The sequence below is a fragment of the Carcharhinus amblyrhynchos genome, chromosome 6 (assembly GCF_965287045.1).
Source record: "Carcharhinus amblyrhynchos chromosome 6, sCarAmb.v2.hapA, whole genome shotgun sequence".
Taxonomy (NCBI): Eukaryota; Metazoa; Chordata; class Chondrichthyes; order Carcharhiniformes; family Carcharhinidae; genus Carcharhinus; species Carcharhinus amblyrhynchos.
The window spans coordinates 73,984,217-74,272,574 of record NC_137329.1 but is presented as its reverse complement, the minus strand read 5'-3'; the positions used below and the strand labels follow the sequence as shown (position 1 = coordinate 74,272,574).

Here is a 288,358-nt window from a genome sequence, read left to right as displayed (position 1 = left end):
ATCCCCCTAACCTACACATTTTTGGACACCAAGGGACAATTTAGCATGGCTGTCATTCCCAACTATCTGATCAGCCCCCTGTGCGTAGATGAACCCACACAGTTAAATGGATCTATGCCTGATGGCAAAGCATGAAACTAAATCCAGATCCTTTTCTTGACAGTGGGTTTATTCACAGAACGCAGCATCACATAGCTTTGCCTCCTAATTATCAATACTTCAGATTCCCAGCAGACTGTTTTATGCTCTTTTAATATATGGCAAAGAGCAATAAATTAAATTCATGAGGGGGTGACAGCCAATTGTGGGGCACTGTATCAATAAAATCAAAATTTCAAAATGAAACTTACAAAATGAAACTAAAATAAACTGAGGAGATGATGCATCCAGGCAGTGCAATGCCCGCAAGTTGTGGAAGGCCTCAGGAATAGTGGTGGTCACAAGACTGCAAGATATTACCAAAGGTCGTGAATGAAGCCCAATCCACCACACAAACCAGCCTCCCATCCATTGACTCTGTCTACACTTCCCACTGCCTCGGCAAAGCAGCCAGCATAATTAAGGACCCCATGCACGCCGGACATTCTCTCTGCCCCCACCCCACACACTAATACTGCAGCTGCCCCCACCCCTCACTGACACTCCAGCTGCCCCCACCCCTCACTGACACTCCAGCTGCCCCCACCCCTCACTGACACTCCAGCTGCCCCCACCCCTCACTGACACTCCAGCTGCCCCCACCCCTCACTGACACTCCAGCTGCCCCCACCCCTCACTGACACTCCAGCTGCCCCCACCCCTCACTGACACTCCAGCTGCCCCCACCCCACACTGACACTCCAGCTGCCCCCACCCCTCACTGACACTCCAGCTGCCCCCACCCCACACTGACACTCCAGCTGCCCCTACCCCACACTGACACTCCAGCTGCCCCTACTCCACACTGACACTCCAGCTGCCCCTACTCCACACTGACACTCCAGCTGCCCCCACCCCACACTGACACTCCAGCTGCCCCCACCCCTCACTGACACTCCAGCTGCCCCCACCCCACACTGACACTCCAGCTGCCCCTACTCCACACTGACACTCCAGCTGCCCCCACCCCACACTGACACTCCAGCTGCCCCCACCCCTCACTGACACTCCAGCTGCCCCTACCCCACACTGACACTCCAGCTGCCCCCACCCCTCACTGACACTCCAGCTGCCCCCACCCCACACTGACACTCCAGCTGCCCCCACCCCTCACTGACACTCCAGCTGCCCCCACCCCTCACTGACACTTGTCGTGGTTCCCCAGGACGACAAACGACTTTAGCCAATCGGAACAGAGAGTCTGAGTCTTGATCTTCCAAGTAGTAGACTTTATTCTCTAGTACGAGACAACAAAGCCGGGATGTCCGGAACACTCCGACGAACCATTCGCTTACAGTCTTTTTATGCTCACTGCAGCTCCATACCCCAAGATCCCTTATCTCATCCTCAAGGTTGACCTTCTTTAACCACTATTGTTGCTGAGCCTGCTGTTTATCTACCTTGTTTGAGATTGGTCACTAATTGATGCATCATTTACTTCATGAAACCATTGTAGTTACATTCTTTGTTCTTGCCCAAATAGTTCTGCTTATACAACAATCGTGGCTTAGCTGGCTTAAGCCGAATAATAAAGAAAACATATTTACTTCATTCTTTCCTTTTAGTCATAATCACATTGAGTTGAGTAACTGGACAATAACCATTGTTCCTCAAGGCTGTTACTGCTTACATTCATTGATTATAAGTGATTACCATACTGATTCCATCATATTGGTTAACATACATTGATTACATTGGCTATACTTGATTAACATACTGATCTCATCACATTTCAACATACAAGTTTTAATTGCAAGTTTCAACCGATCTTTTGATGAGAGTAAATTCTCTCACACACTCCAGCTGCCCCCACCCCACACTGACACACCAGCTACCCCCACCCCACACTGACACTCCAGCTACCCCCACCCCACACTGATACTCCAGCTGCCCCTACCCCTCACTGACACTCCAGCTGCCCTCATCCCTCACTGACACTCCAGCTGCCCCCACCCCTCACTGACACTCCAGCTGCCCCCACCCCACACTGACACTCCAGCTGCCCCCACCCCACACTGACACTCCAGCTGCCCCTACCCCACACTGACACTCCAGCTGCCCCCACCCCACACTGACACTCCAGCTGCCCCTACCCCACACTGACACTCCAGCTGCCCCTACCCCACACTGACACTCCAGCTGCCCCCACCCCTCACTGACACTCCAGCTGCCCCCACCCCTCACTGACACTCCAGCTGCCCTCATCCCTCACTGACACTCCAGCTGCCCCCACCCCACACTGACACTCCAGCTGCCCCTACCCCACACTGACACTCCAGCTGCCCCCACCCCACACTGACACTCCAGCTGCCCCTACCTCACACTGACACTCCAGCTGCCCCTACCCCACACTGACACTCCAGCTGCCCCCACCCCACACTGACACTCCAGCTGCCCCTACTCCACACTGACACTCCAGCTGCCCCCACCCCACACTGACACTCCAGTTGCCTCACCTGGACCCCGCACTGACACTGATTTTTGAACATACCTTTTGAACCCTCCATTAAGCAGCTTCCCTGGAACAGCAAACAATCCCATAACTAGCTGAGCGTTTACAGCCATTCATCTTTCCTTTTCCAATTGCCTCTCAGCTCAGTTGTCCTGCCTTACACTGAGAAGTTTCAAAAAGGGCTGAGCTAGTTGAATAACAAAAGCGGACACTAAAAAAGGTCACATTCCTCCCTGGGGCCCCATAGCTTATCAGAAAATCTTAACTGGTGTGATAAGCAAGTGGACAGTGGACATGGAAAGGGTTGGAAGAGATTTATTCACTTTTTAAAACTCTTTTTTGTGGAATTCCTTAATGATTGAAGAGGGAAAAAAAAAGACTAAGAGTTGATTAGATGGTTTCTAATTATTTTCAAAGTTGAAATAGGGTGTTGGAATTAACAAAAATATGTTATTGCTGCCATAGTAAAATATAGAACATAACAATAAAAGGGGTTTCATTGGAAAAGTTATTTGTCTCTTATTAGACAGCTAAACTGGCTACACTAGCTCTTATCTCAAGATGTAGGCTTACCTTACACTTACATAGACCATTGTGTGCATCTGTTGTTGAAACTGGGTGCTGTACTTGTGTGGAACATGCAAAATAAGATGCAGTGGCAAGAAAAATAACATTTGAAATAACTGCACAATGTGCAGAGTGCTTTGACTGGTGTGCTGATTATGCATGTGGTAATATTTGATTTGATGTATTATTGTCACATGTATAGTGAAAAGTATTGTTTCTTGTGCGCTATTGTAAAAGAATTTATAGTTAGAGCATATATTAGAATGTTTCTCCTGAAATAGATTTAGGATGGGTGATAGGATGGGACTAGTAGGTTACTTCACATAATCAAGTATAGCTGATGAAATCAGTGCATGCGACCTGATGAAGTAGTATAGTAGTTATCCATTAATGAAAGTAAACAGCAGTCACTTGGGAAGACAATGGGTACTATACAGCTGTCCAGCTTAATATATGATCGTAACAAGCAGGAAAGAATAAAGTGAGCATGTTTTTCTTCACATTCGGCCCAAGTCAGCTAAACCACTATTGTTGTACAAGCAGAGTCGTAAAGATAAGGGCAAAGGATGTAACTACCATGGTTTCGAGAGGAAAAGAGACGTAACAATGGGTGACCAATCTCAAGCAAGGTAAATAAGGGGTCAGTACAGAAACAATGGTGGCTAAACGAGGTCGCATTGTAAAGACAAGATAAGAATCTTGAGATATGGAGCTGAAATGTACTTAAAAGACTGTAAGCCGATGGTCCAGTGGAATGCTCCGGACATCCCGGCTTTATTCTCTTGTACTGGAAAATAAAGTCGACTGCTTGGAAGATTACAACTCAGACTCTCTGTTTCAATCGGGCTACATAAGTTGTCGTCCTGGGGAACCACGACACTATGCAGACAAAGCATGCCATTAATAGAGTACATAGGGGGAGAAGGAAAGTTGAGAGTGCAGAATGTAGTATTATAGTCCTAGCTAGGGTATAAGATGTATATGGTAGATCCATTCAAAAGTACCTTAATCTTAATGAAAAAAGACACTATTAACAGAGTAAGAAACAGAATCTGTGGGGAGTACTTCCTGGGATTTGATTTGATTTATTATTGTCCCATGTATTAACATACAGTGAAAAGTTTGTTTCTTGCGCGCAATACAAACAGAGCATACCGTTCATAGAGAAGGGAACGAGAGAGTGCATCATGTACTGTTACAATCATAGCTAGGGTGTAGATAAAGATCAACTTAATACAAGTCCATCCAAGGGAAGAAGTTGCTCTTGAGTCATTTGCAATGACACAGACAGGCTATATCAAACCACAGAGATGATAGGTAAAAGCAAATTACCACAGATACTGGAATTTGAAACAAAAACAGAAAATGCTGCAAAATCTCAGCAGGTCTGACAGCATCTGTGGAGCGAAAATAGAGTCAACATTTCAACTTTGGATGACTCCCTGTCAGAGCTGATAGAGTGTTCTGAAAAAGATTCATAGAAACGTTAGGCCCGATTCTTCCATTGCGACCCGTAACTTTCTTGGCGGGTCAGGCCAGGAGATGCATGTGTTGGCCATTTTGCGGGTTCCCCACGAGTTTTTACAACCTGTGCACATCTCCCACCCTGAGAAAAATGGCGTCGCCAGGAATCCGCAGAAAATTGACGCACCGCTGATTTGCATGACTTGGTCCCTTAGAGAATGAGAAGGGGGACTTAGTGGTAGGGGATGGGGATATGGCGGAGGTCTTGAATAACTTTTTTGTTTCGGTCTTCACGGAGGAGGACGTGAATAATTTGCCGGATGTTAGAGATGGAAAGGTGGTAGGACTGGAGGGTCTCGATGACATTACTGTTACTAGAGAGGTGGTGCTCGACAGACTGGAGGGGCTGATTGTGGACAAGTCCCCAGGACCGGATGGAATGCATCCGAGGGTCCTGAAAGAAATGGCGGAGGTGATAGTGGATGCCTTGGTGGTTATTTTCCAGACGTCGCTGGATTCCGGGGAAGTGCCGGAAGATTGGAAAACGGCTAACGTTATGCCGTTGTTTAAGAAGGGTGCCAGGCAAAAAGCGGGGAATTATAGGCCTGTTAGTTTAATGTCTGTTGTAGGTAAAATGTTAGAATCCGTCATCAAGGAGGAAATAGCGAGGCATCTTGAGAGGAATTGCTTGATAGAGCAGACGCAGCACGGTTTCCTTAAAGGGAAGTCGTGTCTGACAAATTTACTTGAGTTCTATGAGGATGTGTCTAGGGCGGTGGATAGAGGAGAGCTGGTGGATGTGGTCTTTCTGGATTTTCAGAAGGCGTTTGACAAGGTACCTCACAAGAGGTTATTCCAGAAGGTCAGGGGGCATGGAGTTGGGCGTAGGGTGTTAGCGTGGATAGAGGACTGGTTGTCAAATAGGAGGCAGAGAGTAGGGGTCAATGGGTGCTATTCGGATTGGCGGATAGTGACAAGTGGAGTGCCCCAGGGGTCGGTGCTGGGGCCTCAGCTATTTACCATTTATATAGATGATCTGGAGGAGGGAACCGAGTGTAGGGTGTCGAAATTTGCTGATGACACCAAATTGGTGGAAAGGCAAATTGTGCGGAGGGTGGGGAGAGTCTACAGAAGGATCTAGATAGGCTGGGCAAATGGGCCAGGAAATGGCAAATGGAATTTAATGTTGGCAAGTGCGAGGTGGTCCACTTTGGTAGGAATAATGGTAGGAAGGATTATTACTTACGTGGAGAAAAACTGCAGCAGGCGACGGTGCAGAGGGACCTCAGGGTCCTTGTGCATGAGTCGCAAAAACCCAGCTTACAGGTGCAGCAGGTGGTCAGGAAGGCGAATGGGATGCTGGCCTTCATAGCGAGGGGGATTGAATATAAAAGTAGGGAGGTCTTGCTGCGGCTGTATAGGGCATTGGTGAGGCCGCAGCTGGAGTACTGTGTGCAGTTTTGGGCGCCGTACTTACGCAAGGATATTTTGGCCTTGGAGGGAGTGCAGAGGAGGTTTACTAGGCTGATGCCGGAGTTGAGGGGGTTGAGCTATGAGGAGAGGCTGAATAGATTAGGCTTGTACTCGTTAGAGTTTAGAAGAATGAGGGGAGATCTCATTGAGACGTATAAGATGATGAATGGGATGGATAGGATAGAGGTGGAGAGACTCTTCCCGCTCAGAAAGGATAGTAGGACTAGGGGGCATAGCCTCAAGATAAAGGGGGTGCGGTTTAGAACAGAGTTGAGGAGGAACTTCTTCACTCAAAGGGTGGTGAATCTCTGGAATTCTCTGCCCGTTGAAGTGGTGGAGGCTGCCTCGCTAAATATTTTTAAGACGCGGGTTGATGGGTTTTTGATAAGCGAGGGGATTAAGGGTTATGGGGAGAGGGCGGGAATGTGGAACTGAGCCACGACAGATCAGCCATGATCTTATTGAATGGCGGGGCAGGCTCGAAGGGCTAGTTGGCCTACTCCTGCTCCTATTTCTTATGTTCTTATGTTCTTATTATGCTATTATCGGGATCCACACAGCAATCTCCACCCATGTTTGTGACTCCCATCTCTTTGGTGTGATGTCACTTTTACACCTGAGTAGGTAGATAAAAGTCTCAAACTTGAACTGGCGTGAGGAGGTAAGTGCTACTAGCAGAGCACAGGGTATGTTGCAGGCAGGCCCTGGAGAGCCTAGTGGCCTTCCTTCTGCTGCCTTCAGGTGACTACCTGTAAAGACTCGCATTCCAACCATTATTTTGTAAATTGAGTTTGTGTCTTTATCCGCCCTGTTTGTGAACAGAACTCCCACTCACCTGATGAAGGGGCAGAGCTCCAAAAGCGAGTGACTTGTGCTACCAAATAAACCTGTTGGACTTTAACCTGGTGTTGTAAGACTTCTTACTGTGTTCAGGTGTTGGCCCACGAACCAGTGATATCTGGGGTGGGTTTATTTGGTAGCACAAGCCACTCGCTTTTGGAGGTCTGCACCTTCATCAGGTGAGTGGGATTTCAGTTCACAAACAGGGCGGATAAAGGCACAAACTCAATTTACAAAATAATGGTTGGAATGCGAGTCTTTACAGGTAGTCACCTGAAGGCAGCAGGAGGAAGGCCACTAGGCTCTCCAGGGCCTGCCTGCAACATAGCCTGTGCTCTGCTAGCAGCACTTACCTCCTCACGCCAGTTCAAGTTTGAGACTTTTATGTATCTACCCAGATTCATGTAAAAGTGACATCACACCAAAGAGATGGGAGTCGCAAACATGGGTGGATCCCGATAATAGCATGTTGAGGTACGTGAAGTCATGCAAATCAGCGGCGCATCAGTTTTCTGCGGATTCCTGGCGACGCCATTTTTCTCCGGTTGGGAGACCTGCACAGGTTGTAAAAACTACTTTCTCACAGCTCTCTGGGTAAGGCCCCATCAAGGAGTCCCGCTCACCCTTCCCCAGGTTTTCTGATGCATCTCCACCAGCCCTGGGAGAAACAAACCCAGAAGCCCAGCAGCTGAACCCTGGCTTCCGCAGACCCCCATGTGCCTGAGTCCTCGGGTGTGCCGTCCTCCACCCGATGTGCATCAGTGTCTGTGATGTGCCCACCAGTTCGTGACCCAGAAGCCGCAACACTAAAGGTATCCACTGTGATGATAGCTGCTGCGTGGGTAGGTTGTGTGGTACATGATGGTGCTGCTTTAGTGGTGCTGCTCTCAGAGGATTCTTCAATACCCCCCTCTGAGGAGTCATCCAGAGGGTTGTGGGCAGATTGTTTCAAAGCAACGAGAGCAGCAGCAACACTCGAAGGGCTTGGGTTCCTCGTCTCCAGAGCTGCAATAAAGAACACACATGAAGGAAAGGGAGGCAAAGCATTCTAAGCAGCATCACACTTACTTCGAGGAGGACTTAGGTTGAGGGTGCGCATCTGCTCGCTTACATGCTGGATGCCGACCTGTCAGTGACCATTCAGGATGGCCTATCACGCCCTGCCAGCTCCATGGCACGCTCCCCTATGCTACTCAGCTGCCACAGGTCAGGCACACCACCGCCAGTCTGTGTCACCTCACGTATATTGTGAATGTTCTTTTCCTGTGGGAAAATAAAGTGGATAGCAAGCAATATCATATTGCAGTGCATGGTGCACAATGCAGGTGACAGGCCTGTGTCTCGGGCGTTGTGCTGGCAGTTTCGGGGAAAGCAGTCACCACTGAAGGGTAATTGTTGAGAGGTGAGGGGAAGGGGTTAGATTCTGCTTGTGTTGCATTCCCTTCAGGTGTCTAACCAGGGTCTGAGATCCGTGCCAAACATGTACAGGTTTCCAAGAGGGACGCTCACTCACCTTTGCTGCTCAAAGAGGGTCGTACATTTTGTCCGACACTGCCCGCCAGAGCGCGGTGTCAGGCTCCTGGCATTCACCACTTCTGCCACCTCTTCCCACAGTGCCATGGCAGATGCACCCCTTGGGTTAGGGCCCAGGCCAGGGAAGACGCAGTCATGCCTCTCCTCCGCGGCATCTAGCAGGTGCTCCTGGTCAGCCTCAGTGAATCTGGGTGCTACTTTCTGTGCAGCCATCTTTGTGGTGTGGCTGGCTGTGTGTCCATTCCTGCAGCTTATATACAGCTCTGGCTTATTAGGGGAGTGCGGGTGCAGTGAGTGTGGCCAGTCAAGGGCCCGTTGGCAACAATTCCTTGTGAGAAATTTTAGAGGGCTGCATTCGGTTGAGTGTCATTCATTCATCCCTGGGGGTGCTGATTGGCTGCCATTCAATGGGCTGCTGCGTCCAAAGGGGGTGCTACACTCAGGGCACCCATTCAAGAGAGGGAATGATCACAAGCTGGGGTTGTGCATGTCAGCACAACTTAGTTGTCTGCAGGACAGCAGTGAGGACTGTATATTCAAGGGATGGAGGGATTGGGTAGCCACATTACCCGGATCCATGGGGGCATGAGGTGAGCAGGCAGCCATGTGTGTGTGTAGGGGAGACGGCGGTGTGGGGGGTGTAGCAGCAATGTCTGTATGGGGGAGGAGGGGGGGCCAGGGCTGTCTGTATGGGGGAGGGGGGCCAGCAATGTCTGTGTGGGGGGGTTGCGGGGGGTCAGTGACAAGGCCAGCGATGTCTGTGGGGGGCAGCGATGAGGCCAGTGATGTCTGTGGGGGGATTGTGGGGGTCAGTGATGTCTGTGGGGGGGTTGGGGGGGGGTCAGTGACAAGGCCAGCGATGTCTGTGGGGGGTTTGTGGGGGCCAGTGATGTCTGTGGGGGGGTTGTGGGGGCCAGTGATGTCTGTGGGGGGGTTGTGGGGGGGCAGTGATGAGGCCAGTGATGTCTGTGGGGGGGTTGTGGGGGGGCAGTGATGAGGCCAGTGATGTCTGTGGGGGGGTTGTGGGGGGTTGTGGGGGCCAGTGATGTCTGTGGGGGGGTTGTGGGGGGTTGTGGGGGCCAGCGATGTCTGTGGGGGGATTGTGGGGGCCAGTGATGTCTGTGGGGGGGTTGTGGGGGGGCAGCGATGAGGCCAGTGATGTCTGTGGGGGGGTTGTGGGGGGGCAGCGATGAGGCCAGTGATGTCTGTGGGGGGGTTGTGGGGGGTTTGTGGGGGCCAGCGATGTCTGTGGGGGGATTGTGGGGGCCAGTGATGTCTGTGGGGGGGTTGTGGGGGGGCAGCGATGAGGCCAGTGATGTCTGTGGGGGGATTGTGGGGGCCAGTGATGAGGCCAGCGATGTCTGTGGGGGGGTTGTGGGGGCCAGTGATGTCTGTGGGGGGGTTGTGGGGGCCAGCGATGAGGCCAGTGATGTCTGTGGGGGGGTTGTGGGGGGGCAGCGATGAGGCCAGTGATGTCTGTGGGGGGGTTGTGGGGGGGCAGCGATGAGGCCAGTGATGTCTGTGGGGGGGTTGTGGGGGGTTTGTGGGGGCCAGTGATGTCTGTGGGGGGGTTGTGGGGGCCAGCGATGTCTGTGGGGGGGTTGTGGGGGCCAGTGATGTCTGTGGGGGGATTGTGGGGGCCAGTGATGTCTGTGGGGGGGTTGTGGGGGGGCAGCGATGAGGCCAGTGATGTCTGTGGGGGGGTTGTGGGGGGTTTGTGGGGGCCAGTGATGTCTGTGGGGGGGTTGTGGGGGCCAGTGATGAGGCCAGTGATGTCTGTGGGGATTGAGGGCAGTGATTGGATGCAGGGAGATCTTTTCCGTGATCTCCCAGTGACGTGCACATGCGCGAGTTCCCACTCATCCCACCGATTGCAGGCTCTTTGGTGCAAATAGGCCCTGTCCCCTGAGCTTTTAATGACATTAACAATTGGGAGCTCTGCATTGCACAGAGTGTGGGGATGCAGGTCTGAAGTTGCACTGAAAAGCAGTCGGGATCTGGAACCGTTTTCCCATCAATTCAGCACTTTTGGGAGACTCGCCCCCGTTGTTTGTTTCTCTCGCCACAGGTGCTGCCAGACTTGCTGACTTTTTCCAGCACTTTCCGCTTTCATCACAGAGACGATACATTTCCAGCAAAGTCCTTTGCTCAAACGTTGTTTGGTGCTGGACTATCCCCAGCTAGGTGGGGGCAGCGCAGTCACAGAGAATGGAACTGAGATGGCGGGGGAGGGGGGAAGAATTTTCCAGGCAAGTTTCAAGCTCCTAAATATTGTTGAGTGCAAGCATGTGGGTGGACATTAATGATAATGTAACCAGGTTTGGCTGGAATGCCTTCAAAGTTGAATAGCCTCAACAGTGAATGTCGCAATTCATCCATGAAGAGCCTTCAGCCAGGGGAAATGGTTTGGTTTTCCTTTGATATTCATAGAATAGAATCCCTACAGTGCAGAAGGAGGCCATTCGACCCACCAAGCCTGCACCAAATACAAACCCACCCAGGCCCTATTCCCATAACCTCAACATTTACCCCACTAATCCCCCGACACTAGGACCAATTTAGCATGGCCAGTTCACCTAACCCATACATCTTTGGACTGCGGGAGGAAACCAGAGCACTTGGAGGAAACCCTATGCAGACATGGGGAGAATGTGCAAACTCCACGCAGACCTGAAGCCGGAATTGAACCCAGTTCCCTGGCGCTGTGAGGCAGCAGTGCTAATCAGTGTGCCACTATCTTGTTGCTTAGATTCTTGACTTACCCGGGCCTCTGTCAACTGTCACTGCTCACTTTCAGTTAGACAGCAATTCTGTTGACATTGGAAATCCAGGCAGCTGTATACTTCCAGCTGATCTATTTTATCCAATCCTTCCTAATGTTCCCCTTTCTCGTCCTTAAGGCATTGCTCCCCTGAGACTATGGTGTTGAACAGCCTCCAGCATCTGACCTAATGTCAATTCTAGACTGAAGCTCTCACCACCTTCCCCTCACTCCCACATCCAAGGAATAACCAGCACAGCTTCTTAAATACTACTGAAGGCCAATGAAAGGGGATGGATTGGGAATTTGCAATCACCCTCCAGGTCCCCAAGGGGGTAGGGGGTCAGCTTCGGTGGCTGGAGGTAGCTTCCCAGTGACAGACTGGGAGGCCAATGTTCTGAGGCCAGGCCTAGAAATCCTCTCTGCCTGCTTGGGTGCTGCAGGAACCACTGGCTACTTTGTATAATGGCATTCCCCCCATCCCCCCACTACCCTGATGGCCTGACTGCAAATACCAATTCTAAATTTCGGTTTCAAACCTTTGGCGATGAGGCAACTCCATTTTTGAAGTGTCCTCTCCCTGAACTGTGTCAGCAAGTGGGAACAGGTGGTGGATACCTGTGTGATCCACAGCAACTGCATACACGGTGAACATCTACCTCTGGAGCTGCTTCCGTTCCGGGGGTTGGAGTCCAATGCATATTGTGATGCATTAAAGAGGGGGGAAGTTAGCTGGACACTTTGGCCGAATTTTACTGCCCTGCTTGACATGGGAATTGGAGCAGGCAAGGGGCAGACAATGGGAAGATCTGTTGACCTTGCTCAGGACTTTAGGTTTTGAGACGAGCGAGGTTATAAAATTCCATCCTTTGTTCCAGGAGGCTGTCACACCCCTTACGTTAGTTAGATCTAATCTGTGTCAAAGACCGGGTAGTGTGACTATCAGAGAGGCAAGTAAAAGGATCCTGAATGGAGAGAGCCCTTGCAATTGTCCAACAGGTTTGAGGTTCTTGCAGTTTGTTTCGACAGAGCAGGGACAGCAGGGAGGATGAGGAAGCTGTATCACTGTATTGTGGTGTAGGAAGCCATTCAAGTGGTGGGAACAAAGAGAAATTAAATTGTAGTAGAGAACAGTATAATTAGGGCAATAGATCAGTTCTCTGCAGCCAAGAGTGTGAGTCCTAAAGGCTGACGAAGGAGCAGCATTCCGAAAGCTAGTGGCGTTTGCTACCAAATAAACCTGTTGGACTTTAACCTGGTGTTGTGAGACTTCTTACTATGTTTACCCCAGTCCAACACCGGCATCTCCACATCTTGCCTATGCAGCATCAGGGTTTGATATTTCTCTTCAGGGCTGGAGAGGAAGTTGGTGCAGGAAGGGAAGGATCCACATGGGGACCAAGGCTAAGGACTAAGGGCTAAGAAAGAGGTACTGCTCTGTGAGTCTGAGCAAGAGGGACTAAACTAAAAATCATAATCACAAAGGGACTAATTTTTGGATTATCACCTGAGCTACTTGGCATAGGGTAAAAAAGATTAGAGGGTTGAATAGTGGCCCCAGTACTGAGGAAAGACGGAGGCATTCACCTGAATGGCCTTAGGACCAGTGTAGTGGTGAATCATATAACCATTACTGTAGAATCATGACTCCCGCACTCTTTATATAGTACCATGGGAACCTTGGGGCTTTTCACAGTGAAGTGGGGAAAGGGTTAATGGATTTTGTACCTAGAATATGTCACACCATAACTCTTCATCATGACTGATCTTCTCAAGCTTATACTGCTCCTGGCAGTAATGTAAGTTATTTGTTCATGTCTTACATGTTTTAACTCTCATTTTTATAAAAGACAGATAGTTTAATGTGGCTGTTATTTTGTAGACTTTGTAAATCTTACCTATTTGTGTTAGTTGGCCATCGTTACACAGATGGTAGTTTACAATACCGGCTCTTGACAGCTGCTGATGGCAGATCGCGATATCGGCTTCGAACAGGAAGAGTCCTGCTGGGATGGCCACGATCGCACAAGTAACTTCAAAGACAGGGATGTTGGTACTCCTGCAGAAGGGATTTGAATTGTGACCGGATTGAAGACTGTGTCATGACTGCAGGACTGTGATTCCTGATTAAATCTGAGGCTGAATCACGACCAAGGAAGGAATCTTTCTATATATCCATTTCCTAGGAATGTTATTCACCCACGTATCACCCTAGCAAGAGATTCCTGGCACTTTACTAAGCAGGAAATAAATGTAAATCATTTGTCATTTTCTGTGCATGATTTTCTTCCCTCATTTATATAATGTCTGAGTTATATCAACCTTGCCTAGTGCCAGATTTGCTAAAATGACCTTGGGGTGTTGGTAACTTCAGGGATGAGATGCTTAGTGCTCTGGATCTCAGATAACCCAACTCATAGCAACACACTGGGTGGAATTCTCTCCATTAATCCTAAATGTCCAATTTACGTGAAAACTGGAGTAAATCACGCTGGTTTTTTACAGCTGGAGTTTCAAAATGAATCTCCTACACTCTGTGCATTGCAGAGTGCACTGGCATGATTCACTCCATAATTCAGCAGGCAGAGCCTATTCCTGGTCAGCATAGCGCTGAGCAGGCCATTAGCATTCGCCGATCCGTCACTGTTGAGATCAGCCTGGGGCAGAGGCTGGCACTGCCAAGTTGCCAATGCAGTGAGAAGTCTCACAACACCAGGTTAAAGTCCAACCAATGTATTTGATAGTAATCCCACAAGCTTTTAGAAACGCTGTTCCTTCATCAGGTGTGTGGAAGGTTCTGATCAGAGAAGGGCAAATAAAGTCACACACCATTTACGGAATACTGATTAGAATGCAAGTCTTTACAGCTAACCTGCTATTCAAGTCTTAAAGATGCAGGCAATGTGAGTGGAGGTAGCATTATCATAGGTTAAAGAGATGTGTATTGTCCTCAGACAGGACAGTAAGTGAGATTTTACAAGCTCGACAATCACCAGGCAAGACTGTTTCCTTCCTGTTGGCGAACACTTCAGAGGTCACGGGCATTCGGCCTCTGATCTTTGGGTAAGCGTTCTCCAAGGCGGCCTTCACGACACACGACAGCACAGAGTCGCTGAGCAGAGACTGAAAGCCAAGTTCCACACACGTGAGGATGGCCTCAACTGGGATCTTGGGTTCATGTTGCACTAGCTGTAACCCCCGTGACTTGCCCGGGCTTGTAAAAGCTCATTTATTGTCCTGTCTGGAGACAATATACATCTCTTTAACCTATGCTAATGCTATTTCCATTAACATTGTCTACATCTTTAAGACTGAAATGGAGCGAATGATCTGTTCTCTCCTTCCAGTCTCCAAGCAGTTGATTAGACTATTTCATTCTGAGCTCGCTAACTATTATCCTGGAGCATAATTTCTTATATCCCATTGTGTACATGTTGCCTGTGTTATTGGCTCTGGATAGACTGAACCTGCCTTCTTGAGGCTTAGTGATTGGCCAGTTGTCTCTTGACAGACGCTGTGGCAACGCATCATCAGTCACAGTCAGTTGACCCTTCGCCAGTTTTATCATCCATTTGGTTATTCATCACATTTTGACCAGCTGGCATAGCTAGTTCCTCCTTCTTCAGCCCTTATGTTATAACAAGACACAAACTAATCTCTACCAACTTTGCAGTCTCCAAGCATATTGGCGTCCCAGTTACAAGTTCAATCGTAAATTTAACAACATTTTGACCACCATATAACTTGCATACATTCCCTTCCCTTTTGTGATAACATAATTATACCACATTCCAGACTTGGTGTATCCCCTTCTTCCTACTTCCAGATACTTGCTCACCACACTCAATTATGTATGTTCGCCATTTCTCTTCACCAGGTTACATATTGTTCACAAGTTGGGTGGGGGGGTCACTAATAGTGGTCTGCTATGAAGTCTCCTTCAGTTTTTCTTGGAGCTCCATACCAACCCTACCCACTAAACCTGCGTTGGGTTATTTTAATTGGAGCCAATTAAAACCTGTAGCACAATTTTCAGAGTTGCCCAGGCTGCAAATTAAAACCTGTCAGTTTGTTAGGGCATTTAGTAAACCATTTAGTCTATAAAGACCAGTTTATCGCACAGGATTTGTTTGGGTTACTCAGGAACAGAAGGAGACAGGGGAAAGAATTAATCTTGTTTCTATGTTCACGCTGAATCGTTTGAATAAATTTGACACAAGGTTATATGTGACATTCCAATCACTAGCCTGTGGGAGAGACTGCGCCTTGCTGTAGAAGTGCCTGTTGTCCCTCTTCGTCCTGTCTGGGTATTACAGAAGTGACCACCTAACCCCTGTTGATAACCTCCCCCCCAACCCCCCTGCCGTCTCCTCTCCCAACACCTGGCCCAATGATACCAATGTTTCCCAGCTCATTATAACCCCGCTTGTGCTCTGCCTGCTCTCTTCCTTATCTCATCTTGAAATATGTGCAAATACTTTCTTCTCTTGTTTCTCACCATCCTCAAGGTCTCTTTGCTTATTATTTTTCACTAGTTCATTATTATTTTTTATCTCATTGGAGCCACTGTAACTGAAATGTTCCTTTCTCTGCAGCCACATAGATTCTGACTGGCACAGGAATCTGAGCTTTCCCCAGATATTTTCCTTTTAATCAAGGAAATTTAACTCTTTACCTGCAGTTTAATTTTGCAACAATCAAATTTTGGTTAATGTAGCGCATTGATTCATTAGGTGGAATTTTGTAGATTGGGGCTTGTTAACTGCTGCACATTACCCATCCTCAGCCAGTCTCCCATTTTACACAGGGGTTTGGGGTTTCACTGCCCGTTTTCATAGAATCCCTACACTGAAGAAGGAGGCCGTTTGGCCCATCGAGTCTCCACCGACCACAATCCCACCCAGGCCCTATTCCCGTAACCCCACATATTTGTCCTGTTATTCTCCTGACACTAGGATCAACTTAGCATGGCCAGTCAGCCTAACCTGCACATCTCTGGAGTCTGGAGCGAAGCTGAGAGTTTTCTCTCTCTCTATGGCTCTCTGGTTTTGGATGATTGCCTTCTGCAGGGTCACAAAAAGGGGAAAATATAAACTGGACGCCTGATGTGTCAGAGGACGATGATAACTGGCATGTGTGGGCACTGCGCCTAAGCAAGAAGAGGTTCTGATGAGCAGTGCCTGGGGGGTGTTTGAGGGTGATGCTGGGAGGTTGGGTGCTGGGGGCCTGCAAGTTGGGGACACATGGGCTCAAGGTGACAGTGTGGTGGTGATAGAAGAGTGGAGTGACAAGAAGAGACAGGGAGTACACCCCATTTCCATTTATTTTATTTCATTTCATCTTGTTCTCTATTTTATCGCTTTCCTTCTTTCCCCCCTTCCTGCCCCCACTCCCCTCCTTCTTCAGGCCAACTGCCACATTCCTCAGGCAGTCCTCTACCAAGCTGTGAATGTGGAGATGCCGGGGTAGACACAGTAAGAAGTCTTACAGGTTAAAGTCCAACAGGTTTCTTTGGTAGATGAGCTTTTGGAGTGTTGCTCCTTCATCAGGCTAGTGGGAGTTGGGGTTCACAAACAGGGTGTATATAGACACAAACTCAATTACAAGGTAAAGGTTGGAATGTGAGTCTTAACAGGTAATCACGTCTTTACAGATGCAGACAATGCGAGTGGAGAGAGGTTAAGTACAGGTTAAAGAGGTGTGAATTGTCTCAAGCCAGGACAATTAGTGATGTTTTGCAAGCCCAGGCAGGTTGTGGGGGTTACAGATAACGTGGCATGAACCCAAGATCCTGGTTGAGGCTTCCTCTTTAACCTGTACTTAATCCTCTCTCCATTAAGAAAGCTTATACTACCAAATAAACCTATTGGACTTTAGCCTTTTGTTGTGAGACTTCCTACTGTGTCTACCGGGCTGTACTTTTGTTTTGCCATTAACACATTCTGATCACTTAATGGACACTGTTAGCATCTTCTCAGATTTTGTCGTGGTTCCCCAAGACGACAACTTATTTAACCCGATTGAAACAGAGAGTCTGAGTTGTAATCCTCCAAGCAGTAGACTTTATTTTCCAGCACAAGAGAATAAAGCCGGGATGTCCGGAACACTCCAACGAGCCATCGGCTTACAGTCTTTTTAAGCACATTTCAGCTCCATACCTCAAGATCCTTATTTCGCTTTTACGACCCAACCTTGCTTGGCCACCATTGTTTCTATACTGACCCTTTATCTGTTTTGCTTGAGATTGATCACTCCCTGTTTCCTCTTTTCTTCTTGAAACCATGGTGGTTACATCCCTTGCTTTTATCTTTACGACTCTGCTTGTACAACAATAGTGGTTTAGCTGACTTAGGCCGAATGTGAAGAAAAACATGCTGTTATTTCCTTTTTATTACGGTCAATCTCAAGCACCATGCTTACTTTATTATTTCCTTTTTATTACGGTCAATCTCAAGCTGGACAGCTGGGTTGTGTCCATTGTCCCCCCAAGTGACTATTGTTTGCATTTGCTAATAAGTAACTGCTATACTACTTCTCTGGGTCTCCTGCTTTGATCACATTTGCTACACTTGATTATATTAGGTTACAAATCAGCTATACTTGATTACCCATCCTAATTCTACTTCAAGGAAGACATTCTAATACTATCCGTGATTCCGTATTTCATATCCAGTTTAGGTACAATTATTCAGTACAAATTCTCTAAGTACTAACATGCTTACATATTGAGTACAAATTTCCTTACACCTTCTGCATGCTCATTTACATTCTCTTTGTCCAATTCCACCGCTCCTCACTACATTCATTGTTTAAATCTCTGCTGACTCTCAGCGCTGACACGATACATTGGGTCTACTCGCTCTTGGACTTTTGGCTAAGATCAAATGTCCTGAAAAGTCAATGAGGTTACACTTCATTTGAAGCATTTAGGCCTTTTGGCTAAGATGCAAATGAAATCGAGCACTGGGGCGGGTGCAATGCCTGCTCCTATCAGCTTGGATCATGTAAATCAAGCCTAAGATAGGAAGAGGCTAGCCTGTCTGATCAGCTTAGATCTACAATGTATCACTGGTTGAGATTTTGAATTGGACTTCGATTGGATATAACTAAAAAAAGGTTCTATCTTCTCTCCACAGATGCTGTCAGACCTACTGAAATTTTCCAGCATTTTCTGTCTTTCTTTCAGATACAGTAAAAAGTCTGACAACACCAGGTCTAAGTCCAACCGATTTATTTGATAGTAAACTCACAAGCTTTCGAGGTTCTCCTCTTCGTCGGGTGAATGGAGAGGTCTGGCCTCAGACAGCACATATAACAGCACAGTTTACAGATTACTGATTAGAATGCAAGCCTTTACACCGAACCTGCTATTCAAGTCTTAAAGTGGCCTAACAAGAGGAGAACCTCGAAAGCTTGTGAGTTTACTATCAATTGAATCGGTTGGACTTAAACCTGGTGTTGTCAGACTTCTTACTGTGTTTACCCCAGTCCAACGCCGGCATCTCCACATCATGACTTTCTTTCAGATTCCAGTATCCGCTGTATTTTATGTTTAGTTTACTATAACAGGGACTATTTAGCCTGGCTGATCTTAGCATATCATTCATCTTCTTCCAATACTGCAGTCCCGTCCTCTTGTCAGGCTGCTGGCACCAAGCAGTGCTGCCACCGTCTCCCTGTCAGGACTCGTCATAACATTCCCCTGCCAGCCTGCCTGTCTTTCCTCCATGACATCCAGCATTCTTGTGAGGGCCCCCTCAGTAAATTGTGGAGCAGGCTTCTTGGCTTTTGATTTGTCTGTGAGCAACCGCTGTGGAGCTGTTTAAATGCAGTTTCCTCCTTACTTGAGGTACTCGGATCACCCCTGGGGCAGGGGAATAGATGCTTTGCGCCTCAGTCGTGACATTTTTTAGTGGGGAAACGAAAGTTCAAAATGCCGAAAGGTTACAATCAAAATCTTGCCACCAGGGTCAATGGGAATCACACTGATTTTCTCACTGAAAATGACACTTTGCCATTTTTTGTGACAATTTCACCCATACAGTGCCTCCTAGAAGTTCATACAAAAAACATCCATAAACACTTTCCTGTCTACTATTGTGTTGCTTCTTCACAAAGATTCAATTAGATTTGTTAGACATGACCTAAGCTTTATAAATCCCTGTTGGTTTTCGTTAATCAGCTCTAGTTCTTTTCAGATTGCTTAGTCACCCTGCCTTTAATTATAGATTCTAATTCTCCTTCCCAGGCACTCCCTCAGGATCAAGGCTGACTTGCTTCCACTCTGTTTTGATGGGTGTTCGGAGATAGCTGATAAGTCCATCTGCAGCCACTGCAACACACGGGGGAGGTGGTGCTCAAAGAGTTGAGGGATGAGTTGTTTGGGGATTTGTGCGTTCACTCCAATGTCTCTGCCTGTTCCCAACAAGGGCTCCCTATGTGTTGGACACCTTCCCAAATGAACCTTCTCCATTCTGGTCAGTCACAAGGCAGGATCAATGGGGATGTTTGACCTCTTCGGGGATGTTTCCCTGAAATACTTCCATTGTCCCTCTGGAGTCTTTTGCTGCTACTGAGTTCCAAGTAACAAATTATTTTTGGAGCCTGGTATCTGACATATGGGGAACATGTTCTATCCAGGGGACCTGGTTTTAAATGATTAGTGCCTCAGTGCTGAGCAAGTTGGCTAGGGAGAGGATGCTGCTGTCGGACCATCTATCTGACCACTGGACTTGGAAAGCACCATTGGTAGTACTTCTGCAGTGCTCTGACGTGTCTGCTGTGAGTACTCCAGGTCTCTGAAGTATATGAGAATGTGGGGATCATTACTACCTGGTAAACTGTGACATGAGCCTCGGGTTTGGCATCCCTGGGTCAGCCAAAAGCTGAGCTGGCATATTGGAGGCAATGATGAATTTCATCATCTATGTCTGCCTTCATTGAGAGGAGGTCACCAAGATATAGTCATTTCGTCCAGATTTTCCAGGGTCTCCATTGATCTTAATTGATGGGGGCGGTGGTGGTGGTGTGCTGTGGGAGCAGATAAGAGAAGTTAAGCATATAGATATAGCATGCAGTTAGGAAGGCATGTGATATGTTGCCCTTTATTGCAAGAGGACTTGCATACAGGAGCAAGGATGTCTTACTGTAGATGTGCAGGGCCTTGGTGAGGCCACACTTGCTTGGGCGAGACTGTAAATTCCTGCCCAAGACCAGAGGAGATTCCTGTCGTCAGACCTTCCCCAGTGCCGATTCTGTGGCGGGTAAGGTGGTAGAGTTCTGACCCTATTGTGTGCAGTTTTGGTCTCCTTATCTAAGAAAGGATATACTTGCCGTGCAGGGAGTGCAGTGAAGGTTCATCAAACTGACTCCTGAGATGGCAGATTTGTTGTATGAGAAGAGATTGGGTCGACTGGGCCTGTACTCACTGGAATTTAGAAGAATGAAAGGGGATCTCATTAAAATATACAAGTCAGAATTCTACCGCCCCACCTACCACAGAATTGGAGTAGGCGAGTTGTGGATAATGGAAATGTCTGTCGACCTCAGACAGTAATTTCCGTCTTGCTTGAGTGAGGCTATAAAATCCTGCCCACAAAATTTTGATGGGCTGGACAGATGTTGGGATGTTGTTTCTCTGACTGGGGGTTCTGGAACAAGGGGTCACAGGACATGGGCTAGCCCATTTAGGACTGAGGTGAGGAGAAACTTCTTCACTCAGGGGGTAGCGAACCTGTGGAATTCTCTATCACAGAAGGCTGTGGCGGCCAAGTCATTGAATATAATTAAGAGGGAAACAATTAGATTTCTGAACTCTAAAGGCGTCACAAAGTGTGGGCAGAACACTGGAATATGGTGTGGAGATAGAGGATCAATCATGATCATATTGGATGGTGGAGCAGGGTCAAAGGGCCGAATGGCCTACTTCTCCTATTTTCCAAGTTAAGAGGTCCTCAGTTTTCTGGGTATTTAGCGAAGGACATATTTGTTCAAACACTTCAGGACAGGATATTTCATGATGACATGAAGGCCGTGATCCTTACCAACAAATTCATTGCACTACCCAATCTCAGTGAAAACAGAGGTCAAACGGGGCCGTGTCATCTCACCAGCTCTCTTCCCCATTTTGCTTACTACAATATAGAATCATAGAATCCCACAGTGCAGAAGGAGGCCATTTGGCCCATCAAGCCTGCACCAACAATAATCCCAACCAGGTCTCATTGTGGAGGAAAAAAACTAATTTTGCTGTCATATCCTAAGGGTTAAGCGTTGAGGGTTAAGGATGTGCTGAAACGTGCAGAAAAAACCATGAGACTAGCAAACACCCAAGGTCCCCAGCCCAGATAACGGTGAAGCAAGCCATCTGGCCTTAAGAGCGATATGAAGCCTGACATACAATTCTATCAAGTGTAACCATAGTCAATCAGTAGAAGTAGAGATAACAAGATGTCGGTAGACCAAGGACACATAAAATACATCTTTAACTGATTTATTGGACAATGATTAAAGAGTTAGCTGCAATTATGGGAGTAAGGGAATGTATTGTAGTAAATTACGAAAACTTGTTTGTTTCACTGTATAAAAATAGCACGGGTTTGCTCGAAAAGTCAGAGTTCAGTCTCGGTGTAGACTGAGGTGGACTCTCCGTGATATCACGCAAAATAAACTCTCCCGAAGCTTGACTCTGAACGTCTCTGCCTGAGTTATTCTGAGCTAGCGATTTTTCCTCGACATTATGTTATGTTATCTGTAACCCCCATGACTTATCTGGGCTTGCAACATCTCACTTATTGTCCTGTCTGGAGACAATACACATCCCTTTAACCTATGCTTAATGCTATCTCCACTCACACTGTCTGCACCTTTAAGACTTTATTAGCTGTAAAGACTCGCATTCTAATCAGTATTCTGTAAACTGTATGTGTCTTATATGCTCTGTTTGTGATTAGAACGCCCACTCATCTGACGAAGGGGCAAACTCCGAAAGCTAGAAGTGTTTACTACCAAATAAACCTGTTGGACTTTCACCTGGTGTTGTGAGACTTCTTACTGTGTTCCCTGAGCAGACAGTCAAAATCATTTGGCAGAATGCCTCATCACCAGAATTTTCAAACAAGCATTAAGATATAGTTTGGCTGGTAGTCAGATCCTTCCTGCACGTCCAGTCTCATCCCATCCACACGTTGCTCTCGAGGTGACTGTGGTGGGGGAGAGACTGTTGTCCACCTCCTTGTGGAACGTGTCTTTGCAAAGAAGGTCTGGAGAGAGATGATGTGGTATTTGTTGAGGTTCATCCCAAGCAGCTCTGTGACGCAGGACTCTGTGCTCTATGGGCTGTCCCCAGGGACACACACAGACAAACACCAACGGCTGCTGGAGGGTCATCAACTCAGTGAAAAATGCTCTTTGGTCTGCCCAAAACATGTTGGTTTTCCAGCACAAAGTGTGGTCTCTAATCAAGTGTTGCAGACTGGCACATTCAATGGTCCAGGTGTACGTGCTAAGGGACACATTCAAGCTCAGGGCAACCGCTGCAGAGGTGTAATGGGAGAAGATTGCTGTCTAAGACTTTTCAGCCGTAGTGAACTGAAGGGCGGGGAATTGTATCCTTGGGCTACTGAATGTACACTGTGAATATTACACATATCACAATTATATTGAAGGACCTAAGAGTGCAATTTGATGCCATAAAAATGCAACTGGGCCAGGTTGGGTGGCTCGTTGTCTTAGACAGTGCAGACACAATGGGCAGAGTGGCCTTCTGTGTTGTAAATTTCATAAATATCTGCAAAGGAGGAATGTGAGGGAGGGAGTTGGGTGACAGAGCAGGGAAGTGGCAGTATGTGAGTTGTTCCAGCCAGACACAAACCTCCTAGATGGGGAACGGATGGGTAATCAGGTTGAAAATGAGGCAGGAAGTGGATTGTTAAGATGGAGATTCCTTTACTTGTGAGAGGGAAAAGCAGCCCCTAAGAATGCAGAAATCTGATTAAGATACAGACGAGGAAGGCATGAGCATTATAGCTTGACATCTGTGCTCGGACAGATCCTACTGTAGGTATTGAGACAATGGGGTAAATTTTCCAGTTCTGCTGACCCTGTGGGAATCGTCGCAGGCAAAATGGAAAATTTCATGAACCGTTGAAAGGTCCGTTGACCTCGGGTGAGGTAGGCACGACCAGAAAATCCTGTGTGAAAGATATGTCCAGGAGCCTGTGTCACTAACCCCAGTGAACTTTCCAAGGGTGGCTGGGCTGGGAGGGGTTCTGCTATTGTTAACCACCCCCCCCTGGCCCCCTAGTTGTGGGTCCCACACGGTGAGAGATGCATCTAATGATCCTGCCCATTAAAAAGGAATGCCCAGTTTGGTTTCCTAACCACCCAGCCCGGGAAATAAAGAATCTACATTCATATAAGCTGCTTACAGATTCAGGACTTCCCGCGTGCTATGGCAAATGTTGTTTTAAAACTTGGGCTTGTTCCTTGGTGTGGGCTAAGGATTTCTCCAAGCGAACTGATATAAATGTGCTAACACTATTCCCGGGACTGTGACTTCCACCCTAACTCACCAACACCTTCTCAAGGATCATAGGGATGGATAATAAATACTGACCTTGTCAGCGACATTTACATCCGGTGAATGCATAAGTTCTTAAATGAAGTGCTACAGCCGCTCCTGCCGTACTCCTACTGCCTGTACTCTGCTTCATTGCTGGATCTGGGATGTGATGGCAAGGGAAGCGTTCTCAATGGTATCCTCATCAGCCAGCGGCCATCCTGAACTTCTCAATGCTGCACTGATGGGCTGATGAACCATCAGATTGTCAGGACACGTGCTTCATAGGCGTTTCCCCCAATTATCTGCATTGACAGTAAGGAAAGATGTACTGGCGTTGGAGGCAGTTCAGAAAAGGTTCATGAGGTTGATCCCAGGTATGGAGGAATTTCCTTAAGAGGAGAGGGTGAGTGGGTTGAGCCTGTACTCACTGGAGTTTAGAAGAATGAGAGGTGAGTTCATTGAGACATTTCAGATTCCCAGGGGGCTTGGCAGGGTAGATGTTGAGAGATTGTCTCCCCCTTGTGGGAGAATCTCAGACCAGAGGGCATAATCTCAGAGTAAAGGGGGCCCATTTAAAACAGATGAGGATGAATTTCTTCTCTCAGAGGGTAATGAGTCTATGGAATTCTTCGCCACAGAGAGCTGTCAAGGCTGGGTCATTAAGCATGTTCAAGGCTGAGATAGACAGATTTTTATTGAGTAAGGTAATCAAGGGTTATGGAGATAAAGCGGGAAAGTGGAGTTGAGGACCAGTCATGATCTCATTGAATGATGGAGCAGACCCAATGGGCTGAATAGTCCATGAGCTGCTACGTCTTATGGTCTTAGTGTTAAAGGGTAGACCATCAAAAATGCTGGTGTCCTTGGTTTTGCCCAGGCATGTGCCCTTGTTCAGCAGATTAATTTTGTCTTTGTGTTCCAATCCCCACTACTTAGGATTGCTCTTTTTAATCATATAACTCCTGATCATAGACAATTCCCTATAGGATGGAATAAATCCGGAGTCTTTGAGTCCATGCCAGGCTTCAGTAAAACTGTTTTATTTCCACGTGCATGAGGGAGAATCAGCCTGGACCCAGTGAAGTCCAGTCTGTATCTCGGCTGATTCTGAAGATACAAAGGCTGTACACATTACTTAGTGTTCTCAGGGATCCAGAGTATTGTAATACAGAATATCATTGATACCTATTGCTTGAATTGATTATAGTTGATCACATTAGGCAGGTCTATTGTCCTGGGTAGTTCACGTTAATCGGTTGCGTATGCTATCCTTGTCTATCTGTTTTGTGATACAAAAGCGATGTGTGTGATAAGTAGGTTTCATCCCATCTCCCCAGTTTCCAGGAACAATGGCTTTTGTAGACTCAGTGGAGTCCTGCTAATCAGTATCGACCCTACATTGTTCACCAAGGCCTTGAAATGATCTCACCTGTAAAGTAATTGTGTTGGCAGTCTGAGCTGTTAATTCACTCTGTCTGCCGGCAGTTAAGGTGGACCCTGTGTTTTAACCCTTTCTTAGGCATTCCCTTTCCTGCTGTTCCATGCAGACACTGGATTTGCCCCAGTACTGGATTCTGCCCTATTACAGTTACATTCCTTCAGGTGGCGCAGTGGTTAGCAATGCTGCCTCACAACTCCAGGGACCTGGGTTCAATTCCAGTTCGGGTCACTGTCTGTGTGGAGCTTGCACATGCATGAGTTTCCTCCAAGTGCTCCAATTTCCTCCCACAGTCCAAAGATGTGTAGGTTAGGTTGATTGGCCAAACTAAATTGCCCCTTAATGTCCTGGAAAGGTTAATGGGATTAGCAGGGTAAATACATGGGATTATTGTTGGTGCAGATTCGAATGGGCTTCTTCTGCGCTGTAGGGATTCTATGTAACCAGCAACATTTTTGATAGTCACTGACCTTGCCTTCATCTTCAGAGGGAATGTGTGAAAAGTAAGACATATGTCACCTCAATAAGCTGGTGAGTGCAGGCCCTCAAAGCACTCTGAGAGATGTTGTACATGTGTGTGATCTCATGACCTCAGTCTGCACGTGATGTTCAGTAAGGCTGTAAGAATGGGGAAGAGATGCAAAATCAAGCTCGCGCCCAATTTCTCGCCTCCCCTAATCTAACTGGCCTGGATTTGGGTGGGGGCAGGGTGCGAGGCTGATTTAAGTATTTATGGCATGCTCATTAGTGAGTCCTGGATGCTGTTGCTGGGCTGTGTATGTGTGTGCGTGTGTGTGTGTGTGTGTGTGTGGGGCGGGGAGGGGGGTGTCAATGTCTGTGGGGCGGGTGGGGGAGATCTGTTCAGGGACAGATCAGCAAAGGGGGGAAGAGTGGGGAGGAAGGTGGACACCAGCACAGGGAGTGATTGACGTGGGTGGGGGTGGGAGTGGGTGTAGACCAGCACAGGCAGTAATGGGGGGGTGGGATTTCCCGATGTTCGGGAGGCTGGTGGGGTGTTGGCAAGCTATCTCTTAGTGCACTGGGAGCTCGGGGCACCTGCACAATGGTGACCCAAGTGCTCTACAGGTGGCTTCATTGGCAAGCATTGGCTCTGCCACTCCCCCACCCCCTCCCAGCAAACCTTCCCCCCCCCCCAAAACTGGCAAGAATCACATCCAGGCTCTTGTTTTTTACTAACTGCTATTGGATTGCACCTCACAGCTTACCAAAAAAAAACCAGCGCCATTCTGTCCCGTTTTCTCACTCATTTGGCACTCAGAATTTCTTTCCTAAGATCGCGCCCAGTATCAGCACCAATTAAGCCAAATGGATAAAGATTGAGTGCTGTGGTGACTTCCATTGGCATTACTAAGGCAGTATGTCATTTTGGGCTTGCCTTCAGGTCAAGCTCCAGCATTTCACAGAGGCAGCTGACTCCCATACTGTTAAAGAGTATCCTGACACCCAACTCCTCTGACATCTTTCATTGGAGACCCACTGCCTGCACACCAGCGTAGGCAACCAAGCCTACACTGCTCCTTCAGCTCTGTGGGCATGAGACTGAAAGAGGACATGAGGAAGGAGCTTCACAGCTATTCAACCACAGTGTACCTCACTCCTCGTAACTGACCAGACGACACTCGGAGCTCATGTTTAAGTTCTTTATTCGAGCAATGGCAAGGGAGCCAGTTCTCTGAACAAAGAATTACATTGGCAATTATAGCTATCATCAACGACAAGCAACTAACATATACCAATCAAAATTTTATATTTGTTCAGAAATAATTTGCATCAATTCACAGCTCATAAATAGAATTACTTAATGCATAATACACAAGAGTAGTTATCCAATTACAATTTTTGCTTGTCTACTTAATTATAATGCACATAATTTTCCCCACTTATCTAGCTTCCAGATCTAGGTATGATCGGAATATGTCTGACCGGTGGTGTATCAATTCCCTTGCCCATTATCCCTTGTTTTGATGGCTGGCAGTGAGCTGCAGCTGCACTGTGTGGAATTGAATCCTTGTGGACAAATTGTGTAAATCCTTGACTGTTATCTGGGCTAAGGCAATCAGTGACTCTGTCTTTGACAATTTAGCAGTTAGCAACTCATGTGAATTTTAAACTTGTATGATTTGGTAAGCCTTTCAGAGCATCTTAACTAACCTTGACCCCATGAATAAGACTAAATACATTTTGCTAAATATTTCCTGACAACTTATAGAAAATGCTTAGTCATTCATTTATAAATACACCTATCACTGACTTCAGAAGATAAAAAGAAAATATATATTTACACTCTGATTGGATGCATGTCTCTCACAGTCAATAGTGTGTGCAATCAGTATGCTCCTCACTTCATGTGCCTTTGCTGTGCATGTGTATCACTTTAGTCATACTGATAGGGAAACAAAACTATGCAGATGGAAACTACAGGAATCTGGCAACACTGAGTGTGGGCAATGGTCAACGAAACATCTCTGTTTTCAATGTCCTGATGGGACGCAGGTTGCCCACCACTGGAGTGCCGCTGCAAGATGGGCGGTTGATCTTCTTGGTCAGTAAGCAGACTCATGGTCGCTGTGCCTGTTTCATACTTTCTCTATAAGTAGCATAGTTACATTGCAGAAAGCAAGATTCGGGTGAATCTAGTGAACTGGTGCAGCAACAATAATCTCTCCTTTAATTTCAACAAAACGGAAGAGATACTCATCAAGTTCTGGAAGTTGATAGCACACAAGAAACAATACTTTTCACTGTATATTAACACATGTGACAATAATAAATCAAATCCAAGATTTCTCAAGTGCCAAGAGGTGAGGCTGTCCCCAGCTCAATGTTTGATCCTGCTATTGATTTTGGAATATCTGTCAAAGTGAAAGCTGATGTTACCTTACAGAAGACTTGCATTTGTCATTTGTAGCACACTGCACTTTTACACAACACTCTAAAAATTCAAATTATATAAGTAGACTAGTAACAGTGAATTCTAACACTCTGAATCTCTCCTATATCACATATATCGGCACGGTGGCGGCACTGCTGCCTCATAGCGCCAGGGAGCTGGGTTCAATTCCCGGCTTGGGTCACTGTCTGTGCGGAGTTTGCACATTCTTCTCGTGTCTGCGTGGGTTTCATCCGGGTGCTCCGGTTTCCTCCACAATCTGAAAGACGTGCTGGTTAGGTGCATTGCCTCGAGCAGGTGCAGGACTGTGGTGACCAGGGGAATTTCACAGTAACTTCATTGCAGTGTTAATGTAAGCCTTACTTGTGACTAATAAATAAAAACTCTATCACATTTACTTTGGAAAAAGCTGTTTAAGATTAACATTGCACCAAAACATAAGTACGCCTCACTGCATTAATAAAGCTCTTCTTAAAAGTATTCTAACCAACCGAATTGCATGAAAAAGCTGTCAAATGATTCACATATGTATATAGCTTCTTTAAATATCCTCTTCATTACAGATCACTGGAACATCGACGAAGCATCGAAAGTTAGTTTTCACCCACCTTCACAAGCATGTAGCTGCTGCCTCTCCTCATCATTATTTGGCCATCAGTCAAAAAAATGTCTAAGGAAATGCCTCTAATAATTTTCATAGGATCTGGGCACCTAGCCTAAGTCACTGTTATTATTGCCTTTTGAGTGACAGCCGTCATTGTAAAGATAGGAAGAATCTGCCTGTTTAAATGGTCTGATTGGGAGTTCTGAGCATTGGGACTTCTGTGTTTTGGGACTTCTTACCCTTGGCCACCTAGAAAATTCCTGGCCAGTTCAGAAATGATGACAATGAGATGCTCAGCAGTGGAGCACAAGCACCCTCCTGTGGTTGCAATGAGGTGTAGCAAACATGACTTTCAGTTCAAATCGATTTCTCCACTGTCTTCTCTCCATGATTTTATTTGGGAACTGGTTGGAGGTGAAAGATGCAAATTGATGAGTTTATAAAGAACTTATGAAGTAAACGCTCTGGGTTTTATCTTCATTACAGTCTCATTGTGATTTAATGTTGGTTCATAATTTGTCTTTTAACATAACATAACATAAGAAATAGGAGCAGGAGTAGGCCATCTAGCCCTTCAAGCCTGCCCCGCCATTCAATAAGATTTCCTCAGCCTTCTTTTCCTGAATCGGGTTTCCAATTCTCCAGGATCGGCCTGGATCTCTCAGGAATGGATCTCCAAGAGACTTCTGTGAATAATGAGGATTAGGGATAGGAGTGCATTTTTTTCATTTCTTTTCAATACTTTTCTTTATGAGTTGTGAAGGTTTTGAAGTCAAGGAGAAAAGCTGTTTGACCCACAATGATGAATCAACTGATCAGATTGCACTGAGTTTAATTGCTTTCCAATTGGCTGGGAAGGGAGTGTTATGAATGCAAAGATAATGGGCCTGATTCTACCATTAAGTTGTACCGTTTTTGGGTGTGGAAACTTGGTAAAGTCGGGCAAGAGGCGAGTTATGATCCGTAAAAGCCTCCATGCCTGTTTCCGTTTACCAAGAGCCTAAACTGGCCACAGTTGGGACTGCACCTGAAACAGGCGCGACGGCAATTTAAATTCATTTGAATGCATTTAAATTGAATTAATCGGCACAATTGAATTAAATGGAATTAATCGGAATCGGCACAAATCAAATATGCTCAGTAAAAGTCTGATTTGGGTGCTCCACCAGTGAGGGTTAGTGAGGAATTAAGTGCCGAGCGTCCGACGGCTCTCTGCTGCGCACGGGTATCCTGTTGTTGTGGCCATTTTCTGTCTCGGGTCTGTGGCGGCTCTGCGAGGATGTGGGGTTAAGAACATAAGAACATAAGAAATAGGAGCAGGAGTAGGCCATCTAGCCCTTCGAGCCTGCCCCGCCATTCAATAAGATCATGGCTGATCTGTTGTGGCTCAGTTCCACTTTCCCGCCCTCTCCCCATAACCCTTAATCCCCTCTCTTATCAAGAACCCATCAACCCGCTTCTTGAAAATATTTAGTGAGGTAGCCTCCACCACTTCAACGGGCAGAGAATTCCAGAGATTCACCACCCTTTGAGTGAAGAAGTTCCTCCTCAACTCCGTTCTAAACCGCCTCCCCTTTATCTTGAGGCTGTGCCCCCTAGTCCTACTGTCTTTTTTGAGCGGGAAGAGTCTCTCCACCTCTATCCTATCCATCCCATTCATCATCTTATATGTCTCAATGAGATCTCCCCTCATTCTTCTAAACTCTAACGAGTACAAGCCCAGTTTATTCAGCCTCTCCTCATAGCTCAACCCCCTCAACTCCGGTATCAGCCTAGTAAACCTCCTCTGCACTCCCTCCAAGGCCAAAATATCCTTGCGTAAGTGCGGCGCCCAAAACTGCACACAGTACTCCAGCTGCGGCCTCACCAATGCCCTGTACAGCTGCAGCAAGACCTCCCTACTTTTATATTCAATCCCCCTCGCGATGAAGGCCAGCATCCCATTCGCCTTCCTGACCACCTGCTGCACCTGCAAGCTGGGTTTTTGCGACTCATGCACAAGGACCCCGAGGTCCCTCTGCACCGTTGGGTTGGGGGGCTGTTGCTCAGCAGGGTCTTCGGTGTCCAATTCACAGCTCGGACCTAGGTCTCAGCACTGACCTTGGGTCTTGCGGTGCTGCTGGGTCCCAGCTGAAGGATGTGCACACGGCTCTTGCAAATTGCACTGCTGCAGCCTCTCAACTTTGCAAAGAGCTGTGATTGTGGGGAGCATGTGGCTGGGGGAATTGGGGGGCTGTGATTGTGGGGAGTTTGTGGCTGGGGGAATTGGGGGGGGCTGTGATTGTGGGGAACATGTGGCTGGGGGAATTGGGGGAGCTGTGATTGTGGGGAGCATGTGGCTGGGGGAATTGGGGGGGCTGTGATTGTGGGGAGTTTGTGGCTGGGGGAATTGGGGGGGCTGTGATTGTGGGGAGAATGTGGCTGGGGGAATTGGGGGAGCTGTGATTGTGGGGAGTTTGTGGCTGGGGGAATTGGGGGGGGCTGTGATTGTGGGGAGTTTGTGGCTGGGGGAATTGGGGGGGCTGTGATTGTGGGGAGTTTGTGGCTGGGGGAATTGGGGGGGCTGTGATTGTGGGGAGTTTGTGGCTGGGGGAATTGGGGGGGCTGTGATTGTGGGGAGTTTGTGGCTGGGGGAATTGGGGGGGCTGTGATTGTGGGGAGTTTGTGGCTGGGGGAATTGGGGGGGCTGTGATTGTGGGGAGTGTGTGGCTGGGGGAATTGGGGGGCTGTGATTGAGGGGAGCATGTGGCTGGGGGAATTGGGGGGGCTGTGATAGTGGGGAGTTTGTGGCTGGGGGAATTGGGGGGGCTGTGATTGTGGGGAGTTTGTGGCTGGGGGAATTGGGGGGACTGTGATTGTGGGGAGTGTGTGGCTGGGGGAATTGGGGGGGCTGTGATTGTGGGGAGTGTGTGGCTGGGGGAATTGGGGGGCTGTGATTGAGGGGAGCATGTGGCTGGGGGAATTGGGGGGGCTGTGATAGTGGGGAGTTTGTGGCTGGGGGAATTGGGGGGGCTGTGATTGTGGGGAGTTTGTGGCTGGGGGAATTGGGGGGACTGTGATTGTGGGGAGTGTGTGGCTGGGGGAATTGGGGGGGCTGTGATTGTGGGGAGTGTGTGGCTGGGGGAATTGGGGGGGCTGTGATTGTGGGGAGCGTGTGGCTGGGGGAATTGGGGGGGGCTGTGATTGTGGGGAGTTTGTGGCTGGGGGAATTGGGGGGGCTGTGATTGTGGGGAGTTTGTGGCTGGGGGAATTGGGGGGGCTGTGATTGTGGGGAGTTTGTGACTGGGGGAATTGGGGGGGGCTGTGATTGTGGGGAGCATGTGGCTGGGGGAATTGGGGGGGCTGTGATTGTGGGGAGTTTGTGGCTGGGGGAATTGGGGGGGGCTGTGATTGTGGGGAGTTTGTGGCTGGGGGAATTGGGGGGGCTGTGATTGTGGGGAGTGTGTGGCTGGGGGAATTGGGGGGGCTGTGATTGTGGGGAGTGTGTGGCTGGGGGAATTGGGGGGGCTGTGATTGTGGGGAGAGTGTGGCTGGGGGAATTGGGGGGGCTGTGATTGTGGGGAGTGTGTGGCTGGGGGAATTGGGGGGGCTGTGATTGTGGGGAGAGTGTGGCTGGGGGAATTGGGGGGCTGTGATTGTGGGGAGTTTGTGGCTGGGGGAATTGGGGGGGCTGTGATTGTGGGGAGTATGTGGCTGGGGGAATTGGGGGGGCTGTGATTGTGGGGAGTGTGTGGCTGGGGGAATTGGGGGGGCTGTGATTGTGGGGAGAGTGTGGCTGGGGGAATTGGGGGGGGCTGTGATTGTGGGGAGTTTGTGGCTGGGGGAATTGGGGGGGCTGTGATTGTGGGGAGTTTGTGGCTGGGGGAATTGGGGGGGCTGTGATTGTGGGGAGTTTGTGGCTGGGGGAATTGGGGGGGCTGTGATTGTGGGGAGAGTGTGGCTGGGGGAATTGGGGGGGGCTGTGATTGTGGGGAGTTTGTGGCTGGGGGAATTGGGGGGGCTGTGATTGTGGGGAGTTTGTGGCTGGGGGAATTGGGGGGCTGTGATTGTGGGGAGTGTGTGGCTGGGGGAATTGGGGGGGCTGTGATTGTGGGGAGTTTGTGGCTGGGGGAATTGGGGGGGCTGTGATTGTGGGGAGTATGTGGCTGGGGGAATTGGGGGGGCTGTGATTGTGGGGAGTTTGTGGCTGGGGGAATTGGGGGGGCTGTGATTGTGGGGAGCATGTGGCTGGGGGAATTGGGGGGGGCGCTGTGATTGTGGGGAGTTTGTGGCTGGGGGAATTGGGGGGGCTGTGATTGTGGGGAGTTTGTGGCTGGGGGAATTGGGGGGGGGCTGTGATTGTGGGGAGCATGTGGCTGGGGGAATTGGGGGGGGGCTGTGATTGTGGGGAGCATGTGGCTGGGGGAATTGGGGGGGCTGTGATTGTGGGGAGTTTGTGGCTGGGGGAATTGGGGGGGCTGTGATTGTGGGGAGCATGTGACTGGGGGAATTGGGGGGCTGTGATTGTGGGGAGCATGTGACTGGGGGAATTGGGGGGCTGTGATTGTGGGGAGTGTGTGGCTGGGGGAATTGGGGGGCTGTGATTGTGGGGAGCATGTGACTGGGGGAATTGGGGGGCTGTGATTGTGGGGAGTGTGTGGCTGGGGGAATTGGGGGGCTGTGATTGTGGGGAGTATGTGGCTGGGGGAATTGGGGGGCTGTGATTGTGGGGAGTTTGTGGCTGGGGGAATTGGGGGGCTGTGATTGTGGGGAGTTTGTGGCTGGGGGAATTGGGGGGCTGTGATTGTGGGGAGTTTGTGGCTGGGGGAATTGGGGGGCTGTGATTGTGGGGAGTTTGTGGCTGGGGGAATTGGGGGGGCTGTGATTGTGGGGAGCATGTGGCTGGGGGAATTGGGGGGGCTGTGATTGTGGGGAGTATGTGGCTGGGGGAATTGGGGGGGCTGTGATTGTGGGGAGTATGTGGCTGGGGGAATTGGGGGGGGGCTGTGATTGTGGGGAGTTTGTGGCTGGGGGAATTGGGGGGGCTGTGATTGTGGGGAGTTTGTGGCTGGGGGAATTGGGGGGGCTGTGATTGTGGGGAGTTTGTGGCTGGGGGAATTGGGGGGGGGCTGTGATTGTGGGGAGTATGTGGCTGGGGGAATTGGGGGGGCTGTGATTGTGGGGAGTTTGTGGCTGGGGGAATTGGGGGGGTGTGATTGTGGGGAGTTTGTGGCTGGGGGAATTGGGGGGGCTGTGATTGTGGGGAGTTTGTGGCTGGGGGAATTGGGGGGGCTGTGATTGTGGGGAGAGTGTGGCTGGGGGAATTGGGGGGGCTGTGATTGTGGGGAGTTTGTGGCTGGGGGAATTGGGGGGGCTGTGATTGTGGGGAGTTTGTGGCTGGGGGAATTGGGGAGGCTGTGATTGTGGGGAGTGTGTGGCTGGGGGAATTGGGGGGGCTGTGATTGTGGGGAGTGTGTGGCTGGGGGAATTGGGGGGGCTGTGATTGTGGGGAGCATGTGACTGGGGGAATTGGGGGGGCTGTGATTGTGGGGAGTGTGTGGCTGGGGGAATTGGGGGGGCTGTGATTGTGGGGAGCATGTGGCTGGGGGAATTGGGGGGGCTGTGATTGTGGGGAGTTTGTGGCTGGGGGAATTGGGGGGGCTGTGATTGTGGGGAGTTTGTGGCTGGGGGAATTGGGGGGGCTGTGATTGTGGGGAGTTTGTGGCTGGGGGAATTGGGGGGGCTGTGATTGTGGGGAGCATGTGGCTGGGGGAATTGGGGGGGCTGTGATTGTGGGGAGTTTGTGGCTGGGGGAATTGGGGGGCTGTGATTGTGGGGAGTTTGTGGCTGGGGGAATTGGGGGGGCTGTGATTGTGGGGAGTTTGTGGCTGGGGGAATTGGGGGGGCTGTGATTGTGGGGAGTTTGTGGCTGGGGGAATTGGGGGGCTGTGATTGTGGGGAGTTTGTGGCTGGGGGAATTGGGGGGGGCTGTGATTGTGGGGAGTTTGTGGCTGGGGGAATTGGGGGGGCTGTGATTGTGGGGAGCATGTGGCTGGGGGAATTGGGGATATGGACTATGGCTGTTGCTGTGCTAGAGGCAAGCACCGTTCCATAAAACTACAGGTGTTTCTCTCCATCTCCCTCCAACCCTTCAGAGTGACAACATGGCTTTTTCTTTGCAACCAGTCGAGATAGCTTTTCTTATGGTTGCTGCTGGAGCCAAGGGGTGGAGGTGGAGGAAGAATTGCTGGCACAGGAGGCCCAGGCCTTACCACTTCCAGAACCAGAGGGAGACAAACACCAGAGGCAGGAGTTGTCACCATTCATCCAGGGGGTTGGGGGGTGCAGGAGAAGGAAGGAGCAGTGATCCCGGCAGTTCCATGCATGAGTATCCTTTGAGCAGATGTCAGACGTCGTGTGCTACTGATGTCTCCGACTCTGAAAGGAAACTGTATAACACCTGTGCAACCTGTTGCAAGACATGGCACCTAGAGCCGGAGGCGGCGATGGGGGCGTGTGTGGAATGGAGGAGGGCATCCACACTTGGTGGCTGTCAAGTTGACGGACGCTCTAAACGTCTGCATGACTGGCTTTTACCAGAGCCTGAGCAGAGATGTCTATGGCATCTCCCAATCTGCCATGCACACCTATGTGAGGCAGGTCACTGAAGCCCTGTGTGCGAACGCAGGCCAGTTCATCAACTTCAACCTGGACCGGGTACAGCAGGGAGCCTGGCTTGCAGGGTTCGCAGCCATTGTGGGGATGCCTAACGTGTAGGGAGCGGTTGACTGCACACATTTCACCCTCAAGGTCCCCTATAGAATCCACAAAGATTTATAAACAGGAAGGGGTTCCACTCTAAAGAACGAAGAAAGAACAAAAAAAGTTACAGCACCGAAACAGGCCCTTCAGCCCTTCAAGCCGACCATGCTGCCCAACCGAACTAAAACCCCCTACCCTTCTGGGAACCATATCTCTCTATTTCCATCTACTCATATATTTGTCCAGATGCCCCTTAATACTCACTATCGTATCTACTTCCACTACCTCCCCGGCAGCAAGTTCCAGGCACCCACCCCCTGTATAAAAAACTTGCTTGGTCCATATCCTTTAAATCTTGCCCCTTGCACCTTAAACCTCTGCCCCCAAGTAATTGTCTGCTCCATCCTGGGAAAAAGTTTTTGACTATCCACTCTGTTCATGCCCCTCATAATCTTGTAGACTTCTATCAGGTAACCCCTCAACTTCTGTTGTTCTACTGAGAACAAAAGTGGTAGGAAAGTTGTTGGAATGTGGTAGGAAAGTTGTTGGAAAAAATTCTTAGGGATAGGATGTATACGCATTTGGAGCATTGCGATCTGATTAGGGATACGCAGCATGGCTTTGTAAAGGGGAAGTCTTGCCTTACGAATCTGGTAGAATGTCTTGAGGAGGTGACAAAAACGGTCAACGAAGGACAAGCCGTTGATGTCGTCTATATGGATTTCAGTAAGGCATTTGACAAAGTCCCTCATGGTAGGTTGGTTGAAAAGGTTAAAGCTCATGGGATACAGGGACAGGTATCTAGATGGATTGAAAACTGGCTAGGTAACAGGAGACAGAGAGTAGTAGTGGAAGGGTCCTTTTCTAGCTGGAGGTCTGTCACCAGTGGTGTGCCGCAGGGCTCAGTACTGGGACCTCTTCTGTTCGTAATAAGAACATAAGAAATAGGAGCAGGAGTAGGCCAACTAGCCCTTCGAGCCTGCCCCGCCATTCAAAAAGATCATGGCTGATCTGTTGTGGCTCAGTTCCACATTCCTGCCCTCTTCCCATAACCCTTAATCCCCTCTCTCATCAAAAACCCATCAACCCGCGTCTTAAAAATATTTAGTGAGGCAGCCTCCACCACTTCAACGGGCAGAGAATTCCAGAGATTCACCACCCTTTGAGTGAAGAAGTTCCTCCTCAACTCCGTTCTAAACCGCTCCCCCTTTATCTTGAGGCTATGCCCCCTAGTCCTACTATCCTTTCTGAGCGGGAAGAGTCTCTCCACCTCTATCCTATCCATCCCATTCATCATCTTATACGTCTCAATGAGATCTCCCCTCATTCTTCTAAACTCTAACGAGGACAAGCCTAATCTATTCAGTCTCTCCTCATAGCTCAATCCCCTCAACTCCGGAATCAGCCTAGTAAACCTCCTCTGCACTCCCTCCAAGGCTAAAACATCCTTGCACAAGTACGGCGCCCAAAACTGCACACAGTACTATATATATAATATATAAATGACTTGGAAGAGGGCATACGTGGTGTGATCAGCAAGTTTGCAGATGACACAAAGATGGCAGGATTGGCGGACAGTGAGGAGGAGCGTCAGGCAACACAGCAGGATATAGATAGGCTGGTATATTGGGCAGATAAATGACAGATGGAATTTAATCCTGATAAATGCAAGGTGATGCATTTTGGAAGGAATAATGTAGAGGGGAGTTACATGATAAAGGGTAGACCTATTAAGAGTATAGAAATGCAGAAGGACCTGGGAGTGCAAGTGCACAAGTCTTTGAAGGTGGTAACACAGGTGGAGAAGGTTGCAAAAAAAGCTTATGGTATGCTAGCCTTTATAGGAAGGGGTATAGAGTACAAGAGCTGGCGTCTAGTGCTGCAGTTGTACAGAACGTTGGTTAGACTGCATTTGGAGTACTGTGTCCAGTTCTGGTCACCTTACTACCGGAAGGACATGGAGACTCTGGAGAGAGTGCAGAGGAGGTTTACCAGGATGCTGTCTGGTATGGAAGGATTGGGTTATGAGGATAGATTGGGTAAATTGGGGCTGTTTTCCTTAGAAAGACGGAGATTGAGGGGGGCTCTAATAGAGGTGTACAAGATTATGAAGGGTATACATAAACAGTGGCAGGCTTTTTCCTAGATTAGAGACAAATATCACGAGGGGCCATGGGCTTAAGGTGAGGGGGGCGAGGTATAATTTGGATGCTAGAGGGAGGTTTTTCACACAGAGGGTTGTGGGGGTATGGAATGCACTGCCAAGTAAGGTGGTGGAGGCAGGCACGCTGGACTTGTTTAAGGTTTACGTAGATAGACACATGAGCGAAATAGGAATGGAGGGTTATAGGAGACTGTTTTAAATAAGGATCAGTGCCTCGGGACGTTCCTGGAAATCAGCTGTTACATGTGTTGATGTTTTTCTCTTTTACTCCGCAGGTGTGTCGGTCCACCTTGTTGTCAAACGAGGGGCATACACACGGTGGGTCGTGCGTGGGCTGCTCTTGGATGTTTCGAGAGTAGCCTAGTACTTCGCGTCGTTTGTGTACGCTTAAAACTGGACCAGCAGATGGGCACCACAACAGCTCAGTGACAATCACTGCTAGCTGTGCAGATACATGGATGTGGGCCAGTGTCTGTGGGAGTTTGTGCATTCTCCCTGTAGTTGCGTGGGTTTCCTCCGGGTGCTCCGGTTTCCTCCCACACCCCAAAGATGTGCTCTTAGGCTGATTGGTGCAACAAATTGTCCCTAAATTATTCTCCCCTTAATCTGGTTTCCAACGTGGGTGCCATAAGCATAGACATGGGTCAAGGGTGGAGGAGGAAAAACACATTGTTAAAATGGCGGCGCGGGCTCGTTGGGCCGAAGGGCCTGTTTCCTGTGCTGTGTCGTTCTTTGTTCTTTGTTCTTTTGTAAAACAAGTTCTCCAACTTCTCGTAGCTAATAACCTCCATGCCAGTCAACATCCTGGTAAATCTTTTCTGTACCCTCTCCAAAGCCTCCATATCCTTCTGGTAGTGTGGCAACCAGAATTGAACATTATATTCCAATTGCAGCCTAACTGAGGTTCTATAAAGCTGCAACATGACTGGCCAACTTTTAAAGTCACTGCCCCGGCCAATGAACATGCCGTATGCCTTCTTGACTACCTTGTCCACCTGTGTTGCCACTCTCGGTGACTTGTGTACCTGTATACTCAGATCCCTCTTCCTATCAATACTCATAAGGTTCTGTCATTTTCTGTATATTTTCTACCTTTATTAGATCTTCCAAAATGCATTACTTTGCATTTGTCTGGATTAAGCTCCATCTGCCATCTCTCTGCCCAAGTCTCCAACCAATTTGTATCCTCTGATGGTCCTCATTGCTATCCGCAAATCCACCAACCTTTGTGTCATCCACAAACTTACTAATCAAACATTTTTTTCCAAATCATTTATACATATTATGAACAGCAAAAGTCCCAGCACTGATCCCTGAGGACCATCACTTGTCACAGCCCTCCATTCAGAAACACACTCTTTCACTGCTACCCTCTGTCTCTATGACTGAGCTAGTTCTGTATTCACCTTGCCAGCTCCCCTTTGAGCGCATGCGACTTCACCTTCTGCACCAGTCTGCCATGAGGGACCTTGGTCAAAGGCCTTACTGAAGTCCATGTAGACAACATCCACTGCCCTACCTTCATCAGTCATCTTTAGCACTTACTCGAAAACCTCAATCAAATTAGTGAGACATGGCTTCCCTTTCACAAAACCATGTTGCCTCTCAACAATACGTCCACTTATTTCCAAGTGGAGGTAAATCCTGTCTCGAAGAATCCTCTCCAATAATTTTCCTACCATTGCCATAAGGCTCACCGGCCTATAATTACCTGGACTATTCTTGCTACCCTTCTTAAACAAAGGAACGACATTGGCTACTCTCCAATCCTCTGGGACACCTCCTGCAGCCACTGAGTATACAAAGATTTCTCTCAAGGCCCCAGCAATTTTCTTCCTTGCCTCTCTCAGTATTGTGGAGTACATCCCATCAGGCCCTGCGGCCTTGTCTACCTTACTATTTCTCAAGAACTCCAATACCTCCTCCTTTTTGATCTCACCATGACCCAAACTACCTACACAGCCTTGCCCAGACTCACCATCCATCAAGTCCTTCTCTTTGGTGAATACCTACGCAAAGTACTCATTTAATACCTCGTCCATTTCCTCTGGTTCCATGCATAGATTCCCTCCCCTGTCTTGAGTGGGCCAACCCTCTCCCTGACTACATCCTTCCTATTCATGGCCTCTGCCCATGTTGCCTCGCTGTATGAAGCCTCCAAGGTGTCCTCCCACAGTACAGCTGTGATATTCTCCTTAACCAGTAGTGCAACTCCTGCATTCTGTTTACATCCCCCTCTATCCCACTTGAAACATCTGCATCCTGAAATGCTAAGCTGCCAATCCTGTCCTTTCCTTAACCAAGTCTCTGTAATAGCAACAACATCATAGTTCCAAGTACTAATCCAAGCTTTAAGTTCATCTGCCTTACCTGCTACACTTCTCGCACTGAAACAAAAGCACTTCAGTCCACCAGACCCTCTCTGATTAGCAACTACACTCTGCCTATTCTTTCTCTGAGTCTTACTAGGCCTACTCTCTGGTTTCCCCTTCAGTTAATTCACCTTTGCTTTGGTTCCCACCCTCCTGCCAAACTAGTTTAAATCCTTCCGTGTGACACTAGCAAACCTCACGGCCAGAATATTTATGTCTTTCTAGTTTAGATGCAACCTATCCTTCTTATACAGGTCCCACCTGCACCTGCACCTGAAGAGACCCCAATGATCCAGAGCTCTGAAAGCCTCTCTCCTACACCAGCTGTTTAGCCATGTGTTGAGCTGTACTGTCTTCCTGTTTCTAGCCTCACTGGCACATGGCACAGAGGGTAATCCTGAGGTTACAACCGGAGAGGTCCTGCTTTTTAACTTTCTACCTAACTTCCTAAACTGCTGAATATCTCCCTGAATATTCAGCTAGTGTGTGATCATAATATGACCATCATGCATGTCTGTGCCTGGCATCCGGGCAGCTTCATTGTCAGGAGCTCAGACATCCCATTCAAGGAGGAGCCCAGGCTGCGAAGTTGGCTCCTGGGTGAAATGGGTTACTCGCTTTGGACATAGCTGATGAGGCCTGTGCAGAGTTCCGTGCCTGAGGCACAGACCCGCTATAATGAGGCCCATGTAGCCACCCATGCGATAGTGGAGAGGTGCATTGGGGCTCCTCAAGATGCGATTCCAATGTCTGGACTGATCTGGTAAGGCCCTCCAATACAGCCCAGTAATCTGTTCCCGCATAGTGGTCACGTGCTGTGCCTTGCAATCTGGCTCTACAGAGGGATGACCTTTTGGAGGAGGAGGAAGAGGAGGAGGAGGAGCAGGAGGATGAGGAGGTTGACCAGCCAGGTGCCACTAGGGACGATGACCAGCAGGAGGAGGAGGAAAGGGAAGAGGAGGAGGAAGAGGGAGAGCATGCCGAGGAACATCAACCAGGTGCTGGTGGGCTGGCAGCTCAAACGAGGCATGAAAGGGCAGCAAGGGAGGTCCTGATCACCAGGCGGTTCACTCGCTAGGGGTTTGTATCTGTGGATTCCATTCTCTCCCCTACCAAAATTCCTTCTATATCCTGCACATTGTCACACTAGAGTGATGGGCCTGGGGACTCTGTGTTAGCGAGTTTTTTGGCAGGAGGGTGGTGACAACTCGCTAAGCATCATTATGACAGTGCCCTGGTGCAAACTAGTTTGACTCCTACCTGAGCTCCATGTGCACGCTGGCACCTGGGCCCACATCTGTGTGGTGGGTTAGGGATCTGAAACCCCCATAAAGGGCCCTGGGGCGGGTGGGATGAGGAACAGGAGGGAATCGCTCGTGGGGCCTGGGAAACCAATGACTTCCTTTTCTCAGTGACACAACATGGAGGGACCTCTCCAACTGGCATCAACACAGAGCATCCTTCTGGCCATCATCAATGGAAGAGGATTCCTAATTGAGACAAATTAGTCACAGGTGGACGGTGAAAAAACGTACATTTACAATAAAGATGTTTAAATAAGACATTCTAACATAAAAACTTGTGGACAAAAAACATTAGGGTGCTTAAATATCTTTCTAACTAGTGCAGCCCTTCACCCGTGCCATCTCAGTGCCACTACAACGTGGCCTACACTAACACTTAGTGACACCCCAGAATGTACATCGGAGGTGGAGGGGGCCAGCTGCTTACCATGCCCCGTGGCCTATGATGCATATGGCTGGCATCCTCTGGAGGCTCCGGACCTTGAGGGCCCTGGTCTACTTCCAGGTGTCTAGGATGTTTCATGACATCCTCTTCATCTCACTGCCCCTGAGATGCCCCAGTGCCAGGAAGGGGGAGTCAGAAGGTGTAGCCACAGGCACAGTCTCCTAGCTGGATGGCCCTACATGGTCTTGAATCCTTCCTCCTCCCCTGGGGTTCCTGTGGGCCCCTGGGTCACTCCATGGGACGGCGGTGCTTCTGCAATGAGCGCCAGAAGCTCTGGCATCCCCTGGCACTGCCAGTCCTGGAGGACCGCCTGCGTCCTACCCATGGTGGTCGAACCCTCTGCGATGGCCACTTAAGTCAGGGGCCATCTTTTAATGACTGCAATAAGTGCCCTCTTGGACTGAGCCAAGCTCTGCAACCCCTCAGCCATGACCCTCTGAGGCTGGGCCACATTCTCAATGGCTGCTGCCATTGCCCGGTGCGTCTCAGCGCTATCCCGCTGGGTCTCCTGCAAGCTCTCAAGCCTCTGAGCCATGGGTCGCAGAATCTTGAGAAGCCTCTTCATTCCCTCAGCTGTTGTCCGCTGTGGCTCGGCTGTGGCATTCTGGGACTCTGCTGTGGCCCACTATGACTCGGCCATCGCTTGGAGCCTGCTACTCATGGTGAGGATCCTCTGCTCCAGGCTTTCCACTGCAGACGCCACCCTTGCAATGTTGGCCTGGGAATCATGCAAGACAGGCTGGTCTGCCCAAAAGCTTTGGGAATCTTCCCAATAGCCTCGCAGTTTGTCCAATATGGCCGTTAGCTCCTCCTGCATTCCCTGGCTCTGTTGCTGCATCTCCAGCAGCTGAGGGAGGAGTGATCTCAGAGGCCCAGCATGCAGCCTAGGGCCAGCTGTGTCCTCGCCTCCGGCTGGCCCCTGCATGCCAGAGGCCTTGGACATTCCCTCCTCCACCTGATGTACATTATCAGATGTGCTGTGCTCACCAGAGAGTGACCCAGAAGCCTCAACACTAACTACACCCATGATGTGTCAGAATCTGGGGTGGTGAGTTATGAGGTGGCAGCTGACACCAAAACGGTGCCACCCTCAGAGGTCCTTTCACCCATATCCTCCAAGGATTTGTCTGAGCTGTCTGGACTAGGAGGGGTGGGAGCTGTAGCCGGGGCCTGTACTCCAGAAGGCCCTGGGGCTTTCCGGCCTGTCCCTGCAACACAAGGCACAAGATTAAATGCAAGGGAGGGAGTGGGATCTGGGATGCCAAACACGTGATTCACAGAACAAAGCGCCAAGAAAATTACGTCACAGGAACAGGCCCTTCGGCCCTCCAATCCTGTAGGAACCAGGCTGCCCATCTGATTTGTCATCCCTGACCCTCCCGAAGACCATATGCCTCTATTCCCATCCCATTCACATAGCTGTAGAGATGCCCCTTAAAGGTCACTATCTTATTTGCATCCACAACCTCCTCTGCCAGCAAGTTCCAGGAACCCACTATCCTTTCGGTACAAATAAACAGCCTCGTACATCTCCTTTAATCCTTGCCCCTCACACTCGAAACTCGTGCCCCCGAGAAGTTGCCTCAAAGTGATTGAAGGAATGACAGGTGTCCATGTCTTGACGGCAGCCCAACCATACCGTCGCTGACAACCCACATCTCCCCTTCTCTGGAGAACTCCAGTGCCTGCTTCTCAAAGGGGGATGAGGACACAGATGTCTGGCTCGCCCACCCCCTGTCTTCGCCCTCTCACGGGTATCGTGCTCGGTCTTCTCCTGTGGAGACAGAAGGAGCAATGAAATAAATGGTGGCGTGACTCCTGCAGAGTATCAGGTTAGAGGACAAGCACAGTGGGGCTCTTGGGGGGGATAGGAAGGAGCTGCTTGGGGGTCAGGAGCTGGAAACATGCAGGGCGCTGGGGATGGGAGGATCTGGGGGAGATGTGGGGGAAGGTACAAGATGGGGTTCAGCACTCATTCTTGCTCATGGATGAGGTCATTGACATTTTTCCAGCACTGTTTCCTGGTTTGGGGGAACCAGTGTCTGGCACTGACTGGGGTGGCGACTTCCTCCCAGGTCACAATTCCATCAGCCCCCTGGGTCTGCGTCCTGGGACGGGGAAGAGGGTGTCCCACCTTGCTTCTGCTGCATCCAGCAGCCCTCCCCAGGTTGCCTTCAGGGAAATGGAGAGGGCTGGTGGCTGGTCGTGTGCACATTTTGTGTAGGAATGCCTGCCTTCCTCTCCATTCTTCAGTTTTTAATGGATCTGCTCCTAACTTTAGGGCAGAACAGCTGCAGGCAGTTTGGCACAGCTTTCCAGCACGTTCCATGAAGTTTGCTTGTTAGCATCGACGGGAAGGCAAGTGAGCACTTGTCCACTGCCACTCTGCCTGAGATGAGTGAGGGGGAAAGGGGGGGGGCGGGGTCTGCTGCCACTTTGCCTGAGATGGGTGAAGGGGAAGGGGGGAGGGTCTACAGCCACTCTGCATGTGATGCGTGAGGGGGAAGGCGGGGGGGGGGTCTGCTGCCATTCTACGTGTGACAAGTGAGGGGGAAGGGGGTCCACTGCCACTCTGCCTGAGGTGAGTGACAGGGGGGTTCATTGCCACTCTGCCTGAGATCAATGGGTGGAAGGGGCCACGATCTGTCTGGGTGGTGGATGAAGGGATAAGGGGGTCAGTAATGTTGGGGGGGGGGTGGGGTAATGTCTGTGGGTGCCAGGTGGAGGCATTATCCCGGACGGGCATGATGGTGGGGGAGCAGCATTCTATCATTTGTTTTTGTGCATGTGCATTTGGAGGTGCCGATGGAAGCTGTAGGGTTTTGGGCACATTATGTCCCACCCGCAGCCTTGTGCAGTGCGATTCAGAATTGCTGATGCTTTTTCAGGCAGAGCGCGTACGGGAGTGCCAGAGAACTGGTCTAAAAGTCGGATCTGAAACACTCCCAGATTCAAGTCCGCCCAGCACTTAGCATCAAAATAGTAAAATTGGGCCCTATGTTTTGAACCATCTCTTTCATTGAAGTTAAAGTGAAGTAATGAAGAAAGTTTTGTGATCTGTTCTGAATTCTGCCCAGCAAAGTTGGGTTGGCTATCATACGATTTTAAGAAATAGGAACTGGAGTAGGCCATTCAGCCCTTTGAACCTGCTTCACCATTCAATGAAATTACAGCTAATCTAACACTCACTAAGTCCACTTTCCTACCTTATCTCCATAACCCTTAAATCCCTGACTGATTAAAAACCTATCGATCTCAGCCACGAAAATCTTCAAGGACTCAACTTCCACAGCTTCCTGGGGTAAACAATTCCAAGATTCACCACTGTTTGAAAGAAGAAATTCTTCCTAAAATCCACCTTAAATGAGAACCCTCTTATTCTGCGGATATGCCCTCTGGTCCTACATCCTCCCAACTTTAACCTGTCTAACCCCCAAAACTCCATTCAGTATTCATACAGCATAAACATCATCCTACTGTCTGTGTCTTCAGCTCTGACAAAGACTCATCCAGACTCGAAATGTTGGTTCTATTCTCTCTCCACAGACCTGCTGAGATTTTCCAGCATTTTCTGTTTTGTTTCAGATTCCAACATCTACAGTAATTTGCTGTTATCCCTAAGAGTCTTCAATCATATCCAGGGGGGCCCAAATTAAAGTTTCCTTAAGAGCAAGGTGCAAAATACTCACACTTGAAACTAAGGCAAGTGCAGCTGGCACAGACTGTAGGCAGACTTTTGACTCTGAGATTTTAGACAGAAAGAGACAGTGGGAGAGAGGTGTCACAGAGGCACAAAGAGCTGCAGCTACTGTGGTCAGTGGAGAGAGCGGCCTTTCTGTGAACCAGTGGACAGAATGCAGGAGGAAATAATGAGTTGTACTGCTGATATTTGGTTCAGGACTACTCTGAAAACTGGCAGAAGCGCCTCTTTAGTTGAGTTTAGTTTATTGATTATTGTCACAAGTAAGCATACGTTAACACTGAAATGAAGTTACTGTGAAAATCCCCTAGTTGTCACACTCCGGCACCTGTTCAGGTACACTGAGGGAGAACTTAGCATATCAATGCACCTAAGCAACTTTTGGACTGTGAAAGGAAACCAGAGCCCTGGAAGAAACCCATTCAGATACAGGGAGAGCAAGTAGACTTCACATAAACAGTGACCCAAGCTGAGAATTGGACCCGGGTTCTTGGTACTATAAAGCAGCAGTACTAATCAATGTGCCACCGTGCCACCACTCAATCACATCACAATAACATCACTCAATGTTACGACTCAATGAAATGGGGAGCAGTGAACCTGTCAGACACTAGAAGTGATGTTTCCTGTAAAAACTGCAACTCTGTGGAGAGCAGGCAGTGAAGTATAACTGTGGCATGGGTTTTTTGATTGTGATAAAAGTTAAAGGCAGGAACATCTTATAGGTGGTATAGAGAATTAGTTGCCTACTAAGGAGTATTTAGTCAGCATTGCTTTCAGTTTGTTTGTTACAGTAAATTTCTAAAACTTGAAATCTTGTCATGTGATCCTCTGAGTTCTTCATTTGGAATCCAAATCCCTTGTTTAAAGTTTTTGGTCTTTATGGAGATTGTAAAAACAACAAAGATGGATGTATGAGTGACAAATAGTGCCGGACGGGTAGTTGGAGACAGGAGGTCGCATGATTAAACCTCCAGGAATTCATTCAACTAGAACTGGCAACCCAACTGGCTCCTCAAACAACTCTGATGTGGATTCATGAGATGTTAGGGCAAGGAAGAGGAGTTAACAGAAGCTGATGCAACTACTGTTGCAAAGTTGAGTTTGTGATCCCTTTCAAAGCTGTTTTTGTGCTCGGTGTTTGGAAGTTTAAAATGCAGGTATACACAGGGCACACAGACTGCAACATTTGTAGCAAAGACCATGCATCAGGGTTGCCTTGGTAACAAGCTTTGCAAGCCTTTGAATTTTGAATTCAGCCTATCAGTTTAAAGAAGGCACTCAGCTAACAGGAACCTGTCAAATTTGAATTTGTTGTTGTTGACAACATCAGACCAATCCTGTTGTAGGAAAATTGATAGATCATCACAGCTATAAAGAGGAGACCAACTACCTGCCTGCAGTTAGTTCAGCTGAAGGGCTGCCACCTCTCAAAGCCTAGAGAGGGAAGAGCAGCTCTCTGCCAACTTCAAACATCTCTCAAGAGAACTCACCATCCATCTAACAAAGGGTATCAAATCAGAAAGAACATAGACACAGCGGAATCAGCAGAAGAACTCCAAAAATTTTCCAAAACCACAAAACCTAGTACTTATTTTGAGAGTGACTGAATTCTCTAATTATATGTTCTTTGTTACTCAACAGGTATTGTATTTATTTGAGCAGCTTTCCATTCGAATCTTACCTTTGTTGGTATGTTACTTGTTTAGTTAAAGTTCCCTGCTAGTTAAATAAATAAATTGTTAGACTTCATGTGAAATGAGTGTGAACTTAACTGCTACTTAACGTCTAAATGAGAAGTTCATACCTTCCCAAACACTTTTAACAGATTACAAAGTGAGTTATTCTTTTTGGGGGATTTGGCGTGGCTTCTTAAGAAGGGATCAACCTTTAAAACAGCTTTTAAAGGGATCTCTCCGTTGAAACACTACTAAATGTAGGTTCTTTATCAAATGAGTCTTTGAGGGCAATTTTGACTTTTGTGCAATATTTAAAATTGATGCATTGATTTGAATGGAAATCAATATTGAGTGAGAAGTAAAATGGATTGATGTTGTGCCTGTGTGGGTTTCCTCCGGGCACTCCGGTCTCCTCCCACAGTCCAAAGATGTGCGGGTTAGGTTGATTGGCCATGCTAAGAAATTGCCCCTTAGGGTTCAGGGATGCATAGGTTAGAGGGATTGGTGGGTATAATATGTAGGGATATGGGGGTAGGGCCTGGGTGGGATTGTGTTCGGTGCAGACTCGATGGGCTGAAGGGCCTTTTTCTACACTGTAGGGTTCTATGATTCTATGATTGGTTGTCCCCTATCTTACTGTTATGTATTAATCAAACTTTCAGACACAGATATTAGAGATGAGAATGAAGCATTTCTTACAGCTCTCCAGGTAGCTATTGACTGATAAATTGTTAGTTTGATACATAGTGCAGCAGTGAGCGATGTGGCATTCTGGACCCTCATGTATACATGTGCCATACATATGCCTAACTATTGTTCCACACCCTTTTCGAATAATATAACAGAACATCTCAATTTCTTTTTAAGGACAAAGTTTCTACATTTCAATATAACAGTTTGAACCAAAAACTATTTTATCTTGTTTTGAAATTTAGAAAGATTAACAACTGAATTTTATAATCAAACTTAGCTTGTTTTCTTTTCTCTCTGCTTTGGTATCAAGCTTCAGCTTTAGATTAAGGTAAGATACTGCAGATGCTAGATTCGGAAACAAAACAGAAAATGCTGGAAAATCTCAGCAGATCTGACAGCATCTTTGGAGAGAGAATAGAGTCAACGTTTCGAGTCTGGATGACCCTTCGATGACACTAGTCCACACGTCACTTTTGCAGCTGGTTTATCATCCCAGATCCTTGTGTATTCCTGAGAGGCGAAACCCACAAAATAGATTTGGAGCATAACTTATAGCAAAGCACTGGAGGAGAGTGGGTGTCAAGAAGGGCTGGCTAGAAGGCTCATTTCCATTCTTGGGAGCATCAAGCCCAACTGTCTCATTCTTCTGCCTCTCAGCCCACACTCATCACCTTCTCACCCACACCCATTCCTATCCCAATGCCCCTTCATAATCCCCTTGCCACTTCCATTCCCCTTCATACCTCCTGCATTCCCTCCCTGCCCTCATATATCATCCATAACCATAGAGAGTCAGTGCATACTCAATGGGCTGAATGACCTTGTTCTGCGCTGTAGGAATGGTATAGTTCTATGGATTCCATGGTCAGGGAGCAGGACAGGTTGCAAGTTAGAGGGTCAGGGAGAGGAAGGTTCTACAGCAGGTTAGTCAGTGGGATGTGTGACGAGCAGAAGGTCCAAGAAACAGGGCTGGCAGTGGGCAAGAGGACTGTAAGTAGAAAATTAGCTTATTGCTTTTGTATTTTAAAATTTATTTTGTAATTTTTTTTTGTTTTACAAATATAGGAATATGTGAAATATTTCAATTTCCAGGACATGTTTTAGTGGTTTCTTTCTGATAAGGATGGTCTTTTGGAGACTAATTACTGATTTTTCTTTGGTTTTAATGAGAAAATGTGATTCACTTAACATTGCTTCACTTAAAATCACGATTTTCAGGAAAGCAGGATTAGCAGGGTAAATATGCTAGGTTACAGGAATAGAGCATGGGTGGGGTTATAGTTGGTGCAGACTCAATGGACCAATGGCCTCCTTCTGCATTGCAGGGATTCTAAAAACAAAAGTGAGCACTTACTGTAGCACTTTTTCCTGTGGGAGAAGTACCCTAATACATCTTGCAATTGGACAAACTGGTGAATGTAATGGTCAGTGTAGGATTTGGAAAATCTTACTTTTAAGTTTGGAGACTTATTCTGAATTAGGGCTAATGAGGTACAATCAGATCAGATTCAATTTGTTTCCATTGAACATGGAAGCATTGGTAGTAAATAACAACTTGTGGAAAAGCTGCACTTATCATCTGCCAGCACAGTAGCACAGTGGTTAGCACTGGTGCTGCACAATGCTAGGGACCCAGGTTTGATTCTAGCCTCGGGTCACTGTCTGTGTAGAGTTTGCACATTCTCCCTGCGTCCGTGTGTGTTTCCTCCGGGTACTCCGGTTCCCTCCCACGGTCCTAAGGTGTGCAGGTTAGGTGGATTGACCATGGTAAATTCCTCTTAGTGTCCTAAGATGTGGTGATTAGGGGAATTAGTGAGGTAAATGCATGGGGTTGTGAGGATAGGGCGAGGGGTGGGCCTGGGTAAGATGTGCTGTTGGAGCAGAGTCAATGGGCTGAATGGCCTCCTTCCACACCATAAACTGCAAAGAAACTACAAGGTAGACAAGTCTGAGGACACATACCAACCAACTCAAGAACAGCTTCTTACCTGCTGCCATCAGACCTTTAAAAGGACCTACCTCGCACTAAGTTGATCTTTTTCTACACCCTAGCTATGACTGTAATGCTACATTCTGCACTCTCTCGTTTTCTTGTCCATGAATAGTATGTTTTGTTTGTGTAGCGTGCAAGAAACAATACTTTTCACTGTATATACCAATAATGTGACAATAATAAATCAAATCAAATCAGATCAAATCAAATGTAAGGATTCTATGAATATCCCAGATTTCTGAGTTATTTCATTGGCCAGTCAGTCCGTGTTATCCCATCTTTCCATATCTTTGAATAATTGACAAAATTGTTCCTACTCAACTGCACTAGCAGCACATTCTCTTATTCAACTGATATTTGAGATCAATATATATTAAATAAGGTTTGTAAGGTCAGTCAAAAAGTTGTTTTCACGAGTTTGATAGTACTTGTAAAGTTAAAATCAATCATGACTATGTTTACAGAAGATTTTTGTTAGCTTGGGTAGTGTGACCCATATCAGGGTTGAATTGAGTTCCATCTTCTGTTTGTCTTTATCTCAGTAGTCTCACACATTCAGGGTTACTCATCAATTCAGTTGCAACATTCCCACCGACGTGATACAACAATGGTTGGTATGGTGATGCCATCACATTGAAATCAATAGGAAAGCTGGTATCTTAAGACTGCAAATATCACATGACAATGACTAGCAATCCCATTCATTTGAAACAAACAAAATGCAGCCCATTCATTCATCAAACTTGAAACAAAAAGCCTGAACCATATGGGAAGGTGGTGGTGTAGTGCTATTGTCACTGGGCAGACGGAGCAGAGTTGGTGACACAGTCAGCACGGAGTTGCCCATCGGTTCTGGGCCAATGAGGTCTCATGGAGCCAAGTGAAACATGGGCAACAAAACTTCCTGCTGATTACTGTGTACCCTCCCTTCTCAGCTGATGAATCAGCATACCTCCATGTTGAACACCATTTGGAGGAAGCATTGAGAGCGGCAAGGGCACAGAATGTATTCTAGATTGGGGGCTTCAATATCCATCCCCAAGAGTTGCTTGGTAGCACCACCACAGACTGAGCTGATAGAGTCTCTTCTAGATTGGAACTGTGATAGCTGGGGAGGGAACCAACAAGAGGGTAAAACATACTTGCCCTCATCCTCCCTAACCTGCCTGTCACAGCTGCATTTGTCCATGTAGGAGTAACGGTAGGAGTAACTTCTGCACAATACTTCTTGAGACAAAGTCCCATTTCCACATTGATGATACCCTCCATTGTGTCCACTACTAACTGGGTTAGATTTTGGACAGATCTACCAACTCAAGACTGGGCATCCAATGAGGTGCTGTGGGCCATCAGCAGCAGCAGAATTGTGCTCAACCACAATCTGTAACCTCATGGGCTGGCATATCCTCCACTCTACCATTAGATCAACTCTGGTTCAATGAATTGTGGAGGAGGGCATGCCAGGAGCACTCACAACATTGAGGTGTCAACCTGGTGAAGCTACTTGCATGCTTAACAGCATAAGTAGCAAGTAATAGAGCTAAGTGATCCCACAACTAATGGATCAGATCTAAGCTCTGCAGTCTTGCCACATGTTGCTGTAAATATTGGTGGACAATTAAGCAACTCCACAAATATCCCCATTCTCAACGATGGAGGAGCCTAGCACCTCAGTGCAAAAGATAAACGCAGATACTGGAATCCAAAACAAAAACAGAAAAACGCTGGAAAATCTGAGCATGTCCGACAGCATCTGTGGTGAGAGAATAGAGCCAATGTTTCAAGTCTAGGTGACCCTTCATCAGAACTTCTGTCTGACCAGCTTTGATGAAGGGTCATCTAGATTCAAAACATTGGCGCTTCTCCCTTTCCAAAGATGCTGTCAGTCCTGCTGAGATTTTCCAGCATTTTTCTGCTTAGTGCATAAGATAAGGCTGAAGCATTTACAGCAATTTTCATGCGGCACTTGCTTTGCAATAAGCATTTTAAACTGTGAAGAGGACAACGTAGCACCTCAAAAGGACATTGACAAATATGCAGATGCGTGGCAGAGCAAGTTCAATGCAGAGATGTGTGAGGCAATGCATTTTTGTAGTAAGAACATAGAAAGGCAATACAAAATAAGGGGTAAAATTCTTAAAGGGGTGCGAGAGCAGAGGGACTTGGGTATATATGTACATAGACCATTAAAGCTGGCAGGAAAGATAGAGAGAGCAGTAAATAAAGCACATAATATTCTGCAAACAAGACACAGATTAGAAGTGATTTGAAAAAAAAGCAAATGTGATGTGAGAGAAAGCTTCTTCGCATGGAATGGTTCAGGTCTGGAATTCTCTGCCAGGTGTTATGGAGGATGCAGGTTCAAATGAAGCATTCAAGAGCGCATTAGAAACAATGTGCAGGAGTATGGGAAAAGGGAATGACATTAAGCCATGATGCTCATTTGGAGAGCAGACACGATGGGCCAAATGGTCTCCTTCTACATGTAGTCCAACAACCTGCTCACTGATGCTCAGAGGCCACTCAGCTCCTGACCTCATTACAGCCTTGGTACAAATATAGATCTGGACTCCAGAGGTAAGGTGAGATGACATCAAGACTGCATTTGACTGAGTGTGACATCAATGAGCCCTAGCAAAACTGGAGTCAATGGGAATCAGGGGAAAAGCCCTCTACTGATTGGACTCATACGTAGCACTAAGGTAGATGGTGGTGGTGATTGGACGTCAGTCATCCCAGCTCCAGGACATCCCTGCAGGAGTTCCTCAGAGGCCCAACCATCTTTCGTTACTTCATCAGTGGCTTTCTTTCTGACAAATGGTCAGTAGTGGGAACTATTACAGGTTTTCACAAAAACCCATCTGGTTCACTAATCTGCCACTCTTACCTGCCTGGTCTTCAGACCCACATTATTGGGTTTGCCTCTTACATAAGAACATAAGAACTAGGAGCAGGAGTAGGCCATTCAGCCCCTTGAGCCTACTCCACCATTCAATACAATCATGGCTGATCTCATCTTGGCCTTGTCTCCACCTTCCTGCTGAAACACCAGGGCAGTCACGCCAGTTAGTGACCTTTCCCAGTGCTCAGAATTGGGAGTGACTATCTTAAAAATGTTAAAAGATCTGGTGGCACCTTCACACTGAGGAGCGCACGGGACAACTGCTCTTACTGCCCGGAGAGGCAATACATTCAGCTGCTAACACACCAGCGAGTTCACAAGTGATTCTAGTGGTTAGATTCTGCTGATCATATCCTGGACTGATCCATGTTCATTCTGACAGTTTTTGATTTGATTTGATTGTTCTCCATAACCCTTCATCCCACTATTGAATGAAAATCAATCTGCCTCCTCCTTAGATTTGTTCAGTGTTCTGGGATCCACTGCACTCTGGGGTAGAGAATTCCACAGATTACAGCCCTTTAAGCGAAGTAACTCCTCTTCCTTTCTGTTTTAAATCTGACATCCCTTAGCCAAAAATTGTGGCCTTTGTTGTCCTTCGTTGGTCACAGGTATAGTAGTCATGATGTGGGTATGCCGGCGTTGGACTGGCGTAAACACAGTAAAAAGTCTGGTGTTGTCAGACTTTTCACAGGTATAGTGCCAGAGGATTGGAGGATAGCGAATGTTGTCCCATTGTTTAAGAAGGGGAACAGAGACTTCCCCGGGAATTATAGACCGGTGAGTCTTACTTCTGTTGTGGGTAAAGTTTTAGAAAAAATTATTAGGGATAGGATTTATAGTTATTTAGAGAGTAATGTATTGATTGGAGATATTCAGCACGGTTTTGTGGAGGGTAGGTCGTGCCTTACTAACCTTATTGAGTTTTTTGAGAAAGTGACCAAAGAGGTGGATGGGGGTAAGGCAGTTGACGTGGTGTATATGGATTTTAGTAAGGCGTTTGATAAGGTTCACCATGGAAGGCTTCTGCAGAAATTGCAGATGTATGGGATTGGGGGTGATTTAGTTAATTGGATCAGGAATTGGCTAGCAGATAGGAGACAGAGGGTGGTGGTTGATGGAAAGTATTCGTCATGGAGTTCGGTCACAAGTGGTGTGCCTCAGGGATCTGTTTTGGGGCCACTGCTGTTTGTAATTTTTATAAATGATCTGGATGAGGGTATAGTTGGGTGGATCAGTAAATTTGCTGATGACACCAAAGTCGGAGGAGTGGTAGATAGTGAAGAGGGGTGTCATAGTTTACAGAGAGACTTGGACAAGTTGCAGAGCTGGGCCGAGAGGTGGCAGATGGAGTTTAATGCGGAAAAGTGTGAGGTAATTCACTTTGGTAGGAACAACAGATGTGTAGAGTATAGGGCTAACGGTAGGACTCTGAATAGTGTTGATGAACAGAGGGATCTTGGTGTATGTGTACATAGATCCCTGAAAGTTGGGAATCAAGTAGATAAGGTAGTTAGGAAGGCATACGGTGTCTTGGCGTTTATTGGTAGGGGGATTGAATTTAGGAGCCGCAACGTCATGTTGCAACTGTACAAAACTCTGGTGCATCCGCACTTGGAGTATCGTGTGCAGTTCTGGTCCCCACATTATAGGAAGGATGTGGAGGCAATGGAGAGGGTGCAGACGAGGTTTACCAGGATGTTGCCTGGTATGGAGGGAAGGTCCTATGAGGAGAGACTGAGGGATTTGGGGTTGTTTTCGTTAGAAAGAAGGCGGCTAAGAGGGGACCTTATTGAAACATATAAGATGATTAGAGGTTTAGATAGGGTGGACAGTGATAGCCTTTTTCCTCGGATGGAGAAAGCTAGCACGAGGGGGCATAGCTTTAAATTAAGGGGTGGTAGATATAGGACGGATGTCAGAGGTAGGTTCTTTACCCAGAGGGTGGTGAGGGATTGGAATGCCCTGCCTGCTGCAGTTGTAGATGCGCCTAGTTTGGGGGCGTTTAAGAGATCCATGGATAGGCTTATGGATGGAAAGGGATTAGTTTAGGTTAGAGGGTCATTGCTTTTTTAATTGGTCGGCGCAACATTGTGGGCCGAAGGGCCTGTTCTGCGCTGTAATGTTCTATGTTCTATGTTCAGAAGATGTGCAGATAATCACGTTGAAATCATGGCTTTGATGGAAACACGATTGTGAGATTGTGGCACCTTTCCTCGCCTCCTCCCCCCAAACCTCAGTGGTGGGGGTGTAGCTAAATCACCTATAAATCACACCTTAGACTGTTTCCCAACTCTGCTCCTTTGAGCATCTCTCCCTTTTCCACACCTCACATTTCTCTTTAGAAGTCTCTACGCCCATGCAGTTACAACGCCAAGTTTCTCTCTGAGCTTTCTCCTCTGATTTCCTCCTGCCTTCACATTCAATTATACTCATCCTTGGTGAACTCAATGTCCTCAGTCCTCTTGCTTTCTTTCCTCTAAGATTACTGCTCTCCTTTTATCCTTAAATCTCTTTATATAAACATTCCTACCCGTATTCCCATCGGCCTTTGACTTTCCTGCCAGTCTTCCTCTCTGACTATCCCCCATGCCCTTCTTGACCTCTCAGTGATCTCTGACACCGTTGACCTTACAATGCTCCTTCCGATGCCTCTCTTCTCTGGCTCACTCAGTCTAGTTGCACGGTTTACATATTCAATGATATCTCAAGCATCACCAGTAATTATTTCTCTTCACACCCACAGATAGTTACCTATGGATGTTCCCTCAAAAAATCCATCCTGAGGCCTGTCCTATTTCTCACCCATGTATTACCCCCTGTGACAATATCTGAGAAATACAAATTATAGCTTAACTGGCCTCGCTTTGAGACCTTCCACTTTCAAAATCACTAATATTGCTTCTTTCTGACTGCAATTAGTCCCTGTTCTCAAACCCAGGCTTTGACTGGGCGCCTTGGTCTCAAAGTCCCGACCCCTGCGGTTTCCTGCTACTAATGCTGAGTAACAGTTATATAGTCTAAGGATATGGGGTAAACCTTTTAGGACTGAGATGAGAAATTTCTTCACTCAGAGAGTTGTAAGCCTATGGAATTCTTTACCACAGAAAGCAGTTGAGGTCAAAACTTTATATGTTTTAAAGGAGGAGTTAGATATAGCACTGGGGGTGAAGGGGAACAAATGATATTGGCGGGGATGCGGATGCGAGATCAGGCAATTGAGTTGAATGATCAGCTATGGTAGAGCAGGCTTGAAGGGCCAAATGGCCTCCTCTTGCTCTTATTTTTGATATTTCAATGCACATCAGATTCTACCTAGAACCACCCCTGCTTAACCTATTTAATCAGAAACTGGAAATCAATAGAAAACATTTAAGCAGACTTCTGTTGCATGATGCAGAACTAAGCTTCGAATTTCATCAGAGATTTTTGCAGACTGGAGAGTGTAGATAATTGGAGAGCAAATATTTGAGGCTCCTTTCTAATTAAGTGGTCTGTGTTTGGGTTAGGATGGTAATTTGACCCAATAAAATGTCTCAATCAAAAGCAGCAAACCATCCCCATTGATTCCATGTGGGATTTCCTTTCACCACAATGGTCATCCTTTGTTCTGTTTCTGAGTGAGAATTTGAGCTCGGTGCCAATTACTGCTGCACTGTGAGTAGATTCTGTGCTACAAGCTGGGTTGGGAATGCGCAAAATGGCTGCTGGGGCCCCTTTCAACTGTCAGAGAGAGAATTGTCACCGTGGACTGGGTTCTGACCTCAAGGTCACAGAGGTGAAAGGCCATGCAACAACCATTTCCTTGCGCAGCACCCGAGGTTATTTAACCCTCATTGTCACCAATGACCATATTTTAAACTGCCGACACGACATACTCATCCTGTGAGCCTGTGGAAAATGCAGCAAAATGCTGCATCATGTAGATATCAGCAAAATCTGCAGCTGCATCCATGTGCAGACTAGCAAAACATTCTGGGGGAAAACACAAATCTTTGCAACTCATATGATGGACACAATGCCATTTATTTTCTTGTCAACCTGTCTGTTATTTAATTGCTTGCTGCCAGTTCTTGCTCTGTGACTAGCTCCCCATGTCTTTTTAACCTCTTGGTGATCTTTGATACAGTTGACCCCATTCTCCTCCAATGCCTGTCCTGAATTAGCCATCTCAGTTTGATTGCACTCCTAACTATTCAATGATATCCTGAGTATCTCCAGTGAGGATGCCTCTTCCTACCCACACACTATCACTTCAGGAGCTTCTCAAGGATCTATCCTTGGCCTCTTGCTATTTCTCATTTCCATGCTGTTCCCCCATCTCCTATGTCATTTAAACACACCCAGATTTTGTGGTAGTGTGGCTACCAGCAGTCATTATTAAATTGGACACAAACTTCTATGGTGGAATTTTCCTGTCCCGGCTGCCACGGGAATCATAGTAGGCGCCGGGGCGGGGGGAGGGGGGGGAGGGGGGTGCAGACCATGCAAAGGTCCGTTGATCTTGGGTGGGATTTTCTGTTCTTGGGGTGAGTGCTGATGGTAAAATCCTGCCCCTAGTGTCTGCACATGCATATGTCAAACATGGAAATACAGAAGTTGCTGCCCTATTTTCCTGGCTCCACCACAACTCTGGAACCTTGTCAATAGATGTAGCATTAAAATACATGAAAAGCAGAAAGTTCTGGTTACTCAGTTGTTACCCACTGAACGTACCAGTAAAGTGCATTCAGGAGTAAGTGAATTTAATAACATGATAAATCGGAATTATTCCAAATCAACCTCTCTGGCCCGAAAATTATACTTTTACTAGTATGCAGTCTCATTTCTTTAGAATTCAATTACTGTTGAAGATTTTTAAAAAAATTGGAATTAGGTTTTTTAAAATATATTTTTATTGCATATTTTTCCCATTTTTACAAACAATAAAACAAACCCTCAAGGATTGGTACAATGCAGCGTAATCATTTTTCCATATATACATACAGAAAGAGATAAGAGAACGCCAACACAGGTATAGAGTCTGACAGTGCAGAAAAGGCCCTTCAGCCCATTGACAATAACTACCATTAAAAGCACGCTGTTCCCATTTTCCTGCACTTGTCTCATACCCTTGAATGTTATGATATTTCATGTGCTCGTTCAAGTATTTTTTAAAGGTTCCCAGACAGTGATTTCCAGATTTCCGACACCCTCTGAGTGAAAATGTTTTTTCTTAAATTCCTTTTGAATCTCCTGCCCCTCACTTAAGACTATGCCCCCTTGCAATTGACCCTTCAGTCAGTCCTAGTGCCATATAACCTGCTCCCTACTCACCCTGTCCATACCCCTCATAATCTTATACATCACAATCATGTCCCCCCTCAGCCTTCTCTACTTTAAGGAAAACAACCCAAGCCTATCTGGTCTTCCCTTATAGCTCAAATGCTCCATCCCAGGCAACATCCAGGTGAACTTCCTTTGTACCCCCTCTAATGCTATTACATCCTCCCTATAGTGAGGTGACCAGAATTGCACACAGTAATCCAGCTGTGGCCTAACCAACACTTTATACAACTCCAACATAACATTCTTGCTCTTATGTTCTATACCACTACTGATGAAAGCAAGTGTCCCATTTGCCTTCATCTATCCTATTCACATGCTCTGCCTTCAGGGTCTGTGAATAATTACCCGAAGATCACTCTGTTCCTCTGAGTACCCAGTAACTTGCCATTTACAAAATATTCCCACATCTTATTTTTTCTTCCAAAGTGCGTCATCTCACGCTTATCAGGGTTAAATCCCATCTGCCACTGCTCTGCCTATCCGGCCAACCTATCTATATCTTCCTGTAACCTACAACCATCTTCTTCACCATTAACCATCCTCACAAGCCTGGTGTTGTCTGCAAACTTGCTTAACATTTCCCCCACATTTTCATCCATATGGTTTGGATTATTTATTATTCATTACAAACCACATCTCCAAAGATACAAACAATGAAAGGATGTTTCAGAGATTGGGGGAAAACAGGCTAACAAGATTAGATCATGAGTACATGGCATAATGGTGCATGCCCTCATTTTTAGGATACTGGAGACGGAGCCACATAATTTACTTTCCAGAGTTTTCAAAGTAGCTCCTGCCATTGTGTATTCAGCCAAGGAGAATACAGGATACTGACACAGGTATAGAAAAAGCTGATCAGCCAAAGATTCTCGCACCATGCTTGGGTGCACACAAAACCATCTTCCCCCATCTCCAGCTATATCAGGACTGCCATTGATAAAAAACAGGGTACGTGCTCTATCTGCATCTTTACAGGAGTCCGTCAGATTCTTTGACCCCAAAATCACAAAAGTACAGGAACAAACTATGTGACACCAATAATTCTAACACAAGTGAGGACTTGTTGAGTCATATCGCAACCTCCACGCCAAACCACCCACCCACCTTCCCGCAGTGTTGCTACTCATATTAGCTATGGCAAGAATAAAGCATACCATATATTATATGTCACCATTATAAATTCAAACGATTATAAGAAGAATCATTATAAATCCAAGAATATAAGAAGAAAAAGAAACTGATAAATATCACACAGTCCTAGTGCCATTTAACCTACTCAGCAAGTTCCTCAACTCTCTCTCGATCTCCTTAAGGGCATGAAACCACTACGTTTCAGTTCTGACACAGGAACAGAAGCAGTGCAGGTACAAAAACAGAAACTGCTGGAAAATCTCAGCAGATTTGACAGTATTTGTGGAGAGAGAATAGAGCCAACGATTTGCGTCTGGATGACCCTTCATCAGAGCTGAAGCTCTGCAGGTTATTCTCCTGCGCAGTGCAGTGCAGGTGGATCTCCTGTGCCACCTTGCACCCCTGGCATAATAAGGAAATAGTAGGTTCAAAATTGTGGATTAAGAATGGAGCCTTTAAAGGAAGACATTGAGGGATGCATTCCATTATAAACAAATGGACTTCTTTGGTTTTTAAATGGTAACAGGTGAAATTTAACTCAGTGTTTATGTGCTAAATCACCCCCATCAACATGATAAATAACAGCACAAAATCAAAAAAGAAATGTAATGACAGACCATGACTCCAAATTATTGCCATGCAAGGAGTTTAGAGAGACCAAAGACTAAGTAGGCTTCTCAAACAGCCTTAAGAATTGGTCAGATGTCATCCTTCAGGTAGTAGGATAAAGCAGGATAAACTGCATTCATAGCTTTCAGACACTTTCCAGCTTCATTGAAACCTCCGTGATCAAAGCTATGAACTCCTGGCTGGGGGTCAGGCCTTGGAAACAGAACATGATGTGCCCCTCAAGGAACACATCCTTAGGACACACGAGAAGGGTTGAGGGGCCGTGGCTGTCTTACTGATCCAATTTATTGGATCACGACTGAGGACAAAGGTTGGAAACAAAAACTGCTTGGTGCAGTTCGACTTATTTTCCAGCTGGGTGAAAGCTTTTCCTTGTAGATCAGCCACTGCCTTAGTGACCATGAAGTCACTGAAAAGGCAAGTGTTCTCCCACTCGGGATTTCCCCACGCAGTGGAGTCCATCCAGGGGAGTCATTTCAGGGTCATGAAGGATACCTCAAACTTTTGGGAATACATGGAAGTTGGCAAGTGTCTCAGAAATGCCAGTCTTCAGGGGCTGGGGAGCACATGAACCGTATCTTAAAGGAAAGCTTGAGGAAAGAGATAGGATCATTCCCTCAGTGGTGGGTCAAAGTCCTTCTGCTGATCCTAATGGGAGTTCAAACCGGTCCTTCTAAAAGTACAGGATACTCCTCGCATGAGCTCATCACAGGGAGAGTAATGAGAACTCCCACACACATGCTGGCTCCAGGTCTATTAGAGCTACAGGTGAGGGAGAGCTACCCGGGATCATTTTGTGCAGAATCTATATGAGACACTTGGAGCATTCACTGGCAAACTACCAGCAACCTGGGGCAGCAGCACTGCCAGAGCCCTTTGCTGCTTGAATGGCAGCGTTGCTTAGAATGGAAGGTGGGAAACACGGTGATGGTGTGGGATTGTGCCTGTGTCGGGGCATTCGAACCACTGTACAAGGGGCTGTGCGGCATCATTGACAAGGAGAGCCCGATGATCTTTGCAGCGAAGCTTCCCAGGAGAACAAAATGGTTTCACATCAACCAGTGTTCCGGTGAAAGGGAAGAGAAAGAACAAAAGGAGCCTGGGCCCAGTCATGAGTCTGATGGGTATGAGCCTGTTGCCATTCAACTGGGACAGTGGGGAGGACCCAGCATCCGGGGCACTGAGGAAGAGCAACAGGACCTCCAAGGCCAAGAGTGCCTTGGTCGCCTCCCTGTGAGCTTGCACTGAATGAGAAAAGGCTCTGACTAGACAACATGGAGCCCCTGGATGCCTTGAATAGAGTTGGTAAATACTTCTCTATATTTTGTACATAATCTGATGACTGTGTGAAGGATCAAACTTCTCACAGAGGATTATGCGTTCTGTCTGTTTTATTTTGAGGCAGATGTATTAGAAGAATGAAGGATGGAGATCTTGCTAAGGGCCGTACAGACCGGCAGGTGAGAAGGGAACACACAGAAGCATCCATTGTGTATGAGTGCACTGGAGGACCTGGACTATCTATCACTCAAGACAGAGGACCTATTTCTTCCAGGGGAGGTGGCCACAGTGGATAGGGTCAAATTTGAGTCGATACATTCACACTGTAGCTATACCTCTGGCAAGGCTTCTGTGCGGTGTAGAAAAATAAAGGTTACTGCCATGAGTGTTACGGTGTGACTGAAGAGGGAAAGGGTCTATCTTAAATGTGAGGGGAACTTTTCCCTCAGACGCTGGAGTTGGTTGAGTAAGTTAGACCCAGGAAAAGGGAATCAGACGATGGATTTGGAACGACTAGGGAGACGACATATCCTGAACAATCAGAAGGTAGAAAGAGGGTGTAAAGGTGTTTTGGTGAAAGGAGGAATAGGACATTTACATGTGTGTCTGTGGAGAGGGAGGTGGTCATTGAAAGTCTTCCATAGAGGAATGCCAATTGTATTCAGCCAGCAGTGGTAGGACTCAGAGAGCAGGGCTGGGCTGGGACAGGAATCTGCTGTCTTGTGTAACCCTGACACCTCCCAACACAGTAAATGTCACCCAGGAAAGGAAGCCTCTGCCCACAAACCCACTGCTAAGGGGAACAGAAATTGGTTACTCACACTGGGCCCAGAGGATGGCTAGGTTTTAGTCTCCACCAGAAAGGTACTCTACCACGAGATACACCATCAGCTAGCTTCAGTTGATTTAAACCTGGCTCATGTGTAGCTACCAAGATGTCTGGCTGAAACTGTATAATTGTATAAAACCCTTTTCTGGGAAATGTATCATCAATTTTATGAGTCCAGTTACAGGGATATGTGGTCAATTGTATTGTATGCCCAGGGCTAGGGGCATACAATACATGGCTGTACATGGTTACTGTGGCCAAGTGGCCAATGGCCTAAGGAAATAGGCCAAACATAAAATTGAATACTTTAAATTAATCCACAGCTAAACAGCTTCTGCAAGCAAGGCTTGATGGGATGCAGGAAACGCTACCACAGTCAAAAGCCAACAGTGACCAGCCGGACCTATCTTGCATATTGAACAGAGGTGCTGGACCTTAACAATACAAGAGTCATTATGACCCAAATCCCATCAAGTACTCAGCCAGAAGAATAGAAAAATTCATAGGGCGGGATTTAACAACCTTGCTTGTCCTGAAACTGTAAAATCCTGCCCGAGGTCAACGGACCTTCCCATGGTCTGGCTTTTGCCTGCTGCTCTGGTCCCGTGGCGGGCGAGGCAGGAAAATTCCAGCCATTATACTTAACTTTCAGCCAGACTTCCTGAGATTAACTACATCTTGAAAGGGGATATTTGCACCCAGGATAACTAGGATGACTTGGCCTCACCTGTTTGGGTGTTGTGACCTGGCCCTGCAACCTCATTGGCTGAAAGCCAGACAACTTTCTAGAAGGGCTCAGAGAGGAGGATAAAAATGGACATCTGGAGAAGATGATGCCCAGTGAACACCTGGCTGGTCTGCTGAGGCCCATGATGATGTGTGAGGTCCACCAAGTAAACCCTGAGTTCATCCATTGACATGTGCTCAATGAATTGAATCCAACAGCCTGGTCAGGTTCAGCAGAGTGGGTGGTATATGTGCTTTTCAGGTAGAGAGACTAGTTTGTGGATAAGTTAACATAATTTGTGATGTAAGAGTTGCTTCTTTAACTTGCAAGTGTTTTATTAAAACCAAATTTTAACCATAGTCCTTTGTTGGTCTCATAAAGTAAGAGTCAGTTAGCTTAATTGGTTGGACATCTGGTTTGTGATGCCACGCCAGCAACATGGGTTCGATTCCTGTAGTGGCTGAGATTGTTCATGAAAGCCTTACCTTCTCAACCCCACCCCTCACCTGAGGTGTGGTGATCGGCAGGTTAAGTCACCACCAGTCAATGCTCAATGAGAAGAGCAACCCCTCTATGGTCGTCTGGGACAATGGTGATGATAAATCAAGAGCACCTAGGTAAACACATTCTTGAGTAATAAACTGGTTAAAGTGTCTACAGAATATTGCACAGGCAACAGTCCAAATAGGGATTGTTAAACAATGCTGTGACTGCATTCAGCACAGGAATATTGGCTATCAACATTAAATTGCAGAGATCAGCTGTGAAAGGTCCTGGGGGAGGGAAATGTGGCAAAGACTAGGAGAGTTACATGAAAATCTGGCTATGATTATTTAAAGGTGCAGCTAGAGTCTCATGCACAGTCTCAGTGGCTCTGATGAAGAGTCATCCACAATTAAAATGTTTGCTCTATTATCCCTCCACAGATGCTGTCAAACCTGCTGAGATTTTTCCAGCATTTTCTGACTTTGTTTCAGATTCCAGCATCTGCAGTATTTTGCTTTGGTTTATTATTGTCACATGTATTAACATACTGTGAAAAGTATGTTCTTGTGTGCTATACAAGGAAAAGCTTCCACCCAGTTGGAAAGAAGGAAACAAGAGAGTGCAGAATGTAGTATTATAGTCAGAGCCAGGGTGTAGAGAAAGATCAACTTAGTGCAAGGTAGGTCCATTCAAAAGTCTGACAGCAGCAGGGAAGAAGCTGTTCTTGAGTCGGTTGGTACATGACCTCAGATTTTAGTATCTTTGCCCAATGGAAGAAGGTGGAAGAGAGAATGTCCAGAGTGTGTGGGGTCTTTAATTATGCTGGCTGCTTTGGTGAGGCAGCAGGAAGTGTAGACAGAGCCAACAGATGGGAGACTGGTTTGCGTGATAGGTTGGGCTAAAGTCATGACCTTTTACCTAAGTTAACGGTATAACTGGGGCAGCTCGGAGGAGGAGGTCAAAACATGGGCTTGAACGAAAAGAAGGAACACGAGGTATATAACTTGACAAGGTTGGTATATCAGAGGTCTCTCTCTCTCTCCTACAATCAGGACCAAAGGAAGTCACATAGTCTATGGCCCTGAGGACTTTGACCTGACAGGTCATGTCAGGTGAATGTTTCATCTGTAGCCTGTGGAATACTCAGTCTAATGCCATGTGGAGAGTCATCTTGCATCTCCCCAACAAACATTAGGTAATTTTGGGGTTTAATGATCGTGAGTAAGAAAACCCAGAGAGGCTTAGTTCAGTGAAGTCCAAGGGGAAGTAATTGTTTTGTTATTAGCCACATAAGAATGGTTAGCATTGGTTGTGCCATATTTAGATTTACTGTACCTAATTAACATACCCTTATTATTCAAAACTTGAAACTTATGTCAGTTGCAATATTCAGAAATGGTTCACAAATGAAAGCCCAGGCCTTCGACTGTAAATGTGTGAATTTGGTCGGGACCAGTAAGGCTGAACAGCCCACACACGATTGGAAACACCCTAAAATCTGAGGTTTATCGTCCATAATCATCATATTGGCAGTCACCTTCCACAATGCCTTTGAAGTTCTGGCGTTGAGACTCACTGACCAAATCATTGTCTTGAGGGGTCGGCTCCACCCTTGCTGCCCCCCGATTGCTGCTTTCCATCAAGGATTTTCATGACTTTACTGAGCATTTTGTCCCAAAACTTAACCAGAAAACTTCCAGGGATATAGTATGTTGTTTTCACTCCAGGATTAGGTACTTACGGGCTGTGTGCATCTGGATAAATGAAAGGATTTAAAGATGAGAGCTCATGGAAATGCAGCTGATCTGGTGCTCACATTATATGACTCCCTCATCAGGATACATTTTTAAAAATCCTTTGTCTCAGTTATCTCTCTCTCAATCTTTCTTTCCTAATTTACCTTGTTTTCTGCAGCTAATTTTATATTAAGTGTTACTTTGAATGAAATAGCTGAATGTAGACCTTCTGGTTTAAAGTCTGCATTTCTCAGTGAGGATTCTACAACCCAAGTGGTTGACAAGACATGTTCATTTTTGCTCTGCTTGCACAACTTCCAGATTTCATACAGAAGGGGCCATGTTAAAAAGAGATCTCAATATATTGTAAAGTTACTGTTTGAAAAACCCCGACAAGTCTGTGCATGGCTGTCGATGGGGTGAATGGTAAACACCATTCCTCACAGCTCACTAAAAATCCAGGCCAATGTCAGTTTCCAAATGTACTGTTACAATCGCTGTAAAGACCAACAAACAGCACAATGGTTAGCATCGCTGCCTCACAGCGCCAGGGACCTGGGTTCGATTCCTGGCTTGACTCTCTGCCTGTGTGGAGCTTGCACATTCTACCTGTGTCTGTGTGGATTTCCTCTGGGTGCTCTGGTTTCCTCCCATAGTCCAAAGATGTGTGGGTTAGGTGGATTGACCATGCTGAATTACTCCTTAGTGTCAAGGGGACTAGCTAGGATAAACTCCTGGGATTATGGAGATAGGGCCTGGCTGGGATAGTGGTCAATAGAACATAAGAACATAAGAAATAGGAGCAGGAGTAGGCCATCTAGCCCTTCGAGCCTGCCCCGCCATTCAATAAGATCATGGCTGATCTGTCGTGGCTCAGTTCCACTTTCCCGTCCTCTCCCCATAACCCTTAATCCCCTCTCTTATCAAAAACCCATCAACCCGCGTCTTAAAAATATTTAGCGAGGCAGCCTCCACCACTTCAACGGGCAGAGAATTCCAGAGATTCACCACCCTTTGAGTGAAGAAGTTCCTCCTCAACTCCGTTCTAAGCCGCCCCCCCCCTTTATCCGGAGGCTGTGCCCCCTAGTCCTACTGTCCTTTCTGAGAGGGAAGAGTCTCTCCACCTCTATCCTATCCATCCCATTCATCATCTTATACGTCTCAATGAGATCTCCTCTCATTCTTCTAAACTCTAACGAGTACAAGACTAGTTTATTCAGCCTCTCCTCATAGCTCAACCCCCTCAACTCCAGTATCAGCCTAGTAAACCTCCTCTGCACTCCCTCCAAGGCCAAAATATCCTTGCGTAAGTGCGGCGACCAAAACTGCACACAGTACGCCAGCTGCGGCCTCACCAATGCCCTATACAGCTGCAACAAGAGCTCCCTACTTTTATATTCAATCCTCCTCGCTATGAAGGCCAGCATCCCATTCGCCTTCCTGACCACCTGCTGCACCTGCAGGCTGGGTTTTTGCGACTCATGCACAAGGACCCCGAGGTCCCTCTGCACCGTCGCCTGCTGCAGTTTTTCGCCACGTAAGTAATAGTCCTTCCTACCATTATTCCTACCAAAGTGGGCCACCTCGCACTTGCCAACATTAAATTCCATTTGCCAGTTCCTGGCCCATTTGCCCAGCCTATCTAGATCCTTCTGCAGACTCTCCACACCCTCTGCGCAATTTGCCGTTCCACCAATCTTGGTGTCATCAGCAAATTTTGACATCATACACTTGGTCCCCTCCTCCAGATCATCTATATAAATGGTAAATAGCTGAGGCCCCAGCACCGACCCCTGGGGCACTCCACTAGTCACCAACCGCCAATCCGAATAGCACCCATTAACCCCCACTCTCTGCCTCCTATTTAACAACCAATCCTCCATCCACGCTAACACCCTACCCCCAACTCCATGCCCCCTTACCTTCTGCAGTAACCTCTTGTGGGGTACCTTGTCAAACGCCTTCTGAAAATCAAGAAAGACCACATCCTCCGGCTCTCCTCTATCCACCGCCCTAGACACATCCTCATAGAACTCAAGTAAATTTGTCAGACACGACTTCCCCTTAACGAAACCGTGCTGCGTCTGCTCTATCAAGCAATTCCCCTCAAGATGCCTCGCTATTTCCTCCTTGATGACGGTTTCTAGCATTTTACCTACAACAGACGTTAAACTAACCGGCCTATAATTCCCTGCCTTTTGCCTGCCACCCTTCTTAAACAACGGCGTAACATTTGCCGTTTTCCAATCTTCCTGCACTTCCCCAGAATCCAGCGACGTTTGGAAAATAACCACCAAGGCATCCACTATCACCTCCGCCATTTCTTTCAGAACCCTTGGATGCATTCCATCCGGTCCTGGGGACTTGTCCACAATCAGTCCCTCCAGTCTGTCGAGCACCGCCTCTCTAGTAACAATAATGTCATTGAGACCCTCCAGTCCTACCACCTTTCCATCGCTAACACCCGGCAAATTATTCACGTCCTCCTCCGTGAAGACCGAAACAAAAAAGTTATTCAAGACCTCAGCCATTTTCCCATCCCCTACCACTAAGTCCCCCCTCTCATCCTCTAAGGGTCCAACGTTCACCCTAGCCAGCCTCTTCCTTTTTATATATTTATAAAAACTCTTGCTATCCTTTTTTGTATTAAGCGCTAGCCCAGCTTCATAGTTTTTCATACAGAATTGATGGAACAAATAGCCTCCTCCTGTACTGTAGGGATTCTATAGAACCAAATTTGCTGAATGACCCCAATGAAAAAAACAAATAGACAAGATTTCACTTTTATGATTTTTACTTTAACAATAAAACCAAATAAAAAAAGCATAAATTAACCATAGTTTAACAGGCAAAATACAGACTATACATACATCACAAATTATACATTAACCAACAGATACAGCAAAGATTGGTCTCACAGATTATCAGGCAGCACACTCAGCATATATGGCACCACATTACGCACAAAGTCCTCCAAAACCAGGATAGCTGCAGCCAACAGAACATTCAACCAGTTATCTGTTTAGACAGCAGCTCGCATATGCCTGCCCCTGGTCCCACAAACCACAGACTCAATTACAATATGCTAAAAACATCTAGTACGCCCTCACCATTGCTCCTCTCAATCCTGTCACTGTGTTGTCAGTCTGCTCGTCTGATTCCAGTGTTGGATGAGAATTAGTCATCTCCAGTTAAACTTCAGGAAGACTGAAGCAGTTCTCTTTGGATCCCATTACAAATTGATTTCATCCCTTGCTTTGGCCACCGTCTCAGTTTGAAGCAACCCTTTTGTAGTCTTGACATTCTATCTGATCTGGCCACTGACATTCTGACCTCCCCTCAAAACACTATATTGCAAAGAACACATACATCAACCTCCATAACTTCAGGCTGCTGAACCTTTCAGTCTTTGAACCTTCCAGACTCAACTGTTCTATTGCTCCCCAGTATGCCACCCTCCACCCTCTATGATTCCTAGCTCATTCAAAATTCTTGTCAACTTTTGCCTGCCTTTATCGCCCTTGTTCTCACTGACTTTTGATGCCACTGGAATCTTGTTTCCATTACTAAACATCTCATTTTGCTTTCATGGCCTTGCCCAACCACTATCTTGGCGATGTCATTCTGGGAACTCTGTGTTCCACTGTCGCTACTCTCTTGTGCATCCTTCACTCCCTTTGTCCCTTACTTGGTGGATGTGTCTTCAGCTGCCTAGGTCCTAAGGTCTGGAATTTTCTCCCTAAACTTTTTATGTTCTCAGCCCCCTTTGTAATACTCTCCTTAAAACTTACCCCTTTGAACAAGCTCTGAGTCACCTTGGGACATTTTGCTACGTTGACGTGCAAGGTGTTCCGACTCATCTCCCTCCCTTCCACCCTGAAGATGCTGACTCAGGCCGGACCACAGTTCAGCCCCTTATTGTTTACTGAGTGTCTTGACCACATGTTTTTCTTTCCATATGAGTCCAGAGACTGATAACCACCAGATTACCACTTTCCGATGATGCACTGAGTGGCCTTGGCTGGAGTATTGTATTCACTGCTACGAAAACCACTTTAATATTAGAGATGTCAAACTCTGGGGGAGGGGGTGGGTGATGAGGGGTGGCACATTGTAGATTCACCAGAATGATAATTGAGAGGCAGGGAAAGCTGGGTTTACTTCCAGAGCAGCAGAGATTATGGGGAGATTTAATAGAGACATTTAAAATTATGAGGGGTTTAGACAAAGAAACTAAGGAAAATCAGTTTCCACTGGTGGGAACAGAAATAGTAATAATTGGAAATAAAGTCAGCATGGAGTGGGGATCTTTCACCCGGTGAGTTGTTAGCATCTGGAATGCACAGCCCAAACAGGTGATGGAAGCAGATTCAAAAGCCACTGTCTAAAGGAATTTGGATATATACTGAATTGGGTTGCCAACTGTAATTAAATGTATTCCTGGAAGTTCCATCACATGGCTTGACCTCCTCCCCTATAGGCTGCAGCCATTAATTGACCAATATTGTGACATACTGCCTTCCTGCACCAACTGCAAAACAAAAAGACTCATGATCCAAGTGGGTGGTGTTTGACTCTCAGCCAAACAAAACCCTTTCCTCCACACTTCCAATTTTTAAAAATAGCTGCTCAGGAGAAATTAAGTAAAAGAAAATAAAACTAATGTCTTCATGAATTTTGTTCAGGGTCGCACACAGCACTGTTCTGGAGATTGGCCTTCGATTCTTGGAGTCCAAACCTGGAGGGTTAGCAGGCCGAACTTGAAAAATCAGTATTTGCAAAGTTGTGGGGTAAGAGTTGGAACTAATTGTATCTATGGCATGGTTGGAAGAGTCAGCAAGCAGGATGGGTCAATCGACCCCAATAGCCTTCCCCCAGCTCCCAGGTCCATTTTCCTGCAGGGAGGCACTGGCCAGTATTAGTGAGTGGGGAAACTCTGACCCATTCTCACCCATGGCCACAGGGATTAATAGCAGCCATCCCGGCAGCTCTGTCTCGAGAGCAGCTCAAACCTGAAAATACACACTAGGTCTTTTTTTCAGGGACCTGAATTGACAGACACATGAATCTAAAATAGTTGAAGGAAGAATTTAAAAAGAGGGAAGGGGTTGGTTCGCCTGTTGACTGAAGTCATTAATATTAATATGGGTGACGTGCTGTGATGAATATGGATTTGCCGCTTCTCACTGGCGTCCTGTGCCCGGGAGATGGAGCATTTCCTGCATTTGATCGCAGTCTGAATCAGAACGCCCTCAATCCCAGACTCACTGAGCGTTTACCAATGCAACAACTTGGCCACATCGATGGATAAATAGATAGATAGATAGAGGATAACTAGAGGGAGAGAGAGAGAAAAAAAATCACAACCTGACCCTACCACAGCGACAAGGCGGATGGGAATTACAGGAAGGATTACAGTCTGAAACTGCACTCTGGAAATGGCAGAGAGTCCACAGGATCCCGGGCTCAACATAGGAAACGAAGCGGAGAGTAGGGAGCAGGGGGAGAAGGCGGAGGGAGCCCAGCTCAACCTGCTGGAGACGTGTGCGGTCTGCAAGCTGAATTTCCAGAGCCGAGATCCCAAGCTGCTGCCATGTCTCCACTCCTTCTGCAAGAAGTGCCTGCCCGAACCTCTCCGGCACTTGGTGCTGCCGGGTTCAGCCACCGCGGGCAGTCTGCTAGATTCCTCCTCTCTCCAACACCAGCAGAGTGAGTGTATTACTGGGGGCTGGGTGGGGGCAGCGAACATTGTATCGCACCCTTGTTACACACTGCGTAACGTATTGGGTTCTCCAGCTTCCCTCCAACAGCCAGACCCCAAAGGCTGACACTGGGCCTAGTGTCCAACCCTTTGTCAGACTTGGCGTCCCTCCAAAACACCCAAGGGTTTGGAATTATCCACGTATATACATTTGTATTAACCATGTGTTCTGTTGCAGCGAATATCCACTGCATAATTGCATCTATACTCTTGTAGTTGATATCCCAGAGAAGCCGTGTTTAATTGGTGAAAGGAGATTTCTTATTGGGCACTGAGGAAGGAACATTTATCATCTGACATTTTGTAACCCACTCTCCTGTCGCCTAGTTTTTCATCCGTTTATACGGGTTCAAATCGCTGCTTTGTCAACGGCAAATGTTTTTTGATTGTACATGTTGGTTGTATATTTTAGTAGTCATGTCCCACTTAAAGTAAGGAACGTGGCACTTATGTGATTTTGCAAAAGAGGCTTCGGGCGGTTTCTATCTTGTACTGAGTGAGAGTTGAGTCGGTCATCGTATTTTAATATTTGTCCTTTGACGAGTCAGTTTAGTGTTTACAAAGGCTCTCATTCTCTTCCTCTCTCTCCCTTTTGAATGTTGTTTGCTCCGACTGGAGTGACCCATTTCATTCCTTCTCTCCTTCATACCAGGACAGGATTTCAGTTTTAAGTTATCCCATGAGCGAAAGCAGCTGAAATCTTTTAACAAAAGATCTCTTTTTCGTTGGCATCTCGATCAAGAAGACGACAAATGCATTCCGGCTATCAGATAACAAAGAGTCTCTTTGTGGGACTGACCATCTCTCTCCCAGGTGAAGTCGGGGAAGGTCTGAACAGTGTTCCTCTCTCTTCAATTCTCTTAAATTTTGACATTTAAAAGTCTCGCATAGACAGAAAATAACTTTTCAGCTAGGCTAACGTTTTCAAATCTGTGCCAAGGATATAATTCAGCTCAGAAGCTGAAGCCCATTCGTGTTGTGCAGTTATGTCACGTTAACCTCAGTGCAGTAACACAAATCATTCGGTGAAGTGGCACAAGCCACATCTCTAATCAAGTATATAAACAACTGGAATTAAAACACCCACATCAATTTAGACAAAAAAGCATTTTCAAAAGTTGTACACGTGATTCCTCTATTTAAAACGAAATTCCGTTTAGAAATAAAATGAAATTGTCTAGTCATATTGGGAATGTTCTGTTTTCCTCACTATTTCCCGGGGTTTTTTGTAAGGCAATGAAACGGACGTTGAAATTGCAAGTGTGGTGTCAAACAGAATGTGAAATGCACTTGAAACTGACGAGCCGGTGCATTGCCACTCGGGCCAAGGCTGATCAGTTGCTGATCAGTTGTTGCAAAGTAGTGTTTTGGTATCCAGCTAATGTTGCTGTTAAAGTTTAATGGCCCCTGGGGGAGGAGGGCTACATAGTGACAGTGCTTTTTGCCACATTGTAGCGGTGCTTTGCCACATTGTGACAGCGCTTTTTGCTACATTGTATCCGTGCTGCTGCTGTCGCCGCTTGTTGCTTAGCCACAATGTAACAAGCAGTGAGGAATGTACCGCTTCAGCTCCACTCGCAGGGGTGTGCAGCACCTCCCCTCATGCAGCTGCTCCTCTTTTTAAATTCCCTCCCATTGGAAACGATTGCAGGGCCCAGCTGACCACCAGGTTACAAGCAGCCTTCTAGGATGAGTTTCCTTCTGAGCCTCTTCCCACCCACCTACTTCTGTCTCTGCTCACGTTCACCCGCCCCCCTCTTGGAAAGTTGTGAGTGGTAGATGCTGGTGAGTCACTCCCAGGCGGTTGGAACCGGTCAGGGGCAGCTGGAACCAGCCAGAACCAGATTGAAGTGGTTGTTGGCAACTCAATGGGAATTAATTGTCCTGAAGCAGTCATGGCCAAAGAGCTGAATTGTTAAATTAAAGCCCCTTCTCCCCAGGAGGACATCTTTGTAGCCCATATGTTGCTTTAATAAGATAAATTAAATCTAAAACACATGTTTCCAAGGAGCTATTTCCACCTAAAATCACTACTGACTGGATGGTGGGGGTCTCTATTGATGGGCTCCACACCATATAGAGAGACCAATGTAGAGAAACTGTATCTTTGCAGGTTTCAATAATATTTAGCAACCCCATTTTGTTCTGGAGGCTCTTCTAGCTCCATTTAAGCTGTCTTGTTAATGTGCCATTTGTGGGGTTATATGTAAAAGCAAATAGTATTGGCTTCTTGACTATTTTCCGGCAAAGAAATCTTAATAGAAAAACAAAATATTACAGAGCTGGGAAAGTTATTAGAGGCAGGTGGAGCATGGAGGGCAGGATAAGATTAGCCATGACTTTATTGAATGGTGAAGCAGGCTCAAGGGGCTGAATGGCCTCTGCCTCTTAATCCATGAGTTTGTAAATCTGCAACGTAAATGGAAAATGCTGAGAATACTCATCAGACCATCTGTGAAGAGAAAAACAGGAGTCAAAGCATGGGCAGCATGGTGGTACAGTGGTTAGCACTGCTGCCTCACAGTACCAAGGACCTGATTCTTGGTCTGGGTCACTGTCTGTATGGAGTTTGCACATTCTCTCCTTGTCTGCGTGGGTTTCCTCTAGATGCTCTGGTTTCCTTCCACAGATGTGGAGATGCCAGCGTTGGACCGGGGCAAACACAGTAAGAAGTCTGACAGCACCAGGTTTAAGTCCAACCAATTTATTTGATATTTCAAATTTATTTGACTATGTTGTTGTCAGACTTCTTACTGTGTTCCTTCCACAGTTCAAAGATGTGCGGGTTGGGTTGATTGGCCATGCTAAATTGACCCTAGTGTCTTGGGGATTAGCAGGGTAAACGTATGGGGTTATGGGAATAGGTGGGATTGTTGTCAGTGCAGGCTTGATGGGCCAAATGGTCTCCTTCTGTACTGTAGGGATTCTATGATTCTAAGTCTCAGGTCGGTGATCTTCCACCAGAAGTGGGAAACATTAGAAATAAGCACAAGGGCAGGGAAGGTCTGTAATAGGATGGAAGACATGAGAACTTAAATGTCAAAAGGTGGAAGGAGATGTGACAGGACAAGAAAATGAAAAATACATGGGTCTAAAACAATGATGGGCAACCTAGGATAGTGAGTGAGCTACATAAGTGGCCCTCCATCTCAGTGGGCCATAAGATTGAAATCAAGTTTGTTTACTAATCATTATACTATAAGCTTCATGTGGGGAAGATGTTTCCATTAGTATTTGGATTCGAGGGCACAGCCTCAGAATAAAGGGGTGACCCTTTAGACCTGAGATGAGGAAGAATTTCTTCAGAGGGTGGTGAATCTGTGGAATTCATTGCCACAGAGCTGTGGAAGCAAGGTCATTAAGTATATATAGATAGGTTTCTCAACCTTTGATTCTTGATTGATAAGAAGATCAATCAGACATGATTGAATGGCAGAGCAGACTCAATGGGCTGAATGTCCCAATTCAGCTCTTATGGTCTTATAACTGAATGAATAAGATTTAATAATGCCTGGTAGCACAGTGGTTAGCATGCTGCCTCACAGCACCAGAGATCTGGGTTCAATTCTGGCCTTGGGTGACTGTGTGAAATTTGCACAGTTTCCCCGTGTCTGCATGGGTTTCCTGCGGATACTCCAGTTTACTCCCACACTCGAAAGATGTGCAGGTTAGGTGGATTAACCATGGTAAATGTTTGGTTATGGGGATAGGGTGGACAGGAAGGCCTGGGTGGGATGCTCTTTCAGTGAGTTGGTGCAGACTTGATGGGTCAAATGGCCTCTTTCTGCACTGTTGGGATTCTATGGTAATATGCACTTAATGTCAGAATGAGTCATATAATCATTTATATATTAATAAAACTGTCATCAACTTCAAATGGTAAAAACAAAATAAATATTTATACGTAAGGAGTGCACAATGCTCTCAGTCAATGTTGTGGGCAATCAGCATGCACCTCATTTCTAATTTACCCTCGTTTTACTTCAGCCATGCTAGTAAGAAAAAATATACAGATGGAAATGACTGTAATGTGGCAGCTCTGCGCATGGGCAGTGGTGAACAAAATATCACGTGGGTTGCATGCACCCCCCCCAGGCTGCAGGTTGCCCACCACTGGTACAGAATGAGTGAGGGGTAAATGGGAATCACAGTATCATTGCTGTCGGCTGCTGTCTGAAAATTGGGAGCAGAGGTTACCTGAAATTGTTGAACCTTTTGAGTCTGGAAAGCTATACAGTGTTGAATTGAAAGATGAGTTGTTTCTCTGCTTCATTGGAACAGGAGTTTACGGTCAGGGTTCAAGTGGGGCAGAGAATGCTGTATTCATTTTTGTACAAAATATCAGTTGTACTGTGTGTGAGGACAGAATGGGAGGGTAGCTGTCTGAAAGCTTACCCTGAAGTCTGGACCATTCTGTCTGAAATTCCATGAGTTGGGGCCAGTCTGCTGTGATTGGACAAATGGTTGTTTGTAAAAAAAAAGGATGTAAATTGACTGGAGGTGAGATTAAGCTGGTAAATTTACACGTTATCAGACAAGTAGCAGACTTGTATGTGTGAGTAATGTATATTTTAATATAGTGTCGATTATGTTGCTTATCCCCATCTCCAGTGGCAGAGGGAGATGTATTGACTGAGCCACAGGCAACGTGTAAACTTGTAACCTTTCTTGGGCAAACTCTTGAATGGCATTGTTCCACATTTATCCTATCCATTTCTAGCATTGGAAAAGCTCTGTTGCCGAAACAGGTTAAAACGAGATACTTTTACTTGCTGATGAACTATTTGCAATATAAAGAAATGGAATGAAATATGACATAAAAATATTGGAAATCTGAAATGGAATTCGAGAACATTCTTGTAAAAAGTCATTTGTTAAACATGGGTTCGATTCCCACAGCAGGTCGAGATCAGGTTACAGTGGTGGTTGAGCGTCCTTTGCTGGCCTAACCCTAGCAGATAGGTTTGTTTATTCTGCAAACTGGAAGATCGCTCCTTCAGTATCTACATCTAGGTCATTAATGAAGATATAATAATGATTAAATCGCCAAGTACTGAAGCCTGCAAGTAACCAGTGTCTCAATCCATTGATAACTACTTTCTGACTGGGCATTCAGCCAGTTTCTATTCCACCACAGCAGCTCACCACTAATTCCACAAATATTCTCTCATAAGGAAGCTTCTTGCATGGAATAACTTTACAAAGGTTTCCTGAAGTCCAGGTAAACCTCCTATGGTCTTTAATTTTCCATCTATGAGTTCTTATGTTCCACAAGAAGTCATGATTTTAATTCCAATTAAAGTAAGTTGCCGCCATTGATCTTTACAAATTTGTTTACCCCGTGGTAAAGTGCTTGTGCACATGATCATCCACCACAGCCCCAAATCTTTGCCCATCTGCACTATAAACATCAAAAGTTTACACCTAAGCATATACTGGTCTGAAATAAAGAGAAGCTGGCATTTGGAAGAAAAGAAGAAGGTTTCCAAGGTGTGTTTTTCTCTAGAAAGTGTACATGTGCCATTTCTCTAACAGCATCAGGTATGCTGTGGTTTGCAGGAAACGGTAACTCCTGAGCTGTATTTTGCAGTGTGTGTACAGGCGGCATCAAGAACATGTCAGAGCCAAGCAGAAATGTACCAAATAAGGGACGATGCTTGTACAAAGTGTCACAATCTTAGACTGAAAAATGGTGCAGGAGGTCCCATATTGGCCAAGGAAAACTCTTATCATTGAATCCACAGTCAAGTACGTTAGGCAGTCTGAGGGGGAAAAAAATAAGGGGGCCAATGTTTTTGTTTGTGGTAGTTCTATCAATGAGGTTAATTCCTATAAATAGGAGAGTTCAATGCTGAGAAGAAATTGAGAAGATTACTCTGTGCAATAGAGCACGAGGATCAAAGGAGGACCCCAGTGAATGTCTAATCACTTCAAAAATTAAAGTTTGTTTATTAGTCACAAGTAAGGCTTACATTAACACTACAATGAAGTTACTCTGAAATTCCCCTAGTTGCCATAGTCCAGTGTCTGTTTGGGTCAATGCACCTAATCAGCACATCTTTCAGGATGTGGGAGGAAATGGGAGCACCTGGAGGAAATGCACGCAGACATGGGAAGAACGTGCAAACTCCACACACACAACGACCCAAGTCAGGAATCGAACCTGGGTGCTGTGAAGCACCAGTGCTAACTGCTGTGCCACTGTGTTGCCCCCAACTGTACACTAAAAGTAAAAAGAGCAGTGTTGGTGTCAGTGATGATTAATGGTACAGAAGGTGCCTCGTCTTTGCCTTCTAAAGAATTCTCCGCCAGTACAGGATGTCTTGATTGTTTTAAAAAGCCTGTTGGGCTACATTATGTGAAGATAGTGGTGGTGGGGGAGAGGCTGTTTCAGATGACCATACAGCTGCAGGAGATCCCAAGGTGCTGCAGGAACACACTGAGGGCTGAGGTTACTAGGTGGAACAAGAACTTCAACACAATGCAAACTAATCTGTTCTATGAGGAAAGGTCAAGTAGAACCTATATATCAAAAGAAGGAAGGACTACTCCTGATTTTAAAGTAGCAAAGGACAGACTGACACTTCTAATTTATGGCTAGTGTTTAATGCCTGGGTTTCAGAGGAATATTTGAAGGCTGGCTTGAGAATTGCTTTCTTCTGAAGGTCAGGACTTATCAGAGGGAAAGGGAACTGTCTTTCAAAGTCCCACTAATCCTCTAATGAACCTAGGCACCTGCGCTCTCTCCCACAGAGCCACCCATATGTTGACATTTTGTTTTTAACCTCCCCACTCCCCCATATCACTTCATTTATCCAGTGAGCAGAGCAGGAGGGTCATTACCTCACTCACAGGTTACTACACCTGGTGAAGTTTCAATCACATTCTTCACCTTCGGGAAGCAGAGCCTTCAACCACAGTCCGTGACTGCTTGGCATACTCAGCAGACCACATAATTAAAGACTCATGAGATGAAGTCAGAACTTCAACCATAAATGATTGCTGGAAAAATGTTTCACCCAAGGCTGTGAATGATTCCACAAGATTCCTCAATGTCAGTGCTGAAGTGGCCAAGATTGTTGACTTGGTAAAACAAGTTAGAGGAGAATAATTTGAAGATCTGGCCACAGATGAAATGGAGGAGTCAATCTCATCAAGAGGAATTCTCATTAATTGAACTGATGCAATTAAATGAAAGTGAGCGTGGGCAGGAAGAAGAGCCTAAGGTGATGGTCATAAGATCAGCTGAAGATTTGAAAAGACAGGTGACAGACCATGTAGAGTGATTGGCACTGCTATTGCTCCTTACTGAGAATTTTACAAAAATTGAAAAGCAGAAAGTGATGCAGTCAAGCATACCATCCTTTTCATCCACATTAGCATCTACATCAGCTATTTCATCCATTCCCTCTACCACACAAAGTACTGTAATTTGTATTGTAGAACGACAACTTTACTGTATACTCAAACATAGTTTTTATTTCCTGAGTGACAAATTTTACACATTTTGTTGCATTGTCAAACTATTTCTGCAGTGAAATTGCCTTGAATTTACTCAAACATTATTTAAAAATGTCAAATTTGGGGGTTGATTGATACTTATCTAATTCACTCCAATTATAAAGTATACTCACTGTTTGTGATTTTGTCCTTTCTGAGAATCGGTGAGGGAATATAACTACTGCAAATGGCAAGAGTTTACTGGTTCTAGTTCTGAACTTTTTTTTGTACTTCTAACATTGGCACAGGAACAATTGGAAGGTTCTAGCATCTATTTTGAGTTTTTGCTCCACATAATCCTGCACCAGACTATTTGCTGTGGTTATAGTTGTTGTGCATTGGCTACCTGATCTATCTCCCGCTAAGCTGCAGCAGGCTTGTTTCAGAGTTGGAGGGCTGTGCTTGCAAAACCAAATTTGAAACATAACATTTTGCTTGACGTACTAGTGCAGTAGTGAAGGAGAGTTGCACTGTCACACGTGCCTTTTGGATGAGATGTTAAACAGAGATACCACTTGCCGTGTTTGATGTCTGTTAAAGATCCTGTTTTAGCCAGGAAGTGGTTAGAATGTGGAAATTTGCTATCACAGGGAGCCGTTGAGGTGAAAAGCACATAAGGGAAAGCTGGATAATTCTGTGAGAGAGGAAGGACGGGAACATATTAAGGGATTGTTACAACTGAACTTAAGTTAGACAGCAACAATTTCTCCTTTCACCATCCTTTGTATAACCAGTGATATTTTTGACAACCCTCAGGTTTGGGTGTGGTCCAATTATCTAGTAATCCCACAGCAAATTTAAAATAGGATGAACTCAGTGGGTTAGTTTATTTGTTCACACTCAAAACATGGGAGGGGTGTCACAAGGTTGCCTCCATTGCATTCATATAGTAGAAGAGGGATAAAGAAAATAACACTGTGCAGAGACCACAGAGGTAAGAAATATTGTTTCACTTGCCAGAATTAAAATCCAGTCAGGTGTTGACTGGTTGAAAACTGATGCTGGATAATTCACTTCTCCAGTGGTGTTGATTTTTCACGATGTGATAGGCACACAGATGGTTCAGTCTTTTATGTAATGGTGCAGGCTTTTCAGTATAAACAGTGTTAATTTGACCAGGTATCCAACCTGTGCCAGAGCTCCTTGTCTGTGGTACTGCTATTTAGATGGTAAAATAGCAGAATGACTTTGCAATTCCACAAAGTAATATTACTGGTTCCACCAGCAAGAGGTTCATGTCACGTGACTCCCACCACACTACCCTGGCTTTGATAAGGAGTGTGTATTCCTTGTCTGGGTCCTGAGATTATTGAATGTTTCAATCATTAAGAATTGAAAGGAAGGTTGTGGGGTCTTTTGTCTTGGGAGGCAACTAGACTCCGGTTGGCTAGCCTGAGTTATCAAATGCAGATGGCCTTTGTATAGTTGTCTCAGAATTTGGCTTGTGCAGCCCATGGGGTGGGGGTGGTGGTGGGGGGGGCCTTGTGTCTAGTCAGGGATCAAGTTTCTCCAATACTGCTGTGTGGGTCCTTTTTTTGCTCAGGATCACAGACAGACACCTGTGAGCATATCTCTATGTTTTTATACATGAGGCTGTAGTCCCCTCACAGATGAAAGGAGGTTCATGTTAATGTTTAATGTTCAACATAAATGACGTGTTCCTCTGCTGTTAATTTGTTCTTCTTTCAAAGAAGAGTAGACGATTTTTCCAAATGTCCTGGCCAATATTTATCCCTCGACTGATGTTTGAAGCCAATCATCTGGTCATTATCTCCTTACTGTTTGTGGGACCTTGCTGTGCAAAACTGGGCTCCCACATTTCCTACATCACAGCAATGATTGCAGTTCAAGTACTTCATTGGATATCGAATACTTTAGGAAGTCCTGAGCTCATGTAACTTGTATAAATTTAAGCCTTTCTAAAATAAACATATGGACTAAATCAATCAAAGTGGCATCACAGTGTCAAACCCATATGCACCCCTCAACTGCACACTCTCCTGTCACCTCCATATGTGTGTACCTTATCACTTGGCAAAGGGCATTAATGGAGACGGGCCTGTGCACAGTTATAACTGTGCAGCCAATTTAAGAGAAGAAATCTGAAGAGGAGAGTGTGGTGATTCAATTAGCTTGCTCTCATGAGACCCAGCCTACAAGGTAACTGTGGCTATAAACAGCATCCATTGGAGATGAGATGGTCATTAGACAGATTCATTAATAAATGCAGCAATTTATGGAAAAGAGCAGCTTCAAACAGTTCAGAGTACTGTGTGCAGTTTTGGGCGCCGCACCTGCGCAAGGATATTTTGGCCCTGGAGGGAGTGCAGAGGAGGTTTACTAGGCTGATACCGGAGTTGAGGGGATTGAGCTATGAGGAGAGGCTGAATAAACTAGGCTTGTACTCGTTAGAGTTTAGAAGAATGAGGGGAGATCTCATTGAGACGTATAAGATGATGAATGGGATGGATAGGATAGAGGTGGAGAGACTCTTCCCGCTCAAAAAAGACAGTAGGACTAGGGGGCACAGCCTCAAGATAAAGGGGAGGCGGTTTAGAACGGAGTTGAGGAGGAACTTCTTCACTCAAAGGGTGGTGAATCTCTGGAATTCTCTGCCCGTTGAAGTGGTGGAGGCTGCCTCGCTAAATATTTTTAAGAAGCAGGTTGATGGGTTCTTGATAAGAGAGGGGATTAAGGGTTATGGGGAGAGGGCGGGAAAGTGGAACTGAGCCACAACAGATCAGCCATGATCTTATTGAATGGCGGGGCAGGCTCGAAGGGCTAGATGGCCTACTCCTGCTCCTATTTCTTATGTTCTTATGTTCTTATGAATGGCAGAAGAATGGAGAGGCACTGTTCTCACGGCAATAGCTGCCTTTCTCATTGTATACCGTTGTGGTCTGTGGAATCAGTTATGAGCTGGGATGCTTTGCCTGAAAGAGGGTGGAAGCAGATTCAATAGTAACCGTCAAAAGCGAATTGGAGAGATATTGGAGAAAACATTTCTAAAACTGTAGGGAAGCAATGGGATGGAGGGGGAATAATTGTTTAGCCCTTTTGGAACGTTTGTGCAGGCCTGAGTTTAACATTCTCCTCCTGTAGGATTGTATGAAAGGATATCAGGGGTTAAAATCAGACTGAGTTATGTTCAGCACTCTTTCTTTGCCATATGATTCCGCCTTGTGACATCGTAGCTTGTCAGGAGTCAAGAAACTGTAGTCATGTGAAGGCTACCTACTGTGTGAAAGGGGTTTGTTACATGTGTGAGTCCGGTATTGAATATGTGAAAGGAGATGGCCAGTCTCTCTCTTAATAGGAATAAAGAAAATCCAACAAAACGTAAGGGAGATAGTTGGTGCCTGATGTTCACCATGGTGTTGATGTAACATGTTGCTTCCATGGAACCACAGTGGAGTTACAGCACTGAAGGAGGTCATTTGGCCCATCTTGTCTGTGCCAGCTTGAGGATACTCAGGTGCCCCTTCTAATCCCTGCACCTGGTTTATTGCCCTGTAGCTTAAAGCATTTAAGGTGCAGATCCAGGTAGCTTTTAAAAGAACTTATAGTCTCCGCTTCCATCACCAATTTGGGCAGCAAGTTCCAGACACCCACCACTTGCTATGTAAAAAAAATCCTTGTGTCCCCTCTACACCTTCTGTCACTTATCTTGAATCTATGTCCCCTGGTTCTAGAATTCTCGATGTGGAGATGCTGGTGTTGGACTGGGGTAAACACAATAAGAAGTCTCACAACACCAGGTTAGAGTCCAACCAGTAAGATTATCATCAAATAAACTGGTTGGACTCTAACTTGGTGTTGTGAGACTTCTTGCTCTAGAATTCTCAGCCAACGGAAACAAATTTACCCTCCATTTTGTACATGTTAATCAAGTTGCCCCTCAGCCATTGTTGTTCCAAGGAAAATAACTCCAATGTATCTAATCTCTCTTCATAGCTACACTTTTCTAGCCTTGTGGCAACATTCTTATAAACATCTTCTGTCTTCTCTTCAGAGCAACTACATCCTTCTTGTAGTATGGTGATCAGAGCTTCATACCAGCATCACCAGTATCTTATACAATTTCAACATTGGCAGAGGTATAGAATATAAAAGAATACAATGAAGGCAAGTATTCACTATGTCTTCCTAACAACCTTGTTTACTTGAACTGCTGCCTTTAGGGACCTGTGTACTTGTATACCAAGATCTCTCTTTTCATCTACCCCTCTTAGTATATTTCCATTTATTGTGTATTCCGTTTAACTGATCTCACTTCTCTATCCATCTGCCACTTTACTGCCCATGCCACCAACTCACTAATATTGTTTGAGATTATAGCTATCCTGTACACTATCCATTACTCGGTCAATCTTTGTGTCATCTGAATATTTCCCAATTGTGCCCTTAACATTTGTGTCCACATAGTTAATATACAACACAAACAGAAGGGTCCCAGTGTTAAGCCCTTACTTGAAAGAACTTTCCATTCCCAAGGCCATCCAGCGACTATTATCTTTATCCAACTTGCCTCATTACCCTGTATCCCATGGGGCTTTTTAGACCAATCTGTCATGTGGGAGCTTGTCAAACACCTTGTTGAAATTCATGTACACAACATCCACCGCACTACCCTCATCGACCCTTCTTGTCACTTCCTCAAAGAATTTAGTCAAATTAGTGAGGCAAGAACTTCCTTTAATAAATTCATGCTGACTATTACTGACTAGTCTCTGAATTTGTACATAACAGTTAATCCCATCTCTCAGGATTGAATTACTAATTTGCCCACCACTGATGGAAGACTATTCCATCCAATTTGCTCCTACATGTTTACCTGTCACCTTCATGCTCACCAATCTATACTGGCTCCCAGTCAAGCAACATCTTGAATATAAAGATTTTAGCTGGAATTTTACCACCCTGCCCACCTTGGGAAGGTCCGTTGACCTTGGGCGGGATTTTACAGTCTCTGGACGTAACTCCTTTTCAGGCATCTGTGCTTCTGTTTCTGACCTTGTGTAGGGCCGATATGAATCACTCCATCATTGGCAGCTGTGCCTGGAATTGTCTGGGCCCCAGGCTCTGGAAGTCCTTCCTTAAACATCTCTTCTCTTAAGTTATTTGTTAAATCTACATCTTTGACTGCACATTCGATAATCTCCTTGTGTGTGTTCTCCTTGTTTGAGAAAGCTCTCATGAACTGCGTTGGGGTGGCTCACTATTTTAAAGGAGATACATAAAGACAACTTGTATTAAATCTTTCACAAATAACAATACTGGGCTGCTCAGTCAGCAAGACTGTGTCTGTTCCTTGATTCAAGGATAATGTTTACTCAGGGTTGTGCGTTTTTGCCATGGGTCTTCGTGTGACCAACCAGGCTAATTTATGATCCACAGATCTTTGGGTGCACTGGGGCAGCGCATCCCACAAGGTAGTGGGATCCAGCGTGTAAGCTTGCTTCCTTTTACTTTCCATCTCTGCCTTATCATTAAGGTACTTGGAGGTGATGCAGCTTGATGGCAAGTTGTTGCCATTTTGAATAATTGTTAACAAGCCAGTCATTAATGCCAGTGCTGCTGTGCTGGAACAAGAGCATTTTCTTTGTCCTCCCTGGAACCCTGGCCTTTTGAGAAAATAAGACCTGATGAGGGATATGTCTTTTGGCCATCTGGACAATGCCTAGTCCATCAAAGTTTATTTTGCAGGAGACTTGCCTTAAAACTTGTGGAGTTGGTTTCAAGGTGGACAATTGCATTTGTCCAATTTTCCTGTTGAATCTGGAGGATACAGCAGAGGTTTTGTTGATTAAATTTCTCTAGTGCTCTAATGTGCAGCCAACATACAGTCCAGGTCTCTCTGCAACAAGGAAGTGTGTTCTCTGCATGATCACACTAGCCCATGGCTCTCACTTGAAACAGATTACGCTGGTTTCCTGCTCCAGATCCCAATGAATGAGCGATATCATGGCTTCTATAGCAAAAAAAAGCAGCGTTAAACTGATAATTAAACAAGTATTTATTATTCCAAAAACAGTAGATCAGAGTTCAACTGCACAAAAAGTGGCCCTTTGGCCCATCATGTCTGGATGCTGGCCATAAAGCACCTATCTCTTATCCCATTTTTTAGTACTTGGTCCCTGTCTTTACACACTGTGGCATTTCCAGTGATCATCTAAATGATTCTTACATACTGAATGGCCTTCTATCTGGTCTAGCTTCCAAATCATTCCAAACTCTGGGGTTAAGAATGCTAGCTGTAGGCATCCTACGTAAACATATGGGATATCTACATTACATCAGCTGGTGGGCATCAGCCTAATTCACTAACTTTCCTTCATTTGGATGTCTTTGGCAATGCCGTTCATACAGATCTTAAAATATCACGCGCACGTTGTAAGAGATGCTCTTCTGAGTTCATATTATTGTAACATTGCAGAAGTAGATTCATTGTGCATTTAACCTGAGCCAGAAATGCTTGATAGTAGAATCTATTGATTGGGTCCCATGGAGAAATGGAGGAAACCGTATTGATTAATTCAAAAGCAAACAGATTCCTTCCAGAAAATAATGTTAGGGTGACTGTAAATTAGTAATCTGAGATGATGTGGTAAAATAACATGCTTGAGAGGAACAGATGACTTTGGATCTATGGTTCCCAAAGGTTTCCGCCATCTGGGTTTTCCTCACATCTTTTATCAGGGTCTGTAATAGACTAATTGACATAGAGAGATCACTATGATTAGCCAACAATCCATTATCATTACATCGTCTAACTGGCAGAACGTAAACTAAATTGGCATTTTTTTTTTGCTGCCCATCAATTCCTATGTTCAACTATTACTGAGTGTCTGGTTAGCAAGTATTCCATTCCCCAGCACTTTGTTGCTTATACATGCATATCTCTCTGCTGTGACTATGATTGCACATAGGGTACTTGGAGAGGGAGCAGAAGGTGTCTGTCAGTATGCTTGAGGCTTTCTATGAGGCCACAGGGGCTGGAGTATGTCAACAAACCCAGGAATATTATTTTAATTGGTAAGTTTTCCATTAAAGATTTGTCCCATTGATACAGCGCACTTTGTGGGGCTGCAGTTTATTAGTTAGTTTGTTAATTAGCTAATTTATAAAATCGGTTTATTCATGTGGATGCACATATGAGCTAGAAGCCATGATATTTCATTCATTGGGATCTGGAGTAGCAAGATCTGGATTCAAATCCCGCCAGGGCAGTGGTTGAAACTGAATTTATTAAAATATGAAATTAAAAGTCATTGTTGTAAAAGCCCATCTGGTTCACTAATGTCTTTAGGAAAGGAAATCTGCCATCCTTACCTGGTCTGGCCTACATGTGACTCTGGACAATGTGGTTGACACCCAAATAACATCTGAAATGGAGGGCAGTTAGGGATGGACAATAAATGCTGGCTAGCCAGCGATGCTCACATCCTGTAAATGAACAAAAAACAACACACAGACTCGCACACTTCTTCTGTCTAACATAAAAGAAAGGAAAAATCTGAACAGCTATAGCTCCCTTTATATTGCTGAAATGTTACGGTGAAGTACTTTAGATCTCTTGGTAACTGGATAGTCACAGCAGCACTCCAATAGCAGTGATGTTCCACAAACAACAGTGGGATGGGCAATCAGTCCATCTAACTATTTTAAGGTATTTGTGGGAGGAATGTTAGCAGTTACTTGGAGAGGTTAGACAGAAATTTATCAGCCTCTGGTTGGTGGAAGGGAAGGTGGGGATGCGGCCAGCAAAGTAATGAGGAGCCAAGTTGGGATTGTCCTGCTGCCAGAGTTGTTTCCCAGTGTTGAGTGCGAGGTGGATTAGTGCTCGCTCTGTGAAGGCCAGCAACTGACTTGTATGCTTAAAAGCCCTATAAAAATCATTTCGCATCTCTGCCAACATTTGGCTGAAGGGGCTATGGGGAGGTCTGTCACAAGGACGAATGGGCTGGTTAACTGATGGTTAGAGCAGGGAGGCAAGTCAGAAGATCAAACCCCCAGGAATACATTTAATCACTGTTGGCACTCCTATTCCTGAATACCTACCTCTCCCGGAGGCCCTGCTTAGGCTTCAGAGACACTGACCCTCTGATTTAGGCCTGTGCCCAGCAGCCGGGGGTAAAGTGGCCAGCCCTTGTGCTGGCACAATTCTTTTTTGTTCTGTTTGTGGGGTCCCAACACCCAGTGTTAAAATTTTGAGCCCTTTGTTCACAGTCTTAATTCACTTGATATTGTTTGATTTGTCCATTTGATGCCACACTTCTTTCATTGCTCATTGTTGGTCTTGGAATAACTTATTTTGAAACTGAGTTATGGCTCAATCGGTCAGATCCTTGCCTCTGAGTCAGTGAGATCCGAGTTTGAGCCCCAGTCCAGGACTTTAGTGCAAAGGTCAAGGTTGGATGTCCCACATTGTATTGAGGGAGTGCTGCACTGTTGGAAATGCTGTCTTTTGATGAGATGCAAAGTCAGCCCCAATATAACAGATCTCATGAAGAACAGGGGAGTTCTCTTTGTTACCCTGGCCCACATCTACCCCTCGTCACAAAAACAGAGTATCTGGTCATTATTGCATTGCTGTTTGTGGGATCTTACTGTGTGAAAATTGGCTGCCACATTTTCCTCATTACAACAGTACCAAAAGTGCTACATTAGTTGTAAAATGCTTTGATACATCTGATGGTCATGACAGGCGCTACTTAAGTGCAGATCTTTTCTTTTAGTAGAATATCCTCAATATATTCCCTTTAGTTTTCTTGATGCAATCAGTCTCCCTCTCTCCCTATTGAGTTGATTCTCTTTAAACTCCCCCTTCCTGGGTTTGCTGGTGTGTCATAGTATTGGTTTAACCCAGTTCTTGTCGAGTTTAATTATGTTGTGGTACCTGTCATTTGGAATTATTCCTAGTGTGCTATTACTAAATTAGAAGATCACGATGCAAAAAGCTACTGCTTCTAACAGACTGGATTATAAAGCAATCATGCATGTTACATACTTGCTCAGATTTGCTGCCACCTGGCATTCTCAACCTTTCTCAACTGAGTTGAGGTTGCCAGTAGCATATGGCGTGTAACTTCCCTCTGCAGTGTCATCTGCTTTGTTTAGTTTAGCCCTGTTGTTCTCGTTGTCACACTATATACTTGCAGCCAAACAGGCTTGTTCAAGAGCTTATCCTGTGCGGATGGGCCAACTTTCTTTGGCCTCATCACGAACCTAACTCATTCTTTTATCATGGGGAGGCATCCCGCTGAAAGGTTAGAACCAGGTTATGTAAGGATGTTGAGTTTCTAACCAGCCGCTTCCATTGATTTCCCTGACGCTGAAGTTGGAATTCCTAGTCTATGTGTTTCTATTCCCCCTTGACATCTTCCTTGTGTTTCCATTGACTAAAGAAAATTGTGAATCAAACTGGTACAAAGAATGAAAGTGGAATTACTAAGAGCACCTCAGTAAGGAAGGCTCTTTGAATTGTGTACACAGTGCTATAATCTCACAAAGTTCAGGAGCATGTTCTGTTATTAAAAAGGAATAAGATCAAAATTGCTAAAGTCACTCTGGCCTGGAGCATTTTTTTTCTAAACCCTCTCCCTTGCCACATTGCTTCCTAACTTCAGGAGTGCCCCAAATTCAGTTCCAGTGTTTTGATAGGGTAGGCATGGATGTTTGCACTTGTGGAGAAGTCCACATTTCAGACTATAAATACAAGATAGTCAAGCTAAGGAGAGAAATTCAGAAACTACTTTTCTACCCACAGAAGAGTTGGAATGTGGAACTTGTTACTACAAAGCGTAGTTGAAACAAAGAATATTGTACTTTTTAAAGGAAGTTTGATAAGTACATGAGAGAAGGATGTGCTGATCAGATTAGTTGAGTGAAATTGGGAGGATTGAAGGCTGGCATAGATGGGTTGGTTTGAGTGCTTGCTTCTGCCATATCTCTGGTTGTCCTCTGTCCTCTGCTCTCTTGCTCAGATGCTCTCATTCTTCACCCCCCTTGCTCTCTTGCTATTATTCTCCTCCCAAACCCTCAGTGGATTTTACTCTGTTACGGATACTAAATAATCATTAGTTGCTTAGATTCCTTTGAAGTTGGTGAGCTCAGTAAAGATGATAACAATACCAGGAGATGGGTGTGATCCATGTCTCTATATAACCTACTGTTATCAGCTTTTTAAATGGCGGACAAACCACACACATCAGAATGGAATATATTTCAATGAAACATTTATCTTTTTCAGAGGGTACAATATAAATTAGAACTGAGAGCCATAGCGACTGTCTTACCTGAAGCCGTGAAGTTAAATCCTTTCGGCAAACCCAGTCATGCAATGACTGTTGTACTTGATGTAATGACTGTACGTTCCAAAACAGTCAGAAAGATGTACTTTTGTTCTTACCTATGTGTACAACGCTGAATGCTGCTGTCACACAAGGCCAGGAACCCGGGTTCAATTCTGGCCTCGGGTCATTGTGCAAACTCTACACAGACATTCTCCTCATGTTTGTGTGGTTTTCCTCAGGGTGCACAAAGATGTGCAGGTTGGGTTGATTGGCTATTCTAAATTGAACCTAGTGGAGGGGATTAGTAGGGTAAATATGTGGGATTATGGGAATAGGGCCCGAGTGGTATTGGGGTCGATGCAGACTCGAAAGGTCAAATGGCCTCGTTTTGCACTGTAGGGATTCTATGAATAGACCTTGATGTATCTTCTTGCTGATTTCTCACTGCTGTCAGTGGCGAGCTGAGCACTTTTCCCATGTCTCCTCGGGAGACCAAACGCAGACTGGGTGATCGCTTTGTACAAGATCTTCACTCGGTCCACAAGCAAGATTCCGACCTTCCTGTTGCTCGGTGTTTCAATTTGTCATCCTGCTCTCATGCTCATGTTGTTTATGATCTATATAGATGATTAGGGGTTGGGGACCAAGTGTAGTGTGTCAAAATTCATAGATGACATTAAGATGAGTGGAAGAGCAAAGTGTGCAGAAGATGCTGAAAGCCTACAAAGGGATATAGATAGTCTAAGTGAGTGGGTGAGGATCTGGCAGATGGAGTACAATGTTGGTAAAAGTGAAGTCATCCATTTTGATAAAGAATAACAGCAAAATGGACTATTTAGAAGGTAAAAAATTGTAGCATGCTGCTGTGCAGAGGGACCTGGGTGTCCTTGTGCAGGAATCACAAGGAGTTGGTTTGCAGGTGTAGCAGGTGATTAAGAAGGAAAATGGAATTTTGTCCTTCATTGCTAGAGGGATGGAGTTTAAAAACAGTGAGATAATGTTGCAGCTGTATAAGGTGCTGGTGAGGCCACACCTGGAGTACTGTGTACAGTTTTGGTCTCCTTACTTGTGAAAGGATATACTGGCACTGGAGGGGGTGCAGAGGAGATTCACTAGGTTGATTCTTGAGTTGAGAGAGTTGGCTGATGAGGAGAGACTGAGTAGACTGGGGCTATACTCATTGGAATTCAGAAGAATGAGAGGAGATCTTATAGAAACATAAGATTATGAAGGGAATAGATAAGATAGAAGCAGGGAAGTTGTTTCCACTGGCATGTGAAACTAGAACTAGGGGCATAGCCTCAAAATAAGGGGAAGCAGATTTAGGACTGAGTTGAGGAAGAACTTCTTCACACAGAGTTGTAAATCTGTGAAATTCCCAGCCCAGTGAAGCAGTTGAGACTACGTCATTGAATATTTTTAAGACAAGAATAGATAAATAGAGTTTTGAACAGTAAAAGAATTAAGGGTTATGGTGAACAGGTGGGTAAATGAAGCTGAGTCCACGAAAAGCCCTGATTTTATTGAATGGTGGAGCAGGCTCGAGGGGCCAGATGGCCCACTCCTGCTCCTAGTTCTTTTGTTCTTGTTTCAGTCGTTTCTCTGCGGCCATGTTCCTGTGAAGTCCAATGCAAAGTGGAAGAACAACACCTCACCTTCCAATTAGGCACTTTACCACCTCCTGGACTCAGCATTTGAGTTCAACAACAAACCATGAACTCTGTCCGCTGTTTTGGTCCCCTTATTCCAAGTGCCAGTCTATGTTTTGTTCTCCTGTTTTATTCTGCCATCGACACCCACTTTGAACCAATTTTTTTTTATTTACTGTCACTCTCTTTGCTATTTGTTTAATGATATCTTTGGTATTTAATACCACACCCCTCCCCATCACCAAACCTATCCCCCCCACCCTTCAATTTTGTTCCACCTCACTTTTCTCGGCTTCTTTATTTCTCTCAGTTTTGCGTTTGATTGGACTTCTGTTGTTTCTCTTTCTACAAATGCTGCCAGACTTCCTGTTTTTAGTCAGAAGCTTTTCCATGGGTGGAAGTGTCAATTACAAGGGGGCACAGGTTCAAGGTGAGAGGGGGAGAGTTTGAGAGGTGTGTGAGGAAGTTTTTCAGTCAGAGAGTGGTGGGTGCCTGGAATATGCAGCCAGGTTGTGGTGGAAGCAGGCACATCAGCAACATTTAAGAGGCATCTGGATGGGTACATGAATAGGGAGGGAATAAAGATATACAGACCGAGACAGGACAGAACAGTTTTTTTTATAGAAACCCTACAATGCAAAAGGTGGTCATTTGGGCCATTAAGTCTGCATGGACAACAATCTCACCTAGGCCCTATCCCTATAACCCCACATATTTACCCCTCTAACCTACCATCCTGAGACACTAAGGGGCAATTTAGCATAGCCAATGCACCTAACCTGCGCATATTTGGACTGAGAGGGGAAACCAGAGCACCCTATGGAAACCCACACAGACACGGGGAGAATGTGCAAACTCCACAGCAACAGTGACCCAAGCCAGGAATCAAACCCTGGTCCCTGGAGCCATTTTTTTGATTAGTTAGGGCATCATGATTGGTATGGGCTTGGAGGGCTGAATGGCTTGGTCTTGCGCTGAGCTGATTTTTGTTCTATTACACATAATGTTGGGTTAATTTCTGCTTATTCCAATTATTGCTTAAATGCTTCTATAATGACTGGCCAATCCTCATTGACTGTAGATATATATTTAGAGATGAATTGCAATATGTCAGGGGATGAAACCTAACCTTTGTTTTAAATGTTCAAAAGCAGGTGTTGAAAATCTGAAACAAAAACAAATGCTGGAAATATCCAACTGGTCTGGCGGCATCTGTGGATAGAGAAACAGAGTTAATACATCCAGTTGATGACCTTTCATTAACTCTGAGAAAGGTTAGAGGTGTTACAGGTTTGGAGCAAATTGGAGGGTTGGGGGAGGGGAAGAAGAATGGAAGAATTGAGGGCAGGACACAATGGTTTCATGGTGAAAAGTCAGTGGGTCAAGTCAAAAAAACAAATCCTGTATCTAGAGGAGGTGTCAATGGTAGCGTAGCAGCCATCTGATCATAGTAAAGTTAAAGTTTATTGATCACAAGTAAGGATTACATTAACACTGCAATGAAGTTAAAAATTTCCCTAGTCTAATAGGATTAAATAAATGAAAAATAAAAATAAATGCAGGCTGAGTTTATAATCTAAAATTGTTGAGCTCTGATATTGAGTTCTGAAGACTGCAAAGTGCCCAGTCGACAGTGGAGACACTGTTCCTCTTTGTTTCAAATTCTTCCATTCAAACTGCCTTGTAATTTTGTTTACATACACAACTCCATTTGCTGTGTCATTTACTTGCGTAACTTAATTACCTGATGATTTAATTTTGTCTTGGCACCGAAGTGGCTGACTTTATCAATAGACTGTATCATTAACATCATGCCACAACCCACCTCTAACATTGCAAACAGATGCAGCTGTTTGAAATAGATTCATAGAATTTTACAATGGCTGAAAATTCAAAATGGCTTCCCCCAGCAAATTGCAACAAATCCCAGAGATGCTGGAAATCTGAAATAAAGGCAGACAAATGGTGATAAGTCAGGCAATATCTACAGAGGGAGGAATACTAGTTAACATTTCGGGTCAGTGTCCTGGAAGATATTCCAAGATTAAACTGTCACTAAGCAAATGCAGAGGCAGGAGAAGGGTAGGGATGGTGGGAATAGGAAGATAACAAGATTGAGAGATGTGTAATGCATGGGTCAGTCTTTAAAGTTATTTTGTTTGAGCCTGAAACTTATTCAGCCACTGCACCGTTTTCCACAACTGCACGTGACTGAAGTCACCTTGGCTGTACATTGAAGTACTGCATGCTCTCTCCACTTAGTCCACGTTAACTTGGGACAAGAGTGTGGAGATATTTTAAGAATTTCTTCCTTCAGCAGCCACTTACTACTCTTAATTAAAGATGACTTTAAAGAAAAGGTGATGAGATTTAAAAGAAAAAGTTAAGTCCAGACAACAGAGAAAAGTGCACGTGTTATATAGATCACATGACCACCATCGGGAATGAAATTAAGCAACAAACTCCTTGACCTATGATCTTTACAACACAGATGGAAGGCCGTTGGGTCCAGTATCTTGTACTAGCTCAATACTACAGCACTTTAGAACTAATCCCAGTGATCTGCAACCTGAGCCTCATCAGATTAGGGCAATGGCTGTTCCACTAAATATTCACACTCTGAAGGTGGGGCAGGTTTGGCACTTTAATAGCCTCTTGGGGCTGGGATTTTGACCATCCCTGTAGGTAGTTTGTGTCAGGATTGGTGGGAGGTGCGGGTGGAAAGAATAGACGGAGAATTGGGAGAGGGGTGGTGTGCTCGGATGTGGGATGTAGTCAAGCCTGCTGACCCTGGCAGCAGAGCATGGACAGCCATGGAGCATGGGTGAGTGCTGAGGCTGGCTGCATAGCAGGCCCGCTGTAATTCTCTGGGACTTTATCTATATATCTAAAGATGTGTGGGATATGTATGTCCTCTAACCCTCCCCAATGTCTTTTGCTACAGCCAAAATGGGGTTGGTTTGAACTCACCACCAAGTTCAACTGGCCTAACTGAGTTTGGATTCACTTGAGTGTGTGAATCATTCCCCTCCCCCAGCATTAGTTTATCTGTCAGCCTTGTGAAAAAAAAACCACAGGATGTGGTGACTGAATATCAGGTTTTGTTGAGCTGTAATGGTAAACTCCTGTTCATCAGGGACATGGGATCAGATTACACTCCGTCAATATCTAAAACAGGCCTGACATTGGTCACATCTTTCCTCAACTGTCACACTCAACAGAAACATCTGCACACATGCCTCACTTGCTACTTTTTAAAGTATTGGTTATTCTCACGTGAAAAACCTAAACCGATGGTTAGAAATGACGTTGGCTAGAATGAATACGAAAATGAGGAAGAACTTTGAAGCAATGAGTGGTCAGGATCTCGAATGCACTGCATGAGAGTGTGGTGGAAATTGGATTTCAAAATGGAATTGGATGAACTGCTGTAGAGAAAAGTTGCAGTGCTACAGGGGAAAGCGAGATTCTTGCAACGAGCATGGACACAATAACTGGAATTTTACTGCTCGCCCAGCAGAAATCAGAGCGGGTCGGGGTGGACAATGGGGAGGTCCATTGACCTTGGTGGATTTTACAGTTTTGGGACGAGCGAGGCTGTAAAATCCTGTCCATGATTTTTGTTAATGTATGTTTGGCATATCTTCCTTAACCACTTATTTTATGCCTCTATTAATAAAAGCCAAGGAATCCCACATGTTTTTTAACAACCTTCTCAAGTTGATTGATCTTGGTTGATTTATGTACGTAAACCAGGTTCCTCTCGCTCTCCCCCTCCCCCATTCTCCATTCTCTTCAAGGATGTATGGGTTAGATGGATTGTAAGAAGTCTCACAACAGGTTAAAGTCCAATGGGTTTATTTGGTAGTAAACACCACTAGCTTTCAGGGTTTGCCCCTTCGTCAGGTGAGTGAGAGTTCTGATCACAAACAAAGCATATAAAGGCACACACACAGTTTACAGAATACTGATTAGAATGTGAGTCTTTACAGCTAATCAAGTCTTAAAAGGTGCAGACAATGTGAGTGGAGATAGCATTAAGCATAGGTTAAAGTGATGTGTATTGTCTCCAGACAGGACAGTAAGTGACTTGTTGTAAGCCCAGGCAAGTCATAGGGATTACAGATAGTGTGACATGAACCCAAGATCCCGGTTGAGGCCGTCCTCATGTGTGCAGAACTTAGCTATCAGTTTCTGTTCAGCGACTCTGCTCTGTTGTATGTTGACCATACTAAATTGTCCCTTAGTATCAGGGGGACTAGCTAGGGTGGATGCATGGGATTGTGGGATGGGGCCTGGATGGGGTTGTAGTCAGTGCAGAGTTGGTGGGCCAAATAAGAACATAAGAAATAGGAGCAGGAGTAGGCCATCTAGCCCTTCGAGCCTGCCCTGCCATTCAATAAGATCATGGCTGATCTGAAGTGTCTCAGTTCCACTTTCCCGCTTTCTCCCCATAACCCTTAATCCCCTTGCCTACCAAAAACCTATCTACCCGCGTCTTAAATATGTTTAGCGAGGAAGCCTCAACCACTTCAACGGGCAGAGAATTCTGGAGATTCACCACCCTTTGAGTGAAGAAGTTCCTCCTCAACTCCGTTCTAAACTGCTCCCCCCCCCCCCCCCCCCCCCCCCCATCTTGAGGCTGTGCCCTCCCGTCCTGCTGTCCTTTGAGCGGGAAGAACCTCTCCACCTCTACCCTATCCATCCCTTTCATTGTCTTATATGTCTCAATAAGATCCCCCCTCATCCTTCTAAATTCTAACAAGTACAAGCCCAGTCTATTCAGCCTCTCTTCATAGCTCAACCCTCACAACTCCGGTATCAGCCTAGTGAACCTCCTCTGCACTCCCTCCAATGCCAAAATATCCTTGCGCAAGTACGACGACCAAAACTGCACACAGTACTCCAGCTGCGGCCTCACCACTGCCCCGTACAGTTGCAGCAAGACCTCCCTACTTTTATATTCAGTCCCCCTCTCTATGAAGGCCAGCATCCCATTCGCCTTCCTGACCACCTGCTGCACCTGTAGGCTGGGTTTTTGTGACTCATGCACAAGGACCCCCAGGTCCCTCTGCACCGTAGCATGCTGCAGCTTTTCGCCCTGTAAGTAGTAGTCCTTCCTACTATTATTCCTACCAAAGTGGATAACCTCACACTTGCCAACAAATGGCCTCCTTTTGCACAGTAGGATTCTGTGAGATGACACAGTTTAGTTTATACTGCCTTTTTACCTTTCTCCTCCCAAAATGCTCTCCAGATCTGCTTTGGTATATGGGGAAACTGCAAGCATTTTAACTATTAGCATTGGAACTATTTGGCAGCAAAACAGCACGCTGGCATCCAGAGTTAACCATGTCCCTAATGTTGCTCCTTCTGAAAATATGTTGCTTCATTTTCTGCCATCCAACCATGATTGGTTGCTCTGAGTAGGAGACATTCTATATAGCCTCTTTTATTCATACCGCCGCCTCCGCCACCACCACTAATTTTCTCTTTGGTCATGGGTATTAACACCTTGTGAAAGATTAATTACTTGTGGTGCCTCGCCTGAAAAGCTTTGAAGCATGACCAAGATCAGATCTATTTGTTTAGTCACACCTGTGTGTTTGCCCAACAGAGCTAAATAGATCTGTTCACATACCTAAACTGGAGTCATTAACTTGCCTCCACTCTAATCCACAGCCTTTGGGGCTGAAAACTGAGGTATACAATTATTCATTAAAGTCTCTGTCCCTGTTTTGTTTCACTTTTACTTGTTGGTTTGTTTAATTTCCCTCATTTCCATTCTTTGCTGTGGAATGACAGCTATTTGTGATCCTGCAGGCAGGTTTTGTTAGTGCTGTTGAGAGGCGTTTAAACCAATTTGGCGAGGGAGGGACACACAGACTGAACAGAATAGGGACACAGCATAATATGGTAAAACAATCAAGTCAGAGGGAATATTAAGTTTCAAGGGAGTAAGGCAAGGCTGGATGGCCTCTAATGCTAGGAGTATGACAGGTAAAACATGAGTTAAGGGTGAGGATTGACATGGGGAATTGTGATAAATTAGCCATCACAGAGACATGGTTGAGAGGCAGGATTAGCAGCTCAGTATTCCGGGATATAGAATTTTCAGGCAAGACAGGAGGGGGTAAAAGAGAAGGAGGCATTGCATTATTAGTTAAGAAGTCAGTTACTGCAGCAAGGAGAAATGATTCCTTGGAAGGGGCATCAGATGAAACTTTTTGGGTAGAGCTTAGGAAAACAAAGGGGCAGCCATATCACTAGATGTATATTGTAGACCACCAGATAGTCAGTAGGAAGTTGAGGGGCAAATATGTGCGCAATTCACAAAGATGTGTAAAAACAATAACAATAGGATAGTTATATTAGGTGATTTTAACTTTTCCAACATTAATTGGGATAGATAATATTTAGAGCGTGGATGGAATGGATTTTTTGAAATATGTACAGGAGAACGTTTTGGGTAAATATGTAGAAAGCCCAACAGTATGGGCTATATCTGGGGAACGAAGCCAGACAAGTTGTTGAGATGTTGGTGGGGGCATTTTAATGATAGGATGACAACATGGTACAATTTGAGCTTGTTATGGACAAAGAAATAGACAGTTGCAAAAAAAAAATTTGACTTGGCACAAAACGGGTTCTAATAAAATAAGGCAGGATGGGAACAACTACTTGTAGGGAAATCTGGAGAAGAGCAGTGTGTACATGGGGCAGGGGCATTCATGAAGGAAATTGAGATGATACAGGCTCAACATGTTTCGTTTAGGGTGATACGAAGGAGTAATGAGCTCAGAGAAACATGGATGACCAGAGAGATTCAGGATATGATGAGAAGGAAAAGTAAGGCTTTTAGCAGGTACAAGAACAAATCAGCAGAAGCATTAGTGGAGTATAGAAAGTGCAAGGTGGAATTTAAGGAAGCAACTGGAACACAAAGAGGGGCCATGAGAAAGCTCCCGCTGGTAAAAGTAGGGAACATCCCAATATATTCTGTAAGTCTCCCAATGTAAAAAGGATAACCAGGGAAAGAGTAGGGACAAAGGGAGCAATCTAACATTGGAGCCGGAGGACATCGGTAGAGTGTTGAACAAATAAGTCTCACATTCATCTTCACCCAAGTGAATGAGGATGAAGGTGTGCAACTCGGGGAGAGAGATGCAAAGTTCCTGAGCAAATTGACATTGGGAGTGACAAGGTATTGGAGATGTTGGCAGGATTAAATGTGGTCACATCTCCAGGTCTGGATAAATTGTGTCTCAGGCTGCTGAGGGAAGACAGGTAAGGGATTGCAGGGATTCTGACCCAAATTTTGAATTCCTCTCTGGCAACATTGCAGGCGGGGGTGAGGGCAGTGGGAATGCCAGAGCATTGGAGAACAGCTAATGTGCTGCTATAGCAGTGAGTCTCATGTCAGTGGTAGGGAAACCATTGGAGAAAATTCTGAAAGAGAGAATCTACCTCCACTTGGACAAGTTTGGTCAGGAATAGTCAACATGACTCTGCCAAAAAGAAATCATGCCTAACAAATTTGAATTTTTTTGAGGAGGTGACTAGGTGTATAGATGAGAGTAGTGTACTTGATGTAGTTTAAATGAATTTCAGCAAAGCTTTTGATAAGGTCCCACGTGGAAGACTTATAATGAAGGCGAATGTACTTGAATACAGGATAATTTGATAAAGTGGATTCAAAGTTGGTTCAGTTGTAGGAGGCAGAGGGTGATGACAGGCTGCTTTAACGACTGGAAGCCAGTGTTCAGTAGCATACCATGGGGATCTATGCTGGGTCTGCTATTATTTGTTATTTGTATAAACAATGTAGATGACTATATGGGGGGGACAAGGTTTATGTTTGCAAACGATACAAAGATTGGTTGGGTGGTTAACAGTGAAGTTGCATGTCTTCGATTAGAGGAAGATGTAGATGGAATGGTCAAATGTGCAAATAAGTGGAAGATGAAATTTAACCATGAAAAGTGTGTGGTGATACACATTGGAAGGAGTAAATTGACAACAAAGTATTTAATGATGGGAATGACACTAGGAATTTCTGTGGAACAAAAGAACTTTGGCTTGCTTGTCCATAGATCTCAGAATCATAGAACATAGAACATAACAGCGCAGAACAGGCCCTTCGGCCCACGATGTTGCGCCGACCAGTTTTTTAAAAAAAACACTGACCCACTAATCTAAACCAATCCCTTTTCATCCATAAACCTATCCACAGATCTCTTAAACACCCCCAAACCAGGCGCATTTACAACTGCAGCAGGCAGGGCATTCCAGTCCCTCACCACCCTCTGGGTAAAGAACCAACCCCTGACATCCGTCCTATAACTACCCCCCCTTAATTTAAAGCCATGCCCCCTCATGCTAGCTTTCTCCATCCGAGGAAAAAGGCTATCACTATCCACCCTATCTAAACCTCTAATCATCTTATACGTTTCAATAAGATCCCCTCTTAGCCTCCTTCTTTCCAGCGAAAACAACCCCAAATCCCTCAGTCTCTCCTCATAGGACCTCTCCTCCATACCAGGCAACATCCTGGTAAACCTCCTCTGCACCCTCTCCAAAGCCTCCACGTCCTTCCTGTAATGTGGGGACCAGAACTGCACACAGTACTCCAAGTGCGGCCGCACCAGAGTTGTGTACAGTTGCAACATGACGCTGCGACTCCTAAATTCAATCCCCCTACCAATAAACGCCAAGACACCGTATGCCTTCTTAACAACCTTATCTACTTGATTCCCAACTTTCAGGGATCTATGTACACATACACCTAGATCCCTCTGCTCCTCCACACTATTCAAAGTCCTCCCATTAGCCCTATACTCAACACATCTGTTACTCCTACCGAAATGAATTACCTCACACTTCTCCGCATTAAACTCCATCCGCCACCTCGCGGCCCAGCTCTGCAACCTGCCCATCCCTAGTGTCCCAATCATGTATTGAAACATTTGAGCCGCATTTATTGAGGGCTACCCATATATTTATAATCGGACGTGAATCAGACAGCTTCTGGACAGTTGATTAAAAGAGCATTTGAGAACCATTTGGGATTTTGTGACAATTCAACAGCTTTTACTGGTTCTAGTTATTTATTACCAATTTTAAAAAAAACTGAAGTCAAACTGGTATGTTGGGTTTTGAACTTGTACTGTCTGGATTATTAGCCCAGTCTTATCGAATTACAAGCCTGATGACATAACCTCTACACAAACCCAACCCTTGGCACCTGGAATTGGAAATAATTATGCATAGAGGTTTATAATGTGGAAACAGTCTCTTTAGCCCAACTTGTCCATGCTGCTCAATTTTTACCATTAAGCTAGTCCTAATTGCCCACGTTTCATTGCTGAGCAGATCACTGCTCAGCCTCCTGCTTTCCAGAGAGAAAAGTCCCAGTCTATCCAGCCTCTCCTTATAACTCAAGCCATCAAGTCCTGGTAGCATTCTAGTAAATCTTTTCTGCACTTTTTCTAGTTTAATATCAGCCTTTCTGAAATAGGGTGACTAGACTGTACACAGTATTCCAACTGCAGCCTTACCAATGTCTTGTACAACTTCAATGTTCTGACCAATGAAACTAAGCAAGCCACTTGAACATTAAAATATATCAATAGCACACACTATTATCACACTTGTAGATTTGCTATGTTGTGTACACAACTTCAGGCCTTTCCATTGATTCAACTTCTGTGACAATATGTGCTATATCAATTGTATCCTCTGACTTATCGTGAGCAACACCACGGGATATCTAATCATTATAAATTTAATTGAATCTTGTGGTGTTGGACAGGCTAATTTGGAAGCTACCGTAGAATCCCTATGGTGCTGAAGGGGGCCATTCGGCAGTGTAGGGATTCTATGCACTGACTCTCCAAAAGAGCATCTTACCCAAGCCCCCCCTCCGCCCTATCACCGTGACACCACATATTTACCATAGCTATTCTACCTGAACTGCACATCTTTTGGAGTGCGGGATTAAAACCAGAGCACCCAGAGGAAACACATGCAGACACGGGAAGAATGTGCAAACTCCACACAGACAATCACCCAAGCCTGGAAATGAATCCGAGCCCCTGGTGCTGCGAGGCAGCAATGTTACTGCGCTGCCCAACACTAAGTAACACAAGAGCAATGTTATCGAGTATTGTTCTACTGCTAAACTTGGTCCTTGAATGAGCAAATGCTCAATGTTGTTAAGTAAACACTGGGTGAGGTCAAAGTTTAATGGCACTGCTGGCTGCAAATCAAAACACTTGCTTACTTAGGTTTAGATGTCTGGATAGAAGACATTTTAATTCTTATGTCAATGACTGATTTTATTATTTCTCAATGCGTATAAATGTGTGGGAAAGACAGTGTAGCACTTGAAGTGTGACGAGCAGTCAGTGTCTGCTATAGTACTTTGTTGAACTGTGGTTTGTAAGTGGGATGTCAGAAAAAATGATCACCATTTTTAATCTGTTTTTTGTCTGTCCATGTTGATGTTGCTTTTTGCACCTCTTTTGGCCTCATCAGCTTTCTCTTCTACTTCTCCCCTCTTCTTGGGTAAGAGATTGTGGCTGTTATGCCAGCGGGAAAGAGCCAGCTATCAATAGGATGCTGCATTTAAGATGGGATTGCAGGAATAAATGTCCCATTTATTGTCTCCCGCTCTAATTACTCGCTCATCTTATTTCTTTCTTTCCTTCCTTCCAACCTCCACATCATGTCATCTTGCTACTTCTCCCTTCAACTACAGGCCACCCTTGACTTTACAATGTTTGAGTTATAACAAGCGACGTTTGCGATGTTTATAAATTGGCACCTTGTTTCAACTTTACAATGTCGATTTTGACTTTACAATTTCATGTCTGTGAACCAGTTCAAACGTTCATGTACACGCATCGATATTCTCTGTCGCCCATCTCACTGCTGTCCCAATATATTATTCGTGGTTAATTTTTGTGTTTACAGAAGTTTTCTTAAATTGTATATTTTATTATGTTACTTCTTCATTATTGAATTAATGTAAAATTCTGGGTCTTGGGCCTTGGTTCAGGAACCAATCGCCCATTTACAACATTGCTCTTATTGGAAAATCAGTTCTAACTTGTAACATTTCGATTTAAGACCTGACTTTCCGGAGTCAATTATGTTGCAAGTCTGAAGACTACTGGTACAAGCGTAATCTCTCTATCCTCCCATTCTTCTTGCCCTGTTGCTTCTAAGTCTCCAATAATTACTCCCCCTTTCTCACCACCTTCTGATGTCAACACACTCTTCTATTTTCTTCTCATGGCTCAAGATATAAAGTTTGGTGGGAATGTAAACTGTGAACAGGACACAGAGACAGCAGAGAAGCGTTGGGGAGAGTTGTAGAACAAAGAGATTTAGGGGAAATGTTCATAGCTCCTTGAAAGTGGAGTCACAGGTGGACAGAGTGGTGAAGAAGGCATTCAGCATGCTTGGTTTCATTGGTCAGAACATTGAATACAGGAGTTGGAATGTCTTGTTGAAGTTGTACAAGACATTGGTAAGGCTACACTTGGAATACTGTGTGCAATTCTAGTCACCGTATTGTAGAAAGGATATTATTAAACTAGAAAGAGTGCAGAAAAGATTTACTAGGATGCTACTGGGACTTGATGGATTGAGTTATAAGGAGAGGCTGGATAGACTGGGACTTTTTTCTCAGGAGCGTAGGAGGCTGAGGGGTGAACTTATAGAGGTCTATAAAATAATGAGGGGCACAGATCAGCTAGGTAGTCAATATCTTTTCCCAAAGGTAGGGGAGTCTAAAACTAGAGGGCACAGGTTTAACATGAGAGGGGAGAGATACAAAAGTGTCCAGAGAGGCAGTACTTCCACACAGAGGGTGGTGAGCGTCTGGAACAAACTGCCAGAGTTAGTAGTAGAGCTGGGTACAATTTCATCTTTTAAAAAGCATTAGATAGTTACTTGGGTATGATGGGTATAAAGGGATATGGGCCAAATGTGGGCAATTGGGATTCGCTTAGGGTTTTTAAAAAAAAAAGGTGGCATGGACAACTTAGGCCGAAGGGCCTCTTTCATGCTGTAAGCCTCTCTATGACTCTAAATGTAGACCATGCTTTGAATACTGTGTGCACTTTGAGTGATTTAGAGTGAGTAAATTGGACCTGTACTATCTCCTGGAGTTCAGAATAATGGAAGATGACCTCAGTGAAACATACGTGTTTCTGCAGGGGCTTGACAGGCTAAACCAAGAGGATGTTTCCCCTGGCTGAGGAATCTACAACACGGGCACGGTCTCAGAAAAAAGGGGCAATCATTTTGGATTGAAAAGAGGAGAAACCTCTTTACTGAAGGGGGGTGTGAATCTTTGTAAGTATGTTCTTCAGAGGGTTGTGGACCCTTCGTTCTAGAATATATATAGGGCTGGGTGTGGGGATACGGGGAATAGGAAAACCAAAATGAGACATGATTGAGCCATAAATCACATTGAATGGTAGAGCAGGCTTGATGGGCTGAATGGTCTACTCCTGCTCCTGTTGCTTACATTCTTGTTTCTCTTTGCAGCTGTATTTTCTTTCTAAAATCGATTTATATATAAAAAAAAGTGGAAAGAAACAGTCTGCCAGCCTATCTCTTGAATCGTCTGTTTCTATATCTCCCTGGTGTTAAAATTAAAATCTGTGCCGTGTTGTACAGGTATTTTGGAGTAGCCAGTCGAAGAGGCAGTAGAATGGTAAGTGTATCCATTCACTGAGGAATGGTGATAGATTGTTCCTTGGAGCATAAAGATCAACTCCTGCTCTCAAGAGGCCAGAATGTATATTGAATCTTTTGGCACTGCAAAGCAATTAAACATGGTGTGAATTATGCAAATGCTGGGAGCTTTATCTATATATATTCACCCACATGCCTGGTTTCTATATTAACAACACTTTGAATGTGTTGATACTCGAAGACAGGTTGGAATGAATATGAGAGGGAACCTTCCTATTTTTAGCATTGTAGGAAATTGCTACTGTTTTATTCATTACAAATACAACAAATAAAGATATTCTTTCTGCAAGAGCCCATGCTAAGTTATCTCTTAGCTCCAAGGCTAGGGAAAGTTGAAAGCTGCTCCTGATCATTGTTCAGGTGGTGGGTGTGGTTAAGATGCATGGGGACAGTTTGCTGGAGATAATAGTGAGGTGGTCTTGTGAGAAATCACTTGTTCTTCATGCTCTTGAGGTTGAAAGGGCTAAGTTGCATGATCACTACGAGTGGGTTTCCACATTTTATTGATCACTATGAGAGGATTTCCACATCTGTATCTGACGATTCTACTCTGATCCATTGGCAGGATGTGCAGGGTTGCGTAGACCTATAGGGACTTCTTACTTTCTTGTGCAGAATGCCACTAGGTCTCAAAAAGCTGCCCTACCATGATGCACCTCTTGTCAGACGATAGTGCACGACAGCAGCAAAGATTTACAACTGCTTCCTGACTACAGGAGTGAGAGCCTTAATGGGTTGGCAAAAGGGCAAGATTGTGAGTTCTTTATAAATAAGAACAAGGATAAACTTTACAAACTCAGGTTGCTGGAAGAATTCTCACGTTGGAAAGTGCTTAGCGGAGGTCCACATACCCAAATAACAGCGTTGCTTAATCATCTCCAAATCCTCATGTGCTATCTAGAGTTTGTCAAGTAAAACACTGTGCTGGAGCCTTGTAAACATACCTCAGGAAATATATTTTCAGGGAGTGATGGGAAAAAAATATGATTGAAGAGGCATAAGACCTCTTGCTTCATTTATTCTAGGCAGGAAACGCCATCAGTGACATTGAACCCAGATCAATATGAGGAGTCTCCATTAGCTTCAACTACATGGTCGTCACATGGCCACGGTGTCATTCAGTACATTGTGCCTGTGCTAGCTTTTTAACTGAACTGGATTCACCCCCTGCACGTACAAAACCTGTATAGTTTTCTTTCTCAAATATTTATCCAATTCCTGTTTGGAAATGATCATTGTATTTGTTTCCACTGCACCCCCCACCCCTTGAGCAGTGCATTCCAGACTGTGACCACTCAATCGTTCTCCTGGAACATTTCACTGAAACGAAATGTTCCATCTAGAGCTAAGTTCTTTTTTAAAGATCCTCTTCCTGTACGGAAGAGCTGAGCAGGAAGCTCTAAGGAAACATTTTCACAGGGCCCCAACTGCTCCTTGATTAGCTAGATGCAGTCTGTTTGAACTAGTGCAGGCAAGCAACAAAGACTATTCTGGCGCTGAGACTGTTTGAATTGTGAGGAGAAGCTCGACCTTTTCTGAATGTAAAAGCAGTCTTTGATCTTATGCTTGTTCGATGTTCGCTGGTCTCTACCTTTCTCCCAGACTAAATATATAATCCTGGCTGACACTCCACTGCAGTACTGATGGAGTGCCGCACTCTTGAGGTTACGATGTCAATAGGGATGTTAAATTGTGGCCTAGTCTGCTTTCTCAGGTGGATTGAGAGTTCCCACAACTTGATTCTGAAGAGAGGGGAAGTTCTCCTGAGTGTCTTGTTATTTATCCCTCAACCAGCATCACTGAAAGGCAACCAATGATACAATCACTTGCCTCATTTCTGTTTGTGGGATCTTGCTATGTGTAAATTGGCGTTTGCACTTCCTAATAATTGGCTACTTTGGAATGCCTAAAGTTGTGAAAGGTGATGTGTAAAAAAGTTTTTTTTTCTGCTGAGATGTTTTGCTGCTTTTTTTTTGAGATAATTTGAGTTGGGTTGTACCAAACCCAAGAACCTCTGGCCTCAGTGGCTGACTGGGCACTGGGCTTGCTCATTGGTTGATAACTTAACCTACATTGGTGTCAGTTGGGACATCAAGTAAAAACAATTTTCCAATGTTGAGGGGCCTTCAGATCACTCACTCGTAGTGACAAGGCCTGAATTGGCCAGGCTGCTATTTCCTGCCTTTGTGACCTGTGATTGACCCAGCCATTCTGAAGTGGGAGTGCACAAGGGTCTTTCATGGTGGCTGGGCACAGAAAGATGTTGTTTCAAACAAAACAGTGAATGAGGGTATAATGGATCAGGCATTGTAGGTGAATGAAATGACTGTTATATCAGGCTCCATCCAAACATCCTTCAATCAAAAGCCTGATTGTTTGGAAGTGGAGCCGGCAATGTTGAGAGGCCTTTTCTGATATTACTGAGGCATTCCTCTGTTGCAGAAACCTGGTTCCGTTGCTCAGTGACCTTCTCCCTATGCTGACAGATCCAATTGTTTTCTGAAAATGTTCTGTCACTGGCCATGTCTCATGCATAGGAAAGTTTCTAGATTGTTCCACAGCATAGATTCATGCTGAGCAGTGCAGAATGATGCATTGAATTACAAGAACGGTACTACACAGGAGGCAGCCATTTGAGCGCAGTAGTCAATGTTGATATTCATACTTCAAAGGAGTCTAGTCCCTCCTCCTTTCACCTCAGTCGAAAAACGCATCTTTCTATTCCTTTTTCTCTCATGTATTCACCTGGCTTTCCCTTAAGTGCATCTGTCCCCCTCACCTAAGACGAGTTTCAGATTCTAACCACCTTCTGAGTGAAGGTGTTTCTCCTGAAAGCTTTATTGAATTTCTTGTCGTTAGCACGAATAATCAGAACGTCCATTACTTTGTTGCACCACATCTACAGTTTGACAGCTGTGGAATGCAGTTGCTTGAGTAATAATGTATGCCCGAGAGGCTGGATCTCTTTTCCTGCTTGAAAAGAAAAGACTAAGGGCTGATCTGATGGAGGTCTTTAAGATGACGGAAAGTTCCTAGGAAGTGTTTCCACTTTTGGGAGAGAGAGGAAATCTTGGCCATTAATATGGGATAGTTACCAAGAATTCAAACCTTGCATCTGGGGGAAACCCCTCCACTCTGACGGAGTGGTGAGAATGTGGACCTCGTGGCCACAGAGAGAGTGATGAATGGAATAGATGCATATAAATTGAAGCCAGATAAATATCGAGGTCTGGGTGGGGGAGTGAAGAATACAGGATTTTGCTGACATTTATCGATTTAGAAAAATAACTTCTATGGTGCTTTTAATATGATAAAATACCCCAAGGCACTTCAGTGGAATGTTGGAAATCAAAACTGGCAGGGATTGGTCAAGTCAAATGGCCTGTTTCTGTGTTCCACCTAATTCTATCTGTCATTCAGATGCTGGTTGACTATCATTTGCGATCAACGCATTGGACCTTAACTTTGAGATCCTCACTATTGTATGGGGTTGGGGGTACTGCAGAGATGCACTGGGGAATCTTTTTGGATGTTTCCAGGTAAGGGTTTGCATAGCAATTGTTCAGAAGTGTAAATTTCCTCTGGGCTATGCTAAAACCATCCAGAAATATGACTTAAATGACAAACTTCAGATAGTTCTAACTGCGTTATATCAGGAAAAAGTTACAAGAAGTCAAACCCTTTTGAACTTTTGGGTAACTCTTGCACTGATCAACATCCCCAGCTCCCCCTCAGTCTCTTCCACACACCCACAAAGCCCTAGGAGGACACCCTCGTTGCCTCCATGGGACTCCACACTGTACAACACCTTACCATCAGGCCTGACTCTCAACTCTGCATTCTCCATCTCCAACCTCTCAAAAAAACCCAACCTGATGTGACCCTACCTCTGTCCACAAGGCCCGTTCCTCCTCTCTCCCACTGAGGCCTGATAGTCTGACCCTACGCACTTACCTTATCCATTTTCCTTCTCCCTGGCCTGTGAAGGACCTTTAAAGCTCACTGGCCCTTTGGGCCTACCTGCTTTATGGCAGCTAGTGCCAAAAGGGGCTTGTGACTTCCTTCCCTTCAAATGAGCTGCCATTGACACTGGGCTGTGGGGAAATGCTGCACTCCTCTGATGTCTGGCAGCCTGAGCTGGAAGGTCGGGCGAGACAAGATTTTGGGTAAATAATTGGGGTTGGATTGGCAATCTGGCTCTGATTGCCACTGTGAGGAAGTTCAGAACCTTATAAAGTCTTTTTTTGCATTCACAGATTGGGTTTCTGAAGATATTAAAACTCAAGCTAGCACTTGCCTATTGTGTACGTTGCTCAGAAATTCCTGCCTGTCTTCAAAGATAAGACGAAAATTGGGTCTTGCGTTGGAAGTTTTTAAAAAGTAAACAATTTGAAATCCACTAAGAACATGACATTAAGAACAAAAGAAGTAGGAGTAGGCCCGACTGCCCTTTGAACATGTTCTTCCATTCAGTACTGTCGTGGCTGACCTCCTGTTTCAGCTCTATCTTCCCTGATTCCCTGAGAGCTGTTTATCCCAGTATTAAATATATCCAACAATGGAGCATACACAGCCCTCTGGAGTAGAACGTGCCAAACATTAGATTCTGCTCCCATTTCATTTGCCACACAAAAAAAAATGATGGATGTAGTTATTAGATTAATATCTGTGTAATAAAGCACCCCTAGTAGACCATAAGAAATAGGAACAGGAATAGGCCATTCAGCCCTTCGAACCTGCTCTGCCATTAAACAAGATAATGACTGATCTAATATTCACTACGTCCATCTTCCTGCCCTATTTCCATAACCCTTAATTCCCCAGCTGATTTTAAAAACCTATCAATCTCACCCTTGAAACTGTTTAAGGACTCGACCGCCACAGCTTCCTGGGGTAAAGAATTCCAAAGATCCCCCATTCTTTGAGACAAGAAATTTTCCTCAGATCCATCTTAAATGGATTTTCCCTCCCCCTCCCTTATTCTGTGACTACACCCTGTGCTCCTACACGGTCCCATGAGTGGAAACATCCTCCCAACTTTTATCCTGTCTAACCCCCTTTTGGCTAAGATCAAGTGTAGTATCGACATGCTGCACTTGGTTGAAGTTGTTGGGTTACATTTTAGCTTCATTTGAAGCAATTTTCAAAAGCGGCATCTTGGCCTTTTGGCTAAGTTGCAAATGTGATCAAGCCTTGGAGGAGGGACTATACCTACTCCAACCAGTTTGGATCATGTAGGTCAAGCCCAAGACAAGAGGTGAGAGCCCTGTCTTGTCAGCTTGGATTGGGAATGTCTCAACTTGTTGAGACTCTGAATTGGACTTGATTGGATTGAATTGGAATAAAAACAAATAAAAAAAAACCTCTCAAGAATCTTAAATGTTTCAATCATGTCACCTTTCATTCTTCTGAACCCCAACCTGTTTAATCTTCTCTCCATACTCGGGATCATCCTAGTTAAACCTCCTTTGTACTACCTCCAATGACGTATCTTAAATAATAGATACAAAATTGTACACAGTATTCTAAATGTAGCCTCACTTGTCCCTTGTACAATTGCAGCAACACCTCTTTACTTTTATACTCCAACCCCCCTGAAATAAAAGCCAGCATGCTATTTGTCTTCCCCTATTACTGTCTGCATCTGTACACCAGCTTTCTGGCTTTCATGAACAAGGAATCCTCAAGTCCCTTTGTGCTACAGCTTTCTGCAGTTTCCCTCCATTTAAACCTGTCCTGTCACCTTCAAAGATTCATGTACCTGAACCCCAGGTTCCTTTCCTTCTGCACTCCAGTTTCCTTTATATTAACCCAAATTTCTTGCGGAATGACATTCACCATTGGATTGCCGTTCTACTCCGACTTTCCTCTGCCACGGCAGAGGGCCACGTTTCTGGCCGGGGCCTCAGAACCCAGCTTCTCTAGAAATATGGAGTGTTCCTGAAAGGGAACTGCTTTTCCATAGCGCTGGATTACCTGGGGAAGATGAGCCCCATTTTATTGCACCAGCTGCCATATTCTAGTGAGTAGAGATTTAAGTGTCCCAGTGTATCTTTAAAAAGCTATGGAGAGAAGGAACTTATCTGAAATAGAACTGCTTCTTCGTAGCTCTGAGGAAGACAAGCCCCTTTTTACTGCACCAGCTACCAGAGGAAGTCAATGGGTTCAATGTGAATAATTGAGGAGGGAGGCTGTGGTCAGTTGTATTGTTAGACTAAGATTTTCTGTCTATATTTTCCCGGGTAATTGTCCAGGTAAGTAGGTTGGAACCCTCTGAAGTCTCTGACTCTTATCTCTGGACTTTGTTGGACAATCCTAGGGAGCAGGGAAATTGCCCACTGGAAGTTCAAATTTCTAGGGCAATTGCCATGGGGTCATGGCATTGGGCCTTCTGAGGGGCCCTGTAGTGCATCTGGGGTACCTTGGGTCTTCAGATAGTCGGAGACTGGAAGATCTGGGCATTGTGCTTCTTCCCACTTTTGTGTTTGCCCATTTCACTAGTCTAAGGAGAAGTCTTTTAGTATTACCCTCACTTTCAGTTCATTGCCACGTGTGTACATTCAACAACATACACACATATATACCACTACATGTTGTTTCCTACCTTTAATTTTGTATCAATACAGCACCTTCTCTGTTAATTCCGTGGGTTTCAATTTTGCTATAAAATCTATTATGATGCTTTATCAAATGCCCCTTGAAAGCCAACTTACACAATGAGCTGCAATACCATCATCAACCCCTTCCATTACAAGATGGAAGAGTTCAGACAGGCTTAACCAACACCATTACTGAATCCCCCACTATCACATCTTGGGGTTACCATTGACCAGAAAGTGAACTAGCTATTTCAATACTAGGGCTGCAAGAGCAGGTCAGAAGCTGGGAATCCTGCAGCAAGTAACTTGCCTCCTGACCCCCAGAGCCTGTCCACAAGGAACAAGTCATGAGTGTGATGGAATACTCTCCACTTGCCTGGATCACTGCAGCTTCAGCAACACTCAAGAAGCTCAGCACCATCCAAAGCAGCCTACTTGATTAGCACTTCCTCCACCACTGCCACACAGTGGCAGCAGTGTGATCATCTGCAAGGTGCACTGCAGTAACTCACCAAGGACTTTTAGGCAGCATCTTCCAAACCCAAGATAGCTCCAATCTAGAAGGACAAGGACAACAAATATTTGGCAGCGCCAGCACATGGAGGTTCCTCTCTAAGCCACTTGCCATCCTGACTTCAAAATGTATCACCGTACCTTCACTGTCGCTGGGTCAAAATCCTTGAATTTCCTCCCTACCAGCACTGTGGGTGTACCTACACCTCGGGGAATGCAACGGTTCAGCGGCAACATCACCACCATTGTCCCAAAGGCAATTAGAGACGTCAGTGGACATAGGTCTAAGTGACATCCACATCCCGGAAATGAGTGTTAACACATTCCCGAGAGCTGGATCCAGCTGCTTTTCCATTAGGTTGGAAGCACACCGATCATGTACGTAGGAATTATTCCCCTTCGTTGTCCTTTTCATTGTTTAATCCTCCAGTCTACACTCAGATAATTGAAGATCTCTATCAATATTATTATTTTTATATCTTTTTGACATTTGTTTTTCTGTGGATTTTCTATTATTTGGGGATAGGATCATAAAATCCCTACAGTGCAGAAGGAGGTTGTTTGGCCCATCGTGTCTGCACCGACCACAATCCCACCCAGGTCCTATCCCCGTAACCCTGCTAATCTCCCTTCACTAAGGGGCAATTTAGCATGGCCAGTCCACCTAACCTGCACATCTTTGGATTGTGGGAGGAAACTAGAGCACCCAGAGGGAACCCACGCAGACATGGGGAGAATGTGCAAACTCTACACACACTGACCCAAGCTGGGAATCAAACCTGGGTTGCTGGTGCTGTGAGGCAGCAGTGCTAATCACTGCCATTGTGCTGTCCCTGGCACTCCTAGAGATATGGAGCAAACAGCCAAAGTAACAGTTACACTCTTTCCACAGGGCTGTAACAGCTTCTTTGATCAATGCTGGCACCGTACCCACCCTCCATGCTTTATGTGCCTTCCGTACTTTTCCCATAGCCAGGATTGTGAAGTGCTCTCATCTCCCCTTGATTGAGCCAGGTCTCCATTATTGCCACTATTGTAATTGTGTGTGACAGCTTGTATGTGCTCGCCCATCTGACTTATTATATTCACTAAGTCTATGTACTCCAAACCTTCCTTTCAGCATTTCACCTCGATTCCTCTTAATCATGGACTACTCTTTGTTCAAATGCAGTCTGCTTCTCCCAACCTGTGGTGTATCTCTATTCTGATGCTTCAGCCCAGTTCCCTACCTGTGCCAAATTAGCTTACACCCTTCCCTGCTGTGCACGTTTATATTATATTCAAAGCTTATGGTAAATAAAATCCATTCCACTTGAGTGTGTGTGTAAATAAAATTTAACCGAGCCTCGAGTTGGCTTCATGCCCTCACATCCTTCCCTAATCCAGAGCTTCAGGTTTATTCTAGTGTCACTACAGTATCCTAGTTAGTCAGAAATGGAGTAGAATCTGACATCTATTTCCTTCAAATAGTTACTCGCAGAGCATGGTGGTATTTTGTGCAAATATAAGACAGGTTTTGACAGGTGAATAATCTCATTTTGAGGTGCTGTTGGTACACACATTGATGTTGACATGTTTCTGCAATGCTGCCCATTATTGTGCGGATGGCGCCCAGTTATTTGGCAGATTTCCTAAGAGTTGTGGTCTTGGGCAAACATTGATTTCCCACCAAATCCCTGACTTACTGTATGTGAACTGTGGCTCTTTCACCTCTCGAGACCAAAGGTCGTGGGGTCAAGGCCCACCTCAGGGATTTCATCATGAATCCAGGTTGGCTGCTCAATAAGGCACTGACGGAGTGCTGCCTTGCTGCAGATATCATCTTTCAACTGAGACGTTCAACTGAGACACTCTGTTATGATCCATGTAGGGACTAATTACTTTTGAAGAGAAATTTGAACTTTCAGTTAACAGCTGAAAGAAAAACTCAAACTTGCGTGTTTTAAAATGTTACTGTAGCAGTTAATTTAAAACTAATGTTGACTTTTATCACACATTGCACTCTCCAGAGAATGATAATTCTTATCTTACTAGTTCACAGTTGGTCTCTGCTAGTTCATTTTCACTTTCCAAGCTGCGTAACCTCTAATCCCAAAACACACACTCACTGAGGGTTACACAGATTTCTTCCTGTAACTCCAAACTAGACAAATCTTCCAATCTTCTTTAACTCATCACAAAGTTGGTGATTCAGTTTGAATGAATAACGTAAAGTCTCACCTATGTTTTCTGTGGTGAACAAGCTGTGGTCAACATTTTCTTTGCTTGAGGTGCAGGCATGGCTGGTTCTATTTCTTGCTCTCTTCCTCTCTGGCTATAGACCATACAAGACAAAACTGCACCTGCTTTCTGAACATGATATCCTGGGATTTAAAGAGAAGCCTGTAACCCGATCTTAAAAATAGCATCCTCTCCCCTCTTTGGTGTGGCAACAGGAAACGCTTTGTGTCCAAGTAGGAATATTAATTTGTTATGTAGTCCCAACCACCTTTCATCTTAAATACCTTTCTGGACTTTGAGAAACTCAGGGACAACTCATTGTAGACTTAGAAAATTATTGTCATTGCCTCCACATCCTTGTATCTCCTCCTTGATAAAATGATTTGAGTCTTTCTTTCATTTCTAGCAATTAAACCATCCAGTTTACTGTGAGGCAGACTCTAGCAGAGGTCACATGTCCCTCTTCATTTACCCAAAATTCATAGTGGCATCCTGTATCAAAATATAATAATCATATAGACCTCACAATTCTAACTGCTTGGATGGGTGTGAAAAGTTGCATGATACTATTTCGCAGAAGAGTAACTCCCCTCGCTCAACTGAAATCATTAGGAATATACTCCAAGAGTACCTAATTAGCTATTGGAAATTCTGATGGTACAAAAGGCACTTATTATGTGCAGCTACTTTCTAGAACTGGTGAATTCAGTTCTGCTAGGTTTTACCATGGTTCAAACTTTGCTTGTCATGATCATGACTAGAAGTTCAAGATGGAAAACTCCTTCATGTATTAGGGATCCCCTTGTGCATTCCCATAGCAATTCTTTCATCAATCAAAGTCCAATTGTTAACCAATCAGCACCCTTTTCTCATGCAATATAAATTGTTGCTCTCTTAGAAATTTGGTATTCTTGGATCTTGCCCTAATAAGTGCAATATGAAAAACTTTGACAGGATGTCTCATTATTTCCAGTAATACTTGGGTAAAGCAGTCATCTGCAAATTTCATTAATGGTTGTTCCTTGGTGGTGGCCTTATGAAAACTGGAAGTGTTAAGTGAGCATAAAATCATTTATTTGACGATTTCATTAGGTTTGTTTCTTTTTACCCACATTTCTTATCTTGGGAAGTGATGTCAGCCTCTCTGTTTGAGGGGGAAAAAAATGCATGCTTATCCTATCTTTCCCAAACACCAGCAATAAGAGCATCTTCCTTTCAAAATGCCCTTGAAGAAATGAAAGCTGGAAGCTATTGTTCCCCAGCAGCCTTAGTGTATCTTGTTTGGATCAGCACAAACTCACCCTGATTTGATGTATCACATCTGACAGTTTCTATAAATTCTGCACTTCAATATGCTCAAAAAATGACTTCAGTATTTTAAGTATGGAATCTTTGACCTGAAAGTACATTCTACTTCTGCAACCAAGCTAGCCTAATAACTATTTCAGAAGAGTCATATTGGATTCAAATTCTACTTCTGAAAGTCCAGCCCATTGTCAGTTGCCTTATTCCCCTGGATCATACATCATGGAATATTTCTGTATTATAATTTCTTTTGACACGCCACAAATACTGAATGTAAACTAATTATGGTGAGCTTTTTGTTTTGGAGGAGTCTTTTGTCCAGGTATGGAGACCATGTAGAGCATACACAGTCTCTAGACACTTCAATATACAAATTTTAACTAGTATTCCTCCCTCGCACCTTCCAACATCTTAAAAACTAGATATCCAAGCATGGTCATTTTGAAGGGTGATGGTTAACGTTTTTACAAATGGCAGTCAGTGAGGTGCCATTAATACTTTCCTAAAACCACTATCATTGTCTGCAACTCCTTATCCATTTAATTGCAAATGTTGACTGGTTCTGTTATGCTGGGTGCCAGTATTTATTGACAGAATCTTCTCTCATCATTGTGTCTCTGGTCTGGCTCTTGGACCCTGTCATATTGGGGTACACAGCACATCTAACTGAGCTGTCTGACATGTGCAGATGTGTCGTTAGTGTACCTTTAAGAGATTTTTTTTAAAAAATCGTTCTCTGCAGCTCTTGCAGCCTCACCTCTGTGTTGCTGAGTTTATGTAGAAATCCTTTTATTGTTACTTAAATGGGGGTTCTTTATTTTTACTTTGAAATCTTTTATGACTCTAGAATCTTTTATGACCTTGCATTGTCAAGAAGCAGGTCATGTAGCATAATTTGGATAAATGTGAGCTTATTCACTTTGGAAGCAAAAAGAAGACGGCAAATTACCTGAATGGCTGTAAATTGGGACAGGGGAGTGTGCAGTGGGACCTGGGTTGTCCTTGGGCACTACTCACTGAAGATAAGCATGCAGGTGCAGCAGGTGGTAAAGAATACAAATGATATATTGGCTTTGTTGCGAGAGGTTGCGAGTACAAGAGCAGGGATGTGTTGTTGCAATTATAAAGGGCCTTGGTGAGGCCACACCTAGAGTATTGTGTGCAGTTTTGGTGTCCTTTCCTGAGAAAGGATGTTCTTGTACTGAAGAGAGTGCAGCGGCAGTTTACCAGGCTGATTCAGGGGATGGTGGGACTGATGTTCGAGGAGACATGATTGATTGTTTTTGCAGGAGTTTAGATGGAATGAGGTGGGGGGGGGGGGAATGTCTCATAGAGACTTATAAAATTCTAACAGGACTAGACAGGGTAGATGCAGGGAGGATATTGCCGATAATTGGTGGGGGGGGGGTGGAAAAGAGAGTCCAGAACCAGGTGCCACTGTCTGAGGATTCAAGGTAGACCATTTAGCTCAGGTGAGGAGATATTTCTTCAACCAAAGAGTGGCAAGCCTGTGGAATTCATTACCACAGGAAGTAGTTGATGCCAAAACATTAAATCTATTCAAGAGGTAGCTGGATATAGCACTTGTGGTGATGATCAAAGGTTACGGGGAAAAAGCAGGATTAGGCTATTGAATTGGATGATCAGCCATGATAATGGTGGAGCAGGTTCGAAGGGCCAAATGGCAGTCTCCTGCTCCTATCTTCTATGTTTCATATTTTTATACATTTTGGACAGATTTTCCTTCCTGGTGAATTTAGGATTTCATTTTCTGTTTGGCTAGCAGCAGTTTTAGTTTTGAAGTGACATCAAGCTGAAAAGAAGTATTTCTCTCTCCCTGGTTTTGGAAATTCTGCTGGTTAGCTGAAAGCAAGACTTGTTGCCTTCCTGGAGTAGAGAATCTGCTTTTAGTAGCTTGACCAGAGTGTCTCCCTGGCATTCTGGGAAGCTGTTCCGACTTCAAGCTTGTCTGTGTGTGCCTCAAGAGAACTGCAGCATTCATCCAGAGGACTCAGTCCCAGAATCACGTGAGCATTAGTCTTTGTTGTGTTAAACCCGTGGAAAGGGCTTTTTGTCTATGGGAAGTTTTGTTTGATTAGAACATTTTAGGTATTTGTTGAGGGATGTACATTATTGTGGATGTTTTGTTTTTGTTTCTAATTGATAAGTTATTGCTAATTTTCTTTCCACATATTAACTATATCCTTAAATAAACTTTGGATGGAAGAAGTTCCGTAGTGGGTCAGTTGAGTCATACTTGAGATGAAACACATTATGCTTATCCTAGTCACATTCAAAGTGCAAAATGTTTGATCCAGGCAGACGTCATAAAACGCTTTGGAATTTCTGATCTGAATTATAACAGGACAATATTTATTCCTCCAATAGCATCATCAGAATTATCACATCTGTGGATCCCAAATTGGCTGCCACATTTTCTACATTACGATAGGGCTGGGACATGTTTTGGGATGTTGTGAGGTCCTTTAATACTCACTGAATCAAAACTAGAACTTCTAACCTGTTGCCTTCATTCACTGCAGTTTTAGAGCAAACCCAACAATTAATCCTTTGAGTGATGCCAGGGTTCATGATGGCTGCTTGCAATTGAAGCATCTGTTTACGTGAGATCTGGGCTGCAGTAAACCATGCCTTTGAAGTCTGGAAGGTGTGCTTTTCATTTACTAGCAAAATAATATGCTTGTGAATGGCAATTTTAGATTTGGCAAGTATTTATAGTAAATCAGAGGGAACAGAAATTACTGACAATGGTCCTGATTTTGCAGACATTCAGAGCTGCAAAAAAAAAGGCATCACTAAGTACTGGTTTCCTCTGGATCCTAATGTCAGTACTAAAACTTCTCTTGTGACCACCTCTTATGGTCTGTGGAGCTGTGAATGTGGGAGTTGTGTTTAGCACAGCTGTTCTCTGAAATGTATTGCACTTAAGCAGCCAAGTAATGAAAAGGTAGGGAAGGAAAAGCTTATTCAGGAATAGATGAAGGAGAAAAATACTGTAATTCATTATTCCTGAAGATTGCATCATGCACTGACTATTGTCAAAAGGTAACTTCAATATCCAACACCACACAGTTCAGCAACATCAACTTGCATTTGAGTAGCAGCTCAAAGTTTTGGTTTGATTTATATTTGTCACGTATTAGTACACAGTGAAGAGTATTGCTCATAGGAAAGGAGAGAGTGCAGAATACAGTGTTACTCATTGCTAAGGTATAGAGAAAGATCAGCCTCTGATCCATTGACTCTGTCTACACTTCCTGCTACCTCGGAAAAGGCTGAGGACATATACCAACCAACTCAAGAACAGCAGCAGGGAAGAAGCTGTTCTTGAGTTGGTTGGTATATGTCCTCAGACTTTTGTATTTTTTCTCCTGATACTCTCTTCCTCCTTCTTGTATGTCTGGGGTGCATGGGGTTCTTGATTATGTTGGCTGCTTTTCCGAGGTAGCAGGAAGTGTAGACAGAGGCTGCTTTGCGTGATGGACTGAGCTTCGTTCATGACCCTTTGTAGTTTCTTGCGGTCTTGGGCAAAGCAGAAGTTGTACCAAGCAATGATACAGCCAGAAAGAACGCTTTCTATGGTGCATCCATAAAAGTTGATGAGAATCGTAGCGGACATGCCAAATTTCCTTAGCTTCCTAAGAAAGTAGAGGTGTTGTTGGGCTTTCTTAATATAGTGCCAGCATGGAGGTGGACTAGGACAGGTTGGTGTTCTGGACACCTAGAAACATGAAGTTCTTGACCACTTCTATTTTGTCCCTGTTGAGGTGGACAGGGGCATGTCCTCCACTATGCTTCCTGAAGTCAATGACTATCTCCTTCGTCTTGTTGCCATTGAGAGAGAGATTCCTTGCAGAAATGTTATCAAACAAACATTCACACAGCCACTTGAAATATTAGGACGGGTGATCAAAACTTCAGTTAGCGATAGATTTTAAGGAACTTCTTAAAGGAGGAGAAGAAGATAGAGAAATGGAGAAGTGTAGGAAGACGATTCCAGATATTGGGCTTTGATAGAGTGCCTGGAATTTAGGTTTACTAGGCTGATGCCGGAGTTGAGGGGGTTGAGCTATGAGGAGAGGCTGAATAAACTAGGCTTGTACTCGTTAGAGTTTAGAAGAATGAGGGGAGATCTCATTGAGACGTATAAGATGATGAATGGGATGGATAGGATAGAGGTGGAGAGACTCTTCCCACTCAAAGGACAGTAGGACTAGGGGGCACAGCCTCAAGATAAAGGGGGGGGTGGTTTAGAACGGAGTTGAGGAGGAACTTCTTCACTCAAAGGGTGGTGAATCTCTGGAATTCTCTGCCCGTTGAAGTGGTGGAGGCTACCTTGCTAAATGTTTTTAAGATGCGGGTTGATGGGTTTTTGATAAGAGAGGGGATTAAGGGTTATGGGGAGAGGGCAGGAATGTGGAACTGAGCCACGACAGATCAGCCATGATCTTATTGAATGGCGGGGCAGGCTCGAGGGGCCAGATGGCCTACTCCTGCTCCTATTTCTTATGTTCTTCTTATGTTCTTATGAATGGAGGGGCCAGCGACATGGAGGATGCATACAAGGTCAGAGTTGGCCCAATGCAGTGAGAATGGAAAATTGTTTGGCAGGGATCGCAAGGGCAATGCCACGGAGCAATTAGAACATGAGAATTAGAATTTCAAAATCGAGGCATTGAAGTAAGTGGATCCCAGCCCAGCAATGAGCACCAGGATGATGGGATTAGAACGTGGGCAACAGGATCTTGGATCAGCTTATGTTACTCAGGTTGAAAATATTTAACAATTACAGGTTGATTTAATCGTGTGACCTTCAGTTTGACGACTTTGAAGAATCTCGTCTAACTTCTTGCACTTATCTGCACTTCTTTCATGTGGAAGAATGCCACAAGTTGCTGCACAAAGACATAATGGAAAAAGAAGACACTGAGCAATAAATTGAAATATTAGAGAGGTGACCAAAAGAGTTAAGGTTTAAGGAGGGTCACAATAGAAGCAGATTAGTTTATGGTGAGAATTAATTGGCATGATCACCAATGGTGGGAGTTCAGGAAAGGAGTAATAAGTGGTGCTTGATGTAAGATTCCAGAGGTAGAGTGTGTTTGAAACTTGAAAGAATTATAGAGGTCAGGATGAGACCATGAGGGGTTTAAAAATCCCCCCTTTTATATAGAGTTGCATTGGAATACAGTGCGTTCGTGCCACACAAATTAACTGCTGCTTTCAGACTCAACAGTTGCCTGAAGTTCCTTTTTTTTGCATTTAAGATGCAGTGGATTATTTTAACATTGTTTTTGTAACAACAGTTGGCCTGGAGTGAGTAGGAAAGATGACTTGTGCAGTCAAGAGATCTAGTTACTCTCCTTTTATGAATCATTTCATAGATGATCAGTCCTTATTGTGTAGCACAGACAACCCTTTTGATCCCTCTCACCATGGGATTCTTCCCCACCCCCCCACATCCCCAATGACCATTCGGCCTCCACCTTTAATGTGATGGTGATTCATACACATAATCATAAAGCAATATGACACCAGGCCACAGAAGGTGATACTAGCTAGGCAGATGACCAAAAGCTTGTTAAAGTTGCTTAAAAAGGGAAAGCAAGGTAGAGAGAGACGGAACTATAGAGAGAGAATTTCAGAGCTGGGAGCTTTGGCAACTGCAGGCACAACCACCAATGGTGGAGCAATAAATAGTGGGATTGCAAAAGACACCAGAAATTGAGAAGCACAGATATCTCTTCTGGAGATATCTCCAGGGGAGGGGTCAAGTGATATTACAGATGGAAATAGGTGGTCTTATTATTAACTCTGCTAAGCTAAAGTTGTGTTCTGGAGGAAGTGATCTGCAGTTAGTGTGTCCTAGCCAACTTGCTGTGCTGAATGTCAGCACAATGAGTTGCCTCTAATTCCATGTGCACCCACTCTTGTTAATAGGCCTGGCCAAGCTGGCCATTAAAAGGTTGAGAGACAGTGGGCAGTCAAGTGGGGCCAGTCTGCTGGGTTTCCCAGGGAGCACGCAGTGTTCACCCACATGATTGAGGTTTTCCATACCCCTATGGCACTGTTGGGACTGGGGTGTTTTATCAACCCTTTAAAACACATATTGTTTTGATGTTTTATGTTTTCTCTGAGATTCTATTTACTTTGCAGTATCCATTTAAGGAACTACATTTTAATTTATCCCTTTCTCGATGCAAAAGAAGCATTTTTGTTAACAGTCTGTTATGTGGAACATTGACAAATATTTTCTGGAAGTCCATATAAATAATATTACTACTCAAAAAGAGAATTCAGTGTTCTTTGTTAAACATCACTTAAGTATTACACAACCATTCTGGGTCTCTCCAATTGGCTCATGTTTGTCCATGCTCAGGTTGGGCTGTAGACTCTTGGATGTCTGAGGATGCTCTTGGTTGCACTAACTGCAGACTGCTATTCTTGATATATTTCACTTACCTTGGTGATAATTTTAAAGTCTGCAAATGGCATAACACTGGCAATGTAATGAACAGTGAAGAGAATGTTAATAACTGGAGACTTCAAGAGGATGTAGACTGAGAAAATATGATGCAAATGTTGCAAAGTGCAGCGTGTGAAGCAATGATGCAATAAAAGCAAATGGCACATTGGTTAGCACTGCTGCCTCAGAGTGCCAGGGACCAGGTTTGATTCCTGGCTTGAATCACTGCCTGTGTGGAGTTTGCACATTCTCCCCGGGTCTGCATGGGTTTCCTCCGGATGTAGTGTTCTGGTTTCCTCCCACAACGCAGGTTTGATGGATTGGCTGTGCTAAATTGCCCCTTAGTATCAAGGGATTAGCTTGGGTAAATGTGTGGGGTTATGGAGATAAGGCCTGTATGGGATTGTGGTCAGTGCAGACTTGATGGGCCAAATGGCCGCCTCCGGTACTGTAAGGATTCTATGAAAGAAGTGGATGGAAGAGAGGGGTCCGGGGTTCTCATAGACAAATAATGAAGCTGGGGCTGGTTGAGAAAGCTCTTAAGAAATATATTTACATAAGCACAAAAGCAAGGACATTTATGATACACTCTTATAAATCAATAGTCAAGCTCCTGCTGTAGTGTAATTTCTAGTTCTGGGCACCAGACTTTAGGAAGCTGGAAAAAAATCTGCTTAGAACAGAAAGCGTGAAGTGGGGATTCGATAGAGATTTTCAAAATTGTGATAGGGCTTAAACAAAGTGAGTAAAGACAAAATATTTCTTCTAACAGCAGAGTTGGTGACTTTCTTTATTCATTCAGGAGATGTGGGCATTGCTGGCAAAGTTAACATTTGTTGCCCATCCCTAACCCTAACCCTATTTTCTGGTTAGGGTTATGTAGGATGGTCTCCTACATAATTCTACAATTGAAATAGATGGTGAATGATTGTGGACGGGCTCGCCTGATATCTGTGAAACCTTTTTGTCTTTTTCCACCTTTTAATGTTATGTGACATACATTTCTAGAAAATTGTTTCACACATCATTCAAAATGTAAACTTGTTTTTAAATCAGTGACGGAAGTGTGTGGGAACTACTTCTTCCTCATCTTGCCCCTCCACTCCTCTGAATTACTCGGAGCTGTGAGAAATGTCAGGAGAAAGTAATTTAATGCTTCAGGATTTGGATGTCCTGACGGGAGTTGGTAATGTTGGATTTTCTATCTTTCTTTGCAGTTGGTGTAATCCGGTGTCCAGTCTGTCATCAGGAATGCAGACAGCCAGATATCATCGACAACTACTTTGTCAAGGACACAACTGAGGTGCCCAGTAGCACAGATGAGAAATTCAACCAGGTAGGTTGATTTATTTTTTTTTAATGGCACGTGGGCTTTGCTGGGAAGACCAGAATTTGTTGCCCATTCCTAACTGTCCTTATTGAACTGAGTGGCTTGCTAGGCATCTCAGAGAGCGTTTAAGAGTCAACTAGATTGCTGTGGGTCTGGAGTCACGTGTAGGTCAGGCCAGGAAAGGACGGCAGATTTCCTTCCCTAAAGGATATTAGTGAATCGGAGGGGTTTTTACACTTGGTTCCTGTTACTGAAACTAGCTTTCAATTTCAAATCATATTAATTGAATTTAAATTCCATCATCCTATGGTAGGATTTGAACCTAGGTCCTCAGAGCATTAGTCTGGGCCTCTGGGTTACTAATCCAGTGAAATTACCACAGCACCACTGTCTTCTCCCTCCTGCACAAAAGGAGGGAGAGAGAGATACTCAAATGTAGTTGTCATAACCTGGCTCCACCAGTTAACAGCAAACTATTGATGTTGTCAGAGATCCTGAGTACCAGCAATCTGAGGCCCTCTTACTCGACGAGTACAAACAGCACTAGACACCTTGCATAATCTGATGCGAGGCCTTTAATGACTTGCGCACAAGGAGAACCACCCTTCAGTTGTCCTGCAAGTGTTTCTGAAGTGACTGAAAAACATCTTAGCAATTCCTCGTCAATTACAACAAATCAGAAACAAGCGATCTTCCTAATTCTTCATTGCATACATATTCACTAATTAAATTCTGGCTTTTCGCTCTCTCATTCAATTAAAAACTGACTTCTGCTAATCCTTCATTCGCATAGCATATCCCCATATCTTACCGTTAGTATTTGTTGTGGAGAAATCTGGTCCTGCTCAGTCTCTGAAGGCCGAAAAGCAGAATGCTATTGGGCCTACGCGGATGAAGATTAGCCTGTTCATGCTGAATAGCTGACACTGACTCCTTTGATGGTCTGCAAGCTGATAATCATTTTAAAAGCTATACAGAGAAAGCATGAAGCTTTAATTTGAACATTTTAACTTCCACAATGCCTATTAATGAACAACTATTTATGGGGGGATTCAAAGCTCCCAGACATGACTCTGGGAGGTAAATGCTGGGACAAGCCCAGACAAGTTGGAGTCAAGTCCCAGCTCAATTCCAGATTGGTCAGCCTGGATCATGTGACCCCTTCAGAAGATCTCCCCTTAAAGAGGCCAGACATCACCATGGTGTAGTCAGTTTAAGGCAGGGCCACTACTTGATAGCAATGCCTTTTGGGGCTTCTGTAAAAGCACAAAAGATATGGAGTGGGATTTTCCAGCCCTTCCTGTTGATGGGATCTTCTGGTTCCCCCAAAGGCAACCTCCTCCTGTGGGGTGTTCTCTGGTGGTGGGATGAAAGAGTTGCACAAAAAACCATAGACACCGGTGGGACTAGAAAAGCCCAATGGCAAGCTGCCTCTGCTGTCAGAAATCACACCGTGGGGAAGGCAGAAAATCTTACCCATAGGCAATCCAATCAGGTGGTATGGGTGGTGGCAAATGGATGTTTTTGTCCATTATTTGCCTCGGGCTCTGACTGACTCCATTCTAAGCTATCATTTGTGCTACTGAGTTTATTTTTAAGAAATGGAAATCAAAAATGGTACACTGAATAAGGGGAAGAAATGTAAAATGGCTGGTCTTTTCCAGATTCAGCACCTCTGTTTGTTTAGCTGTGTGCTGCCTCGGGCTGTCTCATGGATATTGTAATGAGTCTGACAGGAGAATTAGCAGAAATGCAACGTACCTACCCAAGTAGACAGATCAGTACATGTGAAACGAATGTAGAATCTCTTCCAGAAGTGCACACTGAAAAAGGTAATGCTGAATGCCAAATTGATGTGTGCTGCTCTGAAGTTAATTCAGAGCTATTGATATATACGTGGGGAGATGGTGGTGTAATGACAGCGACTAATAATTCAGAGGTTTAACGCTTTGCAACATTGGTTCAAATCTCACCACAGCTGCTGTTGGAATTTAAATTCAATGAATAGATCTGGAATTTAGAGCTAGTCTCTGTAATTGTGACCGTGAAACTTTCATTGATTGTTGTAAAAACCCATCTGGTTCATTAGTGCCCTTTGGAGAAGGACATTTGCATCCTTACACAGCCTGTGACTCCAGACTAACACTTAATTGCCCTCTCAAATGGTCTAGCAAGCCTTTCAGTTCATGGGAAATTAGGGATGGGCAAGAAATGCCCTTCTTCCCATGAAAGAATAAGGAAAAAATAAATAGGTGAATGTAATGTGTTGGGGCAGATAAAGTTTTTCAAACACAAACTGTTGTGTAGTTCCTTCCTCTTTAATACGTAGCTTGAAGCTTAACTCACATTTAGCCTGAGGATAAAATGGCCTTAATAATTTCTGCCCTCCCTCCGCAACTCCACCCCACCTCTCCTGTTGCATAGGTTATGATCTTGCTGTATTACAGTTTTGCTGGCTATCCTCATCTTTATTAGCCTAAATAGTGAGTGTTGCTATGTAGTCAGTAGCAAAGGGTCAGACGTGACCTGACCTTGCAGAGGCATCCAGCAGTGTTCAGTGGAGGGAACTGTTCATTGGAGGCACTGGGCCTAGCTGTAACATGTCTTGCTGCGACCAGGAAGGTCAGTGAACTCAATGAAGAAATGTGCACCCATATAACACAAAACAATACTTGTTGTATTAATGCAGGAAATGCAGTGGCCAATTTGTGCATAGCAAAGTGTTGCAAACAGTATGATTAAATGAACAGTTTGATAAATCCCCTTCAATCATGTTGGTTGAGGGATAAATATTGGCCAAGGCATGAAGAGAAAACTCTCCTATACTTCAGTATTCTCCCATGAATATACAAGATTTCAAACAGTACCTCATTTAATGTCTCCTTGGAAAGATGGCACTTCTGATAGCCCAGCGCTACAATAACTGCGTTAGCATGGATTACATGTTCTAGTCTCTGATGCGAGATCTGAAGCCACAGTGTTCTGATTCAGAGATGAAAATGCTACCAAACCAAGTGATGGTTGGCCATTGTTTGAATGATTATTTACAGTTCATGAAAATGTTCCCTTTGTGTCGTAGGAATTGAGGGAAAAACAGCTTATTTTAGGATTGGACTTTTGGTGTTGGGTTGACATTTTACAAAGTGACCTTGAGGCAGTCAGATTCTTAAACGTACTGCATTGTAGGTTGTTGCATAAGATTAAATTTCACAGGATCCAGGGTGAGGTAGCCAATTGGATACAGAATTGGCTTGATGACAGAAGACAGTGAGTGATTTGTAGAGGGTTGTTTTTGAAACTAGAGGCCTATGACCAGGGTGTGCCTCAGGGATTGGTGCTGGGTCTACTGTTATTTGTTATTTATATTAATGATTTTGATGCAAACTTAGAAGGGCTTTTGGTAAGTTTGCAGATGATGCCAAGATTGGTGGCATAGTGGACCTTGAATAAGGCTATCTGGGATTGTTACGAGGTCTTGATCAATTGGGCCAGTGGGCTGAAGAATGGTAGATGGAGTTTAATTTAGATAAATGTGAGGTGATGATTTTGGTAGATCAAATCGGGGCAGGACTTACTCAGTTAACGGTTGAGTGTTAGACCGAATTACAGAACAAAAAGATCTAAGAGTACAGGTTCATAACGCCTTGAAAGTGGAGGCACAGGTGGACGGAGTGGTGAAGAAGGCATTTGGCATGCTTGGTTTCATTGTTCAGAACTTTGAATGCAGGAGTTGGGGTGCTTTGTTGAAATTGTACAAGGCATTGGTAAGGCCACATTTGGAATACTGTGTACAGTTCTTGTCACCCTATTATAGAAAGGATATTACTAAACTAGAAAGAGTACAGAAAAGATTTACTAGGATGCCACTGGGACTTGATAGTTTGAGTTATAAAGAAAAACTGGATAGACTGGGGCTTTTTTTCCCTGGAGAGTAGGAAGCTTAGGGGTGATCTTATTGAGGTCTATACAATAATGAGGGGCAAGGGTAAGATAGATAATCCAAATCTTTTCCCAAAGAAGAGTCTAAAACTAGAAAGCATAGGTTTAAGGTGAGAGTGGAGAGATACAAAAGAGTCCAGAGGTGCAATTGTTTCACTCAGTGGTGAGTGCCTGGAACAAGCTGCCAGAAGCAGTAATAGAGATGGGTACAATTTTACCTTTTTAAAAAGCATTTAGACAGTTACATGGGTATGGAGGGATATGGGCCAAATTCAGGCAGTTAGGACTAGCATAGTGGTAAAATTGGGCATCATGGACAAGTTGGATTGAAGGGCCTGTTTTCATGCTATAAATCTCTACGACTATAACTGGTTCATGAAAATCCTTCAGGGAAAGAAACCTGCTGCCCTTGCCTGGTTTTGGCCTTAATATGTGGCTTCAGTTGTATACCTTTTTTAACTGCCTTCTGAAGTGGCCGAACAAACCATGTCATTATATTGAGCCATTGCAAAGAATTACAAAACTGAACCTAGGTATCAAACCAAGATGTGATGGGCAGATTCAGCCATAGGAACATCGTCCCCTCCAAATTACACATTATCCTGATTTGGGTGTGTCATAATTTGGTCATTGCCGCTGGCCCTGTCAGCATCCTGGGAGCACTGTGGCTGCATGGAGTGCGTGGTTCAAGCCCAATACCAACCAGTGATACGCAGTCTTGCCACTGACATCATGTCCTGAGAATGAATTTAAAGAAAGTCTCAGTATTGTATTGTTAGTCAGGGCCACCTGCTGTGGGGCAATCCTCTGCAAGTCATCCTGCCAAAGAAATTACTTTAAAATTAAACAATGGCGACTGTCACCTGGGAGGTTTGGTTTTTGGCCAGAATAACCCAGCATTTGTTATCACCTGCCAACTGTGCCTGGATTGAACACAATCCTTATTGTATGTGTGAACCATAGCATTGTGCCTACAGGGAAACAGTACTGGCAATAAACTTATCTACTTGTAAAAATTTTGCAAGTGTAGCGAAATTTTATTGCAGCGCTCTCTATACAGGGGTTAAAAGTGATTACTTTCATAGTGCCTTTAGCACGGTAAAAATGTCCCAAGGGAGTTATTGACCAAAAATGGGAACCAAACCAAATGGAGATATTAGAATAGATTGGTCAGAGGTAGGTTTTAAGCAGTGTCTTAAAGGAGGAAAAAGGAGTGTAGAGGATTAGAGAAGGAATTCGAGAGCACAGGGCCCAGGCAACTGGTGGAGCCCATGGTGGAGCACTTAAAATCAGGTACACATGAGGCCAGAATTGAAGGCACGAGGAGACTTTGACAGGTTGTAGGCAATAATGCCTGAGCTGTGCAACAATGTCCTAAAGTTCCTGCACAGTTGCATGTCGGTCAGTCTCCTACCATGGCCTCAAAACTTTAAGGTCCTATGTATGTAAATAAATCAAACACACACTACAAAAGTAAGAGGGTACATTAGTTATAAGACTGGAGAAGGTAAAAGAGATGGGAAGGGGTGAGGTCACTGATGGATTGAACACAAGATTGACAATTTTAAATTTGAAGTGTTGTCAGACTGGAGCTAGTGGACATCAGTGAACAGGGGGTAATAAATAAAGTTGCTGAAAGTTAGAATGTAGACAGCCGGGTTTTGAATGAACTCAAAGTGAATCCTTTTCCACACTGAATCTATATAATATGTCCACTAATACATTTATGGATTGCCAATGGGTTAAAGTACAAACACCACCAACACTATCCTATATTGAGGGGCGGTGCACCTTGCATGACACTGACATTACTGCCCTGATTATGGAGGTTTGCTGAAGTTCTCCTTGAAATAGACAGCACAATTCTGCAGCAACCATTTCCTACTGCCATTTTGGTTTACTTATTTGTATGGGTGGCACAGCGGTTAGCACTGCTGCCTCACAGCCCCAGGGGCCAGTGACTGTGTGGAATTTGCATGTTCTCCTCGTGTCTGGATGGGTTTCCTCCCACAGCCCAAAGATGTGCGGGTTAGGTTGGCCATGGTAAATTGCCCCATAGTGTCAGGGGGAATAGCAGGATAAATGCATGGGGTTAAGGGGATAGGGTCTGGGTGGGATTGTTGTCGGTGTAGACTTGCTGGGCTGAATAGCAGCCTCCTGCACTATAAGGATTCTATGATTTTGGGTGTCGCTGGCTAGGCCAGCATTTGTTGCCCATCCCTAATTGCCATCAAAGGTGGTGGTGAGCTGCCTTCTTGAATCTCTGCAGTCCATGTAGTGAGATACACCTCCACAGTTTTACTGTCCCAGGAACAGTGAAAGAATGGCAATGTATTTTGAAGTCAGGATGGTATGTAGCTCAGAGAACCATAGACTCCCTACAATGCAGAGGAAGGTTATTCTGCCCGTCAAGTCTGCACTGACTCTCCAAAATAGCATTTTACCCAGGTCCACCACCTGCCCCATCCCTATCACCTTGCACATTTACCATGCACCTAGCCTCCATATCTTTGGACTGTGGGAGGAAACTAGAGCATCCGGAGAAAGACACAGACATGGGGAGATTGTAACTTGCAGGTGACAATGTTTCCGTGCATCTGCTGTTCTTGCCCTTTGAGGTTGTTGAGGTCGCATGTTTGGAAAGTACTATTGAAGGAGCCTTGGTGAGTTGCCATGGCGCATCTTCTAAATGGTAGACGTTGTTGGCCTTAATGCACAGTGGGATGGTCATTGAAATATAGAGTCCATACATTTGCCTAATTTATTAACGTGGCAGCCCCTCTTTATACCTCTGCAAAGTCAAGTGGAAGGAGAATATTGAAAAGCTTTGCCAACGTTTGGAGGAGAGAGGAACATTTGAAAAGCGTTGATGTTGTGTACTACTGCAAGTCTTTGCTCCTGCTCGGTTGGTTTGCAAAACTTTGGTCAACATTTAACTCAGATTTGAAATGGGTGTGGATGGTATATTACAAATGATGCATATATTGAAACCAAAGTAGCGTTCATGAGCATGTTTGAACTGATAACCTGTGGCACTGGAGGAACCCTCAGTGCAGTGTCTATTGGCTTGAAAGACAAGTGTTTAAAAGCTCAGGAAATTTCTTGTTTCAGCTACTGTCAGGAGTTCAGGAGCAAAGTTCCTGGCTTGCGTTCATGAGTGGAAAGTTTGAAGATTCTCTGGGTTACAGAGCGTCGGAAGGAAGCTGGTTCTTCTGACTAGATGGGTACCATGCAGTAAATCTTTGTATGAGGGACAATGTTATGGAATTGCATTCCCAAAGGTATCTTCTGCCCCTAAAGCAAAGTTGCGGGTAGCCTCGTGAGGACCAGTAGATGGAAAATATTCAAGGGTGACCGTTCATGATTTCTTGGTATGTTTCTCATTCTTCTCTTCCCATAGGCACGGCTGTGCCCAAATTCTAAGGCTGGCCCTGCTGTGCCTGTCCAGTTATGAAGGACCAGCAGTCAAGTACAAATACAATATAGCAAAGTGGTGCCCGGCAACTGAGAAAACCATCTATAGCAGATAAAAACTTTCAAACCAGCCATCTTACTGCAGCTCAAATGAGTCGATTTGAGTTGTATTTAAAGGGAGCAAGGTGTGAGGTGTTGGAATGGTCTCGAGTATCTGGGACTATTTCCACTGGAGCAGAGAAGTCTATATGGTGTAGTGGAGGTTTTTAGCTTTATTGAGTGTTTTGTTTAGGAAAGATTATACCCTCTGTTGAAGAGTCAATGACAAATTTTCTTTGATTTTAAAAAAGGAGGGAAAAGTCAGGAGAACTTTCTTTAAATGGCAGCATATTGGAGCACTGGATGTTTACCATAGAATAGTTGAGGAGAGACTGTTGGCATCTGTTACAGGGATGCCATGTAAATTCAGCACTTCAAGTAAGTCAAAGGGAGAATGTGGGACATTGGCCACAAGCCAGCCTAGTGCAGATGGGATGGGTTGAATGGCCTCCTCCTGTAGCGTTAACCTTGGGACAAAAGATCAACATTTCAGGGCTAAGGAACACACACAGGCTTATATCTCTACACACAGTTAAGGGTTTGCCAGCTGTAGCCCAAGCAGGCTCTGCATTGTCCTTGCTTGGCAGCTGTGATGCCACTTTGACCATTTAGGAAAGGATGGAACATGTTTTTGTTATAACATCACAATTTTCCAAAATGTCCCATCACCACAATTTACAATGTGGTCTGGTGTTCATTCTTGAAAATCATGATGACCTGGTACACCATGACCCAAGAATAGTCAAGATTTAAAACCCAGAGCAAACGTGCATCAATTACTTGACCCATTAAAGCATCACTGTCTTCACAAACATGTTCTGCAAGTTGGGTCTGGTTGTGCTGAGCCCTGTTGTTGCGTTGTAAATCTGTCGACTTGTCCCTCCTCCCTCTCCTATTTGCACTTGCACAGTCATTATGACTCGATTTAAAACAAACAAATCTGGTAATCATTCCACGTAAAGATAAACCAATCTGGTCGTGTATGTATTTGTATTGCAATTCTGCAACATCATCGCAATCATTCTTTTCTTAAGAGTGGACTCATTCTGTTCCCAGGACTGGGAGGGTTATCCAAGCTATGCTTTGTAGTGGAGAGGGTGCAGAGAACCAGGGTTTAAATGAACAAAGGCCATTCACTGGGCTGATTGCAGTTCATTTAAACTTAGGATTTTCCAGTTCCCGCCACGTGTTTTCTGAAGGAGAGGTGACTGACCATTTCACAGTGGCGGGAAACTCCTGCCCACAGAATGCCCTCAGGAAGATTAATTCAATTAATTAATTATGGACTGTGATGCAGGGCAGGATGTTTCCAAAATTGAAACAATGCCACCCTCCCGTCTATCAGTTAGCCTTCCCTCCACTAGTGCTGACCCCATCGCTTCTCCCTGCTGAGCTACAGACCTGGTTCCTTCCTGAATTTGTCTCCATGGCTGCTTTGTTTCATCTATTTTGACCATAGTGCCAAGTAACCAAAGCTAACCCTTCTCTCCTGCCCCTGTAGAAGGTCACCAAACTTGTGTTTCTTCAGTTTGTTTTGTGGCTGTGTGCCAAGTTCATGGTCAGAAACAGGAATTGAATGACTTAAAGCTTCTGTTGATTTAGCTCCTGGTTACTGGCAGCAGATGTGAGGAACCTGATAACTCGCTGTTCAACTTACTGAATTATAAAAGCTTTAATGACTGCCAAACAGAAGTCTTTGGCCATAAATCTACAGCTGAATAGGAGCTCTGGCCTTAAAAACTGCAAGTTGTTGTAATGGAGAGAGGGGGAGAGAGAGAGAGTAGGTTTGGGAAAATGGAAAGATGGAATCAAATGGGCAGAAAGGGCTGTCTTCCTGCAAGAGTCTCTCATGATTTTTGCGAATTGCTGACCTGGACAGAAATGATGGAGAGTTCAGTAGAAAGTTGAACTTCCCTCTAGAATGGGTAAAATGGTGGATATTTGGTGGTTGGTTGGTGTGTACACTGGACGTTGCTATTTCCCATGTGGCTCAGATGCTGTACCAGTGGGATACAAGCTAACCCACACCTCTATAGCTGCTTAGTTACTGCGTTTATAAGCAGTGAGAGTTCAAGAAATTCCCAGTCCTTGCGATTGTTGCATTTGGCACTCCACAAGAACTTACCCTCTGAGCCTCTCTGAAGGCATATCATTCTGTATTGTTTAGATGAGGCCTTTCAGCCAACTCTTTGAAAGCTGCATCTAGTTAGTTCTACATCCCTCCACAACCCTTGCTCTTTTTTCCTTTTTAATAACTTACAAAGAGGGAATTTAGTGGCTAAAAGTCAACCTTTCAGGCAGTGTATTTAGGTCATCTCAACTGGTCTGTGAGAGAAATGGATTTTGTAGGTCATCATATTGTCATAATAAGTGGTAATTGGGAGAGAAGTCCATGTTTCACAATTGTGATTCTGTTTCGTTGGCCACTGTTGGTGTGCCCGTCAAATACACAGCTGGGTAAAGTCATTTGTATGTCGAGTGACTGAATTGAACATACTAAATTGGTCATTATGTCATAGGAACGTAGGAGCAGGAGTAGTTCATTCAGCTCATCAAGCCTGCTCTGCCATTCAGTATGATCATGGCCCCACCTACCCCCATCACCACTGTCCCCATATCCCTTTACGTCACTGAAATTTAGAAATCTATCAATTTCTACTTCAAACATGCTCAATGAGCTTCCACAGTTGTCTGGGATAGACAATTCCAAAGATTCACAACCCTCTGCATAAAGAAATATTCTTGCCTTGGCCCTAAATGCCTTCCCCAGTTCTAGACTCTCCCAACAAAGGGAAGCACCCCTCTCCCGTCTATCTCTCAACTTTTTGTAGGTTTCAATGAGATCACCTCTCATTCTTCAGAACTCTAGAGAATATTGGCTCAGTTTGTCCACCATCTCTTCATAAGCTAGTCCTGAGAACATGTCTTGGGAACCTTTTGTTGCATTCCCTCTACGGCAATAATATCCTCCCTAACCTTAAGGAACCCAAACTGCGCACACTACTCCAGGTGTGGTCAAACTAAGCCTTATGCAATTAAAGCAATATTTTGCTTGGCTCCTTTTGGCCTCCTCAAAATTAAGGTTATTTCTTTCTGTATTTTAGATTGCAAACTATGTCACATGTCCTCACTTTTTTGATTTTTTTTATTGTCACATTTATTAGCATACAGTGAATTGTTTCTTGCATGCTATACATACCATTCACAGAGAAGGAAAGGAGAGAATGCAGAATAGAGTGCTGCAGTCACAGCTAAGGTGTAGAGAAAGATCAGCTTAGTGCAAGGTAGGCCTACTCAAAAGTCTGATGGCAACAAGGAAGAAACTGTTCTTGAGTCGGTTGGTACGTGACCTCAGACTTTTGCATCTTTTTCCTGATGGAAGAAGGTGGAACGGAGAATGTCAGGGGTGCATGCCGTCCTTAATTACGCTGGCTGCTTTTCTGAGGCAGTGGGAAGTGGATGTCAATAGATGGGAGGCTGGTTTGTGTGATGGATTGGGTTTCATTCACAACCCTTTGTAATCCTCCATGCGATCCTCCTTGGAAAATATATTGTACAATGAGAATGAGGTCAAGGTGAAACATAAATAGTGATTGTGTCCTTTCGTGTTTTGGTGCTGGAAATGCAGAGGAGTTTTTTTTTGCAATTTCTGCCCCACCTAACCCACACACCTTGGTATTATGGGAGGAAACTGGAGCACCCTGAGGAAACAGGCGTGGGAAGAATATGCAAATTCCATACAGATACCCGAGGCCTGAATCAAACCTGGGTCACTGGCACTGAGGCAACAATGCCAACTACTGTGCCACTCTACTGCCCATGTATGGTATGTCAGCACACTGTTGGCACTTAGTTTTTCAAAGTAAATTTAGACCAAGGTCCATCTGTTCACCAGATTGATTCAAGGGATGGTGGGAATATCCAGTGAGAAGGGATTGAGGAGACTGGACCTGGATTCTCTGGAGTTTAGAAGAATGAGAGGTTTCTCATTCGGGGTGGCACACTGCTGCCCTAGAGCGTCAGGGATTCAGGTTCAACTCCAGCCTTGGGTAGCTGCCTGTGTGGACTTTGCACATTCTCTCCGCATCTGCGTGGGTTTCCTCAGGATGCCCTGATTTCCTCCCACGGTCCACAGATGTGGAGGTTAGGTGGATTGGACGTTGCTCCTTAGTGTCCCAGAATGTGTAGGGGGATTTTTGGGCTAAATATGTGGGTTACGGGGATAGGCTGGGGATGGGGGCCTGGATAAGATGCTCTGTCGGAGAATTGGCATGGACTTGGGCTGAATGGCCTCCTCCTGCAATATAGGGATTCTATGATCAGGTTGAAACTGAGAAAAACTCTGCCAGGGTTTGACAGAGCAGGTGCAGGTAGGATGTTCCCTCTGGATGGGGAATGTTCTGGAACCAGGGAAGATGTTCTCTTGACAACATTGAGGACTGAGATGAGGAGAAATTTCTTCAGTCAAACAATGGTGAGTCTTTGGAATTCTTTCGCCCAGAGGGCCATGGAGGCACAGTCAATGAATATATTCAAGACAAAAATAAATATGTTTCTTGATAGTAAGAATGTGAAGGAATCTCGGGATATTGTGGGAAAATAGCACTGAAGTAGATGATCAGTCCTGATTTACTTAAATGTTAGAGCAGCCTCGAGGGGCTGAATGGCTGACTTTTACCCCTACATTTCTATCTAGTTTCCCCCTTCTACTAACCTACTAGTTCTCAATGTCCAATGATAATGGAGTTGCTGATTAAATTAATCTCTGTCAGTCAGTGTCTGTGAAAAGTCTGACAACACCAGGTTTTATTCCAACCTATTTATTTGATAATATACTCACAAGCTTTCGAGGGACGCCCTCTTCGTCAGGTGAATGGAGAGTTCTGGCCTCAGACAGAGCATATAAAGCACAGACAGTTTAGAGATTACTGATTAGAATGCGAATCTTTACACCTAACTTGCTGTTCAAGACCTGAAGTGGCTGATAATGTGAGTGGAAGGAGCACTGATCACAGTTTAAAGAGATGTGTATTGTCTCCAGACAGTACAGTAAGTGAGGTTTTGCAAACCCAGGCAAGTCACGGGGGTTACAGATAGTGCGACATGAACCCAAGATCCCTGTTGAGACCGTCCTCATGTGTGCGGAACTTGGCTATCAGTCTGTTCAGCGACTCTGCGCTGTCGTGTGTCATGAAGGCCGCCTTGGAGAATGCTTACCCGAAGGTCAGAGGCTGAATGCCCATGACCACTGAAGTGTTCGCCAACAGGAAGGGAACAGTCTTGCCTGGTGACTGTCGAGCGATGTTCATTCATCCGTTGTCGTAGCGTCTGCATGGTCTCCCCAATGTACCATGCTTCGGGACATCCTTTCTTGCAACGTATCAGGTAGACAATGTTGGCCGAGTTGCAAGAGTATTTACCATGTACCTGGTGGACGGTATTCTCACGTGTGATGATGGTATCCATGTCAATGATCCGGCATGTCTTGCAGAGGTTGCTGTGGCAGGGTTGTGTGGTATTGTGGTCACTGTTCTCCTGAAGGCTGGGTAGTTTGCTGCGAACAATGGTCTGTTTGAGGTTGTGTGGTTGTCTGAAAGCAAGAAGTGGGGGTGTGGGGATAGCCCTGGCGAGATGTTCGTCTTCATCAATGATATGTTGAAGACTCCGGAGAAGATGTCGTAGCTTCTCCGCTCCGGGGAAGTACTGGACGACGAAGGGTACTCTGTCCACTGTACATGGTACATGGTAAATACTCTTGCAACTCGGCCAACATTGTCTACCTGATACGTTGCAAGAAAGGATGTCCCGAAGCATGGTACATTGGGGAGACCATGCAGACGCTACGACAACGGATGAATGAACATCGCTCGACAGTCACCAGGCAAGACTGTTCCCTTCCTGTTGGCGAACATTTCAGTGGTCATGGGCATTCAGCCTCTGACCTTCGGGTAAGCATTCTCCAAGGCGGCCTTCATGACACACGACAGCGCAGAGTCGCTGAACAGAGACTGATAGCCAAGTTCCGCACACATGAGGACGGTCTCAACAGGGATCTTGGGTTCATGTCGCACTATCTGTAACCCCCGTGACTTGCCTGGGTTTGCAAAACCTCACTTACTGTACTGTCTGGAGACAATACACATCTCTTTAAACTGTGATCAGTGCTCCTTCCACTCACATTATCAGCCACTTCAGGTCTTGAACAGCAGGTTAGGTGTAAAGATTCGCATTCTAATCAGTAATCTCTAAACTGTCTGTGCTTTATATGCTCTGTCTGAGGCCAGAACTCTCCATTCACCTGACGAAGAGGGCGTCCCTCGAAAGCTTGTGAGTATATTATCAAATAAATAGGTTGGACTAAAACCTGGTGTCAGACTTTTCACTGTGTTTACGCCAGTCCAACGCCGGCATACCCACATCAGTCAGTGTCTGTAACAGACCCTGATATGATGTGGGGTAAAAGTCCAGCTCGAGGTAAATTTGGAATTGGTCCAAAACAGAGTTCTCTTTAAAGTACGGTTGTCATGTGGGGTTCCTTTTAAATTTATTTGTGCAGTTGAGAACATGCATTATTTCTGACACAACGAGGCCAAGGTCTGTGTGGAACCTTTCAGGTTACTGCAGGATGATTGGTTCAAAGTCATCTGTTCCTCCCAAGAATATTACACTTCCCATATGTCCCATCTCAAATTACTCGTACTGAATGCCAACATATTTTCTGAAAGGAAGCAATCTAATTTTCATTTGAACAAGTCAATGTTGCTGCTTCTACCATTTCTTAACGGCCAGTTCCATTTATTTACCACATAGTCACTACTAGTTCTGTTTCATGTTCACGGAACTGATCCCTTGGGTGGTGGGATTGTCCTGTGAGGAGAGGTTGAGGAGACTAGGCCTGGATTCTCTGGAGTTTAGAAGAATGAGAGGTGATCCCATTGAAAAATACAGAATTCTTGCAGAGTTTGATAGGGCAAATAGGTGAAGGTTGCTTCCTCTGGCTGAGGTGCTCTATCACAGCCTCTGGCTCTGCGATCCTGGATGAAATGAAATACTCTGACATGATCATTATTAACCGTGATCATATCAGTTTTCAATCTTTCTAATACATTTGATCTAAATCATTTTTTTTTTATTCATTGGATGTGGGCATTGCTAGGTGGACTGGCATTTATTATCCATCCTAATTCACAAATTGAATATGTGAATAGCAGTTGCCTTTTGAAAAAAGGGTTTGACCTGAGTGGTGTGTATTGTTGAGTGCTCGAGGCAGAAATACTGAACACTTGGGATTTCAGATCAGGATAACGATGAGCTTTGCTCTTGGCTCCTTTTATGGCACATTTCTGCTTTGCGATTATAGTGAGATAATTTGGCTGAGCGATCTCTATCTTCCATTATTCAGCAAACAACTTGCATTTGAAATAATTCAGCTTTTGACACGTCTCTGGGCTTGATATTTTTCTAGTTGCCAGGTTTCCTCTGTTCCAGGTTTCCTGTTACACGGTGATGCATCACAAAGCATTTTTGGACACCCTGAGGTGGTGGTATAAAGTTTTCTTCTTCTATTTTGTTCCTAAATTTTAGCAATGTTTAATTTTGAGTAGTGCAGAACTTTTAAGAAACATGGTCCAGAAAGTGACCTAGCTGTTTATTTCTAAACATCTGAAGTCCACTGGAGTTTGCATGAAAAATCTGATCTTAATCACCTTTTGACCTCCAACATCTGTCGTGAGGCCTCTGAGCCACTAAGCGATTGAGGGAGAATATCGAGAAGATCAGTAACTGTTGTACTTAAACACAAAAGGGACAGGAGAAAAAAAGATAGTGTGTTCAATTCTTGAAGTAAATTTATTTTTAAGCTTGTTTAATGTTTGTTTAGCTCTAATTTTCATCTTTGTTGAAAACCACCCAGAACGTATATGCAACTGTCCAGTCCAAAAACAGCTACTTTCCTTTCAGAGCTTGGAGTTCAAACCACACATCGTCATTTGGGATTCACACGAGCTTATTCTCGCTATGCATTATTTATAATAGGTCATGCGATACCATTCAGTTTCCCACTCGTTTACTGCTTCCACTGAACCGGTTGCTTTCAATTACATTACAGGCCCACCTCTATTGATCCCACTGTCCGTCATTAACTCGGTACTTTTGGAATTTTGATTCTTCTCGTGGCTCTAATTGAAAAATGTCACTTGCCCTAAAAAAAACAAAATGCGGTCACTGTTTATCAATTGTGTGGTTACAAAGCCTGTCAGAGTGGGGGAATCAACTGTGCAAGCCGTGTTTCTTTCCAGCTTGTTTAGAAAAGCTGCACATTTACAATGTGAGGCAGTTTTAACAGCAGGATGGGCAAGATGGCTGCCAGAGGCCTGAATGATTGAGTCCTCCCACTTCTCTGTTATTTGAGGAAGGGCCAACATTTGTTTTTTTTTGCATTAGCCATTCCTTTAATCACTAGAGAAGCTCTGTCCTTTCACTTGCTGCCCTCTTTCTCACTCTTTTTTTTCTCTTTCCCTCTTTTGTTTTCCTGCCCCAATTCGATTTCTATCACAATTTTGATGTACTGTGGTCATGATCTTTCTAATATGCCCAGTCAGAATAGATATGATTGGATAATTCTCCCATTAATTACACCTAGGGACTTCCCTGCGGCAAGCGATTGGGATAGACCTTGCGCACATCATTTGTGCCTAACTATCCCTCCACTCCATTTTTGCTAGAGAAATCTGCCATTTTTGGGGGATGTTGCTGTAGTTTTGGTCATGAGTTCTGCTCACTAGTTCTTTATGGTTTAAGTAGACTGTTTACTGCATTGCATGGTATAAAACAGCTTTGTTCTCTGCGCAGATAGATTTATTTTTCTATCAAAATAGAATGTTGAGAGTCTCACTCTGCCACCAGCTGATTGTGGGATTTGACACCCCCCCCTCCCCCCCCCTCCCCATTCCACCAGCACTGCCTGGAGCATGTTTTCCAACAGTAGAGGTGGCCCATTGGTACAGAATAGTCATTGATCCATCTGAACTTTGCTTGCTTGTTTGTTCTGCAGGCAAGCAACCACGTTTTCCTGTACTCTCGTTCTCTCCTCCCGATTTTCCCCACTTTGTACAAATCAAGACTCTGCTCCTCCAAATGTTCTTCCCAACTCCGAAATAGTGCAAGCAGCACAACCACCTACTGGTTGGAACCCTGCAGGTAACACCTCGACTAAGTCACCAATTATAGCTTGATCGAGGCAGAGATGGGATGGAGACAAGTCTAGTACCTGTTGTGTACAATCTCCAGCTAAATGTGTTAATCTTCCCTGCAATACTGTGTCCCTCAAATCTTATCAACAGAGATTGGCATACAAGAGCTCACTGATAACAACATGGAGGACTTAGGAACAGGAATAAACCGCTCGGTGTCTTTGAACCTGTTCTACCATTCAATAAAGTCATGGCTGATCTGGTTGTGGTCTCAACACCACATTCCTGTCTGCACCCCATAATCCTTGACTCCTTTATCTATCAAAAATCTCTCTAACTCAGCCTGAAAAATTTAATGGACTTGGCCTCCAAATCTTCCAGGGAAGATGGACTAATGACCCTCTGAGAGTTGCGGGGTGTGAGGGAGGTGCCTTAAAAGGGAAACGTTATTCTGAAACTGTATCCGCTGGTTTTAGTATCCCCCACAAGAAGAAACATCCACCCCCACCCCGATATTCACCCTATCAAGTCCCCTCAGGACTTTGTTTCAGTAAGATCACCTCTCATTCTTTGAAACTCCCATGGGTACAGAGCAGAGATTTGCCCCGCTTGTGTGTTTGATGGCCACAATAATGTTCATTGTATTGGCCAGGATGTGTGCATGTTTTGGTAAGTAAAGGCAACCTAGAATTAAGAAAAGAGACATTATATAATGTATTTCATGTCTTTGATATCTAAAAGAGCTGCCCAAGAGGTGACTTTTTATCTTGATGCAGTTGTCTCTGTGCTAAAAGGGCTTTTTAAGCACCACAGGATTTGAACATATTACTTAGGTGGGCACGCCAGAGGGCAGTTGAGAGAAAGCTGCTGCTATTGCTGGGGATTTTCACGGTAGTTTGCTGTCTACGTGGACTTTAGCAAGGCCTTTAACAATGTCACATAGTAGGTCGTTGCATAAGGTTAAATCTCACGAGATCCAGGCTGAGGTAGCTAAATGGATACAAAATTGCCAGTCCAACGCCGGCGTACCCACATCATGACTTCTTGACAAATGCCAGAGGGTGATTGTAGAGAGTTATTTTTCAAACTGGAGGCCTGTGACAGTAGTTTGCCTCAGGGATCAATCAGTGCTGGGTCCATTGTTAGTTGTCATTTATATTAATGATTTGGATGAGAATATAGGAGGCTTGGTTAGTGAGTTTGCAGATGACATCAAGATTAGTGACAGAGTGCACGGTGAAGAAAGTTATCTCCGATTGCAATGGGATCTTGATCATTTGGGCCAGTGGACTGTTGAATGGTAGATGGAGTTTAATTTAGATAAATGTGAGGTGATGCATTTTGGTGGATTGAGCCAGAGCAGGACTTACTCAGTTAATGGTAGGATGTTAGGGAGAATTACAGAACAAAGAGACCTAGGGGTACATGTTCATAGCTCCTTGAAAGTGGAGTCACAGGTGGACAGAATGGTGAGGGAGGCATTCAGCATGCTTGGTTTCATTGGTCAGAACATTGAATAGAGGAGTTGGAATGTCTTGTTGAAGTTGTACAAGACATTGGTGAGGCCACACCTGGCCTCACCTGGAGTACTGTGTGCAGTTCTGGTCACTCTATAGTAGAAAGGACATTATTAAATTAGAATGAGTGCAGAAGAGATTTACCAGAATGCTATCGGGAGTGATGGTTTGAGTTATAAGGAGAGGCTGGATAGTTTGGGACTTTTTTCTCTGGAGCATAGGAGGTTGAGGGATGAACTTAGAGGTCTATGAAATATGAGGGGCATTGATCAGCTAGATAGTTAATATCTTGTCCGAAGGTTGGGGAATCTAAAACTAGAGAGCACAGGTTTAAGGTGAGAGGGGAGAGATACAAAAGTGTCCAGAGGGGCTATTTTTTTAAACGCACAGAGTGGTGAGTGTCTAGAACAAGCTACCAGAAGTGGTAGTAGAGGCAGGTACAATTTTGTCTTTTAAAAAGCACTTAGATGGTTACATGGGTAAGAGGGGTATAGAGGGATATGGGCCAAATGCGGGCAATTGGAACTAGCTTCGGGGTTTAAAAAAACGGCAATATGGACAAGTTGGGCCGAAGGGCCTGTTTCCATGCTGTAAAGCTCTATGACTGTACAACTCTATAGCACTGCTAAGAAGTTAACGTTGCCTACTTGTGACACATACATAAATAAAAGAAAAACTAAGATGCTGTTTTTTCACATCAGCCATTAACCTGAGGACCCAGTCTGTCTCCTGGGGTGGGAGCGTAAAAGTTCCCAGCAGCATTTGAGTGGTGCAAGGCATCACTCCTACCCACTCCCCAAGTAGATTAAGTGGTCAGTTGTTCAACCGATATTTATGATAGCTTCATTTCATAAGAGCCATAAGAACGTAAGAATTAGGAGTAGGCCATCTGGCCCCTTGAGCCTGCCCCACTATTCAATAAGATCATGGCTGATTTTTCGTGGACTCAGCTCCACTTACCTGCCAGCTCACCAAAGCCCATAATTCCTTTACTGTTCAAAAATTTATCTATCCTTGCCTTAATAATATTCAATGAGATAGCCTCAACTGCTTCACTGGGCAGGGAATTCTGCAGGTTCACAACCCTTTGTGTGAAGAAGTTCCTCCTCAACTCGGTCCTAAATCTGCTTCCCTTTATTTTGAGGTTATGCCCCTAGTTCTAGTTTCACCTGCCAGTGGAAACAACTTGTCTGCTTCAATCTTATCTATTCCCTTCATAATCTTATATGCTTCTATAAGATCTCCCCTCATTCTTCTGAATTCCAATGAGTATAACCCCAGTCTACTCAGTGTCTCCTCATAAGCCAACTTTCTCAACTCTGGAATCAACCTAGTGAATCTCCTCTGCACCCCCTCCAGTGCCAGTATATCCTTTCTCAAGTAAGGAGACCAAAACTGTATACAGTACTCCAGGTGTGGCCTCACCAGCACCTTTATACAGCTGCAACGTAACGTCACTGTTTTTAAACTCCATCCCTCTAGCAATGAAGGACAAAATTCCATTTGCTGCCTTAATTATCTGCTGCTCATGCAAACCAAATCCTTGTGATTCTTGCACAAGGACACCTAGGTTGCTTTGCACAGCAGCATGCTGCAATTTTTTAACCATTTAAATAATAGTCCATTTTGCCATTATTCTTACCAAAATGGATAACCTCACATTTACCAACATTGTACTCCATCTGTCAGTCCCTCCCCCACTCATTTTGTTAGACCCTTGCCCACTCACTTAGACTATCCATATCCCTTTTTAGACTTTCAGCATCCTTTGCACAATTCGCTCTGCCGCTCATCTTAGAGTCATCTATGAATTTTGACACACTACATTGGCCCCCAACTCCAAATAAATCGTAAACAATTGTGGTCCCAAAACTGATCCCTAAGGCACACCAGTAGCCACTGATTGCCAACCAGAAAAACACCCATTTACCCCCACTCTTTGCTTTCTGTAGTTAACCAATCCTCTATCCATGCTAGTACATTTACCTGTAACGTGGTGCACCTTTATCTGATGTAGCAGTCTTTGGTGTGGCACCTTGTCAAATGCCTTCTGGAAATCCTGACACTCCACATCCACAGGTTTCCCATTGTCCACTGCAGATGTAATGTTCTCAAAGAATTCCACCAAATTAGTCAAACATGACCTGGCCTTCATGAACCCATGCTGCATCTAAACCAATGGGATAATTTATTTCCAGATCTCTCGCTATTTTTTCCTTGATAATAGATTCAAGCATTTTCCTTACTACATAAGTTAAGCTAACCAGCCTATAGTTACCCACTACCTCCTTTTTTTTAAAACAGTGGCATCATATTTGCTATTTTCCAATCTGCAGGAACTACTCCAGAATCCAGTGAATTTTGATAAATTACCTCTGTGAAAGATCACTTTGAATGTCCTCCACTGTACCTCAATTGTCTCATCATAAAGTGTTTGGTCCTAGTCTGCCTGAGCCAACTCCTCCCTCATCCCATTGTAGTCTACTTTGTTTAAGCACAAGACACTGGCATTGGATTTTACCTTCTCATGCTCCATCAGTATTTTAAATTCAACCATATTGTGATCACTTTGCCCGAGAGGATCCCTAGTTGCAAGATCATTAATTGTTTTGATGTCATGACACAGGACCAGATCTAGGATAGCTCGGTCCCATCGCTTCATGTGATGAAACAATGTGCTTCGCAATGTTTGAAAGCTGTGATTGCTACATTAAAGGCAGCTTATAAATGCAAGCTGCTATATGTTATTTTGTTGGAAACCTTTCTGCAATTTGGCACAGTGCCTGTTCTGTTGTAGTCGGTTCAAGCTGTTACTGCCTTTTGAATACTTGTTCTCCGACCAGGGGAACCATTTCAATTGCTATGTGGGAACTTAGTGACAAAACTGTTGTTCAAGGGAATTTGGAAATGTTTAAAACTCGGGGCAGGGCTACTGAGATGGAAGGTCAGAGATTTATCTGACTGGCAGTGCAGTGTGTGCCATACATGCTTGCAACAGCGCCAATGGAAGCACGCTCAGAACAGATTCAAATACATGAATATAGATGTTGTCAGAGTTTGAAGAGCACATTTGTTCATTGAGTACTTGAATTAAGAGGAATCTTGTTTTTTTTTCCCTCTGGTGCCTAGGGTAGGCCCTGCAATCATTGATTTTTACCTTCCCTTCCTCTTTCCCCCATGTCCACCCCATCCCTGCTACACTTTGTCACTCAAAGTTCTGTTGCAAGTACTCACTGTTGCAAAGGCACCGTTGGAGACACTGTTAATGCTGCAAGCACGTGCGGCATTGTGTAGCAATGCAAGTACACAGCTGTCATGTAACCTTCCATTTCGGTGTGTCTACTGCGCAATTTAATCATTGTTAGCCAGTATGGCCAGAGGTTGTCTCACCGATCTCCCACTCTTCCTAAATGGCTGTGGTGTCTGGGTCTCCACTCCTTCCTGGCAGCCTGCCCCAGCTATTGATCACCTTGTGTCGAAAGAAATACTTCTCGACTGTTATTCCAAAACTGTAGCCTTAAACTAGTGTGCAACCTTATAGTGGCTGAAGGATACCGGTTAACTTTCTTCATCCTGTGCTCCATTATGTTCTTGAAGTCCCCTTCTGAGACTTTGCTCTCTTGTTGAGATTTGAAGTGTCTCTGAATTACATAGTTGAGTTTTCTTCCATAATGCCTCTTTGCTGGGAGCTGCACAATGTTGTGTGTGTGCGTGGACCAACCAGAGCTGTATACAGTATTCCAGGTATGGCATGGCCTTGGAATTTGGGTCCCCACCTTTGGCTCTTGAGCCTCGTGAAGGGATGCTGCACTGGCAGAGGTGCGTTTTTTTGGAAGAAGTTAAGCTGAGGCTCTCTTTGCCCTGGGAAAAGATTTGAAGAAGAGCAGAGGAATTCTCATCACCATCTGATATATTTATCAATCAGCCAACATCACTTCAAATAAAAACACCTGGCCATTATCACTGTTTGTAGGACTTGTTGTGTAAATCTGAGGCTGTGTTACTGAAGTTGCAGTGATGTGCAATTCAGAACAGTCCTGGATTGGACATAGAGTGCTGAAGTTGTGAAAGGCTGTATATAAATACAAGCCTAACCTTTATTTCTTTAATCTTCACTTTTTTTTGTTTTTATTCCGATTCAATCCAATCAAGTCCAATTCAGAGTCCCAACGAGTTGAGACATTCCTGATCCAAGCTGACAAGACAGGGCTCTCGCCTCCTGTCTTGGGCTTGATCTACATGATCCAAGCTGATCGGGGTAGGTATAGTTCCTCCTCCAAGGCTTGATCTCATTTGCATCTTAGCCAAAAGGCCAAGATGCCGCTTTTAAAAATTGCTTCAAACGAAGCTGAAATGTAACCTAGTGACTTCAACCAAGCACAGCATGTCGATACTACACTTGATCTTAGCCAAAAGACCGAATGTTCATTTGTTTTTTTAGCCTGCGTGATTGTGACTTAGCCTTTGAACTTCTGTGAGCAGGCTGAGACCTGTGTTTTGGGTTTCACTCTGCACAGTGTCCCAGTGCTGAGCTCCAAACACCAATGGTATAATTGTCTGTTCTCATTAGAAACTATAACATGCCCTTCTGTGCAGATGCCTCCTAAAGAAGTGTTAGTCATAGAGGAGGAGGGAGTGAAGGGGAGCAATGGCAAGTGGGGAAATTATCCAGAAAGCCTTACTGGAAGTAATACCAGAAATCTTGTGACCCAGGTTTTGGCTAGCATTAAATAAACACAACTGGACCATAGGTTCGGATACACGTAGAAGAACCAATTTATAAAATGTAACATGGGTAAGCAGTAGTAGGAGACAATACAGCTACAACAACTTTAAATAGCACCTTTAACACAACCCTAGGTGTCTTGCTGGTGCGTTACCACCAGATCAAATCTGTCGCTAAGTCAGGCACAGATATTGGGAGAAGCGACGAGTGGTTTAAAGTTGAAGTTTGTTTATTAGTCACAAGTAAGGCTTACATTAATATTACAATGAAGTTACCGTGAAATTCCCCTAGTCGCCACAGTCCAGTACCTGTTCAGATCAATGCACCTAAGCAGCACATCTTTCGGAATGTGGGAGGAAACTGGAGTACCTGGAGGAAATCAATGCAGACATGGGGAGGACATGCAAACTCCACACAGACAGTGACCCAAGCTGGGAATTGAACCCGGGTCATAAGAACATAAAGTCAGTGCAGGGCCCCTGGCACTGTGAGGCAACAGTGCTAACCACTGTGCTACCATGACACCCCAGGCTGTTTGGTCAAAAAGGTGGATTTTATCTCTTATATAGGAAAAAGATGCAACACATTTGAGCTCGAAAATGATGCCAAACCTAGATTAATGCCTTATGCTGTGTCTCTCGCACAAGGGAGTAATGCAGCCCAAGGACCTCAGTAAACCACCTCTGCACACGCTGCGGGACAGCAAAGTGACACTGCCCTGTGTTATTCAGGACCTGAGGTGCCCAGCTCCAGAACTGTCTGGCTTTCCTAACATCTCATTTAAAACTGGAGTTGGGTCATTTGGGAGTGATGTTAGGAAGCACCACCTCATATAAAGAATAGTGAAAATATGGAGAACTAATTTTCTCCACTCCTCCAAAGGACAAAGCTGTGGATGCTGGGCTACTTAAAAATTGCAATTCAGAGATTTAAATTTTTGTTAGGAAATGGTACTGCGGAATATAGGGCAGCATTAACGAGAATGATCCTTAGTGTCCAGCTAGCGTGAAAGTGGGAGAGTTGCAGATCTGTTTTTTGGGAGAGTTGCAGATCTGTTTTTTGGGAGAGTTGCAGATCTGTTTTTTGGGTGAGTTTTTACTCCTAACCTTGTGCACATAGTGAACGACAAAATGGCCTAGACTGTTTCTTGCTACTGGAGGCATTGGGCAGGGTTCAATTCACCAGCTAACTTGGTCAGGCAGCAGAGGGAACTATTATGCATGTGCAGATCTCTGAGGTGGCGTATGCGCAATTCCAACTGCACAGGCCTGATAGAGGGAGAGAGAATTGTCAAGCCTTTGCTGCTGTAGCCAGCTTCAGTGCAGCCCCTCCCCTGCTGCAATCGCGGGGTCCTGAGGCTAATTGTAAGCCCCACACTACTGGAAAATATAGCCCCTCAGCTGCCCAAACCGATCGTGTCCTCCTCCCCCAACTGATTGCATGCAGAGCAGCCCAACTCCTCTTCCTCTATGATTGCAGGTATAGAGTGTGCAGCAAGCACTGCTCAGTGGACATTGCCAAGATGCCAGGCTGGTACTGTACAAGGGGCACCCCCTTGTCTTTGGCCACCGTGGGGGGCTTCAATAGCCTCTGGTTCTGCTGGCAAGGGCAACACGACTGGTCCCCGTTCATGATGCCATGTTGTAGCTTTATAAAATTTTAAATGCACACTTAGAGTAGTGCATTTAATTCTGGTCGCCACATTATAGGCAGGCTTTGGTGAGGGTGCAGATGAGGCTTACCAAGATGTTGCCTGAATTAGAGGGTATGAGCGCTAAGGAGAGGCTGGACGACTGGGGTTGTTTTCTCTGGGGCGGAGGAGACTGAAGGGAGACCTGATAGAAGTCCATAAAATTATAAGAGGCATAGGTTGGATTGACAGTCGGAACTTTTTTTCCAGAATTGAAATATCCAAATCTAGGAGGCATGACTTAAGGTGAGAGGGGGAAAGTTCAAAGGTGATGTGAGGAGCAAGTTTTTTACACAGATTGGTAGGTGTCTGGAACATGCTGCCAGGGATGGCAGTGCAGGAAGATATAATGGGGGCATTTAAGGAACAGAGGGATATGAACCAAGGACAGACAGAAAGGATTAGTTTAATTTCACATAATGTTTGGCACACCATCCTGGGCCAAAGGGCCTGTTCCTGTGCTGTACTGTTCGATGTTTTATGTAAAGTTCTCCTAATCAGACCATTGCAAGTTGGGTATTGCACACACACTCACGAATGGCCAAAGGCAACTCCTTTCAGATTTAAAATGCCCAATCTACCTCACTTTGCCCTGGAAGGGTATCTCAAAAATCTGACCAGTAATTGAAGCACGCCATTCCACACTGCTACTATAAAGCAGCAAAATGAGTAGTATTTTTCATTAACACCATACTGCTGTCAAGCCAAAAATACATTCTGCCTACCACAGAAATGAGTAACGTGGTAAATAAATTTCAATGCCAGTGTGATAGTGAGTACATAGACTGTCCTCTTCAGCTCCCAGAATCCTCCTCTGCTGGATGATCTTCCTCCTGTTTGTCATTGGACGGGTTCTTCCTCTACCCACAGGACGGTCAAGGTAACTGAGTCGACTTCTCCCAGAATCCTCCCTTCGCCATCTCTGGATTGTCGGTTGTTTTTGGCTCAGATAAGCAAAATTTCTTTTAATTCAGTGATCTGTCCTCTGCAGGCAAAAGGAACATGTCCAAACATTGTGTCTTTTTTGAATTAAATAAACTAGTGCAATCACCATGGCAACACCAATTGGATCCGTTTACGAACCAATCAGTACTTCATGCAGTTTAAATTGTTGCTCCCTTTGAAATTTGGCATTCCTGTGATTCTGTCCTGATGACTGCAAGGTGAAAAGTTTTGACATTCCAGTTATCTTTACTTAATAGAAAGTCACAATGTATTGGGTTGTAGTGTCTGATGAGTCAGTGGAAGTTGATTTTATAATTGCTTTCCACAAGATAATGGATTTATAATTGCACAAGATAAATTTGCATGGCTGTGGGGGGGAAATAGGAGGGATTTTTGGCGCTTGGATTGAATAGCTCTTTCACACAAGGGTCCAATGAGTTGAATGGCCTCCAGTGCTGCTTGATTCTATGATTTCAATTATTAGTATTATCTGGACTTGGTGATCATCATGGTGTTTTCTAGCCTTACAGAAGCTAAATTCCAGCCCAACGCAATGAGCCTGAACCCACAGCAATGAAATTTTAAAACTACATTTTATAAGTATAAGCAATCAAAACATGGGAGAAAGGAACTGGTTGTTCAGAATGGCTTAAATATTAACCTTTCACCTCTGGCTCAATCCCAGCCTAGATTGATGAGATGGAAGCCTCCTCTGTGTCCAATGGGTTTGGTTAATCTCAGCCTGGTCAAGTGCTCATGGCTCAATAGGACAAGAGGCCATCACCAATTGGCGTTCTCCTTGAGTAGGCCACAGGGTAGCAGAGGTAGATAATGGGAAGAAATGTTAAACAGGCGCAGATGAGGCACAATTTGCATTTGAGGCCGATGTATGTTAATGTGCAGAAAGGAACTTTACTCAACATCTGTCTTTTAGTCCTGATCTGAAGGTTGACAATACTTGATGGTAACACAGGTTGCCTGAAATGGAAAGGATTTCACAGCTACAACATTATTTGGATGGGCGAATATAATAATTAAAAAAAAAAGTTTTGTTTTGTCAGAAAGGTCTACGATCTGTTTGGCAAAACAGGGTGCCAATTTATTTTTTGGCAATGGACAACTTTGTAGGTAATCTTGTATCCTGTTTCATTCCAGTGACTGGCAAGAGTTCATTCCAGGGAAGCTGATTCAATGGCTGAGGTAGTTATTTTTGTACATTTACAGGTCTTCAATCTCTTGAGCTGCAGAATGATTCCACCAAACTTTTGTCAGCTTGCCTCTTAAAAGGCCCAAGGCGAGAGGGACACTGCAGCTTACAGCCAGCACTCCAGCGTTGGGCTGGTTTAAAATGCATGGGAAAAGGGGAGACACTGTCAGCATGTGAAGATGATCTATTACAAACTGTGCTGGTGTCAAACTTTGGTGTGCAGTGTGTGGCAAGTGGGGAAAATGTGCTGCCAGTGATGCGGACATTTGAGTTTTCCCAGTAAGTCGCTTGGTCATGCCAGGGTGATCTTCGTGGAGTCAGAAGGGAAGAAACTACCAAAGAGGCCTCGGTCGAGGGACAAACACACTGTCACTTAGGTTGACGTTCCAACATAGTGCTGAGCTGTGCTGCACGGTTAGATGTGTGAGTAGCTGATTGGCTTGGCACAAACCAAGATATGAGCATTTCCTTTTATTCACTTGTTCAATCGCTCAACTCTCCTGCCACACAATACAGTGTCCCAGCTATACCCAATTTCTATGCTTTTTTTCAATTGAACAAATGAGCACCAAAATAAAGTAGTGGGACACCAACGAAACTCAAAATGTCAAAGGAAACTTGACTAATCAAGTTGGATTATGGGGGCGTAAACCCTCTATTTATATGTGCTCAGTGACAATTAATACCCAACACCCATTGCTCTTCATTGTAGCAATGCAATTGACAAATATGAAGTTGATCATTTAGTACTGAGACGAGGAGAAACTCTGAACTCAACGGGCTATGAGTCTTTGGAATATGTGGCTGCTCCATTGATTATGTTTAAGGAAGGGATTGACAGATGTTTGGTCTCCCAGGGAATTGAGGGATATGGGGAGTGGGTGGGAAAGTGATGTCGAAGCCCACGGTCAGCCATGATTGTATTAAGTAGTGGAGCAGGCTCGATGGGCCACATGGTCTTTTCCTGTTCTTATCTCTTGAGCACCATCATTTTGAAAATAATACTAACATAATATCTTTTAAAAAGAAAGAAACCATGCCCTCTTGTGATTGATCTCTTAGTCAAGGTGAACAGCTGCTTCCTATTCATTCCTCATAATCCTGAATGTCTCAATCATGACCACCCCCCCACCTTCAATCCAAGCCTATTCAATCTCTCCTTATAGCTCAAGTACTCTATCCCAGACAACATCTTAGTGATCCCCTGTCATGCTATTACATCTTTCCTGTAGTGAGGTGACCAGAGCTCCACACAGGACTTCAGCTGTTGCCTAACCAATGCTCTGTATACCTCCAATGTTACTTGAAGTACTGGTAAATCTCAGCAGGTCTGACAGTATGTGTGGGGAGAGAATAAAGCCAACCTTTCAAGTCTGGTGAAGGGTCATCCAGGCGTGAAACATTGGATCTATTCTCTCCCCACAGATACTGTCAGGCCTGCTAAGATTTTCCAACATTTTCCGTTCTTGTTTCAGATTCTAGCATCTGCAGTATTTTGCTTTTATCCAACATTACTTCCTTGCTCTTATATTCTCTACCATAACTGATGAAAGTAAGTGTCCCATATGCCTTTTTAACGATCCTATTCGCGTGGTCTGTCACCTTCAGAGATGTATGAATAATTACCCCAAGACCCCTCTGTTCCTCTGAGCTATCCAGTATCCTGCCATTTATCAAGTATTCCCTTATTTTGTTTCTTCTTCCAATGTGCATCATCTCGCACTTTTAAGGGTTAAATAACATCTGCCACTGCTTTGTCCATCTGATCCAAGTAACCTGGTACTGTAAGATTTCTTACTGTGCTTACCCCAGTCCAGTGCCAACATCTCCACATATGACCCAACCCATTTATAACCTGCACCATCTTCTTCACTATTAACCACCTTACCAATCTTGGTGTCATCTGCAAACTTGCATTTTCATCTATATCATTTGTGTATATAACAAATAATGAAGGACCCAGCACTGATTCTTGTGGCACACCTCTGGTAACCGACTTCCAGTCACTCGAGTAACCTTCTACCTCTACCCTTGGTGTCCTATTACTAAACTAGTTTCTGATCCATCTCACCAAGTTTTGCTGAATTCCAGGTGCTTTAACTTTCTAAATCTGTCTCCCATGTGGGGCCTTGTCAAATGCTTTGCTAAAATCCATATAAATGACATCAACTGAACTTCTCTCATCCACATAATTGATCACATATTTGAAAAATTCTAAATTTGTTAGGCATGACCTCCCTCTGACAAAGTCAGCCTGACTATCCCTAATTAATCCATGCCTTTCAAAGTTGATATTAAGTCTCTCCTTCAGAATTTTTTCCAATAGTTCCCCGACCATTGACGTGAGACTCACTGGTCTGTAATTTCCTGGTTCACCTCTCCCATCCTTCTTAAAGTGGAACCATATTAGCCGCCCTCCAGTCCCTGTGGCCAGAGGGGAATTAAAAATTTGTGTCAGAGCCCCTGCAATTTCATGCCTCGCCTCCCACAGCAGCCTGGGGTGCAATTTATCTGGGCTAGGGGATTTGTCCAAAAACCCATCAGATCCTCCAATAGCTCTCCATTTCCTATGTCAAACTGTGCAAGTTCCTCACAGAGCCTCTTCCTGAATTCCATGCTTGCATTCTCCTTTTCCAGAGTGGAGACTGAAGAGAAGTTTTCATTTAACACCCTTCCAATATCCTGTGGCTTCACACAGGTGTCCTACTCTTTTCCTGGTTAACCGGTTCCATTTAATATAGTTATAAAATATCTTCAAGTCCTTCCTCATGCCCCTTTCTGTTCTCCTAATTATTTTCTTAAATCCCCTCTTGCAATTCCTATGTTTCTCTAGGGCCACAGCTAAATTGCTCCCTTTGGACCTGCTCAACACCTTTCTCCTCTTCCTCATTCAGTCCTGAATTATCCTACACATCCAGGGTTTTCTGAACTTATTGCCCCTACATTTCCCCCTAAAGGTTACATGTTGGATCTGTACTCCCCCCAGTTCCTTTCTGAATGCCCCCTCCCCCCGCCACCCCTCTGTTGTACACTTACCCACAAGGAGCTGTTACCATCAGCTTTGGCTGGATCCTGCTGTATTTTAATAAAGTCTGTTTTCTCCCATACAAAGATTAGCTGGTCATTATCAATGGCTATATATGGGATCTTGCTGTGCAGAAATTAGGTTTCTCACTATACAACAGTGACTGCACTTCACCGGCACGCCATTGGCTGCAAAGTAGTTTGGGACATCCGGGGATTGGGGTGGTTGTGAAAAATTGTTATGTAAGTGCAAAACTTTTCTCGTATGGGCTAATGCCTCTCTGGCACAGACGTTCTGTACACAGAGCTTCACTTGAAAAGCTTGGTCAGTATTTTGGCAGAGAAAAGGTTAACAGGAAATGGATGGGCGATGAGGAAGCAGGAGATCAGGATCTCCAACAGGACGCAGGGTTGCCTTTAGGGCTTTTTTTTTGTTTGCTGGGTGGAACATTGTGAACTATAAACATTTTTAATTTGAGGCAGGAAATGTTCTACAGGTCAGGTGACATCTGTGAAGAGAATCTTCCAGCAGTGCTGTAAGGAAGAAATTTGAAACATTAATCTACTGTTTTTCCTCTTTAGAAACTGACCTGCTCTATATTTTCAGTGTTAGCTGTTCTGATTTGAGATTTCCAACATTTGCAATGTTTTAAAAAAATGCGTGTGCATATGTATAGTTTCCTCTTGGGGCTGACCTTGGTCCAATGTAAAGTATTTCCCTTGTTGTAGTTAAGAGGCTGCAGGTTCGAGTCTAACACTGAAGATGTAAGCATTTTATCTCGGCTGACTCTCCAGTATAGTTTGAGGGAGTTTTGTATTGTCGGGTGCTGTCTTTCAAATGAAACCAGGCGCCCTGTTTTGTCTCCTAGAGTGGGCCTACAGAAACCCGTGGCGCTCTGTTGAAGAAGAGCAAAGTTGTTAACTCAAATGTCCCGGCCAATATTCCTCCCTCACTATCACTAAAACAGCTCACCTGGTCATTTCCACATGGGATCTTACTGTGCACAAATTGCCTGCAGGGTTTCCTACATACCGCACACCTGCAGCTCAGAAGCACTTTATTGGCTGTCAAGTTCTTTGGTTCACCCTGAAGTCATGATGCTATATAAAGGCACGTCCACTTGCAGAGCTTTGTATGTGATCCGAGATTCCATAACAGTTTAGTAACATGCTGTCCCAGGTGACTTTTTCATGCCTCATTTACTGGGTTAATTTAGCAGATCAGGATCTCTCCCTGTAGGTTAGGGAAATGATTTGCTCTGTGGTTAACCATCTTTACAAGGGATGAAAGAGTGGACTGCTGGTCTGAATAATGGAGGTGAAAACTTTGACTCATTTGAGAGAGCTGGATGCTGCGGCGTGGGAGGACTCTGCTGTTTTTATTTTCCAAGTAACTGAGCTAAAATAGTTTGGATGTCCTTCCTTATGTTCTTGGTGATCCTGGTAACTTATAAATATTATGTGAGAGATTATCTTTCCACAGATCAGTAAAAACTGGATTGTTAAACATCACAATGTATGACACAAGAATGCTGACTTTCACTGCAATTAACTTTCCCAGCGGATTGGCAGCCATCTAGTTTGTGCTCCCCAGCTCAATTGCATTGTGGACATGTTTTAACCTCCCCATATGGTCAGGTTCAAGGGGTGATTTGATCAAGATGTTTAAGTGGATAAAAAAACTTCCAACTGAAAGTCGGAGAATCTGTTTTTTCAGATTGGGGAATCCAGAGCAAGAGGCAATAATCTTGAGCTAGGCCAGTCAGGATGAAGTCAGGGAGCAAGTTCCGAAATGGAGCTCCAGATTATGATCAGATTACATCTCTGAATGGGCTGAAGGGGTTAAATTGGCCTCTCCTGTTCTGCAGGGACAGTGTGGCAGTATAATGGGAAGATGGGGTAGGATTGGCATTCCGGAGCTTGGCACACTCCTCTTTTCTCTTCAACCATGTGGGCTTGAGGTTGGGGTTCAGATGCTGTCCCAGAGCAATAACCACTTGCTGCTTTCCTTTGCTCAGGTCTGTACGAGCTGTGAGGACAACGCTGAGGCCAGTGGCTTCTGTGTCGAGTGTCTCGAGTGGCTCTGTAAAACCTGCATCGAGGCCCATCAAAGAGTCAAGTTTACAAAAGATCATACTGTGAGGCAGAAGAAGGATGTGTCGCCAGGTAAATATAAAACAATTCACCAGCACCCACTCTACCATGTGTACAGACCGTCAGCAGCACCAGCGAGTCTCACCAGGAGACCGGAAGGGTGAATTTGGGAGTCAGGAATTAGTGTGGCAGCTTTACTCCTTTAAATGGTTAAGTACATCATGAATGCCATTCAAGCCAGTGATAATTGATCTGAACTTTGGCACCCGGGTACCGTAGGCATTGGACCCAGGGGAGGATTTAAATTTTAAATGCTGGTTTCCAAAAATTGAAATGTTGCAGCAATCTGCTTTGTCCACCTGTGTATCAGGATGTCATGGTAAGACCCGAACATAAACCTGGACACTTGGAGTTACATTAATGTGAGAGCGATGCTTGATTGTAAATGGAATATGCCGATTGCCAGAACGTTATGTAAAAAGACAATGAGGTGTAATAAACAGGTATTGTGTAAGGGATTACAAATGAGGGGGAAAATGAGAAATAGTATTGAAAGACTGCTGAAAGGATTGCTTATGCTTAGGGTTTGTCGCATTAGAATCCCATTGAAATTAGATTGGGTTTGCAGCTAAGTATGTGAAAAACCCCACTATTGGGCATGAGTTACACAAGTAGGCATCTTGTTTGACCAAAAGGCTGAAAAGATAATCTGAGATCGCACTGTTAAATGTACTGTTAAAGGTAGCGATTTACCACAGTGGTTTCATTTGAGCGAAGCTAACGTTCCAGGTGGGGCAGAAGGGGAAGGCATTGGAAAGTGTTACTCCTTGACCGTGTCACACCCTTTCCTATGTTTCCCCAGAGGCGGTCAGTGTGTCCAACCAGCGAATGCTCTTCTGTCCCGTCCACAGGCAGGAGCAGCTCAAGCTTTTCTGTGAGACCTGCGATCGGTTAACGTGTCGAGACTGCCAGCTGCTGGAACACAAGGAACACAGGTAACTGGACAGGACCTGCACTGGCACGTGGGCTACTTGCCACAAAGGCATTGCGTCCCTGCTTGCTGTGTAGACAAGTGCCTCCAGTGTATAATACTAGGGTACAGTACTGTTGGGGACAGGTCTGTCACTGTATAACAGGGGTACAGCACTGTTGGGGATAGATCTGTCACTGTATAACACTGGGGTGCAATACTGTTGGGGACAGGTGTGTCACTGTATAACACTGGGGTATAGCACTGATGGGACAGGTCTTTCACTGTGTAACACTGGAACAGGTCTGTCACTGTATAACACGGGGGTACAGTACTAGTGGGGACAGGTCTGTCACTGTATAACACGGGGGTACAGTACTAGTGGGGACAGGTCTGTCACTGTATAACACGGGGGTACAGTACTAGTGGGGACAGGTCTGTCACTGTATAACACGGGGGTACAGTACTAGTGGGGACAGGTCTGTCACTGTATAACACGGGGTACAGCACTGTTGGGGATAGATCTGTCACTGTATAACACTGGGGTGCAGTACTGTTGGGGACAGGTGTGTCACTGTATAACACTGGGGTATAGCACTGATGGGGACAGGTCTTCCACTGTGTAACACTGGAACAGGTCTGTCACTGTATAACACGGGGGTACAGTACTAGTGGGGACAGGTCTGTCACTGTATAACACTGGGGTACAGTGCTAGTGGGGGCAGGTCTGTCACTGTATAACACAGGGGTACAGTACTGTTGGAAACAGGTCTGTCACTGTATAACACTGGGGTACAGTGCTAGTGGGGACAGGTCTGTCACTGTATAACACAGGGGTACAGTACTGTTGGAAACAGGTCTGTCACTGTATAACATTTGGATTATTATCTGAAAAGGAAGAATGGGCAGGGTGTTATGCTCTTTGGCCAGACCCCAAGTTTTAGGTAAGATTTGATTAGAGACCAGTCACATTTTTTTTAATTTGCCGTAGTTTCGGATTTAAGACACTTGTTCACTGAAGAAAGCTACAAAATTACATGGGGTTTGAATAAACAAAATAAATGTTACTGTATAAGGTCAGAAAACAATTGATGATATCAGTCTTATACTCGAACATTCAGGGAGGTATGAGTTGCACATGAATAAATAGGCAGCTGTGGTTGACTATGCCACACTGCAGAATAAGTGACAGATTCGACAGGATAGAGTCCACGGATTTCTCAGCAATGCACCCGAACATCAGTAACACTGAGTCAATCAATCTCACTGAAAGTCTGTCTCTCTCACCAGTGATTCCAGGCTTCACCTTCGAAGGTCTAACTTGGAATTCCCATCCAATGTTGCTCCAACTCGGATGGAATCAACAGCAGCCTGACTTGCAGGCCTTTAATCCTGCCTCTGAGATCCTGTTCCCCTGGATTCCTGAGTTTGCACCCAAAAGTTGACGAGCTCAACTTCAGCTCTTTGGCAATGCTGAACAGCAGACTATTGCTCCAAGGGGATAGATACCCTTACCTCAGTGACCACAGCATGGGGTCACCAACCTTCCACTGCCTCCTTCATTTATACTCTGCTCCCTGCAGCCCACTTCCTGTTTCTCCTGCTCCTCTCTTTTAAACTGACCTGGGATGTTTTCTTGTCCCTGGCCCATCTTTGGGTCTCTCTCCCTCTCTCCTGTATCCCTGTCCCGTGTCTTGGATTCTAGCCTTCCATGGTGTGCCGCTGCCGGTCACATGACCCAGGTTTTCACAGCACTGTTCTACTCTGGAGTGCTGAGTCCACCTTTGGCCCTAAGTGCCTACAGTACAGAATGTGAGTATACAGCCCACTCCTGGTCAGCATGGGATTTGTCAGGAGTGCAGTTCCTGCCTTCCGATCTCAGCAAGGTGAGCGTAGTTTCCGTAACGCAGGTTACAAGGAGAAGTTTGGGCCTCCTTCCATGTTGTGACAATTCTGTGACTGTGCGAAGCTTGCAGCACAGTTACAGGCCATTCGGCCCAACAGCCCTATGGCAGGATTTGAGCTCCACACCAGCTCCCTCTCCATAACTGCAGTGAATTTGATCATAAAATCCCAACAGTACAGAGGAAGTCATTCAGCCCATCGAGTCTGTACCGACCACAATTCCATCTGGCCCTATTCCTATAATCTCTCATCCCACTGACACTAGGGTCAATTTAGCACGGCCAACCCACCTCATCCACACATCTTTGAACTGTGGGAGGAAACCCCTGCGGACACTGGAGAACTTGCAGACTCCACACAGACAGTGACCCAAGCTGGAATCGAACCCGGGTCCCTGGCAGTGTGAGGCAGCAGTGCTAACCGCTGTGCGGCCGTGCCGATCAGCAGTAATTAAATTGCTCAGTAGCACTGTTGAGTTTCAGAAAGAAGATGTGACAGTCATGGGAGTTGTGATGTGATGGAAGTTGAACCTAAATGTACTGGTGCCATGGCACTGTGTAAAGGACTGGAAGGACAGAGGCTGCCCTGAAGCATTCATCCCGGTACGAGTGACTGCAGTTGCTACAATGCAGCAAAAGGCATTAGCCCCAGAAAGTGGCATCAGAGTATATTCTGCTTTAACTTTACAGCATATGAAAGATCTGGGAGGCTGTGCTTAAAGCTCATTAGACCCCACACTAATATTAAAATTGGAGCAACTGAACAGTGCTGCTGTCGGGTACTGATTTTTATTTTTTTAAAGCGGATGCGTATATTCTGACGCCCTTGTCCTTCGACACCGGCATCTTCACAAGCCGCCAGACACCACCCTCACCCTATCCTTCAACACTATAAAGACAGGCTGTGGCTCTTAACTGGCTGTTGCTGTCTGAGATTACTGAGCAACCCAAGTACTGGGGTTTGGATTATTGGGTGAGATGCCTTGTAGGCTCCCTTGTTGTAAACCATCGCTCAGATTGCCTCAGGGCAGTGAGGATAGTTGGGGGGGGCACACAGGAATTATGTGGGCGTGGAAATTCAGGAAAAAACACACCCTTTCCCCAGTTTCACCTCCTAGGTTTCAGAGCTGAGGGTGGGGGCTGGGTGCTTTTTCCTTCCGTGCAAGGAGCTCACAATGGAGACGGATAATCACCCGAGAGTTCACACAGCACTGAGGAAGAGAACTCAGCTAATAACAGGAAAAGAAAGCTCTTGGGGGCAGGTTCAGGAGCAGACGATACAGGATAGAAAGGCAGGAAGAGACTTGGGGTCAGAGGTGAGGCTGTAAAATAAGGTGCAGCCCACTTCAAATAGGTTAACTAATTAAGAATCCAGCACAAAGACATAATGTACCTTCTAGATTCAGAAACCTCTTTATATAAACACAAGTGTTGCTCATATAGAATCATTGAGTAGAATCCCTACAGTACAGAAGGAAGCCTTTTGGCCCATTGAGTCTGCACAGACCTCAATCCTCCTATTCCCGAAACCCCTCATCTTTGCCCTGCCACTAGGTCCCCTGACACTAGGATCAACTTAGCATGGCCAATCAACCTAACCTGCACATCTTTGGACTGTGGCAGGAAATGAGAGCACCTGGAGGTAAAACACACAGACACAGGGAGAATGTACATACTTCGCACAGACAGTGACTTGAGGCCGGAATTGAACCCGAGTCCCTGTGAGGCAGCAGTGCTAACCACTGTGCCTCCATGCCCAAAACAAGTCACCATTGTTTTTACGCACAAGACCTGTAAAAAAAAAACCAAAAAATACTTAATAATCAAGGGACAAAAGAAGGAGGGAAATAAATACGATATCTATCACTAGAGAGAATACTAGGGAAACTAATGTAGCGAAAGGATGACAAGCCTCCTGGACCTGATGGGTTGCATCCTAGGATATTAAAGGAAGTAGCTGCAGAGATAGTGGATGCACTCAGGATTGGACATGACAAACCTGTCCCCACGCAGTTCTGTGTGATTTACCTCGCTGATTTCTGTGAAAGCCACCAAGGTTCTTGGTGTTAATCAGGATGTCCAGTTTAACTGCTGCCTGAATTTGGAGTGCCTGGTTTTGTTTACAGATACCAGTTTTTAGAAGAGGCCTTTAAGAATCAGAAAGTCATCATCGACACACTGACTGCCAAACTTCAGGAGAAGAGGAACTACATCCAGTATGCAGCCACTCAGATCCAGAACAGGTACCCCTCACCCCTTGAGGCTTCCCATCCCACCCCTCACCCCCTGAGGCTCTTTACTCCCACCTGAGTGAAGCATTGAGTGAGGCAGGAATGTGATGTTGGGTATCTGAGCAGAATAGGGAAACGGTGGTATAGTGATAACATCACTGGACCAGTAATCCGGACATCCAGGCTAATGCTTAGAGGTGGTGGTGGGATTTAAATTCAATTAATTTAAAAAAAAGGGGAATATGAAACCTGTCTCCATAATGGTGACCATGACAACTACCATTGATTGTTGTTAAAAACCCATCTGTCCATTAAAGCCTGCTGTCCTTGTATGACTCCAAACACTTAACTGCCTCTGAAATTGCTGAATAAGCCACTCTGTTCAAGGGCACTTAAGATGGGCAACAAATGCTGGCCCATCAAATAACAAGTAAAAATGATAATAGCTTCAACTGCTGTGCACTTCTTGCAACCACCAGTAGGTGGCAGTTGGGAGCAGGAACCACTGTCAATTGCAAGACATTGGTGACACTCTTTTTGGCATGTTAATACTCCTGCCAGGTGTCTCGGGACATTTTACTATGTTAAAAGGCCCAAATAAAGGCAAGCTGTGGTACGGAATGAACCTCTCACAACATAATCCTAGATATAAGGGAGGGTGGTCACCTATCCTTTTTTCTGATTGAAAGTTTCAGTACACTTTGTGACTGTAAGCCCATCAGTGCTTGTGTTGCAGGATTAATGAAGTAAATGAAAACTGTAAGAAGGTTGAGCAGGACATTAAAGTTGCTGTCTTCACGCTAATGATTGAGATCAACAAGAAGGGGAAAGCCTTGCTGCAGCAGTTGGAGGTAAGTTATCCTAACTGTGTTTTCTCTCACTGCAGTCTTACAATTCTGACCCTCCTGCATTCTCCCTGCTCACTTTCACCCCACTGGTGGCAGCCTTTACTCCTGCTGCCTAGTCCTTAAACTCTAGAATTCCATTCCTGAACCTCCCTGCTTGGTAAACTCAAATCCCATCCCAGACAGACTTTTACATGTAATTTAGCCAGATATTCCAACGCACTACTGAAGGAAATGCTGCATTGTTGGAGGTGCTGGACTTGAACTGAAGTAAAACTGAGGCCCCTCTGTCCTCTCTGTGGAAAGTAACCGCCTTGTGTTGATGTAAAAGATCCCTGTACCATTCAAAGAAGAATATCAGAGTTCAGTCTGATGTCCTGGTCAATATTTATTTCTCCACTAATCTAAAAGAGAACTTCAGTCATTATTTTATTGCTGTTTGTGAGAGCTTCATAGAATCCCTTGCAGAAGGAGGCCATTTGGCCCATCGAGTCTGCACTGACCACAATCCCACCCCAGGCCCTATTCCGGTAGTCCCAAATATTTACCCTGGTAAGCCACTGACACTAGGGCCAATCAACCTAACCCCGCACATCTTTGGGGACTGTGGGAGGAAACTGGAGCACCTGGAGGAAACCCATGCAGACGCAGGGAGAATGTGCAAACTGCACACAGACAGTGACCCGAGGCTGGAATTGAACGCACGTCCCTGGAGCTGTGAGGCACCAGCGCTAATCACTGTGCCACCATGCTGTGCACAAGTTGGATGTGGCTTTTTCTCGCATTACTACAGTTCAAAATTACTCCATTGATTGTAAAATACTTTGGCATACCCTGTTATGATGAAGGGTGCTATATAAATGAGAATCTTTCTTAATATAAATCTTTTGAGTGGACAGATCATGTAGTCTCCATGGGAACATCAGGCCTCTGGTCATGGTGAGGTGATTAATAAGGTGTTTTTTTTTTCCCCCTTGGATTTTTTCTGTAGAGTGTAACCAAAGATCGTCAAGCAAAACTCCTCCAGCAACAGCTCGAGATCTCTGGGGTGTCAAAACAAGTGGAGCATGTCATGAACTTTGCCAAGTGGGCCATCTCCAACAGAAGCAGCATTGCACTGCTGTACAGTAAGCGACTGGTAAGATGATCCAAGTATCCAGGATCACAGACACCAGCCCCTGGGGTGCACCCAGTGGGGAGGTCACTGCCTAACCATTGGGAATCAGAACCCTGTGTGGAGTTTTTCTCTCTAACCCCCAGACACTGAGGTTACTTTATTTTTACTCCATTTTTAAAGTTACAAAGCCAACACGCAGAGTGGTTAGGACAAGCCCTTTAACCCATCTCCTTGTTTGTTCCAAGAACCAATTTCAGATTGACTCCAATTCAGGTCCCTACAAGAGAGGTGAACAAGATCCAAGCTGACAGGGAAAAACTTTGTGCCCCATCTTGGGCTTGACCTTAGTCAAAAGGGTCACTTTAATACAGGTTTGATTTGTGATCTCCTGGAAGAGATGTGAATTGGGTGGGGGCTGTGGAGAGGGGTTTCATCTCTGGACCCGAGTGCTCTCCCAGCTGAAACTCCTGGGGCAAGTGTCCATTCAGTCTGCTGGCTCCTAATTTGGCTCATCTCACCTTTTTAACAATTGTTCTCCGATGTGGACATTGCTGGTAAGACTGCATTTATTGTCAGCCCCTAGTTGCCTTTAAGAAGGTGGTGAGGCACCTTAATTCACTGGGAAGGTTGATCCTGCTTGTTAGCAGAATATGGGATTTGGGTGTCATGTAAGTCAGAACTGCAGAGTTCCTTCCCTGGGGATTTTCATGGTAACTTCATTGCAGTGTTAATGTAAGCCTACTTGTAACTATAATGAATAAACTTTAAAGGGCACTGGTGAACCTATGGGTGGTTAACAACAATCTGACAGCTTTATTTTCACTCTTGGTGAAACCAACTTTTCATTTCTAGGTTTTATAAAATTAATTTGGAATTCTCAAACTGCAATGTGTGATTTTCTCTGGATCATTAGCCCTGCCCTCTCATTTACAAGTCCAGTAGCGAACCACTAAACACTGCACCTAAGTGGTATGAAACCTTGTCTTGGGCAATCTCACTGGACGAGGCCACAGGGTAGCTGTAGAGAGTAACGGCAAAATAGTCAGGCTGGGGGCAGTAGCAGGCGCTATTCCATTACTGGGCTGAGTCACAGTGCTGGGGTAGAGTAGAGGGAGCTTTACTTAAATAAAACAGCAAATGTCAGAAGTATCTCAGCAGGTCTGGCAGCATCTTTGGAGAGACAAACCGAGTTAATGTTTTGAGTCCAGAATGACTCTTTGGAACTATAACTGCCTTGCCTGATCCAGAAGGACTTGATGCTCTTACAGGAGAATGTGAATTGGGAAGAATTCCACTCTCCAGCACAAGAGTCCTTCACCTCCAGTGCAAAAATGGCAGGGGAAACCAGCTGAGGTAGCAGAGGGAGCCTCATGCACTTGGACTGCACAGCTGTCGGTGACCCTCCATGACTGAACATCTAGTTTCCAGCTCTTGACAAATCCCTCCGCTCTCGTGAGAAATGCACAGTTTAGAATTGTGCATACATACGTTCTGTAACAAGTTCTGTTGTGGTGTTAATACCTTTTCCTCCCACCCTCCCCCAACCCACTGGCCTGCCAATGCTCAACTCCATCTCCTCCAATTGCAGATCACCTTTCAGCTGAGGTACATTCTCCGAGCCCGATGTGACGCATCCCCAGTCGCGACCAGTTCTGTTCGATTTCACTGCGACCCCACCTTCTGGGCAAAGAATGTCCTCAACTTGGGTAAGTTGCAAGGAAGGGTTGAGGAAGGGATGTATTTCAGTATGCATGAGTAAACATTAGCAGCATTAAACCCCTGCTTGATGTCAAAGTGGCTTGTGATTCCAAATGCCTGGGATTTTGCATTGCTACACAAGGTCTTCAGAAGCTTGTCAATTTAAAAAAAAACCAGTAGGTTTTGATGTGGCCGGTGATTAATCCTGCAACACTCGCACCTTGGCCACACAATTTTAATCATGTTTTTTACAATGAAATAATCTGGATAAAGTACCCCTTGCTGCCTTCCCACCATCCCCCACTGTTCTCACGTTGGAGTCTAGTCAGTTTTACCGCCAATTAGTGTAAATCAGTCCACTTGAGATGTAAAATAGACAAGCATTCTATTCCACTTGGACACCACCCATTTTGCAGAAAAGTGTTTTTTTTAGTATGGGGTACAAATTTTAATACCCATGGGGGGTGGAGAGTGTCCATTTTGCACTTTCTATAGTTGGGTATAGAGGGCACTATTTCTACAGGATAGTGAAGTGACACAGACTCGAGAGTTATTGGGAAATGATCTGAGATGGTAGTTGAGTGCAGAGGAAAGGTAGGCACTGCTGTACACAAAGGATTCTTCTCTCACCCATCAGAACTTCAAAACTGATGAGATCACAATTATTACAGTGCAGAGGAGGCCATTCAGCCCATTGTGTCTGCAGCAGCTCTCCAAATGAACTTAGTGCCATTCCCCACGTAACCCTGAACATTCTTCCTTTTTCGGCTATCAGTCCGATCCCTTTTATATGTCTCAGTTGAACCTATTTCAACTACAGTCTGAGGCAGGGTATACCAGACCCTAACCACTCACTGCACAAAAAAGTCCTTTCTCCCATCTCTTTTGCCAACCACTTTAAATCTGTGCTCTCTTGTTCTCGATCCTTTCACAAGTGGGAACTGTTTCTCCCCAACTACTCTGCCCAGATCCCTCCTGATTCAGAGTACCTCTATCAAATCTCCTCTCTGCCTTTTTCAAGGAAGTCAGTCCTAACCCTTCTCAGGGGGCGGAACTGTGACACAGTGGTTAACATTGCTGCCTCACAGCACCAAGGACCTGAGTTCGATTCCAGCCTGAGTGACTGTCTGTCTGTTTGCACTTTCTCCCAGTATCTGCATGGGTTTCTCCCACAGTCAAAAGATGTGAAGGTTAGGTTGATTGGCCATGCTAAATTGCCCCTTGGTGTCAGGAGGATTAGAAGGTTAAATATGTGGGGTTACGGAGATAGGGCCGAGGTGAAGTTGATGTCAGTACAGGCTCAATAGGCCGAACGACCTCCTGCATGAAGGGATTCTATGATCCAGTCTATCTTTAAATGAAGTGTTTACGGCAACATTTGGCAGACATTGTGGAGCTTCCTTCCCCCAAAGAAATAGACATTTTGTGTTCATAGAATCATAGAATCCCTACAGAGCAGAAGGAGGCCATTTGGCCCATCAAGCCTGTACCGACACTGTGACAGTGCATCGCACCCCGGCTGCACACATTTATCCCACTAATCCTCCTAACCTACATATCTTTGGTCATAAGGGACAATTTGCTCACAGATGCTACACTGCAGAAATAGTTGTAACATGCTTCAGGGTATTCTCATGTGAAAGGAGTTTTATTAACGTAACACCACGTTCTTGTTGACTGCGTGTTACTTTGATATATTTCCCTTCTCATTTATGGCCTTAAAATGGGAGCACAAAGTTAGTAGCTGATGTCTTGCTGTCTTTTCATTCCACACTGGGAAGGGAAAAGGTTGAGATGATTGAAACTGCTTCAGTCTGAAATTAAAATCAATCTTTTACTGTTATTTCCTCCTCCCTTCCCAACAGGTTCCCTTGTCTTGGACAAGAATCCACCTGTGGCGACGGCAGCAGCAGGCAGTGGTCCTAACATGGCCACGGGACCAAGCATGCAGGCCCAGGACAGTAACACGGCTAAGGTCCATGGACAGATTAACCTGGCCCAGCTTCGCCTGCAGCACATGCAGCAGCAAGTTATGGCTCAGAGAATTCAGCAGCGCATGCACCAGATGAGACCCATCCTGCCAGTTGCCCAGCAATCCAGACCCCCAGGCCCACACATGGGCCAGCAGCAGCAGCCGCCGCTATCACCCAACAACCAGGTGAGCGTTTCTTCACAGGAACCGAGTGACATCAACAAGACAAGGCATGTCACCTTAGAAAGCTGGGGTCAGAGACAGGCTTGGATGGTGGTTGCTTGGAGCTAAATGGTGCTCTTCCATTTTGAATAGTGATTCCAGTTAATTTGTGTGATTGTCATCCCAATGTATACACACCACTAGGTGCTGAGTTTTAAAAGAGAGAATCTGTTATCGACCCTCATACGTTCTCTTGCCTTGAAAGTGCTTAATGATGGATTTAGTTGATTCTAATAGTTGTAGGTCACAGGAATTATCTGTTAGTCGTCGCTCAACAGAAGCCAGTTGTTTGTAATTAATTATTTTAAGTGTCCCTAGTTTGGGATGAAGTGTCTACCTCGGTCCGAGCAGCCCAACAATGTTTAGCGTGAGATATGCAAAAATGATCATGTTGGAGTAGAGAAGAGGAAGCTTTACTCAGCGTCTGACTGTGTTGTTGTATCAGAAGAAGAACAGTTAGATGCTGCCTCAGGGTGCCTTCAACAAGAAGGGAAAGAATTGCCAACTTCAGCTGACACAGATTGTGCACCTCACCTGGACTATCTGCTCACCCTGAATGAAAATGGAGATAGAAATTAAGATAAGGAAGTAAAAGCGCATTTATGATGAGTATCAGGTAGAAAATATGATTGAGAAGCAAATAGAATACAGAAGATATTCTGCCTTAATAGTGCCCTTTGGCACATCTTGCGGAACAAATAAGTTTGGTTATTTCTGCCCGGAATGAATAGCATAGATGAAATTGATGTCCGTACCAATGGAGAATGATTTGAAATATGGATTCTTTTAAGTGGTGGGGATTGTACTTTGAATGTGCAGGGCAGACACTTCTGAAACTTGTGCATTTTCCTCTATGCTCAGTCCCTGCAGCCGCCTCGCCTTATCAGCCTGCAGAGCCTACAGAGGAGCAATCCAAATGTACCACCTCCAGCAGCCCAGCAGATGCGCATGGCTCCCAACACAATCAGGATGACTGTCCCCCAGTCTCACAGTGGGGCACAGCACACACAGCACCACATGGCGACGAGCCCACTCATGAGACAGGTAAGACAGGGCAGCCAGGAGAAGAAGCCTCAGAAAGGTGCGGGGTTGGGATAAGGGCAAATCTGGAGGTGGCGCTCTTGTATCGGGAATCATTTTGTTGCTATCGGAGACATTTGAATGCCCCTCCAGAGAATCCGAGGTAGAATCCAAGGTAGTTTTAGGTTTTCTTGCAGGGTTATGTTGGAGTTAAGGTCAAGTTGTTGGACTAGCAATCCAGGGATCTGGGTTAATTCATGGCAGTTGAAGAATGGATTCAGTTTGTAAAATTTGTAACTGAGAGAATGTAAAACTGTACTGGTTCACATCGAATCATGTGTTTCCAGTCCCAAACCAACCTCATTCACTCTTAACTACCCTCTGAAATGCTATTGAGTTATATCAAATTGCGATAAGAATACCATCACCACATTGACTGCAGTGGTTGAAGAAGCTAGTTTCTCGGGGCAGCTTAAGATGGGCAGTAAATTGCGACCTTGCCAGTGACACTCGCGTTCACAAGTAAATCCCAAGTGTCGCTTATACCTGCTTTGGGTGAGAATGAATCGTTGTCCTGACATAGTCCTGCCACTGACCAGTGTTGTAACTCAGTTTCTGCCTGTAACCCAGAGTGGCTCCTGTCAGTTTTAAAGAGTGGGCAGTAGTAGTGGGGTGGAAGGAACAAGGGACAGAAAGGCTAGGGGCAGAAATGGATACTTATGGCACACGTGCATGAGGTGAGATAAACCCGATGTGCTAAGTTCATCCTGCCAGTTTGTTGGTGGCAGAGTTGTCCTCTGACAGGCTGGCAGTGTGGATGATGAGGTGGCATCACCAGCAATGGGACTGTTTGCTGCAGTTTGTTTTGGCAGGAAGCATTAATGCAGTGCCATCTCTGACGACAGTGCCATTATAGCAACCATCCCCTCCCCTCTGCCCTCTCTGTGTTATTGGGGCCTGTCAGTGTTTGTGTTGATTGGTGGACTAAACAATGTATGTTTGAGCTCAAATCCATCTCCAGACAGGTCAACTTTGTTGCAGAAGGCCTTCTAGACTCTTCCATGCACAGAATTGTAGAATGGTACAGCACGAAAGAAAGCCATTCATCCAAACAATCAAGAACAGCCTAGTTAGTCTCATTCCTTGGCTCTTACCCCATAACCTGCAATGTCTTTCTCCAAGTATTTATCCAATTCCTTTTTGAAAGTGACTGTCGGATTTATTTCCAGCACCTTGTTAGGCCGCATGCTCCAAATCCTAACCACTCATTGCGTGTAAAAAGTGTTTCTTCAGGACTCCTTTGTTCTTTTGACAATAAGAATATAAGAAACAGGAGTGGAAATAGATCACATGACCCAGTGAGCCTACACTATTCAGTACTATCATGGCTGACCTCAGGCTTCAACTACATTTCCCTGACCACTCCCAATATCCCTAAATTTTCTGAGAGATAGGAAATCTGTCTGTCCCAGCCTTAACTGTATTCAACAATGGAACTCCATTGTTGAATACAGTTAAAGCTAGGGTAGAAAGTTCCAAAAATTCACAACTTTTTGAGTGAAATGATTTTCCTCATTGCAGTCCTAAATGATCGGCCCTTTATCCTCAGACTGTGCCCCCGTGATTTAGATTCCCCGGCCAATGGGAACAATCTCTCAGGGTTCACTCCATCAAGCTCCTTCAGAATTTTGTAATTTTCAATGAGATCACTCTTTTTCTTTTAACCCCCAGGGAATATAAACCGAACTTATGTAATCTCTCATCATAGGACAATATCCTTATCCCAAGTACCAGTTTATCGCAAGTATCGGTTTAGTGAATCTTTGCTGTACCACTTCCAATGCTTTCTTAAATGTGGCGAATGAAACTGCACATACTACTCCGGATGTGATCTCACCAAACCATGTACAATTGTAGCAAGACTTCTTTATTCCTGTACTCCAATCCCCTTGCAATCAATCTCTGGATATTGACACTTTATCTAAATCCTTCATGAGTTTCAACACCTCTATCAAATTGCCCTTCTCTTGATCTTGAGGAGAGGAAGGAGGTTGTGAAGGGGAGGTTCATGTTTGGTTTGACAGATTGAATTATTTGATGAAGTAGCAAAGTGCGGACAAGTAGATGGGAAATGTATGGACATTTGAAAGGTCATCAGTAGTAAATTGTGTAGTTGTCTTGTGACTTAATGTCAGGCATGTGGTTGAAATGGGTAGCAGAATGAATAGGCAGTAGGTTACACTGCAGAGAATGGGGAATGGGAGTTCAAACGCAGAAAAGCAGAAGATGGGAAGTGGTGTTTGCAGGGTTCGGTGCTGAGATCACTCTTATACATTATTTAAATAGTGATTTATGATCGGAAGTAAAAGGTATTGAAATTTGCAGCTAGCATCAGGTTAAAGAATGTTGTTAATTTTCAGGAGGGTTGTGACAACCCGTGAAACATTAACAAATTTGTAGGATGGGGAATTAAATTGTAAATTTTAACAGGGAGTGTATGCAAATTCCACGCAGTCACCCAAGGCTGGAATTAAACTGGGTCCCTGGCACTCTGCCACCCTAGAGGCACAAAGGAATCTTGGTGCATAGATTCTTTAATTTAAAATAGCAATGGAGATTAATAGTGTCATTAAAAAGTTCAAAGTTCTGTTGTTTATTTTGCATTTTGAGCTTATTTCACCCATTGTTCTCCCATTTTAAAATTCATTGTTGATCTAGTATCAACTTTCGGGTAAGGTGCACCCACCAGCTAATTGCTTAGATAGCAGTTTGGAAAGTGTCTAGTCTTAGTCTTGAACAGCTGATGCCAAGTGGAACTATCATTGTCAATGGGTGGGCATAGTATACTGAAAACTGCTGGTGTAGTTTGTCTACACAGACAGACACACACACACTTCACACAGCACATATAGCAATTCTGTTTCTTACTGAATCTTACTGCTTCTTTCCAAGGATGTCACAAGGGGAAATCTATATCAGTGGAATTATGTGTCGTTATATCAATTGACTTTGTTAGATTCTCTCAGTTTTAAAATGTTTACAAACATACAAATGAGCAAAAAAAAATTAGTAGCAGGGGTAAGCCACTTGGCCTTCAAGCCTGTACTGCCATTCAAGGAGATTATGGTTGATCCGGTTATAACCTCAACTCCACGTTCCCACCTACTCCGATAACCTTCCATCCCCTTGATCATCAAGAATCTACATACCTCTGCCTTAAAAATGTTCAAAGTCTCTGCTTCCACCATCTTTTGAGGAAGACAGTTCCAACCCTGAGAGTAAAAGAATTCTCATCTTTGTCCTAAATGGATGACCCTTGATTTTTAAATGGTGGCTCCTAGCACTAGAATGTCTCACATCCACCTTGTTAAGACTCCTCAGGATTCCATATGTTTCAATCAAGTTGTCTTTTGTTCTTCTAAACTCCATTGGTTACAAGTCTAGCCTGTTTAACCTTTCAAAGAACAGTATAGCACAGGAACAGGCCCTTTGGCCCTCCAAGCCTGCGCCGATCATGATGCTCTAGCCAAATTAAAAAAAAAAATCTGCCCTTACTTGGTCCAAGTCTCTCTACTCCCTTCTTATTCATGTACCTATGCAAGTGCCTCTTAAATATTGCTGATGTTCCTGTTTCTACCACATCCTCTGGCAGCGTGTTCCAGTCACTCACCACTCTGATAAACTTACCCTGCACACTCCCTTAAATTTTCTCCCTCTCACGTTGAACCTGTCCCCCCTTGTAATTGATACTTCCATCCTAGCAAAAAGCCTCTGTCTATCCACGCTGTCTATGCCTCTCATAGTTTTGTAGACCTCTATCAGGTCTCCCCTCAGCCTCTGTCTTTCTAGTGAAAACAATCTTAGTTGATTCAACTTCTCCTTATAGCCAACATCCTTGAGACTGGGCAACATCCTGGAGCTAGAGCTCTAACGAATGATCATCTAGACTTGAAACATTGATACTGTCAGACCTGCTGAGATTTTCCAGCATTTTTTCTGTTTTTGTTTCCGATCCCAGCATCTGCAGTATTTTGTGTTTATCCCTATGTATGTTAATGTTCCTAAGGGTTCCGCCATTTACAGTATAATTCATACCTAAACTTGATCCTCCAAAATCCATCACCTCACACTTGCCAAGATTAAACTCGAGCTGCATTTCTGTGCCCGAGTTTCAAATCTATCTATATCCTGTTGTATCCTCTGACAATATTATCAGCAACACTGCCAATATTTGTGTCATCCATAATCTTACTAGTTGGAACCTCCAGATCACTTATATATACTACAAACAACAGAGATCCCAGCACTGATCCCTGTGGAACATCACTAGCTACAGATCTCTATTCTAAAAAAAACACCCTCCACACCATTCTCTATCTACTATAACTAAGCCAGTCCTGTATCCATCTAGCCAGCCCACCCTGAATATGATTTTAGTTTTTGTACCAGTCTGCCATGAGGAACCTTGTCAGATGCCTTACTAAGTCCATATAAACCACATCCACAGCCTTTCCCTCACCAATTATCTTGGTCACCTCTTCAAAAAAACTCAATCAAGTTGCTGAGATGTGATGTTCCCTGCACAAAACCATGTTGCCTAGTCCATTTTCCTCCAAATATGTATATACTGTCCCTCAGTATCTTCTCCAAAAACCTACCCACTGATATCAGGCTCAGCAGCCTATAATTTGCTGGATTATCCCTGCTTCCTTTCTTAAACAAGGGAATTGACTATTCTCCAGTCTGCTGACAACTCACCTGAGGTCAAAGGGAATATGAAGCTATCTGTTTCTTCATAAGACAACCCAGTCGTTCCAGGTATTAAGTCCAATAAATCTTCTATGAACTGCTTCCAATGTATTTACATCTTTCTTTAGATAAGAGATCAATACTGTACACAGTATTTCAGATGTGGTGTTATCAATACCATGTAAAGCATAACTTTTGTGTTCAATTCCCATCACAGTTAATGATAACATTCTATTAGCTTGCTTTTATTAGCAGCTGTACCTGCATACTAGACTTTTGAAATTCATACACTTGAACCCTCAGATCCTTCTGCATCTTGGAGCTCTGCAATCTCCCACATCATTCAGATAATAAGCTTTTTTTCAATCCTTCCCGGACAATTTCATATTTGCTCAAATTATACTCCATTTGTCAGGGCTTTGCCCACTCACTTAACTTATCCAAGTCCCTTTGTAGACTTCTGTGTCCTCTTCATATTTTACTTTCTTGGTGTCATCAGCAATTTAACAACATATATATGCTGACTCTGCTTGGTTGCCCTGAATTTTTACCTCTTTGCCCTGTTAACCTGCTTTAATAATAGCCTATAACATTTTCCCTGTGACAGATATTAAGTTACCTGGCTTGTAGTTGCCTGCTTTCTGTCTCCCTATTTAAATAAAAGAGTTAACATTCTCTATTTTCCAATCTAATGGAATCTTGCCTGAATCTAGGAGATCTTGGGAAATTAAAACCAAAGCATCAACTATCTCACTAACCACTTCTTTTTCAGCTCTTGGAGGAAAACTATCAGGAACACCAGAGTTGTCAACCCCCAGCTCCAAGAAATGTTTTAATACCACTTCCCTGGTGACTGTAATTTTCCTGAGTTCCTCCCTTCCATTTTCTGATTTGCAGCTATTTCTGGGATGTTACTTGTATCGAAAAATATCAGTTCAATTCATCTGCCATCTTCTTATTTTCCACTATTAATTTCCCAGTGCTCACTTTGTTAATATCTACTGCCACTTTTTATGTATCTAGCTAGCTTCCTTTTGTAGTCTAATTTTTCTTACCAATCTTTTGGTCATTCTGTGCTGTTTTTTATATTCTGTTCAATTTTCTCACCTACTGTCTATTTTTGGGCAATTATATGCTTTCTCTTTAGGTTTGATACTTTCTATAATGTTTTAGTTAAGCCTGGATGGTGGGTCCTCCTCTTGGAGTTTTTCTTTCTTATTGGAATCTATCTAATCTATGTATTCTGAAATTAACCCTTAAATATCCATCACTGCATTGCTATCGACCTATCCCTTAACTTAATTTGACAGCTCACTTTAGCTAGCTTTGTTTTCATGCATTTATAATTGCCCTGATTTAAGTTTAGAATACTCGTCTTGGACCCACTCTTCTCTCCCTCACGCGGAATGTAAAATTTAATCTCCTACTTTATGTAATACTTCACAAGAAAAAGTTGGAAACTTCTGAAGACTCCGCAAGTGGCTTGTTAATTTTTTTGCTCAGTGAGGTTCCAAAACAGCAATGACAAAGTTATCATTGTCCTTGGCGCTGCTGTTTGAGAGAAGAATGTTGGAGACAGTATGAGGACGGTTGGGGGGGAGGGTTGGGAAGGCAGGTGTGGGGGCAGACTTCTTTGTTGTCTTTGGAATAGTGATGTTCACAAGAAACATCAGCAACCACAGTACTGCACCTTCTCTATTGCTCTCAAGTGACAGCTTAGATGAAGTGATCACATCCCTGCTGTGGGATTGAACCTACAATATTCTAACTACATGAATTACAAACTAAACTCAGATTTTTAAAAATTACAAGTTTGTTCCAGTACGATCAGATCCTGGTTAGAGTGTACATTGAACAGTGATTTTTTTCAGCTCTATTAGTTCAGACAGGGAAAGAAGACCTGATTGGGTGATCAATTTGTTTCAGATGGTTGTGTGGGGTGGGTTACTGGAGTCCATTGAGAATAATAGACTATGAATCTGAAAGGTAGCAAGATATCAACTCAGATGATCAGAGTCGAGTTGAAATTGACTTGACTCATCATAAAATGGTTGTAAAGTCCACAAAGGATTTAACAGATGGCAATGGATAGTTACTTTCTTCAAAGCAACTAGCAAGCCATGTGGACAGTGGCATTCCTTTAGCTGTGAGGAGCTAACTTTGGGCTAGCTCCTAGTGTGGACCTTTGAGCGTTGAGAGTGAGCACCTTCACCATGGCCTTGTCCCTCCCTCGCTTGCTGTCTAACCTTCTCCAGCTCTATAATCCTCTGAAAATTCGGCCTTTCTCCAATGTGCTGTCACTTAGACATGTCAAGGTATGAGAACACCAGAAAGGCCAACTCTCCTAGTACAAAAAAACAAGTATTGATGTCTCAGGAGTGAGGAATTGAAACAAACCAAGGTCTCAGAACAGAAAATAGAAATCAAATAGGAAAACATGAAAGCGAGTATACAACAAGCTGCAAAGGATATATTCCCAAAACAGAAAGGGAAAAGACAAGGACTGGAACTTTCCAGCTGTTCACGTTCGTCGGTCCTGGTCTTCCAGTCCGATGGTGCATCCCGCTGTGGCATTCCGGTGGCAAAGGGCACATTCAACGGGAAGCCCCATGGACAATGGTGGAAGCAGAAGGCCTCTCTACCAATCAATGGTCGCCCACCATCATGGCGGGTTGAACATAGATCTCACCCCCTGGGGACTGGATGACAGATGACCAGCAATATTGATAGGGGAAAGAAATTATTAGGAAGAAATAGAGAAGAAGCTAATGAATTATTGTGTGGCGACTAGAGAGAAATGGTATAGTGAGATGTGTGATGAAATACTGGAGCTGGAAAGAAGTCACAAAATGAGAGTTATGCACCAGAAATCCTTTAACAGATAGAAAGGAAGGAATAACATTAGATTAAGCCAAAGCTGATAAAATATTGTTTGAAAGGGATGTGATAGCAAAAAGATGGCTAGAATGTATAAATGAATTGTACATTGATCCACATCTAGGTAGGTCTCAAAATGTAAATACAACAATGGATGAGATGTAAAAACTACTTTGAAATGGATGAGTACAGGAAAAACTCCAGGCATAGATGAAGTAATAGCAGAACATCTAATAACCATTCATGAAACAGAATTAGAAGTGATAACAAAACTTTGTGATCAAAGATATATCAAAAGATAAATCCCAAGTGATGTGGGACATTTGTTATTCATTAAATACCTGAGAAACCTAAAGTAATTGAGTGCAATCATTTTAGAACTATAAATTAATAAGTCATCACATTAAAGTGATCTTAAAAATCATTACGGAAAGACATAAGAACACATTTGAAGTAGAAATTGGTGAGACACAGATTTGATTTGGAGTAGGAAGAAGAGAGGGAATATTCAACCTGCGAACAATCTTTAACAAACATCTACAAGTAAACAAGAACATTTCCACATACTTCATAGATAATGAAATAGCGTTTGACCATGTTTATCGCAATGTTAATATTTGTATTGCTAAAACATGACATTGACAGTAAAGATCTGAAATTTATCTAAAGGCTATATTAGGCCAAATAGTGAGTATTAGGCTAGGGGATGAACAATCAGATACGTTTCCAGTGAAGAGAGGTGCAGAATGAGGTGTGTGTACTGTTGGCAAAATTATGCAATCTGTACACTGAACAGATTAGATCTATGTACAGGGGTTGAAATTGGAGACCAGAATGTAACAGACTTATACATTAATGACATTGCGCTAATTGCAGAATCAAAAAAAGCCCTGCACAGGATGGTAGATTTAGATAAAATGGATTGAGTATGAACACTGAAAGGACAAAAACAGTGGCAGAAAATATAAATTAGAAGAAACTAGAGTGAAGTTGAAGTGGATGTGTCACACTGGAACAAGTAGATAAATTTGTCTGTTGAGGATAAATGATAACAGAGGATGGCAGATGTGATGCAGAACTGAGGAGGAGGGTAGAGATTACCAAAAATAATTTTGTGAAGATGAAGGATGTGCTCACAACAAGAGAACTCAAGCTGTTGTCAAGGGGCAAAACTCATAAGATGCTATATTCAATCCACTTTCCAATTTGCCTTAGAAACCCAGACCACAAGTAAAGACCAGACAAAGAAAACAGAGGCCTTTGGAATGTAGATGCTATGACGTTTACTAAAAATTCTCTATACAGATCATGAGACAAATGAAGAGATGCCAGAAATTGCAAGATGTAAAAGAACTTTAAAAAGTAACGTCCAGAATAGAAAATGTCAGTGTTTTGGCTATTTGATCAGAGCTGAAAAAGAACAGTGATCTCTTCTAGACAGTAAAGTGGAGACAGCAGAAAGACATGTTGACCTGGGTGTAGTTGGATGACAGACCTCAGCGCGAGGTAGCAGATGAGCTACAGTGGATGTGTGAGGGTGGCACAAGACAGACAAGTGGCATCACTGCATTCCCTGCTTCCTTTGTCATTCCATTGATTGCTGCGCCTTCAGATGCCTAGGCCTTAAATGTTGGAATTCCCTCCCTAAACGTTGTGGCCTCTCCATTTCCCTCTCTTCAGATGCTCTTAAAGCTATGGCTAAATGTCTGCCACTTAATGTCTCCTCCTAAGCCACGGTGTCAATTTTTGTCTGGTTACAATGCTGGGAAATGTTTTTATTATATTAAAGGCACTATATAAATGCAAGTTTTTTTTGTGCTGGGAGTTTGGATAGAATGGTGAATGGATCCCATTATGTCTTATGCAGGTTTTCTAATGTGGTTTTAATGGTTTGATTCTGATCTGGAATTGTATTGGAGCCTGCTATCCATCTCAAAATTCTGTCTTCAGTAGCACGTATGAGCTAAAATATTGTCCACAAGTGGAAGAGTCAAAAAGATGGGCGTACCTTTTAATAGATGAAGCAGGGCCAGAGGAAACTTTAACAGGAAATGTATTAAAGAAACATGGCAAAAGACTTTGGCTGGGATTTTCCAGTCCCATCAGTGGTGGGTGTAATGGTGGGCGGGTGGAGGAGCATGGTACCTAACAAATTGGTTTCCTGCTGGTGTGAAATGGTGGCAGTAATGTGTGCTTCTGTCTGTCATGATGGCTGACCATTCCCACGTGAAGCTGTTTTGCATCCAATTAACAGGATGCAGATGAAACCCAATTGGAATGATCCCCCTCCCTCAACCCCAAACCATCCAAATTTCTGCATCGTCTACAGGATCTCACACGTGATCAACCGAGTAAGTAACTAGAATCACTGTGGTCATTGGCGCCTTGGATTGCGGTGAAAGCGAGATACATTTAATGAAGGGAAGAGTGAGGATTCAATGATTTAAAATGATTGGGTTGCCTAAAAGACAATTTCCCCTCATGGACCATACTTTTGTGTGCAGCATATGTTATTTAGTGCTACTTCTCCTATTAATAGATGAGAATTTGCATGACAGAATGTTTCATAACTCTTCTGAAACAATGAATTATTTTGGATGTGCAAGACTGGTTAAAATGACCAGTGTAGCAAACATTTTGTGTACAGCAGCATCCCACAAATGAGATGGCTGGGTTGTGGTTGATATGTTGGATGAGAAGAATGTTGTCAGGAGAACTCCTAGCTATCTTCGCACAGCACCATTGGACTCTTAGCCTCCACCTGAACCAATAGGACAGGCAGATGGAGCCTCGTCCGACAGGTGGCAGCTTTGGCAGTGCAGCCCGCCCTCTGTACTTCACGGGAGTTTGTTGAGGTAGTGAGTTTGAGGCATGACCCAAGAGACACGACTGGTGTATGCTGAGCACAACCGAAACATGTCAGTCTGTGAATTGGTAACTTGAGGCCGTCACTGTACATTTTACTGTTGCCTTTTCTGCCCCCATTTTCCTCAGCACTACAATCCAGGAAACTCGAGGGCTTTCCCAGTAGCCAGCACTACAACCCCCTCTTATCCTTCCCAGATCTTTGTGACTGCAAGTGGCGGATTTGCCTCCAATAACCTGATTCCAATGACTGAGCTGCTCCCATCCGTTACCAACCCTGAGCATCTCTCCTACCTTCCTGATATTCCTCAAATTCAGGTAAAAATGAACATCGGAACACAAAAGGGACAGGTTGAGCCGACCCTTTGTGAAGGTGCAGTTTGGAACATGTGAGGCGGGGTGGGGTGGGGGTTAGGATGGGTGAATGAATTTGAGAAAAGCTTTACTGTTTGTTACGTTGCTAAACACAAGACACCAGCCCACCTGAAAGGGAGATGGCTCCGAGTTCATGGAAGTGTGTCAGCTGAATTCACTACAAATACAGAAGAAGCTTTCCATACCCACTCCTGGTTTTAGACCAGACTGCCAGTGACTTGACCTGCTAACCTTGCCACATGCTCCAGCACTCCAGCGTACTGTATTGTTGGAGATGAGACATCTAAACTCCATTTGCCTGCCCCATTGGGTCAGGTGGATGTTAAATAATTCCAAGGCACAGTGGGAAGGAAAGAAGGACATTCATCTTGTCTTGAACACCATCCCTGTCCCCACACAATTAACTGTGACCTATCTCATGGCCTTGGGATGTTGCTGGATGCCAAATGGTTTTGACCTCTATTATACTGATTGTGTAATGTTAGTAACCAACAGAAAATAGCACAATTGGTACAGCACAGAAGGAGGCCATTTGGGCCACTGTGTCTGCACCGGCTCTCTGAGCATTTTATCTCATGCTATTCTCTGGTCACCTATAGAATTTCTTCTTTTCAAATAGTCGTCTCCTTGAAGCCTCGATTTAACCTGCATCCATCACAGGCAATACGTTCCAGATCAGAACCACTTGCTGTGTGAGAAGATTTTTTCCTCGTTTTGCTTTTGCCAATTTGGTTAAATCTGTGCCCTCTTGTTAGTGGTCCTTTCAAGATCTATGCTGTCCAAGCCCTTCTCGATTTTGAATAATCCTATCAAGTCCTTACCTCAGCTGCCTTTTCTCCAAGGAAGAGTCCCAACCTCTCCAAACTATCTTCCTAATTGAAGCTTCACATCCCTGCAACCATTTTTGCAAACCTCTTCTGCGCTCTCTCCATCCTTCTGAAAATGCAGTGCCCAGAACTGTGCACAATATTCCAGCTAAGGTCTAACTAGCGTCTTCTACAGAGAAATCATAGAAACCCCACAATGCAAAAATAGGCCATTTGGCCCATCGAGTTTGCACCAACTATCCGAAAGAGCATCCTACCCACACCCACCTCTTCGCCTTATCCCCATAACCCTGCGCATTTATCATTGCCAATCCACCTAATCTGCACATCTTCGGACTGTGGAAGAAAACTGGAGAACCTGGAGGAAACCCATGCAGATATGGGGAGAATGTGTAAACTCCACAAAGACCCACAGCTGGAATTGAACCCAGATCCTTGGTACTGTGAGGCAGCTGTGAGTGCTAACTGTGCACTGCTTTTGAAGTTGGTCACTGTCCCAAGTTTTGTATCATCTGCAAATTTTGAAATTGCTCTCTATACACCAAGTCTATCAGGAGAAGCCAGAGTCCCAGTCCCAGCCCCTGGGAAAGTCCAGCATAAAACTTCCTCCAGCCTGAAAAAATATCCATTAACCATTGCTCCCTATTTCCAATCACTCAACCAATTTTGTATCCGTGTTGCTGCTGTCCCTTTTATCCTATTAGCAATAACTGCACATGAATTTTCCTGCCCGCACTCACTTAAACACCCATTTTATAAACAGTAGGGTATGAGTGACCATGCACACACACGCACTCAGACACATGTTCACACAGCTCTCAGCTGAGGCAGGGGAAAGAATAATTCCACTCAGCCGTTGTAAACAGGTACTGACTGGAAGCCATTAGTGCATGCATTTGTGCCCATGGAGCATGAGGGAGGAAAGGGGAAGAGCAGGTTTGGTGAGTTCCAAGTGTTGGGTTCCTCCAATCCCCAAACCAGCTGGTCCCAGCTCTCGGGTGCAGATCGGTGATGTCACTGGGCCAGAGGTGGGAAATTACATTTCTGAGGTCCGATTTGCTGAATGGAGATCAAAGTGAGGTCAAAGGTGTAATTCGCCTAGCATCGATAGCAGCATCTATCTCTGCTACAGGGCCATGCAAGCAGTCAGTCCAACAATAAAAAGGCTGAGGAAAGAACATCTCCAATCCACAACGCCACCCCCACCCCCCCCACACCCCCACCGCAACACTTGCTTTGTTTCGCACTTAGTCCTGTGTCCCGTAGTGTCATTAGATGTAGAGCACTGAAGGCTGTCTATAATCTCTATTTTAAGTGTTTACAGTTTCATGGTGCAGTTTGTATTTCTTCCATTTACTGACACACTCTGATAACTTGCATTGTTTTTCGGGAATGTCCGTTCGCACATGTTCACTACATATGTCCACATACAGGTAAAAAGGTTGGAGAAATATTCCAGGCTTGCAATTTAGTCTTAAAGGAAGAACATGTTTTGCTTTCTAAGCCAGAAGTGAAATTGAGTAGGAGAATGATCCCGAGGAAAAACCATGCTTCGAACTCCTGTTTCGAGCATTCTGAAGAGTCTGCCCTGAAAACCCAGAGGCCAAGCCACTGTCAAACCAAGGGAGAATACTGAAGAAAGGAAAAAACTAGACTTGCATTTATACAGTGTCTTTCATGACCTCAGTTGCAAAGTGCTTGAGATCCCTATGAATTACTTTTGAAGTGGAATTGTTGTAGTAACCTGACAGCCAATTTGCACACAAACTCCTACTAACTGCAATGTGATAAATGACCAGATGATCTGCTTTTGTATGTTGATTGGAAAAAGACCTCTTCTGGTTTTTCTTGTCTCCCGTTACCACAGAGCACCAGTAACCAAGTTGAGGCGCTAACTCTATTTAACTGTTGAATAATCTCATCTTATTTAAAAATGAGCATTTTGAATAGTGCTTCTTCTCTCTTTCAAACTGCAGCTGGATGATGCGGGGTCAGTATTGCTGGAAAGCTTGTTGAACAGAGAGAGGAATAGCAATGGCATGGCATCAAGACCATCAGCAACTAGCACCAACCCTTCTCCTGGTCCTTCTGTCCCCTCTCCTGGGCATACAGGTAACTCAGTGCCATGGGTTTTTGATCTTCTCACCAACATGAGGTACTGTTGAAAGAGAGAGAATTGTTAATAACTAATATGGGACCCATTAGAACAGGAGACTTCTGCCCTTCGTGCGGCTGGAACTGATAGACGAGCTTATGATGTAACAGCAACTTAGAATTGCATATTTCTATAGAAATGTATTTCTGAATCAAAGGGTATTTGTTTTTGGAGGGAAAGCTCTGAGAGTCACTGACCCCCAATAGGATTGTTCATAGAATTGTAGAATCTATAATGCAGAAAGAGGCCATTTGGCCCATTGAGTCTGCACCTACCACAATTCCACACAGGCGCCATCCTCATAACCCCATACATTTGCCCTAGTTAATCCCCCTGACACCAAGGGGCAAATTAGCATGGCCAATGTACCTAACCCACACATCTTTGGACTGTGAGGAAACTAGAGCACCTGGAAGAAACCCATGCAGACATGCGGAGAATGTCTGTAAAATTTGCACAGTGACCCAAGCTGGGAATTGAACCTAGGTCCCTGGCGCTGTAAGGCAGCAGTGCTAACCACTGTGTCACTGTGCCGACTGTTGCAATTGCAGCAAGCGTTGTGTCACCTCACCCATCTCTTTTCTTTGTTGACTTTTCGATTGTTTTGAGGATGAGCTCTGGCAGAGGCACCTGTACCATTGGTGGGCTTCTGCCCGTGAGCTGGGCAACTCCTGGTCATGGATGTCAGCAGTTCCTCCTGGAATTAACACGTGATTGGACATATTTTGGGACCTGCTGAGAGAGCTCAGACTGATGGGATGACAAACTCCCCTTTGTCTGTTACCATGGAGCGTTCTGATGCATTGAATCTAAGCTATTTGGGGATCTGGCCCATGGCACAGTGCTGAATATTATGAGAGGATTAGGACTAGGCTGGATTGTGATGCCCTCACAGTTTAGAAGGCTGACATCACATGCTATACTGATCATGAGCGCCTGTGCTGATTGCAGCAAGGGTTTATTTGGATTGAGTTCAATGTTTTGATCTATTTTCTCTTATTTCCTAGGGTCAGTGACTGTCACCAGTGTTCATGTCCCAGGACGCACTTCCAGCACCTCCAGCACTGGCAGCAGAGGGAGGTGAGTGAGGCCTTACTGATCTGACTGACTATAAATGAACACTTTCTTTGTAATGCACCAATCTCCTTGTTTCATTATAATCTCTCAACAGAGTCCAAAGATATGTGGGTTAGGTGGATTGGGCATGCTAAACTGCCCCTTAGTTTCAGGTGGATTATGTATAGTAAAAGCATGGGGTTATGGGGATGTGGCCTGATTGGAATTGTGGTCGGTGCAGACTCAATGGGCCAAATGGCCTCCTTGTGCACTGTAGACTCATTGATTCTATGAACGGAGGTTGAGCGGCATCCTGATAGAGGTGTACAAAATTGAGTGGCTTGGACAGAGTGGGTAGTCAGATGCTCTTTCCTAGGGTAGAAAAGTCAAGTACTAGGGGACATAGATTTAAGGTGCCTGGGGAAAAGTTTAGAGGAGATGTGCAAAGCAAGTGTTCTTACACAGAGGGTGGTGAATGTCTGGAATGTACTGCCCAGAGAGTTGGAGGGAACAGGTACGAGTGGCATTTAAGGGGCATCTAGACGAATACATGAATGGGATGAAAATGGAAGGATACAGACTCTAAGTGCATATGATTTTAGTTCAGACAGGCATCATGATCACGCAGGCTTGGAGGGCCGAAGGGCCTGTTCCTGTGCTGTATTGTTCTTTGTTCTTTATTCATTCTCTGTCTCTCTCCTCGCACTGTTTTAGTTGCACCTCATCAAGCAGGCTGTCGAGGCCCGAGTCTCAGCAGATGACCCCGGTCGTTCGGTTGGAACCTATTAAAATCAAGCAGGAGGCCATTTTGGAGGATGACCTCTGTGATTTCCCCATTATTGTGGTGAAGCAAGAGCCTGGGGAGGAAGTTGCAGATCCATGTGAGGTTAGTTTGAGCATTTGTACTAATCCATTAATGTAGAATTTTTCCAAAAGCTTAATGTTCCAACACTTGTACAGATTTTCTGACAGAATCCAAGTGGTTAATTGTAGGAATAGGAAATGATTTAGAAAGCTCTCAAATGCTGGTGTTTGTCTCCTGTCTGACACTGTTGTAAACTAATTTATTGAGATTTATTAATGTGATTAGTCAAGAGCTTAATTATCACTGTCATGTCACAATCAGAATAGGGAGACCAAAATCTGCAACAGAACTGTAGAACAGTTTTCAATTCTTTCCACTTTAATGAAAACCACAGGTCAAGAGTAGACGAGATACACAGTGGTAAAAGCCTACATGATGGAACAAAATTAAAGCCTGTGGTAATTATTAAATGTAAAACCATGAGTTTATGTGCAACATTGGGATGAAGTGGAGTTGTGGATTGATAATGTGTGAATAATGTTCCCGTGCCACAATGATTTAATTAATATAACTGATGGAATGTTTCTCTTCCACATTTCAAAATGGTGGCCAGCCACACTGGCAGTTCCTAGCTTATACTCAGCGTAAAAGGGTGGCACGGTTAGCACTAGGGATCTGGGCTTGATTCCTGGCTTGTGTCACTGTCGGTGTGGTGTTTGCATATTCTCCTCGTATCTGTGTGGGTTTCCTCCGAGCGCTCCAATTTCCTTCCACAGTCCAAAAGATGTGCTTGTTGGGTGCATTGGTCACTAAATTCTTCCTCAGTGTACCCGAACAGGCACCAGAGTGTGGCGACTAGGGGATTTGCACAGTAACTTCATTGCAGTGTTAATGTAAGTCCACTTGTGACACTAAATAAACAAGTTAATCCCTCTTTATGGAAGGATTGTTTGAAGCTTCAGAAGTTGATTTATATGCTGCAATCCACTATAAATTCAAGTTGTTTCCTTTTTGTCCATTAATACAATTTCAAAACTCAAACCTACTTTCAGAAAAAATATTTGTTGCTGTAACTTCTTCTGTGTCTCAGTCTTCCAGTTCTATTGTAATCTATTGGCTTTCATGGTACATGGGGTTGACGAACCAATACTGCCTCCTTCACTTCAGTGACTGTTCTCAGATTGGAGGTGTTTTCACTGAGGAGCAATGACTCTTCACTTTGGGCTCCTTATTGAAGTAAGAGGCTGGGTGTATCCATCACCAGCCGCAAGTGTCTGGTTGGCACAAATAATTGCACAGTTCAGACTTATGAAGTTTATTTTGTTTGATTGGATCTTCATCTATAAATAATTGTACTAGTTGTGCCTCCTAGCCAAGGGGGCTCTGATAGAATTACTTTCATCTATTCAAACTCAAAGCTGACATGAGGAACAATATGATGACTTGTAGCAAAAGTCAATGCTCACACACTGTGAGGGATGATTTACTGAGAGGCCTTCAGGAATTGGCTTTTATTTATTTACTTTTATTGTTCATTCTCAGAACATGGACACCATTGTCAAGGTTTGCACTTTTTGCCATGATAGTTGCCTCTGAGGAGGGAACCTTCTTGAACCACTGCAGTATGTGTCCACTTGTGATATCAAGGTTGCTCCTAAACTTTGACAAGTGGCGGTGAAGTAACCTTAATCATTATATTCCCTCTTGCAAATTGTGTATACGTTTTAAAGGGACTTTAGCGTTCTCTCTTGCTTTGTGTGCTGTATGACATTACCAGATCTCTTGAACTGTGTGTCGTGATGCACTGACTCTAATTGATGCTCTCCAAGAATGTGGAGAAATGCTATGGGCAAGAGGGCAGAAAGGTTCTAGAACATAAGAACGTAAGAAATAGGAGCAGGAGTAGGCCATCTAGCCCTTTGAGCCTGCCCCGCCATTCAATAAGATCATGGCTGATCTGTCGTGGCTCAGTTCCACATTCCCGCCCTCTCCCCATAACCCTTAATCCCCTCACTTATCAAAAACCCATCAACCTGCGTCTTAAAAATATTTAGCGAGGCAGCCTCCACCACTTCAACGGGCAGAGAATTCCAGAGATTCACCACCCTTTGAGTGAAGAAGTTCCTCCTCAACTCCGTTCTAAACCGCCGCCCCTTTATCTTGAGGCTGTGCCCCCTAGTCCTACTGCCCTTCCTGAGCGGGAAGAGTCTCTCCACCTCTATCCTATCCATCCCATTCATCATCTTATACGTCTCAATGAGATCTCCCCTCATTCTTCTAAACTCTAACGAGTACAAGCCTAGTTTATTCAGCCTCTCCTCATAGCTCAACCCCCTCAACTCCGGTATCAGCCTAGTAAACCTCCTCTGCACTCCCTCCAAGGCCAAAATATCCTTGCGTAAGCGCGGCGACCAAAACGGCACACAGTACTCCAGCTGCGGCCTCACCAATGCCCTATACAGCCGCAGCAAGACCTCCCTACTTTTATATTCAATCCCCCTCGCTATGAAGGCCAGCATCCCATTCGCCTTCCTGACCACCTGCTGCACCTGCAAGCTGGGTTTTTGCGACTCATGCACAAGGACCCCGAGGTCCCTCTGCACCGTCGCCTGCTGCAGTTCTGCTGCGTATTAGATATCTCTCAATAGGCAGGGCAATGTATATGGTGGGGAGCCACCCCAAAGATCCAATGGCTTACCCTCCCCCATCCTCTGAGTTTTCTAGTTTAGGATTGCAAGGCAATTATCTGGGAAGTTCAATCTTCTGACAGATAATTGCACTCGACTGCGAACCATCCAGAAAACGTGACTTAATTTGCAAACTTTGGATTGTTCCGACTGCCAAAGCAGTATTAAACGTTGGGAGAATTAAAACCACTCCTAGTTTCTGCATAACTATTGTATTGCCCTCCTCTGATAACACATGGGGCACCTAACTAAACTGTCCCCCACTCAGTGCTGCTCATTGACTTAATGCACTTACTTTTGCCCTGACCCCTCAGTGACTGGAGCTTTGAACTTACTCGCTTTATGGCAGCTAGTGCTGTGAAAAAGGTTAGCATTGAGCTCCCCTAGATTACAATATTCCAGGAGGCCGCTGTGCTACACCAATCTCACTAGGCCTCAGTCAGATGGCGGACTGAGGTAGTATTGGCTGAATTTCAAGATAAATAATTACAAACCAAGTAGCAACCTGACTCGTTTGTCACTCCTTCAGAAGTTGTGGGCCTACAAGTGCAAACGAGCGCCACACGGGGATTGCCAGCTGCTCCCAAGCCAATTATCCTCCTGTGAAAATTGGTCAGCAATATGTCTGCATAATCTTTTCTCAATTAGGGGAGGATACGATGGATTTTCGATTAGAATTTCAATAAGCTTTGATAGAGAAGGGAATCAAGGATTGTAGAGGGTAAAATGGAGCTGAGACCACAGTCTGATAAGCCATGGTACAAACATGTGAAAAAAGCAGGAGTAGGCTATTCGGCCCCTTGAACCTGCTTCGTCATTTAATAAAATCATGGCTGTTCTGATAGTAACCTTGAACCTGCACCCTGCCTATCCCTGATAACCTACCACTTGCTTGCTTACCATCTGCTTCTGCCTTAAAAATATTTAAAAACTCTGCTTCCACCATTTTGTTAGGAAGAGAGTTCTAAAGACTCAAAGAACAACACAGCACAGGAAACAGGCCCTTCGGCCCAACAAGCCTGCACCGCCATTGTAACATTCAGTGAATGCCTCATCTACCTTCTTCTACCTATGACTTTTCTCTACGCCAGATTTGGGGAGGTCTAATTTAGGGACAATTTGTTAACACCAATCAGCCTAAAAGCATGTTTTTGGGATGTGGGAGGAAACCCACGCAGGCACGGGGAGAATGTGCAAACTCCCACAGACACTGACCCAGGTCTATGTACCTGCACAGCAAACAGTGATAGTCACTGCGCTGTCGTGTTGCCCATCAGTTGGTCCAGTTTAAGCGTACACTAACGACGTGAAGCACTAGGCAGCTCTCGAAGCATCATCCAAGAGCAGCTCTCGCGTGCCCCACTGCGTGTATGCCCCTTGTTGGCCAACAATGCAGACCGAATCACCTGTGGATATAAAAAAAAAGTCATCAATAAACATACACAGCTTATACAGATGTTCATGGAAGATCCGCAGAAGCTCAAATGTAAGACAGGTTAGCCATAAAATATGTTGGATGGCCCATAGGAATCTATTGACTCCAAGGAACGTCCTGAGGCTCTTGACCCTTATTTAGGGCAGTCTTTTGTATCCCTCCGTCTCTAGTCTGCTCATGTGCCTATCTAGGTAAGCCTTAAACAACTCTAGAGTGCCTGCCTCCACCACCCTACTTGGCAGTGCATTCCAAGCTCCCACAACCCTCTGTGTGAAAAACCTTCCTCTATCATCTGAACTCTACATCTATATCTAATATGTGACTCGTAACACATTTCATCTCATCTTTTTAAATAGGCGAGCCCTTAATTTTAAACAGTGTTGTCACTAGATTCTCCCACAAGAGGGAACATCCTGTCCACACCCACCCTCTCAAGCTCCCTCAGGATCTAATAGGTTTCAATCAAGTTGCTTCTAACTCTTCTAAATTTCAGTGGATACAAGCCTAATCTGTTCAAAATTTCCTCATAAGATAATTCATCCATTCCAGGTTAAAACCATAGGGTTTCCTAATTAGTTGCTGTACTTAGTCTTTTATAATTAATATACTAGGATATCCAGATCCCTCTGCACATCAGAGCTTTGCAAACTCTTATTAAATAATTTAGATAAAAAACTGCTTTTTAATTCTTCTGTCAAAATGGACAGTTTCACGTTATACTCCATTTGACAGATCTTTGCCCACTCGCTTCTCAGTTCTCCAAACTTACTTTTTATAGTACCAATGCTTTTAAATAAAGATTGTTTTTATCTATTTCTGGCTAGCTGTCTCTCGCACTTTAATTTTTTTTTCCTCCTTATCAATCTTTGCTGTTTCTTATATTCTGCCCAATCTTTTGACCTGCACCTGTCTTTGCATAATTATATGCTTTTTCTTTATGTTTGATACTATTAACATTTCTAGTTAATCATGGATAGTGGGCCCCTTTGTTCGAATGTATCTATTCTGTGTGTTCGGAAACATCACCACAGCATTTCTATTGACTTATCACTTAACCTAATTTGCCAATTCAGTTTTTTGTGGTCTCATAATTGTCTTTATTTAGTCTCAAATCCACTCCTCTCTCCATCAAACTGAATGTAAGATTCAATCACATTATGATTGCAGCTAATTAGGGGTGCCTTCATTAAGAGATCATTAATTACTCTTGTCTTGTTGCACAATGCCAGATCAAGTAAAGCCTTCTCTCTGGTTGGCTCCAGAACACACTGTTCTCAAAACCTATTGTGAAAACATTCAATGAACTTATGTAGGCCACCTTTGTCCATGAAACTTATTCAGTCTATATGTAAATTAATGATTATCACCATGTATTTCTGACAAGCTCCCATTATTTCCTTCTTTATATTCCATGCTTACCGTGCCATTATTATTAGGGGACCAGCACATGACTCCCACAGATGACTTCTTGCCTTTAACATTTCTCATGTACTTATTGGATGGCAGAGTAAATGGCTTATGCCTAAGCCAATGTTACTCTAATGTCCTGTTACTCGATTAACCAAGTCTGCAAGTAGCTGCTTTATTAAAAAATTAGGTTTTGAGATGGGATGCTTCTAGCATTTATTGCCTTTGGGGCTTGATAGGAACTTGCTCCAGAAACCTGTGCAATCCAGCTTTGTAGCAGTTTGATAAAGGAGAGGACAGTGTATGGTATGCGGTATTAGGAACTGTCAGCATGATCCAGAGTGTGCTGGCTCCCAGGAAGTCCTTAGTCTCTCTCTGCGATATGAGCTTCAGCTCTGAATACTTTTTGACAAAGGCTCACCTTTGTCAGCTCTTTTCTGTCCTTACAGAGGCTGCCAGACCTGCTGAGATTTTCCAGCATTTTCTCTTTTGGTTTCAGGTTCTGGCATCTGTGGTAATTTGCTTTTATCCAGTACTACTTGTTGCACTGTGATGACACCTGCTGTTCTTTCTCTCTCCCCTGTAGCTAACGAACCAACAGAACAACAATGTCTCTCTCCCACCCGGTAAGTTGGTGACGGACGGGCAGATGGTTGGACACCGAGATGGAATGATCAAAGCGGACCCTCCAGACAGCACGGCATCCCCCTCCTCCAATATCGCAGACCTCCAGGACGGGCGGTCCCAGCCCACCGGGGCCACACACAAGCCCACACGGGCTGCGGGAGACAACGGGAAAGAGGATGATCCCAACGAGGACTGGTGTGCCGTCTGTCAGAATGGGGGCGACTTGCTCTGTTGTGAGAAGTGCCCCAAAGTCTTTCACCTTGTCTGCCACGTGCCGACTCTCCTCAACTTCCCAAGGTGAGGAACCTCCGCACTCTCCCCCAGCCAAGTGGAGAGTATTCCATTGTACTCTTGACTTGTTTCTTTGGAGATGGTGGACAGGCTTTTGTGTGGTGTGTTGGGGGCCGGTGGGGAGGGCAGTTGTTGTTGGGAGATGAGTAACTGACTGTAGTATTCCCTGATCTATTATGTGGCTGGCCTGGTTAAGTTTAGCGCTGTGGAAATGAACAGTTAGAGCACTTATTCTGAGCACTAGATCCTGAGCCCTGATCCATTTTGCGGTTTGCTGGGCTGTGTTTGATTGCAGTCCTTAGACACACACACACTGTTTCCACACACCAGTCATCAGTCTGTAAAATGAGCTCACTGGGGAGATGGAGATAGCAACTGGAATCAATTAATCTAAAATGCAAATGAGATTTCTTATAAATGTCTTGTGGCACAGTAAAGGTAATTTGAGACATGCTATGGTTAAGTGCAGCAGGATTGGGAGGAACAGGTGATTTTGGACCTATGGTTCCTGAAGCTTGTTATTGCTGGATTTTTCTTTGATTCATGTTGAAATCCATTGTAGAATAATTAATAACTTCATTATATTTGCAACATATAACTATCAAAATGGGAGAAGGTGATCTAGATGGAACTTGGTCTCTTTTAATCTTCAAGTTCCTACATTTCACCCTGCAAGCCTGCTCTCGCTGTGAGGTTGTTCAATTAAGAGCAGTTTTGCTAATTTGAAGCAGTCATCAGATGAGAGAAGTCTTTGCTGCCCTCAGCCTGGGCTGGTTTAAACCTAGGAGCCAGAGGTGTGAGGCGAGTGTGATTAGACCCACCCAGTAATGCTCAAGTGGTTTAAAGTCAGTTGATTGGTTTGGCATGTATAATTTACCACAGGTGGCAAAAGAGACGCAGCGTCAGTGAGAAATGAAGGTACAAAATGGGCCGAAGGGCCTCTTTCTGCACTGTAGAGTTCTATGATTCTATGAAAATTGAATATCACCCCTATTATAAACTGATGGCGATCTTGAACAAAGAATTGTAAATTCAACAGAGATCAGGGGAGTTCTTCCCAGTACTTTCACCGACACTAATCCCTCAACCAATGTCGCTTAAAAAAAATTGGCCATTTCTCTCAATGCTGTTTGTGGGATCTTGCTGTGCTCAACTTGGCTGCCAGCTTTACTGCATTACAACAGTGACATGCTTTGAGACAGATTTGGGATGTTCTGAAGTTGCGAAAGGTGTCACATAAATGCTGAGCCTATTCCAGCAGTAATTCAGTGCTGTGATTGAGGTCTGGTAGGCTTGTTTGGTAAGATGGGCTGAAGGGCTTCCCTACCCTGTACTGATCTATTGTGCCTACGTTGTGAATATTGCAAGCGTCTCATCTGTCCCTGAACTGGTTTATTTGTTCTGTTTAGTGGCGAGTGGATCTGCACGTTCTGTCGTGACCCGGTGAACCCGGAAGTGGTGTACGATTGCGATGACCAATGGCAAACAGGCGAGAAGAGGAAAGTGGGTGGAGTCTCTGAAATGGCTCCAGTCGATCAAAGGGTATGTACGTCCCAATAGTTTCCCTATTCCTGGAAACCAATAATGTTTCTTACCCTATCACACCAGGGGCGAACGGTAGATGAATAGAGGTGTGATAGCGGACAGTCATGTTCAGTGGGGAGCACTCTGACCTCTAAGTCAGAAGGTTATAAGTTCAAGCCCCAGTCCAGAGACTTGAGCACAAATCTAGGCTGACACTATTGAGGGAGTGCTGCACTGTCAAAGGTGTGGTCTTCTAGACGAGACATTGGGCCCCTAGCTTCCCTTTCCGATGGGCGTAAAAGATTTGATGACGCTATTAAAAGAATGGAGGACCTTTAGCTGGTGGCCTGACCAATATTTATTCCTCAACTAATTTCCATAAACAAATCTTCGTGGTCGTTATTTCCTTGCGGGAGTTTGCTGTTTTGGCAAATTGCATGCCATGTTCCCTACGTGGCAACACTACTAGCAGTTAAACACACACAAGTTGTGAGTGTACCACACAAATGCAGGTTCTCTCTTATAAATTTAAATTTTCCCTGTAAATTTAAGCCAAAGGTGGTTTTCCATTGCTAAACTTTAGTCGCAAAATTGAGAGATTTCTTTGGGATTCTTGCGGCATGGTGGCACAGTGGTTAGCCTCACAGTGCCGGGGACACAGGTTCAATTCCAGCCTCAGGTCACTGTGTGGAGTTTGCACTTTCTCCCTGTATCTGTGTGGGTTTCTTCCGGGTGCTCTGGTTTCCTCCCACAGTCCAAAGATGTGCAGTTGACTGGCCATGCTAAATTGACCCTAGTGTGAGGGGGATTAGAAAGGTAAATGTGTGGGGTTAAGGGAATAGGGCCAGGGTAGGTTTATGGTTGGTGAAGACATGATGGGCTGAATGGTCTCCTTCTATACTGTAGAGATTCTATGAACAATAACACCTCCTCTTGAATCTTGCAGCCGGTGTGTTGAATCTGTTGAGTACTAACCAAAACATGATGGGTTCTGAAATTCATTCTTGTTTAGTCCAACATTATTCACTGAGGTTTCATTAGGCTTAGCATGCCAGTGGAGGCCATGTTCACAGGAAAACCATACTGTGGAATAGCACGTCATTGAATCACAGAATCCTTACAATGCTGAAGGAGGCCATTTGGCCCATCGAGACAGCATCGACCACAAACCCACCCAGGCCCTACTCCTGTAACCCCATGTATTTACCCTGCTAGTCCCCCTGATACTAAGGGGCAATTTAGCATGGTCAATCAACCTAACCTGCTCATCTTTGGACTGTGGGAGGAAACTGGAGGAAACTCAGCAGACACCGGGAGAATGTGCAAACTCCACACATACAGTGACCTGAGGCCAGAATTGAATACGGGTTCCTGGCACTGAGGCAGCAGTGCTAACCTCTGTGCCACCATGCCGCCCAGGTCATTGACCTGTCTTCTACAATTTCCCACAGGACAAATAGTTCAACTGGAATGGGATCCTTTCACTTGCTGTATAGTTGCTGGAGTAACTCTGGCTCTGAACAGTTACACTCCTGAGAGAGACAAGGAGAATATTAATCAGAACCCCTCACCCAGACACACCATGCGTTGAGCTCCAATGATACATTTTTAAAAAATTATTTTGAGGGATTGCTGGCAAGGCCAGCATTTGTTATCCAATCTCCAACTGCCCTCAAGAAGGTTTTTTGTGAGACCCCTGGTGATGGGGGCAGGGTCAAAGGTCAGGTGTTGCCATGTTCTAAATAAAACCTATATTAAAAAAAACCCAAAGAAAATAGAACAGATGTTGGAAATCAGAACCAAGATCTCAAAATGCTGGAAAATACTCCAAACTTTAGAGAGAGAGAGATCTAAGAGAGAATGTTTCAGGTCATTAACCTTCCAGCAGCAGCATCCTGAATAAAGGGTTATAAAGATAGTGGGTGTAAAAGGCATTGACCTGTCTGATTAGCCAAGATTGTGTGGCATGGTGGAAAAGGCTTGATGGACTGAATGGCTTACACCTGTCCCTATGTCCTTAAATATTAACTCTTGTTTCTCTCTGCATGGAGGCTGAATGAGAATTTTCAGCAATTTCTCTCTTACAATATCACCAAGTTGAGAGCAGAGTTGCCTGTAAGTGTTACAGGGGTACCATCATGGACCCTGAGAACGAAGGGTTTGCCTTTGGGGAGGGTTAGGGTGTGGCTGCAGCCAAGGACTGAGGCTCCAGAGGCTGTTCAGTTGGTAGCAGTCTTGCCCTTCAGTCTGAAGGTTGTAGGTCCAAGCAGGTCCAATTCAACAACTGACCAACATATGAAATGGGAGCAGGAGTAGGACATTTAACTTTTTGAGCCTGCTCTGCCATTCAATATGTCACATTGGCACAGTGGTTAACATTGCTGCCTCACAGTGCCAGGGACCAGGTTCAATTCCAGCCTTGGGTCGCTGTCTCTGTGGAGTTTGCATGTTCTCCCCGTATCTGTGTGGGTTTTCTCCAGGTGCTCCAATTTCTTCCTGCAGTCCAAAGATGTGCAGGTTAGGTGGATTGGCCATGATAAATTGACCCTGGTATCAAGGAGATTAGCAGGGTAAATAGGTGGGGTTACATGGCCATGGCCAGGGCCTGGGTGGGATTGTTGTCAGTGCAGACTCGATGGGCTGAATGGCCTCTTTCTGCACTGTAGCGATTCCATGATTGATTAAAGGTCATGGTTGATCTGTCTGAGGAAGTGATGATCTAATACAGGACTCCCATATCAGATCAAATACTAAATCGAGACTGCATTTGCCCTGTCCATTGGAATTTAAGTATGTGTGCAAATATTTATAACTCAGCAGCACCTTGAAACTGAAGAATTGTTCATGATAATGTTTCTGCTTGTGGGATCTTGCTGTGTGTAAATGGGCTGTCTCCCCCTCTACTTCAGTGATGTACCTTGGGATATCCCTTGGTCATGAATGGTGCTATAGAAATGTGTTTTTGCTCTTGGGGAGAGTGACTGGTTTTTGTATATTTCTTACAGAAATGTGAGAATCTACTGCTCTCCATGTACTGTGATGAACTGAGCGTTGCTTTCCAAGAGCCAGTTCCTGCTTCAGTTGTAAGTATTTGTTTTCCATTCCCAGCACCCCCACTCCTGAAGGAGCTGGGTCACTGCACAGCCACTTGCTGTTCTATGTCACACACTGAGGGGACTTCCTACACCTTTGAACTCAAGTGTGGGAACGAGGCAGAGTATCGAATTGTCACAGGCCGTCGGCCAACCATGTAGGCCTTGCTGGTAACATTCAGAGGAGGCTGGCTTTGGGAATTAAATGAAACAACCATGTCTGATTGTAGTGTGGTGGATTGGGGCGTGAGGGGTTCTCCGCCTGATCAGAAGAGAGGGGGAGGGGGATTCCCCAACATTAACAATCGGAAGGTTGGGGTTTTTCTTGTCTCTATTGATCAAAAAAGAGTGGGGGCGGGGTGGTTTCCCATCCTTAACAGTTGGAAAGTGGAGGGTTGCAGTGGCTCATTGAGTCCTACAGTGCAGAAGGAGACTATTTGGCCCATCAAGTTTGCATCCCACCCAGGCCCTATCCCTGTAACTCCACATATTTATCCTATTAATCTCCCTCACACTAAGGGGCAATTGAGCTTGGCGAATCAACTTAACCCGCACATCTTTGGAGTGGGGGGGAAGGGGTGGGCATGTGTCCTGACAGCAGCAATGGGAAAAGGGAATTCCCCCTCCTGGGTGATTTTAGCCAAGCTTTTTAAAAGTGTGGCAATATTAATGGGCATGTCAAGTGAGGCTGGAGTCCTGGGTACGGGGTGGCAGGTTCCCCTCAATGAGGTATCTTCTCTATTTGAATTCATTTGAGTTGTTACCCAGGCGTTGGCTAGTCCAACACTGCAGTCACTAGCAACTCCAAGTCTGCCGCCAACTCTATTTGCCTTGTTACCTCTAACCCCTTGGTATTTCAAGCAGGCTGCTTATTTCTGGCAGGTTCCTGACTACTACAAGATCATAAAGAACCCCATGGACATGTGCACTGTGAAGATTAAACTGCAGAGACATCACGCACAGCACTACCAGCATCCTGAGGAGTTTGTGGCAGATGTCAGACTAATCTTCAAGAATTGTGAGGAATTCAATGAGGTAACAGCAATAAAACAATAAGATGAAAGCAATAAAGCAGGGCTGTGCTCATTGGGATGGTGTTGGGGGAGGGGGGCGGTTTATGGGGGTGTGAGTGGGAGCGGGGTGGTTTGGGGTGGTGTGGGTAGGGGAGAGTGGCAGTTGGGTTTGTGCTTTCCTCCCCTTCCTTCCCTCCCCAAGGTGCTAATTGTTTCCAGAAGGTTCTAAGTTTCCAGAAAGTCCACGTTTGTAGATATTGGGCAGCAGTAGCATTTACTTTAGGTTCAGTATTGATCCCTCTTATTTTTGAATGTTTATCATGTTAAGAAACAGTCACATTTCTCAAATATTAAAATTTACCAGTGTGAATAATTAATTAATACAGGAACTGTGACAGACTCCAATCAATTAGTTATCCTGGAGCTCAATGATTGGCCAAAAAGAAAAAATAAACAACTAAATAGAAGGAACGATTTGCATAAGAGATAAGAAATAGGACCAGGAATAAGCTTTACAACCCCTCAAACCTATTCAATAAGATCATGGCTGAATCTTTACATCAATTCCATACAATGTACAAAATCTATTGATTTCAGTCTTGATACCCTGCATACCTGATAGACTCAGTAAGAAGTCTCACAACACCAAGGTAACCTTGTGTTGTGAGACTTCTTACTGTGTTTACCCTAGTCTAATGCTGGGATCTCTACATCATACCTGATAGACTGAGCAGAATTACAGATTTCTGCAGTAGGAAATTCCAAAGATTCATAGTGCTTAGAATGAGAAGACTGTAAACATGTACTAGGCATAGGCTGTCAACCCAGAAATGACCCTTTTATTCCTACTGTCTGGCTTCTGAAGATTAATCAATTCTCTATCTGTGATAATGTACTTCTTTTAAGGGTAAAACAAAATGGGTAAAAGTAACAAATTGTTTAATTTGTTGACTGGTTCAATCAAATAAATTAAGGGTGCAGGAGGGGATTGCGATAATCCCTTTAAGGGACAACCACAAACACATCTCCCTCACCAAAAAAAAGATTAAACTTCAGATCAAAACCACGTCCCCAGCACTAATCCTTGAGGTATCTCATTTGTCACAAGCTGTCAACCTGAAAATGACCCCTTTGTTCCCATTCTGTGACTGCTGCATGCTTCATCAACCCACAATCCATGCTAATATATTACCCTCAATCACGTGGGCCCTAATCTTGGTGTATCAATTCCTTGTGTGGCGCCTTATTGAAAATTCAAAGGAACCACACTTACTCGTTCCCTCTTATGTGATCCGCAAGTTAAAGCCTCCAAAACCCAACAATAGATTTGTCCCTTTCATGAAACTACCCAGTCATATTCTGATTTTTCAAAAGCTCTGTCACCATATTTCTAATGATGGGTTTGAAAACTTTTCCCTTCTGCTGATATTGGACAAGCCCTTTATGTGACTGTCAGATTTTGCTTTATAAATCCCCTGTGAAGCATTGAGGGATCTTTCATTATGTTAAAGGTGCTATGTAAATGCAAATTTCTGTTAGTTGGTCTGTAGTTTTCTTTTTGGATCCATTCCTGAACATCTGGTTATGTTTGCTACTTTCCAATTCATAGGGACCTTGCTAGAATCTAGGGAGTTCTGAAAGATCAAACCCAATGCATCCATTACCACTATTTTAAAATCCTAGGATAAAGGCCATTCGCTTCAGAAGGCTTGCTAGCTTTTAGTCCCATGAAGTTTTCCAGCAGCATCCTTTATCCAGGGCGTCACAGTGATTACCACTGCTCCCTCTCAGCGCCAGGGACTCGGGTTCTATTCCTGGCTTGTGTCGCTGTCAGCGCTGAGGGGGCACATTCTCCCCGTGTCTGCGTGGGTTTCCTCCGGGTGCTCTGTGACAGACATCTGAAAGACATGCCTGTTAGGTGCATTGGCCATGCTAAATTCTAAAATTCTTTTTTACTTAAACACTTCAGCTTCCTCAATCTCGTTTGGCCGTTGGTTCCTTGCTATTTCTGGTATTTTATTTTAACATCTTCCATTATGAAGACCAATAGAAAATATTGGTTTGATGTCTTTGCCATTTCCTTTTTTCTCCTATCTTTACCTCTTCCTATTTTGATATTTGTGGAAGCTCTGACAATCTTTCAGAAATATTCTTGTTAGTTTGTCCTCATTACCTTCTTCTATCAATTTCTTGGTCCTCTTTTACTGGATCTAAAAATCCTCTCAATCCTCATTTGTACTATTTTTGACAATATTTTATGCCTCTTGTTTTTAAAGTAGTACCTTAACAGCTCTTGGCACCTCTCATTAGTCACAGAATACGATTCCTTTGAAGGTTTTATTCCTAAGCAAATAGATGTTTGTTGAGAATTATGAATTTGCTGTGTTCTCCATTGCTTATTTATCATACTGACAATTTGTGGCACAGAAGGAGGCAATTTGACTCATTGAGTCTGTGCTGGCTCACTACAGTGCAAACCAGTCAGTCCCAATTTAGCCCTTGAATTGCCTCTTCATTTTCCTTTCAAAATAATTGATGTTTTTCCAGTTCCATCATACATTTTAACCTAATTTCTCAACTACTTTATCCAACTCTCCCCTTGTATCCATATGATTGACTTTCTTTAAATTTAATACCCCAATTTTGGGCTTGACCACATCAATCTTGAACTCAAGATGAACTTATATCATATAATGCTTATTGTTCCTTGGAGGGTACTTTACTACTGGATTACTGATTAACCCACCTCACAACGCTAGATCAAAAGTAACCCGTTTCCTAATTGATTCCCCAGCGTACTATTTGGGTACAATAGGTATTGACTGTATGCAATGTAACTGGTTGTAGAGGGCTGGGCATGACAGAATTGTTAGAAATGGTGAGCAGGTATTAAAAATAAAGACAGTAGCTTTCAGAATGATAATTTGTGATATACAAAGTACAAAGACAACAAGAAACACAGCTATTTAGCTATTCCTAAAAATGAATATTTCTCAATCAATCTCTCCTTCAGGCAGCACAAGCTCTTCAACAGGCTGAATAGACTTCCATTAGGGTATTATCCACAAGGCCAGTACCCCCTGTATTGTGGCATTTCCTCACCACTACACCAGAGGCTAGGCCTGAATTACGTACTAAAGTCCCACGTTCGAGTCTCGTCTTGAGTCACTGCCTTTGTGGAGTTTACACTTTCTCCCTGTGTTTGCATGGGTTTCCTCTGGGTGCTCGGTTTCCTCCTATGGTCTGAAAGGCATGTTGGTTAGGTGCATTGACCCAAACACATGCTGGAGTGTGGGAACTAGGGAAACGTCACAGTAACCTAACTGCAGCGTTAATGTAAGCCTTACTTGGGACTAAACTTTTTTAACTTTAGTTTGAACTTGCTAACTGAGTGATCCCACTGAATCAAGCTGGTGATTCTGTATTCTCAACTCTCGCCATAAATTCATCCCATGGCATGATATCAGGCTTTAAATTTGACCTTATTGTGCCTTCCCCACCCTTTTAGACAATGGCTTATCTCTTCCACCTATTCCTGGATTTCCTTACTCCGTTAGGTTAGAAGTCCATTTTGGTTGTCATTTTTAGATTGTTACCTTAGGTCTCTCTCTTCCCTTGTCCTGTCACTGCTTTCTTCCTCCCTTTTTGACATTGAGCCACACCACATTTCCAATATCCACTCTGTTTATTCCTCCTAAAATCCCCTCCCCTGTAATTCCTTGTGACCTGGAACATCCTTATCAGAACTCCTCTCAATCTTCTTTCCAATAAGCTCCAGTTTCTCCAATCTATCCCTGTAAATGGAATGGAATTCTTATGTGAGCACCCTTTAAACAACCCCCCCAACACACACATACACACGTACTCGCATATATACTCTTTGAGAACCGCATGACAAGTATACATCTCACTAAACTTCCGACCAGCACCTTGGGACAATGGCACAGATGGCGCCTGACAGAATGAATGGCAGAAGGTTGAGTCTTGGTTATAAAACACATGTGTTTCTGTGTCCTTGCAGCCGGATTCGGAAGTGGCTCATGCCGGTAAGACCTTGGAGCAGATCTTTGAGGCGAAGCTGTCTGCACTGTTTCCAGACAGGACATTCCCACCACTGGCAGCCACTAAACCAGACAACGAGTGCACAAATGTTAACATTGACTCAGAGGACGACGATGAAGATGTTGTCCAGCCTCGGAGGAAGCGTTGCAAAGGGAGAGAGAGTCCCATCTTCATAAAATGACCACAGAAGAATCTTCTCTTGTTAAATAGACTTGGTGAGGACTGTAATATTTGTATCATAGAAATAATATTTAAGAGAGAAGCAATGCTTGAAAAATCTAGTTAGTGATGAACACTATTCTGTATTAGAATTACAAACCAGCAGGTGGTAAATTAAAGACATTTCTGCTACCTCACAAACATGCCTGCTTGTTTGATTATGAATCCTAACATCAGTCATTACTTTTAGCCATGTTACACTTCAGTTACAGCACACAATCATGCCCACTGCAGGGCTGATATTTCACTCCAGTGAATGAGGGATTGCTGGGGCATATAAGGACCAAAAATGGGGCCAAAGACTCTATGAAGGCACATCGGCTGCTTCCAGTGCACCATGTTTCCTCTGCCCTTGAGTGCCTTAGCTGATTGTCTCTGCTGCTTTCCAAACTACCTGGTATTTCTAAAACCCAACAGCAGCAGGCTGCCTGTTTGCCTATCAAATTGATACAAGACCAAGGACATGAAATCAACGCCAACACAATGGGCAACCAGCCAGTGGCCTGCATTGCCCACCCACCATAACGTCAAAGTCTCCTCCAGTGCCTTCTTTAATGACTCTGTGTAACATGGTGCTGCAGCGCAATATTGATGACAGCTCTATGCCAGTACTAGGGGATTTTCACAGTAACCTTATTGCAGTGTTAGTGTAAGCCTGGCTGTGCCACTAATAAATAAACTGTGTATTTGCCTCCTTATCTCCTTCAGCATGGGCTTGCTCACTATTATTAGAGATGGCTGAGAGGTAATTTAATAAAAGTCTAAAATTACGAAGTTTTTAATTCATGTATGAGCGTGCAGGTTAGGCTAGCATTCATTACCCATCCCCAGTTGTCCTTGAGAAGTTGGTGATGAGCTGCCGCCTTTACCGTTGCAGTCAGTATGGTATGGGTACACCATCAGCGTCATTGGGAAGGTGTTCCAGATTTAGGCCCAATGATTGAGGAGGAACAGTGCAAATGTTCAAGGGATGGTGTGCAGCTTTTAATGTAACACCTTTATTCAAAAAGAAATTCAAGAAAGGAGGGAAAAGGAATGCAAGAAACTACAGGCCAGTTAGCCTAATATTTGTCACAGAAAATGCTAGAATGCATCATTGAGGTAATAGGACACTATAATTAAGAAAGCCCACTCTATAACGCCTCTACTTTCTCAGAAGACTAAGGAAATTTGGTGTGTCAGCTACGACTCTGTCCAACTTCTACAGATACACCATAGAAAGCATTCTTTCGAGTTGTGTCACAGCTTGGTATGGCTCCTGCTCTACCCAAGACCGCAAGGAACTACAAAAGGTTGTGAATGTAGCCCCATCCATCACGCAAACCAGCCTCTCATCCATTGATTCTGTCTACACTTCCTGCTGCCTCGTAAAGCAGCCAGCATAATTAAGGACCCCATGCATCCCGGACATTCTCTCTTCCACCACCTTCCATCGAGAAAAAGATTCAAAAGTCTGAGGTCACGTACCAACCGACTCAAGAATAGCTTCTTCCCTGCTGCTGTCAGACTTTTGAATGGACTTAGCTTGCATTGAGTTGATCTTTCTCTACAGTCTAGCTATGACTGTAACACTACATTCTGCACTCTCTTGTTTCCTTCTCCTATGAACGGTATGCTTTGTATAGCACACAAGAAACAATACTTTTCACTGTATGTTAATTTGTGTGAAAATAATAAATCAAATCAAATTAGAAAATCTTAATTTATCCCAGAATCAACATTGTTTTGTGAAAGTGTTTGACTAAATTCTTGCTGTTCTTTTTTGAGGAAGCAACAAGCAAGCAAAGGGGAATGTGTAGGTGTGGTTGAGTTGGACTTTCAAAAGGCATTAAATCAGGTATACCATCATAGTACACAACATAGAGTTCATAATAAGCATGGCTGAAAGATTGGTTATCTAACTGGAAGCATTGGAAAGAGTGCAGAGGAGATTACCAGGCTTTGTTAAGGGGAAGTCTTGCCTTACGAATCTGGTAGAATTTCTTGAGGAGGTGACAAAAACAGTCGACGAAGGATGAGCTGTTGATGTCGTCTATGTGGATTTCAGTAAGGTGTTTGACAAAGTCCCTCACGGTAGGTTGGTTGAAAAGGTTAAGACTCATGGAATACAAGGACAGGTGTCTAGATGGATTGGTAACTGGCTTGGTAATAGGAGACAGAGAGTAGTAGTGGAAGGGTCTTTTTCCAGCTGGAGGTCTGTCACTAGTGGTGTGCCTCAGGGCTCAGTACTGGGACCGCTTCTATTTGTAATAAATATAAATGACTTGGAAGAGGGAGTACATGGTGTGATCAGCGAGTTTGCAGATGACACTAAGATGGCTGGATTGGCGGGTAGTGAGGAGCAGTGTCAAGCAATACAACGGGATATTGATAGACTGGTATATTGGGCAGATGCATGGCAAATGGAGTTTAATCCTGATAGATGTGAGGTGATGCATTTTGGGAGAAATAATGTAGGGGGGAGTTATATGATAAAGTGTAGACCTATAAAGAGTACAGAAACGCAGAGGGACCTGGGGTGCAAGTGCACAAGTCTTTGAAGGTGGCAGTACAGGTGGGGAAGGTTGTGAAGAAAGCTTATGGTATGTTAGCCTTTATAGGAAGGGGTATAGAGTATAAGTTACACGTGTTCACTGTGTTCGTTGTCATATGTGGACATTTCTGGAGACAGCACATCTCCCGAAAGCCCACATATGCGGGAAATGTCTAGAGGTGCAGAGATTAAGGGCCCGGGTGAGGCAGCTGGAACTGAGGCTGGAGGATATGTTTTTAGTTAGGGAAAATGAGGAAATAATGGATAGGGACAGTAACACTGAGCAGATACCAGGACCTAGGAGGAGAGATGGATGGGTTACAGTTAGGAAGAGCGAAAAGAAAAGGAGTCATGGCACTAGGACCGCCCCGGAGGAATTACCCCGGAATATCAAGGGTGGGGTGACAGCTGGGGTAGAGAAGGCAAGGGAGGGAGATAAGAATACCTCGGAGGAAGGGAAGAGTGCAGGGTGTGAGATAGTGGTGGGGGATGGGAAAGTCAAAGGGATTGACAGGCGGTTCTGTGGGCAAAAGCGGGACTCCAGGATGGTAGTCTGCCTCCCTGGAGCAGGGGTACAGGATGTTTCAGATAGGGTAGAGGGAATTTTGAAGGGTGGAGGGACTGAGTCTGATGTGATAGTGCACGTAGGAGAGAAGGATGTAGGAACAAAGTGCAGGGGGGACATACGTAGGCAGTTCAGGGAGTTGGGGGCTAGGCTGAAATGTAGGGCCTCCAGGGTGGCGTTCTCTGGGCTGCTGCCAGTGCCTGGGGCTAGCAGGGCTAGAAATAATGAGATACTCCAACTAAATGCATGGTTGAAGGATTGGTGTAGGGCAGAGGGTTTTAGATTCGTAGACCACTGGGAAGTCTTTATGAAAGAGGGGAAAATATACAAGAGGGATGGGGTACAGTTAACTGGGAAGGGCGTGCATATCTTAGCTGGAAGGTTAGCTGGAGTGTTTCGGCAGGGTTTAAACTAATATGGAGGGGGGGTGGGGAGGTGGACGGAACTGGGATTGGGGATAGGGTAAGCCCGGAGGGTAAGAAGAAGGATCGGATTGTTTCTGAGGGTCTTCGGTGCATGTGTTTCAATGCTAGGAGTGTGACTGGCAAAACAGATGAACTGAAGGCAATAATGTTCGAAAGGAAGTTGGAAGTGGTGGCGGTGACAGAGACTTGGTTAAAGGAAGGGCAGGACTGGCAGTTGAATGTTCCTGGGTATAAGTGCTTCAGGCGTGATAGGGGTGGGTCGCTGAGAGGTGGGGGAGTGGCGTTGTTAGTTAAGGATTGCATCATAGCAGTGCAGAGGGAGGGAGGTATAGAGGATATAGGAATCGAGTCGCTATGGGTGGAGTTGAGGAATAGGAAGGAAGATGTTACTATGTTGGGAGTGTACTACAGACCGCCCAACAGCCCGAGGGCTGTGGAAGAAGGGATAAGCAGGGACATTCTAGATAAGTGCAGGAAGAATAGGGTGGTGGTAGTGGGAGATTTTAATCTCCCCGGGGTAGATTGGAAGGTGCCGAGATCAGAGGGTGCTGACGGGGAGGAATTTGTACAGTGTGTAATGGAAGGATCTCTGGAGCAGTATGTGGATATCCCGACCAGAGAGGGGGCTATACTGGACTTGGTTCTGGGGAATGAGCCTGGGCAGGTGGTTGACGTTGAAGTAGGAGAGCATGTGGCTAACAGTGACCACAACTCTGTCTGGTTTAAGATATTAATGGATAAAGATGAAGCCTGTCCTAAGGGGAGGGTGTTAAACTGGGGGAGGGCTAGATACAACCGGATTAGGCAGGATCTTAAAGATACGGACTGGGGTAAGCTGTTTGATGGCAGGTCGACGCTGGGTATGTGGGAGTCTCTCAAGGGAAAACTAAAATCTTTGCAGGAAAGACATGTGCCGGTCAAGAGGAAGGATGGGAAGGGTAGGATTAGAGAGCCGTGGGTAACTAGGGATATTGAGGACCTGGTCAGGAGGAAGAGGGAGGCGTACATTAGATCTAGGCATTTGAGGACAGAGATAGCGTTAGAAGAATACAGAGAATGTAGGAGAGAACGTAAAAGGGGCATCAGAAAGGCAAAAAGGGGCCACGAAATGGCTTTGGCGGGTAGGATTAAGGAAAATCCTAAGGCATTTTACTCCTATGTTAGAAACAAAAGGATGGTTAGAGGGAAGATTGGTCCTCTCAGGGACAGAGGAGGGGAACTATGCTTAGAGCCTGGGGGAATGGGGGAGATCTTGAATGAATACTTTGCGTCGGTATTCACGCAGGAGAGGGGCCTGATGTCTGGTGCTGTGCTTGAGGAGTTTGAGGATCCGTTGAGGGAAATAGTCATCACGAGGGAAGAGGTGTTGGGACTTTTAGACAGTATAAAGACGGATAAATCTCCGGGGCCTGATGGCATCTATCCCAGGCTGCTAAGGGAGGTAAGGGATGAAATTGCTGGGCCTCTGACGCAAATCTTTGTCTCTTCTTTGGACACAGGTGAGGTCCCAGAGGATTGGCGCATTGCAAATGTAGTACCGTTGTTTAAAAAGGGTCAGAGGGATAACCCAGGGAATTATAGGCCGGTGAGCTTGACTTCAGTTATAGGCAAGCTAATGGAGAGGATCCTCAAGGATAGGATGTATGAACATCTGGAGCGCTGCAATCTGATCAGGGATACGCAGCATGGCTTCGTTACAGGGAGGTCGTGCCTTACGAATCTAGTGGAATTTTTTGAAGAGGTGACAAAAACGGTTGACGAAGGACAAGCCGTTGATGTCGTCTATATGGATTTCAGTAAGGCGTTTGACAAGGTCCCTCATGGTAGGCTGATAGAAAAGGTGAAGGCTCATGGGATACAAGGCCAGGTATGTAGATGGGTGGAGAACTGGCTTGGGAGGAGGAGACAGCGGGTAGTAGTGGAAGGCTCCTTTTCCAGTTGGAGGTCTGTCACCAGTGGTGTGCCGCAGGGCTCGGTACTAGGACCTCTTCTATTTGTGGTATATATTAATGACTTGGAAGAGGGGGTAGGTGGTGTGATCAGCAAATTTGCTGATGACACTAAGATGGTTGGATTGGCGGGTACTGAGGAGCAGTGCCTGGCAATGCAACAGGACATAGACAGGCTGGTAGATTGGGCAGATAGATGGCAAATGGAATTCAATCCGGAGAAATGCGAGGTGATGCACTTTGGCCAGAATAATGTGGAGGGGAGTTATACGATAAAAGGTAGAACTATCCGGAGTATAGATACGCAGAGAGACCTGGGGGTGCAAGTGCACAAGTCCCTGAAGGTGTCGGTGCAGGTGCAGAATGTGATGAGGAAAGCGTATGGTATGTTAGCCTTCATAGGAAGAGGTATAGAATATAAGAGTAGGAGTCTGATGTTGCAGTTGTATAGAACGTTGGTTAGGCCTCACTTGGAGTACTGCGTCCAGTTCTGGTCGCCGTACTACCGGAAGGATGTAGAGATCCTGGAGAGAGTGCAGAGGAGATTTACCAGGATGCTGCCTGGTATGGAAGGGCTGTCTTACGAGGAAAGATTGGATGAACTTGGGCTGTTTTCCCTTGAGAGACGTCGGCTGAGGGGGGATCTAATAGAGGTTTATAAGATTATGAAGGGGATAGATAGAGTAAATGGTGGTAAGCTTTTTCCGCTATTAGAAATGGATAGAATGAGGGGTCACGGGCTTAGGGTGAGGGGGGCTAGGTATAAGACAAATATTAGAGGGCAGTTTTTCACGCAAAGGGTAGTGGGGGTGTGGAATGCACTGCCGAGTAAGGTGGTGGAAGCAGGCACGCTAGAGTTGTTTAAGAGTCACTTAGACAGCCACATGAGCGGGCTACATATAGGGGGATATAGTAGGCCTTACTAAACATTGTAGGCTTGGGATTATGTTTTTGCCTCAGGGATGTTACAGTCTTTGCCTGTTTAATAATGAATTTTTTTGTCTCCACAGGCATTTAAGTCCAGCAAGGGGCATGCATGCGGCAGGTTGTGGTGGGCTGCTCTTGGACGTTGCTTCGGGAGTTGCCTATTGCTTCATGTCGCTAGTGTGCTTAAACTGGACCATCTCGAGGGCAACATGACAGCTCAGAGACTATCTCTGTTGCTGTGCGGACACATGGATTTGGGCCTGTGTCTGTGGGAGTTTGCACGTTCTCCCCGTGGTTGCGTGGGTTTCCTCCGGGTGCTCCAGTTTCCTCCCACATCCCAAAGATGTGCTTTTAGGCTGATTGATTGGGTACTAAATTGTCCCTATATTGGACCTCCCTGATCCTCGCACATTAGGCCTAGACTAAAATCATGAATAGGTCACTGGGACGGCGGCGCGGGCTCGTTGGGCCGAAGGGCCTGTTTCCCGTGCTGTGTTGTTCTTTGTTCTTTATAAGAGCTGGAGTCTAATGTTGCAGTTGTATAGAATGTTGGTTAGGCCGCATTTGGAGTACTGCGTCCAGTTCTGGTCGCCTTACTACCGGAAAGACGTGGAGACCCTGGAGAGAGTGCAGAGGAGGTTTACCAGGATGTTGCCTGGTATGGAAGGACTGGGTTATGAGGAAAGATTGAGCAAATTGGGGCTGTTTTCCCAAGAAAGACGGAGACTGAGGGGAGATCTAATAGAGGTATATAAGATTATGAAGGGTATAGATAGAGTAAACAGTGGTAAGCTTTTTCCTAGATTGGAAACACACATTACGAGGGGCCATGGGCTTAGGGTGAGGGGCGGGGGGGGAGGTATAATTCGGATGTTAGAGGGAGGTTTTTCACACAGAGGGTAGTGGGGGTAGGAATGCTGTGCCAAGCAAGGTGGTGGAGACAGGCACGCTGGAGTTGTTTAAGAGTTACTTAGGCACATGAACGGGATGGAGATGGAGGGATATAGGAGACTGTTTTAAATAAGGTTCAGGAGCCTTGGGACGTCCCTGGGCATCAATTGATTCCTATGGACCTTCCAACATATTTTCTGGCTCACTTGTTTTACTTTTGAGCTTCTGGGGATTCCCTTGAATGTTTGTATAAGGATGTGCATGGTATTGATGTTTTTCTCTTTTAATCCACAGGTGTTTTAGTCCGCCTTGTTGTCCAACTAGGGGCATACACGCGGTGGGTCGTACGAGGGCTGCTCTTGGTTGTTCCGAGAATAGCCTAGTACTTCACGTCGTTAGTGTACGCTTAAACTGGACCAGATACTGGGCAACACGACAGCTTAGTGACTATCACTGCTGTGCAGACACATGGATTTGGGCCGGTGTCTGTGGGAGTTTGCGCATTCTCCCTGTGCTTGCGTGGGTTTTCTCCGGGTGCTCCGGTTTCCTCCCACACCCCAAAGATGTGCTGTTAGGCTGATTGGTGTAACAAATTGTCCCTAAATTAGTCTTCCCTCAATGTGGAATGCCATAAGTATAGACAAGAGTCATGGGTGGACAGGGGACTTATAATGTTAAAATGGCGGTGCGGGCTCGTTGGGCCAAAGGGCCTGTTTCCCGTTCTGTGTTGTTCTTTGTTCTTTGCTCTTTGATGCTGCCTGGTTTGGAGGGTAGGTCTTATGAGGAAAGGTTGAGGGAGCTGGGGCTTTTCCCTTTATAGCGAAGAAGGATGAGAGGTAACTTAATAGCGTTTATAAGATGATGAGGGGATAGATAGAGTGGACATTCAGAGATTATTTCCTCAGGTGGATGTAGGTGTTACTAGGGGGCATTACTATAAAGCTCATGGTGGGAGATCTTGGAGGGATGTCTGAGGTAGGTTCTTTACTCAGAGAGTGGTTAGGGTGTGGAATGCACTGCCTGCTGTGATAGTGGAGTCGGACACTTTAGGAACTTTCAAGCAGTTATTGGATAGGCACGTGGAGCACACCAGAATGACAGGGCGTGGGATAGCTTGATCTTGGGTTTGGACATAGCTCGGCACAACATCAAGGGCCAAAGGGCCTGTACTGTGCTGTAGAACGTAGAACATTACAGCGCAGTACAGGCCTTTCGGCCCTTGATGGTTCCACTGGTCGGTGCAACAATCTAATGACCCAATCTAACCAGTGGAGCCAATCTAACCTAAACTATTCCAATGTTATCCATGCTGACCATTTGAACGCCCTTTAAGTTGGCGAGTCCACAACTGCTGCAGGCAGGGCATTCCATGCCCATACTACCCTCTGAGTAAAGAACCTACCTCTGACATCCGTCCTATAATTACCACCCCTCAACTTAAAGCTATGTCCCTTGTGTTAGCCATCACCATCCGAGGAAAAAGGCTCTCATTATCCACCCTATCTAACCCTCTGATCATCTTGTATGCCTCAATTAGGCCACCTCTTAACCTTCTTCTCTCTAACGAAAATAACCTCAAGTTCCTCAGCCTTTCCTCACAAGACCTTCCCACCATACCAGGCAATATCCTGGTAAACCTCCTCTGCACCCTTTCCAATGCCTCCACATCTTTCTTATAATGCGGCAACCAGAACTGTACGCAATACTCCAAGTGTGGCCGTACCAGAGTTTTGAACAGTTGCAACATGATCTCACGGCTCCGAAATTCAATCCCTCTATCAATAAAAGCTAACACACCGTATGCCTTCTTAACAACCTTATCAACCTGGGCGCCAACTTTCAGGGATCTATGCACATGTACACCGAGATCTCTCTGCTCGTCGACACGACCAAGAGTCCTTCCATTAGCCCTATATTCTGTACTCCTGTTACTCTTACTAAAGTGAATCACTTCACACTTTTCCGCATTAAACTCCATTTGCCGCCTCTCAGCCCAGCTCTGCAGCTTACCTATGTCCCTCTGCAAACTGTAGCATCCATCCTCACTGTCTACAACTCCTCCGACTTTGGTGTCGTCAGCAAATTTACTAATCCATCCTTCTACACCCTCATCTAGGTCATTTATAAAAATGACAAACAGCAGTGGCCCCAAAACAGATCCCTGAGGTACACCACTAGTAACTGAACTCCAGGTTGAATATTTCCCATCAACCACCACCCTCTGTCTTCTATCAGCTAGCCAATTCCTAATCCAAACTGCTAAATCACCCTCAATCCCATGCATCTGTATTTTCTGCAGTAGCCTACCATGGGGAACCTTATCAAATGCTTTGCTAAAATCCATATACACCACGTAAACTGGCTTACCCTTATCCAGCTCTTTGGTCACCTTTTCAAAGAACTCGATAAGGTTTGTGAGGTACAACCTACCCTTCACAAAACCGTGTTGACTATCCCTAATCAATTTATTTCTCTCTAGATGATTATAAATCCTATCTCTTATAATTCTTTCTAAAACTTTGCCCACAACAGAAGTAAGGCTCACTGTTCTATAATTCCCAGGATGGTCTCTACTCCCCTTCTTGAACAAGGGGACAACATTTGCTATCCTCCAGTCTTCTGGCACTATACCTGTAGCCAATGATGACATGAAGATCAAAGCCAAAGGCTATGCAGTCTCCTCCCTAGCCTCCCAGAGAAGCCTAGGATAAATCCCATCTGGCCCAGGGGACTTATCTATTTTCATACTCTCAAGAATTGCTATCACCTCCTCCTTATGTACCTCAATCCTGTTTCGTCTAAAAGCCTGTGTCTCAGTATTCTCCTCGCCTACATTGACTTTTTCCTGCGTGAATACTGTTGAAAAATGTTCATTTAGTGCCTCTCCTATCTCCTATGTCTCCATGCACAACTTCCCTGTACTGTTCTGTGTAGAGAGTAGAGTTAAAATGGTCATTTTGGATTGACAAGCTATAACTACTGGAATGACATGGATCAGTTCTGGAGCCTCCACTATTTACAATCTACAGCAATGACATGGATGAAAGTTGAACTATAGTTGCTAAAAATGCTCATGCAAAGATAGGTAGGAAATAAGTTGTGAAGGGATCTAGACAGTATTACGATCCTTAGCCAGACCTTGGATCATGGGAGGGGGAGATCTGATAATGTTTTATTTAAAGCAGATAAAGGTTGGGATTCGAGACAAGGTAAAGCTACAAGGTTTCACGGGTTTTGAACAAACAAAAACACATTTTACCAAACAAGGTCAGCAAGATAATCTACAATTTATCTGATACTCTAACAGTCAGGCTATGAAGTGCCATCTCACTGAAACTTCGTCTCGCTAGGGTTTCCAATCTTCATATTTGAAGATCTTGCCTTGGAGTTCTCTTCAAAAGTCACTCCCACTTGGATGGCTTTCACAATGACATATCTCATAGGGCTTCAATCTCATCTCCACAATTCCTTTTCCCTGGATTTCCGAATACACTTAAGCACAATTTCAGATCTTTAGCCAGGACAAGCAGAATACCTCTGCTCCAAAGGGGTACCTTGCAGGCTGGGGTCATCAACCTGGATCTACAGGGCTTCCCTTCTGCCACCTTTTTAATGCATTATAAGTTAACTAGGACCTCTTCCTGTCTTATCTCTTGCTCGTTGATTGACCAAAAACTGACTTGCTGACTAAAAATTGACACGCACAGAACTGCTGTTCACTGACCCTTGAACTGATCAGGTGACCTAACACAACAGTCCGAAAGAGACCCACCCTTGTTACCAGGCAGGAACAAACGTAACAAGCAATGGAATATCCTATACTGTAAATGTTCCAATCTGCTAATTTTGCACTGACAGAGAATGAATGGATTTTAAGGTACAAAGAACAGTACAGCACAGGAACAGGCCCTATGGCCCTCAAAGCCTGTGCCAATCATAATGCCTGCCTAAAACCGTATGCACTTACGGATTCCATATGCTTCCATTCCCATCCTATTCGTGTATTTGTCTAGATGCCCCTCAAACGCCGCTATCATACCTGCTCCCACCACCACCTCCCCAGGTAGTGCAGTCCAGAGATTCACCATTATCAAATTATCATTTCATAATATCAGGTTAAAAGAGTGGCATAAAATTGACAAATGGAGTAAAATGTCAACTTATATAAAGGAAATTGCTTTTAATTAAATGAGCGAGACTGCAAAACTCTACAGTGCAGCGGGATCTGGTGTTCCAGGTTGAGAAATAAAACAAAGTCAGCAGGAACAACGTGATGAGAAATTCAAATGGAATGTTGGTGCTCATTGCAAAAAATGCTTACAACTGGACCAGGCATTAGTTAGATTACATGTGGAGCACTGCGTACAATTTTGAGCTTAAGAAGGGAGATAATTGCATTAGAAACAATTGCAGTTCAGAGAAGGTTCACTCGATAAGTGATGGATGACTGCTTGGTATTGACTGAAGAAGGTTATATTCAACAGAAGCGCTCTGCCATTGCTGAGTAGGAATGAATATCAAAATCAGCCTGGAAATGGGGAATAGGAGCTGGCAGGGACAGACAGATTGAATAAAGACCAAAGCCAATAGAAAAGGGTGGAAAGTCAGGTGAAATCTCGTGGCGAGTGCAGCCAAATGCCCAGATCTGTGGTAAGCACTGTTTGAATAACGTCTCAGTTCCATGCCCGTGTGCTTGTGTGCATATGTTAATGGGCCAGTTATGGAATCTGACCACATTCTGTGGCGTAGCATTCCTAGGCTTGCCAGTACAGTGATTTCACCATCTCGCGTGTTGTGCTGAAGTTTATCAGGAGCAAAATGACAAGAATCCCAGCCAATTAGTGACTGATCTATCCCTTCAAGTCCCACTGACCATTCAGAACTGAGTATAAACTCTCCCAAAAAACAGAGATTTTGTTGTAATCGTTGAAACACCAGAGGGAAAAAACCTTGACTTCCTTTTGTCACTGCAGTACAACGCAACATCAAATCTGAAAATGCCCTGAGTTGTCTTTTGATTTATTATTGTCACATGTATTAGCATACAGTGAAAAATATTGTATCTTGCACAGACAAAACATATTGTTTATAGAGAAGGAAAGTGAGTGCGCATTGTAGTGTTATAGTCATAGCTAGTGTATAGTGAAAGATCAACTTAATGCAGGGTAGGTCCATTCAAAGTCTGACGGCAGCAGGGAAGAAGCTGTTCTTTTGCCAGTTGGTACATGACCTCAGACGTTTGTATCTTCTTCCTGATGGACAAAGGTGGAAAAGAGTATGTCCAGAGCGTGTGGGGTCCTTAATTATGCTGGCAGCTTTGCCAAGACAGTGGGAAGTGTAGACAGAGTCAATGGCTGATCGGCTGGTTTATGTGGTGTACTGGGCTACATTCATGACCTTCTGTGGTTCCTTGCTGTGTTGGGCAAAGCAGGAGCCATACCAAGCTGTGATACAATCAGAAAGAATGCTTTCGCTGCTGCACTGAACACATTCCTGCCCCTGAGGGTTTTATCTATTGGTGCTGCATTATGATTGCTGGCTGGAGATGAACGCATGTTCTTGCACCTGATAATACTGTTCGTGTAAGCCTCGGTTTCTCACATGGGACAACCTTACTGTGGTGGAATGGTCAACACAAGACAAAGCTTCTCTCCTTTTCTGATTTGCTTGACATAATTCTACCTTTGAGCTTGTTCCTGGACAGAATGAAGCCCTTTTTGCATGTCAGACAGAGCCAGGACAAAGAGTGTCTGGCCACGTTTCCTTATTCTTTCCTGGAATGTGGCTATCACTGTCAAAGTCAGCATTTGTTGCCCATCCCTGATGGCCCTTCAATGACTGGCTTGTTGGGCCATTTCACAGGGAGAAGTTAAGCATCAAACACATTGTTGTGGACTCATGTGTAGGCCAGACCAGATAAAGATGGCAGATTTCTTTCTCTCAAAGTCATCAGTGAACTAGATGCGTTTTTAACCACAATGCATGTGCTTCATGGTCACCATCACTGCACCTAGTTTTTAATTCCAGATTTTATTAATTGAATTTAAATTCCACCTATCGCCACGATGGGATTTGAATCCACGACGCCCCTGGATCACTAGTCTAGTGACATTATCATCAACTACCCGAATGCTCCCACCTTTTCCTCAGAGGTTCTATATTAAACTCTTGTTGTCATTGAGGAAAATGAAAGTGTCCTTTACCCCACCCTGAAAGACTGTGCCCAGGATACTATCTATCCCGAGCCACAGGTAAATCAACATTAGGGTAAGTGGACCATGGGTGAGGGTGAGTGCCAATGCTACAGTACCATCGGTGAAAAGAAGTGACTAAGTTCTTCAAGGACTGTTCCAAATTGAGTCTGCGACCATCCATTTCTCTTATTTAGGATGTCTGTTTACACTGAAACTCTGTATAGGAAGCTGCTGCTGCTGTATCTTCACTGACCCATGTGCTGATGAAACAGTTCAGGCAAAACTTGTCAGTAATTTGGCAAAACAGCTTTTATTTGAGTTAAATTATAGCATCATCAAGAGAAGCTTTTATTCTAGCCTATACAATAATATACAAAATCAGAACAATTTCAATACAGTGCACTCAAAATATATGTTCACCAAGATAGCTAGTTATAATTGCCAATTATTTCCATCAATGTGAGTATAAATGCATGCTGATTTTTAAAATTTGCCATTGTTATAGATTTTAACTGTTGAGGAAGTTATATATTCAGTAGAATAACATTGAAACAATGTTTTCAACTACCCCGCTCCCTATTCCCCCTTGCAAAAAAATGCAGATGTTGGACAATCTTCAACTTGCTTGATGCTCATTCATGACCTGAAGGTTGGGATTGACGGACATAATGTTAGTACACAATTGAGGAGTGCTGGACAGCTGGATTAAGACGAGAAGATGGCACTGGGATCGGGAGCGAGTTGGGTGACAGGGTAGGTTTGGTTGAAAGGAAAATTATCGGGGAAATGAGGATCCGAGTGGGCCTGGAGGTTTGGATTGCATCTGTTTTAATGCGAGGAGTGTGACGGGTAAGACGGATGAGCTTAGGGCCTTGATGTTCGTGAGGAATATAGATGTGGTGGCAGTAACGGAGACGTGGTTAAAGGAAGGGCAGGACTGGCAGCTGAATATTCCTGGGTATAAGTGTTTTAGGTGTGACAGAGGAGGGTTGAAGAGAGGTGGTGGGGTGGCGTTGTTAGTTAAGGAGCACAAGGCAGCAGTGCAGAGGGAGGACAAAATGAAGGAGTTCGGGATTGCGTCGCTGTGGGTGGAGTTGAGGGATAGGAAGGGAGCGATTACAATACTAGGGGTGTACTACAGGCCACCCAACAGCCCAAGGGCAGTGGAGGAAGGCATTTGTAAAGACATTTTAGATAGGTGCAGAAAGAATAGGGTGGTTGTAGTGGGTGACTTTAATCTTCCTGGAGTGGATTGGAAGGTGCCTAGAGCTGGAGGTACGGATGGGGAGGAATTTGTAAAATGTGTGCTGGAAGGGCCCTTGGAGCAGTACGTAACTAGCCTGACTAGGGAGGGGGCTATACTAGATTTAGTTTTGGGTAATGAGCCGGGGCAGGTGGTTGAGGTTGCAGTAGGCGAACATGTGGCTAACAGTGACCACAAGTCCGTCTACTTTAGGATAAAAATGGAAAGGGATGAGTGCCGTCCAAAGGGGAGGGTGCTGAACCTGGGGAAGGCGATCTATAGCCGGATTGGGAAGGAGCTGAAGGACACTGATTGGGAGGGACTGTTAGCTGGCAAGTCCACGGTTGGCAAGTGGGAGGCTTTCAAGGGCAAACTGATAATGTTGCAGGAAAGACATGTGCCGGTAAAGAGGAAGGATGGGAGAGGCAGGATCAGAGAGCCGTGGATTACAGGGGATATTGAGGACTTGGTCAGGAAGAAGAGGGAGGCATATGTTAGGTCTAAACAATTGGGAACAGAGAGAACGCTGGAGGAATATAGAGACAGCAGGAGGGAGCTTAAAAGGGGAGTTAGAAGGGTGAAAAGGGGGCATGAAATGGCTTTGGCTGATAGGATTAAGGAAAATCCAAAGGCATTTTTACTCTTATATTAGGAACAAGAGGGTGGTTAGAGGGAAAATAGGTCCTCTTAGGGACAAAGGAGGGAAACTATGCATTGAATCTGAGGGAATGGAGGAGATCCTGAATGAACACTTTGCGTCGGTATTCACAAAGGAGAGGGGCTTGGTGTCTTGTAATGTCTTGGAGGGAGCTGTAGATCAGTTGAAGGAAATATCCATTACGAGGGAGGAAGTGTTAGGGTTTTTAGGTAGCATAAAAACTGATAAAGCTCCGGGGCCTGATGGCATTTATCCCAGGCTGCTTAGGGAGGTGAAAGATGAAATTGCTGGGCCTCTGACGCAAATCTTTGTCTCTTCTTTGGACACAGGTGAGGTCCCAGAGGACTGGAGGGTAGCTAATGTGGTACCACTGTTTAAAAAGGGCAGTAGGGATAACCCTGGTAATTATTGACCAGTGAGTTTGACATCGGTGGTAGGAAAATTGTTGGAGAAAATTGTTAGGGATAGGATGTATAAGTATTTGGAGCATTGCAATCTGATTAGGGATATGCAACATGGCTTTGTTCAGGGGAGGTCTTGCCTTACGAATCTGGTAGAATTTTTGGAGGAGGTGACAAAAACGGTTGACGATGGGCGAGCCGTTGATGTCATCTATAAAGATTTCAGTAAGACGTTTGATAAAGTCCCTCAGGGTAGGCTGGTAGAAAAGGTTAAGGCACATGGGATACAGGGACAGGTATCTAGATTGATTGAAAACTGGCTAGGCAACAGGAGACAGAGAGTAGTAGTGGAAGGGTCCTTTTCTAGCTGGAGGTCTGTCACCAGTGATGTGCCACAGGGCTCAGTACCGGGACCTCTTCTTTTTGTAATATGTATAAACGACTTGGAAGAGGGCGTACATGGTGTGATCAGCAAGTTTGCAGATGACACCAAGATGGCAGCATTGGTGGATAGTGAGGAAGATTGTCAGGTGACACAGCAGGATATAGATAGGTTGGTATATTGGGCAGATAGATGGCAGATGGAATTTAATCCTGACAAATGCGAGGTGATGCATTTTGGAAGGAATAATGCAAGGAGGAGTTACATGATAAAAGGTAGTCCAATTAAGAGTATAGAAATGCAGAGGGACCTGGGAGTGCAAGTGCACAAATCTCTGAAGGTGGCGACCCAGGTGGAGAAGGTTGCGAAGAAAGCTTATGGAATGCTAACCTTTATAGGAAGGGGTATAGAGTATAAGAGCTGTCATCTAGTGCTTCAGTTGTACAGAACGTTGGTAAGGCCACATTTGGAGTACTGTGTCCAGTTCTGGTCACCTTACTACCAGAAGGACGTGGAGACCCTGGAGAGAGTGCAGAGGAGGTTTACCAGGATGCTGCCTGGTATGGAAGGACTGGGTTATGAGGAAAGATTGGGTAAACTGGGGCTCTTTTCCTTAGAAAGACGGAGATCAAGGGGGGATCTGATAGACGTGTATAAAATAATGAAAGGTACAGACAGAGTCAACAGTGGCAGGCTTTTTCCTAGATTGGAGACAAATATCACGAGGGGTCATGAGCTAAGGGTGAGGGGGGAGGAGTATAGTTTGGATGTTAGAACATAGAACATAGAACATTACAGCACAGAATAGGCCCTTCGGCCCACGATGTTGCGCTGACCAATTAAAAAAGCAATGACCCTCTAACCTAAACCAATCCCTTTCCATCCATAAACCTGTCCACGGATCTCTTAAATGCCCCCAAACTAGGCGCATCTACAACTGCAGCAGGCAGGGCATTCCAAATCCCTCACCACCCTCTGGGTAAAGAACCTACCTCTGACATCCGTCCTATAGCTACCACCCCTTAATTTAAAGCTATGCCCCCTCGTGCTAGCTTTCTCCATCCGAGGAAAAAGGCTATCACTGTCCACCCTATCTAAACCTCTAATCATCTTATATGTTTCAATAAGGTCCCCTCTTAGCCGCTTTCTTTCTAGCGAAAACAACCCCAAATCCCTCAGTCTCTCCTCATAGGACCTTCCCTCCATACCAGGCAACATCCTGGTAAACCTCCTCTGCACCCTCTCCAATGCCTCCACATCCTTCCTGTAATGTGGGGACCAGAACTGCACACAATACTCCAAGTGTGGACGCACCAGAGTTTTGTACAGTTGCAACAGTTGCAATAAACGCCAAGACACCGTATGCCTTCCTAACAATCTCATCTACTTGATTCCCAACTTTCAGGGATCTATGTACACATACACCTAGATCCCTCTGTTCATCAACACTATTCAGAGTCCTACCGTTAGCCCTATACTCTACACATCTGTTATTCCTACCAAAGTGAATTACCTCACACTTTTCCGCATTAAACTCCATCTGCCACCTCTCGGCCCAGCTCTGCAACTTGTCCAAGTCTCTCTGTAAACTATGACACCCCTCTTCACTATCTACCACACCTCCGACTTTGGTGTCATCAGCAAATTTACTGATCCACCCAACTATACCCTCATCCAGATCATTAATAAAAATTACAAACAGCAGTGGCCCCAAAACAGATCCCTGAGGCACAGGGAGGTTTTTCACACAGAGGGTCGTGGGGGTATGGAATGCACTACCAAGTAAGGTGGTGGAGGCAGGCACGCTGGACTTGTTTAAGGTTTACTTAAATATGCACGAGTGAAACAGGGATGGAGGGTTATAGGAGACGGTTTTAAAAAGGGTCAGGGCCTCGGGACGATACTGGAAATGTAATACTACATGTTAATATTTTGTCTCTTTTAATCCGCAGGTGTGTTGGTCCACCTTGTTGTCAAACGAGGGGCATGCACACAGTGGGTCGTGCGTGGGCTGCTCTTGGATGTTTCGAGAGTGGCCTAGTACTTCGCGTCGTGGTGTGTGCTTAATCCTGGACCAGCAGATGGGCACCACAACAGCTCAATGACTATCACTGCTAGCTGTGCAGATACATGGATTTGGGCCAGTGTCTGTGGGAGTTTGCGCATTCTCCCTGTGGTTGCGTGGGTTTCCTCCGGGTGCTCCGGTTTCCTCCCACACCCCAAAGATGTGCTCTTAGGCTGATTGGTGTACTGAATTGACCCTACACTATTCTCCCCTGAATCTGGTTACAATAGGGGTACCATTTGCATACACACGGGACAAGGTAGGTGTAGGAAAATGCTTTGTTAAGATGGTGGCGCGGGCTCGCTGGGCCGAAGGGCCTGTTTCCCGTGCTGGGTTGTTCTTTGTTCTTTGATTCACTGAAGGAGGATTTAGCATGGCCAATGCATCTAACCAGCATGGCTTTTAGACTGGGAGGAAACTGAAGCAACTGGAGGAAACCCATGCAGACGTGGGGAGAACGTGCATATTCCGCACAGACAATGTCCAAGCCGGGAATCGAACCCAGGTCCCTGGCGCTCTGAGGCAGCAGTGCTAATCACTATTCCATCGTGCTGCCCCCACATTACCAGCATGGTGGAGAGTGAAATCGTCTATGATGACAGAAGTGTCATCATCTAGTGAGGCTTGAAATGTATTACTCTGCTGTTAAGGTGGATCTGTGTCCCTTTGTGGACACTAAGTCTAAGTAGGCCTAAAGGTCAACAGGAGGCCAGTTCAGCGAAGAAAGGACCAGGCATCAATACAGGTGATTGATTGTTGCTGAAAAAAGATACCTTTTTTGAAGCTTTTGGCCTTGCAGTCACCAGGACAACTTGCAGGAATACCAATATCAGGGGATTTATACTGTGTGAGAGGAGGGGGTGCTGATTGGTTGGCAAGTGGACTCTGATTGGTGAAGGTGTTGCCATGGAGAGTGCACAGGGTGATGGTGACAAGGTGATTGATTATTTATTGATGTGTTTCTATTAAAAGGACGGATGCAGGAATACAATAAAAAGACAAAAGAAGATGGGGCTAAGGCCACTCACTGATTCTACTGCAGGCTGACGAAGTCGATGAAACAGCTTGAATTCTGTAGGAAGAAAATATCAGAAAGATTTTAGTGTTTATCCACTCCTGACGCCATGCAGACAAAGGCAGAAATTGGCAAAGGCCAAAAGCAGGCAGCAAAAGCGGCTTCGAAGCCACTGACACCACCACCATCTTTCTCTCCCACACTGTCTCAGACTTAATGCGAGAAACGTAAAGGGCGGGTCCCACAATTTAATGCTGGTGGGACAGGCCCAAAGATAGGATGTCTTTTTTGTTAAGGGTAGCAATCTAAAACAAAATGATTTACAAGTTTGTCAGAATTGAAGCGGACTGAAGCGTCCGATTCCCAGGGAATCTAAAAAAGACGGAAACTCACGGAGAGCCAGCAAGCTGTGCAGAAAGCAACGGTGACAGCTCTTAAAGCAGCAAAGTGGCAAATACAAGAAAATGCAAACGGCCGTGGACAGACAATTAGAAAAGTTAGATTACAGTGTGACTCCTCAGCATCTCTCTACTTGCCCATCAAGAACTAGACAATATTCGGGCTTGGGCTGATAAATGGCAAGTAACATTTACAGCATTCGAATGCCAGGCAATGACCATCTACAACAACAGAGGATTTAACCAGCTCACCTTACCCTTCAGTAGCCTTGCCATCACTGAATCCCCCACTGTCAACAGCCTGGAGGTTACCATTGACCAGAAACTGAGCTGGGCTAACCACATAAATACTGTGATTACAAGAGCAGGTCAGAGGCTGGGAATTCTGCAGTAAGTAACTCACCTCCTTACTCTCCAAAGCCTGTTCAACATGTACTAGGAATAAGTCAGGAGTGTGATGGAATACTCTCCACTTGCCTGGATGAATGCAGCTCCAACAACACTCAAGAACCTCAATACTATCCAGGACAAAGCAGCCCGTTTGATTGACACTCCATCCACTAACATTCATTAAACATTCATTCCTTCCACCACTAGAACAGTAGTAGAAGAGTGTACCATCTGGAGATGCAATTCAACCAAAGCTCTTTTGACAGCATCTCCCAAACCCATGATCTCTACAACCTCGAAGGACAGGGGCAACACATGGGAAACACCACTACCTGGAGCTCCCCTCCAAACCCTATGCAACCTTTGACTTTCAGTACTGTTCCTTCACCGCCCTTGGGTCAAAGTCCTGGAATTCCCTCCCTAAAAGCACCACCATCTTCTCACAGGGAATAAATGCCGCAATGCTAATATCCCATTGGAATTTCTAAACAGATTTCCACAGCGTACAGCACAGCTCTGGATGGTGAGCTTTAGTTTGACAGGAGAGTGATCAACATTGATTGAAAAATAGAACACATTAGTCACAGTGAAAAAATAGTTCCATAACAAAACAGTTTTCTGCCAAGTACCCTGAGTTACATCCACTTATTAAAACATACGAGCCTAAAGGGATAGTTGTTTGAGACACTGCATCTTCACTATTTTGCTGTGCATTATTCCACCTGTAAATGAAAATGACCATTAATAAAGGCCTTAAAGAAGGGTCTGATGGAAGGATATGGTGGCCATTTTATCTGATCCCCACTGACCAAATATAAATGGATACACTATGTAACACAGGACAATTTACAACTTTATTTGCTCATGGAATCTGTTTTCTTGTTGTTAACCCAAGGCAAAAGTGCCAGCAGGAGGAGCTCAAGGTATATTTTATTTATTATCACTACTTAAATCTTCAAAATACACAATAACCAACTTCACATTTCACTGACCAGCTCAGGGGTAACTGAGAGAGCTGTTTACAACTCTGAATGGTTATATTCAGACAAGTAGAATCATAGAATCCCTACAGTGCTGAAGGAGGCCATTTGGCCCATTGAGCCTGCACCAACAACAATCCCATCCAGGCCCCATCCCTGTAACTCCACACATTTACCCCATTAATCCCTCTAACCTACACATCCTGGGACACTAAGGGGCAATTTAGCATGGTCAATGTGCTTAACCCACACATCTTTGGCCTGTGGGAGTAAACCAGAGCACCTGGAGGAAACCCACACAGACATGGGGAGAACGTGCAAACTCCATACAGACTTTGACCCAAGCTGGGAATCAAACCCGGGTGCCTGGAACTGTGAGGCTGCAGTGCTAACCACTGTGCCACCATGCTGAAATAGTGACAGCTGATTCTACTTGTTGGTGAGACGGATAATAAAAAGAGTCATAAAATAGATAAAGGGAGGCTAGAAAATTGTGTTTTGTAGGATTCTAAGGTGAGACCATTCACATCACTATTTCAACTTCCGCATAGAAACGTTACAGTGCAGAAGGAAGCCATTCAGCCCATAATGTGTTTGCCAGAAAAAGTTAACAGGCTGCTTATTTTAATCCTACTTTCCAGCACTTGGTCCACAGACTTGCAGGTTCCAGCACTTCATATACAGATCCAGGTTCCTTTTAAATGAGTTGAGCATTTCTGCCTTAATTACCAACTTAGGCAGATGCCCAATACACTCTGGGCGAAAAAATTTCTCTTGTCATTATTTTCTACACCTCAATTAGATTGTGCGCAGCCTCCTCTGTTCTAAGGAAAACACAGTAAGAAGTCTCATAACACCAGGTTCGAGTCCAACCAGTTTATTTGATAGTCAAATAAACTGGTTGGACTCGAACCTGGTGTTGTGAGACTTCTTACTGTGTTTAACTCCAGTCCAATGCCGGCATCTCTACATCATGACTAAGGAAAACAACCAGAACCTATTCAATCTCTCCTCATAACTGCACTTTTCAAGCCCTGGCAACATTTTTGAAAAACACTGCACTGTCTCCCGAACAATTATTCCTGTAATTCAGTGCCCAGAACTGTACACAAGATTACAGCATTTTATACAGTTCCATCATTACATCCTTACTATTTTATTCTATTCCTTGCCCAATAAAGGAAAGCATTTCAACATGCTCTCTTTACCATCTTGTCCACCTGTCCTGCTACCTGTGAACATGCAGTCCAAGGTCACTCATTTCCTCAATCCCTCTCAATATGTTATCATTTATTGAGCTTGGTTTGTCCTCCTCAAATGCATTACCTTGCACTTTTCCGGATTGAATTCAATTTGGCACTTCTCCGCACACTCAACCAAACCATTGAAATCATTCTAGACTTGACTTCTTTACCGTCATCTGTGCGGCCAATTTTTGTGTCATCTAGAAATTTTCCAATCATGCCACTTACATCAACGTTCATCATAGAATCCTTACAGTGCAAAAGGAGGGGATTTAATCCATCGATTCTGAACCGACTCTCTGATAAAGCATCTGATCCAGGCCCTATCCCTGTAACCCCAAATATTTAGCCCCACTAATATCCCTAACCCACACATCCTGGGGCACTAAGGGAAAATTTAGCATGACTAATCAACCTAACCATCTTTGGACTGTGGAACTGTGGCGCACCCAGAAGAAACCCACATAGACACGGGGAGGATGTACACACTCCACACTGGCAGTCACCCGAGGCCGGAATCGAACCTGGGCCCCTGGCACTGTGAGACAGCAGAACTAACCACTGTGCTGCCCACTTTATTGAAATAATTACTTAAATCATTAATATGTACAATAAACAGTAAAGACCGCAACTTTGAGCCCTGTGGAACAGCACTGAAAGGCCATTTTCCATTCACAATGACATATATTGGTCATTATCCTGTTTCTTGTCACTAAGCTACATTTTAATCCAACCTGCACATTCCCCTGTGACCCCACTTTTCTGATCAATCTGCTATGTGAATCCTGATCAAAAGCCTTATTGAAATCCTTGGAGACAATGTCCACTGCACTATGGTCATTCATCCTTCTTGTTGCTCCTTCAAAAAATACTGTTAATTTAATAAGACATGATCCTCCCCTAACAAAACCGTGCTGACTCTCCCTGATCAATCCATGCCTTTGTAACTGACAGTTTATCCTGTTCCCAGAATTGTTTCCAATCATTGCCCACCACTGAAGTCATACTGACTGACTAATAGTTTTCTTGCCTATCCTTTGCACCCTTTCAAAGTAATGGTACAACTTTCACAGATCTCCATCTGCCTGTATCGAGTGAGGATTGGAGAATGATCCTTAGAGCATCTGCCCTGGTGACTCTTCCACCTTCAAGGATGCCAGTCCCTCCCTTACTTCCTCTCTCAATATACTCATAGTATCTGAGTACCATCTCTCTTGACCCATGATGTCTGGTACTGGGTGAGCAAAAACTTTCTCCAACTGAATACTTCCTTTATGATAAGACGGAAGCCATTGTCTTTAGTGGCTGGCAAAGCCTGTTTCCTAGCCCCTGACTTCATTCACATTTCGTGTTTCCCCCTCCCCATCTGAGGCTAAACCAGACCATCTTTGTATTTGATTTGAACTGAGCTTCAAACAACATCTTTACAAAAGACAGCATATTTCCACATTCCATACATCTCCCATCTCTGCCCCTGCCTCACTTTAATTGCTGCTGAAATTCTCATTCATGCCTTAGTTCCCTCCAGATTTGTGCTTTCCAATAGCCTCCTGGCCAGCCACATGCAAATCTGTAAATAAACTCATTCAAAAATCTTTTGCCCATCTCCTAACTTGTACCAAGTCCTGCCCACTTATCACCCCAGCACTCATTGATCTACAGTGGCTTCTGATGCTTTGAGTTTTAAAACTTCATTCATGTTTTTAAATCCCTCCACAGTCTCACCCTCTCCTTATCTCTGTCGCTCCACCAGCTTTACAAGCCTCCAAGGACTCTGAGCTCCTCCACCTCAGGCCCCAACTTCTGCATCCTGGGGTTTCATTGTTTCACCATTGATGGCAGTGCCTTCAGCTGCCAACATCCTCAATTCTCCAATTCCTTCCCTTCCTATCCTCTTTGGAGATGCTTCTTAAAACCTGCCACTTTTCACCAACCCTTGAGTCTCCAATTTTAATTTGCCTGTACATAGATTTATGTCAGATTTTGTTTGATAATTCTCTTATGAAGCATCTTAGGATAGTGAAGGTGCTATAGAAATGAAAGTCATACATTTGAAAGGGAAGCAGATAGATCAGAAAAAGAGGAATATTGGAGGGACAGTGATTTAGGAGGACCAGCATTGTATCAGCGATGTCCAGTGACAGCACGCTGTCACATTTGCCGGGATCATCCAGCCACCCCACGCCATTTTTCTCAGCGGCATGCTGTTGGTTGGTGGCGGAATCTTCTGGATCCATCTTGGAGCACTAAGGGGCATGGTCGGCCCACCTAACCTGCACATCTTTGGACAGTGGGAGGGAACCGGAGCACTCGGAGGAAACCCACGCAGACATGGGGAGAACATGCAAACTCCTCAGACAGTCACCCATGTTGGAATTGAACCCAGGTCCCTGGCTGTGAAGCGGCAGTGCTAATCACTGTGCCACCTTATGCCCTTCAATGTCAAAGAAGTGAGATGTGCTGTATCCACTGATATCACATACAGCCTGAAATCAGACTTCCAAACAAGTGTGAAGCTCTTTTAATTCTATGTTGAATTCCTGAGCATTAGCATGTTGGATCACACCTCCCTTTCTTTTGCCCCATGGTAGTTACAGAATCCCACCCAGGCTGATAACTGGAAGTCTACTTTTCATAATGGCCCCAAATTGGCAGCCCTGGTTATGGCAACATAAAGGAACCTTCCCAAATTCTAGCAGGGCACAGATGAGTAATGAGGTTGTGTCCTGGATGGAAATGCGAGTAGGTGGCCAGATGGACACAAGCTGTTCAATTTTTGAAAGAAATATGACAGAGAATTCTCCAGAAGTATTACTGTGATAGGGAATGTGAAGCTGAAACAATTTCACAGGATAGCAGAGCGTTAGGCTGTTGAAGCTAGAGAGACAAACAGAAGGATGACAAATCACATACCTATTGGTGGACTGAAAAGAACTTGTCGATGATCTACTCCTGAAATATGAATGAAAACCACATTAGAAACAGGCTCTGTGAGGGGATGGGGGAGGAGAGACTCTGTTCGCTCATTTAACCCACACGTCCTTCTCCTCTGGATCTTTCTTTAGAGGCCTCCTGAAGTAACAGGGAGGACTCTGGATTGTCTGTGCTGATTCCAGCTTGGGTCACCGTCTGTATGGAGTCTGCACATTCTCCCCATGTCTGCATGGGTTTCCTCTCACAGTCTGAAATATGTGCTGGTTAGGTGATTTGACCCAAACAGGTGCCGGACTGTAGCGACTAGGGGAATTTCACAGTAGCTTCATTGCAGTGTTAATGTAAATCTTACTTGTGACTAATAAATAAATAAACTTTAATGGTCGAGGGTTTGGAAGGTGCTGGTTAAGGAACCATGGTGAGTTCCTGCAGCGCATCTTGTAGATGCTATACACTGCTGCCACTGTGTGTAGGTGGAAGGACTGAATGTTTATGGAAAGGGTAGCAATCAAGCAGTCTGCTTTATCCTGGATGGTGTCAAGTTTCTTGAGTTTTGCTGGAAATGCACTCATCCAGGCAAGTTGAGAGCATCCATCACACAGCTCATTTGTGCCTTGTAGATAGATGGTGGACAGGTTTTTCAGCGTCAGGAGGTGAGTTACTCAGCACAGGATTCCTAGTCTTTGACCTGTTCTTGTGGACACAATATTTATATAGCGAGTCCAGTTCAGTTTCTGGTCAATGGTATCCATTAGTAAGTTGATGGAGGGTTGCTGAAAGGATTTTCTTTGAAATTGTTTCTTCAACAGATTTATATTGGGTTGACTCCACTCAAAGGTCCCAAGTGATTTGCAAGGAAATTCAATGGTGGAAATGAATAGCCCTTTTTATCAACAGGCATTGTACCTTAAAGCACTGGACAAATCCTGTGCCATACCTTCATCTGTTTAACATATCAGTTCCTGCCAGACACGTAATGAGAGCATTTTTACAAACATTCCCCAGCTCACCAACAAATACTTCCCCCAAATTCCTTCAGCTGAGAAGCCTCTCAATGCAATCTTCTCAGCTCAGGTCTCCCTTCAAGTCTTCTTGTGCTGAACCAAGACTTGGTACAGGAACAAGAGTTGGCCATTTAGCACATCCAATCTTGCTTTGCCATTCAGTTAGACCATGGCTAACCTGTAACTCAATTCTACTCACCTGGCTCAGCTCCGTGGCTCTCATTACCTTTAATAACATTAATTAATTTATCTCAGTTTTGAAGTTTCCAAACATCCAGGAAACCACAGACATCTGAACAGAGTTCCACATTCCAATCTCCTTGTCATAATCAAGATAGTGGCCAAGTGCAACAAGATATATCAGAGGTACTATATGGCCAGGAATTATAACTATATTGTAACGATAGCCATAGCAAAATGGAATGGAAAACACTTGAATAGAGCTTTCCAAACTTCTTCAGAAATTGATAATAATGTATGAAGATAGAAATCATGACAACAGGAAATGTGACCTTAGCCAAAACATTTAATAAATGAGCTTATGTACAGTGAACTTACTTGATTGACTCAACTAACCTCGATGTATCACTGAATCTGAAAAGCAACGCAGAAGAAAACATGTTTTAAAAACTCAGTTAGAAAAAGGCAAAACAAAATTTTGACAATTTCAGATCACGAGTTCCAATAGAAAGAGAGACAAGGGTAAAGATGGAGGAAAGCAGAGAAGGACTGTGTCCTGGGATAGAGAGAGAGAGAGAGACAAGACAAATATTTCTCCTGCTTTGTGTTTAGCCTCTCTTCACCTTCGAACCCACCAAACCAAATGAAAACATCCTCGGTTAACAAAGTGCTGAAGCTGACATTTTGGAGTTGGTGGGAAAAACCTAGTGCTTTCCTAGGTTAGTGGTGCCATACCAACGCATGTTTTCATTATAAAGATCAGAATAGCACCCATTATCGCAGGGGGAATCCGGGATCTTCTAGGCAAATGGGGGCTTTTTAACAAGTTTTAAAGTTTTTAAAGAGTTTACATACCTGCTGACAGACAGCATTGTATCAGTCTGGACTGATTTATTCCATATTGGGTCAGTCTGGACAAGTCGATTCTGTACCCTTCCAGTCTGCGCTGAGTCGATCTGGGTGAAGCTGGGGACATTCCTAAAGGTGGGGGTGGAGAGAGGGAATGTTGTAGGCTCAGTGTAGTCTGTGACTGGAACCAAACAGAGTGATACAAACACAGACTGTGTCAGCCACTGTGGAGCAGTCAGTGCATCACTTCTCGAAATAACTAAACTTTCCACTCCTACACTAGTATTCCTGTCCCCTTTTATTGATAGGCCTGCTGTACTTTTAGATTGTTCTTGGTTATTTCACTCCTAATGTGCCAATCTTGTTCTCACACAGTGAGCCATTCATTGTGATATTTTTGAAACAGTCTCAACCTGTTCCAGGAGTGCTGGGGGCTAGGGTGGGGGCTGGAGCCTGAAGTCACGGCTGATATGAAGAGGACTGTAGAGATCATTCCTACAAATAATTATTCCTAAAACATCTATTTGTGCTCTGCAAACTCAATCCCGCCCTCTTGTACATTCCTACATTTATTTCCCCCCACATTTAGTGGCTGTGTCTTCAGATGCTCCAACATTAAGCTCTATCATTTCCTCCCTAAACCTCTTCTCATTAAAACCTACCTCTTTGACCAATCATTTTACCTCCTGTCATAATACCTTTTTGACTGGCTTGGTGTCAATCATTTTGTCCAGTGAAACCTCTGTGAAGAGTTTTGGCAATGCTTTCCTAGGTTAGTGGTGCCATACCCACGCATGTTTTCATTATTAAGATCAGAATAGCACCCATTATCGCAGGGGCAATCCAGGATCTCCTAGGTAATTGGGGGCTTTTTAAAAATTCATTCATGGGACGTGGTTATCACTGGCTAGGCCAGCATTTGTTGCTCATTCCTAACTGCCCTTGAACTGAATAGATTGCTAGGCCATTTCAGAGGGCCACAGAATCCACTGCTGTGGGTCTGGGGTCATATATAGGCCAGGTAAGGACAGCAGATTTCCTTCTCTAAAGGACATTAATGAATCAGACTGGCTTTTACAACAATCAACAATGGTTTCACAGTTATTATTCGACTTTTAATTCCAGATTTTTATTGAATTTGAACTTCACCATCTACTATGGTGAGGTTTGGACCCAGGTAAACCCCAGATTATTACTGATTACTGGATTATTAGTCCAGTGACAATAGTACTAGGCTGCCATCTCCCCATAACATCTTTATTGGATTAAATGAAAACAAAAAGCAGTTGAGAGAGATGTGTGTTTATTGTTAGTTGTTGCTTGTGAGTTCCTCTCTATTAACTGTATGATTTATAAGGAAAGATGCTTTTTCCTTTTTTTGGAACACATCAGATCCCACCAAAGGTGCAGAGAGGGGTCAGGAGAGATTTTCCAGATTTACCTCTCCTAAAGAATATGGTGAGCATTGATCTCCAGTGGCCAATGTCATCAGGGAGTTTACTATCAAGCAAAGGACAGTTTGCAGACAGCTTCATGTTTTTATTGTTTTTAACCCAGGGCGAATGAGAGGGTCTGAGCGGTAATGTATCAACCATGCCAGCAGGGGGAGATCTTGGGAACAACTCATGTATAATTTTGGATAAGATTAAGAAAGGCGGAGGGATTTGTGACTGTTCCACCTGAGGACGGAGTGGAAACCCCAAACCTGCTCACAGCTTGGTATTTACCCAGGAACTGAAACTTCCAAAAGACAGAACTGCACTCGGACAGTATCCACCCTCCCTCCCTCACTCCGACAACACTCACCCTCCCTCCCTCACTCCGACAACACTCACCCTCCCTCCCTCACTCCGACAACACTCTCCCTCCCTCACTCCGACAACACTCACCCTCCCTCCCTCTCTCACTCCGACAACACTCACCCTCCCTCCCTCACTCCGACAACACTCACCCTCCCTCCCTCACTCAATCCTACAACACTCACCCTCCCTCCCTCCCTCACTCTGACAACACTCACCCTCCCTCCCTCACTCCGACAACACTCACCCTCCCTCCCTCCCTCACTCCGACAACACTCACCCTCCCTCCCTCACTCCGACAACACTCACCCTCCCTCCCTCACTCCGACAACACTCACCCTCCCTCCCTCACTCCGACAACACTCACCCTCCCTCCCTCACTCCGACAACACTCACCCTCCCTCCCTCCCTCACTCTGACAACACTCACCCTCCCTCCCTCCCTCACTCCGACAACACTCACCCTCCCTCCCTCACTCCGACAACACTCACCCTCCCTCCCTCACTCCGACAACACTCACCCTCCCTCCCTCACTCCGACAACACTCACCCTCCCTCCCTCCGTCACTTCGACAACACTAACCCTCCCTCCCTCAATCCTACAACACTCACCCTCCCTACCTCCCTCCCTCAATCCTACAACACTCACCTTCCCTCCCTCACTCCGACAACACTCTCCCTCCCTCACTCCGACAACACTCACCCTCCCTCCCTCACTCTGACAACACTCACCCTCCCTCCCTCCCTCACTCCGACAACACTCACCCTCTCTCCCTCACTCCGACAACACTCACCCTCCCTCCCTCACTCCGACAACACCCAGCCTCCCTCCCTCACTCTGATAACACTCACCCTCCCTCCCTCACTCCAACAACACTCACCCTCTCTCCCTCACTCCAACAACACTCACCCTCCCTCCCTCACTTTGATAACACTCACCCTCCCTCCCTCATTCCGATAACACTCACCCTCCCTCCCTTACTCTGACAACACTCATTCTCCATTCCTCAACCTGACATACCCTCCCTCCCTTTCCTTCACTCCATAAACACTCACCCTCCTCTTCCCTGATACCTTTCCTCCATCACACCGACAATGCCCACTCTCCAATACCCCTACAACGTTGATCTCTATTCCCTCCTCACCAAACTTCCTGGCTCACCATCTGGATTTCCCAGCTGCTGTTTAGCTGATCCTTGAACAGTTGACAATACTGGGGTGGAGGGTGGTGTGTGGGGGCACGTGAGCAGCATTAGGAGACGTGGAAAGAAGAGAAAGCATTATCGGGGGCTGAGGGGGAGAGGGAAAGTTGTTGGGGGGGAGGGGGGTTGTGGCAGGTGGTATGAGCACCTTCAGGGTGAGTGGGAGGGAAGGTGAGTATTGTGGAGAGTGAGGGAGGGGGATGTCCACTGTTGTGGGGTGGGAGGGGGACATTGGGCATTGTTGGTGTTGGGCAAACAAAGGAAAACAGTCCTTTAGAACCAAATAACTTGGCTGTAATTCATGCTAATAATACCGAAGTACGAAGAAGGAATGATGTTCTTGAAATTCAATTAAAATTGGCCAATGGAAATTTAAAATATCTTTTTGAAAGTTACTGGTCTGTATGGAGATCGTAGTACAATTGAGAGATGAATATAGAGGCTGATCCCTGGTAGAAGTTGCCGGGGAGGCATGGTTGCACAGTGGTTAACACTGATGACTTCCAGCGTCAAGGACCTGGGTTCGATTCCTGGCTTGGGTGACTGTCTGTGTGGAGTTTGCACATTCTCCCTGTGACTCCATGAGCTTCCTCGAGGTCTTCCGGTTTCCTCCCACAGTCCAAAGATGTGCCGATTAGGTTGATTGGCCATGCTAAACTGACCCTAGTTTCGGGAGATTAGCAGAGTAACCATGTGGGTTACGGGGATAGGGCCTGGGTGGGATTGTTGTTCGTGCAGGCTTGATGGGCTGAATGGCCGCCCTCTGTACTGTAGGGATTCTATGATATTAGTAGATGGCCAGATAGGTACAAGCAGTTTCAGAGAATGATTTGATGGAAAAGATTCTCCAGCCACATTCATGACACTTAACTTGATAAAGAATGTGAACCTGGGGTCGATGGCATTGGGCAGCAGGACAAGAGGGGGCATGGCTACAGGAAATAATCTGAGAAATGATACAATAAGAAAAATCTGACATGTGAAACCATAGATTGCATTTCAGCTCCTGTACCTGTTGCTGGACTGAAAGAAACTTGTGGATGATCTGCTCCTGAAACATAAATGAAAGCTGTGTTAGAAACAGGCGCTGGAAGGAGATAGGGAAGGGGAAACTCTGCTTGCTCATTTACCGCACATTCTTTGGCCTTTGAATAGATTTTTAGGCATCTCCTGATGTAATCAGCATTGACTGATCCTAATCACTCCAAATTTTGGGTGCACCTCATGAGTTTGATTTTCTATTGTCCTGTCTGGGAATAGTACATTCAGAAGAACAGTGGGAGTTTAAGATTGAATCAGTGACCCCACCATCCCTTCTAAACCCTTGATTTGCCTCAGCATACTATAGTAAGAGCAAGTGTGCAAATGTTGAAGAAGAAACCAGCCCTTTTACTGCTCAGCTTTTAAATGAAGCATTAACTTCAACATTTTTTTTAATCTTGAAGCTACTACTTCTCCATCATGGCTCAATGAATATAAGGAACCACTTACAAAATCGAGCATCTTAAAGTCTTGTTAAATTTATCCAAAGTTAATGTTAACACTCATGAGGTGAATAAATTGGTCGACAATATAGAGCCTAAATAGAGAGGGTTAATTACTAATCTTACGCTAAAGGATACTCTGGTGAAGAGTGATAACATTTCATACTGAGTTTGAGAGTAATGTGGTTGAGTCTGGAACTAAGTTCTTAAATTTAAAGAAAGCCAATTATGTGCATAAGTTGCTGGTTAATTAAGATGGATTAGGGAATTAGATTAAAAAGATACAAGGTAGCTAGAGAATGGCAAACATTTAAAATAAATAATTCAGAATTCTCAACTAAAAGACATTCCTTTGAGAAATCAAAGCTCTATGAGAAAGGTACACAAGCCAAGGCTAACTAATCAAAATCAACAAAATTTACCAAGAAGTGTAGACAGGGAGAATAGAATGAAAACAAGAAATATAAAGCTAAATTGTCAAGTTAGTAAAGTGGAAGCAGAAAGCTAAAGAAATCATGGGATTCTTGCATGCAGGGATAGACAAAGTGAAAATGGGAAAAGAGGAAATGGCAGAGATATTAAATGGACATTCTATATGTTTTCACAGCAGTCGGTATAAAAACATTCTGATGCCGATATGGACCATGACTTCTGGCTGTTCACCCTCCCCCTTCAGAATGTCTTGCAGTCGCTCAGTGACATCTTTGAACCTGACACAAGGGAGGCAACGTACTGTCCTTGTGTGCAGCCACAAGAACATCAATTTCTTCCCAGAAACATCCATCTATTCCCAGAAACATCCATCTGTCACCTAGAAACATCCATCTGTTCCCCAGAAACATCCATCTACTCCCAGAAACATCAGTCCCAGAAATGTTTGTCTGTTCAAAGAAATATCTGTTCCCCAGAAACTGCTGTCTATTCCCAGAAACATCTATTTGTTCCCCTTTCCTTCATAGGTTTCAGTCTTAACCTTGCTTTTCTCATTTTTTTTCTTTCACTTGGACATATGTTTTATTTCTTCACTTGTCTCATTACCCTTCCCCTTGGCTCTGTCCCACTAATTCTTTTGTTATTTAATGTCTCCCAGATCTTTCGCCTTCCTACAGATCTTCATTCTTGTTCATTTTTTACCCTTCCCATTTCACCTACATAAAACCCATTACATTTCTAACTTTTCCCTGTTCAGATGAAAGGCCACAACCTGAAACATGAACCTTGCTTTTCTCTCCACTGACACCAGTAGCCTGTCGAGTATTACCAGCATTTGGTGTTTGGATATCAGATTTCCAGCATTGCATGGGTGGGATTTTTCTCCCTAATAATGGGTGGAGAATTGAGTGGGAGTTCCAAAATGACTTTTACATCGCTGCTCGATTGCCTCCATGCTCCCGCCAATGATGTAATGGGGATCCTGACATTTACATCTATTCCCAATGTAGAACCGTATCAACATGAATCATGGCAACTCTCCCATGATGTGAACAGAACCTGATGGAAGTGCACAGCTGACTCCAGTCCCAAGGGATGGGGAGAGGTGGGGGGGGGTGGAGAATGGTCATCCCGGGCTGTACCCTAGCACTGCACTGACATTACCCAGAAACTGATGGGTGCTGCCCCAGCATGGCCCCCTGGCACTGCAACATGGAATCCATCCCTTCAATGTTTTTTCCACAGTGTCTAAAAATATGGCAGGAAAAGCTGGCAGTAAAGCCAATGGACTACAATCCACTTCTCCCACCCGAGCTGATACACTGAAAATAAATCACAAAATTTGGATGGGGCGGGAGAGTAAGCTATCTCCCAGTGCACTAACTTCATACACTTGCACATAGTTAGGGCACTGCGAGATTAGATGCATACATTCAGCATTCAGCAGACGGCTTCTTGGCACGAATAGATTCCGTCCACTCCTTGTATAGGTAAGAATCACACCTTGACATATTTGTTTCTCTAGGTGGCACAGGGTTTGAATTTTCCTCTTGCAAAAAGAAAATGGGTCTGAAACTCTCCCATTTTCACACTCATTTGGCACTTAAAACTTTTTTGATAAGGTCATCCCCACTGGGTAGAAAAACACTCGGGGCTCAAATCCTGTCTTTAATCTGGATCACTGATTTGTCAATCTACAAGTTGGTGACAGAGTTCAGAGACTTTGGAGTCAGCTAGAGCCTGTAACAACACTGTGACAGTGATTACAGTATGTTATTGTTGACAAAGTTACATACAATAGTAAAGTTAGTAAACACTGACAGGTAAGTGTGACCAAATGCTGTGACAGCTGAAAATACAGCTCATGACAGAAATGGGGTCATACAAAATAATGTTAATGATATTTGAACAGCTGCTTGGTAGTACAGAACTTAAATATTGCTGAAAAGAAAGACATGTTCATAGAAGAATCATAGAATCTCTACAGTGCAGAAGGAGGCCACATGGCCCACTGAGCCTATACCAATAACAATCCCATCCCGTATCTCTGTAACCCCATGTATTCACCCTGCTAATCCCCTTGACATAAAAAGGCAATTTAGCATGGCCAATCCACCTAACCCGCAAATCTTTGGACTGTGACAGGAAACCGGAGCATTGGAGGAAACCCATGCAGACATGGGGAGAATGTACAAGCTCTACACAGACAATGACCTGAGGCCGGAATTGAACACGGTCCCTGGCGCTGTGAGGCAGCAGAGCTAACGACTGTGTCCCATGCCACCCAAGTTGCTGAAGCTTTTCAACTTGCACTCATCAAGACAAATTTATACTATAGGGGAAAAAGATGCTATAGCAACATACCTTTCTTTTCAGAAACATATGAACACTAAAAACAAATATTTTGACATAGTCCAAGCAGCAGATTTATGTGGTAACAAAATTCACAACTCTTTGTGGCGACCATGTTGTAGGACGACCAAACACAGCACTATATCTCATGCTCACACCTTTATCTGGATAATAAATCAGATCATGTCAGGGGACCAATGAGAACATTTCAATGCATTCTACCCACCCCAAAAAACCTGGATATCAAAATTTAATCATTGGCTAAACAGTCTCAGGATTCAATTCTCCCAATCCATGTCACCACGTCAGCCTCCTTCTCTCAAGTGCCAAGGACCACTGTTGCCATAGGAACAGGAGTAGGTCACTTAGTCCTTCAAGTCTATCTCTGCTTTCAAATAAACCATGGCTGATCTGTACCCCAACTCCATTAACCTGGTTTAGCTCCATATCCCTTGATACCTTTACTTAAGAAAAGTCTAGTGATCTCAGGATTGAAATGACCAATTTTCCGAGCAACCACAGGTTTTCGGGCAATGAATTCCAGATTTCCACTACACCTTGACAATAATAGTTTTCTATCATGCACAAGTGGCAAAGTTCAGAGATGTTGAGATGCTGGCGTTGGACTGGGGTAAACACAGTAAGAAGTCCAACAACACCAGGTTTAAGGCCAATCGATTTATTTGACAGTAAACTCACAAGATTTCGAGGAGACCCTCCATTCACCTGATGAAGAGGGGAACCTCGAAAGCTTGTGAGTTTACTTAAACCTGGTGTTGTCAGACTTCTTACAAAGTTCAGAGATATAGAGTTACCTCATAACCAGGACCTGTAACTATGTAGGCGGGCTTTTCCAGCTCCGCCATGGCATTCTCCATTGGCAGAGGTAGCTCGCCATTGACCTCTGGCAGGATCTTCTGGTCCTGCCAAAGTCTATGGCATTTTCCATGGCTCGTCTGTCCTTCCATCGATGGACACGCGGTAGGGGGAGGGTCATCTTTGGTGGGACTGGAAGATCAGCGAGAGCTGGAAAATTCTGCCTTACTTTGTGACAGCAGTCATTGCAAAATTGAATGCAAAATGTTGACATGGAAACTTATAACAATAAAGACTGAAAGGAATTTGTGACCATAACAAGAAATAAGGTTTATGCAAAGAACATGCAGTCGTAGGCAAGTTTTGTGCGTTTGCACTGCGCTTACCGGATTGACTCAACCAAACTAGATTTATCACAGGAACTGAAAGACAACAAAGAAGAAAACATGTTAAAAAAATAACTGAGGGAAAGCAGCCAAAAAAATTCTACTATCTGAGTTCAACTAATATACAAGTTCTAATAGAAAGCAGACAGGAGTAAAGATGCAGCAGGTGGAGGAAAGCTGGGAAGGACTGTGCCCTGAGAGAGAAAGAGAGAGAGTGAAAATAAATATTTCTCCTACTTTGTGTTTAGCCTCTCTTCACCCTCGAACCCACCAAACCAAATGAAAACATCCTCAGTTAACAAAGTGCTGAAGCTGACACTTTGGAGTTGGTGGCTTTACATACCTGCTGGCAGACAGCATTGTACCAGTCTGGACTGATTTATTCCATATCGGGTCAGTCTGGACACATCGATTCTGCAGCGTGCCATTCTGTAGCATTCCAGTCTGCACTGAGTCGATCTGGGTGAAGCCGGGGACATTCCTAAAGGTGAGGGTGGAGAGAGGGAATGTTGTAGGCTCAGTGTAGTCTATGACTAGAACCAAACACAAACACAGCTTGTGCCAGCCACTGTGGGGTAGTCAATGCATCACTTCTCGAAATAACTAAACCTTCCACTCCTACGCTAGTATTCCTGCCCTCTTTTATTGATGGGCCTGCCATATTTCAGCCTTTTCCCGGTTATTTCATTCCTAACGCACTGTGAACAACTCATTGTGACATTTTTCAAAGGACTCTTAGCCTATTTCAAGATTGTGGGGGATGTGTAGGCAGAGATGGAGAGGTGTGGGTAGTGTGGCCTGCTTGAGCTCTGTAGCTGATAATAAGTAGCATGAAGGGGACAGTAAGGATCATTCCAATTAATAATTATTCCAAAGGTTTCTATTTATTCTCTAAACTCAATCCTGCCCTCCTGCACATTCCTCCATTCATTTCCCTCCATAACTAATGGCTGTGTCTTCAGGTATTGTAATATCCTAATTATGTTAGAGGTTGTGGGTTTTAACAAAAAGGAACAGATCAGGGGTTGAAATTCTCTAGCCATTCCCACTCCACTGGCACTGCCAGCAAAGACGGAGAATTTGCGCTCATGTCAGTGATAGGCAAACACTGGAATCCATTCTTAAAGACTTGGTAACAGAGTAATCAGAAAATCATAATCTGATTAAACAGAATCAACATAGTTTTATGAAATGAAATTATGTTTTACAAAATAGAGGAGGCAATGGTGTAGTGGCATTTTCACTGGACTAGTAATCCAGAGATCCAGGCCAAGATCTGGAGATCTGGGTTCAAATCCCATCATGTCTGGTGGTAGAATCTGAATTCAATGAAAAATCTGGAATTAAAAGTCTAATGGTGGCCACGAAATTGTACCAAAAGCCTATCTGATTCACTAATGTCCGTTAGGGAACGAAATCTGCTGTCTTTACATGGTCTGGCCTATATGTGACTCCAGACCCACAGGTTGCAGCTGAAGTGGAGGGCAGTTAGGGATGGGTATTAAATGATGGCCCAATTAGCGATGTGGTTTTGGGGGGGTGGGTGGGATGGTGGGTAGATAGATAGAATAGTTGGATTTCCAGAATACATCCAATAAAGGTGTCACACAGGAGGCAACTACCCAAAATTAGAATGTGTGTGACTAAGGGGTAATGTAATCACATAACTTGATTAATGGATAGAAAAAAGAGAGCACGAATAATTAGGGTATTTTCAAGCTGACAGTCTGTAACTAATGGGTTACCACAAGGATCAGTGTTCACACCTCAAGCTGCTAAAACAAATATCAATGTATGAAATGGTGGGTGAACTGAGTGCAATGTAACCAATTTTGTTGACAATGCAAATTTTGGGTGAGAAGTTAAGTGGTGAAGAGGATACAAAGATTGACAGAGGGATGTAGACCAGTTGGGTGACTAGGCAAGAACATGACACTTCTGTAGGAAAGATGAAACAAAAATAAAAAAACAGTGAGACGCTGGAAATAAGGGGGAGCTGCATGGGTATCCTTGTACATTTCTTTTTTGGGATGTGGGCATCACTGGCAAAGTCAGCATTTATTGCCCATCCCTAATTGCCTTTGAACCAAATAGCTCGCTTGATCATTTCAGAGGGCATTTAAGAATCAACCACATTACTGTGGATCTGGAGTCACATGTAGGCCAGACCAGGTAAGGGTGGCAGATTTCCAGATTTTGTTTTACAACAATCAAAGATTTCACGTTCATCATTAGATTTTTAATTGCAGATTTTTACTGAATTCAAATTTCACCATCTGCCATGGTAGGATTTAAATCCGGGTCCCCAGAATATTAACCTGGGTCTTAACCTGGTTACTAGTCCAGTGAGAATACCACTATGCCACCACCTCCCCAATGAAAAGGCAAAGGTTCAAGGAGCTAAATGACCCTTGTTTGCTTGGTCAGAGAAAGTTAACATGCAGTCAGCCATTCAGATAGCAAATTCCTTGTCAGCTTTTGATACAACGAGATTGGATTATAAACATACTATTCCTGCTCCAATTTCTAATGTTCTTACGCTCATGGGCTTTAGATCATTAATTGCATGGTTAGTAGGTTAACTTGTGGTTCCATTGAATGATTGTAGGTCGTAGAATCATAGAGTTTACAGCATGGAAACAGGCCCTTTGGCCTAAATTATTCATGCTGCCCTTTTCTTTTAAAGCCCCTAAGTTAATTCCAATTGCCCGCATTTGGCCCAAATCCCTCTATACCCATCGTAACATTTTAAAATGTTTTTTAAAAGACAAAATTGCACCTGCCTCAACTACTACCTCTGGTAGCTTGTTCCAGACACTCACCATCCTCTGTGAGAAAAATTGCCTTTCTGGACACTTTTGTATCTCTCTCCTCTCACCTTAAACCTATCCCCTCTAGTTTTAGACTCCCCTACCTTTGGGAAAAGATATTGACTATCTGGCTGATCTGTGCCCCTCATTATTTTATAGACCTCTATAAGATCACCCCTCAGCCTCCTATGCTCCAGAGAAAAGAACCCCAGTCTACCAACCTCTCTTTATGACTCAATCCATCATCCTAGTACATCTTTTCTGCACTCTTCCTAGTTTAATAATATCCTAGTAAATCTTCTCTGCACTCTTTCTAGTTTCATAATATCCTTTCTATAACAGGATGACCAGAATTGCAGACAGTATTCCAAGTGTGGCTTTATCAATATCTTGTACAACTTCAACAAGACATTCCAACTCCTGTATTCAATATTCTGACCAATGAAACCAAGCATGCTGAATGCCTTCTTCACCACTCTGTCCACCTGTGACTCCACTTTTAAGGAGCTATGTACATATACGCCTAGATCTCTTTGTTCTGTAACTCTTCCCAACGCCCTACCATTAACTGAGTAAGCCCTGCCCTGGTTCAAACTACCAAAATGCATCACCTTGCATTTGTCTAAATTAAACTCCATCTGCCATTCGTCAGCCCACTGGCCCAATTGATCAAGATCCAATTGCAATTGGAGATAACTTTCTTCACTGTCCACTATGCCACCAGTCTTAGTGTCATCTGCAAACTTACTAACCATGCCTCCTTTATTCTCTTCAAATCATTAATATAAATGACAAATAACAGTGGACCCAGCACTGATCCCTGAGGCACACCGCTCGTCACAGGCCTCCAGTTTGAAAAACAACCCTGTACAACCGCCCTCTGGCTTCTGTCAAGAAGCCAATTTCGTATCCGTTTAGATACCTCACCCTGGATCCCATGAGATTTAACCTTATGTAACAACCTACCATGTGATACCTTGTCAAAGACCTTGCTAAAGTCCATGTAGACATCATCAACTGCACTGTCCTCATTTACCTTCTTGGTTACTCCTTCAAAAAATTCAATCAAATTTGGTGAGCTCAGACTGCTTCCTCCACTATCTGCAATGCATCTGGCCTCACAAAGTACAGTGAAAAATATTCAAGATCTGGGTGAGGGCATGGGAGAAACATGTCAGAATAGCACCAGGGATGAGGAATGTAAGTAATGTGGAGAGACTGTAGAAACCAGATTGTTCTCCTAAGAGGTGAGGTTAAGGGAAAATGTAGAAAATAACAAGGGGTCTTGACACGGTAAATAAAGAGAAATAATTTCCACTGTCAGTAATTTGAGGATGCTGATTTAAGGTCATTGTCAAAAAAATGAATTCTTTTATGCAGCAAATTTTTCTGATTTGGAATGCACTGGCTGAAGGGGTGGGGGAAACAGATTCAGTATAACTTACAAAAACTAACTGGATAAATACTTGAAAAGGAAAGGATTACAGGGCTATGGGGAAAAGTGGGGAGTGGAATTAATTGGATAGGTTTTTAAAGCTGGGCTGAATGGCCTCAGCCCCTCCTTAGCTGTGTCTATTCACACTCTTCTGAAGGTTGATCCAATTACCATTACCTGTCCTTAATAAGGCAATTAGCTTAACAATGTAATTGCAAAAGCATGCACTTGCTGATACACTGACACATTGACTTGGGGCATCATGACCAAGCATGCTCCTCTCCTCACCTGTATGTACACATTTCAGTAAGAGACAATGGGGTGTAGGAGATTTAACTGGTATGTATGGATCCTTTCTAATCAGAGAGAATGGGTTATTTACAGCATTCTCAGTAGGCACCCTTGGTGTGGTCAGCTGCTTTGGATCAGACTGGGGATTGAAACTGACAAACATCAGCTTTGTGTGGTCAGTACAATGCTGGGTGCTTCCTTTTCCCACAACTAAAGTTAACACAGTCTCATTTTACCAAGTGTTGAAGCTGATGATCAAGTCACCACTCAACTGAATAATATCATGTATGAATTTCAGTGCTGGTATGTTGGTAGGTATGCAGGCTGTGCCTCCCAATGATTGGCTGATTCATTCAGTTGTTTATTATAGGTAGTGTACGGATTGTATTCAATCAGGCTGCACTCTCAAATATTTAATGTTATTTGTGATTCTGGCAGCACTTACTGAACAATTCTGAATGTGCTAATAGCTACACTAATAACCAATTTAAGATAACCATTTGTAACTCATAATGCTCATTTACATTTTCTCAAAGCAATGTACATTCATATCCAGGGGCCCAATCTCTACAAAGAAAAGAAATATGTTTTTAGAATTATCTAGAAGCGTAGGGAACCTATAGTTCACATTACATTTCTCCATGGTAATGCCTAAGCTAATCAGAGTTGACTTGCCAACCAATCTGCATATATTTTTCCTATAGTATAAATCATTGTGATCATTTGAAATTTGGTATTCTTGTGTTTGTCCTGATGAGTAAAAGCTTCAGTCTCTGTTTTCAGCAATGACAAATGAATGTTGTGTCAGTGACATACCTGCTTGCAGATTTCACCACATCAGTGCCAGTCTGCTGTGTCAATCCAGTCTTAAACAATCCATTCTCTAGCAATCCACGCTGTACTGATCCAGATTGCACTGATGCTGTTTGTGCTGATCCAGTCTGTACCAACCTATTCTGTTCTAATCCAGTCTGAAACAATCCATTCCGTACCAATCGAGTCTGAGCTGATCCAGTCTGTACCAATCCAGATTGAGCCAACTGATTTTGCACTAATCCTTTCTGCACACTTGCAGTCTGAACTAAGCCACTGGAATGAAATGCAGCAAAAGACAATTAAATCTCAGTGTGGTCATATTAAAAGTGTTCAGGGGCTGGCAAGTGCCAAAAAAAGCACAACTATTATATACTGAGATGTGTAGTCAATGCATCATTTAAATGTAATGAGAACTGGTAAGAAAATCATGGTGTGGCTCAGTGGTAACACCCTTGCTTCTGAATCACAAGGCTGTGGATTCAGGTCCCACTCCAGAGATGTCAGCCCATAATTTAGGCTGGGACACATCTGTTGTATTGAGGCAATGCTGCTCTGTTGAACAAGGCTTTGTCTGCCCTCTCAGTTTGATGTAAAATTTCCCAGGAGTTTATTTGAAGAGCAAGGAAGTTGTCCCGTTAGCATGGTCAACGTTAATTCCTCAATCAGAACCTTAAGCAGATAAGCTGAGCATTGTGTTGTGTATGCAAAAATTCATTGCTTTATTTTCCTGGTCTACTTCACTTTGTAAGTATTTAATTGGCTGTGAATCTCTTCGAGATATCCTGAGATACTCTGATCTCGTCCATTCCCAGTAAGAATGGAGAATTTGGTGTTCAGCCAAAACTCCATCCACTGCAGCGGCACTGGAGAATTCTAGTCACAGGTAAGGTTTCCTGCATATGAAAGAAACTAGATGAATATAATTAATTTCTTTCTTCTTTGATCGATTAATCAACTTAAAACCAACATGACCTGTTCAGCGTCTAATAAATGTTCAACCTATAGTTAGCTTTCATTTTTATGTATGTTAGTGTACTTCAGTTTACTGACTTGCAATCCTGAACAGGATACAACAAGCTTCATGGGCGGGATTTTCTAGCCGCACTTGTCCCAAAACCAGAAAATCCTGTCTGAGGTCAATGGACCTTCACATGGTCCGCTCCTGCTCACTACAATTCCCATGGTGGGCGGGATGGAAAAGTTCCTCCTCTTGTCTCTCAATTCCCACCATTCCCTTTATATGCAGCATCTTTGGTTTCTTTCTCTCACCTTAAGGTGCAGGTAATTTTGAAGGGCCTGCTCTCTTATTTCCTTCCTCTCTCCCTCCACTTTACTCAGATCATGCATCTTCACCAACTCTAACTCATTCTTTGTGCACCTTTTCACCTCCCTTGGTCTTTCCATCCCCTGAATTGTAAACAGTTGAGGTTCCAGCACTGATCCCTTGGGACAGCACTTGCTCTATGCTGCCAGCCTAAAAAAGACCCATGCTCTCTGCTTCCTTTTAACCAGCAAAATTTCTATCCATGACAATACGTTACCTGTATGACATGAGCTTTCATTTTCTGAAATAACCTTTGATGTGACACTTTATCAAATGCCTCCTGGAAATCTAAGTACAGCACATCCACCAGTTCCCTCTTATAGAATCTTGGAATCCCTACAGTGCAGAAGGAGGCCATTCGGCCCATTGAGCCAGTGCCGACCACAATCCACACAGTCAATGCAGACACAGTGGCACAGTGGTTAGCACTGCTGCCTCACAGTGTCAGGGACCTGGGTTTGATTCCCAGCTTGGGACCTCCCTTAATCTGACGCACATATAATTCTCTAAATTTGCACCCCTTTATTGTGGAGTCCAAGAGGTGTAGACAAAAGTCGTAGGTAGAAGAAGGATTGGAATGAGGCAGTCACTGAATGCTAAAATGGGCGGCGTGGACCTGTAGGGCCAAAGGGCCTGTTTCCTGTTCTGTGTTGTTCTTTGTTCTTGGGTCACTGTCTGTGTGGAGTTTGCACGTTCTTCTCGTGTCTACATGGATTTCCTCTGCATGCTCCGGTTTCGTCCCACAGTCTGAAAGATATGCTGCTTAGGGATATCGACCCGAACAGGCACTGGCGTTTGACGACATTGAAGGGTCATTTCCAATGAAGGGTAACTTAATTGCAGTGTTAATGTGTGCCTTACTTTTGACAAATAAATAAACTTTAACTTTTAATCCCACCCAGGCCCTATTCCCGAAACCCCACATATTTACCCTGCTGATCCCCGATACCAGGGTCAATTTAGCGCAGCCAATCAACTAACTTGCACATCTTTGGACCGTGGGAGAAAATTGGAGTACCCGGAGGAAACACATGCAGACACTGAGAGGATATACAAAGTCCACATAGACAATGACCTGAAGCCGGAATTGAACCCGGGTCCTTGGGATTGTAAGGCAGCAGTACTAAACATGATTTCCCTTTCACAAAATCCTGTTGACTCTGTTAGATTACCTTGAGTTTATCCAAGTGCCCTGTATGATTTCTTTAATAATACTTTCTAACATTTTCTCTGTGACAGATGTTAGGCTAACTGGTCTGAAACTTTCTGCCTTCTGTCTCCTTCCTTTTTGAATAATGGAGTTACATTTACTACCTTCCAAACTAATGGAACCTTTTCCAAATCTAAGGGGTTTTGGAAAATTAAAATCAATGCATCAACTATCTCAGAAACCATCTCGTTAAAGACCCTAGCGTGAAGTCCATCAGGATCTGGGCTCTTGTCAGCCCACAGCCCCAACAATTTACTCAGTACCACTTCCCTGGTGAATGTCATTTTCCTGAGTTCCTCCCTCCCTGATTAGCAGACTTGGGTTACTGTTGGGTGGCGAACCCTCAGAGCAGGCCATAGCTGTGGATAATGAGCGTAGGGTGGGAAGCTCTCTTGCTGCTCCTAGTTCATAAGCAGTATCGTAAAGGCTCAATGCTCAAGTTATCTGAGCCTCCCTCTAGCTGCTGTGTTTCCCAAGACTGGGAAATCCAGTTACCAGGGTTAAATTTGTAAAATGCTAAATCTGAGCCTAACTGAGAATTCAGAGAGGGTCTTGGTCTAAGAGCTAATTTGAAATGCGGTTCAGCAACCCTCTCAGTAGTGCTATAAATTAAAGCAATCCCATGTTACTCAGTGTTGAATCTTGTTATTTTCAAAGGGTTGACTGATGTTATTTTGACCCCTTCCTTTCCTTAATGCATTATCTCCAGTCAGCACAGTTCCATGGTCAGCAGACATCCTCTGGTTATTATCTAAGTTGTCACCGCTGGCTGTGTCCATTGGCCATAGAACGTACTAAAGGCAAGTCCAACTGTGACCTATCTGAACACCAAACTGTGACAATTTCAGGAAGACCACAATCAACTATGGGAAACTTGGTTGAATTTTTCAGTTTCCTGATTCCTGAGGCCAGATAATTGTAGCACTCAAATTATTGCCCAGCTGTTTCTGCAACTGGGGCCTGAGATTTGACTAAGATTGTTCATTCTAGATAGAGTTTAATCAAATGATGGGGTGACACACTGCTACAGTGGTTAGCACTGTGGTCACTGTATGGTCACTGTTGCAATGTAGAAAGCATGACAGCCAATATACATGATGTGGAGATGTCAGCGTTGGACTGGGGTAAGCACAGTACACACAGTAATGCAGAATCGCTGAGCAAAACTGATGGCCAAGTTCCAAACACACTCTATGACATGAGGACAGCCTCAACCAGGATCTTGGGTTCATGTCACACTATCTGTAACCCCCATGACTTGCCTGGGATTGCAAAATCTCACTAACTGTCTTGGCTGGAGACAATACACATCTCTTTAACCTGTGTTTAACCATCTTCCCACTCACTTTGTCTGTACCTTTAAGACTTGATTACCTGTAAAGACTCGCATTCCAACCATTATTTTGTTAATTGTGTTTGTGTCTTTATATACTCTGTTTGTGTGGCTTGTGCTACCAAATAACCTGTTGGACTTTAACTTAGTGTTGTGAGACTTCTTACTGAGCTAATTTGCACATGGCAAGGACTTACAAACAGTATGTGGTAATGTTTTAGGATGTTAATTTGATGAATAAATATTGTCTGAGACACTGGGGAGCCAGCGCCAGGGATCCGGGTTCAATTCTGACCTCGGGTGACTGGGGTTTGTACCTTCTCCCCTTGTCTCTGAGCGTTTCCAGTGGGTGCTCTGGTTTCTTCCTGAAGTCCAGAAGACACGTAGGTTAGGTTGATTGGCCATGTTAAATTGCCCTTAGTGTCGGGGGGATTAGGGCTGTAAATATGTGGGGTTATGGGAGTGGGATTGTGGTCAGTGCAGGTTCGATGGGCCTAATGGCCTCCTTCTGTACTGCAGGGATTCTATGATCTCCCACTTCTAACCTCTCCACCCAGCAAACTGCCTTCCTTTTCCAATTCTAATATTTTTGTGATAAGTATTTAAATGAAAGAAGAAAACAGCTCTCCCTTCTCTTATATACACCAAATGATTTTTCTCCTGCGGATGGCCACAGAATTGCTCTGGGGATTAACTGTTAATTTCCAGAGAATCCAGAGTAATTCTGGAGTAGACTCAATACTACACTGGGGGTGCATTCAATCCCTTAGCTGGGGGTAGGATAGGGATGAGAAAAAGACTAGATTCCACATGCTTTCAGACCCTTAATGCACTGTACATGACCTCTTGTCATGGATTCAGAGTGACGTTCCTCCACAGCTATTGGATGACGGTCTGTACTTCATCCCTATTGTTAAGTCTTCTTCAGAGGATGGGCAGTTGACTGCTGACCAGAATCTGGGCCAGAATGCATTGCCCATTGGGCATGCACACTCAGTGAGCCCAGAAGTGGGTGTAAAACGCATTCCCGGCTGTAGTTGGGAACATACTGACCAGGTAATGACATGAAACACACTCAGTGAGAGTCTGAGCACTGCAGGCGAGTGCAGGAATAGGGCGGGAAGTGGCAGGCACTGAGGAAAGAGAGTGTGAGGGCTGCATTTGCAATGTGCTTCATACAGAGCTGTATCTGGGAGCTGCTGACCCGTGGAAAATAAATATTGATGTTAATACTGTGCCACAAGTATCTGGGCAGCACAATCATACACAGACCTCAGACCCCAGGCACATTGGTTAATTTTATTTGAACCTTGACCTTCCCCCACCCCGCCTCCCCAAATGTAAAAGTCAGACCATCAACCATAGAGGCAGATGGGCAAAGCAAAATCCTGATCAATTGCTGTTTAATTAACTTTAATTGGCTGCTTGATCGTCAGTGGGCATTCTTCTGACCAGTCCATATAGTCTGCTGATCAAAATATCCCACAAGGGTGCGATGACTTAGGGATGTGTGATTTTACACAATTCCAGGTTGGATGTGTGTCCGGCCCAGCTACGTAAGGTTTGGCGTTGGTCTTTTAGCTACAGTTAATCACTAATCATTGTAACAGACAAACAGAGCTTTAAAGCTACAGCAATCTCTTAGCTTTTAAATGTTTAGCGTTTTCCACTCTGTTCTTTAAAAATAACCTTTATTCATTCCCCTCAGTGATAATACTAGTCAAGCAGCAAGGTAGACAACAGATGGACTCCCCGAGTAGATACACATGAACATTGATTAATGTACCATTCTGTTCTTGCTACATAGCCAACATCCCAACATGTGTTTAAGAAATATTTAGATGTGCACTTGTAATGCCAAGGCAGACAAGGCTGTGGACCAAGTGCTGGAAAATGGGATTAAAATAGTTGGGTGGTTTGACTTTGACCAGCATAGACTCGATGGGCTGGTGAACCTTTTTCTGTGCTAGATCTAAATGATTTGTATTGCAGAACACACTTAGCAACAGTAATGATTTAGTGAGTGAATAAGAGTGTTGAAGACAGATTCATCTCGTACTGAGATATATCCCCCCCTGAATCTTTTGGGCAGGATTTTCTGGCCCGCTTGCCATGGGGATCGTCTGGTTTCACTGAAACTCAATGGAGTTTTGGCTAGGCTGTTGAATCTCTTGTGGTGGGGTAAAACCTGCCAGGCTGGGGCTAGAAAATCTCGGCCTTTGACATCTGGTTGAGTGTGTTTACTGATACTTTGGAGTCTGCTGTAAGTCTGAATTTCTGTATGTTTTTGCTTCGCTGTAAGACCAATCTCTCCAAACGGCTTCAATTCTAATCAGTTGCATATTTGAAGAAATCACACAGAATGTTTGTAGTTGAACAGATTAGCTTGGTCTATCTCTGAGATACTCAGGGCAAAACTTCCCGTCCCATCCACCATGGGAATCATCACGGGCGGACATGGACCATGCAAAGATTCATTGACCTCAGATGGTATTTTCTGGCCTTCATAGAACAGAATCATAGAATCCTACAGTGTGGAAGGAGCCATTCAGCCCATCAAGTCTGCACTGACCACAATCCCACCCAGGCCCTATCTCTGTATTCCCATACATTTATCCTAGCTGGTTCCCCCGATACTAAGGGGCAATTTAGTATGGTCAATCCACCTAACCACCACACCTTTGTACTGTGGGAGGAAACTGGAGCACTGGAAGGAAACCCATGAAGACACGGGGAGAATGTGCAAACTCCACAGACAGTGATCCAAGCTAGGAATTGAACCTGGGGTCCCTGACACTGTGAAGCAGCAGTGCTAACCACTGTGCCACCACGTTGCCTACTTAGGTTTATTCTTGGGGAGAGCATGGCCACAAAATCCTGTCCACATTCTTTTAAGACAACCTGTCAGATTGTCATAACAAAAGAATATGTTCTCAACATCCTTATGTTCTGTGATAGAATTAAAGACTGCACTAAACTAGGTACTGGGCTGATTGCTTCATTTTTGACACGGATGGTATTGCAGGCTAGGTGAAGCCTAGCATCTACGCATGTCAAGGTTTCAGTAAGAATTTGCTTTCAATCATGAGGAAACCTGGCTAAAATTTTTCTTCCCTAATCCAAGGGCACTGTGACTGACTGTAGCACCCTAAAATACTGCCTTGCTGGAGTGATCTAACTCAGACACCAACCAAGAAGTTAACTTAGGATCTTGTGCCTGCATGGATTAGTGTCAAGCCCTGATTGTTTATATTCATCTGAATCAGGAGGTCTTGGGAGTGGGAGGGATAGAAAATGGCAATCCATTTCTTATGCTTTCAGTCCCCTAATACATGATTAATAACGTGCGGTCAGAGTGATGGCTTTCTGTTAGTAATGAAAATGATTGTCAATACCTCTTCTGAAACATCAGGCCTTCGTCAGCAGATGTGGGGATGTAACTGAATGGTAGATCAGCAGAGCCCAACCTTTGGGTCACAATTGGTCCACTATCTTTGTAAGCACTGCAAAGGAAAAGAACCGTTAGCATTTCTTTTTTTTCACTTTTAAATCTTTTTCATTCCTCACTTTTGAACTATTTGCATTGCCCTCTATCTCTGGCACCAATTGACAGGGTTAGAAAATTATTGTAGGCTTCTCTGAGATCTCTGCATTCCCACAAGCCCAGGCTCTCACGCATTTTCTTCGTTCCACCATGGGTGTTCATTCTTTCAGCCATCTGGGCCCCGAGGTTTTAAAACACCTCCCCAAACCCTTCTGTCCTTGAAGACTGTAACTTTAGGAACCTAACTCTTTGACTGACTTTTTTGTCATTTGTCCTCTTGTCTCTTTTTAATCGATTACACGCTGACGCGGTGCTATATGGTTCACTAATTTAAAAGGCACTACTTGAATGTAAGCTGTTGTTGCTGTTATCACTAAGTAACCTTGACGATGTGGATTCACTGCTCAGCTTGCCTCACTGACCATATAATCGGAAATTTAGGAAGTTGCTATCTGGAGTAGTGATACAGAAGAGAAAAGAGAAAAGAGGAAAAAGAAGTGGGAAATTGGGTGCAAAATCCAATTGTCAATGAAAGTTGGTGCTGAGTTAGTAGTGAGCACAAACTGTCAGCTTTTATACAGACAGCATTGCCAGGACATGGAATATCTTACATAAGAGGCATTGGCTGGAATTTTACATCCATTCATTCTGGCAGGATTTCCGGTCTCACTCAATGATAAGAGGTGCATTTAACAGGGAACCTCACTGACAATAGCAGGAGAATAAAATTCCACTACTGGTCAATGGTGGGCTGGTGTACCATCGCGAAATACACTGGTGGGTTTCATGGAAAATCCCATTTGTCATTTAAGAGAAACTGGATAAGAAATATCTTCAAGGGTAGACACAAAGTTATGAAAAGAGTGGAGAGCAGAATTAGTTCTGGATTGCATCTGAGAGCTAGTAGCAACATGACGGATGTAATGGTCACTTTCCATGGTTTATGTTTTGTTTCTAATTAGTTAACTGAATCAAGCCTATACTCCTACACTCCCTTTCTCTAGTTCCTCACTTCTTTATTCTCACTCTCACTCTCATTTCCACTTTCATTACCCATTTTTCCCCCTCATTATCTCATTCCCAATTTTCTGCATTCCCACAGTCTTTCATTAGAAGTTTTTCATGGAACATATCCAGCACCCTATCTCTGTTGGTCTCACCCATATATTCCCTAGAACCATCTTACAAGGAATGATCAGCTAACAGGACGTACCTGTGTTCCCAGTTAGGAAATGGAGGGCAGGCTACTGAGGATGTGGCTGACTGATGTGGGAGCTGCAGTGTTGCGAGTGCAAGAGGGAATGCTGCTACCAGAGGGAAGTGATGAGGAGGGAGACTCAATGACTCTCTTAAGCCTGAGCCTGTTCAATGGCAGTATGCTGTATGAGGGTCAGCTGCAGGCCTTTGCCTACCCTTGAAGCAAGCTTCCCAACCACATGGGAGAATTCCCAGATCTCCTTTCAAACGCTGTGTTTTCCTGTCATGGATTTGCCTACTTTGAGCTGCTGAATCGTGCACACAGTGGGGTGCCAGTTGACTGGGAAAATTGGAATATTACAGGAAGATCCAGTTTAATTCTCAACTACCTTCACTGGTTGCAGGGTGGATTGTCAGCAGTACAATAATAGTTTACAGAGGCAGGTACATGTTGGGGACACATGAATTAACGTCTTGTCAAATTACATTATTAAGGTGTGTTAATGTCGTGTCAGTTACATTGTTAAGGTTGATGTTGTTTCACTTCCCACACCTAGTCATGCACGAAGCAGATTTTCCTCTTTTTCCATAGTTAGTTTTTCCTGGAACAGGTCACTAGCCAAAGAGAAACCTTTGTGCACAGATAAATTGGGGATAACTGGGACACTGCACACCTGATTTTACCATCAAATTGTGCCCGTTTTTAGGTGTAAAAACTTGATAAAGCTGGGTACGAGGCGAGTAGCTTGATCTGCACACGCCTCGGTGCCAGTTCCCCTTTACCAAGGCCTGAAAATGGCTGTGGTTGGGACTGCGCCCAAAACGGGTGCGACAGCCATTTAAATGCACTTGCATGCATTTAAATTGAATTAATGGGCTGCACGCCCAACTTTACTGGCACTTCCCCCTTTACCACCACATTCGCCCATCCAGAACTGGCGTGAAACAGACATACTCCATAAAAGTCCAATTTGGGTGCTCCAGTTAGTGAGGAGCTAAGTGCTGAGTGTCCGATGGCTCTCTGCTTGAGATCGGTCGGGGATTGGGGGGGGCGGAGGGGAAGGGGGTCTGTTGCCACTCTGCTGAAATCAGTGGGTGGGAAGTGGGGTCTGCTGCCACTTTGGTTAAGATCAGTGGAGGGGAAGAGTGGGTCTGCTACCACTCTGCCTGAGATTGGGGAAGGGGGAGGGAGGTGCCTGCGAACAGTCTGGGTGGCAGAGGGTGGGGGGATAAGGGGGGTCAATAATGCTGTGGGGGTGGGGCAATGCTGGGGGGCTGGGGGAGGCATTATCCAGCCCTGGAAGGTTGTGGCAAGGGAGCTGCATTCCATCATTTTTTTTTCTGCGCATGCACAGTTGGAGGCGTTGATCGGAGCAGCAGTGTTTCCGGTGCGTTAAGCCCCGACCACAGGCTTGTGCAGTGTGATTTGGAATTGCAGGTATTTTTGCAGGCAGAGTGCACATGGGGACGCCTGAGAATGGGTCTAAAAGTCAGATCTGAAACAGTCCCAGTTTCAAGTCTGCCCAGCACTCAGAATCAGAATGGCAAATTAGGGCCCTGTGTGTCTGGGAGGAAAGTTGAGAGACTGAACTAGTCAATAAACTCTGTCAGTAAAGAGATGTTGTATACAGGAGCTGATGGCGTGTACCTCTTGTGTACTGTTAGGCCTGTATTCGAGGGTGGAGAGCCACAATTAAACGAAAAGAGATCAGAGCACATTCTGTGACTCATTGGCAGTCCCTTCTCTCCATAAGTACTGAAAAAAATGAAAAACACTTTAAAGTAGTTTCACATTTTCTAGCGTGTTTTCCTTCCTTTATATATGAAATGTTCTCTTGATTAGAACATTATTTTCTCCTTCAGTAGCCCATGGAAGCAAATATTCTCCTAGCCTGGGCAGCTCGATCATGAAGGCACCACTACCATTTGTACTCCTATCCATCCTTAACACCCACTTTCCCACAGGTCTGGCAGGATAACAGTTACGGGGTGGAGCCTTGTTGTACTCGTCTGCAGCACAGTAGGACCTTGTGATGTCAGGTAGACAGTGCTGTATCCAGCTCTGGTACTGGGAGAACTGCTTGATTGGTTAAGTGTTGCCCAGGAGAGAACGGGATTGCTGCAAGCAAAGCTCAACATGTGCAAAACAGTTAAGGGCAATGCAGCTCGCTCGATCAGCAGCCCAGCAAACACAAACATCCACTCTTTCCAACAATGAGGCGCCATCTCTACAGAGAGGACTAAGGACACAATTCACTTGCAGTAACTCTCCAAGGCTCCTGGGGCAGCCCCTATCCCGAAAATCTGAAGCAAGATCTGGAATCAGATCCACGCCAGACTCCATGAGTGACACTCATCTTCATGGCAACCCAGCATTGCAGAATTCGGGCTGTTAAAATTCCCTGTCCCAGCAGGAATCCACAGTAAGGAAGCAACCCAAACAAGGCAGTGGGCTTGTCTGCAGAGAGAATGGCATTTTTGTACTATTATCCAGGAATTGTCTGATGTGGCTTGACACAGGCTATAGTAGTCAGATCTCATTCCTGATGCCTAACAATCGTACAATGGTTACAGCACAGATCCTATCCCTGCTGGCTGCCTGCAAGGGCAACTCAGAGTCCCCCCACTCCCCCACAACCTGACCTCCCTGCCCAACTCTCAAATAGCTCTATGCAAGGACAAACACAGCAACAGAAAATAACAAAATAACTGGATTCTCCCAATGCAATGTGCTTGTTGCTGATACTGGAGAGCAAGTACCTGTGGTATTGTGGAATGTTCCAGGATGTGGAAGTATTGTCCTCATTAGAACATTGGTCCTGGGGTTGAAGAAAGAACAAAGTGTTGACTTTCTCGTTCTGCAGTCTTTCACCTGTTCCTGTGAACATATTCCTCTTGCACTTCTCATTTTTAAAATGTGTGTCATATCCCATCCAATTATTCTTCATCATTCCAGTCCTGTTTCATGTTAGGAGAGAAAGCAGTGATGAAACCTAAAAGCCGTTAATTGTTCAGAATACCAATCAAAAGAATTAAAGTACAAAGGGAGGCCATTCAGCCCATTATATCTCGGCTGGTGGTAGTTCTTCCATTGGAGCTGAGCACTCTAAATACAATTTTTGTCTTTTTCCCATGTTCTTTGACATTCTTTTCAAAACACCAGGAACAATCCTTCATCAGTTGTCCCATGCAAACCTTTCATAATTTTGAATATTTCTATTAGATTCCCCCTTACCTTTTCCTGTTTCAGTGACAAATGTCCTGATTATTGTATCATTGGTTCATAAATATACACTCTCATTTTCAATAAAATTCTTCTAATTTCTAATAACCTTATTCTCTGGCTTGTGTAACTTTTCTATAAAGGGTGTCCAGAATTATATACAATCCATCACAAACTGAAAACCTAACCCAAGTCTCAGACAAATTCTTTGTTTTAATAGTCATTGCTCCATGTATCAAACCCAGAATCCCATTGGTCTTTCATGCTTGCATACATATTAGTGAATCTCCCAGCCTGTCAATTCTTGAATAATCTTCTGATTTTGGTGATGCATCGGTTGTTTCTTTAACAGGTACTCCATCATATTTCTCTGCTTTGAATTGCATCTGCTGCCATGTTGGCCCACTTGACAAACTCAACTGTGGCCTCCATCAACCTGTGGATTCTTCATCACAGCTTGCCCTGTCCCTGGGTTTGATACTATGAGTAAGCCCAAATATTATTTATAGGGCCACAGGAACAGAAGGAGGCCATTCAGTCCCTTGAATCTGTTCCACCGTTTTGTGAGGTAATGGCTAATTTATTATCTTGGTGTTATCTACCCACTGTTATCATTTAATAACTTTACCTAGCAAAACCTATAATCTCAGTTCTTAATTGTGAATTGAAATCGTCAACCTGAAAAACGTCCAGTTAACTTTGCTTTCTGATTCCTATCTTAGGCCAAGTAGCTACATTCACCTTAACAGTATGCACCTTGGGGCAGGGTTCTCCTACTTATTTTCACCCCGCGTTGCAGATTCTAAACATTTGCGGAAATCTTACTGCTGTTCATGCCAGTGGGATCTTATGGTCCCGCCGATGGCACACACCCTCCGCAGGTTTTCCAACAGTGAAGGGTGCATTCAATGGGAAATCCCATTGAAAACAGTGGGTCCCTTAGACCCACCACCAGTGAGCAGTGTGTCGCCTCCTGCCACCGAGAAACATGGAAAGGGAGAAAAATTCCAACCTGAGACTCTCAATCTAAATATAATTGGGCTACAGTTCCCTGTCTGACCAGTCCCCTTTGTCATGAATAGGTATGTAATAAGTTTCACCCTCTGTTGGTACAATTGCCATTTCCAGAGGGGTTTTTTTTTTATTTTGAAAATTAATGCTTTCGCTATCTCCCCCTTAAACTAGAACATTTGCCCCATTGTGAAGCATTTGGAGGGAACATTACATTGGACAGTGCAATGAGTTAACATGCTGATTTTCTCCTTTCAATCCTTGAAAGATTAACAGACAGAAAGTGGATGGGTTGTAGGAAGACCAACTCTGAATTCTGTACTCAATATTCCGATTGGTGAGCCTCCCCCCATTGCCCTGTGCGAAGAACATTAATTTGTATCCCTGGGTGCTGAGGGGAGCTTTGTCCTTGCTACTTACCTTTTCCTCCTGTAGCAGCACATGAAGAGGAGGCCAAGAAGTAGGAGGCAGAAGAAAACAACTAACAGAACCGTGATGACAATCATTCCCGCTGAACGCTGCCAACCCTCCTCTGGTAGTTGGTATGGGACAACTGGTGAGAGGCAGAATGTGACAGTCAGATTGGAGAGACACCGCACCGCAAATAAAAAAATAGTTCCGAAGCAGGGATATATTGGACTCGAAATGTTAACTCTCCATAGATGCTGCCAGACCTGCTGTGTTTTTTTTCCCAGCATTTTCAGGTTTTATTAAAAGGCAATTAAACTTGAACTGTCAATGCTTTTGCACTGCCAGGAACCTTCAGGAGAGCCTAAGCTTCCCTCCAGGCAGCCTGTTGCCCAGTGGCTGATCATCTGTCCATGGAGCCCAATTCCTGTACGCCACACATTCTTCAGGTTAGAATGGGGCAGCAAAGGGGCAAGGAACTGAGAGCTTTAGTAATGACGCACAGATATTCCATCTCATTAGGATAGGAATGATGACATTGATACACCAAGTTATATTTGTTCATACTGTGAGGGGCTAATACCTCACACTATATATTTTTAAAAAGTATATATTCTGCACCCTCTCTTTTCCTTCTCCCCGATGTACTCTATGAATGGTATGCTTTGTCTGTATAGTGCACAAGAAACAATAGTTTTCACTGTAAACCAATACACGACACAATAAGAAATCACATACCTACATGGCTATTTTTTAAATTTTAGAAGCTAGGCAAAGACCCTTTAAAATGATTGTCTGTGACCTTGAACAAAGGGAGCTATCCGGCAATATCATGGAAGTTCATACATCTTTATCCCTGAAGAGACCCTAAATACCCTCTCTCTTGGCTGCACACATCAAATACAAAGTATTTCATAACCCAGCCTGGCCAATTGAAGTCTTCTTGCCTGCTGGGACAAAGGATCCCACAACCTTGTTTTTAATTCTTAATGGTTGAGACATTCAACAATTTTGGGGACCCAGGCATGGGATACGCACTCTTTGTCAAAGACAGTGTGAAGAGGTGGTAGTCATCTGACATGGACCTCTAGTTTGTGGTGTCAGTAATAATGCCTTGTGAACTGTAAAGTCAGTCTGCTGTTCATCACCCTGCAAGCAGCCTCATGGAAAAGGAACACTACTCAGATAGAATCTCTGACGCCGTCTACACTGATTCTACTGAACCGGTATCTATGAGACTGATTCATCTCTGCATGTCTATCTCATCATGTGAAGTCGTCAACACCAGGAAAGTGAATTGTACAGCATTGGTTTTCAGCCTGCCAACCCCCATGAAGGAATAGCCCACTGAAGTTTGATTCTAGAGTCTGGACCCACATGAAATCACAGTAAGAAGTCTCACAACACCAGGTTAAAGTCCAACAGGTTTATTTGGTAGCACAAGCCACTAGCTTTCGGAGCACTGCCCCTTCGTCAGGTGAGTGGGAGTTCTGAGTGAAGTGACATTGCTCTGTGGCCCTGCACTGCAAATCTTTCTTTTCTCTATCACTCTTTTACTGTATGAAAGCAAAAGAGGCAATGTTGTGAGCCTCCTCCCGCATTGTGTGTACAAATAAACCAATCATTTAGTTCATCCTATCTCGAGTTTGCTATGAGATTATTAATAGAAAATTGGATCAGACTAAAACTGAGGGATTGGGGAATACCACACCACTTATAAGAGAGAATCAAATCAAAAACACCTTTCTGTTTACCGACAGTTGGTGAGGGGAGAAATTAGTGCTGTTTAAAGTAATCCCCCCATTCTGTCCATAACAATACAATGTCTCGGAGAATACGGAGATTAGCTAATGTGCTGTCCTTCTTCAGGAAAAGCAGCAGGGATAAGCCAGCCTCATATGTGTCAAGTAGTATGGAAATTATTGGAAAAAATTTTGACGGGCAGGATTAATCAACACATGGAAAGACAGGGATTTATCAGGGATAGTCAGTACAGATTTATTGATGGAAGATCCTGTCTAACTAATTGCACCTTTTGGAAAAAGTAACTAAATATATTGATGACAGTAGCATAGTTGATGTGGTTTATATGGACTTCAGTAAGGCCTTTGACAAGGTCCCACATGGAAGGCTGGTCCAAAAGGTTGAATCCAAAATTGGCTTGTTAATAGGAGGCAAAGGATGATGGAGGAGGGTAGCTTTTGTGATTGGAGGCCTGTGACAAGCAGTGTATCAAAACAATCAGTGCTGGGATCTTTGCTATTTGTTATATACATTAGTGACTTGGATTTGAATGTAGAAGATATAACTAGTAAGTTTGTAAATGGCACAAAAATTGGTGGTGTTGTTGATAGTGAGGAGGATAGTCTTAGCTTACAGATCGATATTGATCAGCTGGTAAATTGGGCAAAGCAATGGCAACTGGAATTTAACACTGGTAAATGTAAGGTGATGTATTTTGGGAGGTCTAGTAAGATAGGATATACAATGAATGGTATGTTGCTAGGGAGTTTTGGGGAATAAAGGGACCTTGGTGTACAAGTCCATAGATCCTTGAAGGTGGCAGCACAGGGAGATAGTGTGGTGAAGAAGGCATATGGAATGTTTGCCCTCATCAGCTGGGGCATACAACATAGGAGCAGGGAGGTCTTGGTACAACTTTATAAAACATTGGTTAGGCCACAGATGGGGTATTTGCGTGTAGTTCTGGTCGACACACTATTGGAAGGATGTGATTGCACTGGAGAGGATGCAGAGGAGATTCACCAGGATGTTGCCTGGGAAGGAAAGTTTCAGTTATGAGGAAAGACTGGATAGGCTGGACTTGTTTTCCCTGGAGCACAAGAGGCTGAGGGGGATCTGACAAACGTATACAAAATTATGAGAGACATAGATAGGTTAGATCGTAAGGATTTCTTCCCCATGGCAGAGGTGTCTAAGACCAGAAGGCATAGGTTTATGCTGAGGAGTAAGTGGTTTAGAGGGGATCAGAGGAAAAATCTTTGCACCCAGAAGGTAGTGGAAATATGGAACGTGCCACCTGAGAGGGTGGTGGGGTCAGGTACTCTTGCAACATTTAAGAAGCGTCTGGACAAGCATTTAAAATAGTCCATGGTCCAAGTGCTGATAACTTCGATTAGTATAGATTGGTATTTGGTGGTCAGCATAGACATTGTGGGCCCAAGGGCCTGTTTCTGTGAGCCTAATAAATTTGCGGCACCTGACCCACTACTTAATTCAGCTCAAGCTGAACTAAAATGAATATTTGATTGAGGAGCAATACTAATTCAGGATTTGGTTTATCTTGTATAACAAATGCACGCACATTTGAATTTGCTCTTTTCCCAAGTGTTAAAATTCCTTCCATTACCCCATCTCTCCTGAAGGATGTGAGGTGTTCTGAGATTGGGCTTTATGGATACTGACAGCTCTCTGGTACCTGAGACAGATGGTCACTCTTACTATGCAACTGTGGATGATGTAAATAGATCTATTCTTCTGAAGGAGGTAGTAAAACATAAGCTTGCCCAGGCAGAGTTAATTGGAGGACGATTGGATTAACCATAGATGTTGGCATACAAATTGGCCTTTAAAGTCTTGAAAAGTCCCTCCAAAAATGGAGGTTGACTTACATTCCAAGTATTAAAGTGGAAAAGTGACTGGTCGCCATTTTGAAATGTCATTGGAATCCAACACAGAGCTTGTCATAAGCTCCAATGCATCTTCTCACCTGCTGATTCCTTGTGCCCAAGGTACTGGTAAGTGGAGTGAAAAATTGAGGTGTGTTGCATGTCATGTTTTGAATGGGAAGGGTGTTGACTTCCATCCTGAATACGTGGATTTTGCAGCCAGAAAAATTGACAATTTAGAGTCAGAGTCATAGAGGTTTACAGCATGAAAACAGGCCCTTTGGCCCAACATTTCCATGTCGCCCTGTTTTTACCACTAAGCTAGTCCCAATTGCCCGCATTTGACTTATATCCCTCTATACCCATCTTACCCACGTAACTGTCTAAATGCTTTTTAAAACAGAAAATTGTACCCGCCTCTACTACTGCCTCTGGCAGCTTGTTCCAGACACTCACCACCCTCTGTGTGAAAACATTGCCCCTTTGGACACTTGTGTATTTAGAGTGACACTTCAGTTCTTACACACAAACACTCATAATTCTTATGTAACCAATCTCTAACATAGTGTTGGGCAACCTGCAGCCCAGGGACCACTTGCAGCCCACTCACTAGTCTTGGTTGCCAATCACTGCTGTAACAGCTACACTGCTCATATCTGTCTCAATGACCAGAATATTTAGGAGCGCTGCGTATACTTTGAGTATAACTGTGACTTCATATAATTTGTCAAACATCTTGGAATTGCAAGAAGTTTCCTTGTGATTATACCCCTGATTGTTCACATTAATCCCTGTCTCTCACCTCTTCTGCTGCTCACCTATAATGTCCAGGAAACCAGTCAGGGAGAGCAGGAAGGTTCCTCTCACTGGTATTATGATGATCACCTCAATCAGCACTGCCCTGTGCTGCCACTTTGTTAACATTATAAGTTGATTGGTTGCACAGCAGAGTCCCTCTTTCAAAAACTGCCAGCTGTAACTACTGATATCATAGTAACGGAGTTGGAGGCAATCTGAGCTCCATATGGCAGCATAGTACACACTATTATGCATTCACATCCACCAGTCAGCTGCTCCCCACCATTACAATCAGCAATAATTTGGAAATACTTCAAGTTGCAGAGCACATGAACACAATTGTACAAGCTTTTTCTATCATTCCTTTCAGGTCCCAGAAATTTAGGAGTCACGTTTAGATTTTCATTTTTATTTGATTGCTAATCTAACCCACCTCTTTTGGTCCGGAATTTATCTGACCAATTGCTGCTCATGATCTCCCCTTTATCTTGATCAACCAGAAAGTACTTGATTCTGTAGACGATAAAAATCCAAATCAGTAAAATTGTTCACAATCCCAAAGCTGAAGCAAGATCGAGTTTTCACCAAGTGTTTTTTTTTGTTAGTCTTGGAGTTCTTTTGTCTTCCCCCAAATCTTTTGTTTTTACTGCTTAAGGTGTTGACCTTTCATGAGATTCTATCAGTGATGTCTCCAGTACATCTGAACATACAAAATAGGAGCAGAAGTTGGCTATTCGGCCCCTCAAATCTGTGTCACCGTTCAGTAAGATCATGGCTGATCTGTCTGTGTTTCTAATCCCACCTTCCCATCTACCCACAAGAACCTTTGAGTCCCTTGCCTAAGAAGAATCCATCTACCTCCACCTTAAAAATATTCCATGACTTCACCTCCACTGCCTTCTGAGGCAGAGAGTTCCAAAATCACACAACTCTAGAAAAAAAAATCCTCTCATCTCTGTTCGATAAGGAAAACCTCTAATTTTGAAACAGTGCCCCTGTCCTGGATTCACCCACAAGAGGAAACATCTTTTCACATCCACCTTGCCTAGGCCATTCAGAATCTTATATACTTCAATCAAGTCACCCCTCAGTCTTCTTAACTCTAGTGGAAACAAACCCAGCCTGTCCAATCTTCCCTCATAAGACAACCCACTCGTTCCAGGTATTAATCTAGTGACATCCTTTAAACTGCCTCTTTGATATCCTTTGTTAATAAGGAAACCAGAACTGCACACAGTATTCGAGATGTGGTCTTACCAATGCCCTGAAGTTTGACCCAGAGTCTTTTCCACACATCTGAGCTTCAACACTGAGTGATGGGCGATTTATGACCCCGTGTTCCTCTAAAACCTACATACGCACATACTTTCTGGCACTGCCCACTGGTTCGAGAGAAGGAATACATCCCTGGCTGACCTCTTTAAATCCTGTAGCGCTAAGGCCAGCCAGCCATTAGATCAGCTAACCCAGTGAAGAACTGGAATCAAACCAAGGTTCTTTCAGCTTATATGGTTCTATAACAAATACTGCCTTTTACAAAGGGTTTGAAGAATTTAGTTATAAATTAATCATAGGTGAACTCCATGGCAGTAAACTTTTTAGCCAATTATCTGGGGCAGTGACAAATATGTGAAACTAATGGCTCCCAAAAATCCATGGGGAGAGAAATGATTGCATTCCATTGTTCAAATTCCCCACCTTCACCACACCTTGTTGAATTGTGGACATTTTTACATATGAAAGATTGTATTACCAGGAGTTGTATTGCCAGCTTAGTTCAGTGTTAGTATCCTCACCTCTAAGCCAGAAGTTTGGCTTCTGCTGCAGAAGTGTGGTTTACCGTAACACTTCAGAGCAGTACTGTGGGTGTGCTGGACTGCTGGAGTTACCAGCATTAGAGAGAGACATTAAAGAAAAGTTTTGTGCACCTTCAGATAGATGTAAAAGATCCCAAGTGAGGAAACAGCAGGAGTTTTATTGACCTGTCCAATGTTTTTCACTTAATCAATATCATTAAAAGAGATGAAACGGTCATTAATCTCAATATTGTTTGTGAGAACTTGCTGTGCTTCTACATTACACATTCAACAACTTCGAATAGCTCTTAAATTAGCTGCAAAATACTGTGGGATTTCTTGAAGTTGTGTGGCACTGTACAAACACAAGCTCATTATTTTCTGAATCCATATACAGCAAGATGTGTAAAGTTTGATCCCAAGTCTATGCTGAGTCAGCAGATGTGTACTGATATTTATGGCATTCTAATTAAATTTCGGCATCCTAGGGAGACCAGCTGGAGTCCTGATCAGTATCCAGGAACTCCAACCTTTTGGAGTACATAATCCCTTGGGGACCTAGTCATTATTTCAAGGATGTACTGGGCAGATTTATATATTTCATGAAATTTTCCTCTGAAACAACTAACCCTGCACCACTTGAAACACATAGATAACAGTCAGGATGAAGCTCACCTGTAGCTTGTGTTAGAGCGCAGTTGCCTGTCACATATACCTCTCACAGAGTGACACGTGCCGTTGGAGCCAATCATATAGTACGGCATTTTCTTAGAAGGTTCCAGATCTTTTCCATCATCACAATCATACACTGAAAAGTGTTGCTGTGCAACGTATGGATTTTGCCATTCTGGATCAGTTTGATTATAGTTGATTGTGCCCAGGGACAGGAGGGTAAAGTTTGTGTGGGCAACTGGAAATAGAAATGAGCAGTTTACTAACATGTGGAGTCACCATGATCATCTCATACTAAATGAGAAATTTTCCAAGTTAAAGCAAAATTATAGGGAAGAAGAATGTGGCAAAAATGGCTGGAGAGGATTGGATTCATATTCTACAGTTGAAGATTGGTATTCTCATGTTTGAGGAGAGTAATGGGCCAGTAAGTTCCTACAATGATGGGGTGAAGACATGCAGTTCCCATACTCCACACAAAAAGTTCCTGATCTCAGTGTGGTTGTCAAGGGAATCTGTCAACTTGTGCTTACAAGTTTGCAAAGAATGATGGAAGGTAAATCAGCTGGGCTGCTCAACCTGAGTTGGTCCTTATCGATTGGAATATGTGTACACTTGAGGCCATTGTTGATCTGCTTTCTGGTTAATGTTACAGGGGTCTGGTGGAGGGACTGGGTGGTTGCTTACCAATTGCTATTGATGGAGGAAACACTAAACAGGGAAATGGAACTTGACTCTGTTGGAAGCCAAATAAACCTTTGAAATAAAGTCTAGAGCAGCACGGTGGCACAGTGGTTAGCACTGCTGCCTCACAGCGCAACGGACCAGGGTTCAATTCCAGCTTTGGGTCACTATGTGGAGTTTGCACTTTCTCCCCGTGTCTGCATGGGTTTCCTCCAGGTGCTCTGACTTCCTCCCACAGTCCAAAGATATGCTGGTTAGGTTGATTGGCCATTCACCTTAGTGTCATGGGGATTAGCAGGATAAATATGTGGGGTGGGGTTACGGGAACAGGGCCTGGGTGGGATTGTGGTCAGTGCAGACTTGATGGGGTGAATAGCCTCCTTCTGCACTGTAAGGATTCTATGAGGTTAATTGTTCCTCGGCATACTATCTCCCCAATTCTGAGGCTGAACTTCTCCAAAGGTAACAGATCGACCTTTGTTTAAACAGAGTTCAGTTTATGAATGGTCTGGATGGGAATGCTCAGGGGTGAAAACCGAGATCCCAAGCCTCTTGACGAAGTAGACTCTTAATCAGAAATGCCTCAGGGAAATTTCACCTCACATCAGATTGGGAGGGCAGAGATAGACAGCTAACTAGGTACCTTCAGATGTTAGAGTAAGTATTGACTCCTCGGAGGTCAATAGGTAGAAGGCAATATGGAGAGCATCTTAATAGTACATTTTGTTGAATTTAAGCTCATTGAAACTTTAAATCAAAGGGAGGCAGTGACATTGTCACTGGACTAGTAATCCAGAGACTCAGGGTAATGGTCTGGGGACATGTGTTCGAATACGACCATGGCGATGGTGAAATTTGAATTCAATAAAAATCTGGAAGCAAAAGTCTGATGATGGCCATTAAACCACTGTTCATTATTGTAAAACTCATCTAGTTTGTCAATGTCCTTTAGGGAAAGAGATTTGCCACTCTTACCTGGTCCGGCCTATAGATGAAATGGCCTAGCAAAAGCAATTAGGTTTGGGCAATAAATGGTGGCCCAAACAGCGATGCCCACATCCAATGAAAGAATTAAGAAAGAAAAATCAGTCAGATCCCTCAAGCTGCTATTCCTGATGCCAGTTTGAAATTTTGGGAAGCCTCTTCAAGCTTTAGCACAGAATACTTTGCTGGCATCGATTTTCCTAGTTTTGTCTTCAATATGAATATGTGGTCACTGTGATTCCTATGGCATGCATGTCTCAATAAGGAGCAGACATTTGCTATTTGTGAGGTATAACGACAAGAGGTGTAGCTGTGACAGTTGCCAGCCAAGCAGCCAAGAGATTGAGGTCTAAAGTAAGGATAAAAATACTCAACAGGTCAGGTCGCTTCTGTGGAGAGAGGAATGCACAGGGCTGAGTGGTGGAGGAATAAGAAGGGGAAAGGAGCAAAGAACAAAAGGGAATGCCTATGAACAGATAGAGTGATTAAACGATTCAAGCAATATTAGTGCAAGGTAAAGAGGTGTGGTAGTAATGGGATAGATTTGGTTTGTTTTTAGAATTCCAGCAGTGTTTTTACTCCAAAAAGAGACTTAGACAGTGCTGCTGGTACCAACATGAGGAAGCCACGGAGCCATGGGAGAGAATGGTGCAGCTACGAAAGTATAGGAGGACTAAGCTTCATGTTTTTCTACAGAATGTATGAAAGATTAAATTGGAAACCTGTCAAAGGCACGTCAAAACAAGTCGCATTATCTTTCACTGGTTCAGTGTTATTGATGCAAAAAGCAAACTCCAATCACAGGAAGTTGAAACATGAGGAATTAGTTGATTGGGTGGAAGAATTCAAAACATACCTTCATTCTCTGCAACTACAATGTAGATTGAGAGGCGACCGTATGAGGCATCCAGCTGTTTTGCAGCTGCATCGAACACCCCACAGTCTGGTAGCTTCAAAATGATGCTTGATGCCCTTATGGAGACATGCTCATTGATCAGTAATTTTGGTTTTAGCACTTGCTCTAAAAAGGAGAATAATAAGATTATAAAATGGCAATCATAGAAAGATATATACAGTATTTTCCATTGTGTCATGATATCTGAAAGCCTCTTCCAGTGAATGAAGTATTTCTGAAATCTAGTCACTGTTCTAAGGCAGCACAATGGCACAGGGGTTATCACTGTTGCTTCACAGTGCCAGGGATCTGGCTTTAATTCCAGCTTTGGGTCACTGACTGTGTGGAGTTTGCACATTCTCCCTGAGTCCAAATGGGTTTCCTCCGGGTGCTCTGGTTTCCTCCCACAGTCCAGAGAAGACGTGCAGGTTAGGTGGATAGGCCATGCTAAATTATCCCTTAGTGTCCAAAGATGTGAAGGTTTGGTGGATTAACCATGGTAAATACACAGGGTTACAGGGGTAGGGCAGAGGGGAGGACTAGGGTGGGACACTCTTTGGGAGGGTCATTGCAGACTCAAAGGGCTGGATGGCTTCTTTCTGCACTACAAGAACTTGTTGGTTCTAATGTGGTAACTGCATCAGCTAATATTTGCACAGCAAGATCTCACAATGTGATAAGTCATCACAGCATCTGTTTTGGTTGAGCAATAGATATTGGTCACAGTGGGGATTACCTCCTCATCTGCAAACTTGGGACACAGTGGGGAGAACCTCCTCATCTGCAAACAGTGACATGGGTTCCTTTACCTGAGAGGGAAAATGTGGCCTTGGTTCAACACTTCGTCCAAAAGACAGCACCTCTGACATTGCAGCAATCCTTCCGTGTCGCAATGAAGTGGCAGCCTAGATTTGTGTGCTCCATGCCTAGAGGGGGACTTGAATTCCTGACCAAATGGTGGGAGTGTTATCAACTGAGTCATGGCTGTCACTTAAAAACAATACTCCTATGCTTATTCTGATGGGGATAAGACAGGCTGAAGGGGTATGGAAGTTTAGGGAATGTCATTTTTGTTCAGATATTGACATTCTAAACAGAAATAACTTTTCAGGTCTCCCCCTGTGGCTACAGTCAGCAACTGAACTATGCAGGCCCCAAGATCAATCTCCAATTTATGCCGAGTTGAATAAGCTGAGCCAAGACAATGATAGTGATGCCAAAACTTGGTGGTAAATATATCTAGGTTGGTCAGCTGGGAATCCCACTGGAAGTAGGTGTGTGAGGGCAGGTGGGAACTTAAGGCTGTAATGAAATTTGACAGGGAATTAGCATATTCAGAAAAGGCAGGAGTAGAGCAGAGAATGAGAGAATGTAAAGAAATATGTATTGAAGTCTAAAGTGGCAAGGTGAATCAAATACTTGCAGATAGGATCGTAGACTTTATTAATAGAATACAGAATAGAAAAGCAAATAATGGTAAATCTTCCCTAAATCACTGGGTTATATGTCTCAAGGTGCAGTATTGTGTACAAGTTCCAACACTACACTGTAGAGGGGTGCCAAAGCCTTGGTGGGGATACAGAAGAGATTGACCAGCATGATAAAGTACTTCATTAATGGGGACAGCCTTGATAAGCTGTGATTATATTTTTTATAACATAAAAAGCTAAAGGCAAGCATTCTTCAAAATTATGTATGGGTTTGGTATGAGTAAATAAAGAGAAACTGAGTTGACTGGCGGAAGAGTCAGTAATCAGAAGACATTTATTTAAAATAATTGGCAAAAGATCCCAAAAGGAGTTGAGGAGATTTATAACATAGTGAGTTCTGATCTGTGATGTATTTCCTGAAAGGGAAGTGGAAGCAGATTAAACAGAAACTTTCAAAAGGGAATTATATAAATAGTTATAAAGGAAAATTTGTAGGGCTGTGGGGAAGGAGTGGGGTTAGTGGGATTGATTGAACAGGAGTGATGGTTACTGTGCCCTCAGGGTCTGTCCTTAGTTTCTTTTTAAAAAAGTGTCGATTCAGCTGGTTGCATGTTTGGAATGTGTACTGTAAGCAATGGCAGTAGATTTTATTTCAGCATGGCCATTTATAAGAAGGTTTTTACATGGCATTCACTGCAGTAAGCTAACAAGTTCAAGGTGCCATTTTATTGGGCAAAAGAAGCTATTTTGTATTCTGCACTTTTGTCATTCACATGTATGAATTAATTACTGCAAAATAGTAACCAGGCAGCAACTGACGGTCAAATATGTAGTCAGCCTGAATGTACAATTGAAGGAAACATTATTTGGATAACGTGCTATTGTTTGAAATTTAAAGTGCTAATTTGCTGCTGTAAACACAGTCTGTGAAGACAGAACACTCAGTGTTACTGCCTGTACATGATAATTGTGGAAAGTTATCCAAACACAGTGGAAAGAAAGATCATGAACTATTGCATTGCTCCATGCCATGGAGTGAAGTATGTAAACGTCTAAATCCAATTAAAATAACATAGCTGCAAGGGACCAATTAGATAATTACAACAGGACTGATTGGAGATGTGGTCATACTAATTAATTGGTTAAAAGTGGGTTCCGAAATTAATTCTTGGTGCATGGGCGTCATTGGCTAGGCCAACAACTGGAGTGGGAAGGCAGTGCATCACAATGATGGATGTGTTGGCTAACTAATTGCAGCAGTGTGGGGCCCAAGTCATATGATGAAATCTCCAGGAATGCAATTACTCACAGTTGGCATGGGGTGGGCGGGGAGGTGCGGTACAGAGATGGAGAGGCGGGAGGGAGGGTGAGGGAGAAAGAGAGAAAGAGATATGGCAGACCAGGCTTTCGTTACTAAGATGACCTCAGCCAGGCTAATGAGGTTGGCTTGCTAGAGTATGAATTGACGGTTAAATCAGGGAGCCTCATGCCCCCTACTTAAAGCAGGTATATCCGACTCCCAGCCTGCATTCAGCAGGGAGCAACTGAAGAGCTGGCTGTGTACAGATGTTTGGTCTAAGTAAAGTAACTTGGTGATGGGACTTTCGCCTCTGTGGAATAATTACAGTTACAATGGGATAACTAACTCTGAGGGATCAAGATAAAGGACTGAGAAATAAATTGAGATTTCAGTGGCAGCTTAATGTTTTGTTAGCGTGTGAAGTGAAGATGGAATGCCAACACGCAAACATTGATTGGTACTCATTGCAGTGAGGCTTATATTTCAAATAAAGTACATTTTATTTAGATACATGCCAGGGCTCAGCCATGTTTTATATCTGAAGAACCTTTCAATAAAACTTACCTAAAATAAAAACTCGGGGAGACAAATTGCCAAAATTCCATCTTTGTAAACTAAATACATCCCAAATTACTAAACGTCTCTGGTAGATTGCACAACTTATATACTTAAATAAAATATTTCTATTGAATTTATTACGTATCAATAGAAATAAAGATCAATATTAAATTCTGAATTATTGTTTTTTGCTCACTATTAATTTTGTTAATGAAGTCACCTTCAAAACTAACTTCAACTTAAGATGCTGTAAAATGAAGTCAATTTTTGGCTATTGATTCTTGTGATAAATAATAGCTTCTAGCAGCACATTTGGAATCCTTTATCGTCTTAGGTATGTTAGAAATAATAATGGTCGCAATCATAAAACCTATTCCTTGAATCAGAGGGTATTACCCGTAACCATGGTTTATTACTCCCACTTGGATGCTACACACAATCAAATGCTGCCTTGATGTCAAGGGCAATCACTCTTACCCTCTCCTCTAGAATTCAGCTCTTTTGTCCATGTTTGAACCGAGAGTGTAATGAGGTCAGGAGCTGAGTGAACTGGCGGACCTCAAACTGAGTTTCATTGAGCAGATATTGCCAAACAAGTGCTTCTTGATAGCACTGTTGATGACCCTTTCCATCACCTTGCTGATGATTGAGAGTAGACTAGGGCAGTAATTTGTCAGGTTGGATTGGTGCTGCTTTTTGTGTGCAGGACATTCCTGGGCATTTTTCCACATTTCTGAGTAGATGCCAGTGTTGTAACTGGACTGGAACAGCTTAGGTAAAGGTGCAGCAAGTTCTGGAGTACAAGTCTTCAATACTATTGCTGGAATATTGTCAAAGCCCATTGATTTGCAGTATATAGTGCCTTCAGCCATTTCTTGATGTCATGTGGAGTAAATTGAATTGGCTAAAGATTCAATGATTTAACATTTGAGATGCTGGGGACTTCCGGAGGAGGTTGAAATCGATCTTATACTTGGCACTTCTGGCTGAAGGTTGCTGCGAATGCTTCAGCTTTTCCTATTGCACTGATGCGCTGGGCTCTCCTACCATTGAGGAAGGGGATATTGTGGAGCCTCCTCCTCCAGTGAGTTGTTTCATTGTCCACCATCATTGATGTGGCTGCCAAGCTTAGATCTGATCTGTTGGTGTGAAAACGCTTAGCTCTAGACATTATTTGCTCCTTATGCTGTTTGGCACGCATGTTGTCCTGTGTTGTAGCTGTACCAGGTTGACACCTTGTTTTTAAATATTCCTGATGCTGCTCCTGGCATGCTCTCCTGTGCTTTTCATTGAACCAGGGTTGATCTCCTGGCTTGGTGTTAATGGTGGAGTAGGGGATATGTTGGGCCATAAGGTTACAGCTTGTGGTTGAGTACAGTTCTATTACTGCTGATGGTCCACAGCACCTCACAGATGCCCAATCTTGAGTTGCAAGGTCTGTTTCAAGTTTGTTCAATTTGGCACGGTGGTAGTGCCACACAGCACAATGGAAGATATTCTCAGTGTGAGCATAAGAAACAGGAGCAGGAGTAGGCCATCTAGCCCTTCGAGCCTGCCCCGACATTCAATAAGATCATGGCTGATCTGAAAGTGGTTCAGTTCCACTTACCTGCCTGCTCCCCATAACCCTTAATTGCCTTATCGATCAGAAATCTATCTACCTGTGACTTAAACATATTCAACGAGGTAGCCTCCACCGCTTCAATGGGCAGAGAATTCCAGAGATTCACTACACTCTGAGAGAAGAAGTTCCTCCTCAACTCTGTTCTAAACTGAACCCCCCTTATTTTGAGGTTGTGTCCTCTAGTTCTTGTTTCTTTCATCCAGTGCTGTGGCCTCTCCCCTGACCACCATGGGAAGGTTTAGTGCCGCTAAGAATTCCTGAAAGTCCACCTCATTGCGGTACTCTCCAAGCTATAGAGGGTTGAGTAAAGGTCCCTAAACAGTTCATTTATTCGCTATGGATCAGTAGAAATCCCATTTGGAGTCTGCATTTGTAGTATTAGATTCTTGTGGAGAATTGGCACAGCTGATGACCTTGCTTACTTGCCTTGTCCCCATGCTGATAGTGTGTATACTTAGATTTGAACAGCATCCCTTCCGCATGATGTGAGGACAACGTCTCAAACTCTGCCTGTGGTAGTAAACGTTCCTTACATACCTCCGGGGACGGGCCCACAGCGTTCGCGGCATCAGCTTGGACGGTACGCCCTAGCAATTCTGATAACCACCTATCCCTCTGCTCTGCCTCGCACGCTGAATAAGATATAATCTGACCTCTTAAATAAGCCTTCAATGTCTCCCATAATTAGCTGCCGGAGCACCATTAAACTCTAAGAAATCATTGATTTGGGTTAACAGAAATCTAACACATCATCAGAGAGCAGACAAGTATTAAATTGCCAAGGCGTGCGGGGGCCCACACTCCTCCCCACTACCAAGTCCACTGTCAAGGGAGCATGATCCGAGATTACAATGGTTTCATAGGAGCATGAGTGTGCAGCTGGGAGCAACTTACTATTTACCAAAAAGTAATCTATACACAAATACGTTTGGTGGACAGATGAAAAAAAGAATATTTCCTACTGGTTGGGTTAAGAAACCTCCATGGGTCCAACAGCACATATTCCATGGGAAATGATTTAATAGTTTCTGCTGACTTGGAAGATACAGTGGTCCTGGTGGAGGAACGGTCCAGGGCAGGATTCAACCAACAGTTGAAATCTCCGCCCAGTATCAACCAATGTGAATCCAAATTTGAAAGTAGTGTGAAAAACGACCGGAAAAAGTTTTCATAGTCCCAGTTTGGGGCATACACATTAGCTAACACCAGAGACATCTCAGATAATTTACCTGCGCTATTTCTTGGTCCACAAATCAAGCTGTCTTGCTGTTCAATCTACCATCTACATGGATGCTTTTCACCTTACTTCAGCCTTAACTGGGTGAACAAGAGCAGCAAAAAGTTCCCAGTCAAGCTGCAAGTTGCAACCTTCTCCCTCACTATAATGCACCCTTGGTTGGGTGAAAAAAAGAAACAGCACAGTGTCCCCAGGTTGATCTGACAGTTGCAGGTTTTCTGACACATGAGTTCTTCCCCGGGCTGCTTTTCATTTTAAATCAATTCACACTTGACTGAGTGAATAAACTACAAGATGCTTCCAGGCTGAACTGCAAGTCCCAAAATGCCTTTCAATGAGCTCTAGCTGCAAAAAAAGCAACCCAAAAGTCGAAGTAGCAGCTTGCAATTTGCAGTAGGACCTCAGTGGATCCTGCTTCCCATCTTAATTCACCCTTTCCTGGGTGAAAAAAGAATAGAGAGTTTGCAGACTGAGCTGAAAGCCACAGCCCCTCCCTGCTGAGCACACACAGTAAATTCCAACCTGCAGGAAGGGATCTAAAAATAACCTTTTCCAGCTACACTGCAAAGTTCTCCCTTTGCAACTGCACTCCAGGTATGTTTAAAGCTTGCTTGATGACATTAGCCTCTCTCCAGACCTCAACAAACAGCCAGATTTCAAGAAGGATCTTGCCACCTTCTTGATTCTTCTCACACCATCTTTCTGTCTTCCTTAAGGAATCATTATTGTCTGAGCCAGGAAGGGCGTACCAGTTGTTCTTTACTTCTCTGTCATCACTGTCTATTTGTTCAACGCTGTTTTTTGTGGGTGTTGGTTGAGTGAAGAATAATTGCCAGGGCTCCTGAAAACCTCTCCCTGCTTTGGGGGCAGTTAAATACGGTTTTACACCTGGTCCAACAATGGCATTTTCAACATGCAGCAGTGCTTTGGTACTGCACTGGTATATCAGCCTACGTTACATATTCCTATATGATCTGTGTACTCTGGATATTCTGACTCAAGAGACTATAACTTCACTGGAATCTACACCAGCCTCACCTTGGTAATACAACAAAAACCCTTGTCTTTATATAGTGCCTTTGACATTGTAAAGCATTTCAGGAGCTTGATTAGACAATAAAAAGGAATTGGACAAAAATGTTGACATTGATAGTTGTCCAAAACCCTGTCGTTTTGAACAAGTTTTAAGACGGGTCTTAAGGAACAGAGAAAGGGGAGAAGCAGAGATTTGGGGATAAAAGATTTTAAATTGTCTTTAATTCTTTCAGTGAGTGGGAAGAATCAGTCTGAAGAATAGCCGCCCTGATTTCTAGCAGTTTCTCGCTTTCCCCTATTGCTCGCTCTTGTAGGTGTTTTGGTTTATAATGCTTGCCTGTTTTAGATTCCTGGTTTCCCAACATCCTGACAGTCAGATTCTCACTGGGCATTCCTTTGCCTTGACTGTTTACCGCTGACACACTGATGTTATAGGTTTGCTTTGGGTGCAGATTTCGCAAGTAGATATAGTTTGTGTTTGTTGTGTATTGCACAGAAGATGAGTCTTTGTCCTGGATGTTAACCTGTTGAAAAAGAAGAGTATTTGTTATCTTGGTCAGCTGTTACTTTTAGGGGGATTGTCGCCATGAAGTTGTTGCTTTGGAAGAAAGACACAAAGTTCCTTTTTAAAATGTCTCAGCTCCTCATTTCCTCTGCTCCTGCACATCACCTAACAATGCCTTCGCAGGAAAGCAGATGGGGTCTTATTTTCATTCAAACTCTGATGTGTAATTTCCGCAGTACTGCATGGAAGTGACTGAGTAGTTAGTTTGTATAAACACTGGACAATATAGAGGAATGGTGCCTTTACTATAGAAATTCCTGAGCACAAAATGTTTCTTTCAGATCCCTTCCAACTAAGTGGAATGATATACAAATTGGAAAAAGAGTTTTTCCTTCCTTTTGTAATTCAAAAAGCACTGGTTTTCCATCCTATAGGCACAGAAGTTCTACATTCTGGAATGGACTGTTTTGAATCAGATTCAGCAGCATCTTTCAAAACTTTTTTTTATTCTTTCATGACACATGAGCATGGCTGGCAAGGCCAATGTTTATTGCCCATTCCTAATTATTTTCAAGAGGTTGGTGGTGAATGGTCCCTGTGGTGTAAGTACATCCACAGTGCTGTTAGGGAGGACGTTCCAGGATTTTGACCCAGCAAAGCTAAAGGAACGGTGATCTATTTCCAGGTCAGGATAATGAGTGACTTGAGGGGAGCTTCCGGTTTGTGGTGATCACGTGTATCTACTGTTCTGTCCTTCAGATGGTAGTGGTCGTGGGTTTTAAAGGTGCTGCCTAAGGATCCTTGGTGAATTGCTGCAGTGCATCTTGTAGATGGTACACATAGCTGCCACTGTTCATTGGTGGTGGAAAGATTGAATGTTTGTGCAAGGGGTAGCCATCCAGTCTGGCTTAAATGATATAAAGATATCCTGGGGTTGGTCGTCACTTGATGGAAAGAAGATCTACATGAACTGATGGTAAGGTGTTAGGAATGGGTTCAGTAGCATCATGAGCCCTTACAATCAGCCCTCTGTAACTTTAACAGGGTCCTACCACTGTTTGGCTGAAGTAGGCCTTACGGTCCATTTAACTGGGGCTCCTAACGGCGCAGTTACAACCACAAGATTTTAATCTTCTGAACAAGTTTAAGTCAGTGTACACCAGCATCCCAATCAGGAAATTGACAGAAAAAAATGAAACTTTTTTTCTGGAGCTGCAGTGGCCCCTCTTCCAGAATACATATAATGACTGCTGGCCTCAAGTTAGGCTGGTATCTAATCCTCTTCCTCACCCACGGCTTCGCACTGTCTCTGCCTCACATCTCTGGGCCTCTATTATTGCCCCAACTGTCCCATGTTCTCTGAGGCCTGAGAGCTGCCTCAGGACTCCCCCGTTTGGCATCTGCACCTCACCAGTCAAATTCAAATGAGGCCGAGACCTTAAATTTGTCTTCACTGACTCAATGGGGGGCTGGACAGAAGTGAAAAACAAAACCCCGTCTCTGTTTTCTAAGCCCCCGAGAACACTGCAAATCTTTTCGACTTGAAGGCAGTTTGGCTGGCTGGCTGTACTCACGTTGTACTGTATTGTTTCATTTGTGGGGTCTGAGGGGGACTTCCAGCTGACCAGCACACAGTGTGATTCAAACTCGCCCACCTTCACTTCCTGGGGGGCTGCCAGGGTCCTGTTTGACTGCACAGTAACTGTAGAACCAACAGAAAGAAAATTGCAAGTTTTCTGGTTTTTAAAAAGAGCGGATAGAAGACAGGGATAAACCGGGAAGGTGATGGTTGCCTTTAACAGCTTGAAAAATGTTAGGAGGTAGGATTGCAAACTCTGTTCCTGATAGTTCCATCACATGGCCCCTACCTGCCCACCCTCACACTCCAGCAATTCAGCGTTCAGTTCACCATTCCCATAGTACATTACCTGCCTATATGAAGAAGAAAGTGAGCAGTCATTCATCACTAAGTTGCACAACTCGTGTGTGTGTGTGTGTGTGTGTGTGTGTGTGTGTGTAAAGGTGGTACAACTGCACGGCTAAGAAAAAGTGTTAAAATTGGTATTCAAAGGAAGAGGTGTGTAATGTTGTGAGATGAAATAGTAATGAGCCAGTGGATTAGGAGAATTTTAGAATCCAGCAAAGGAGGATAAAGAGATTTTAAGGAAAGAGAATGAAACAGTGAAGGAGACAGAAATGGAGTCTGAATGTTTCTATAGGTACATAAGTGGGAAGGCACGTGTGGAAATAAACACAGGCAAGTTAAAGATTGACGCAGCTGAAATCAGAATGGGGAATAAAGAAATTATACAAATATTAAAAAATTACTTTAGACTTCTGTCTCCTGATAGAGGTGGGAATCTTTATTTTTAGCTGCATAATGAATTCACTCTCCCATTCTAACCCTGCTACATTCTCATGAGGCTCATTTGCCTTGTGTTGCAGCTTTGGAAATGATCTGGTGTTTTGAAAAACTTTTACATCAATGATATTGCACTTGGAGGCCATGGATATGTATTTGAAAATAAAACTTGACTAAATCTTCCACTGGAGTAATTTTAGCAAAGCCTGAGCGATGTGAGTACTTATGGTACACAACTTGAGCTTAATCCTGCCCTCACAGAAGAGGTTCACTTAAATAAATGTCTCTCTGCTTTAGGTGGAACAAGAGCAAATGGTTAATCAGAAATACTTACAGCTTTGGGTCGTAAACTTTAACATTGAACCGGTGTTCTCTACTCCATAGAATGTTCTTGCAGAAACACTGACAATGTATGGAGTTGAATCATTCAGATCTATTAAAGGGAAATAATGAGATGCTGACTAAGCTGTTATTGGAAGGCGACAATTCTGATGCAAGACTGCTCGAGAGACAGAGAAAGATCGCTTTCTCTTTCAAAGCAGCCAAACTCAGTCCTTAAGAATAGTTTTTAGCAGAGTCAAGTTCATGGCACCAGGGCTATACAGGGGCACAACAGAAAGAATGGAAAAGCAGTAGAGATTTGTAATTCTATGAGAGGGGCCGAGATTGAGTACATCAGCATGGTACAGGCAGCACGGTGGCATAGTGGTTAGCACTGTTGCCTCACAGCTCCAGGGGCCTGGATTCGATTCTTGGCTTGGGTCACTGTCTGTTTGGAGTTTGCATATTCTCCCTGTGTCTGTGTGGGTTTCCTCCCACAGTCCAAAGATGTGCAGGATAGGTTGATTGACCATGCTAAATTGCCCTCAGTGTCAGGGGGATTAGCTAGAATAAATGCATGGGGTTATGGGGATAGGCCTGGGTGGTGGGATTGTGTCGGTGCAGACTTGATGGGCCGACTGGCCTCCTTCTGCACTGTATGGTTCTATGAGCAGGAGAAACTCTTCCCCATTGGTGGAAGAGCTGAGAAAATGTGGACACCAATTTAAAATGATTAGCAAAAGGTTACTACATTGTGAGCACAAGCCAGGTGATAGGCACTCTAACTCTCTTTCTCCATATTGATCATTATTTTAATAATTCCTCTGTCACCACACATGCACTTTGAGCAACCCACACACCGGACTAGAAACCTGAAGCTCTACCACTGTGAGACAAAAACCTGGTGGAAATGGGGGAGGTCTTGCTGCAGCTGTATAGGGCATTGGTGAGGCCGCAGCTGGAGTACTGTGTGCAGTTTTGGGCGTCGCACCTGCGCAAGGATATTTTGGCCCTGGAGGGAGTGCAGAGGAGGTTTACTAGGCTGATACCGGAGTTGAGGGGATTGAGCTATGAGGAGAGGCTGAATAAACTAGGCTTGTACTTGTTAGAGTTTAGAAGAATGAGGGGAGATCTCATTGAGACGTATAAGATGATGAATGGGATGGATAGGATAGAGGTGGAGAGACTCTTCCCGCTCAAAAAAGACAGTAGGACTAGGGGGCACAGCCTCAAGATAAAGGGGAGGCGGTTTAGAACGGAGTTGAGGAGGAACTTCTTCACTCAAAGGGTGGTGAATCTCTGGAATTCTCTGCCCGTTGAAGTGGTGGAGGCTGCCTCGCTAAATATTTTTAAGAAGCGGGTAGATGGGTTCTTGATAAGAGAGGGGATTAAGGGTTATGGGGAGAGGGCGGGAAAGTGGAACTGAGCCACAACAGATCAGCCATGATCTTATTGAATGGCGGGGCAGGCTCGAAGGGCTAGATGGCCTACTCCTGCTCCTATTTCTTATGTTCTTATGTTCTTATGTTCCAGAACCATCTCTAAGGTTGTTGGCTCATAGAATCCCGCATTTCAATCCAGATTCAGCAGGAATTACAAGCACATTTGAGGTTAAAGTTTCTTTTCAAGTTTATTTATTAGTCACAAGTAAGGCTTACATTAACACTACAAAGAAGTTATTGTGAAATTCCCCTAGTCACCACACTCCAGTGCCTGTTCGGGTCAATGCACCTAACCAGCACGTCTTTCAGACTGTGAGATGAAACCGGAGCACCCGGAGGAAACCCGTGCAGACGCAGGGAGAATGTGTAAACTCCACACAGATAGTGAACCAAACCAGGACTCGAACCCAGGTCCCTGGCGCTATGAGGCAGCAGTGCTAACCACTGTGCCACCGTGCCGCTGTTATTGAAACATAAGACGGCAGGCACTCACTGAAACACTCTATTCGTGCGTCTCCCTTATCCTTACCTGTGAGAATCACACTGGTTATTGAAGAGAAAACAATTATACTGTTCAAGGGTCTGTCACTACCAAAGGGACCATAGCTAACAGAGTAGGACAAAACCAGGACAGCTTCGGAGGTGGATGGATCCCAGGCAATCACAGCGGTAGATGAGGTTATATGTATAGCCTGCACATTGTTAAGGAATCTCGAAGCTGGCAATAAAACAACGCCTCAGTTAGATTGGGGAAAACATTGCAGCTCATCAAACTCTCCAAACATAAGATAGAACCATAGAACCAGAGAAAACTACAGCTGAGAAACAGGCCTTTTGGCCCTTCTTGTCTGTGCCGAACCATTTTTTGCCTAGTCCCACTGACCTGCTCTTGAACCATATCCCTCCACACCCCTCTCATCCATGAACCCGTCCAAGTTTTTCTTAAATGTTAAAAGTGACCCTGCATTTACCACTTTATCCGGCAGCTCATTCCACACTCCCACCGCTCTCTGCATGAAGAAGCTCCTCCTCTAATATTCCCTTTAAACTTTTCTCCTTTCATCCATAACCCATGCCCTCTGGTTTTTTTTCTCCCCTAGCCTCAGTGGAAAAAGCCTGCTTGCATTCACTCTATCTATACCCATCAAAATCTTATACATCTCTATCACATCTCCCCTCATTCTTCTATGCTCCAGGGAATAAAGTCCTAACCTATTCAATCTCTCTCTGTAACTCAGCTTCTTAAGTCCCGGCAACATCCTTGTGAACCTTCTCGGCACTCTTTCAACCTTATTTACATCCTTCCTGTAACTAGGTGAGCAAAACTGTACACAATACTCTAAATTCAGCCTCACCAATGCCTTATATAACCTTACCATAACACTCCAACTTTTATACTCGATGCTCTGATTTATAAAGGTCAATGTACCAAAAGCTCTCTTTACCACCCTATCCACCTGTGACATCACTTTAAGGGAATTCTGTACCTGTACTCCCAGATCCCTCTGTTCAACTGCACTCTTCAGAGTCCTACCTTTACCCTGTATGTTCTACTTTGGTTTGTCCTTCCAAAGTGCAATACCTCACACTTGTCGGCGTTAAATTCCATTTGCCATTTTTCAGCCCATTTTTCTTGTTGGTCCAAATCCCTCTGCAAGCTTTGAAAACCTTCCTCACTGTCCACTACACCTCCAATCTTTGTATCATTAGCAAATTTGCTGATCCAATTTCCCACATTATCATCCAGATCATTGATATAGATGACAAACAACAATGGACCCAACACCGATCCTGGTGCGGCACACCATTTGTCACAGGCCTCCCCTCAGAAGCAATCCTCCATGACCACTCTCTGGCTTCTTCCATTGAGCCAGTGTCTAATCCAATTTACTACCTCCCCATGTATACCTAGTGACTGAACCTTCCTAACTAACCTCCCATGAGGGACCTTATCAAAGGCCTTGCTAAAATCCAGGTAGAGAACATCCACTGCCTTCCCTTCATCCATTTTCCTAGTGACCTCCTCGAAAAACTCTAATAGATCGGTCAAACATGACTCATCACGCACAAAGCCATGTTGACTCTTCCTAATTGGTCCCTGTCTATCCAAATATTTGTAGATCCCATCCTTTATCACACCTTCCAATAACTTGCCAACCACCGACGTCAAACTTATTGGCCTGTAATTTCCTGGATTTCTTTTGGAACCTTTTTTAAACAACGGAACAACATAAGCCACCCTCCAATCATCCGGCACCTCCCCTGTGAATACTGACATTTTAAGTATGTGTGCCAGGGCCCCTGCAAGTTCAACACTAGCTTCCCTCAAGGTCTGTGGGAATACCCTGTCCGGTCCTGGGGATTTATCCACTCTGATTTGTCTCAAGACAGCCAGTACCTCCTCCTCTTTAATCTGTAAAGTTCCATGACCTCCCTACCTGTTTGCCCAATTTCCGTAGACTCCATGCCCGTTCCCTCAGTAAATACGGATGCAAAAAACCCATTTAGTATCTCCCCCATCTCTTTTGGTTCCATACACAGTCTACCACTCTGGTCTTCAACAGGACCAATTTTATCTCTCACTATCCTTTTGCTCCTAACATACCTATAGAAGCTGTTTGGATTTTCCTTCAGATAGAAAGCTATTTTACACTAATATTAATGTTTGTGAATACATACATGGGAGCGTAGTGACATTAAGAGACTGGGAGCTGAGTGTCCAATTAAAGGGTAAGTCACACTTAACAGCCACGGTGTAAGTCGTGTTTGGTTCCAATCCTGAAAAGAAAGACTCATGGTTAAATATATGATTACTTTGATAATGTCTAATTCAAATTATTGAGTACTTGTTTGAATAGCAGAGCTCTTTTCTTTTACTGCTTAACCTTCCTTCCCTCATGCAGACATGTCAACCGCAACCATGTATGTGGGCCATCTGTCTGGTCCTCTGTCAAAGTTGCTCTTGAGCAAGTTGTAACCATGTAACCTGGGAAGAACCTACCCATCTTTGTCAGAAAGTGATTGGCCTACACTGGCTGCCCCCACTGCAATCTCAGGCTCATGCTATAGCCTGGAGTTTCAGGATGGCGAACACTTAGTGTCCATCAGTCTGAAAGTTGGCAGGGAACACTTTGCCACGAACTCAGATAGGCCCTCTGCATTTCCTGCTTGGTTGAATTCTGATTGGCAGCATATGGATTAGCACCACACTTAGTTGAAAGTCTCACCTTGGAGAGTTGTTGGCTAAGCCAATTATCTGGGCACAGTGCTGCAGTGGCTGGAAGAGGTACTGCAGTGTTGTGCCTGAGGGCAGCATTTCTGGTAAGTATCAAGAATTCTGGGGAGGGGATGTCCTGGAAGGGTTGCAAAGGGAGCAATCACAGCATTGGGGGTGGGGGGAGAGGTAGATTAGGGGAGGAAGATGGGCCGAAGTTCCTTGATCCCTGAGGGAAAAGCACCCTCAGTCTAAGGCACCCTGCCCCTTTCCTGCCCCAGATCAAGGTTCAGAACTTCTTCATGTTCTCACCCCAAGTCATTGGGCACCCAACAGCCTAAAAATTAGGGCTGGGCAGAAAAAGGCCCTTAAAAGGTCTTAACATCTGATGTCTTTCCTATCTGAGACCCTGTCCGCTCAGCAGTAAAATTGGCTGGGTTAAGTGGGCCAGATCCAAGTGGGAATCCTGTCAAAGATATTTTATGCTCCCCAAGCCCCAGTGGGAAGCAGGGTGTGAGGGGAGGGGAGGGGAAGAGGTGGGAGGGAAGTAGAGGTAAAGAGATAGCATGACATTATGTTCTTTGTTTTCAGCAGTCACAGATGTATTGATCAATGGTTTGGTTGACCTGTGTTTGATTCTGTTGGTCAGTTCTCTGATCTATGCAACTATACTATCTAACCATCAACCCTTGACATTCAATGGGATTACCAATGCTGAATCCCCCAGTATCAACATCTGGTGGCACAGTCGTTAACACTGCTACCCCACAGTGACAGGGACCCGGGTTCAATTCCTGACTTGGATCACTGTCTATGTGGAGTTTACACATTCTTCCTGTGTCTGCATGGGTTTCCTCCAGACGCTCTGGTTTCCTTCCACAGTCTGAAAGATGTGCGGATTAGGTGGATTGGCCATGCTAAATTGCCCCTTAGTGTCAGGGGGACTAGCAGGGTAAATGCATGAGGTTATGGGGTTAGGGCCTGGGTGGGATTGTGGTGGTTGCGGACTCAATGGGCCAAATGGCCTCCTTCTGCACTGTAGGATTTTATGATGCTATGATCCTGGGGGTTGCCATTGACTAGAAACTCAATTGAACAGTCATAGAAATGTATGGCTACAAGGCTGGGAATCCTGCAGGGAGCAACTCACCTCCTGCTTTCCCAAAGTCTGACCACCATCTACAAGATACAAGTGTGACAGAATACTGTTCGCTTGCCTGGATGAGTGCAGGTCCAACAACACTCAAAAAACTGAACACAATCCAGAACAAAATAGCCTACTTCATTGGCATCCCTCCCATAAACACTCACTCCCTCCAGCAGTGGTGACATTAGTAGCAGTTTGTACCATCTATAAGATGTACTTCAGGGACTCACCAAGGTTCCTTCGACGCATCTTCCAAGCTCATGGCCACTACCATCTAGAAGGACAAGGGCAGCAAATACAATGTTCCCTTCCAAGCCATGCATCATACCAATTTGGAAATATATCGCCGTTCCTTAAATGTCCCTTTGTCAAAATTGTGGTGCTCTCTCCCTAACAGTTGTGTGAGTGTACTTACAGACCGTGGACTACAGTGGTTCAGAGTGGAAGCTCACCACTATCATCGCTACGTAAATTAGGGATGGGCAATGAATGTTGGCTCAGTGAAGCTCACATCCCGTAAATGAATATGTGAAAAAACACTTGATTCCTTAGACTGAGGGTGGAGCTGAAGAGCTAATTAAAAAGGGAAGCTTCCAGCAAAAAGATCTGGGGCGGTTGTTGGGATGTACCAACCCTGTCAGATGGGCCGGAGGAATCCCAATGTCCCGCTGAATGGGACGTTTGCCAAAAATTCCCACCAGATGTGAAGACAATCGGGATTCACCCGACCCATCCTGGCTAGGTCAGGCAGGAACCTAAAAATTAGGCGAACCTACTAATTGTAATACAATTAGCAGGCTGTGTGGCCCAATCAATGACCTTCGCCATTAGGAGAGGAAAATGCAAGAGCCAGGCTTTGGTGCTGGTAATGACGAGCGTGGACCTGGCATGTTAGATCCCGAAAGGGTGGTCAAGGAGGCCGGTTGCCCCTCTGCCACTATCAGACTGCAGAGGGTGGGTTACCTAAGGGTCCTTGGGGTTGGGTGGACTCGGATTGGGGGCAAGGGGTTGATCTCTGCACTGTCTCCTCGGATAGGGGTCCCATGGTTGGACTGCCCCTTCTAGCCTCTCTTAAAAATATTCAAACACCCTACTTCCATTGCCTTCTTAGGAAGAAAGACTCATGACCTTCAGAAAAAATTTCACCTCATCTCTGTTTTAAATGAGACACCCCCAATTTTTAAACTGTGTTCCCTAGTTCTAAATTCTCCCACAAGAGGAAACATGTTCTCCACGTCCACCTTGTCAAGACCCCTCAGCATTTTGTATGTTTCAGTCAAGCATGTTACAACTCAGGCCACTTTTCTTGGGAAAACACGGCAGTTGACCAGCACACGTGGAGGCAAGCAGTGGAATTTGATTCAAACAAGCTTCAAGGATTATCTGCTCTAACTTCACAACATCTAATGGGCCTGGAGAAAGGCTAGACATGGTGGCAGTTCTGTGGACATCCATGCCAATCTCACACTAGATTCTTCAGTCACAAGAAGACAATGTAGGCACTCACAGCTTGGAGAAATGTAGAGGGATTTTTTTGGGTTCCCATTGGAAACCACGTTGCTGATTGGCTAAAAGGAGGCCAAGAAGCAGGAAACCTTTGCTGATTTGTGCATTGACCATTCTAAGTTCTCCCTCAGTGTACGTAAAACAGTCTCTGGACTATGGCACCTAGGAGAACTTCATTGCAGTGTTAATGTAAGCCTATTTGTGACATTAATAAATAAATATTTTTTAAACTAAACTAAACTGAGGATTGAGAGCCCTACATGAATTAAGAAAGGTTTGTGCAAAACTTTATGTATCAAATTTTCCAGAAAGAAATTAGTAATTTCACATCGATTTCAACTGAGCTGCAATTTAGTTGAAATTTCTGATGATAATGTAGACCTTACTTGTGTGCATATTTTAACTCAAACTAATACTGATCAGCCTGGGGAAGAAGGTCACATATGCCAATCTGTGACTGTTCAATTAAAAGTTAATTAAATTAAGTATAGAACCGGTGATGGTCAATTACAGCGACTAAAAATATCTTCAGGCAGATTCTCAGCTGCTGTGCAGTGCTGAAGTCCCCATTCCAAGGTGGAAACCATACAATGGATGGCTCGGCGTCACAGTGGTTAGCACTGCTGCTCACAGAACCAGGGACCTATGTTCAACTCTGGCCTTGGGTCACTGTGTGGAGTTTGTACATTCTCCCGTGTTTGTGTGGGTTTCCTCCAGGTGCTCCAGTTTCCTCCCACAGTCCAAAGATATGCAAGTTAGGTTGATTGGCCATGTTAAACTGACCCTAGTGCCAGGGGATTAGCAGGGTAAACAAGGAATAAGGCCTGGGTAGGATTGTGGTTGGTGCAGACTCGATGGACCAAATGGCCTCCTCCTGCACTGTAGGGATTCCATGAATTATTTCTGTCTGTGTCATCACATTCCCATTGCCCCCTCCACCCCCCACCAATGCTATCCCTATAATCCCACACACTTCCCATGGCTAATCCATGTAACCTACAATCTTTGGACATTAAGGGGCAATTTGGCATGGTGATCCACCTGAGCTGCACATCTTTGGACTGTGGGAGGATAAAGGAGTATCTGGAGGAAACTCATGTAGACACAGGGGGAACATGCAAATTACACATAGTCACCCAAGGCCAGAATCAAACCTGGGTCCCTAGCACAGTGAGGAAGCAATGCTGAGTGGGCCACTGGGCCGTTGCTGCTGGTTCAGAGAAGGGAATGATTCCAGCCAGGCCTCCTGCTCACTACTTAGTGATCTGAGCATTGTGTGGATGTGAATCTTCAAAAGAATGAGAAAACAGATTGACTGGGGTCCAAGAGTCACTACAGAGTGGTATGATGTTGGTTCCTCACAGGACCAGACTGTATCTGAGCCAGAGTCACACTGAGAGTGAAGGAGGCAGAGAGAAGTTTATTTATTTATTAGTGTCACAAGTAGGCTTACATTAACATTGCAATGAAATTACTATAAAAATCCAGCCACACCCTGATACCTGTTCGGGTACACTGAAGGAGAAGTTAGCATGGTTAGTGTTCCTAACCAGCAAGTCTTTCAGACTATGGGATGGAAACCAGTGCACCTGGAAGATATGGGAAGAATGTACAAACTCCCACAGTGACCCAAACCAGGATTCGAACCCAGGTCCCTGGCACTGTGAGGCAGCAATACTAACCACTGTACCACCATCCTGTCAATAACAGTGACTGAGCTGAACAACAGCCCAGGCCAGGATCTGAACCCAGCTGGTCAGGATGACCTATATTTCCTGACAGGAGCCTTCCTGTGAGGAAACAGGATAGAAACCTGATGACTGAATTGTACCGAACTGCACATGTGTGTGTCATCACACATGACCATCACTGGCAGATAGGAGTTGGCAGGGTAGGACACAAACCTCACCTGCATATCCACTTTGGTTTCTCGGAGCAGCTGATGGAACATTGCAGCGTGAATTGTACAGCATCAGAAAGACTCATATCTACAGCCCATATGAACTCAGGTTCTCCCACACTTGGGAGGTACAACAATTCTAACAATCATTTTTTTCCATTACCTATCATCCATTTGTGAAGGAATCCATTCAACCTTTGAACAAATTATCTAGTTTTATTTAAGAATCAAATCAGATCTCATAACTAAACATAAACATGTTGGCTGCAATTCTCCGACCCCACGCGCTCATGCACAGTTCACCTTGGATTTGCAAAGAGCTGAAGAAGCATGGGGGGAGAGAGGCCACAGCACGTTTAGCAAAGGGGAGAACCCTCTTTGCCCCTGCATCCCAATGTAATCTGGTTCCTGCCCAGCAAGGGTGTGAACCAGATTAGCATATTTAAACAATCACTCCAATATGCAGGGTCAGTTTGGAGTTGGATTCTCCTGGCTCCTGCAATTTTCCAATCCATGAGCACAGCAAGAACCCAGTGTGAATTGTTATTCATCTCCACAAATGGAGGCCAGTCATGATGGCCACACCGGGAGCTTGGAGGCCATTGAAGCCCCCAGATGGTCAGGGGCATGCCTGGATCTGTGCCCTGGCATTGCCCCCTGGCACCGTAAACTCAGCACTGCTAGGTTGGCACTGGCAAAGGGTGAGGTCTGAAGGCAACAAGTCCTTAGATAGAATTTTTTCTCTGTGAATTTTACAGAATGATAAGGTTTGTCCATATAGATGGAAGCTGATTACCTTCATTTCTTACCTGTGATCAGTGATTCTGTATTGGTTGAGATGAGGCTGACAGTGTGGTCAGTGTTGGGTGTCCCAATACTGTGGTAGTGCAGATTGCAGTCCCTCAGAGCACTCACATTCCCAAGAGGGGTCCACGAGATCACAGCACTGCTGGTGGAGATGGATGTTAAACTCAGAGTCCCTGGAATCATTTCTGAAAAAAGAAAGTATTATTGCCAAAACGAATTAACCTCATAAGGCATGACCTCCATGGGTAACAATTTTCCAATGACCATTGGAAATGACCAAACAAGGTTTCATTTTTTATGAGTTTTACTGTAACAAACACACTAAAATCATCCTGTATCAAACATTACTTAACAGGCAACTAATACGCTAAACTGATTAATTATACAATTGAGAGATATATTATAGCAACTTTTTCTGTGCACTGCACTTGTGGTAGATATATAACAAAACAATATTAACTTATAATTCAGTCCCAGCTTTCCAGAAGGCTCACTTATCCTTGATACATCATGTTGAGTCTTCCAGTGTCCTCAAAAATGATTCCACTCAGCCTGAGTATTCTAGAACCAGCAAGGGTCATCTCGATCACTCCTAATTCAGTAACTCTCCAAAAATCATAACCAATCTATCCTCATCATTTCAAACAGAGAACCAGCTTTGTTTTGCCAACACAAACGTTCCTGTTCTTCACAGTACTAGCTGCTTTGATTCTCCCTCCCAGTTCTCATTGTCTAGCACAGCCACAACACAGATAAGATGATAAACCGTCGCACTGACACCAACAACAGGACACTTGTCATCCTGACCAACTGGACTCAGATTCTGGCCTGGGCTGTTGTCAGCTCAGTCACTATTCAACACAGAATAAGGGACAATAGAACAGGAGTAGGCCATTCAGCCCATCAAGTCTGCTTCACCAATCAATACAATAAATGCTTTTTACTCACGTTATCCCCGTAACCCTTTATGTTATTGTTAATTGGAAATCTCCCAATCTTTATCTTGTACATACTCAATGATTGAGCTTCCAAGCCCTCTGCAATAGAGAGTTCTAAATATTCATGACCCTCCCAAATTTCTCCCAATTACCATCCCCATTATTTTGAAATTGTACACCCCAGGTACATCACACCTCCCTCCTTCCTCCACAGAGAAAAACTGTTCTGTGTTCCTATCTCCAGCTGGCTGAACAGTGATCAGCTTTGGCGTCACTACAGGAGGTGTTTGCACTGCACAGCACGGCTTCCTGCAAGGTGCAGACAGACAGCCAGTGGAAGATGCTACACGGAGGAACAGGAGCAGGCCAATTCAGACCCTGACCCAGTTCCACTATTCAATTAGATCATCACTGATTTCTGCCTCCATTCTATTTACCCAACCTTTGCTCCAGGACCAAACAGAACATTATCGGTCTCAGTCTGAAAAGCTCTAATTGACACATAATGCACAGATTTCTTCAACTTTGTTTCCTGATTTCACCCTTCATCTTGACTCCTTACTCTGGATCATCTCTTAAATTATTATACTTTACCTATGCCTAATCACTTATACTCATGTCAGATTGCTGAAATCTAGTCTCATTATTAGCCCTCTAAAGCCAGGAATCAGTCAGATAAATCTGACGCTTTCAATGCCATTATAAATTCCCTATTTTGCGCTGCGCAAAACTGAACATAGTATGCCAGATGTGGTCAGATTTCAGATTTAAATATCTGAAAAACACCTTTCTACTTGTGGAATTCCAGACCCCTTTCACATAATGGTCAATATTCTCTTAATTATTTTGATTGCTTTTGTAACTGTTCGCGATCTTCTAATGATTTCTTTATCTGGGCACCCAAATCTCTGTATCCACCTCAGTTCTGGTTTAGCACCAATGAAGGTTCCCAACAGACTGTCTTTAAAACATGACTTCTTACCATGGACTGTGCCCAACCAATTCAACCCCCCAAAGTGAGCCACTAAAGACTCAACAATAACTACCTACCCTTCTAATCTACATCATAAACATGTCTCGCAACCAGAAACAAAATGGCTGCAGCTCAAGTTGGTCAGCAGGGATATCTTTGAAATGTTGTCTGTTGCTGCTTCTTTTAGTCTGCAGTTTAATGTCAGATTGTCCCAGTGAAGTAGAATGTTTGAGAGTTATTACCATACACCCGAGACCAGGCATCTTTACCTGAATGAGTTCTACTAGCTCAGGATTTGTCATGTTCAACACACTGTTCAATTTGCTTTAATCAGTCCTGTTTCCAAACAAATTTCTACCAGTCTCCTTCTGAAGGTTAAAATTGGTTTTGAAAATGCTCCATTGTCAAGCAATTGGTTCCACATAACTGTGCCACTGTGCAGATAGGATGGGAAATACTATCTTTTGTAAATCGTGCACAAAGGTTTTTTTTAAATATTCATTCAGTAGATTCTTACTTCCAGATACTTTTTGTTGAAGTTCCATCATCTGCCATGGTGGGTTTCTAACTTGGGTCCCTGGAACATTAGCTGAGTTTCTGGATTATAATCTAGCAATAATACCACTAGGCCATTATTCTGTCTAGGTCAGCTCTTAACAGTCCAAGTAATTTCTCCAAATATTATATGGAAAAACATTCGAGTTGGAGTCTTGAAGGAAAATTTCTTCTGTTCGTGATTTCCAATGCCAAAGCGTTTTTGAAACAGTATTCAAATGGAAAAGATTTTTATGCTACATTTCCAGTGTTGCTCTCGCAAACCAATCTTGAATATCTTTCTCTCTTGTCCTGTTAACTAGTTTCTTGAAGAAGTTTGCTACTGAACTGCTTTGACCCTCCATGTCCAATTCTGCTTTGCATCAAGATGTCCACAAATACTGATGTGAATTGTGGAGAACCGTTTGTGAACATATATTGTGACAATATGCTGTAAAAGTAAACAAGAGAATGGGAAAAGCTCACCAGAGTCAGTCCTGAAGGTAAAAGGCCGAGTGGTCACCAGTCCATCTGAGGAGGTGTTTACCTGGATCACAGTGGTGCACACCAACAGGGTGCCCAGACCTGCAATTTAATTCACATTAGTTACCTAGACAACATTGAAAACATCTGAAAAACAATTTCCATAAACACACCTCTGGGTTTTTCTGTTACCTCCATGATTAATAGTGTTGCAATGTGGGATTAAACCACACAATGTTTCATCTCCGCTCTCTGCTCCCTGCACCCTTGGCCAGTTTACACTAACTGTACCTCCTCCATACTCTGCTGCCTAACACCCATTACCCCTGTGGTCACTGGACAATGGCTCTCCATTCAGTAACACCTCTGTTTTAAAATGCACATCCTTGTATTTAAATCCCTCTTTGGCCTTGCTCTTCCCGATCTCTATATTCTCCACCAGTCTACAACACTCAGATTTCGGTGCTCCTCTAATTCTGGCCGCTTGAGCATCCTCAACAGTATAAATCTCATCCTATTTTCAGTTCTTTTTAGCTTTGATGACGGGTCATCCAGACTCAAAAAATTAGCTCTGCTCCCTTGTCACAGATGGAGTCGGACCTGCTGAGATTTTCCAGCAGTTTCTGTTTTTGTTCCTGAGGACACATGTTCAGTAAATGGGACTGAAATAGATGTTCAATCCCGAGGACTTCCCTACTTTACCCCTCTTGGCTTCCAGTAAGTTTGAGTGTTGAAGATCAATATTTATCCCTAAAACTCAGTCTCCATCCTAGTTCCTACCTAACTGACCTCTTGTAGCAATCTAGAATGTAGATCAGGTTTGGCAGAGACAATCCTAATTTGTTGAGCATTGAACAATGTCGGGTTACAAGGCTGAGAGACTCTGCCAATTGCCAGTGTTACGGTTTCAGAGTTATCATGTGACAAATTTTTAGCAAAACTGTTGTAATGGTTATATTTAAAAACAAATCCTTGGACAGAATTTCAAGACTGCTTCAAAATTACTCCAAACTACCAGATAGAATTGTGGCTTTCAGATTGGATCTCCTGTTCTGAGAGGACAAAAGACAATCCTTGATTTAATTATTAGTGACTGTGGTCTCATCGGAGAGATAACAATGTTTTGTCCTTGCCTTGGTGTAAGGATGTAAATTGTCTATTGGCCACTAGGACAACAGTTAAGAACACAGGTGGGAGAAGGCTTGTTTGGAGTGCTAATGTCTTATCTGGGAGACGGCTTGACATTTGTGAGGTGGAGATGCTGGAGTTGGACTGGAGTAAGGACAGCAAGAAGTCTCATAACACCAGGTTAAAATCTAACAGGTTTATTTGGCAGCACAAGCTTTTGGAGTCTTGCTCCTTTTTCAGGTGAGTGGGAGTTGTGTTCACATCCTTGTATTTAAATCCCTCTTTGGCCTATAAAGACACAAACTCAATTTACAAAATAATGGTTGGAATGCAAGTCTTTACAGGTAATCAAGTCTTAAAAGTACAGACAATGTGAGTGGAGAGAGGGTTAAGCACAGGTTAAAGAGGTATGTAGTTATCTCCAGCCAGGACAGTTAGTAAGATTTTGCAACCCCAGGCAAGTCATGGGGGTTTCAGATAGTGCGACATGAAGCCAAGATCCTGATTGAGACCATCCGCATGTGTGCGGAACTTGGCTATCAGTTTCTGCTCAGTGATTCTGCATTGTCGTGTGTTGTGAAGGCCACCTTGGAGAACGCCCACCCGAAGATCAGAGGCTAAATGCCCATGACTGCTAAAGTATTCCCCGATTGGAAGGGAACACTCCTGCCTGGTGATTGTCGAGCGGTGTTCATTCACCCATTATCGTAGCATCTGCATTGTACCATGCCTCTGGGCAATTATCAGTGTTCCAATCTTCTGGGTCTCTCTCCCTCGCCCAATGCACAATGATCGGGCATTCTTCCTGCCCACCCACGCCTCCCACTGCACAATTATCAGTGTCTCTCTTCTAGTCCCACTGCATAATTATTGGGGGTTTTTTCTCTCTGTCCTCACCCATTGCCCACAACCAACACAACTGGTCCCCACTTCTTGCCTTCACTACTAAAGAATAGCTCTGAATCTCTGCCTTAAATGGGAAACTTCTCATTCTTAAATTGTGTCTCTCTCACAAGAAGAAACATCCTCAGGTATTTAACCTGTCGAGTCCCCTCAGTATCTCATATATGTTTCTATAACATCACCTCTCATTCTTCTTCACTATAATGGGTATAGGCCCAACCTCTTCATCCCAGGCATAAGTTGACAGGCAGAACATTTTCTGAACTGCTTCAAATACAATTATTGCCAAAATTTTACTGCCCTGCCCACCATGGAATCAGAGTAGTCGAGGGGTGGACAATGGAAATGTCTGTTGACTTTGGGCGAGAATTTCCGATCTCGGGTCGAGCGAGGCCGTAAAATCCTACCAAAATATTTTTTCAAATAATTGCTGCGTCTTTGTTGAAAGAAGACTAGAGTGAGCTAAGCAGTGTCCAAGGACAGAGAAATCTCAATGAGATCTGAAATACTTACCGGTCAAAACTAAACTGGTGGCGTTTCCAGGTTGGTAACTTTGCAGTTGGAGGATCCCATTGGTGTGGTTTGTGCAGTTTGTGTCTATTTGGTAGTTAAGAATCACAACTCCTGGTATTGGCACGGTCATCCATTTCAATGTGACATTGGGCCCTGTGACATTGGCCCTTACAGTGTGTACCATGTTCCTGAGGTCTGGGGAAGAAGTGGAGAGGAAGGAATAAATGATACATAGATGGATTGCTAATGTTCAGACCTTACATAAACCTGTATGATATATATTGTATACATCAAGGCAGGCAAAGTTCTAGGTTCAACTGCAATGCTCTCCTCTCTGACTCTGAAGGCTGTGGGTTCCAGGCTAACATCAAAGAGCTGAGAACATAAGCTGGGCTGGCATCTGAAATAGTAGAGACAAATGGCCCGCTAATCTGAATTTAGTGGTATTGTTCAATGGAAACTCCCCTCTGTTGCACCATGGGCAGTTTAACCTATCAATGGGAAGAGTGTCATCTCTGACAGTGCAACAAAACTTCAATGTTGCACTGAGGTTTCAGATTGGACTTCTTCACTTTTAGTCCTAATGAAGAATTCTATCAGATTATGCGCATTGTTCCCTGAAAGAGACCGCATAACAAGGTTATCAATTATTAACCCTTCCCACTGCATGTGTTGAAAGGTTGAGATTTAGTGATTAAACAGCAGTAAGAGACGTATAAGATGATGAATGGGATGGATAGGATAGAGGTGGAGAGACTCTTCCCGCTCAGAAAGGACAGTAGGACTCGGGGGCACAGCCTCAAGATAAAGGGGGGGCGGTTTAGAACGGAGTTGAGGAGGAACTTCTTCACTCAAAGGGTGGTGAATCTCTGGAATTCTCTGCCCGTTGAAGTGGTGGAGGCTGCCTCGCTAAATATTTTTAAGACGCGGGTTGATGGGTTTTTGATAAGCGAGGGGATTAAGGGTTATGGGGAGAGGGCGGGAAAGTGGAACTGAGCCACGACATATCAGCCATGATCTTATTGAATGGCGGGGCAGGCTTGAAGGGCTAGATGGCCTACTCCTGCTCCTATTTCTTATGTTCTTATGTTCTTAAGTGTAACATGTCATTGAGTCAGCAGCAAGCCGGAAAATGAAGAGAGATGGAAACATTGAGATAAGTTTATCTTGCTCCAGATTTAATTTATTTATTCTTTCATGGGATGTTGGCATCACTGGCCAAGCCAGCATTTTGTGCCCATCTCTAATTGCCTTTGAGCTGAATGGTTTGCCAGACCATTGCAGAGGACAGTTAAGAGTCAACCACAATGCCATGGCTTTAGAATCTCATGTAGGGCAGTCCAGGTAAGGGCAGCTGATTTCCTCACCTGAAGGACATTAGCTATTTGAATATTAACTGCAAAACCAGGATGTATGCATATACACATTAATGCATGCAAGTTGGTTGTTGTTTCACTTCCCACACCTAGTGGTGCACAAGGCAGACATGTGTTTGTTTCCAAAGCACAACTGTCTCCCTGAAGCAGGTCACTAGTC

General features: G+C 44.4%; 1 protein-coding gene across 2 annotated transcripts; it reads left to right on the top strand.

The window, feature by feature from the left end:
* The first annotated feature begins 70,080 nt into the window (after positions 1–70,080).
* LOC145344006 (transcription intermediary factor 1-alpha-like) lies at positions 70,081–197,435 on the top strand. Of its 2 annotated transcripts, XM_080190657.1 has the most exons (19): positions 70,081–70,596; positions 121,202–121,320; positions 153,085–153,232; positions 154,023–154,155; positions 158,161–158,277; positions 159,002–159,116; positions 160,102–160,248; positions 161,816–161,933; positions 163,791–164,083; positions 164,981–165,163; positions 175,760–175,948; positions 178,809–178,944; positions 179,995–180,067; positions 180,758–180,929; positions 186,964–187,301; positions 188,705–188,837; positions 191,825–191,902; positions 192,794–192,946; positions 196,946–197,435. In XM_080190657.1, the coding sequence occupies exons 1-19, from the start codon at positions 70,326–70,328 to the stop codon at positions 197,165–197,167; spliced, it is 3,138 nt and encodes a 1,045-aa protein (XP_080046783.1). In that variant the 5' UTR covers positions 70,081–70,325; the 3' UTR covers positions 197,168–197,435. The 2 variants fall into 2 exon arrangements, with proteins under 2 accessions (XP_080046783.1, XP_080046784.1); XM_080190658.1 differs by lacking the exon at positions 175,760–175,948.
* Positions 197,436–288,358: the final 90,923 nt, after the last annotated feature.

Excerpts from the sequence above, each read along its gene's own strand:
- LOC145344006 (XM_080190657.1), top strand. The coding sequence starts at position 70,326 with ATGGCAGAGAGTCCACAGGATCCCGGGCTCAACATAGGAAACGAAGCG. Across the intron at positions 164,084-164,980 it reads CGCTATCACCCAACAACCAG|TCCCTGCAGCCGCCTCGCCT; the intron begins GTGAGCGTTTCT and ends CTCTATGCTCAG. Across the intron at positions 188,838-191,824 it reads TGGCTCCAGTCGATCAAAGG|AAATGTGAGAATCTACTGCT; the intron begins GTATGTACGTCC and ends TATTTCTTACAG.